This window comes from Pinus tabuliformis, chromosome 6 (assembly GCF_031772625.1).
Source record: "Pinus tabuliformis cultivar Carrire ecotype Pingquan chromosome 6, CPIR1, whole genome shotgun sequence".
Taxonomy (NCBI): domain Eukaryota; kingdom Viridiplantae; phylum Streptophyta; class Pinopsida; order Pinales; family Pinaceae; genus Pinus; species Pinus tabuliformis.
The window spans coordinates 397,541,383-397,829,740 of NC_142292.1; the positions used below are offsets into that span (position 1 = coordinate 397,541,383).

The window sequence follows — 288,358 nt, forward strand, 5'->3', positions numbered from 1 at the left end:
TTTTATTAAATTTTATTAGCCTTATTTAAGATTTAGTGTCAAATAAATCCATGATCTATGAAATGACAGACACAACCAAACACAGTGGTTGCATTAAAAGAAGATTGATTTCTTACAACCAGAGGTACAAAGAGATATCACATTAATGTTAATGAACTAAAATGACTTTAAAAAATTGCCGTACACATGACATTTGAATATTGAAAAACATAAAAGATAACGTTTTATTTATTTTAATTAATCACCCGAACATAAAAATATATAAAATATCATTGTAATATTACATGCATGCATCCAAACAACTAATTATAAATCTTTAAAACTTACCAAAAAAATATCAAATGGACCAGAGTGATACAAGTTAATCTCAAATAGCCTGTAATAAATACCATGACAATTAGAGTTACAATTGCGTTTAACGGGATTTTCCCTCCTTATCAATCAAATTGCATGTAATAAATTTCATAACAATTAGAGTTACACTTGCGCTTGAATTTTTTTCTTCCTAATTACACAAAAATCAAGTACATCCGGGGCCATTAGATGTCAGACTCAAACTTGTTTCTTATCAAAAAGTTGAATACTTGTCTCAAGTTTCCGCGAGATGGTCTTGCAATTGATGCAAAATTACATATGTATACAAGTCGTCGTTTAACGTCCCATTTTGAAACCGTGACATTTTCAAGATGCCTCCCATCATCAAAGACTCCTGCAAAAACAACTGCCGGCTGTTACATCCAACAAAATACCGTCTTGGTGAGGAAAAAGAAAAAATACGATTGGTTCGACTGATGGCCTTTTATATTTTGAGTTTCAACGTTGTTGACCTTGCAGTGCAAATTTCTCATCCATCTTTGCTTTAAAATGTAGTGTATTCCATAGCAATCATCTTAAAGACTCAATATCATTGACTTACGGTAATGAAAATAATGCCATACTAAACTGCACCAAAATGTAACAAACCAACAAAAACCACTAATATATCTGCATTCATACACATACAAATGGCTATACAAGATCTCAAGCTCCAGTTCAAACTATCACACCTGTGTATTTTAATAAAGCCATATTTATATATTGAATTGTAAATCGAGACATCAAATTTTGAAAAATCTGAAAACTAGCCAAGCCCTTGTAACCAATTACACATTCCCTTTCAAGGGAAAAAATTACTGATTACAAATATACCTTTATTTTAAAAAACTTTGTCCAATCTTTTAGACAATACAAAAAGTTGATTAAGGAAATCTACTCCAAAGCATCATTATAGGGAGATGCGCTAGTGAAAATGATGATCAATTTCCAAATAGGAAACTAATAGGATAAGATTAGTGGGTATTGTATATAATAAAATTTTATAATAATATCCTAAAAAAAAATAAAATTTTATCATAACACCCACCCCAAACTATCCACAAATTATGAGTAAACTAATCATATATGCTAGTTAAAATTAGTTAAAATATTTGTTATTTTATTTATTTTTACCATGGTGAATTAGTAATTTGTTGGAGTAATCTTGGTTACACCCAAGATCAAACCTAGTTGCTATCAAAAAGTATATCCCATGGCCCATAAACTAAATATATCAGAAATTTATGACTTAGCCTAAACTCCATGAGGGTAAGAAAGATTACTCCTTGAACTTTATCGCAACAAACCAAAAGTGTTCCTCAGTGTTCCTGAGTGAGATTAATAGCCTAGACTCCATGAGGGTAAGAAAGCTCTTTTGGTCCTCAGTGTTCCTGAGTGAGATTAATAGCCTAGACTCCATGAGGGTAAGAAAGCTTACTCCTTGAACTTTATCGCAACAAACCAAAAGTGTTCCTGAGTGAGATTAATGTCATCCTATCTTACGCAGTGCATATTAGCTCCAAAACAAGCATAGCTGTATTTGTTCTATGATACTGGGTGAAAAGGAAAAGGAACACTCGATCCCTGTTAGAACGAAAGTGCCCATTGGCAAATTAGTGTTCCTGAGTGAGATTAATGTCATCCTATCTTACGCAGTGCATATTAGCTCCAAAACAAGCATAGCTGTATTTGTTCTATGATACTGGGTGAAAAGGAAAAGAAACACTCGATCCCTGTTAGAACGAAAGTGCCCATTGGCAAATTATAGAAAAGGTAGATGATGATCTATGACTCGGTTAAAACGTCGACGCATAGTGAACAAAGAAAACAAGAAAGTTCTATGATACCGGGTGAAAAGGAAAAGAAACACTCGATCCCCTTAGAACGCTCATAAATGGAAAGTTACAGAAAAGGCAGATGATGATCTATGCCTCTGTTAAAACGTCGACACATAGTGAACAAAGAAAACAAGAAAGTTCTATGGTACCGGGTGAAAAGAAAAAGAAACACTCGATCCCCATTAGAACGAAAGTGCTCATAAATGGCAAATTATAGAAAAGGCAGATGGTGATCTATGCCTCCGTTCGAACGTCGACACAGTGTGAACAAAGCAATCAAACGCAAAAGATACAGGAGTAATTGCCTCTTGTACACTTGTAGCCTCTGCATTATGTTTTATGCATAGAGCTTTCTATTTTCCGTGTATATATATATATATCTATATGAGAGCTCTATTAAGAAATGCTATCCATTTCATTTTTGTGTATATATATCTTTATATTTGGTATAAGGAATATATATCTTGTTTGTATTTATGAGAGATTTTCAGACTATAAGGTTTAAGGTTAAGGTTATTTTAAAGATATACTTATTATGAACTCAAATACGTCACACCTGGAAAATGAATTAATCACTCAGGTTACATCCAATTGACATACTAAATATGAATGAGTACAATTTCTAAATAAAATTCCCGCTAAACAGAAAACTAGAAAAATTTCAATGAAAAAAAAGGCAGAAATTTACAATACCGAACACCATTACGTCAATATACAATGTAAAAAAAAACATTAATGAAATGTACTTAATCCTTGCCCAGAAAAAAACAAAATTTAAAATACCAATTTTTTTTATAAAAAAAATTAAAAAAATATTGAAACTGAAAGAACATTATAAAATAAAAATTACATAAATATACGAAGTACAAGACAGAAACGCTAGTGAAATGTAATTAATCTTTGCAAAGAGAAAATTCATCATTACTGGCTTATATCTAAGTGAAACCTTTCTCCTCTAATTGACCTTTCATGGTAAGAGTAGGGATGTGGTCTATTGGTTGAGAATGGCACTGACATACCAATAACCCAGATTCAAACCCCAGTGTGCATAAACCCTTAGATTATAGGTTGGTCAAATTTGACAGGGTTCATATGCAACATCAACAAAAACAGAAAGAATATAATATCAGCTTTACGGATGATAGGTAACCCATATGTTCTAAGTTGGAATCAATCAAGCAGCTTTACAAATAATAGGTAACCTATCTGTTCTAAGTCTAAGTTGGAATCAGTCAAGAATATTTTTTCGGAGCGTCAAATTGCCCGTGATGTTGGAAGCAAGTTCTTTAGAGGGTTGCATTTATGTTGCAAGAGCTGCTATTTTAGGGAGTCTAGTTCCGTCTCTTTATGATTGGCTTTGACCGTGAGTTAGTACAGTAGGACTATTTTATTATTTATCATGGAAAATGCATTGTAAGTGTATTTTTGATGTGTTAGTTCTCTTTTCTCGTTCCAAAAAGCTCTCGGTGAAGTAGGAAAAAAAGGAATAAAATTATTTTAACGTCCCGGGGTTAGCTTATGGGACAGATTGTTTTTTCATCTGGTTGATGTATTTGACCCTTTTCCTGTGAAGCCTCACAATTATGGGACAGATTGTTTTTTCATCTGGTTGATATATTCGACCCTTTTCCTGTGAAGCCTCACAATAAACGCTCCTAGCTTCTGGACAAATCCATCGCTAAATAGATTATCCCAAGAGCTAGCTGCCAGAATATCTGCATAACTTTCCCTTTTGTTTTTGAAGGCTTCTCATTCTAAAATGAAATGCTTTTCTGTTTCCACTTTTCCAGAAGCACAAAAAATACATACTCTTTCCTTCCACACTTCTTTTGGCCTTTTCCAGCGCTCTGTTTCACAATAGAGTTGATGAGAATTAGTCTTTAACTGAGCAATAAGAATTTTGGCTCTCCAAAATCAAAATCAATGTCTCCTGTGTGTCTCCACCAAAGAAGGATGCTAAATGTGGTTAGTTCCTATATACTAAAACCCGGCATTTTAGAGAGTTTATCGCTCGTTGTACGTATCTGTATAATCTTGATTGTAATTCTTTGTATTCGTGTACATATTTTGAGGAATATATGCAATATCTCTCCAAAAAAATAGAAAAGGAAAGAGATTATGCGAGAGGTAATGCTGCCTATTTTTGAATGTAATTATTTAATTTAAGTCTATTAAAATTGGATACAAGCGACCCATCTGGAAGGTTTGATGAAGGACCTCTGGGGGCAATGAATCAACTGAGGGCTCTGAGCTAGGGTTGGAGCTTGATTGGTGAAAGCGAAGGCCATGGCTTCAAGCTCGGGGAGAGAGGGCATCCATTCACCCCTCTTCCCTACAAGGATTGGTCGCTGAAGGGGAGGGGAAACGCCTGATGTACCCAGCCAGAAATGGCCGAGGGTTGGGCCAAATTGGAAAAATACCCCGGAAATGTTTGAAAAAGGCAGCAGGAAATCGAAGATTACAAATTTTCTCGCTGGAGATGAGCAGTATTTAAAACGAAGGTTTATATATTCTATGAGAGACAATACCATACATCAAGTGTTGCCGCTCTTTTGATGCAATTATTTAAAAGTATTAAAGCTAGATATAAAAGATCCGTCTGGAAGGTTTGATAAAGGACATCTGAGGGTAGAGAGTCAAGTGAGGACACTATGAACTAGGGTCAGGGTTTGATTGATGACGGCGAAGGAGATGGCTTCAAGCCCAGGGTTAAGGGGCATCCATCTGACCCTTCTTCCCACAAGGATGTGGCGGCTAAAGTGAAGGGCAAGCGTCTAATATATCTACCTGGAAATTGGCTAGTGTTGGGCCAAATTGGAAATATCATGGGAAATGTTTGGAAAAGCGAAATAGATCCAAGGCTACAGCTTCTCTCACTAGAGATGGGAGAATACATACAGCACATGCAAAACCATACAACAGATTGATAGAGTTCAAGCTATGTGCTAAGGGATTCTTCATTGTGGTTTTTTTGAACACGGGTCTTTTTGAACAAAGAACAAATAATGCATAATTGAAGAAGGCCCTCACTTCTTCAATTCAAGAGGGCTGATATGAGCTTTTGGCAAACTAATTTTGATCCATTCTCAAAGGCCCTGTTGTGTGTGCATGCATGTACTCTCTACCATTGGAGTGTGTTGGTGGGAGGATGTTTTTCAAGATGTCAACAATGCCTTGGGGGCTTATGTGAAGGCGTCAAAAGTAACAAATATGGGGAGATACACATCATATGCCTACGTCTGTGTGTATCAATGTTTCCCAATTGATCCAGGCATCAATATTTTGGATTTCCAAGATGAAGAATGCATTCAACCCTTCAAATAGTGCAGCCAAAGCAAAAGGACTTTCCAACAAAATTTTTAAATAACAACGAAAAGGGAAAAAAGAAATAAAGCAGCCAAAAGCCAATGTCTCGGAAATGGAAAAAGTACAGGGGGGGGGCTCCTCTCTCAATACAGCATGTTGTCTCACAAGATTGACGTGGCCAAGGGAGAAGAAGTGACAGTAATAGAAATTGTGAACCCACATCAAGAATCCCCATCAATGGAACACCAATTTGAGATAAATTCAAAGAAAGGGGCAAAAAGAGTGAAATACATAGAAGATTCAAAGAACCAAAGCAACAAGAAGAATGAAATGAAAAAGGTGCAATAACAGAGGGTAATGTGGCAGTTTTGGTACCAGAATTAGAAGACAAAGAGAATGAGGAACTTGCACAGCATGCAAAAACATAAGGCAGTAAGTGGACATAAGAGGATGGAGAAATGTCAACGTTGATTTGAACCTCTCCACAACCCAATTTCAGAGAGAGGTTTTGGCAACCTTACTGGAGCAAGGTGCTTTAACACAATGCTTTTCTCATTTGGAAAAGAGCCGAAGATTGTGGAGGTTAGAGAAGGCAGAAATCAGATTAGGAGAGAAGATGAAAGAGCTCCATCTTGTAGACAATTTTCCCAAGAAAGGGTTGTTTAAGTGGAAAAACCAGAGCATCAACAGTTTAGTGATTGAAAGACTTGATAGGTTCCTTTATGATGAGTACCGTTTTGAGAACCCAGAGGTAGAAGGCAATACTTTCCCGGGAACGGGTTCAGATCATCGGTCGAGCCTTTTCCAACAAACAAGACTTGAAAGATCTCTGAACATCCGTTTCAGATTCAAGAAATGTAACTATATCCCATCTGGATTTCGGGGATAACATCCAAGAATGGGTGATCGATGAAACCCCAAGGTAATACAGAAAGTTTGGCCTAAACTAATTGAGTGGAATTGTTCGACCTTTGGGGATATCTTTCAGCACAAACTGCTAGCTTTTGGTTGCTCCAAAGGTGTTTTCACCTAGCTGGTAGAGAGCTTTGTAATACCCTGGTTTCAACCTTTGAATCATATATGTTAAATCATGTATTGTTCGAATGATGTGACTTATATGATGGGAGTCAAGCTGTATGGGCTAAGATACAATGACGCTGTTAAACAATTCGTTCCCAGCAGGTTATTACTGATCTATTGAATAAAAGCACAACTAGGTTCATAACACAATTATTTAGAAGCAAAAACATTAACCAATCTCAATCACATGTGACACATACAAATTCTGCGCAATAAATGGTTCTTCATTAAATTAATAATCTAAACCTACTTGGGTTCCCATCTTGGGATAATGGCCCAACTAAGGAAAATACATTTACAACATACCCTGGATCTGATCCCGCTGATCAGGCCCTAGATCTGTCCTTGATCTGCTTGGCTAATCTGGATCTCCAATGTTGCACCCTTGCACCTTCCTTCACTACTCACTTGAGAAAATCTCTCTCAATGGTTTGTGTCATTGTATGGTGTGTCTTTCTCCTCTCCTTAGCCTTGCCTTTTATAACTTTTCGTTGAGCTAAATCCCTAACCCTAATCTCCAAAGTGATGGATGGCCGAAATTAGATCTCGCTTCACTTGAGATCAATAGTTGAAATTAAAACATGATCACTAAAGCAAATACATTACTTTTCCTAAGTTTCTTTACCTCAATACCCAAAATAATTAATTGTGTTTTTCCTAAGTTAAACTTAGACTAAGTTACAATAGCAACTCATTCAATACTTGGAAAGTGTCCTAAAGAGATTGTAATGAACAAAGTTCGTATACGCAGAGGAATGCTTTGATACCAATGTAACGAACAAAGTTTATATATGCAGAGGAATGCTCTGATACCAATGTAATGAACAAAGTTCGTATACACAATGGAATAATTCAGAAAAACTGAAATATGTAATTATCCATCGCAGAACAAGTAGTAATTGTATATAAGAATTGTTGAATGTATAAAAGATGTGTGAAATGATTACAATGAGGGCCCGCTTATATGCCTAGGCAGGTGCCCTTTCATGAATGGTCATGTCTCTAAGACATGCCTCTTCATTACTAACTAACTAACTATTAGTTAATTAATTATTAATTATTATTATTATATTATATTCACATTTATTATTTTTATATGAATTATATTCTTAACAGAGACTTTGGGCGACTTTTGAATGCCTAAACACTTAAGCTCCTGTAGAAGTACCTGCGCAAGCTAGAAATATCAACAAATGCATTACAAAGCTCACCGTCAATGCTTGACTAGTGAATTTGTGATGAACTTGGATTGTGATGTGGTTGTCATGCTTACTGAGTGTGCTTTTGTATGTAAAGTCATGAATAAAAAAATAACATAATAATGTGTTTTCCACCAAAAAGGTTGCTTGAAAAGCAACAAGAGGAACATGATACCACAAGAAGGGAGGAGGAAAAGGGGTGCATGGGTAATTGAATTGACACTTGTCTTTAGAAGGTACAACCTTTCTTGTCCATGTTTCCTTACAAATAGTTCCTATAAATTTTTGCCATGTGTTGCCCCTTGGATGTTTCCCAAGGCTTCTTGAGAACAGCCAACTTGTCTTGTGCAAACTCTTGGGGGAAAGCACAGTTCACCATCGTCATGGATCACTTCTCCATTCTCCATTGAGCATTTCTCTTCTACTCGAATATATTTCCTCTCCTTGCTCTAGAGGAACCCATGTGAAACCATCATTATTATCCCTATAATGGCAAGAGAACCCCATGAAATTGTCATTGGAAAGAGCCTATGGAGGGTGGGGACTTCCTACTAAGAAATGAGAGAAAATGGGATGATATTGAGAGTAAAACCATGGCTAGAATGCCCACATTAGCTGATGCAAACACCACACACTTGCAACCTTATCAACATTGCTCATTGATAGCCTAATCCAAGTGTATCTCCTCCAAGTTATTCCCAAAAAGAAACCAATAGTATTCAACTCTTTCTAATTGCAATAGAAAGAAAGAAGATCCTCAAGAAACTTTTTGGACCAATGAAAAGGAAGGTCTTCTTTGTTTTGTGAAAGAGAGGAGAGTGCCATAATAGACTAGTAGTTGGATGAGGGCCTGGAGTGCTCAATAGTGAGTAGATTAGATATGTCATGAGAGAAATAGGTTGCACTAGGTGAGTTTAGAGCTTCCTTCATCTTGGTGGTACCATGGTTTGACTTGGGGGTGGAATCCATTGTCAATTGGCTCAGTAGTGAATCACTCCTCCATAATCCATTTAGTGGACTTGAACTCATTTACAAATAAGTGTTTATGCTTGACTATTAAAATCTTTATAGTTGCAATATGTTGATGAATGAGTTTGAAATATGCAATGTTATTTCCACATATTTGTATTTCTTATGAATTATGTTAACTTCTTGTTAGAGTTTGAATTTAGCATAACAATTGGTTATAAGAGGGGAAATTTTTGTGTGGAGGGCAATGATTGCCAAAGGAAGCATCTGGGTACATTACACATTTCATGGGATGTGGAGGGCCTGTGGTCTCCTAGCGCCTTTGTTGATTACTTACTTTGTTGAGCTTAGGCTAGGCATATCCTTTCCTTGGGATCAATGCTAGGGGCACATATTTCTTGATGTAGTAGTTGGCACATGGTTGGGCACCTTTTACAAGGGTGCACTGTTTGAGGAAGATGAGGGCTTGACACACATGGTGTAACTAGTAACCACTTTAGAAGATGGCATTAGGCACTTGGAGGTTGATCGATTACATACGTTTTTGGAAGGAATGCTTGAGATGAGAAGCCATTGATTAGATGGCACACTTGGAGGAGTGCTTAACATGTGGTAATCTAACTTAGATGACACACCACCTTGGGTGTTGGTCAAACAATAGTTTGACATTTGGATACCTTGCTTTGAGGACCACTCCATTTGGGGCTTTGCTTGTTGACTTAGCCTAGGGTTGCTTTTGGACTTAGTCCATGTTTTATTGTTGATCTCTCTCACCTTCGTCTAGATAAAAGGAGTGTCTTTGTTAACAACAATTTCTTTGTATCGTAGAGATTGATAGTTGGTATGGTGTTAGAAAATCATGTATTACTCTTGTACAAGGATTAGTGCTAGTGGGATGCTAGGGTTCCTTGGCTTGTGAGATGCGAGTGTCAAGTATTGTAGCTTGTAGGATGCAAGTGTGTGAATCTCCTTAATAGATTGAATGAAGCAAACAAGAGACATTTGGGTTTAACATTGGTGTGATGTTTGGCCTATTTATGGATATTGGTGGGATGCCTTGCTTGGCCATTGTGTTTATTAAGAACAATTACTTTGTATCTTAGAGATTGATAGTTGGTATGATGTTAGAGAATCATGTATTCTCTTGTAACAAGGATTAGTGCTATTGCCATACTAGCGCTATGGTTCCTTGGCTTGTGATATGCAAGTGTTTAGTATTATAGCTTATAGGATGCAGGTGTGTGAATCTCCTTGATAGATTGAATGATGCAAATGGGAGATCTTTGGGTTTGACATTGGTGTGATGTTTGGCCTTTTTCTGGAGATTGGTTGGATGATGTCTTGCTTGGCCATTGTATTTCCAGTTAGAGTTTGTAGAGATTGTAGATGCCCAACTAGAATTTGATGTGCATAGTACCCTGAGTTGCACAATACAAGAAAATGAGTATGAGCTTCCAAAATAGAAATGCATTAGAAATGTGACCGTAAAATTTTTGGAAATGGGGTATATATAATGTGCTATTTTATAAATAGCACAATGTGTTCAAAAGTATGAAAGAAAGAATAATGAATAAATGAGCAAGAACATTTAAATAACAAACATATACGACAAGCAATGTTGCACCATCACTTATAATGAGATCCTCATCATTAATATCACATGTTGCCTCATCTAACCTTTGCGTCTACCACAATCCTCTAAGCAATCAACGCCAACTAATTTTGATGAGATTGCCCTGTCCAAGCCCTAAAATATGGTAGAAAAACATAACACACCAAATTAGCAATTTTGGCTTGAGTGAAGGGTACATTTTTGCTTAGGCAGTAATACGAGAATTCAACCATCAACACCACCAACATTGGGGCACATAGAGAGCTTGGTGCTCTTGATAAATACCAGTCCCATATCCTCATACACGACAAGATCCAATGAAAATGTTGCAATCTTGCCAACCCTAAAATCCTTAAAAAGCATTAAGTTTGATGAACTCTAAATGGGACATGAAATTCTACTTTCTCCATATGAAGTCCAACGAGTATGAAACCACTTTCAAAAGTCTTGAAACTGTTAATCATAATATTACAAATTTAAGTAAAATGATAGAAAAGGAAAGATAAAGGAAATGCAAACTTTTACTTTAATATTAAAATTACTAGTAATTACAGCATTTCTGGTCCAACACAGTAAAAATCCAAGTCAAAAATTTCCCAAACCATTTTGGAAATGTGTTGTAGGGACCCCTAGTATGACCTTGAAATGCATTTCAGGCTATATAAAAAATGCATTTACAAAACTTCAAACACATTCAAGCCTTCTAAAATGCATTTTAGGCTATATACAAAATGCAATGACAAAACTTGAAACACATTCAAGCTGTTGAAAATTGGGGCAGCTATGGGATGAATTTCCAATGAGAAACCCCACTGCCCTAAAGGAAAGCCCATTTTGCCCCAAGAAGAATGCAAATTAGATAAAAGAGAAAATTCAAAATTGGTTAAAGGAATTATTATTATTATTGATGTTTGATGAGACAAACATATTTGGGCAAACAATTATTTGGAGAATATATTTATGTCAAAAGGAAATTGAAAGGATATTTTATTAAGTTGGTTTTTCAAATTATCAAAGGGTCAAATGAAAATCATAAGTCGGCCTCGTAATCAAGGTCAAGTCGACTTGCCTCCAAGAGGCACCTTCTCGCATGACAAATCCTCTATATATTGTGTAATGTCCCCAATTAATAATTTTGCTAAGGGAAATTCTCAATTTTGCAATTTTGGCGAATAATAAATATTTTTAGATAAATAAAATTAGGAGAAATAAGTTGTGGAGGTATTAAATAAATTTTGGAGAAAAGGCAATGGTTGGGACTTAGGAAAAGAAGAAAAATTAAAGTGAACATAAGTTGTGGAGGTTACCAAAAAGGGAATCGAACCATGGGAAGAATCAAACCATGGTATCAAAGCATAGTGTGAGAGAAATCAAACCATGGTATGAGGAAGTGAAAGCAACAATAAAAGGAAGGTTAGAGCCTCATTTTGATCATTCTATTTTGGCATTTCATTTCAAAATTGGAGAGTTTGCTTGAGTTGCTTAGCCAAGTCAACCAGTGTTGTTTAGCACAAGGAATTTCCAAGTGGAATTCCACCCTCATTTCAGAGAACTTCGAGTGTCTCCCTAGTGAGGTAATTTGGGGAGTCCAATTCAGGATTTCCACAGAGCTTTATTGCAGGTATTCACTTAGTTTGCCACTCCTTGGGCACAGAGGCAGTTTGAGTTGCTCATTGGAGGATCAACTATTGTGGGTTTGATTTCCAGCTATTTTGTAGGGGTTGAGCAATAATGTTTTGTCGGACAGGAACAAATTTTGGAGGGATTTGGAGGAGTTTCCCTTCAAGGAAAGTGTGCATTCTTACAACAGTTTGATTTTTATAGCTCACTGGTAGATTGTGAAGGGCTACATGCGGATTTTGGGGTTTCAGTGACTAGTGGATTCAGCCCAAGATTTTTTTGGTTTTTTTGGGTATTACGAGAGGAGTTTGTGGTTAAAATTTCAGAATTTTCCAGGCAATATTCGAGTTTGAAATCCTCATTCTTATAACATGGCAAATTGGTGGATTCGCTGGAATTTTCACACTATTTGAGCATTTCGGGTCAGCTGGAATTAGCTCAAAAGATTTTTGGATTTTATTGGTTGGGGTGTGAGGAGCCTCTCTTTAATTTTTCAGAATTTTTGGAGCAGTTTTGAGGGGTCATTTTGCAATTTGCCTCTAGCAGCAACAATAGCAGCAACAACATTATTTTCTGGGTAATTTACACATTTTGGGGCTTTCCGGGTTAGCTAGAATTAGCCCAAGATTTTTCTGGGTTTGGTAGATTTGGGTGAGAGAAGCCTCCAGTTAATTTTGCAAAATTTTTGGAGCAAATTTGATGGCATAAATCACAGTTCACCTCTAGCAACAACAACAAAATTTTCTGGGCAGTGTATTGGGACAGATTGAGCCATTTCAGTTGGAGTTTTGCTTAGATCTTCACCTGGGTATTGCATGCTTGCATTAGCAAGCCTAGGTTCTATCATTCTACTCTATTGTACTAAGCTCCAGAGAAATTTTAATAAAATGGCTTAGATTTGTTGCTATTATTCTATGGTTTATTGATCTATTTCTGCTTGTGTAAAAATTGTGCTTGCATGATTGTATTTTCTTGCTATAGCTTAGTGCATGTTTTTGGTATTCATTGTATTTCCTAGTTTGGGATACTACATGTTAGCACACCCATTCCTCCATTTGGTAAGCTATTTGCACTATCTTTTGTGATTCGTATGGCATAACATCTTTTGTGACTTGCATCTATAATCTCTGTGGAGGCTTGGATCTATGGCTCGCTAATCTGAGTGGTATGGCTAGATGATATCTATAGTATAACCTCTATGGTATGGTCATGCAATTCTCTGTGTATGGTCTCACATTTCTCTGTGATGAGATCCACATATTTTCTATAGATCTATGGCATCGCATCATACATTACAGTGTGGCATTGTTTGATTCCTGTGGATCGTATGTCTCTATGGCACGCATATTTTTCTGTGGATCGTATGGCATGCATATTTACAGTGTTCGCATCTTTCCGGTGGTTCGTATCTATATTAGTGTCGCTTGCATTCTACAATGCTCCCATCTTTTCTATGGTTCACAACATACATTATAGTGGCTTAATGAAATCGCTTTAGAAATGGTTCTGTGGCATTGCATTGTTGCAATGGTTTGTTCTATTGGTTCGTGGTTTGTCTATCTTCATGACATCGCATTAGTATTTGTTCTAAGGCTTGCAATGGCTACTATTATTATTACTCGCACTTATGTTATGTGGTTCACACTCTATATTCTATGGTTCACTATATTGGCTTGCTCGATATACACAGTGGCTTGATATCTCTGTCATCGCATACGCTGAGGCTCGCTTTCTATACTAAGAAGCTCACATTATATTACAATGTTTCACTTATATAGTCGCTTGCTTCTATTGTGGCTTTTAGTATTTAGAATTAATTTTACTTCACTATGGCTCATATTAATTATCTGTGGTAGTTTATGATGTGGAGGTACCCTTGTTGTATGGCAATATATATAGCAGTAACCTCGGAATAACAATGATCTTAATATATAACATACCCTTGATGAATGACATGGCAATGATAACAATGACCTTAAAGGATGACATAACAAAGACCTTAATGAATGACATGGAAGTGATAACAGTGACCTTACTCTTATGTGATGACAGTGACTTTGCTCTTATATGATGTTAGTGACCATGTTTATGGTACACGATGACAGTAATCTTGGATGGTGGTGATAATAGTGACCTTACTCTTATATGATGTCAGTGACCATGTTTATGATATATGATGACAATATATCTTTGATGATGACACTTGATAGTGATGACGCCTGTTCTTATGACTCTTGACGAAGACGATTCTTGATAATATCTAACAGTACTGATTCATGACAATGATGATGTTCCTTGATGACACTCATTCCTATGACATGGATGTTACTTTTTGTGACAGTGATATGACAACAACTCTCTAGAGATCAGATCGTTCAATTCACAAACATAGTTGTGAACTGTCTTGGGTTGGCCCTAGGAAGCCTGATGTCATTGATGTTTCTCATTTTTATTGTACTTTGTATCTCAGCAGAACAATTGGTGAATATCTAATAGAAGAAGAATTTGGTTGGGTTTTGCCCTGGTCTCTGACGTAAATCTTGGTGTCTCTATTGTGTATGCTTTTCTTCTGTTGTTCCCTACTGTTCCGTTGCATTGTTGATATTATTGCTCTCTACATACTTGTTAATGATGATATGATGTTATGGGGTGAATGTAATATGAAAATGTTGAAAAAGTTTTAAATTGCAATTATCTACAACAGAGAACAATCTAACCCTAAAAATTAACATGTTATCAGAGGTGGGCTAAAGAAAAATCATTGAGATCACCCCTGTGAAGACACCAATGGATAAGAGAAGAGTGAAAGAGATGAAGATTGCGGAGACCTAAAAGAATGCTAGGGTTTGAAGGAAACCCTAAGAAGCCTTTATTTTTGCAAATAGAAGCTAGGGTTTGAGAAAAACCCTAGGAGTGGCCTTGATATGGAGAAGGCCTAGTATGATTCATAATTGTTCATGATATAATTTGTAAGAGGCCATTCATTTATTCAAGTACCTGTGACAGCTTCAGAGAAACCCTAGACAGACTTGTCTCCTACCCAATAGGAGATGATATGATTCAGATCCAGTGATCATCGTTAGCCGGGCTTGGAAAGATGTGGAATGAGAATATAGGTGGTACTCATGAAGATGTATTTATTCTGAAGATAGTGACTTTATGACAACGTCGTTGCTCTTATATGATGTCAGTTACCATGTTGACAATACATCATGACAATAACGTTTGATGATAGTATATCTTTGATGATGACACTTGATAGTGATGACACCTGTTCTTATGACTCTTGACAAAGATGATTCTTGATAACATTTGATGACATTTAACAGTACTGATTCATGATAGTGATGATGTTCCTTAATGACATTTATCCCTATGACATGGATGTTACTTCTTGTGATAGTGATATGACAACAACTCTCCAAAAATCAGATCGTTCAGTTCACAAACGTAGTTGTGAACTGACTTGGATTAGCCCTAAGAAGCCTGATGTGATTGATGTTTCTCATTCTTATTGTACTTTGTATCTTAGCTGAACAATTGATGAATATCTAATATAAGAAGAATATGGTTGGGTTTTCCCCCTTGTGGTGTTTTGCCTTGGTCTCTGACCTAAAACCTGGTGTCCCTATTGTGTATGCTTTTCTTTTGTTGTTCCTTATTGTTCCGCTGCGTTATTGATATTATTGTTCTCTCTACATAATTGCTAATGATGATATGATGTTATGGGGTGAATGTAATATGAAAAATTTGAAAAATTTTTAAATTGCAATTATCTACAATAGAGATCTAGCCCTAAAAATTAACATGGTATCAGAGGTGGGCTGAAGAAAAGTCATTGAGATCACCCCTATGAAGACACCAATGGATAAGAGAAGAGTGAAAGAGATGAAGGTTGCACAGACCTAAAAGAATGCTAGGGTTTGTAGGAAATCCTAGGAAGCCTTTTTTGCAAACAGAAGCTAGGGTTTGAGAGAAACCCTATGAGTGGACTTGATATGGAAAAGGCCTGGTATGATTCAAAATTGTTCATGATATGATTTGTAAGAAGCCATTCAGTTATTCAAGTACCTGTAACATATTCAGTGAAACCCTAGATGGACTTATCTCCTACCCAATAGGAGATGATATGATTCAGATCTAGTGATCATAGTCAGTCGGGCTTGTAAAGATGTGGAATGAGAATATAGGTGGTATTCAAGAAGACATATTTCTTCTAAAGACGATATTGACATATGGTTGATGGTTTGTGGTGCAAGATCAAGAGGGAGCTGAGAACTTCCTCAAGATAATTACTTTCAAGACTGATGTTATTTTCTGCTCTTGTTTAGATTTATCATTTTAGTCTATTGTTTATTCTTCTTGCATGAATATTAAAATGCTTTACTTCTTGGATGAGGCTGTGTTCAAGGAAAGCAAATCCTTCTCAAGGATCATCATGATGTAGAGCATTGAAGGAAGAGTTAGCTCTCAGAGGGACTTGGTGCAGGAAGAGTAAACTCCAAGAGGGAGCGTGTGTAGGACAATGAAAAAGCCACTCTTATATGTAGAGAAGATAGACAGTCCTACCTTATTATCAGGTACACTTTCATTATGTTATTATTGCTCTTACTCTTGTTCTGGGGTTTACAGGTTACATCAGATGGATATAAGGACCTAGTCCTCAATATTGAGATTGAGGAGGATGCAGAGCCACCCTTCTGAATAGATTGGTAATGGACAAGGGCCCAAACCTCGAAGGAAGGATTGCAATCCCCCAGGTTGATGACTATGACTGAAGAGGCTTCCTATTTAAAGGGAGCAAATTGTCATGTAACAATGAGATATTCTGAAGATGAGAAGCTATATGCCTTGCATGCAAGGACCATTCTAGATGATAAGATATAGTAGTGTTAGATGCTTCTGTGATATTAAATAGTGATAAAAAAATAGATGCTCTCAAAGAAGATGGACTGTGACAAGATCCTAGCACGTGTTTCCAGATGTACTACTATCAGATGAATGTGAAGTGAGCTTCCTCCATGATCTGCTTAAGGAAGAAGCATACTTACAGTTACCTTAGAGCCTTGAGGCACTTGAGAACAGATTGAAGAACGGACTCAAGCAAGTCCCCTGGACTTGGCATGCTTGGAATGATGGACATATGATGCAGACTCCAACCATTCTTCATGATTGAAGGTATGTATTTGATATTTGGTTTCATATATGCTAATAATTTTTCTTCTATTAGGATTTAGATCATCGTTGTGTTCAGTCCCAGAGGGCGTTAACCTCTGAGCCCATATGATCAATAACTTGGGATTAGAAGTGTAACAAAGAGATGATGAGGACTTCCTTAAGGGAAGTATGCTGTCTGAAACTTGGCATCATGGATTACACTGAAGCGGTTGAGAGAGACTCCTCTTCAGATTCAAACTTGATGGATCCCATGATAAACAGACAACCAAATGGATCTTTGCCTTGCAACATGTTTATTTATTTAAAATATTAAAACTTAGTTTAAAAATAATAAACCCAATCTCTAAACTATATAGACCACATTTATTATCATATTAAATATGTCAACCAAGTCAAAAAGTCAAAATAAGCCTATGTCCCACCCCCAACTTCACACATTAAACCACCCTAATATAAAATGCATCGAGTTTTGTGAAATGTCAAATCAATTCGACTTTTAACCTATCCCCCCCCAACTCCAAAAAGTCCTTTCACCTTTACAACTTTTTACAACTGTCCTCCCCTCGTTCATTTTGGACTACCCCCCTCCAAAACCGTTTACCAGCTACCCCTTTGTAAAACCATTTTTACATTGGTTTAAATTTAAAATTACATAGAAGCGAGCTTATACATTATAAAGTTCGTTAAAAAAAGATAATTACAGTGATATGTTTATGAAATGAACTTACGAGTGAAAGATTGAGGAGAAAGGAGGCTAAGTAAATGAGGTCAAATGAAATTTTACAAAGGAGAAATATTGTTTTTTGCTATGGTATAAAGAGGAAAATAATCATAAAGAGAAAATGTACGGGAACATAAGATTTGGATAAATTCTTATCCAAATATTTTACAGAAGTAAAAAAGGGAAACTAAGAGGTATTTTACCAATCATGGCAAAACAGTACATGGTTTTCAAAACCATGGGAAGGAAATCAGTCGATGGTTTTATGAAATATGTTTATGAATTTTATTTATTCATAAATATATAAATTCAAGGAAAAACAAGACATGGATTTCAAACAATGGATGGATTTACGAGATGAAATCATTTAAGGAGATATTATGAGAATTTCATTTATGAAATTCATGAAAATAGAGAAATATGAATTTACAGGTTTAAACAAAATATTGGGAAAACATTTATCAAAATATTTTCTTCCCAAATATTTTATGACAATGGTGAAGCACTTTAAAAAGTGACATAAAATCATTGGTCAATTCAAGCATTGGAGATTGAAAGAACACTTAGCAAAAAAGATCAGTCAACCAAATTATAGACATGCTTTCAGCATTTGAAGGACGAAGTTCAACAGTCATTCTTATTCAGATTTAGAGGCAAAGATATCAGCATTCAAAGGACACCTAGCAGCAGAAGATCAACAAACTGGGATCAAAGTGCAGTTTTCTAGCAGACAGCTTAAGCAACTCAAGAGTTCAAGGCAAAAGACTTGCAAACAACTCCAAATTTCCTGCAGTTTTTCAGAGATTCTTTTTATTTTTAGTTTATTGTTTAGGATTTTATTCCAGAAATATTGTAACAATTTAGGAGAGATTTATTCTATATATTATTTGATTTTGATTGTAAAAGGGTTGGCTTTTGATGCCAAAACCCTGTCACTTTGTAAAACTTTTATTACAGAATTCCTAATTGAAGTATTCTAGCTCCAGTTCTTGACAAAAATTGTTTTTCCTATTGTTTTTCTAGTACTTTCATACCTTATTTCTGCACATGTTCAAGGTAACATAGGAGATCTAGGTAAGAATAGATTGAGTGTCAATCTCTCTAAAATCCCCTGCAAAGTTATAATCATTTAAAGAGATTAATTAACTGAACTGTCTGTCTTGGTTAATTCCTCTACATCTGTTAATTGTTGCCTTCTGTCATCTCTTGAATGTGTTTTGTTTGGCTGTAGAAATATTCTATACGCATCCACTATGTCTGGTTGATTAAGTATTCAGTATGACTGCTTAATTATCATGAATTCTCTTATATTCTTTTGTCAAATTCTTTAAAAATCATGTTATTCTGTCAAATTGGATGCTGGCACTTTGACCAAGGACTCTGCAAGAGAGGGATTTATTCATGGATAGAGATTGTGTAATCATCAACAACCACCAACAATAAATTATAGATCTGGCCATTGTGCTTCATAGGCTATTGTCCAGTGGCAGTGAACAACATTAAAAAAGGGCCTCGTGACATTTGAGGGAGCCCCCTCTGGTTCAAGGGCCAACTTGAACCTAAAGATTGGTCGAGTTGGTTTCTCGGCATAGTTTTGCAGCCAAGAACTGTCTACGAGAAACAAGTACAACACACCCTATCCGCTACCATAGGTCAGTGACTTCTTATGGGCTGTTGGTATTGGATGATGAGTTCTGCCCTAAAGTGAACCAATCACCTATTGAATTTCGTAGTTATGGTTGGTCTTCACAATTAATATTTTAGCCCATGAAATATATATATATATATATATATATATATATATAATGAAAAATGTAAGGCGTGTTCTTTATGTCAATTTCAAAAGAGAATTTTGAATTTTCAAAATTATATGTTTGGCTCCAAATAAGGTCAAGTCGACCCTCCTTCAAGTCAAATCGGCCCCAGGCAGAGAGATACCCATTCGGCCAACCAAAATGACTATATATATATATATATATATATATATAGATATCAACCCCCTTCCCTTAGGCAATTCGGATCACATAAGATAGAAAATATTTTTTCGGCATCAAAACGAAGCAGAGGAAGACAAGGAGGATGAAGAAGAAGGATAAGGATATATCATGCATTCTCTCTCTTGATTGACCTTGTGTGTATGAATTTCTGAGGGGTTTTTGGGCAACAGTTTTTTGCGCAAAAGTCCGAGTTTATGGGCAGTAACAAGGCCGAGTTTATGGGCTATTATGAGACGTTGAACTTTAGCATAGACAAATTAGTCTAGGCCGAATTGATTGGGCATCTTTATGACTTGACCTAAGGGTAGTTTGACTAGGTTTTACCATAGTGATATTGCTGGTCAGTTTGACCTTATTCTTGGCTAGAAGATTTATAGATGTATCTCTATTGAACTTGATAATTTCTCAAAGGAAAAGGTTGTTGGGTTTTTCCCCCATGTGGGTTTTTTTGGGTAAATTCTTGTGTCTCTTGTTTGGTTGTCTCTTTATGATCCTACTAGTATTTTGTTTCTACTGTTGAGATCTTCTGTGTAATAGCTTTATGATGAATATGAACGCAAGAAAATACTAACTAGCGAAATCACAAGAAGTAAATTATCAGTTAGAAGATTCTATGAAAAATCAACATCACCCGCGTTGCTACTTCAAGAACCCTATACTACCAGAAGGGAAGAGAATGAGACAATTTTAATGCCCTAAAACCATAGACAACACCTTCACTACCTCAGTAATGCTCCCCACAAATCAAGCCCTAAAAGGGGGGTCTGCTACCTCAGATTCATCTTCTAGGTGTTACGCTACCACAAGTTAACCATCAAAAGTGTTATTAAGAACAAGTCGTTGCCTAGATTTCTTCTTTGGATGGATCCATAGCCACTGAGAAGGTTGTTGCTGCCCAAACAGACTTCGTTAACCTAAAACTACCTCAAACATACCTTCGTGCCAAGTACAGTTCCACTGCTACCTTGAATTGGCCTTAATAGGCTTGCACTACAACCAAAGAACTGACTGCGACCCTGAACAAAGTTTCTGCTACCCTAAATTGTCTTAGACAGACTAATATTCTCCTCAGATTAATCACTCCAGAGAAACCCTTCCTTGCTTGCCAAAATCAGATAAAAGGTGCCTCAGAAAATTAGCCAAACATATTAGAGAGAGATAAGGGATTGGATGAGAGTGGGATGTTACACCATTGAAACCAATAAAAGGAAAAAGGGGTCTTAAAACCCTCAAAGCCTCAACTCACAAATCTGAAAGATCCACAATGCATGATGAGAAGAATGATTTTCCTCTCTTTTATTTATGGATTCCCTTTTAGGATCTTCTTTCCTAAATTTAATTCAAGGGGCTAACAACTTTCCCTCCACTTAGCCCAATTTTGGCCTCTTCGATAATTTTTCCTCCAATTACCTCAATTTACCCAATGTTACCCAAAAACATTGAATAATGGGTTCCACCTTTATAATTGACTATAGCCTACAAGGTTGGATAGGCTACTTCGTCCTCCCTCAAGCAATTATTTAGAAGAGGACATTACAGTCCCCCTTCCCGACATTGCTTGACCTCAAGCAATTGCAAGTTTGGGTGCTGCAAAATTTGTCCTCCTATTTTAAAAAATGAGGACCTCCCAAATGATCCATATTCCTTCCTTTCATCACTTCCAAACCATCCCTCTTCATTCAAGACAAGCAATGTAATAGTCCTTGGCTCTTCTCCATATTCACCGCCTCAACGAATATGCAACTACAAAAATTGTCCATAAATGCCTTGAAATGATCAAGTGACCAACACTAAAGTTTGGGGTGATGTTGATGTTAAAGCCCCCATGACCATATAATATAGTTGGATGAGGACCATCTTTCTTAATGAACATTGGTATCTAAGTTCCATCCTTGTTGGTTATGAAATAGCCTCAAACTATGTCCACTCAAGATATGGAACAACAATCTCTTTAAAAACTACTAACTTTGGTTTTTCCACATCTAGGTTGCATCGATAGATAATGCCAGAGGTCAGGAAGCTGCTAAAACCAATAAGTAACCCCCTATATTTACACCTCCTTGATATTCCAGAAGCTAACACAATATCCATTGGAAAATTATGAAGCAATTCTCCAGATTGCAGTTCTTGTATTTGCAAATAATAGCTTAATAGGAGCTGATTTCCACTGACACAACAAGCTGATTCAAGCACACCCTTCTCAAATGTTCCAATAATATCATTCAATTTAGAAATGTTTTTATTTATCTAGTTGCCTGGTTGATCTACTGCAAACAACATCTTCATTTCCTCCATAACAATATTTATTGTATCTTCAACTCGCTTACGATGAGTAGTCACAAGATCCTCCTCTTCTATTGCATCCCTAGATTTTAATCTTGTATGGATTGCATCAAAAATATCTCTCTACCTCCCATCAACAACTACATTATTATTCATCTTTATTGCTTCTTCTCTCGGATTTTGATTGTAATTCCTATTTGCCTTTCCTTTCCTCCCAAATTGGAAAGGAATTTGCTTGTCTTGCTCCTGTGACTCTTCAACGATGCAAAAATTAAACTCAACGGCATGATCACTGCTCATTCTTGGATCTGCATAGGTTGAATATGGGTGGTTATCATCCCGACCACTTAGAAGACCATGATTCATTGTAAAATGCAAGTAAGTTTCACCATCTCATTGTTTATGTCAGCCAATTATGTTGCAATCACTTTGAAGATCCAAGCTATTGTTTTCGAAAGTGCATTGTGAAGGTGGCAATGGTATAGTCAATGGAGCAATAGATGAATCTCTCAATGTCCCTTTTGTCTATAGTAGGGATTCAATTACGGAAATTGTTTCTCTATAAAATCCTTGACCTCCTTTGCATCTGGATTATTCAAGAGTGAGGAGAAGTGAGTTTGCAGTAGACAACTATCACAAGGTCTTCTAGTCGTCTGTAAAAATCATATGCAAACACCCTGTGATAGTTGTCTACTACAGAATCAGTTCTCCTCACTCGTGAATAATCCAAGCGATGCCTTTCCCCTTTGGTATTCTCATCATGTTGTAGCAGTCCTACAAGAGTGCGCCTGGGCTTGTTCCGTTGACAAGTTATGCATCCCTTTGTGTGCCTCAACACATCATCCTTGAGGCCCTCCCAAGAATTTTTTACTCTAATCTGCCTGTATGTCTCAAAGAGTCCTTGTGGTCTTGCTAGCTATGGGTCATGTACAATGTTCAAGATCTCCTTCTTGAGTGTAGAATCAGGAATCATATATATCTTATCCTTATAGAAAATGACCTCATCCTCTATTCTGTACTTGTCATCCTGGATGAGACCGTCCATCAATTCGCAAGCAAACTTATTTTTGGAATATTCTACTAGGAGGTGGGCTTTCCAATCTCTGGTGATATCCCTGAGTGAGCATGTGGTTGGTCTCCTGGAAAGTGCATCAGCCTCAACGTTTTTCTTATACTTAGCACCAAAATATTGTTGGTTGCTACCTGTTGATTTCTTATTTATGATTAAAAATTATGCTACACAAGCTACATGTCCATGCTTATATATTGCCTCCATTTGCTTAGCTAACATAGTTTGAGGACTACCATTGGACATACCTCTCAACACTACCTTATTGTCGTTCGCAGCCCAGAATTCCATCTCCATCACCTAGTAATTCATTGAGAATTTTCCTATTCAGTACAACCACTGTACTGCTAACACAACATTGGTAGTTCTATTACAGAAAAATCATTGGTGAATGTGTAGTTACCTACTGTCACGCTCAAACATAGGACCACTTACATGCGTGTCATGTTAAAGTTTTAAATCCATCAATTGCCCTCACTTTGAAGCCCTCAAATTCTTATGTGGGAATACCTCTCCTTGCCACCACAGTTGCATCGATGAAATTGTGCGTAGTTCCATCAGCAACCAAAGCTATGATTCATTTCCCTTGTATGACGCCCTTGATCATGAAGGTGTAATATTTAGAGACTCCAGAGAGAGAGTCGATAGTAACACCTTTGATTCTTGTACGTGACTTCTCGTTTCCTTTAGCCTCCTCAAGTGACTGTTTTTCTCTTGGTGTCAGTGTTGTATCATCTTCATCATCACTATTGGACACCACTTTGATATAGTGGATCTTCCCCTTTCCCGAACATCTATAATCGGGTTCCCATGGTTCCTTGAAAGTGAAACAAAGTTTCTTCCCCCTCAACTCGCTTTGTATCTCCTCATCCAATCTGCCCTTCTTGGTCCCATCTTTCTAGAATGGATTCTTATCTTTGTCCTTTGGAGGCATTAGTGGTTTGGATGGAAATTTCACCTTTGGTATTGCATCTCCCATATCTCGTGTCTTGGTGATGGCATCATGCAATGTGGTAGGTTTGAAAGCCTTGACCCAACCATGTAGTGGTTTGGCTAAACCTTCTTTGAAGAGCATGACCAACCTTTGTTCCAATATGTCTATCACCATGATCACTAACTGCTAGAATTTTGAAATGCTAACCATTAACCTTTGCTCACTATCTGAACTGCATATCAAGATCCTTCTAGTTGAAACGATCTATCAATCCTCGAGTTAAGTCCTCTTAAGAGGTGATGTTGGAATGTCCCAAAGTGACCAATCCATGGTACCACCATTCATGTGCTTCCCCTTCCAAATGTAATGTGGTAAATTTGATAGCATCTGCTTCCAACATTGGATTAAGTTGGAAGTAGGTGTCCAACTTTTGTACCCAAGCCCTTGCTGAGCACTTGGATGATCCATCAAGAGAGGGAATCGACAATTTCCCCACCTTGCACATTCGATCATAATTCTGTTGTAACTTATGCCCTCAGCCTATTTTTGTACTTGATGCTACTGAACTCATGAAAAGTCATGGTTGCCTATCCATCTTCCCCCAGTGTTGCATACTCCCGAAAGTATCTAATAAATTTTTCATTTTGTTCTATTGCTCCTTGGGTCGCTGCCTCTTGACCATTTAGAAACTGGGGTCGTAGAGGCATACAGTTCATTCTACTAGTTTCCCCAGTGTCTGCTTGTGCAAAGATGTTGAAAGAGCCAGGATTATGGTTGGTGTTCCCTTCTGTAAATCCCTGTTACCACCATTAGGTCCATTAGCAAGATTGTTGCTTGTTGTTATGAAAAAAGTCCTTCCGACCGACTGCCATAGTAATCGTCGTCCTTCCAACAACCAGCACAACTACCACTCCCCTGGCCACACTGACATATCTCTTTAGTATACTAATCACTGTTAACTATTTAATTATTAATTATTTACATTCATAACATTGCCTTCCTCTTTAGAAACCTTTGTCCTCAAAGATTATTGCTAACAAGGTGTGTTATCAGTTTCTTGGTCTTGTAATCTATTCACATTTTTCGAAGTTCATCGAGTTGTCATCTTCGATGATACAAAATGGTAGGATCCTCTGAGCGACAAATAAAATTGTTGAACTAAGAAGGGATATGACCATCCAAATCAATCTTCTATGGAACTTTGCAATTATTTGATAGCTAGGATAAATTGTTATCGTAATACTGGATTGTGCAGGCATCGGTATTCTTCAAAACATAAATTTGTTGTTTCTATTATGAGTGATACAAATATGTAGATTGATTGAGATGTTTGCTCCTGTGATTCAAATGTCGATAAGGAGTGCTTGTGATTTGATTTTCCCTTATCATGTGTGTGGCAATTTATTGATTTACTTTAGATACTGATGTTCTTGAGTTGGCTACACAATCTTCACGTGGATTTTTCATCATCTGAACTACAACATCTGAATATGTTTTCTCTTCAATTGGACCGAGATCTCTAGGAAGGGCTATGAGGATTTTAGGGGCTAGGATTGACGATATGACTTGTAAAGGAGACTCCCAGACCTCAAAATCCTTATGGAAACTTAGTTTCTAAATGGTCTTTGAAGGATTGACTTTGATAAGAAATGGGACCACACGAGGCCAAGAGGACCCAAAATTAGGCCAAGGGGATAGGATTGATCAATCAAGGATATGCTTGACCTAATTAAGGAGAAAGTGATCAAAGGAGAAATTTTCTTTGATTTTGATGCAATGATCCCAATGAGGTCACTAGCCAAAGGAAACCAAAGGCAAGAATCAATCTTGGAGCTAAGGCTTGAAACATCTCAAGATCCCACTGTTAGAATCAGTGAAGCACCACCCGTATAAGACCAGTGAGTACTTGCGGGTCTTGGTGGTTCTATAGCGAGTCAGGTCACTCACATAGAACCCTCGCTTAAGACCCAAACTCGGCAGGTATTTTATTAAACTCAACTACCCGTATAAGGCCTGCGGGTGTGCCATAACACCCGCATCGGACCCTTATAAGACCTGTCGACCCTCAAAAGGCAATTTTTTTTTGCTTTTCTTTTTTGGAAATGAGGTGGAGGGAAGAAAATGTTTTATAAGCACCTCTCTCCCTTCCATTTGTCATTCACTTGTCATTTGGGTGTTTGGCTAAATTCTATGAGTGTTGAGTGACTCCATTGCACAGTGAAGGAGCTCTTGGAGGAGGCTCAAGGAGGCTAAAGGAGGCTTCATCGGATCAGACCCAGCTTCAGGGAAGCTTCATGAACCTTGTTTGAATATTTTCCACGTAGTTTTTTTTAATTTTTTGTATTCAATTTAGTTTTTTTTTTTTCAATTTTTTTTTTATGTTTGCAAATTTTTTGGCCTTGTGGTTGAGTTTCTCAACCACACAAGGCCTACAGGCCCAAAATAATTTGCAAAATAAACAAACAAAAAAAAGAAAATAAATAAATAAATTATTTTTTTTCTTCCAGATTTTGTCACCATGCCACCAAAGGGTTCTAGAAAGTCTCGTGATCTGGCATGGGCACATGGTCAACGAATCATTGTCGGTGACCACCATGTCAAGTGCAATTATTGCAATGACACAATGCATGCAGGCATAAACAGGCTAAAATACCACCTAGCCAAAATTCCTAGGAATGGTGTGGGATGTTGTCAAAATTTCCCTGATGAAGTCACTACTGAAATGGCAACTGCTTTGGAAGCCATTAAAGAAGAAAGTTCTAAGAGGGAAAAAAGGAAGGATGAGATTGTTGGGATAGGTAGATCTTCATCTCAGAGTGAAACACATATTCAAAGTCCAGGTATTGGTAACTCCTCTTCAAGTGTTGTGGCAAACAGGAGTATAACCTCTTCTCTCTTCAGTCCTCGTACAACTCCAGGATCTCAACCAACCTTGGATAGTTTTAATGAATAAAAGAGGAAGGAGGCAGCTATGGCAGTGAGGAGGTTTTGGTACCATAACAGTCTTTCATTCAACTATGCAAAGTCTTATTTTTATCAGCCCATGGTGGATGTCATTGCAAGTGCTGGCCCTGGATACAAAGCCCCATCTTATAATGCACTTAGGGGGAAAGAGCTAGATGAGGAGCTTGAGTGTGTCAAGGAACAATTGGAGAGCATTAAAAGCTCATGGAAATTTACAAGTTGTACAATTATGTCTGATGGGTGGATAGATTAGAGGGGTAGAACAATAATAAAATTGTGTTGTAGCTTGCCCTAAAGGAACCATGTTCCTAAACTCCATTGATGCATCTGCAAATGTAAAAGATGCACATTTGATTTTTATATTGTTGGCTGATGTGGTGGAGGAAGTTGGGGTTACAAATGTTGTCCAAGTAATCACGAACAATGCAACAAATTATGTGGCAGCTAGAAGGTTGCTTTGTGCCAAATATCCCACCATTTTTTGGACTCTATGTGTTTCCCATTGCATAGACTTGATACTAGAGGACATTGGGAAGATGGAGTGGGTGCAAGATGTTGTGCAAGAATGAAACCAAATTACCAAGTATATTTATAATCATGCTTGGGTGTTGAACCTTATGAGGGAATTCACACAGGGTGAGCTTAATCGCCCAACTGTCACACGGTTTGCTACAAACTTTCTTTCCCTCCAAAGCCTTTTGTATGAGTACCAAGCTTTGAGAATAATGTTTTGTAGCCAACAATGGGTATTTTGGAAAAACAGCACAAAACCAGAAGCATTGTTTATGAAAGCATTTGTCTTTGGTGATAGTTTGTGGGACAAAGTCACTGAGATTGTCAACTTCACTGAGCCCCTTGTGAACGTCTTGCGATTGATGGATGGAGAGAAACCTGCAATGGGATATATTTATGAGGGCATGGACAGGGCCAAAGAGGCCATCAAGACTTTCTATAAGGGAAATGATTCTAAATATCTCCCTATATGGCAAATTATTGATTACAGGTGGGAAAAGCAACTACATTTACCATTGCATGTAGCAAGAGCATATCTCAATAAGAGCTTATTCCATAATGAGGGGTCTAGCATTCAAAGAGATCCCAAGGTGATGAGAGGTGTCATGATATGCATTGAGAAGATGTTCCCAAATCAAGATATTCAGGACAAAATCAACATACAACAAGATATGTACAAGGAAGCATCTGGCATGTTTGGATTCATCTCAAGCCAACGTCTCAAGGAGAAGAAAATGCCTTGTAAGTGCAAATTGTTAGAACTTAGCTTGTAATCTTTCTAGTTCTCTTTTATATGTTTGGCATTGCAAACTGATAATCTTTGTTGTTATTTTTTTACAGCTCATTGGTGGATAGATTGTGGCACTGAGGCACAACAATTACAAGAATTTGCCATCAGAGTTTTGAGTCAACCCCGCAGTGCTTCTTCTTGTGAGCACAAGTGGTCAGTGTTTCAGCACATCCACAACAAAAAGAGAAACAGGTTGGAGCATGAGAGGTTGGAGAAGTTGGTTTTCATCTACTACAACCTTTGAATGCTCACAAAACAAGTGCAACCAAAGGATATGGATACTATTGATTTAGATTCTGATTGGGTTGTGGAGGAGGAGTCCCCTGATTTGAGTTGGCTTGATGAAGAGACTGAGGATCTCTCTAGTTTGCCATCTCAAATGGAGACTCCAAATACACCTGCCTCACAATTGCTTCAGCCTTTCGATGAGAGCACTAGATCCACGAGGGCTTATTGTAGGCGTAGTTGTCCATGAGTGATGAGACTCGTGAGAATTTTTGAATCTACACATCAGAAATCCTACTGCAATCATTGGTTTATTATCTCCTACTTGTTCTTTACATTCAACAAGTTATTTAATTACCTAAACAACGACGAAAACAAGATTGCAGCCTACACATACATACAGATCATGAACTGAAATAAACTGAGACAATCACACAAGGGACACTGTTATTTTTTGGACAATTGTGCCTGAAAAAACCCAATTCAAGAAAACCGGTGTAGCATATAGAGGGTTTTAAGCAAATTTCTGAATACAACTAGAGTGCCAAATCCAGCTCACCCAACAAAGAATAAACCTGGAAGAAGTACCTCTATTTGGAGACAAATATTTTGACAATTCGAGCAATTGGATGATCAAACCCCACAGATGACAACTATTGCTCCCACTGTTGGGCAGCGATGGCTGCTCCAAGCTCTGCGCTGGAACTGTCACCTCCTCTAGGAGCTGTGTCACCCTCCCAGTGAGCCTCCCTTGCTTAGAAGTCGATATGCTCAACTGTTGATCTCTCTGCCCCACAGAAAACCCCAACGCTGCCTCTAAGGGACTGCATCAACCCCTCTAGCTTATGCGTCACCCTCTTTGGAGTTGTGTTGTCTCTCATGTTGTTGCTCTGCCTCTCTGCTATGTATTCTCGGCCTTGGACTGAAGTTCCTCTGCCGAACTGCCCCTCTCTCACTACAACTTAGATCACTTAGCTCGACTTTCTCAGCAAACCACGCCCCAAAAAAATTGAACTCTTTGATCTCTTGGTGTGTCTCCAACTGACCCTCAAGCCTCCTCTTATACTTTCCCTGTTTATGAATCAATGACCGTGGTCTAATCTCTAATCAACGACTAAGATTAATACACGTTAATATTTTTATATTCCTACGTTTAGACTTAGAACTCATTAAAAATATTAATTATTTTAATAACTCGTCATCCGGGTGGAATTTCTCCAAACGATTTCTGGGTTCTGGAGATCTCATGTGTTCTAGCCCCTCCACCAAATTTCAAAGCTAGAGCACATCTAATGCTACCCAAAATCAACACTCCTTCTTAGCGAGGAATGTGCTCTAGCAATACCCCAACTAGAAGCATCACACTGATCCACGGCATCGGTCCTCTATGCTGCTGATGCTTGGCCTGCTGCCCTTTAGCCACTACACTGATGCTTCCTGTGCTCTTGCCCATGACTCTGCCGCTGTCACAGCTACATTTGTACTGCAGCTCCCTCTCAAAATGTTGCTCATAGCACTGCCACTGCTAACTGTAGCACTGCAACTCAGTTGCTAAGAAGTAAGCAACTGAAACTTCACCCAAAAACTGACATCTCGGTCAGTATGGATGCCTCGTGATCCTGAAGCTACCTCTGCTACTAACCTGTGTTGATCCTCTACTGCCATTGCGCTGCTGCAGACTGCTCTGTGCCTCTCGCACCGCTACGACATCCATTGCGCTGCCTCAGACTTTGGCACTCTGACAATGCTATTGTCGCTCCATCACACCTCGCTCCAACCGACACCCGTCACTTTGCTACTGTCGTTAAGGGCTCTTGTAGCTGTATGTGATCCAAGAGTTTGGGCACCTCAAGGATCTTGCCCCGCCCATATAGTCCTCTTGACTACAACTCGATGTCGCCCCACCTCTTCTCCAAAGGTGCATGAGCACTCATGGCACAATCATCATCCTCGCCTTCCTTGTCCGCTTTCGCTAGAGCAGCCTTCGATTTAGAAGCTTCCCCCTTGCCCTTCTGCCAGGAGCACTGAGTGACATAATGTCCTAGTTCCCCACAGTTGAAGCATCTAACCTTGGTGATGTCCTTCTTCTTCCTCTTCTGCTGCACTTTGTCCCGACAATGCGAAAGCTGCATCCTCCTCCTCCTCCTTCTTGACTCGGGCTCCTTTGCCGCTACTCCCAGTCTTGGTCATCCTCTTGAGCTCTTTTTGTCGAAGACCTGCCCACATCTCCTCCCAACTGGGGAGAGTCGCTTTGCCCAAGATACTTTGGACAAAGGTCTCCCAGTCCTCAGTGACTACATTCAAAGTAGTCTTGACCATGAACTCAGGATCTCGTGTAGACCCCACAGAAGTCAATTGGTCGCGAATCCCTTCCAACCTGAGAAGGAAGGGATCGATCTCCTCTCCCTTCTGCATCTGGTACTGTCTTAGTTGATTTTCTAATAACATCTTTCGTTGGACAGAAGAGCCCTAGTACAAGGTGGTCAGTGCCTCCCACATCTCCCTTGTTGTTTCCTTCTCAGCAATATGTGGTACTAAATCATCTTTGACCGTGTCTAGGATCATGCACTTGGCCTTTGCCTAGGCCTCCTCGTACTTCTTTAATGGATTAGCGTCAACCGGAACAACAACTACTTTCAAGGCATAGTCCTTGACGCAATTTTTGTCTAGGATTGTTGGGATCCTAGCCTTCCAGATGAAAAACTTGGATGCTCCATCCAATCTGTCCTAATCCCTCAACCCATTCACTGCCATCTCTGCTAAAAAAAATAGGATTGGTTCTCTTCTCCCTCTCCTGTTATCAATTTAGCAAGACTTGGATCTGGATTTCTTTGGCACAAGAAACCCTCTAAGGAACAAAGTTACAAACTCCTTTAGACTCCCTCTGAGTCTTGATTTCCTTCACGGAAATCCTCTGGCCAAATGTCGAATCACTCTTTTCCAATCCTCCTTTGCTACTGCAACCCGGATCTAGATTTCTTTGGCTAGAAATTTGTCAACGCAGTGACTCCCTCTACCTCGGCTCTATCTCCACAGACATTGCTCTGCACCAACAGAAACAGCGTCCCACCAGCTCCTCAAATCAAATCTGCTATGCTCCTCCAGCCCCGACAACTGGTTGATTCGAACCTTTCAGGCTCTGCGTTGGCCCAGAGAGCTGACGCAATCACTGCATGGGCTCCTCTTTGGCTCTGCGTCACCCTCTGCAGGCTCGAAATGTTGATGTAGGCACTACGTGAGCCTCTGTGTCACTCCCACAGCTGCTCCTCTGCCTCTGAAACAACGTTGTCACTTGGGACAGCTGCTTCTCTGCAGCAAATTCTCTGGATCTCTCGGCTGGTGTCTTCAGTCTCCTATGATCTGCAATGCTCTGATACCATGTGAGAATTTCTGAATCCACAAATCAGAAATCCTACTGCAATCACTAGTTTATCATCTCCCACTTGTTCTTTACATTCAAGAAGTTATTTAATTACTTAAACAATAATGAAAACACTATTGCAGCCTACACATACATACAAATCATGAATTGAAATAAACTGAGACAATCACACAAGGGACACTGTTATTTTTGGACAATTGTCCTCGGAAAAACCCAATTCGGGAAAACCGGTGCAACATATAGAGGGTTTATATTATTAAATAGATTTCTTAATACAACTAGGGTGCCAAATTCGGCTCAGCCAACAGAGAATAAACCTGGCAGAAGTACCTCTATCCGGAGACAGATATTTTGACAATTCCAGCAACTGGATGATCAAACCCCACAGATGACAATTGTTGTTCCCAATGTTGGGCAGTGATGGTTGCTCCAAGCTCTACGTTGGAATTGTGTCACCTCCTCTAGGAGCTGCGTCACCCTCCCAGTGAGCCTCCCTTGCTCAGAAGTCGATATGTTGAACTGCTGCTCTCTCTGCCCCATAGAAAACCCCAGCACTGCCTCTAAGGGACTGCGTCAGCCCCTCTGCATCACCCTCTCTGGAGTTGCGCTGTCTCTCTTGTTGTTGCTCTGCCTCTCTGCTATGTATTCTCGGCCTTGGACTGAAGTCCCTCTGCCGAACTGCCCCTCTTGCATTGCAACTTAGATCACTTAGCTCGACTTTCTCAGCAAACCACACCCCAGAAAAATCGAACTCTTTGATCTCTTGGTGTGTCTCCAACTGACCCTCAAACCTCCTCTTATACTTTTCCTGTTGCTGAATCAAAGGTTGTGATCTAACCTCTAATCAACAGTGAAGATTAAAACAGGCTTGATCCTCGTCACTTGGAACCTTCTCACCCATATTTTTATTAATACGCATTAATATTTTTATTTTCCTAAGTTTAGACTTAGGAACTCATTAAAAATATTAATTATTTTAATAACTCCTCATCCGAGTGGAATTTCTCCAAACGATTTATGGGTTCTGGAGATCTCATGTGTTCTAGCCTCTCTGCCAAATTTCGGAGCTAGAGCACATATGATACTACACAAAATCAACAACTCAATATTGCTATGAGAAGATCATTTATCATTTGTAGCATGTATTTGAATTTTGGACTTGTTGACATTTTTTATTTTAATTATGGATTCATGAGCCCTTTTCTTATTCAGTATCTAAATGTTTTGCTTACAAAAATCGAATATGTTATGTTGTACTTTTATAGATATGAGATGATGTTATGAATTATTGCATATATTGTGATTTTTATAACTTATAAGGATTTGAATTGTCATTAGTTATTTTGTGCTTGAAATTTACCATATTTTAACATTTTTATGTATTTTGACAAGTCTTATACGAATCTTATAAGGGTCATTCCCGAGTCTTATACAAGTTAACAAGACAATAGCGTGACGAGTCTTATACGAGTACAAATCGCGCAACATTGGTTAGAATTTCATAAAATTTGGAGGTCACCTAGGAGACACACCAATGCACTAGTGGGCAAGACATCGAATTCTTTTTATGGATGAATTGTGAGAAAATTGATGCCCTAGGTGACCTATGGAGACTAGGCCTAGAAAAGAGAAGAAGGTGAGAGAAATAAGCTTTAAATGTGATCACCTATGGACGGATCAGTGCCTAATCCTTTGGGAGAGATGGAGTCAAGGAAGAATTCATAGCTTGGAATTGGTTCACCTACTCAAGGAGGCCTTCAAACAACTTCGCATGGCATTATAGCATGATAGAAGCAGCTTCAAGGTCTTTACACTTCAATTTGCAATATTTGATGACTTATCAAGATAAATTTGACACAAACTATCATTAGGAACATTCATTCATTCAAACATGGCCCATGACATGATGCAACGCTATAAAAGATCAAATTCCCACAATTTCGCATAAGGAAAGCCGTAAATTTCAGCGTAGTATAGCAAAAATCCCAGCAACATGCACGTGACAAAAGTAAATAAAAGGAACAACATTAAAAGAACACTTACATGTAAGGAGGAGTATATCCAATCACCAAGATATGCCTATAGAGAAGCTCCAAGATAAAATGAAAGAGATCCAAACATCAAAATTCATCCATTCATCCAAACACGTCCTCCAAGAAGGATAGCGAAATTCTCACAAGAGGAGATAACCCAATCCAAGTGATTGTTGAGAAATCTAGGGCATTCAAAGTTAACAATTTCTCTGTTTGATAATTACTTGTGATATACTTTAAATTCTTTGCTTATGATATTTTCTTCGTTAGCTTATTAATGTGTTCTCTTCATCAAGACAATTACCAATATGCACAATAAAAGACAAGAGACACAATATGTAAGCTTCTCAGCCAGGGCCAAAACCTCTCACCTCTTTAGAGGAAAACCCGATCAAAATTCTTCTTCTAGATCTTCAATTGATAAGTACCAAGACCATGACACATACCCTTGACTCTAGTATCCTCCCAAGAACCTTGTCACTAACCTTGATGCCCTGCCTCTTCTCGTCTTGACTCCCTGCTTGATCTCGAACTGCTCCTCCTCGGCTCTTTCTAGAGAAACTCGGTCTCTATCTTTTACTTGCATCTTCTCGACTTTTCCAAGAGAATCTCGGCCCCTACGCTTTTCATTGGTCTCTACAAAAACTCGGTCTCTAGATCTCGGTCACCCAAAAGAATTCTGCGGCCCTAGAGGAAACCTCCTTTCGCTATACCCTGAAGAATCTCTCCTTCGTAGATCCAAAAGAATTCTCCTTCGCTTTCCCAGAAGAATCTTATCTTTGCACTGCCCTAGAGGAATGCCTCCTTTGCCGTTCCAGAAGAACTCTTCTTCGCTGGCCCAGAAGAATGACTTTCGCTGCCTTAGAAGAAACCTTTTCACGTCCCTTACTTCACACTTCTCTTCTGCACCCTTTCTTCGCACTTCTCTTAGATCGAAGGCTTGTTGAGTTGCTTGGTTCGAATGGAGACCGAGTACATCTATTTATACCCCTCCACATGATCTTTAGGCCGACTTGACAACTAGAGTTAGGTCGACTTCATATAGCAGCTTCTTCCATCGTTTGTAGGCCAACTTGAAGAGGATAGATGACAAGTTCTTGGAGGATACTTTACATAGACAATATTGACTCTTTTACAAAGTGTAACATGACTTCATTACATGACAATGACTCTAACATTTATGACTAGATGACAAATAAATCTTAAAGACTCTCAATGGGAGACTTGACTCAAAAAAATAATCCCTTGCTCATGAAACCCATAAAGCAAGTCAATAAAAACAATTTTATTTTTCTTATTTACATCTCATTACATAAAATCATATTTACATGTCATTATGAAGACCGGACCTAGTTACACTTTTTAGCATTCCCTCTTAACTAGGGAGGTATTCATAATGGTACTTGGACTTTCTCAATCTAAAGAATCTCTCCTAAGAAAAATTCGGATTTGTAACTCATTTTTATAGCATCATATCAACTAGCATTGTTATATAGCAAGGTGTTGACTAACAGCTCTATCTCTCTACAAGATCAGAGCACAATGCTGGTGAGACCAATGATTTATAGACACACTCATCATTGTCTCTCTCGGAACATACCCCACCCGGTTCTCTCAAGATATGCTCCATAAGGACTATTCTTTTCTTGGACTCCCCAGTCCCACAAAGGATATCTATCCTCCACGACTACTCTTTCATGGGATGCCCTATCTCATCCCCTAAGAGTATCGAATGCCAAATGATTACACAATCATCCATTCTATCTTCCTAAGTGAAGACTAGAATGACATGTCTATCTCTCCTTTTCAAACCAAGAGGATATATTCCATTACATGAATGTACTCATTCCTATCATAAAGGAATGTACCTAAGTTGTTCGCTTATGAATTTTTTTTATTTTCTTCAAAGTAAGAAACTTTATTTCAGGCTCCCTCTTAACCAAGGACCTATCGCAACTCCTCATGAGGAGATCCTAAAACAACCAGCTTCTTGAAGAGCTCCTTCATTAGATGTCATGAATTTCTTCTTTGTCAAGGAGTCTTCATCTTTGGGAACTTCTACATAGGGCACATATCATCCATCACTTTTATCCATGAGTTAGTCATGTCCTCAACTCATCAAAAAGTGATCCATCATATTTTCCATCTGGTTTTGCATTATGTCATTATGCTTTCATGCCATATTTTTCAGAGGGACATTACATCCTTCTATATGATCCACAACAGATTTCCCTTTGGCAGTACTACATAAGCCCATCTAGACATTAGTTCAAAAATAATCAATGAACACTTTTAAATTAAAGTTACCTTTGTGATGATCTTTCACCATGATATCTTTCTGTAAGTATCAGCATCCTGCATGCAAGTTGACATATCCCCCACAAATATCTATTATCAAGGGTATCTATCTTTTTCCGACTTCTAACATAGTATTCACATCCTTTTGGGGGATATTCTAGTCAAATCTTCCTGGACTTCAGATGTTGAATGCCTTTTACCTTCGTTGCATATTATCACGATCTCTTCCTATCTTTTCACACTTCATTCCCAAGAGCTTCCAATCATAGTTCTTTGATTGTAGTCAACTTCCTCTTGATTCATATGAGAACATATTATGTTGATTTCAACTAGTGCGACTTATGCTTTGATGCAATCCTTCGGAGGAGGAGATCCTTTCTTCTCTTGATCATATTTCCCAGTATGGAAATAGTGATCCATATTATCTGCAACTATATGACATGACTTTCATAATCTATGTAAGCATACATACCTCATCTTTCTTTCGGTCATCCAGACTTCTTGTAGCAGCTTCATTTGAAAGGACTTTATCCTTTAGACCTGCTTTCCTGTTATGTCATCATACCATCATCCCTTGAATCCCACGAGTTGGAATTCCTGATGAAAACCTTGCTTCCTTTCTAGATTGGTGAATCCTTTGATGAGAATTTCATCAGAGAAACTTGAGGATGTTTCATATCCTCACCCGGAAGATGTTTTTTGTATTGACTATGATGGTCTCGGTTGATGATGACCTCTGATTCTTTTTGTAAGTATCAATGAGGTTTCCTAACAACTTTATATTCTTTGTAATCAGTAGGATTTGTACCAGACATACTTTCTGCTTCCCATGTCATGAGCTCTTCCAATGCTTCTATCACAATGCTTCTTTCTAATTTGATGCATCCTATCTTAATTGCATTGCTTCCTATCTATAACTTACAAGTGAAAGGAACCTTCTAATGAAGAAGATCATCTCAGTCATAGTAGAGATATTTTTGCTTCTTTCTTCTTACGCTTCTTTGTCTCAGGTTCTTTCACTTCCTTAGTAGAATAGTTTTCTTCCTTGTCCCTCTTACGATTAGGACAATCTTTTCTATAGTGCCCAAGATTTTGACAGCCATAGCATCTTTCCTTAGCCATGTTCTTCTTCTTCTTTGGAGCACCAAACTTTCCAAATTTTCCTTTTTGTCTTGAAACTAATTGTTCCCTTTTATCTAATCTTTCGTCACTTTCCTTCTTCATCCTATCTTCCTCAGTCTTGCAGAAAGACCATAATTTGACAAATGGGATAGCTTCCTCTTCCCTAGTAGAAATGAGGTTACCTTATTCATCAGTTAATGCATTTAGAATAACAAAGATTATTTCGTTATCAGACACCATCTCTCCTAGATCCTTCAATTTATCTTTTATTTGAGATGCCTTTGAGAGACATGACGATATCACTTCATCCTTTGACACCTTCAATTTATGAAGATCAGATCTAAGTGATAAGGTCTTTTCTATCGTGCTTCTAGAGAAAAGTTCTCTCAGTTTATCATATATTTCTTTAGATGTCTCCAGCTTGGCTACATAGGAAATGAGTGGATCTTTGATAGAAATGAGTGGATCTTTGATAGAGTCCTTGAGAATCTTTTGAGCCTTGAGATCCCTTTCCATGTTTTTAGATAATGCTTGATCTTTAGATGGCTTGGAGACCTTCCCATGGACATGATCAATGACTTCATTTACTTCGAGGGCAATGTCTATCCTTCTTTTCCATAAAAGGAAGTTTGATATCCCAACCAACTTTTGGTTCTCCTTGAAACATGAAGTCATTTTTACTAGATTGTATTATAATAAAAGGTACTTACTGTTGGAATTTCTAAGTCTAACCCGTTAGAAATTCTTCCTATACTATCTAGTTTAATTCACCTACTTGTTTAATTACTTAACAAGTTATTTACCATGTAAATACTGAAAATAAACACAAGTATAGTATCAACATCTACAAATCATCAACTGAAAGAAAACAAGCACACAAGTGACACCGTTATTTTTGGACCAATGTCCCCGAAAAACCCAATGTGGGAAAATCGGTGCAGCTATTCACAGGGTTATATTATTATGCAGTTTATCTGAGTACAACTGGGTAACTAAACTAGCTCATCCGGAAGAGAAAAATTCACAGCAAAAATACCTCTATATCCAAAAACAGGTATTCAAAAAACTTGTCCCGTGAAACCCTCTCCGGTACAACTGAAGCATAGCGTTGGCCCTTCTGGCCACTGTGTCAACCTCCTGTTGACCTACGTCAGCCCCACGACCCTCTGCATCAGCCTTTTGATGCACTGCGCAGCCTCTCGGAGCCTTTGCGTCATTCCCTCTGCCCTCTACGTGGATGACGCAGTCTCTTTGGGCTCTGTGTAGCCTGGACTGACTACTGCTCTGGCTCTCTTCGCTTCTGTGCTGGTCTCCCAGTATTGTCCCTGCCTCTCTATCTCGTACTCACTGCCCCTCGCTGCTGATCACTGATTCAACTTTGCTTAGCAACCCCGCTCTAGCAAAATGAATCACTGATCACTTTGGTGTATTCTCCAACTAACCCTCAAGCCTCCTCTTATACTTTTCCTGTTGGTCCTTCAACAGCCGAGATTACATCTCTAATCAAAGGCTAGGATTAGATTTGGCTTGATCCATGTCATTTAGAACCTTCTAGCCCAGTTTTATATTAATACCAATTAATATTTTATTTTTCCTAAATTTAGACTTAGGAACTCCATTGAAAATATTAATTATTTTAATATCTCCTTACCTGGGTAGAATCTGCCCAAACCATTTCTGGGTCTTGGAGATCTCATGTGCTTTAGCCTTTCCACCAATTTTCATGGCTAGAGCACATCCGATGCTACCCCAAATCAACACTCCCTCTTAGCGAAGATTGTGCTCTAGTAATACTCCACACTGAGCATCACTCTGATTATACGGCACCGATACTTGTGCTGATGCTAGGCCTCCTTGCCCAACATCCTCTGCATTGTTGCATCCTGTACTGCTGCCCATGGCCCTGCTACTGCCACTGCTGCATCCGTACAGCAGCTCCCTCTGCATCTGTGCTGCTACTGGTCCTTTCTCCCAACACTACATCTGCACTGCAACCACCTCTCATCATGTTGCATTGTGCTACTGCTCACTGCCACTGTACTACAACTCAGTTACTGAGAAGTAAGTAACTGATCCACCCAACAACTGGCATCCCTGTCAGGCTAGAAACACTCCGGATGCTGAAGCTCTCTTTGCCGCTATCGTGTGCTCCCTCTACTGCCACTGCGCTGCTGCAACAACTCCCTGCCTCTCGCATCGCTGCAAGCCTCTCTGTGTCATCCTGCACTGCTACAACCTCCTCTATGTTTCTCGCACTGCTGCAACGTCCTTTCTCCCAACACTGCATCTGCACTGCAACCCCCTCTCATCATGTTGCATTGTGCTACTGCTCACTGCTACTGTACTACAACTTAGTTACTGAGAAGTAAGTAATTGATCGACCCAACAACTAGCATCCCTGTCAGGCTAGAAACACTCACGATGCTGAAGCTCTCTTTGCCGCTATCATGTGCTCCCTCTACTGCCTCTGCGCTGCTGCAACAACTCCCTGCCTCTCGCATTGCTGCAAGCCTCTCTGTGTCATCCTGCACTGCTGCAACCTCCTCTGTGCCTCTCGCACTGTTGCAACCCTTTCTGCGCTGCCCGGGACTACTGCACTATAGTACTCTCTGCCTCTTCATCCGCATCAGTTTCTACCGACATCCGCCATCCTACTACTCTCACTTCGGGGCTCCTGTAGCCAGGTATGATCTAAGAGTTTTGGTACCTCAAGGATCCTGCCCCTCATTGCATGTAGTCTTCCTGACTACAGCTCGATGTCTCCCCACCTCTTCTCTAGAGGTACATGAGCACTCATGGCACAATCATCATCCTCCTCTACCTCCTTTTCCGCCTTCGCTGGCGCTGCCTTGGAGTCAGATGCCTCTCCCTTATTCGTCTTCCTCGGACACTGGTTCGCATAATGCCCCAGTTCCCGTAGATGCTAGAGCCGCATCCTCTTCTTCCTCCTTCTTGATCCTGACCCCTTTTCCTCTACTCCCCGCCTTGGTCAGCCGTCTGATCTCTTCTTGACGAAGAGCCGCTCACAGTTCTTCCCAATCTGGAAGACTCATCCTGTCCAGTATGCTCTGGAAAAATATCTCTCAATCCTCGGAAACTACGTTCAGTGCAGTCCTCACCATCAATTCCTCATCCGGTGTGGCCCCTATGGAAGTTAGCTGGTCACGGATCTCCTTCAAGCGACCGAGGAAGACATCTATCTGCTCTCCCTTCTGCATCTGGTATGCCCTTAGCTGATTCTCCAGGAGCATCTTCCTTTGCACAGAAGTATGTTGGTACAATGTCTTCAAGGCATCCCACATCTCCTTTATCGTTTCCTTCTCGGCAATATGTGGTACCACATGATCCTTGACCCCATCAAGGATGATGCACTTAGCCTTCGCCATTGCCTCCTCGTACCTTTCATTAGCTACCGAGTCAACTGGGACAGCTATCACTCTCATGACGAAGCCCTTGAGGCGATGTCTGTCTAGAATGGACAAGATCCTGGCCTTCCAGACCACAAAGTTGGACGCTCCGTCCAGCCTATCCTGATCTCTCAGCCCATTCACGGCCATCTCGCTACTCTTCTTTCGACTCCTTCGAGTCTCTCTACTTCCCTCCTGGAAGTCCTTTGTTCGACTCCTGCTAAGTCTCTCAACTTCTCGTCTGGAAGTTCTCGGTTTGACTCCCTCTAAGTCTCAATTTCCCTTCTGGAAATCCCTCTACCAATGTCAAGTTGCCCCACTCCGATCGTCTATGCAACTGCACCACTGATCCGGATTCCTTGGCTAGAAATCCGCCTCGGCAGCAACTCCCTCCACCTTGGTCTTGCCCTGTTAGGTATTGTTCTGACCACAGTACCCCACCAGCTTCGCTCTGCAAATTACCCACAGCCTCCTATACCCCAACAACTGAAGGATTGAGCCACTTGGCTCTGCGCAATCCCGACACCAGCAAATCAGCTCCCCTAGCCAACTGCGTCAACCCTCCTAGCCTTTGCGTGGCTCTGCGTGAGCCTGATTCTGCCTCCCTTAGCCTCTGCGCTGCCTTTCTCTGGCCCAGAATGATGACGCAGTCCCTCTGCATCACTCCTTCCTCTGTCGCCTTCTACAAGGATCAGCTCTGTCACTCGGGACAGTTGAATCTGCTGCAAATGCTCTGCTCGGCTGATGCCTTCAGTTTTCTTGTGATTTGCAACCACACTCTGATACCATGTTGGAATTTCTAAGTCTAACCCGTTAGAAATTCTTCCTGTACTATCTAGTTTATTTCACCTACTTGTTTAATTACTTAACAAGTTATTTACCATGTAAATACTGAAAATAAACACAAGTACAATATCAACATCTACAAATCATCAACTGAAAGAAAACAAGCACACAAGTGACACCGTTATTTTTGGACCAATGTCCCCGGAAAAACCCAATGCGGGAAAACCGATGCAGCTATTCAGAGGGTTATATTATTATGCAGTTTATCTGAGTACAACTGGGTGCCTAAACCGGCTCACTCGACAGAGAAAAATACATGGCAGCAATACCTCTATATCCGGAAACAGGTATTCAGAAAACCTGTCCCACGAAACCCTCTCCGGCACAACTGAAGCACAGTGATGTCCCTTCTAGCCACTGCGTCAGCCTCCTGCTGACCAGTGTCAGCCCCAAGACCCTCTGCGTCAGCCTTCTAAGGCATTGCGCAACCTCTAGGAGCCTCTGCGTCACTCCCTCTACCCTCTGCGTGGATGACGCAGTCTCTCTGGGCTCTGCACTGCCTCTGTTGGGCTCTGCGTAGCCTGGACTGACTGTTGCTCTGGCTCTCTCCGCTTTTGTGCTGGTCTCCCAGTATTGTCCCTGCCTCTCTGCCTCGTACTCACTGCCCCTCGCTGCTGATCACTGATTCAACTTTTCTTAGCAACCCCGCTCTAGCAAAATGAATGACTGATCACTCTAGTGTATTCTCCAACTGACCCTCAAGCCTCCTCTTATACTTTCCCCGTTGGTCCTTCAACAGCCGAGATTACATCTCTAATAAACGGCTAAGATTAGATTTGGCTTGATCCATGTCATTTAGAACCTTCTAACCCAGTTTTATATTGATACCCATTAATATTTTATTTTTCCTAAGTTTAGACTTAGGGACTCCATTAAAAATATTAATTATTCTAATATCTCCTTAACTGGGTAGAATCTGCCCAAACCATTTATGGGTCTTGGAGATCTCATGTGCTTTAGCCTTTCCACCAATTTTCATGGCTAGAGCACATTTGATGCTACCCCAAATCAACACTTACTTGTGAATATCGAATCTTCAACTTGATGATGAACTTGTTGCTTCTTACTTCAAATCTTTCGTTGAGGGAGGACTGCCTTCTATGAGATCATTGCTTCAATAGAGAGAGGATTGACTTTCGATTTAATCCTGCTTAGATTTGAATGCCTTCCACTTCCTAGGTGATGTAAGATTTATGGAGTGCTTCTAGGGTTTTTGGCCTTTCTTCTTGCTTCCTTCTTCAAGACTCTTGCTTTCAATCTACGTTTCGGTTTGATGAAGATCTGCATATCTTACTTGCTTTGATCCTTCTTTGAAGATCGATTCTCGTGTGTGAGCTTGCTTTGACTACCCCTTCTTGTCTTTAGCACCTGAGCTCCGATACCATGTTGAGAAATCTAGGGCATTCAAAGTTAAAAAAATTTCTACTTGATAATTGCTTGTGATATACTTTTACTTCTTAGCTTATGATATTTTCTTCGTTAGCTTATTAATGTGTTCTCTTCATCAAGACAATTACCAATATGCACAATAAAAGACAAGTGACACAATATGTAAGCTTCTCATCCAGGGCCAAAACCTCTCACCTCTTGAAAGGAAAACCCAATCAAAATTCTTCTTCTAGATCTTCAATTGATAAGTACCAAGACCATGACACAGACCCTTGACTCTAGTATCCTCCCAAGAACTTTGTCACTAACCTTGATACTCGGCCTCTTCTCGTCTTGACTCCCTGCTTGATCTCAAACAGCTCCTCCTCGACTCTTTCTAGAGAAACTCGGTCCTCTATCTTTTACTTGCTTCTTATTGACTTTTCCTAGAGAATCTCGGTCCATAGGCTTTTTGCTGGTCTCTAGATCTCGGTCACCCAAAAGAATTATGCTGCCCAGAAGAAACCTCCTTTCGCTATCCCCAGAAGAATCTCTCCTTCATAGATCCCAGAAGAATTCTCCTTCGCTTGCCCAGAAGAATCCTATCTTCACACTGCCCCAAAGGAATGCCTCCTCTAATCCAAAAGAACTCTTCTTTGTTGCCCTAGAAGAATGACTTTCGCTGCCCCAGAATAAACCTTTTCACTACCCTTACTTCGCACTTCTCTTTTGCACCCTTTCTTCACACTTCTCTTAGATCGATGGCTTGTCGAGTTGCTTGGTTCGAATGGAGGTAGAGTACATCTATTTATACCCTCTCCACATGATCTTTAGGCCGACTTGACAGCTGGAGTTAGGCCAACTTCATCTAGCAGCTTCTCCCATCGTTTGTAGGCCAACTTGAAGAGGATAGATGACAAGTTCTTGGAGGATACTTTACATAGACAATATTGACTCTTTTACAAAGTGTAACATGACTTCATTACATGACAATGACTCTAACATTTTATGACTAGATGACAAATAAATCCTAAAGACTCTCAATGGGAGTCTTGACTCAAAAACAAAATCCCTTGCTCATGAAACCCATGAAGCAAGTCAACAAAAATAATTTTATTTTTCTTATTTACATCTCATTACATAAAATCATATTTACATGTCATTATGAAGACCGAACCTAGTTACACTTTTCAACAGTGATAATGATGAAAATGAATAATCTCACTTGTATTTATACACTCTAATGAAGCTAAATTGGTCTAATTGAGCCCCTAAAATAAAATAATGTGCATAATAACAATACTTTTTGTAACAAGCCCACCAAATAGCTTAATAATACAAGAATAATCCTCTCAAGAGGGTCGAATGATCAACAAAGTGAGTCGTTGGGCCTTTGAGGAGGCCTAATGAAGTCCAAAGGGTGCCATAGTGAAGAAATGGGCTCCAAACATAGTGGACAAAAGGGGTTGGCCCCTTGTTTTCTAAGTAAGAACCTGTGGTATTCCCAAGTGGGTGTGGGGGCACAAGGACATCCTCATGGGTCTCTAAGTGGATCGAAAATGCCTATAGACCATCTGTAAGGACTAGGATGATAATATAAACCCTCCCTCTACAACGGGAGACATCCTCTGGACCCTGGAACATCTGCCAAGTGTATGGTTCAAGTGTGGAGCCAGCTGGGCATAGTGAACCAAGTGCATGATCCTCATCCAAAAAGGTGGAACACGAGCAATCAATGAGCGTTGTTGGGGATCCATGAAGTAATCTCTACTATGGTGGAGGCCCATGGCTCTCAATGCTCATCCCACAAGTCCCAATGTGGCCTTGTGGAGGGCTAGGATCCCGCATAGGGAAACAAGCCCCAAATGGAAACCCACCTGCAATTTTGCATAAGATCCAATGCGTCTCCTCGCCCTCCAATACAACAAATCATTAGATTAGTCAACTAATAAAGCTTACAAGTCATGAAATCAATGGGGCACTTCATGGTGGCATGCCCTTCCAAAGTGGGCTTTCATATGTACAAGTGTCTCTAACCGCAATAGGGGGGTTAACCAAGGACCCTATTAGGTGGTTTCAACCTCTAAAGGGGGTGACATGTCCATAGTACATCCCTCAAATGGTAGGTAGCAAATGATATAGTAATGGAGCGGAGTGGGGATCAGGGGAATTATCCAGACCACATGTTATGGTACAAGGGTAGCTATCATAAGGGAAGCCTACACCTAGGTATATGAATGTAGTTGGGAGCAAATCATGGTACGAGTTACCTCAGCCTTTGTTTTCCACCTTTCTTCATATGCCTTTTGTCTTTTATTGATTTTTCTTCATAACCGCTTGGGGCTTCAAGGGATGAGAGCATGATGTGTAATATATAGCAATGGATACCCTCCTTATGTTGGCACAGTTCATCGCCCACCAGGGGTTGGGACAATCATGGATTCTTTAATGATGGAGGGGCCTCATCATAGGAACCATGGTGATGGCCATGGATAAGTCATGTTTGGCTTTTGCCCACGTGCTAAATTTGTATGTCCCAACCATCTTTTGCATTTTGCAGTACATTTCCAGTTGAGAGTGGCCAAATTATGCTTTTTCTTTTCTTTTCAGTTGCATCAACCTTCAAGGCGTCGTGCCAGGCCTGATTCAAGGTGTGGACAAGGGGAGAGGGAGGCTAACCCTATGTGGACCCAGGGGACACATGTGGACCCAGATGGGAAAAGAGATGAATGGGGATAAAATGTGTGGAAAGGGAGTGATGTAGATGGTGTTGTGAAGGAGGCCAAAATCGAGATTTCCCATGTAGTGCCAACCCTAAAGCTAATGGCTAGTAAAGGAGATCCCACGGGACTAGGATACAAGGGTAACCACAAAATCGGGCAGTGGAGACAAGAATACAAGCCTAACCCACTCTTTCCGTTGAATCCCCCCACCTATTCACGCCCAAAAGTGCCCATGACAAGTAAGCAAAATTACTGAACTATACCAATGACAAGCCATACCTTTGGGGTTGGGAGGCCCACCTTCGAACATACAATCATGACAAGTGGTTGAGGGACCACATGGTTGGCTCAAATGGCAGAGATAATGGCACATCGAGTTATCTGGTGGTTGCAAGGGGCTGCAGGCTGTGGACCATCTAGGAGAGAAAAAAATTCTCCTATATACTCTACCCACAGGTGGTGGGTAACAGGCCCTAAAAAAGTTACAAACCCGCACCAAAATTCGAATTTGCTTTAGATCTTCAGTTTCACTGCATAATTCCTTGATGCTAGCCCCGCAAAAAATTCTAGAGTCTAGATCTTACCCTTGAGGGCCTAGATTCAGCTCAAACTCCAACAAATCTTCTTCAAATGGCTTGGATCTCACCTACACAAAAGAAAATAAAAATACCAAAAACCCCCATATATACAAAATTTGAAAAATAAACCCCAAATAGCTGCAAAACAAGGGTTAGAAAAAATTATTTACAAATATACAATGCTTGAAAGATTTTTGAAGAATATTTTTTTATGATAATGACAATAGCTTGATGTATTTCGAAAGATAGATGTTAACCACAGCCTTGGCGAAGTAAGAAAATCACATAAATTTCCTAAAGCCCAAACAAGGTTGGCCTGTGCCCACAGTGTGTGAACTTGGAGCCGAAGTGTCGGGGAACCTACAATCTCTATATTTTTTAAGAGAAAATTGTCAGATCATACAATGAATTGGATCACCTAAGATAAGCCCAAAACTTACTAATAGATTGTTCCTATCATCTACAAATGAAATAACAATTCATACAATATTGAAGCACAATATAGGAAAGCACATACCCAGCACGTACCATAGATCAATGAGACAAAGACACCATGAACTGAAACCCAAAATCTTTTATTATGAATTTCAAATATTCCTAATAAAACAATGGCTTCACACCAGTGTTACAAAATTACAATTAGACTAGAGTCAGTGTCATTGTGTCTTGAGAAGCAAATGGCTCCTAATTTATAGATAAATCCTCCAAGTGGAAAATAACAACTAGTTGGCTTGATCCCCGTCAAAATAATCTCGATTGTAGATAAATCTTTGATCATCTTTTAATCTTCACTGTCAAAAATACTTATATTTGAGGAATTTTCAAATTTCTCATTAAAACCATTTTTTATTAATCCAAAAACAATTATTTTGGAATAATTTCCTCAAAATTTTGACTTTGACTTAATCACCAAGATCCAAGGGCTTAAGTTTCTTAAAAAATCCATTTTTACCTTGGTGGAGGAGGTCTCCAAAAATTGACTTCTTCATGACCCACGAATTTTTAGGTCATTTTCCACTTGGAGAAATTAATTTCTCAAGAAATAAAATTTTGACTCTAAATGAATTAATTTTCTGGCTTAGGATTCAATTTTTATTTTGCCAGAAAAATTAATTGACACGAGGTGATTAATTATTTTCCACCCTCAAATATATTAGCCATGGTGTCTGATTGGGAGGGACCATGCACTAAAATATTTTTACATCAAATAATTACAAATTCAACCCTCAAAGGGGGGAATACCTATTGATTATAGACCCTCATAATATTTACCCAATTCTGCGACTCAATATGATCTAGTAGACCAAGTGATCTGTAATAAAATAATTTAGTCAAATAACTTAAATTAGACCTAAATAGGAACACTAGTACTCACCTAAGACTTTGATGATAAATTCCACCCTAGCTTTGGGGTTAAGATGGAGGGAAAAACTCTATCAATTATCCGTGTTTAAAAACACAGATAATCTGTGAGACAAGTTGTTACATAATTAAACGGTCGTACTAGCATCATTTACATTAAAAATTTGCAGAATGGGTTTTAAAATGACATGATCACTGGTTGGCTGATGATTCTGAACTTGAAAAAAACAAATGGCACAACTGCTTCCTTGGAACTATGACCAAATGTGTGCAACATTTGGCTCCATATGGGGACACATTGCTTCAATGAAGTGATGTGAGAATCCAGAATCCTATAACCAAGAACACGGAAGTCCATCAAATAGATATCCATTCAAAATCAAAATCATCATGCATATATAGATCTACTCTAACAAACTGGAAATTAAAGACATATAATATAAGAGCATAAAAAAGAAAACTAACTAGTAACATAAATAAAAGGGAGTAGGGTTAGAGATACTATACAAAGGATGCCCCATGGTATCAAATGTTTTCAACATAGTGTATATTTAGCATCTTCCGACTATCCAGTAGGTCTGCAGGTTGCTTTTCAAATGTTCCATGTTGAATTCTGGAGAGACTAGGCTTTTGGGTTATCTGATCATCATGCTGCTTCTGGCCATCGGAACTCTTCCTTCTCCTCTTCTTTCTTTTACCTTTCTTATCAATAGGCGATGATGATAATAATGTGACCAATGTAGACCTTTTCTCTTGATCTCAAAACTACTCAAATGAAAAATTTGAGGCATGCCCAACTTTATTCTGGATATATTTTGTCAAAGGTGACACGTAAGTACCACAAGAATTAGGGTTTGGTTGCAGGGGTGAAAGTCTGAGCCATGGCCGACTAGACTGAGGGCCTAGACCCTTGCAGGTATGGGTTCAGAGTATGATGATGGAGACACTTCTGTACGAAGCAGGACAGCGTGGATTCTAGCGAGGCAAGTGGCAGACCAAAGGCATTGACGGAGACAGCTGGGTAGCAAGGCAGTCTTGGAATAAGGGCTTTTCACTGTGCAAAAGAATGTTTTTGATGAGGGTTAATGCGCTGGCATCATATCCGGAACACCCGAGTCTCTACATCGTTTTCGTTGGAGGAATCAAGCTGTTTGCAGTTTCTTTGTTTTTGTCTGCAGCAAATCTTAACCATGGTTAACTCGAGAGAAGTTGTCGACCTGGATCCAGCTCCGGAGGACATTTTATCGGTATGGGGAAAAGATCTAACCGCTCAGAATATTGAATGGTATTTCGGGTCATCTGGCAGTCAAGGTAAGGAGAAACTTTCACCGGGAGGGCTAGGGAGCAGCAGGTCTTCTAAGGGTTTGTTGGAAGGAAACCTAGATCTGGCCGGCCTGAATAGTCAAGGCGTTAAGGGTTTCCAGGAGGTGCGCTTTCAGGAGGAGAGCTTTCATCAAGCAGGAAGCCCCCTCTCTCTCCAAGCAAGCAAAGGAAAGCCCTATTCATCGGGTTCCTTCTTATCAGGAGGTCTTGAAGATATAGTAAATTATGGTTCGATACTAGGGTTTCGGAACGGAGCTGAGACAGAAAGGGTGTCGGCAGTCACCAGGGCTATTCTCGCCAAAAGCCTGGTAAGCCCTAGTCGGATTGCAGGGTCGGCTGACATCGGAGTAGGAGGGACCTTGGAACCCAGAAAGAATCACAATGGATCTGGAAATGAGAGAGGAAGTGGTTTCTGATACCACAGAAGGGCTAGATAAAGGACCAGGCAATAAAATAACAACAGACATCACTGTCCCGAGGATCCCCACATTGGAAAGGGAAGTGCATGAACAGCAAGAGGAGGTGAATAAGAATGCCGCGAGCGCTCAAACCAGGGAGGAGGGTTTTGAGATAAGGAAGACAGGGGAAAAAAGAAAAAAGCAGAAGGCCATTAAGAAGAAAGACTTTGAAGCAAACTTAGTGTTGGGAATGGATGTGCAGATAGAAGAAGCTTTAGAAGTGGCTGAATGTACCCTGGTAGGAAGAGCGAGGGGTAAGAAATACTCAACCCAATTCATCAAAAACTGGGGAGAGCAGCAATGGCAGACGGACCTAGTCAAAAGCTTCAAGGTCTCGGTCCTAGCAAAAGGATGGTTCATGGTGAGATTTGAAAACAAGGAAGCGGCGGACTGGGTAGTAGGGAGGAACTGGGCCTTTGGGAATCACCCTGTGTTATTTAAACGATGGAGTCCGATGTTTGATGCGCTGCATGAAAAGACTGATGTGTTTCCAGTTTGGGTTCGGGCACCAGGATTGCCCCCTTTCCTTTGGGTGGAATCGGTGTTTAAGTCCATAGGGAATTTTCTGGGCACTTATCTGGAGGCGGACATGTCCTATACCCAAACTCAGAACAAAGCTATGGCACGGATCTTGGTCAACTTAAACCCTAGAGGTGGCCTCGCGGAGAACATAAAAATTCAGTACAAAGACTATGTCTTTGAGCAGCCATTGGACTATGAACATCTTCCCTTCAGATGTCATAGATGTCATGCCTATGGCCATCTGGCTAGGGAATGTCCATTGGGGAAGCGTCGAAGAAGGTACCGGAAGACGGCTAAACAGGAGGGGAAGGAAGCAGAACAGAATCAGACTCTTCAGACTTTAGGGACAGAGGAGATCTAGGAGGAGGAGGCCATGGATGTGGATAAATCCCAGGAGGGGAAGTCAATGGAACATGCCACACATGTTTCGCCAGGCAGAGAGGGAGTGGTTGAAATCTCACCCGGGAACGGATGCTTGATCCAGGAGTCAACCATAGAACCAGCAACAATCACCAATGCAAACACCATCGAAGACTTAAAGGGTATGCAATTAGATTCAAGTAACCCATCTTTATCTCCCTCTGAAATTAAAGATGATTGCTTGTTTTCTAATTCACATCATAAAAATGGCATCCTTGATGATCAAACTCATGTTGAAAATCATATTGAAAACATCACGACCGCTATCCCCTCATTAGACCTGAACCGTGTAGATGTTCCAATTGAGGAAGCTAAGCTTGATCCTCTCCTCCTGTATGTCACTATAATCTTCGATCTTTAGATAAAAAACCTGTGACTCTAGAATCGGTTGGCGGAATAGGTCTGACTTCCCCTCAGAGCTTGAAAAGGAAAGTGAGGGGTAGAAAGTCTAACTTGTCAAAAGCACAGGTAAAAGCGAAGTTTGATGTGGCAGACGGTAAACAAATGTCAATCCCTGGGGCGCTTAGAGCAGTGCATCCCCATGAGAATGTAATAAAATGATTTTTACATCTTGGAATTGCAGGGGTTTAGCCAGTAAGCCCAAAAAACTGGCTCTTAAGGAGATGGTTATGAATTCTAACCCTGATATCCTTCTGCTACAAGAGACTCTAGGTAAGAGTATAGAAGTGGAAACAGCCTTAAAATCTCTGCTCCCGGGCTGGCATTTTACAGCAGTGGATTCCGTTGGCCACTCGGGAGGATTGGCAATTGGTTACAGGGATGGGAGAATGAAAATCGTAAACCAATGGGGTATGGATCATGCAATAGGAATGGAGATTCAAACTCCAGAATTCGGCTTTCCTCTAGTGATTTTAAACATCTATGGGCCATGTCAGGGGAGGGTGAATTTCTGGAATGACCTCCTGTCAAAATCAATATTGAAATGCCAAAATATGGTCTTGGGTGGAGATTTAAATTTTTCTATTGGAAATGCCGAAGCCTGGGGACCTGCGGCCAGAGAGGACCCTCTATCAGATTTTTTCCTGAATTCAATTAACTCCCATAATCTGATAGATGTAAATCTTATCAAGCTAAAACCCACCTGGAGGAATCGAAGAGTTGGTGAAGCAAGAATTGCTAAAAGATTGGATCGATTTCTTCTAAGCGAAGATCTGACTTCCAGAATCCCAATGTTTCGGCAATGGGTAGGAGAGGGAGGGAACTCGGACCATTTTCCAATCTTTCTAGAGCTCTCTAAACCTCCTCGAAAACCGGCAGCTCCATTCAAGTTTAATGCTTCTTGGCTGCAAGAAGAATCCTTCAATAATCTGTTTAGAGAGACCTGGAGACACCCTAATAGAGGCTCATCGGAGGGAAAAGGCTTCCTGTTCATGGAAAACTTAAAAAGATTAAAGAAAGCAACCATTGAATGGGCAAAGATCAGAAAGCAAAAACAGAACGAGGAAATAACCCAAATCAATGAAGAACTCCGGGGGCTGGAAAGTACTGAATCAGATGGATATGCATCGCAGGAGTCGAAGGAGAGAATTTTATTGCTTGAAAAACACAAGAATCAAATTTTATTGGCTAGAGAGGAGGAATGGAGGTTGAAGAGTAGAGCGATTTGGCTAAATGCCAGGGACGAAAACACGAGATTTTTCCATAATTATGCAAAAGGGAGGAAAAATTCGAATACAATATGGAAATTAAAGAATGAGGAGGGTAGGGAGGCTAATACTTTTGAGTCTCTCTCGAACCTGGGGAGAAATCATTTTCAGAACCTGTTTGCTGATCAAGGTGAGATCACTATAGCAGAAGTAATCAGGACTGCCCAATGTTTCCCTCGGTATGTGGAGGAGGAAGAAGCGGAGAGCTTAATGAGTGAAGTATCAAAGGAGGAAGTTGAAAGTGTTATTAAATCAATGGCAAAAGACAAGAGCCCAGGTCCGGACGGGTGGACCATAGAACTCTTTCAACATTTCTTTGACCAGATTGGAGCAGAATTAACAGAGGTGGTTGAAGAGTCCAGGAGGAAAGGAGAGGTATACCATCCCTTCAATGCAACATTCATAGCACTCATTCCTAAGAAGGAAGTCCCTGAATCTTTTGAAGATTTCAGGCCAATTTCCCTGTGCAACAGTATTTACAAAATCATTGCAAAAGTGATAGCCGTCCGAATAAAGCCGATTCTGTCAAGATGCATCACAAACGAACAGTTTGGCTTTTTGGATGGCCGTCAGATTCACGAAGCTATAGGAGTGGCGCAGGAAACAATTCATAGTGTCAAGCAGATGAATAGGAAAGGAGCAGTGATTAAAATTGACTTGTCAAAAGCCTATGATAGAATCAACTGGCTTTATCTAAGGATGCTCCTAACCCACTTAGGCTTTAAACCGGACTTCATCAGTTGGATTATGGGATGCATCACTAGTGTCAGCTTTGCAATTCTCATAAACGGGGCAGCCTCTCCTTTCTTCAAAGGGAAAAGGGGATTAAGACAAGGATGTCCTCTGTCACCCCTGCTTTTCCTCCTGGTGGCAGAGGGCTTGAGCCAACTAATCCAAAAGGCCAAAAGGGAAGGTACTGTAAAAGGACTGGAAGTTGCGGTCAACATGTTCATCTCCCATCTTCTTTTCGTAGATGATATCTTACTGTTTTCCAATGGAACATGAATGAAATCAAGGAACTAAAAAATATTCTTAACCTCTTCATGAAATCTCAGTTAATTCTGGAAGGATTAGATAGGCATGAGAAAACCCAGATCACTTCAATTCTTCCCTTTGATGTGTTCAGCATGGAGAATCCTTTCAAGTATCTAGGGTTTTGGCTGAAGCCTAATGCCTATAAAAAACAAGATTGGAATTGGTTGATTGCAAAAATTGAAGCCAAAATTTCGCATTGGAGCTTCAAATGGCTTTCTAGAGCAGGAAGATTGACTTTAATCAAATCTGTGTTACTAGCCATACCAGTTTACTGGGCAGCATTAACATGGGTTCCAAAAGGGATACTGGACAAGATAAGAAGGATTTGCAGCAGATTTCTCTGGGCGGGTTCAAAGGAGGACTCTGTACTTCCGTGGGTTGCTTGGGAAAAAGTGGCAAGGCCTAAAGAATGGGGAGGATGGGGGATAAAAAATCTCCCTGACTTCAGTCTCTCTTTGGCAGCCAAATCGGGATGGAGAATCATTAAGATGGAAAACCTATGGATGAGAGTGGTGAAGAGGAAATACATAGATCCTGTACCTTTAGAAGAATGGATCAGGAACCCAAACAAGAAAGGAAAAAATGCTTCGGTGGTTTGGAAAGCTACTGTGGAGGCTTTCAAGGTGATTGAACAAGGTTTGGCCTGGCAGGTTGGTAATGGGGAAAATCTGAGGATAGGAAAAGACCCCTGGGTTGGATGTAATGAAAAATTTGCCCTCTCCCCTGGCTTAATCAGACATCTCGAATCCAAAGGCATTCTCTTCTTAAGTCAGGTTGAGAAAATTGGCTTTTCTACAATATGGGGTCAAGCTTGGAAAACCGGGGAAGAACTAGATCTTAGGCCTTACTGGTGGAATGAGTGGAAGGCTTATACCCAAGAACTAGCCAGATCAAATGTAAGGCTGAAAGGCAGACAGGATCAACTGGTTTGGGCTCATGCGGAATCTGGATCTTATTCCCCAAAATTCGGGTATAAATTCTTAATGACAAAAAAAGGCTGGGGAGATCCGGAATGGTGGGCCAAGCTGTTATGGAAACTCAAATGCCCGGCAAAAGCCAGACTTTTCTTTTGGTGTATACTTAAAAGGAAAATCCCTACCTGGGACATTCTTCAATCCAGGTATAAGCAAGGACCGGGGAGATGCCCATTATGCAAATCTGAATCTGAAACCATTAGACATTTGTTTTTAGTTTGTCCATCTGTTAAAAAAGTATGGGCAGAGGTTGGGAAACTCATTAAAAAACAGGTAGATTGGGAAGGGGAAAATTTTCATGATGTCTGGGACAAATGGTGGCGACAGCACCCTGAGGAGAACATGCAGAACCTACCTCCCATCATCTGTTGGGGGATCTGGATCGCAAGGAACAGGTGTATATTTTTAGACAAAGAAACCACAGCTGAATCAATAGCGGTACAGTGCACTTCTATTTTCTCAAATATTCCGGAAACCGAGGAGGGAAGAAACCCCAGACAAATAAGGGAAGAACAAATTAAAGAAGGCATCCCATGGGCCTACTTTGATGGGGCTTCTCAGAACAACAAAGCTGGAGCAGGGATGATTATCCACCTAAATAAGAACCAGTCTTTAAAAGCTTCAGTGGGTCTAGGCACGGGATCAAATAACTTTGCAGAATTATCAGCCCTAAAACTACTTCTTTGCTGGCTCATTCATAGGAACATCCACTCGGTTCAGATTTTCGGAGACTCTTTAAATGTCATAAAATGGGTTAATGGTCAAAGTAGCTGTCAAAATTATATGCTGAGACCTTTATTAGAAGAAATACAGGTTCTAAAGCTCTCTTTTAATGTGTTCTCACTATGCCATATCTACAGGGAGCGCAATGTTTCAGCAGACAAGCTTTCTAAGGATGGTTTGCAGCAGGATTTGGGCAGCTGGAAAGTAGCAGAGGAGATTCATGGACAGATCCGTGTGTCGGATCAGCCTCCACACTTCTAGTTTTTTCATGATGCTTTTTCTATCAGTTTTGCTTTCATAATGCGGTGTATACTTTTGGGACTGCTGTTGTATTTTGAAAACTTGTTTTCAAAGTTATGCTTAGTATCTATTTTCTGTTGGGTTGTTTTCCTCCTAAGAGGAGACCCGGGAAATAGATATGGAACCGAGACCTCTTGATGGATAATGTTGTTTTGGACTGTTTTTAGTGTTTTATTGCTGGAAACATAAACTGTTCATGAGGTTTACGACTTCAGAGGATACATGTTTCAGCTTTTTGTACAGGAAAGAATGTCACTTTTCTGTAGTAGCTTTATGATATCATCATACAGCAAAAGGGATGCTCAGGCATATACAATGTAACTTTTTATCTTGTTTATAAAAAGTTCGCTTTTTTCTTTGGACAAAAAAAGTACCACAAGAATTGTGATTAAACTGATATTCTTCAATTTCTTTTCCAATCATGGCACCTCTAGTTAACCTGTTTTCAATGGGACCATTGGCCTCCTGGTAATGAGATGGAAATTCCTTTAGTAGACAGAACGCCATGTGATCTGTCGAAACGTCTTTGTTTCTTTCACGATCTGACTTTTGCTGGAATTCCTCTACTTTGTCCAACCTATCTTTAATGGCATTTAATTGGCTAGAATGCTCAACTTTAATAATTGTGTCCTGGAAGGTGACCATTTGTCAATTCATCATCAATTTTCCTCCATGATTTGCAACCTTTCCTGCATTGCCCTTATTTCCCTTTCATGGCTTATTCGGATGTCTTGAATTATCTGAGTCAAATTCCTATAATTTCATCTTCTATTTTGAATCTTCTATACTTATACTTAGAGGCGTTAATGATATCTTGCAGAGAATTAAAAGCATTATCAAGCTTTTCATGAAACCAATCCAATGCATCATCTTCTAATGAAAGGACAAATAACTCATTCTAACATCTTCATGATTTTATGTCGTCGCATGAGCATATTTTTGTAGAAAAATGGCGAACATTTTAACGTGAGTATAAATGTTGACTGCATTGTTCCCCTAGAATGTTGGAAGCTTCTTCATAGTAGAGTCATCTGGGAGGTTGCGAGGATACCCTTGAATGTTGGCAAAGCTACAAGGCCTGTAATAATCCATGAATTCTTGATATATAGGATCAAGGAAAAGCAAGTGGAAATCAGGGAGGGCTTCCTTTCTGAGAAAAAGTTAAATGCTTACTATAGTGTAATTTGTTTAACTGAGCTCTTAAAGCCTTTTCAGGATCGGGAGCGGGGTTAACCAATCTACCAAGATTCCTTCTGGAGTAAGCTCTAGAAAATGGATGAATAAGTGTAGTCGCCACCCCAACAGGAAACCAACCAAAATGTCCAGGTGCTTAAGGTGCGGATACAGAAGATGAAAGGATTAGTGAGAAGAAAAAAGATAAGATGATGAAAAGATGAAGAGATAAGGAAAATCTCACAATCATGCCAGAAAATGTGGCGTTGATGCAATAAGGAATGATGAAAGATGAAAGACTGAGAAGATGTCGTTGAAGCATCAAGAATAAGATAAATTCCTCCCTGGTAACGACACCAAAAAATGTGCACCTTGATGGTCCAATGAAAGGATTAAGAATAAGAATAATGATATGATAAAAAAAATGACGTCGAAATCCCGGGAATAAGAAACTTCTCCCTCGCAACAGCGCCAAAAAATGTTGTCGCTTAGATTGTACAGGCACAGTGTGACAACGACTCAGATCGAGGGTTGTCACTCTAATCCCCGACCTCTTCATACTAGTTGTCTCCCAATATGAGGCTATGGGGGGTAGTCCCTACAAAAGATAAAAATAAAAGACTTTTTGGCAACCAACAAGTCTAGGAGACACAATTGAATGGCCTAGCCACTTGGTTAATTTAGCAAGTTGTTAGTGTTGAAGAATCAAGGGCAATGATGTATATTAGGATTCTTCTTGACTTGATAACAATTTGTGAAGCACTTTTACAATTATCTTAGCTTGATCTTCTTCTTCTTATTAGTGAGTGTGTTTCATCAAACTGCTACCAAAAACATAAATACAAGAACACAGATGTTGACTCTCTGCCAAGGCCAAAACCTCTCTCTCTCTTAGAGACGAAAACCCTTTGGTAAGTTTCTCTTATTGAAGCTTCTTATTGATCAATGCCAAACCCTAGGCCCTTGACTACGATGTCCTCCAAGCACAAGTCAAGTCCTTCCTCTATTCTGCACTTTGTTCCCGGCACATAAACTTCCTCCTTCCGACACCTTGCTCCCCAGCACTTCATCCTCCTTCTCTATTGCTTGTCTAGAGATAGATCTTCCTTGAGTGAGCCTTCTAGAAGAGATGTTCTTCTTCTATCCTTTACTCAAGTAGACTTCTTCTTTTGTTGACCAAACGAGATCCTCCTTGAGGTATCACCGTAATAATGTTCTACGCCCTAGTTTTTCCCACGTGTGGATGGTACCCTTAGAGAATTAGGCTCCTTTCACATTCGCTAGAGAGAGAGACTTCTTCGCTTGACTTGGGAGGCCTAGTAGGCCTAATATCTCACCCAAACAATGATGATTCTTGGATTGTTCTCTAGTTGTTGTTATACCATAGGTTTACCCTCCTTTTCTTCGCACATGTGACTATTTCTAGCCCTAGAAACAATCCTATATCTTCGCTTGACCTTCTCCCTTCTTCGCTGCACTTTGGAGACCCTTTAGACCTGTTTTCCCTTCACTTATTCTCGGCTTCTATCCTCGCCGATTTCAGAGGTGCTTGTTGGACATTGAGAGGGAGTGGACAACTTCTATATACAGAGGATTGTCCCTCCTTTAGGCCGACATGGAAGTATTCCTTTGACTCTTATACAATTTTATACATAGTGAAACATGCCCTCTAAGGGTCTTACATAAATACATTGACTTTTGACTTCCTAAAAGCACTTAAACATGTGCTTGACCTACTTCAATGAGCAAGAAACTCATTGACATATATTATAAAATTAATATTTCTTTTCTTGAATAAATACAAATATCAAAAGTATATTCATGAAGATCGAACCTAGTTACATTTCCTTCAACACTTCCTCTTAACTAGGGAGGTATTCATACAACATTACAAGGTGTTTTGCTATGTTTCAATCTTGAAGAATTCACATAATAGAAACCAGATTTGCAATCCATCTATTATAGCAACATAATAACCAACATTGTTTTCACATCAAGGCCTTGACTGACAACTCTATCTCTCAATAGATCAGAGCACAATTTTGGCGAGACCAATGACTTGTAGACACCTTATTCATTGTCTCTCAAGGCACATAACCAACGAGTATGACCTGCTAGGACTATTCTTATCTTGGGTTCCCAGCCCTCAAAGAATATCGGTCCTTTTGCCTCCTCTTGTCTTGGATGCCCTACACATCCTCAAAGAGTATCCAATGCCAGATGATTACCCAATCCTCCCATTCTTTCTCCCCAAGTGAAGACAAGAATGTTGAGTCTATCTCTTCCTCTCAATCCATGTTACTTGGGAGCGGGACCGAAAACGGGAGCGGGAGCGACCATTTTCAGAAGCTCCCGGTTTGGGAGCGAATCCCGGAGCGATTTTTTAAAAATATATATATTTTATATATTTTTTAATTTTTGATACATATATGTCAACAAAAACATGTAGAATGATGAATTAGATATAAAAAACATAAAAAAGCATAGATTGAACCATATAACAACAATCATCTAGAAGTTATAATCTTCATCAACCATGTCCGCAAGTTAGTAACATAGTAACATACAACATATTGAGTCTCATGATTCATCAATCTTAAAGTTTCAAGCTTTCAAAATTCAATATATAACATTTATCATCATTGATCACCAAAGTTGTACTTGTAAGCTAAGTGTAACCATTACAACAAATAATATCTAACATGAAATGAAATGTTATAAAATGAAATGAAATGAAACAACTTTCAACTTTCATGAAGCATCATATTCATAATTCATTACTAATGAGTTATAATTGCCAACTTCAAACTTAAATTGTCATATATTGTTTAAAAAAATATCATAATAAATATGAAAGAGTCAATAGTTATAAAAGCTACTAGAAACTAGAAAAGAGAAGTAAATCTATTATCTATTTCTTATGCTTGGGCCTCTTGCCACCACGAGAAATGTCTAATTTTTTAGTCTTGTTGCAAAATCAGGATCTTTGTCATTAATATCACCCTCCAAGCATTAATATCTAGAGGTATCTTTGTCATTACCTTTGTATCTGTATAGGGATCTTTGTCATTAATATCACCCTCTAAGCATTAACATAAGATAGAAAAAGCATAGCATGTCAAGTCAAGATTTTGTTTGAGTGATGCGTACATTTTTAGAAGGGTCATGATAGAGGAGTTCGACAACCAATGTCACTAACATCAAGGTACATAGAAGGATTGGTACTCTTGATTAAATACGAGTTCCATACCCTAATACATGACAAAATTCAATGGAAACATTGCAATCCCCCAATCCTGAAATCCTGAAAAACTGATAAGTCTGCTGGATTTTGAATGAAATCTAAAATTCTACTTTCTCCATATGAAATCCAATGAAGACGAAACCACTCTCAAACATCCTGAGTCATTTCATGGTAATGTTAAAAATTTAAGTAAAAGGATGAAAATGAAAATTAAAGAAAATGTCACTTTTACTTTAAGAATTTAACATTACCATGAATAGCATATCAATACTAGGGCCTAGACTTGATCATTAAGCTGCCCCACTCAAAAACTATTTGTTTCTTTCAAAAAAAATTGCATTTCGAACATTACTACAAAAAAAAAATGCTAAAAAGGCAAACGCTCCCGAAAAGGCAGGGAGCGAAATTTTTTTTAGGGAGCGCGCTCCCGACCCACTCCCGAGTCGCTCTCGCCCAGAGCGCGGATTGGGAGCCGGAGCGAGGGGGGGGGGCGCTCCCCCGCAACTATGCTCTCAATTGAGGAAGACATGCCCAAGTATCCTCTGACAAGGCACTTGCCCAAGTTCCTTTGTAATTGGGAACTTATTATAACTCCATCCTAGCTGGGACTTGTATCAACAACTTCTTCTTTGTGGGTCCTCCAACTGCTTGATCTCTTTCCTTCCTTTGATGTCATGTAGTCTTTTTTCGAACTTCTTCTTGGTAGGGCACCATCGATCGATCACTTTCCTTCCTTCTTTGTCATGTCATTGCTTCCTTCGTGGAAAGTGGCCTTCTTGTCACATATCAGGTTCTCTTGTCATCTAGTTATTCCTTGTAATCTTGTCTATGCTTCAGACTACTCTTCACATGGATGCTTCTTTGTACTTGCTTGTTCCCATGCTTTGATCTAGTAGCCCTTCATGACTTCATCCTGATATTGCTTCAACATTAAATGGTACATTTGTTGGATGGCTTCTTCATCATGACATCTTCATAGAGTAGAATCAGTTATCTGCACCTTTCATATCTCCAAGGCCTTCACAAGTGTCAAGGGTCCTTTGATCTTTTTCTTCCTTAGTCAGAGTTGTCCTGCCTTCTTTCAGGAGATGTCTTCAATGGATCTTTGTCAGATAGTGATTCTTTGTGATCATGGTGTTCTTCACATGCTTGATCTCTTTCTTCATTTTCTTCTTCTTGGATAGATAGGTCAACCACCTCCTACTCCTTGTGAGAGCACTTCCTCATTGCTTGCTTCTAGTGCTAGTCAGCATTTCTTCTTCACTAGCTTCTTGGTCAGCAATCTTATACTCCTTATGTGAGTATTTCCTTTTGTTGACCTTCATTACATTGTAGTACATGCCTTCGAGCATGTCATTGGTGAAAGAGATTCTTTCCTACTTGATCATGTCATAAAACTATTCCCATGACTCAAAAATATACATATGATAACATGACTAAACTTTGATGCATACATACCTCATCTTGATTCTCCTTTGATCATCTTAGCTTCATTTGGTTGTCCTTGATGTGGCCCTTCTTGCTCCATCTTAGCTTGCCTGCATATCATCCTTTTCTTGAATCCCATGAATGGGATTCCCAATGAGACATCTGCTTTGCTTATGAATCTTCTTTTGAAGATTCCATCGTAAGATCTTGAAGACCCTTACCCTGCAAATGTTTCTTTCCTTTGATGATGGAGGTCTCCTAAGATTCTTAATCATGACCAATTTTCTTTCATTGTGGATGAAGTCCTATTCTAGGTATGCTTCTTCTACATGAATATCTTGAGCTATATCTACCATGCTCCTATATTCGAGGATGTATTTCTAACCATGCATTTTGTTCTATTATAAATGCTCCTTCTACATGAGTATTTCGAACTCTATGTACATAATGCTTCTAGATTCTAGAAGATGTTTCTAGCCATGCAATTTTATTCTATTCCTACATGCTCCTATACTACTCAAAACTTTGAAAGAAGACTTTAAGTAAATAGTTTGACCTAGTCATAGTATAGATCCGAAGGATCTTCCTTCTTTTGTTTCTTGTCTTCTTCTTTCATTTCTTGAGTCATATGAGCTTCTTCCCTTTTTCTTTTGTTGTTGTTGTCCTTCTTTAGTTGAGGACAATTCCTTTTGTAGTGTCCATATTCTTGGCATCCAAAGCATTGGATTTTGGACATATATTTATTGTTTGTTCTTCGTGGACCAAATTTCCCAAATTTTTCCTTTCTCTTGGCCATGGTAGCAAACGCTTGCTCCTTTGATCCCACATCCTCTTTTGCTTTGAGTCTTGTTTCCTCTATCTTGCATAGAGACCACATTTCACTTAGTGGGGTGGCTTCCTTGGCATATATGCTTGATGTGAAGTTGCCCCAATCCTCAGGTAGAGCATTGAGTACTACAGTTGTCATTTCTTTGTCAGACATGACTTCCCCTAGCTCTTGAAGTTGATCCCTCATCTCAGAGATCTTCATGAAGTAGGGAGCTATTCCTTCCTTTGATATCTTCATCTTGTACAATTCATTTCGTAGAGATATCACTTCTCCTCTAGTTGTGCTTACCGAGAATAGCTCTACTAGTTTATCATAGATTTCTTTTGATGTTTCAAGTTTGGAGACATAAGGAATGAGAGAGTCTTTGATGGATTCTATTAGAATCCTTTGAGCTCTTGTCTCATCCTTATTATACTTGGCTAAGGCTTGAGTTTGTTACTTAGCAGGAATAGTAACATTCCCTTTGATGTGTTCTAGGAGTTCATTCTCCTTGAGAAGTAAATCAATCCTCTTCTTCCATGCAAGAAATTTATTGGTCCCTACCAATTTGTTGCTTTCCTTGCAAAAAGACATTGATGTATATTCAGAAGGGGACATATACTTACTTGATAGATTTTGAGATGTAGTAGACTTGCTTTCTCCTTGAAGACTTGATGGCTTGCCTTCCTTAGATCTTGATGTTCTTCAAGTTGCTTTCTCCAAGTGGACTTGCTTGATGATGAGATTTGCTTGATGACTTGTAGCTTGATGTAGGTCCTGCTTTGATTTTCTCTTCTTGTAGGTGCCTTTGTGTAAGGCTCTTCTTCTTGCTTTGTAGTCTTCCTTGATGAATGATAGATGGTAGACTTTCTTGTTCTTGAAGTGATTGAGACTTCTTGGCTAGATGCTTCAACTTTTGTAGATGTCCTTCCTTGATGAGTGTTCTTGAGATGCCCTTTCCTTGATGTGTCACCTTAGCTCTGATACCATGTTGAAGAATCAAGGGCAGTGATGTATATTAGGATTCTTCTTGACTTGATAACAATTTGTGAAGCACTTTTACAATTATCTTAGCTGGATCTTCTTCTTATTATTAGTGTGTGTGTTTCATCAAATTGCTACCAAAAACATAAAGACAAGAACACAGATGTTGGCTCTCTGTCAAGGCCAAAACCTCTCTCTCTTAGAGAGGAAAACTCTTTGGTAAGTTTCTCTTATTGAAGCTTCTTATTGATCAATGCCAAACCCTAGACCCTTGACTACGATGCCCTCCAACCCACTGTTTTAAAAACCGTTTTCAAAAACCGGTTACCGATCAAACCGGCCAGTTAGCAAGCTGGCCAGTCCGAACCGGCCAAAAAACCCGGTTTGGAAGGCCATTTCTCCAATTTTTGGCCCTAACCGGTGAAAACCGGCCGGTTTTAGGCATGCCCACCATAACTTGAAAAAAGCGGATTTCTAACTGTGGTTTTTGGGTTTTGGGGGGAACTAAGGGTGTTTTCCCTCCAAAAACACCCTCTCCAAGCTATAAGAGGCCCCTCTCACTCTCATTTGTCTCACACAACTGATTTGGAGTGTTTGTGAGTTTGTTTGTGAGCTTGGAGAGTGTTGAGTTTTTGCTGAAGTAGTCATCTTGGAGTTGGAGTTGGAGCTATTTTGGAGATAGTGTGTAGTTGTCAGTGGAGTTGCCATCTTCAAGAGGAGGCTAAGGAAGCTAGTATGCATTTCCAGGTAAGGATTTGCACTTGAAAATTCCTTATTTGATTGTTGTCCATGAATTAATTTTTTTTATGTGTTATAAACTTCTCACTTCTATGATCTGCCATCCAGGGAGTCATCATGCCTCCAAAAGCCAGAGATACTACATGGGTTCATTGTGATATGATTGATGGCAAAATGATCTGCAAATATTGCCAAAAATCCATTCAAGGAGGGGGTATTAAGTTATTAACAGGTTCAAGCAACACTTGGCTGGGATAGGAGGCCATGTAAAGCCATGTGGAGCACCAAATGAAATAATAGGGCATATTAGGGCAGAATACCTTCAGAAGTTTGAGACTCAAGTCACTGAACCAATAGAGAAGTTTGTGACTGCAAAGTTTGGGAGTCGAGACTCAACCAACTGAGTTTAATCATGATGACTGAGACTCATGAGAAGTTTCAACTTCAAGTGATAATGTTGATCACTATTATAGTATTCACTATTATCATATATGTAGAGTCTAGACTGAAGTCTTGTAGTAGGCCACTGGCCCCATAGTTTGTAGGCTTTGTTTTTGCACTCTAGAGGCCATTTAGAGCCTCATTGCTTATGTATTTTGTCGATGATATGTATTGCACTCAGTGCCATTTTGACATATTCACCTTTACATGGTATATAAATGAGCAATCTTTGCATATTTTGTCTCTATTGGCTTGGAATCATGGTTTTAAATCTTAAAAATAGTTTTTTTCATTAAAAAATAATTATTTAATGTATTTTTCTAAAACCGGTTCGTTTAGACCAAACCAGTCCCGGTTAGACCGGTTCCGGTCAGTAAACCGGTTCATTAGGTGGACCGGTCCGGTCACCGGTTCCGGTTTTAGAAACATTGCTCCAACCACAAGTCAAGTCCTTCCTCTATTATGCACTTTGTTCTCGGCACATAGACTTCCTCCTTCTGACACCTTGCTCCCCAGCACTTCGTCCTCCTTCTCTGCTGCTTGTCTAGAGATAGATCTTCCTTAAGTGAGCCTTCTAGAAGAGATGTTCTTCTATCCTTTACTCAAGTAGACTTCTTCTTTTGTTGACCAAACAAGATCCTTCTTGAGGTATGACTGTAATATTGTTCTATTGCCCTAGTTTTTCCCACGTGTGGAGGGTACCCTTAGAGAATTAGGGTCCTTTCACCTTCGCTAGAGAGAGAGACTTCTTCGCTTGACTTGGGAGGCCTAGTAGGCCTAATATCTCACCCAAACAATGATGATTCTTGGACTGTTCTCTATCTATTGTTATACCACAAGTTTACCCTCCTTTTCTTCGCACGTGTGATTGTTTCTAGCCCTAGAAATAGTCCTATAACTTTGCTTTAGCTTCTCCCTCCTTCGCTGCACTTTGGAGACCCTTTAGACCTGTTTTCCCTTCACTTCTTCTCAGCTTCTATCCTCGTTGATTTTAGAGATGCTTGTTGGATGTTGAGAGGGAGTGGACAACCTCTATATATAGAGGATTGTCCCTCCTTTAGGTCGACATGCTATCTTTAGGCCGACATGAATATTTTCATAGTTTTGCTTCATTTGGAGGACGTTGCTGCATGGAGAGGACTTGAACTTTGCTTGGAGGTATTCCTTTGACTCTTATACAATTTTATACATAGTGTAACATGCCCTCTAAGGGTCTTACATAAATACATTGACTTTTGACTTCCTAGAAGCACTTAAACATGTGCTTGACCTACTTCAATGAGAAAGAAACTCATTGACATATATTATAAAAATAATATTTATTTTCTTGAATAAATACAAATATCAAAAGTATATTTAGGAAGACCGAACCTAGTTACATTTCCTTCAACAGTTAGAGATTAGATTAAATTCTTAATGAGACCAGTGCCTTATGGAGTCAATTTCTTGTTTTATATCGATTAAAGACCAAGTAACCCGATGAACAATCGCTACTTGAATGCTTAACTATCCTATATGCTATGCAAATCCTAAGACTTAGATGTGATGCAAGGGCATTCGTTACTTTTAATTAAATGCCTATTCTAGATGTATCCTTCCTCTTAACTATTTTGAAACTAGTCTCTAGAGTAGGTTGTGAGAAAGAGGCCAAGGGGAAGCAAGCAAAGGCTTGATTAATGATACCTCGCCTTAGGTACTTACCACCTGATGCCTTCGGCATTGTAGAGACTGTGGCTCTAACCACTGCAAGATCACTGTGCTAACCACTAAAGAGGTGCTAGGGTCCTCAAGCTAGATGAAAAAGGTGGTCCTATTATCTCTATCAACCAAGCTTATGCTTGGAGGTAAGTTATTTAATGCAAGACTAGCTTTTAGGATGAGATGCAAGGCTATGAGTGAGTGATCTTGATGTGAGATTGCTTAAAAATTTCTTTAAGTACTTAGTTATTATTTGAATTAAGCCCACAAGTACTTAATAATGGCAAGTAAAAGACAATCTCATCAACAAGAATATGTGTTAAATTTACAAGTGCCAACAAGATACAAGAGATACCTACAATACAATTGCTCAAGTTCTCGAGACTAAAATTATCATCCACAAAAGATACTAACCGTGAAGCAATAATGACATGAAAGAGAGAAAGAGCACTTATCCACTTAGAAACAATTAGCCAATGTTATAGGATGCCAATGACAATTATTCAACAAGATTATCTAGAACAAAGGTATACATACCAATATTACTCAATGCAAATTATTCAAGAGCTGCTCAATTAAATTAGGAAGCCTTCAAGTTAAGAATTCTTAGATCTTAATGTTGGAAAATGTAACTAGGTTCGGTCTTCATTTAATGTATCTGAGTTGTCATGTAATATACTTGTCAAAAGAATAAAGAAAAGAATTTTTATTATTATTATTATTATTATTATTATTATTGTGACTTATTAAAGCATGGGTTTCATGCTTGGGTCACCATGTTTTAGGTCAAAGTCCCCATTGAGGACTTCTAGGATTTATTCTGAGTCAATAGAGTCATTGTACTTTTAAAGAGACCCTTCTTGGGCTTTTGAATCATGTAAAAAGGTTAAGTATTGAGTCAAATATGATTTATGTATCCTCCACACCAAGTTGGCCTAGAAGAGATCAAGTCGGCCTAAGGACCCTAATTCGACCTCACATGGAGCCTATAAATACAAGCACATCGAATTCATTTGGAACACACTCTCTCACAAGAAGTTCGATATCTCTTGTAGCTGGGAAAAGTGTGAAGTCTGTTGTCGGGAAGCCAAAGGAAGTGCGAGTTGGGTGGAGTCTAAGGAGAAGAAGAAAATCGAAATTTTGGTGCCTCTCTCTCTCTGTTTCGGGCCCTAGATTGGGAGATTGAAGTCTTCCAAGTTTCACTGTTGCCGGAAGCTGCTACCTAGTCGAAGTTGCAAGAAAAGGGTCAAAATTCTTTTCGAATTTATTTTGAAAGATAGATGTTAACCACAACCTTAGCAAAGTAAGAAAATCACATAAATTTCCTAAAGCCCAAACAAGGTCGACTTGTGCCCACAGTCTGTCAACTTGGAGCCAAAGGATCGGGGAACCTACAAACTCTATATATTTCTTAAGAGAAAATTGTCATATCATACAATGAATCGGATCACCTAAGATAAGCCCAAAACTTACCAATAGAATGTTCCTATCATCTACAAATGAAATAACAATTCATATAATATTGAAGCACAATATAGGAAAGCACATACCCAGTGTGTACCACAGATCAATGAGATAAAGACAACTTGAACTGAACCCCAAAGTAATTTATTATGAATTTCAAACATTCCCAGTAGAACAGTGGCTTCACACCAACATTACAAAATTACATTTAAACTAGAGTCGCTATCATTGTGTCTTGAGAAGCAAATGGCTTCTAACTTATATATAAATCCTCCAAGTGGAAAATAATGGCCCATTTGGCTTGATCCCCGACAAGATAATCTTGGCCATAATAAATCTTTGATCATCTTTTAATCTCTGTCGTTGAAAACATTTATATTTGAGGAATTTTCGAATTTCTCATTAAACCCATTTTTTATTAATCCAAAAATAATTATTTTGGAATAATTTCCTCAAAAAATTGACTTTGACTTAACCACCAAGGTCCAAGGGCTTAATTTTTCTTTAAAAATACATTTTTGCCTTGGTCTCCAAAAATTGACTTCTTCATGACCCACGAAATTTTTGGTCATTTTCCACTTGGAGAAATTAATTTCTCAAGAAATAAAATTTTGACTCTAAATGAATTAATTTTCTAGCTTAGGGTTTAATTTTTATTTTACCAGATAAAAAATAATTAATTGACACAAGAGGGGATTAATTATGTTTCCACCCTCAAATACATTAGCCATGGTTTCAAATTGCAAGGGACCATGCACTAAAATATTTTTACATCAAATAATTACAAATTCAACCCTCAAAGGGGGAATACCCGTTCGTTATAGACCCTCATAATATTTACCCAATTTTGCGACTCAATATGATCTAGTAGACCAAGTGATCTGTAATAAAATAATTTAGCCAAATAGCTTAAATTATTCTCAAATCACTTTTACAATAGACTCGACTAAGAACACTAGGACTCACCTAAGACTTTGACAATAAATTCCACCCTAGCTTTGGGGTTAAGCTGGAGGGAAAAAACTCTTCCGATTATCCATGTTTAGAAACACAGATAATCAGTGAGACGAAAAACCTCCTAGGATGAAATTCGTCGCCAAAATCATAGGCTTACCTAGGTTGTTACATAATTAAACGGTCGTACTAGCATCATTTACATTACAAATTTGCAAAATGGGTTTTACAATGACATGATAATTGGTTGGCTGATGATTCTGAACTTTAAAAAAAAATGGCACAACTGCTTCCTTGGAACTGTTTCAAAATCTGTGCAACAAGGAGGATTATCTTTCTTCCAAACAGGAAATCGATTTTTTTCTTTTTTTTTGTTTTCTTTCCTAGGGCCAAAACTGAAATTTCTTAAGTCTTCTATATTTTCTAAAGCTTGGAAATCTAAGGATTTAAATTGTGAAAGCCATCTTAAACCCTTGGACGTTTTTGCAGAAAGAAGCAAACACATTTGGGAGTCATCCTCATCTAGATGAAAAATTGAATTTTCTTAAAGTCGTTGACCCTACTAAAGAAAAATCAATTTTTTTTTGTAGCCGCCTACAAATTTTTGGAAGTTAAATCGAATTCCGTGGAGGTCGTATGCATTTTCTGAAGTCAAACTTGATTTTATGGAAGCCCCAAGTAATTCCATAATTTGAATGAAAGTCACAGATCGATTTTTTCTTTGGAAGTCGTCTTCATATCTTCAAAATTCTTTTTGACGTCTAGCAGCTTGAACAAAGAATCAAAATAATTTTTGGGAAGACCTAAGGCTATTTAAAATTAATATTTTAGGGCTTTTCTTGTTGTAAAATGCAATATGGCAACTATTAATTCAAATTTTCCTTCACCTTAATAATTGCTTGTGAATTTTATTTATCTTTTCGTCTTTTCTTTTTTATTTCTTCATCAAACAACTATCAAGAACAAAATAGTAAAAGAAGTGGACACAGAAATTAAGCTCCAAGCTAGGGAAAAACCCCTCCAAGGGGAAAACTCGGAAAAATCTCCTCTTCTCATAGAATCTACTTCAAATGAGACAATTAAGACCCAAACCTTGGACCAAGTCCTTCCTGCAAGTACCAAGTTATACCTTCAAGAAACCCTTCTAATAAGATCAGATCAACAAGGCTCAATCCTGCATTAGCCAACTTCTAATTGCAACTTCGATCCCCAACTTTGACCCTACAACTTCAACCCTGTAGCTGTTGCAGAAATCCTAAGACAGTTCTTTAAGAGATCCTCCTTTGAGCAAGAAAATACTTCCCAAGGTCAACAAAGTCAAATCAGAGTATTCGCTCTTTTGGCAACTCAGTTCTACAACAGATATCCTGCAATTCGGATCGGCAATTTCGGCCTTCCAAGAAGCTGCAAAAACCCTAGATTTTGCACGTGTGTGAGAGAAGCCCAAAAACAAGCTTTCCTTCTTCTTCTTGGAATATTCTTTGCCTTCTAGACCTTCGCTCTTCCTTTCTTGCTTCTTCCAGCTTCAGATCGAACTTGTGTGAGTAAGTGTGTCAAATGAGGTCGAAGTTGCCTGTATTTATAGCCTTTCCAAGGGGTCAAATTCCCTCCTTTATGCCAACTTGTACTCAGTGGTTTCCAAGACCTTCTAGACTCAAAATAAATTCTTTTACAAGGTACATCTTACCTGGGAGGGTCTTATAATCATGATGTTGACTCTTTCGACTCATGACAATATATCCTATGACCTAACAAACCCTAGAAGCATGAAGAACATGCTTTTACCTAGAAGACCATCAATAAGGAGCATGAAACCCATGCTTTTAAATAATAACTTTTTCTTTCTTCTTTTGTTTGTTACATAAGATACATATTGAAATGAGTACAATAACAATTATGAAGATCGAAACTAGTTACATTTCCAACACTCCCTCTTAACTAGGGAGGTATTCATAATTGTACAACCAATACAACATCATTCTCAAACTGAAGAGTTCTCATAAGAAGAGTCGGATTGATAAGCCAATTGTAAGCATCAACATTATAACTAGCACTGTCACTGAGGCCTAACTTGACAAGCTCAACTTCATTCGAGAGCATTATGCTGGGAGGCTTTACGTGTGATACTGCACTACCTCTAAGGCACATACCCCATCCAGATGTTCACTAGGTATGTCCTTTTAGGACTATTCTTATCTTGGATTTCCAATCCTGAATCCTCAAAGAATATCGGTCCTCTTCGACTACTCTTATCTTGGATACCTGTCTTATCCTCAAAGAATGTTGATACCTTTCCTTTCTTGGATTGTCTATCCTCAAGGAAACCACAAATGCTTATCCAATCCTCCACCATTCTCTCTTCATGGCCTTCACTTAGACTTACGGCTATTAGTCCTGGTCAAGTGCATGACACATGAAGAAGAGAATGCACATGTGATGTTCATCATCACTCCCTCTCAATCAGAGAGGATATCCCTATTCCCTCTTGATTAGGGAATAGATCCTTGCTCATGTTCAAGGAGACTCCTTTGCTCCCTCTCAAATATAGAGGAGATCCCTGACTTCTTTCTAATATGAGAAGTCATAACCACAAGCTCTCTAGCTTGTTTCCATAAGAATATCAGCTACTTGTTCTTTTTGGAGATAGTTGCATGGCTCCCTCTTTCCTTCGTATCTCATTATATTGAGCTTTCTTCTTTCCTAGGTATCATTGAGCCATCTTCTTCCTTTAATTTTGTGACAGGATCAATCTTGCACATCACTTTCATCTTGTCATTATCAATGAAGGCATTATATTGAGCCTTACCAAACTTCAAGCTAATCATAGCTTCCTCATGAAAGTGATCTCCTTTATATGAGCTTGAACTTCAGGTTATCTTCTCGCACTGCTACCTTTTAATCCCAAGATGAAAACATCTTGACTTCATAATTGCCAAAATCATATGTTGAGCTTGCCTCAACATTCATCATATATTCCTACAATATCCTTCCAGGTAGAAAACAATATGTTAACCAGATATCCAATAATAAAAATATTAATATTAGACTTACCTCATCATGATGAACTTCTCAACAAAACATCAACATCCTCATGGTTCATCTTCATAAGAATCTTCCTTCATGCATCAAAGTGCCTAAGGATAGAACTTGATTACCAAGTTACAATTTTCTTCTGAAGACTATACTAAATGTTGATCGTTATTCTATATATATTCTAGTGAGAAAATCTTGATCTTTTATTCATTCTAGAGTAAGTCAAATTCATCTTTTAGGCATCATACAACCAAATGAATATTCACTAGGCATGTTTTATCACTGGCTTCTTTTACAGGATTTTGTACATATGAATCCTACCTAAGAGTCACTTAAAAATATGCATTCCTATTCTTCCATACAATCATCTAGCTATTTGTTCTTCAACTTGACCAACTGCATTCCTTCATCCTTCAAGAGTATTGTTTCCATACTATATGGAATATATACTAACCTTGTCATAATGCTTCTTCCAAGAACCTTCCAAAATGATGGTTCTTATAGGATCATGATGATCCACCTTAGCAAAATGACTACCTCTAACATTATGTTAGAAAATGCTTGGATGAGCTATAATATGCAAAATGGTCCAATCTTCTCAATTTTGAAAGACTAGATGATTCCTACAAAGCAACTCAATCAAGTAGACTCTAAATCTTCTACTATCACATGCTACTATCTATGATGCCATGCTTTTACAACAAAACTCTTCTAGAGTAAACAACAATGCATGTTATTCTAAATGAAAGACAATCTTCATAAAGAACCTGACAAAGAGGATGCCTTCTTTAATAATAAAGATCTTTGACATCTTCTTTCTTCGGCTTCTTCTCAAGTTCTCCCTTCTCTTCAACTGTGTGAGCTTCACTTCTTTCCTTTATTTTGTTGTTCTGCTTGTTTGGACAGTCCCTCTTAAAGTGTCCAAATTCATTGCATCCAAAGCATTGAACCTTTGACATTCTTCTTGGACTTTCCAAACTTTACCTTCTTCAGCTTCTTAGTCCTTGCAATAAAGGCTTGAGATTGTTCATTTGATTCAATGTCATCCTTTGCCTTGATCGTAGTCTCTTCCAAGATGCATTGAGCCCACAACTCATCAAAATGCTAGTTGCAAAATTACTCCATTCTAGTGGCAAGGCATTTAGTACATAGATGGTCATTTCGGAGTCAGAAATTATCTCCCCAAGCCCATGCAACTGATCTCTTATCTGAGAAATTTTCATCAAGTAGGAGGCCATGTCTTCATCCTTTGATTTCTTTATTTTGTATAGTTGGTTTCTCAAAGAAATCTTTTGACCTGATGTGCTTATAGAGTACAGATTTACTAGCTTGTCATACATAGCCTTAGAAGTCTTCAAATTAGCAACAAATGGAACAAGATGATCCTTAATGGATTCCACAATGATCCTTTGTGCCCTTACTTCTCCTTTCTTGTATTTTGCTAGCTCTTGAGTCTTGTCTTTGCTAGGTTCAACAACTTCACCGAGGACATATTCCATTACTTCATGTTCTATAAGTGTCAGATCAATCCTTTTCTTCCATGCTAGGAAATTTGTTGAGCCAACAAGCTTATTGCTTTCCTTGCAGAAAGAACCCATATGACCTGTAGATTCAGACATAGAGTAATAATATGATACTTACTTGTCAACCAAGAGTCTTTCCTTCTTTGATGATGTCTCCAACTATCTTGATGCTTTCAAGATCTTCAAAGAGACTTCAATGATGTCCTAGAAAGATGTCTTCTAGGATACCTTCAACAACAACTTCAAAGAGTGATGAATGATTCCTTGATGCTTCCTTCAAAAGTGTCTTCCAATGAGCCTTCTTGTGATCTTCCTTCTCAAGCTTTCCTTTGATGAGAGCTTGAAGTAGTCTTCTTTCTTCCTTAAATAAGAGTTTGATCCTTTTGCAAGTGATTCCCCTTGGCAAATCCTTCTTTGTGTCCACAAGATGATCCTCTCGGCTACCTTCTCTTGTTCACCTTAGCTCTGATACCATGTTGGAAAATGCAATATGGCAGCTATTAATTCATATTTTCCTTAGCCTTAATAATTGCTTGTGAACTTTATTTATCTTCTGTTGTTTTCTTTATTAGTTCTTCTTCATCAAACAACTATCAAGAACAAAATAGTAAAAGAAATAGACATAGAATTAGGCTTCAAGCTGGGGCAAAACCCCTCCATGGGGAAAACCTAGAAAAATCTCTTATATTCTTATAGAATCTGCTTCAAATGAGACAACTAAGACCCAAGCCTTAGACCAAGTCATTCCACCAAGTACCAAGTCGGCCCTTCAAGAAACCCTTCCAATAGGATCAGATCAACAAGGCTCAATCCTGCATCAGCCAGCTTCTAACTGCAACTTCAATCCCCAACTTTGACCTTGCAACTTCGAACTTGTAGCTGCTACAGAAACCCTAAGACAATTCTTCAAGAGATCCTCCTTTGAGCAAGGCAATACTTCCCAAGGTCAACGAAGTCAAATTAGAGTATTCACTCTTTCAGCAACTCGATTCTGCAACATGATCTCCTACAATTTGGACCTTTGATCTTCCTGGAACTTGTGAGAGAGATAGAGCCCAAAAACAGAGTTTCCTTCTTCTTCTTGGATTCTTCTTGCCTTCTAGACCTTCACTCTTCCTTTCTTGCTTCTTCCAACTTCAGATCGAACTTGTTCTTGAGAGATCGAACTTGTGTGAGTGAGTGTGTCAAATGAGGTCAAAGTTGCCTGTATTTATAGCCCTTCCAAGGGGTTGAATTCCCTCCTTTAAGCCAACTTAAAGTTGCCAGGACCAACTTGTAAGGAGGTTTCTAGGACCTTCTAGACTCAAAATAAATTATTTTACAAGGTACATCTTGCCCGGAAGGGTCTTGTAATCATGATGTTGACTCTTTTGACTCATGACAATATATCCTATGACCTAACAAACCCTAGAAGCATGAAGAACATGCTTTTACCTAGAAGACATCAATAAAGAGAATGAAATGAGTACAATAATAATTATGAAGACCGAAATTAATTACATTTCCAACATATCTCACGTTGGATTTTTGAAGCGTATTTCCCTTTGGGAAGTCGTTTTCCTTTTGAAAGAACTATTTTCATTTTAATTTTTTGTAAAATCATTATAAAGTATTTTCTCTCATTGACGTATTGAGGAGGGACATTAAAAAATCCACTTTATTAATCCTCCTCATCTAAAGCGGCTAAGGTTTTTGAGCTAAATTTTTGAAGGAGTTGATTTAGTGTTTTGAGGAATTCTATTATAATTCAATGATATAGTATTGTAAAGTTCCTCTCTTAATATTTGCAAATTTTGAGGAGGGGTTTTCCTGTTTCAAAGATATATATTTTGTAAACCCTCCTTAGAGACATAAACCCTCTCACCTTTATCTAAAGGGGTTTTCTTTGTAACTTTTATAAAATTAATTTTTCCTAGAGGGAGCTTGGGATTTACTCCCGTGGTATCCCACCTCCTTATTTAAAAGGGAGGATTTCTTGTGGTTGTGACAAATTTCTTAGATTAGTTTTATTTTAGTCTTTAAATCTAATGTTACGAATATAATTTATATAAAATAGAATAAATATAGATAAAAGAATAATAAATCATAATTCTAGTTAATTAATGATTAGTTAATGAAGAGGCATGTCTTAATGGACATGCCCAATCATGAAAGGACATCTACCTAGGTATATAAGCAGACCCTCATTGTAACATTCAATCATCCTTGTACATTTTTATATTATTTATAAATACCTTTGTGTATTTTATATTAAAATCATAAACAATCTTAAGTTTTTTCGCTTCAATGGTATTAGCGCCATGCGAACCATTGGACGTTATCCGTTGCAAAATATGCCATTAAGTTTACGTACTAAATTCATTGAGCAGTTAAGTGAAATTCGAGAAGCGTTTCAGCAATTAAAAAAATCATGTGCAGGATTTACAGCATGTCTAAAGGATTTACATTAAAGAATGTTCGAACCAAGGAAATGTTGTTGAACATGTTCCTCAAGGTGACATAGATAAGATTGTTGAAGAAGATGACAAAATTGATGTTGCAAGCCAGGAAATCGTGGGTTCTGATCTAGTTAAGTCAAATTCCAATACAGTTGATTTGCAACAGACAAGGGAGGATGAAGAACAAAATTACAAGGATCTTAATGAACCTGGGATTGATCAAGAGACTCTTGAAACTAACAGCAACGCAGATACCAAATCTTGTGAACTTGGTGATGCCCCTAAGGAAGTTAGAGCATGTGAAACTAATTCTATCAAAGATGGGCACATTGCATTCCTCTTGAATTCGCCTCATCTAGCAACAGATAGGACTAATAATGTTGTTGGAAAACTAGAACAAGGACAGATTAGTGTTGATTTGTCTGAAATTACCGCCTCAATTGATAGTAACATTACGAATTCAGGTTTAAAATAGGAGTTGGCTAGTGTGGAATTAAGTGTATATGACATGTCAGAGAAACATGAGGATTAATGAAATTTCAAAGAATCCAAAAGAGCTTACTGCACTTTTGAGCACATATCTGGCTCTGAAGAACTTAAGAAAGACTATGAAGATCTCGAAGATCAGAAAGCAAGCGCTGAGGAGAAAAATATTAAGGATCTATTAGATATACCAGCATCAAAATTGGAGTTAATGTGCAGTTCGATAAGAGTTCTTGCATTGGGGAACTTGATAAAATTACAGGACAAATGTAATGAAACATTTAAAAAGTTGGTTTTTCTACAAGCTGCAGTTCCCCATCTTCCCTTTGATGTGTCCCAGTCAAAGGAATTGAAATATTTGAAGTACGAACCAAGGGATTTGAATTTCCACGACATTCCCTTTAGTGTTAGCTGCATGGATTTTGATGGTCGAAGGTCAAGTTCTCATGCCTTTGAAATCTCTTCCAGAGATCTTCAGCATCTCGGGAATTTGCGGATACTTACATTGATCCACTTTGTAGCGTTGAAAAAATCACCTGAAGATCTGGGTGATCTACTATGTGGTTTGCAAGAACTCACACTTTCATATTGCAGATCTGTAGAGGAATTTGTTGGCATTATGGTACATGTGTTGTCCTTGATGGCAACCCACATACAGGTCAATTCAGAAATGATAAAGGGCAACTCACATTGTAACAGGTCTATTCAGAGGTAACAGAGTAATGGTACAGAAGAATAGGATGATGGGACAAAGGATTACATATCAAAATCAAGAAATTGAGGAAAGAGAATGTTTTAAGTTGTATACGTTGTTTACCCTAGTCCAAGTAGCGTATACACGCGGGTACACAGAATAAAAGGAGCGTATATGTATGCACGCAGTTTCACAGAAGGAAAAGCATGTATGGGATGGAAAATTAAGGTTAAAGAATACCAAGGGTCCATACCATGGTATTAGCCCACAATATTGAGCGGAATAACGGTTACTTGATCCCGTCTAAGAATACCATAGGTTCTAAGTGTTGTTTTGGTGCATGGTATTGACAAAGGCTCTAAGTATATAAGGAGGAGAAGATCAAAGGGATAAGTGTGCAAGTAAAAGGTTTTTTCATGAATACTTCTATCTGAAATATATTTTGTGTTGTAAGGGCTATGGTTATGATATAGATCTGAAATATTGTGCACCCTTGGATACAATGTTGGATCAGGATCATGAGACTTGAAATGACTTATCATTGTAGGATCTGATAATGGATAGTCTAGATATGATTGCGAATGTATGTTTTATCCTTTATATGCTATGATCTGGGTATATTTGAAGCCTTGAAAAGTTGTGAAGTTATAAGTCATTATTTGCAGATCTATGCGTTGGTTCGCCTCAGTGAAGGCGCGTATACACGCTGGTTCGGCACTTCGAAGTCGTGTATGCAGAGGAAGGGCTTGTTGTTCAGAAATGACTGATATATCTGATCAGTGTTGTTGTTTTACTATTGTTTGTCAATGATGTCTTCATTAGATCTGAAGTAAAACTGATTGTATAAGGAGATTGAGTCTGGTTAATTAACCGATTGAGTAAGAAAGGTGATCTTTGCTGCTATCTGTTTAGAACTCTGTAATATGACAGTAGATCTTCAGAATGTCTTTGGGTAGTACAATTTTTGTTTCAGAATTTTTATGATTCAGTATCTTTAGAGGTATACGCAGGTTGGGTTACAGAAAGTAGCGTATACACGCAGGTTGGCCCCATTGAAGTAGCGTATACATTCTGACATATGGTTTTTAAGGTTGCAGTGGGTCCTGGTTGTTGATGCAGTATTCTGGTTTCAGCTCTAAGTTCTGGTGACAATGATTTCACTATTCAGATTGATTGACTGTGTTTTTCTTCAAAGTTGATGGGTTTCAGTCAGTGTTGCACACATCGCGATAAAATCGCGATTAAATCGTAAAATCGCGATTTTTTAAAATCGCCGATTCAAAGCGCGATTTTTATCCAAAAAATCGCCTCCTTTTTTTTATAGCGATTTTTATCGAAAAAATCGCGATTTTTTCGATAAAATCGCGATTTTTTCGCTTAAAATCGCGAGGGCGCGCGGCAGCGGGGTTTTATATGGAAAAAACGAATTTTTTTTTATTCATTCAGCAGTCCGCCGCGGAGGAGAAGGAGAAGAAGTGAGGGAGAGGGTTGCCGTCGGTTGTGGGAGCGAATCGAAGCGATTTTAGGAGGAATCCAAGCCAAGATCGCCAATTTGTCCATAAACCAGGTATGTAGATTAATTTTTTTTTGTTTTGGTTCTATAAAAACTTTGTTTTTCATTGTTTTTAAAGAATTTTTGGAAATTTTTCATTGATTTGGGATGGGTTATTTGTTATGACTATGAAAACCAATTTTTGATTTTTATTTTCTCATTTTCTTTAAACATTGTTTATTTTTTTTTATTTTTCATTGTTTTTTGGCATTTGGTTGGGTAACTTGGGTTTAGAAATTGGGATTTTGGAAATAATTAGCTTGTAATTTTGCAAATGCTAAATTGTAATTTGTATTTACTATTATCATTTATGTAATCCTAAATTCCTATTTCCTAATCCTTATTTTTCCATAGGTTTGCAAATTCAAAATTCAAAAACAAACATGCCAAGGAAATTGGATCCTTTCTGGGAATATGGTGACCCTAAAACTCTGAATGATAGACAAAACTTGTATTGCAAGTTGTGTGGAAAGGAAATATTCGGGGGGTGTACAGGTTGAAGTTCCACCTTGCACAAATCCCTGGACGTGATGTGGGGCCCTGTCTAAAGACAAATGCTGAAATTATCCAAAAAGCCATGAGAGCATTGGGAGAATTAGAGCACACTAGAGACGCCAAAGAAGAACTCAAAAGGCAAATAAAAAGGTCAGTTGAAGGAAGTGGGCCAAGTGGCACAGGTTCTACTGCAGCGTCAGTCAATCCGGTAGCTGCATCATCATATTTTGTTCCTCGAACCACACCTGGTTCACAACCAACTATTGGTTCAATGCTAAAAAGAACTGAAAAAGAAAAAGCTGACAAGTTGATGACAAAATTTCTCCTCTGGAGTGATATTCCTTTCAGCATTATAAGGAATAATCCATTTTTCCAACCTACTCTTGATGCTGTTGCCAGTGTTGGCCCGGGGTACAAACTCCCTTCTCTTCATGATTTCAGAGGCCGGCTTCTTCAAGATGAAAAGCGTGACTGCACCCAAAGATTGGAGGATTTTAGGGCATCATGGGCACAAACAGGATGCACTGTTATGTCAGATGGTTGGACTGACCAAAAGGGGAGAACCCTTATAAACTTCTTGGTTAGTTGTCCCTTGGGGACTATGTTTATCAAATCTGTTGATGCAACTCATCAAATGAAAGATGCAAAAACTTTATGTGATTTGCTGGATGTGTTTATTTTGGAGGTGGGTGCAGAAAATGTTGTCCAAGTCATAACGGACAATGCTGCAAATTATGTTGCTGCTGGTAGAATGCTTATGGACAGGCATCCTACTTTATTTTGGACACCTTGTGCTGCCCATTGTATTGATTTGATGTTAGAGGACATTGGGAAAATTCCCTTTGTCAAAGAGGTTGTTGACTCATCAAAAAGCATCACAAAATTTATTTACAATCACACATCTGTGCTTAGCTTGATGAGAAAATGCACCAACAACAAAGAGTTGGTGCGCCCCGCCATTACACGGTTTGCGACGAGTTTCATATCTCTTCAATCCCTCTTGAATTCTATGTGGGATTTGAAGAGAATGTTTCTTTCAGAGGAGTGGCGTGCTTCGTCAATGAGCCGCAAACCAGAAGCAGAGGCCGTCTGCAGACTAGTTTCATACCAGGAGGACTTCTGGGCGGGAGTGCAGGAGGTGTGCGCTGTTACAGAACCTTTGGTAAAGGTTCTTCGGTTGGTTGATGGTGAGAAGCCCGCAATGGGCTATTTGTATGAAGCCATGGATAGGGCCAAAGAAGCCATTCGGTCCTACTATGATGACAAGGGAGATGATGGGTTCCAGAGACAACTCCTTCTATGGAAGGTCATTGATGAGCGATGGAACAACACACTCCATCGTCCCATTCATGCTGCTGGCCTTTTCCTGAACCCTGCATTTTCTTATGCATGTGGGTTTAATTTTGATGTTGAGGTCGTGGAAGGATTATTAACCTGTGTCCAGAAGATGGTGAGAACTTCAGAAGAACGTATGGAGGTCTCTAGACAAATTGAGCAATATAAGTTGTCAGCTGGCACATTTGGCTTTGAGATGGCTGTCATTGATAGGACGGTTAAAATGCCAGGTATTTTTTAGTTTGTACTATGTAGTATGTACTTTGTAACTTTGTTTCAAATTTCATTGTTTCTTCAAATTCCATTTTTTTCTTATGTTTATTTAAAATTTTCTTTGTAATTTTGTTGTAGACGCATGGTGGAAGATGTATGGTGGCAGAGTCCCCCTTTTGCAAAATCTTGCCGTGCGGATCCTCAGCCAAACATGCAGCTCCTCGGGATGTGAGCGCAATTGGAGTGTATTTGAAAAAATACACAACAAGAAGCGCAATAGGTTAACACTTAAACATTTAAAATATTGCAAATTTCCAAATAAATTTTTGAATTCATTAAAGTTTTAAACAATATTTTTTTTATAATATTAATTATTAATTTATTATTTCATGAACTTTGTACAGGTTGGAGTCCCATAGACTTAATGACATGGTCTATGTCTACTACAATCTTCGATTGTGGGTGAAACAACTAGAGAAGACACCTGATACGGAAGCCATCTCATTGGATGGGATTGACACCACTGCTGAATGGAGGGTTGAGACCGAGAGGCCTCTCATGGATCCCACTGAGGATTGGTTAGTGCAGGATGAGGGGGAGGAGGAGGGGGAGGAGGAGGAGGAGGAGGAGCAGGAGCAGGAGCAGGAGGAGGAGGAGTTGGAGGAGCAGGAGGAGGAGGTGACACCGCCTACCCGGGCTACCCGGGCTACCACTACCACCAGTAGAGGACGTGGTCTCCGTCCACCTCAGCCTCCTGTAGCTGCTACTACTAGTTCTTCAGCTTCTAGAGCACGTCAGACTCCACTGCCATTTCCACCACCACAGGCACCAGCTTCTACATCTAGAGGGAAAGAGAAAGTTGTGCCATTTTCTCGCAAGAGGGGCAGAGGAAATCAATAGGATTAAACTTTCATTTTATTGTATATGACATTATGACATGATGAGATACATTATCATATTTTTTGTTGATATTTTGAGGCTGAGTTGGACTTGGGACTCAGGACTTACTATTTAGGACATGATTCAATGTTATGTGTGATTTTAGCGCTAGAAATGATATTGAACATCTTATATATTAGTTTTTTTATCATATTTATGTGTCAATGTATTTATTTTATGTTGTAGATGGTTTAGATATTAAAAAAATTGAAAAAAAATGAATATTTTTGTGCCAAACGATTTTTTCCCGCTTTTTTCCGATTTTTTCCCGATTTTAACGATTTTTTCCGCTTTTTTCCCGGCGCCGATTAAATCCCGATCGCGATGTGTGCAACATTGGTTTCAGTGATTGATTAATGCAATTGTATTCGATGGTTGTATTACAGTTGTGGTGACTGATTTTGAGCTTCAATGTCACTGATGGGTCTAGCATGAAAATTTGATAAAACGTGGCCTACATATTGTGTTGATGTGTACCAGGAGTATCCAGTCTGAAAATATATGAAACGTGGTCCCTGGAAAAAGAGTGAAGGTGGTAGCCTTTTCTAGGCCGGCGCCTATGTACTAGTAAACATATTAATCAATACAAGAGCTAGGGGATTGGAGCTCCCTTCCAGTAGAAGCTGGAAAACGAGTGAAGGTTGTAGCCTTCAGCAGGTAGATGTCTGTGCTGGAAAAATTCTGCACCAGTACAAAACTTGTAAACACTTTTTATAATAAGAAGATTGAAAACTGAGACGACAGCAGCGATGGTTTTTTCCCACATTGGGTTTCCACCTGAGAAATCCCGTTGTTCATGTGTTGCTTATGTGTGTTGATTTATTCTATTTTTACTGCATCTGTTTACTGCTTAGTAAATGCATCACACTCTGATTTAAGTTCAACAGACAATGAATTAGTTTTTTTACAAGTTTATTATCTATACGCTGGTTCCATTCATTATAGTCGCAAACATACGCTGTTTGGTTTCTGTAAAATCGCATATACAATTTGAAAAGGGAAAATTATTATTGTGAAAGTTTAAATACTGATTCACCCCCCCAGTATTTTTCCCAACAATTGGTATCAAAGCAAGTCCTTCAGAAGAATCTTGATCGCTTGAAGGAAGATCTCTCAAGATGAGCAATCACGAAGGAATGGGATCTATCAGACCACCAATCTTCAACGAAAATAACTTAGCATATTGGAAGATAAGAACCAGAGCCTATCTTCAGTCACTTGGAGCTGATGTTTGGGCAATTGTGGAAGGAGGATACCAATATCCAACAATAGTCCCCACAGATCCAATAGAAAAGAAATCATATGAAACCAATGCCAAAGTCATCAATGCATTATTAGGAAGTCTATCAGAATCAGAATTCGTCAAAGTCATGCAGCTCAACGCAGCCAAAGCAATATGGGACAAAATCATTCAGAGCTACGAAGGAGACTCCCAGGTAAAATGTGCTAAGCTCCAAACTATCAGAATTCAATATGAAACTCTCAAGATGCATAGTGATGAAAGCATCGCTAGTTACTTTTTACGAGTAGATGAGATTGTAAATCGTATGAAGAATCTGGGTGAAGAATTAAAGGAGGCCACTATAGTAGAGAAAATTTTAAGATCTCTATCTTCTAAATTTGAGTCAAAAGTATCTACCATTGAAGAGAAGTAGGATCTACAATATGTTATTGTTGTTCAACTTCATGGAATTTTAACTGCCTTTGAAATGAGGAAAGGAGGTCCATCAGAAATCAGAGAAGCCGCTTTCAAAGCCTCTGCAAAGGGAAAAGAAAAGGAATATCTCAAGGAATCAGGATATATATCAGAAGAAGACAAGGTAAACTTTGTGAAGAAACTTCAACTGGGTACCAGAAGATTCAAAGGTAAGCTTCCCTTCAAATGTTTTGCTTGTGGTAGAGTTGGTCATTATGCTGCTAAATGTCCTCATAAAGATAACCATGACAAAGGAAAGGATTCTGCAAAAGGTAATAGGAAACAGTTTGTTAATAGAAGAAGTTATTATACTCATGAAGATAGTGATGGCCTGTCTAATAGTGATGAAGGTGAATCTGAACAAGATATCAAACTACTCATGGCTTATGAAAATGATAAGTTTATGGATGCCTTAGAAGAAGAAGATTTTCTTGAAGAAATCACTCAACTCAAAATCTACTTGGAAGAAAAGAATATGGTCATAGACACTTTGACACATCAACTCACTGAAAGGGAAAAGCACAATGAAAAATTAGAGTGTGAAGTAGTGAGTTTAAGAAAAGAACTTGAGAAGACAAAATCTCTGAATCTTAGATTTGCTAAAGGATCAGAAACCTTAGATGAAATCATCAAGGTTTAGTGTTCTCCTCTTATAAAGACTGGTCTTGGATACATTGGAGAAACATCCCAACCAGAAAAGTCTTCAGCCATCACCAGAAGCTATCTTAATGCAGCAAAAACCAGTCAACAATGCGTCAATCCTCAGCAAAAGCCTAAAGGTACTCCCCAGGTAAATCATGCTCATTCTACTCCAAGGGTGAACATCAATAGAAGCACTAACCAAAAGGTGAACAATACCAAAAGATTTTATGATCACAGAAACTTCTTCTTTAATGGACAATGCTTTTCATGTCATAACTTTGGTCATAAGGCTGCTCAATGTGTTGCTTACAAAACTATCATGACTAGAGAAGCAAGAAAACAAAGGAGCGTGACAGGAATCAAGAAGAGCTCTTATAATAACTTTTCACCTCTTGAAGATGAAATTGAATGTTCATTTTGCAATAACTTTGGTCATGAAGAATCTGAATGCAGGAGCAAATTTCGGCCAACATATCAAAAGGAGCAAACATCATCAAACTCCAAGGTATGGAAAAAGAAGGAACTACAGTCAGAAAGATGTGGCATAGCTCTGTTTGCAGAAGGACAAGAAAATCAGTGGTACATTGATAGTGGATGCTCTAAACACATGACAGGTGATAAAGATAAACTCCTTTCATACAATGCTTTAGAAAAAGAAAAGAATGTCTCTTTTGGAAATGACACACCAGCTGTCATTAAGGGTAAAGGTTCTGTTTATCTAAAAGAAAAGGTTAAAGCTGGAAATGTTATGTATGTTGATGGTTTAAAGCATAACTTATTGAGTGTTAGTCAAATGTGTGATCAAGGAAATGAAGTTGTGTTTCGATCAAAAGAATGTGTGGTTCGTGAGCTTGACACAAGAAAGACCATAATCAAAGGTACAAGAACTCCAAGCAATCTATATATACTAGAAGGAGGCCAAGAACAATGTTATCTAAGCAAAACAAAATAAAATTGTTATGGCACAGAAGATTGGGGCATCTAAGCTTTTCTCAAATAAAAAAATCATGCAGGCTCAAGGTTGTTCGTGATTCGGTAAGCAAACCAGAGTTCAATTCAATGCCAAGGAAGGATCAGCAAGTAAGCCTCTTGAACTTATTCACACTGATTTGTGTGGACCAACAAGGAAAAAGTCACCCCGCAGAGAAGAATACTACATTTTATTCATTGATTATTTTTCTAGAATGTGTTGGATTGGTTTACTAAAACATAAAGATGAAGCATTTGAAAAGTTTAAATGAATTAGATCTAAAAATCAAATGTCTCAGATCTAATCGGGGAGGAGAATTCATATCAAGATGAATTTTTTGAATTTTGTGAACAACATGGAATAAAGAGACAGTTCTCTGTTGCCAGAACTCCTCAACAAAATGGCGTGGTGGAAAGAATGAATAGAACAGTTCAAAAAATGGCTCGAGCTATGCTTGATGAGTCTGGAACTCCTGACACCTTCTGGGGTGAAGCTGCACATACTACAGTAAATATTCTCAACAAAGCTCATGTACGTGTAAATAGTGATCAAACTCCATATGAACTTTGGTATGGTAAGCCTCCTACTGTAAAACACTTCAGAGTTTTTGGAAGCAAGTGTTTCATCAAAAAGAATGATGAAAAACTTGCTATGTTTGAACCCAGAGAAGACGAAGGAATATTTCTTGGTTATTCATCTAGAAGTAAAGGATACAAATGTTATAACAAGAGACTTCGAAAATTTGTTGAATGCATTGATGTTGTAATTGATGAAGCATGTAGAAATCCAAAACATGAGACATCAGCAAAGGAAGATGATAATAATGAAGATGGTGAATGCTTTCCCATATCAAATCGAAATGATATAGAAGAAGAAACCAATGAACCATTAGAAGAAGATACATCTGACAGGGAAAAGGCTCCATCCAAGGATGTTCAAAAGAATCATCCAAAATCTCAAATTCTAGGAAAAAGGGTCCAGAGTACAGACAAGAAGAACTCTTGTAGGATCTTCTAGTTATCTAGCATTATTATCCTCCATAGAACCACAAAATGTAAATGAAGCTAGCAGAGATGAATGTTGGGTTAAGGCCATGGATGAAGAACTTGACCAAATTGAAAAGAATGATACTTGGGAATTAGTTCCTAGACCTCATGATAAAAATGTTATAGGAACAAAATGGATATTCAAGAATAAGTTGAATGAAAATGGAGAGGTAATTAGGAATAAAGCAAGGCTTGTTTGTAAAGGGTATGCACAACAAGAAGGTATAGACTTTGAAGAAACTTTTGCACCTGTTGCTAGACTTGAAGCCATAAGAATGTTTCTTGCTCTTTCAAGTTTTTGAAAATTCAAAGTTTATCAAATGGATGTAAAATCTGCATTTCTTAATGGAGATTTAGAAGAAGAAGTATATGTTGAACAACCAGAAGGATTCATTCTGGGAAATGATGCAAAGCTTGTATGCAAACTCAAAAAGGCTTTATATGGACTGAAACAAGCTCCGAGGGCATGGTATTATTGTCTTGACAAATATCTTCAACAACAAGGTTTCACAAAAGGATCTGCAGACAACAACTTATATACAAAAATTGAGAATGATAAACTGCTAATTATTGTTGTTTACAGTTTATGTTGATAATATCATCTTTGGCAATAATGAAGAATCTGAGTCAAAACTTTGCTTCTATTATGCAGCAAGAATTTGAAATGTCTTTACTTGGAGAACTAACCTATTTTCTTGGTCTACAAGTGCAACAAACAAAAGATGGCATCTTTCTCTCACAAACTAAATATCTCAAGCAGATTCTGAAGAAGTACGGAATGGAAGATTCCAAACCAATATGTACTCCAATGGTAACAGGATGTAGTCTTAGTTCTAATGATGATTCTCCTACAGTGAATCAACCAGAGTACAGATCTATGATTGGAAGTCTACTTTATCTAACAGGTACCAAACCAGATATCATGCATGTGGTAGGAATTGTTGGAAGATTCCAAGCCAATCCGAAGGAATCACATCTTCAGGCAGTAAAGAGAATATTCAAATATCTCCAAGGAACTCAAGACTTTGGTCTATGGTATCCTAAAGATACAGATCTCACCCATCATGCACATCCAGACACGGATTGGGCTGAAAATGTTGATGACCGAAAAAGCACTAGTGGAGGTGCATTTTATATGGAATCACGATTAGTATCTTGGTTTAGCAAGAAACAAAGTTCGATTGCCTTATCTACAGCGGAAGCAGAATATGTGGTTGCTGCATCTTGTTGCACACAACTTCTCTGGATGATGCAGACATTACAAGATATTCAAATTACATGTTCTCCACCCATCTCCATCCAATGTGACAATACAAAGTGTGATTAGTATCTCAAAAAATCCTGTTATGCACTCCAAGACCAAGCACATACCCATTAAGTACCACTTTCTACGTGAACAAGTGCTTGAACAAAAGGTTAAATTAGAGTATATTCCCTCCAAAAATCAGGTTGCTAATATATTTACCAAACCTCTTCATAGAGAAGCATTTGAATATCTCAGACAAAAGTTGGGAGTTGTTTCTGCCTCATCCTGTTGTTAAAACCAATTTATTCAGATTCAAATGAATGTTTCCTATACGCAGATTTCATGAAGCAGAGTCGCGTATATACGCGATTTTCTGTGCCAGTAGTAGCGTATGTGCTTTTTCTGATACAAAAACTGTGGGTCAAACTCAAAATCAGTTTCTTACATGCTTGTTCAGTCTGATGTTGATGGATACAATCTGCTGATATGATTTTCTCATTGATGTTTATTTGATTGATGAAGATGCCTTAATGAATAAATTGTTGACAATTCACAAGTAGCACAGGTTCAGGGGGAGCATTAGCCTTCAAAACATTATGCATTGTTGGCATCATGGTTGTTGAATTCATCTATGGTCTCAGATATTAATGTCATTTGATGAAAAGGTCATGTAAAGACCTATGGTGTAATAATATGTCTCCTTTTGTCATAGTCTATCATGAATGAGTCATTTTTATGATGTAATTTGTACCCCCTCTACGCATGGGAAGGATGATGTAATAATTGCAATTTTCAATCATGTATGAACATTTGGTGTATCCCCACTTGGTTGGGTGATTGATGTATGTATGAGTCATTGGAGATAGGAAGGTCATACTCACATAGTTGAGTTATAGAGTCATGTTATTCTTTTGAAAAATATTTCTGCAGACCTTGCATGTGCTCAGGGGGAGCATGGACAGTATAGTGCATCTCAGCATGTACTAAGGGGGAGAATATCTTGGTGTTGCTTGATATATATATCTTGGTGTTGCTTGATATATCTAATAGGTCCTATAGTTTGAAGTGATCAACACCAATATGGTTGCCATCAAGTCCAAAGGGGGAGATTGTTGGCATTATGGTACATGTGTTTTCCTTGATGGCAACTCACACATAGGTTGATTCAGAAATGATAAAGGGCAACTCACATTGTAACAAGTCTATTTAGAGGTAACAGAGTAATGGTACAGAAGAACAGGATGATGGGACAAAGGATTACAGATCAGAATCAAGAAATTGAGGAAAGAGATTGTTTTAAGTTGTATACGTTGCTTACTCTAGTCCAAGTAGCGTATACACGCAGGTACACAGAATAAAAGTATCGTATACATACGCACACAATTTTACAGAAGGAAAAGCGCGTATGGGATGGAAAATTAAGGTTAAATAATACCAAGGGTCCATACCATGGTATTAGCCCACAATATTGAGCAGAATAACGATTACTTGATCCCGTCTAAGAATACCATAGGTTCTAAGTGTTGTTTTGGTGCATGGTATTGACAAAGGCTCTAAGTATATAAGGAGGAGAAGATCAAAGGGCTAAGTGTGAAAGTGAAAGGGTTTTTCATGAATACTTCTATCTGAAGTATATTTTGTGTTGTAAGGGCTATGGTTATGATATAGATCTGAAATATCTTGTGCACCCTTGGATACAATGTTGGATCAGGATCATGAGACCTGAAATGACTTATCATTGTATGATCTGATAATGGATAGTCTAGATCTGATTGCTAACACATGTTTTATCCTTTATATGCTATGATCTGGGTATATCTGAAGTCTTGAAAAGTTGCGAAGTTATAAGTCATTATTTGCAGATCTATATGTTGGTTCGCCTCGGTGAAGGCATGTATACACATTGGTTTGGCACTTCCAAGTCGCGTATGCAGAGGAAGGGCTTGTTGTTCAGAAATGACTGATCTATCTGATCAGTGTTGCTGTTTTACTGTTGTTTGTCAATGATGTCTTCATTAGATCTGAAGTAAAATTGATTGTATAAGGAGATTGAGTCTGGTTGACTGATTGATTGAGTAAGAAGGGTGATCTTTGCTGCTATCTGTTTAGAACTCTATAATATGACAGTAGATCTTCAGAATGTCTTTGGGTAGTACAGTTTTTGTTTCAGAAGTTTTATGATTCAGTATCTTTAGAGGTATACGCAGGTTGGGTTACAGAAAGTAGTGTATACACGCAGGTTGGCCTCATTGAAGTAGCGTATACATTCTGACATATGGTTTTTAAGGTTGCAGTGGGTTCTGGTTGTTGATGCAATATTCTGGTTTCAGCTCTGTGTTTTGGTGACAGTGATCTAACTGTTCAGATTGATTGATTGTGTTTTGCTTCAGAGTTGATGGGTTTCAATGATTGATTGATGCAGTTGTATTTGATGGTTGTATTACAATTGTGGTGATTGATTTTGAGCTTCAATGTTACTGATGGGTCCAGTATGAAAATTTGATGAAACGTGGCCTACATATTGTGTTGATGTGTACCAGGAGTATCCAGTCTGAAAATTTATGAAACATGGTCCCTGGAGAAAGAGTGAAGGTGGTAGCCTTCTGTAGGTCAACACCTACGTACTGGTAAACATATCAGTCAGTATAAGAGCTAGGGGGTTGGAGCTCCCTTCCAGTAGAAGCTAGAAAACGAGTGAAGGTTGTAGCCTTCAACAGGTAGATGCCTGCGTACTGGAAAAAGTTTGCACTAGTACAAAACTTGTAAACACTTTTTATAATAAGAAGATTGAAGACTGAGACGATAGTAGTGGTGGTTTTTTCCCACATTGGGTTTCCACCTGAAAAAGCCTGGTGTTCATGTGTGATGCTTATGTGTGTTGATTTACTCTGTTTTTACTGCTTATGTTTATTGCTTAGTAAATGCATCACACTCTGATTTAAGTTCAACAGACAATGAATTATTGTTTTACAAGTTTATTATCTATACGTTGGTTCCTTTCATTATAGTTGCGAACATACGTTGTTTGGTTTCTATAAAATCGTGTATATAGTTTGAAAAGGGAAAATTATTATTGTGAAAGTTTAAATATTGATTCACCCCCCCCCTCAGTATTTTTCCCAACAATTACCAGCGTCAATTTCAAAGCTTCATCTTTAAGAGTAATCAGAATGGAGTATTGTTCGAGTATATTGCAATTGCCTAAAGATTTTGGATCATTGAGCTCTTTGCAAAAACTCAATTTCCAAGGTTGCAAGAATCTAGAAGTGCTTCATAGTAATTTTGAGAAACTCACACCATTGAAATTATTGGATCTATCCTATTGTGAAAGGCTAGTAGATCTCCCTCATGGCTTAGGAAACTTAACATCACTTGTTGAATTAGATTTGAAGGGATGCAGCCAATTAAGAAGTATTCCAGAAAACATTGGACAGTTAAAGTCGTTGGCCTCATCAGTGTATATGTTAGGTTATTCCAGTTTAAAAGAACTACCTAATCGGTTCTGCAACCTCTCCTTTATGAGAGATCTTTCATTGGTCAGGTGTAGCAATTTAGAGAAGCTTCCTAACAGATTTGGGGGATTAGTAAAGTTAAGAAGGTTGGGTTTAAGAGAGTGCAAAAACCTTGAAGATTTGTGTAACGACTTCCACTGCCTCGACTCGTTGGAAATTCTAGACCTGGGTTGGTGCCTCCCTAAATGTTTTCACTGTCTTGCCTCATTGCGAGTATTACATCTAGTTGACTGCCCCTTGTTGGATGCGAAAGAGATGAACAAGGTAGTGAAGATAAAAACATTACAAGTGGTTGACATCCATGAAAGCAAAATGTTGGTGAAGAGATGGGGATAAATTCAAAGAGAAGGCACTCCATTATGGTCTTTTACAGTGTTGACAGGACAAGAATTGTTCAAGGACCGGAAGGCGACTCTAGAAAAGAATTTATCAGAAATCGACAGCCTTCTCAGTAATGGAGAAGGAGAGTCATTCCATCTATCAGACCATCTTTGTGCAGACTCCCTCTTTCTTGTCATCTTTGATTGCCATGACGATTTTGATTATGATTTCTCATGGCCTTTATTTGAAGAAACGATAGATGAAATACAAACAAATTTTGAAATATTTTATATGGGCGACCATTTTAATGAGTTGCCTAGGAAAGTCAAGGGTAAAATTGTGGGCCATAGGGAGCAGGACTTTTGCACTGCTAATGCATTCCCAAAATGGTACTCTATGTCAGATGTTGCAGATCAAGAGCAACAAGGAGTAGATGTTGCAGATCAAGATGGAAACGCTTATTGTGAGATCAGAACAAAAATAGCGGGAGACGAGAAGGGTGTTGATTATCGTCTGTGGAGAATTCCCATCATTATATTGTCATACAGAAGTCTATGTTTGACCTTACTGACATCCCGCATCCGGACCACTGTAGAGAAGCAAAGCCCGAAATCACTAGCCATGGCAATAGATAGCTCAGATACCCAGACAGTGGCAACCATGGAGAAGTGGAAAAAGGCCTTTGACAAGGTTTTTGGGGCCATAGTTGATATTCAAATCATTGTCACTCGGACTTTTGATACAGAAGTTGTTGGAAGTGGCAATGCCACCGACTTCATCGTAGATAAAAGACACGGCATTATTCTCACCAACAAGCATGTCATCCAGCCTGGCCCTATTGTTGCCTAGGCTACATTCCTCAATGGCGAGGATATTCCAGTTTATCCTCTTTATCGTGATCCTATTCATGATTTTGGTTTTTTACGTTTTGATCCCGCAACGCTTCAGTTTATTAAATGTGAGGAAATCCCTCTTGCACTTGAAGTCGTCTTTGTTGGATTAGAGAGTTTAGGTGGTGGGCAATGATAGTTGCGAGAAGCTTTTAGTGATCCCCATCGTTCTCGGCCTTAACAGCGGTTCATCACGTCTTCAGAACGGACCACAAACCCGACAACCCTTACCCGCATCCTCCTACCCCGATAGTCTGTTATCCACCGCTTCATTCCGAAATTCCATCGACGTCTTTCCTGATCCACTGATGGCCATCGTCCCTGTCGCAAAATCTTCATTGATGGACCACCGTCGGCGTTACTCCGATCCTCTCTGCCCATCACATCGTCAATCCTTACACCATCTGTTGCCTATCCCCTCTACCCACGCGCTACACCTTCCGATGCTAGACAAACCTTGACGCATCCCTGCCACCACACCACTCAGTCAGCAGTCAACCAAACCGATGTTTATTCTGTGATCAGCCAATGGATCCGACGTCTCGTGGTGACCCATCGTTGTGGTGATACGATTAAGTTATATATTTTTATAAATTAATATAAGTTATATAATTTAAATTAATAAAAACATATATATATAGTAATAATAATAAAATAAATTTATTATTACCATTTAATTAAAAAAAAAAAATTAATTTAAAAAAAAAAAACATAAAAAATTATTATTATTATTATTTAGAAAAAAATAAATAAATAAATAAAACAATTCTAAGGGAATATTATTAACGAGCTATACATACCAAGACGATTGACGAATTATACATATCGAGATAACAAACACAACGTGAAGAAAAAATAATAAATCATAATTGTAGTTAATTAATGATTAGTTAATGAAGAGGACACATACCTAGGTATATAAGCAAGCCCTCATTGTAACATTAAATCATCCTTGTACATTTCTATATTATTTATAAATACCTTTGTGTATTTTATATTAAAAGCACAAACACTCTTAAGTTTTGTCGCTTCATCTAACTTCTAACTTGTTCTCTTGTTTTCATTAGATTAGTTCCCCTTTTCATGTTCATTGCATTTTTCTAATCTTTTGATTTGTTTCATTTAACTATTGCTAATTGCTTGATCTAATTGCTATTGAATTTAATTTACATGTGAGTAATCTTTGTCTTTATCTCACTTTTGTTTTAGATTAAAGTAGTATATCTCTAATTCACTAATTAACAATCTCATTTGCCATCATTTGATGTAACTACTTGTGCTACATAATTTGCATTTACTCTATTTGCTCTTAAATACTCTTATTAGCATATTATTAGTGAAGTGACATTCTAATCTAATCATAATTCAATCTCACATTAAGAGCATTTTATCACTTGTGTTATTTCTCCAATTGGCTTTGTTTCATTGAGTTATCTTTACTTGCTTCATTGAATCATTATTGTAATCTGATCTCATTGTGATTTTGTGCTCTAAGTATTTATCATAAGCTTACCATAGGTGGATTGGTATATCTTTCATCACTCTTTGAAGCATTTTGATTTAATTGTATCTAATTGGAGCATTGTATCTATGTTAAAATTGGCAACTAGGGCCAACTTCCACCTTAGGACAGCTCATATGATGCAGACGATTATTGCATTGGATTCCTCTTTCGAAGAGGTACCATTTTGATATAAAGATCATCTCATTCTGACAAGCAGAAATGGAATTATGAATTTATTACTCTTATGGAAAAATTGTCAAGGTCAGCAACAGTCAAATGTAGGCTCATGAAGCCCAATAGATGGGTCTCCTCACCCTCAACGAATTGTATAAATAGAGGTGTCCTTTTCCTCATTTGGACATCATCTTCTCTCTCTTGATTGGTTCGTACAGATTGAAGGTCTCTCTCTCTTCTTCGCACATGTGGTAGTAAGCCGAATTTTTCTGGGTAGAACAGGTCAAAGTTTTCAGGGCGTTGACCAGCGTTGACCTCGATTTTTGGGCCAGAAGTTTGAATTCTCTAGGCCACATTTATTGGAACAGAAATCAAGAAGTTTGGGACAGGTTGACTAGCGTCGACTTCAAGTTGACTTCAGATTTGACTGCTGAAATTTACAGCAGTGTTTCTCTCTCCTTTGACTGGATTTGACCAACTTGTTTTGGGCTGATTTTGACTCTCCTGGAAGGCTGAATTGGACTGTTGTTGACCAAGATGATTGGAGGACATTTTGGGCAGCTTTGACCACCATTGACTTTTTGGTTAGGGTTGCATTAACTGTTGGTTTGTCTGCTGATTTAGCAAATCTGTTTTGGGCTTGCATTTATGATATTTGTACTCTCTCTCTCTCTCTGCTGAACTATTGAAAAATAATAAGAAGATTTGATCAAAGGGTTTCCCCATATTGGGGTTTGTCCCTGGCATCCGCCACATCTTGTGTCCTCTTGTCTTGACTTGTCTTCTGCATATGATTTTATGTTCTATTTGCATTTACTGTCAATGTTTATATAATGTGATTGCTACTGGATATAATTGGAATTTGTCATTGGGCTGCTAAAGGAACATTGAATTAAATTGTCTTAAGCATAGAACATATCATTTTTATCTAAAACTAACATGGTATCAGAGTAGAGGTGAAGACAAAGCCCAAGAAAGAGTGAAGCAAAGCAATCACTAAAGGAAGTTGTTGGACAAGGACTTGGAACTAGTCGCAATGGAATGTGTTCAACACTACCATTCTCAACAATGACAGGATTCCAGGATTTGATGAACTATTGGCCAGATGCACTCAAGAAGAAATAAGGATGATGGAACGAGACAAGCCCTCAAATGGAAACAATCCTATTGCCTTCTCCGCTCATTCTAGAAGAAGGAACAATGTTGGTCCAAGGAATCAAGGACAAGGGTTCAAGCCAAGATTCAAAGAAGGAAGAAAAGGAAGGTGCTTCAATTGTAACAGGTTTGGCCACTTCGCTAGAGAGTGTCCTCACAAGAAGGATACTCCAAGAGATGATGACAACAATAACAACAACAACTTCAAGGGCAATGGAAATCAAAGGAACAGCAGGTTCAATAACAAAGGAAAGAGGAATGTTCCTGTTGCTCGAAATGGAGGTGGTCGTCCTCCCAAGAAGTCGAGAAACTCCAGGTATGATGAAGTTAATGTTGTAAAGAAAAAATAATTTTATCTTATTTCTACCCTCTCCACCGCCTCCCCTCCTGATATATTCGACCATTGGTTGATTGATAGTAGTGCCTCAAGGCACTTCACTGGGTACAACGAAGCTCTCTCAAACTTGGTTGAAAAGAAGACAAATATGGAGATTATACTTGAGGATAATGACACTTATCCTGTGAAAGGAATTGGGACTGTTACTCTTCACTTAAATCAAGGTCAAACCCTTCACCTACAAGAAGTGTTATATGTACCTGACTTGAAAAAGAACTTGGTTTCTATCTCTGCAATGGAAGACAAAGGTTTTAAGGTGTCATTCATTGATGGGAAGGTTCATCTTTGGCAAAGGAATCCAAGAAATACATTCACTCTAGGATTCAGGGTTAAAGGTCTCTATCAGGTTGGAGGAAGTTCGTTGGGAGCAGTGATTTGTGACACCTCTCTTCAATCTGAATTATGGCACCGAAGATTTGCTGACCTTCATTTTAAAGCCTTACCCGATGTAAGGAAGATGGTCACAGGGATGCCTGAATTCAACTTGAATCATGAAGGTGTTTGTCAGGGATGTGAAGCTGGAAAACATACAAGGGGACCATTCCCCTCAAGTGAGACTCAAACCACTGATATTCTTAAATTAGACTATTTTGATCTATCAGGTATAATGCCCGTTACATCTTTGGGTGGATATTTGTATTATGTTATTTTTGTGGATGACTTCTCTCGCAAGACATGGATCTATTTCTTAAAGAAGAAGAACGAAGTATTCAAATGGTTCCTCTCCTTCAAAGCCTTGGTCGAGAATCAAACAGGGAAGAAGATCAAAATTCTAAGGACTGATAATGGGACCGAATATGAGTCTAATGAATTCAAAGACTATTGTAGAGAAGTTGGCATTAAGAGGGAGACTACAACCGCTTATACTCCTAAACAAAATGGTGTTGCTGAAAGGAAGAATCATACTATCATTGAAGCTACCCAAGCTATGCTTCATGATCAAGGTCTTCTAAAGTTCTTATGGGGAGAAGCTACCAACACCACTGTGTATATCCAAAACCAATGCACACATCAAGCTTTGGATTTCAAGACACTCGAAGAAGTATTCACTGGTAAGAAACCTGATGTTTCTCATTTTAGAATTTTTGGATGTCTCGTATACTTTCATGTACCGAAAGAGAAAAGAAACAAACTAGATGCATTTGGGAAGAAAGGAACATTTGTGGGCTATAGTGAAACTTCGAAGGCATATAGAATCTATGTGCCTGGTCAAAGGGAAGTGGAATTAAGTCATGATGTCACTTTCGATGAAGATTCTGCACTTAGAAAGATTCGAGATCTTCCTATCCCTAGGAAGGCCAATGATGATGCTGATGCAGAAAAGCAGGATGAATCTTCATCTAACGAACCGATGCCCGATGTTGAAGGACCAATGGATCCCATTGATCTGCCTCCCTGTGTGCCCTCTACTACAAGAAAGAGGCCTTTGTGGCTTAAAGATACCCTTGAAGATGCCAAGAAACACATTGCACTGAGAGGGACATTCTGTGAAAGCAAGAAGCCGAATAGGTAACAAGGGTACTTAGCTGCCATGAGTACCATTGTACAATCTGAGCCTTGTACATTTGAAGAAGCTGTGAAGCAACAAGTTTGGAAGGATGCGATGAATGAAGAGTATGAGTCAATCATGAAGAATGATGTCTGGGATGTGGTTCCTAGGCCCAAGGATAGGTATGTGGTCACTTCGAAATGGCTCTACAAGATCAACCATGGAGCTGGTGGGAGTGTTGAGAAATTCAAGGCTAGATTTGCAGCTCGAGGCTTCTCTCAAAAGGAAGGAGTAGGCTATGATGAGATATCAGTTGCCCAATATAACACCATCTGTTTGATCATAGCCCTTATTGACTCGCAAGGATGGAATCTTCATTAGATGGATGTCAAAACTGAGTTCTTGCATGGTTCGCTTAACGAGGAAGTATATGTGGAACAACCCAAGGGGTTCGAGGTTCAAGATCGCGAGACATGTATGCAGGTTGAAGAAATCCCTCTATGGATTGAAGCAAGCCCTTAGGGCTTGGTATGAGAGGATCGATAGCTATCTTATGAAGTTGGGATTTACAAGAAGCGATGTTGACCCGAACCTATACTTCAAGGTTGAAAAGGACAAACCTCTCATTCTGGTCCTTTATGTGGATGATCTCTTTCTGACAGGTGATGACCCTCTCATTCATCAATGCAAGAGGGAGTTGGCTTCCGAGTTCCAGATGAAGGACCTAAGATTGATGCATTATTTCCTAGGGTTGGAGGTCTGGCAAAAGCCAAGTGAGATTTTCCTTTCCCAAGGAAAATATATTGTGAAGTTGCTTGAGAGATGTGGGATGGTGGACTACAAGTCCGTGACTACTCCGATGGAACTCAACTTTAAGAAGCTATGTGGAAGTGCTGTTGGGCCCAAATTGATGAACCCTACCGAGTATCATCAACTTGTGGGGGCACTGATATTCCTAGTCAACTCCCGTCCTGACATATGCTTCATCATGAACACATTGAGTCAATATATGGTCAAGCCTCATCAAATTCATTGGATTGTTGCCAAGAATCTCTTGAGATATCTCCTGGGCACAATCCACTATGGTCTGAGATACATTGTCAGGGATTTGAGGCTACAAGGATATTCAAATGTTGATTGGGTTGGCAGTGTGGTGGATCGTAAGAGCATGTCTGGATGTTGCTTCTCTTTGGGATCTGCTTCTATATCTTGGATTAGCAGGAAGAAAAAATCGATTGCACTAAGAATCGTCGAGGTCGAATACATTGTTGCAAGTATGGCCTATTGTGAAGCAGTTTGGTTGAGGAAGCTCTTTAGTGAGCTATTTGAGCACGTGCTAGGTACCACCGTGATCTTCTGCAACAACCAAAGTGGGATTCGTCTATTAGAGAATCCCGTGTTCCACGGCCGCTCCAAGCACATTGATATCAGGTACCACTTTATCCGAGATATGGTACAACGGGGAGCAGTTAGGCTCCAACACATCAAGACAAATGAGCAGGTTGCAGACATTCTCACAAAGCCTCTTGGGAAGGTCAAATTCTTAACCTTCCAAGAGAGACTTGGAGTCGTGGAACAACCCTCTTATGAGGGTCCCGTATGAGTTGAACACAGAGCTCTGGGAGCTCCTAGGGGCATGGGGTACTTCTTGGAGCTAGCTATGAGCGACCATAGGGTGAGTGGTTCACCTTCCCCTAGTGGTACGTTGGATACAGGGTGAGTGGTTCACCTTCCCCTGTGATACCCCATTATGGTTGACATGTGTGTAGGGTGAGTGGTTCACCTTCCCCTAATCGAACACATGCATGTAGGGTAAGTGGTTCACCTTCCCCTAGATTGACATGTAGAAATTTCTGTTTTCCCACCCCGGTTTTCAGTTTCTCCTTATTTCTCCCATGTAGTTAAATGCCCATTCCCATAACCATACATTTAACAGACTGAAAAAAATAAATATTGCTGAAAACACAAATTCTGGAAATTTTTCAGAACGCTGGAAATTGCAGAATTAAAAATCAGCAATCAAAAACAGCCATTAAAACACATTAAAACACTGATATTTTTGGTCAACTTGACCCTGGAAAAACCCCCTACAACTCTTGGGGAAAACCAGTTTGAGAGCTCTTCTTTATTTCTGAAAATTGCCTTTTTACAGTGAAAATTATTCAGCAAAAAATCAGCAAGCAAATTTACAACTTATCTCCTTTCCCGTGCCTCACAGCAATCTGGAAATTACAGCAAACAGGACAGCAATAAATGTTGTACGGCCTCCGTTTTGTGTGCAGAAAAATCAGCAAACTGCTCCTCGATTTTTGTGCAAAAATCTGCCTTTCACTATGTGCTGAATCAGCTGTACAAATTTGCTCAACTGCTGCCTTGGAATGTGTGCCAAGCTGATGTCTCCTTCTCCTCCCTGCTCAGAAATCTCTCTTGCTCTCTTGCTCTCCTTCTCCCAATCTGCTCATGTAAAAAATGAATGACCTTTTCCTCATTTTCCTCCTTTAATATAACTCCAAGTGACTTTTGGGTGATCCAAGTGACTTTTGGGTGATCTCTAAATCCAATGGTTGAAATAGATTTAGATCATTGGCTGAGATTAAATACTCATTTAAATCTCACTTTCTATTTTTTAATTCACCCCACTTTAATAAAGACCCACTTAGTCATTTATTTCCAAAGTCACTTTTCCTTTCTAATTTTTCATTGACTTTATAAAAGTCACTTTAAAATTAGACTTAATAACTTTATCACTTAAAGTCACTTTTAAATTAGATTTAACTTTATAAAATTATAAAGTCACTTTAGGAGAAAAAATTAAATTCTTTTGGACACTTTTCCCTAGGCCAAAGATCAAAGCCTAAGGGAACCACCTGTCCTCCGGTACCAAATTTCAACACTCCCTCTTACCGAGGAAGGTGTTCCTCACCACACCCATCTTGTCCCTGAAGTAGACATGCTTGCCCCGTGGTAAGGCTTTGGTAAGGATCTCTGCAACCTGCTCATCAGTGGAAATATACTCAAGCTTCACAACTCCCTTCTGAACATAGTCTCTGATGAAATGATATCTGATCCCGATATGCTTTGACCTGTCATGAAATACTGGATTCTCCGTGAGTTTAATGCAACTCTAATTATCACAGTAAATCACTGAAGGTCTCAATGGCTGACCAAATAAGCCAAACAACATCTTGCGAAGCCAGAAAGCCTCACAACTAGCTAGACTGGCTGCCATATACTCTGCTTCCACTGAACTCAGTGCTACTGACTGCTGCTTCCGGCTGAACCATGACACTACTGCTGAACCCAACCCAAAACAACACCCTGGAGTGCTCTTCCTATCAGAAGCACAACCTGCCCAATCAGAATCAGTGTACCCTGCTAATCTCACTCCATCTCCCTGCCTGTAGTCCAGACCATAATCCACTGTCCCCTGCAAGTACCGCAAAATGTGTTTTGCAGCCACCCAGTGAACCTTCCTAGGCTCACACATAAACTGACTCGTCGTGTTGACTGCAAAACAGATATCTGGTCTAGTGTTGACCAAATACATCAAGGAACCAATCAGCTGCCTGTACAATGTGGTATCCACCAACTCGAAATCCGAAGCATGAAGCTTCTTCCAGTTGGTGATCATCGGTGTCGACATGGGTCTACAATCCTCCATGTGGAATCTGCTAAGGATGTCCACAATATACTTCCCATGCCCCAGGAAGAAATGCCCCTCCTCGTGCCACACCTCCAAACCCAAAAAGTAATGCATCAAACTTGTTGGGTGTGGAGCCTGATTATCTTCTATAGTACCGGCATATTGGACCCCCAGTTCAAAATGGGGCGGCAACGCCGCCCGTAAAATAATCGCTGCCGTGGGGGGTCCAGGGGGGGGCGGCAACGAAGTTTAATGTATGCAATGGTCTGCACAAGGCCTGATATTGCACATGCAGTGGGAGTTGTAAGCAGGTACATGAACAATCCAGGAAAGGAACATTGGATGGCAGTGAAATGGATTCTCAGATATTTGAGAGGTACCACAAATCAGGCATTATGCTTTGGTGGTTCAAACATATCCCTACAAGGATATGTTGATGCAGATATGGCAGGTGACAGAGATAATAGGAGGAGCACTACAGGATATGTATTTACTGTCGGAGGAACAGCTGTCAGTTGGGTTTCAAAAATCCAAAGTGTTGTTGCACTTTCAACAACAGAAGCAGAGTATGTTGCTGCTACAGAGGCTAGCAAAGAAATGATTTGGTTACAAAGGTTTATGGGTGAATTGGGTAAGGAGCATGATATGGGCACGTTATACAGTGATAGTCAAAGTGCCATTCATCTTGCAAAGAACTCAGCATTTCATTCCAGGACAAAACACATACAGCTCAAGTATCATTTCATACGATCAGTGTTGGAAGATGGAGAGTTGAAGCTGGAAAAGATACACACTAGCCAGAACCCTGCAGATATGCTAACAAAATTTGTAACCAGGGAGAAACTGAGAATATGCTCAGTTTCAGTTGGTCTTCAAGGATGACGATGAAGATGAGAAACAGCCAGATCCAAAGAGGAGTCATTGTCCAGCAAATGGAGCAGCGGTGGAGTTGCTACAATCAGTCTCCAAGTGGGAGATTGTTGGGTGTGGAGCCTGATTATCTTCTATAGTACCGGCATATTGGACCCCCAGTTCAAAATGGGGCGGCAACGCCGCCCGTAAAATAATCGCTGCCGTGGGGGGTCCAGGGGGAGGCAGCAGCGACTTTATGGAGCCCCCCCCTGGCGGGGGGTTTCGGGGGCAGCGCCCCCGAAGCTAAAAACAGCTGTAAAATTGCATTGTAAAAGTATAGTAATTTCTAGTCAATCTGGGCCGTGCATTAGGCGGATGATCTGACGGTAGAACTTATGTTTAGTTTAGGGTTTTTTGCCCTAGAAGGCAACCCCTCTCTTTATATGAGGGCATTGTATTTGAGGCTGTGAGATAGATGTGTATTCGGTGAGCGAGAAACATAGAGGTGAGACTGTGAGAGAAAACAGAGGATATTACAGCGGTTTTGTTGTAGGTTGTATCTCTTCATTTTGCTGGATAATAGAAAGGAAGGACTGGCTGTTCGGGGTGGACGTAGCCCAAACTGGGTGAACCACGTATATCTGTGTCTCTCTTGTTTTGTGCGTTTTCTGTGTTTATATTTCTGCAATATTATATGTGTTCCATTGCTCCGTAATATAAATTTTTCTAACAAAACTGATGTCCTTCATCTCAAACTCCGCCGCAGGATCTCTCTTGCAGTGCTCTATGAGTCTCTCTGCACCTGTAATGATCAAGTCATCCACATACAGCACCAGAATGAGAGGCTCCTCACCAATCACAATAAAGTAAAGGTTCGGATCTGCCTCACTCTTTGTGAAACCCATCCCCTGCAAGTATGCATCTATCCTGGAGTACCAAGCTCTAGGAGCTTGCTTCAGGCCATAAAGGGCCTTCTTCAATCTGCACACATGGGACTCCTTCCCATGCACCTCAAAGCCCTGTGGTTGCTCAATGTACACCTCCTCCTGTATGAAGCCATTGAGAAATGCAGTCTTCACATCCATCTGGTGGATCTTCCAACCCATCTCTGCTGCTATCGATATAATGGAGCGGATCGAAGTATCGAGCCACGGGAGCGAAGGTCTCCTCATAATCAACTCCCTCTACCTGGGAGAACCCTCTAGCCACAAACCTCGCTTTGAATTTCTCAATGCTGTCATCTGCAGCATGCTTTACCTTGTAAAGCCATCTGGAAGTAACCACGGATTTGCCCTCAGGCCTCGGCACCACCTCCCAAACATCATTCTTCATGATAGAAGAATACTCCTCCTGCATGGCCTCTCTCCAGACCTGCTGGCTAGCTGCCTCCTCATAGCTAGAAGGCTCAGAGTCAAAGATGCTGGTAACCATCGCCATATAGCTACAAAACCTCTCAGGTGGTCTACTCTCTCTGACCGGCCTCTTCGGCTCAGTAACAGATGTGGCATCTCTCAAGGTGTCCTGAAGCCACTTGGGCTTCCTCTTCCCTGAGCGCACTTCTCCCACTGGAGAATGAAACTCCTCCTCCTCATCATCATCAGTAGCCTGAACTCCTGACTGTCTGTCTGTTGTCCTCCTGCCTGCACCTGAACCTGTAGAAGCTGAGGTACCGTGTGAACTGTCCATCAGTGGACTCCCTAGTGAACTGCTCTGCATGCTGCCCGGAGCACCACCCCTCTGGCTCGGCGAGCCACTGCTCACTGATGGACCTGACATCCTCATAGATGTACCTCCGGATCCTCCTGATCCCTGCCCACTGGATCCTTGCGACTGACTCAACTGTTGCTGAGGGTCTGGCTGATCCAGATACTCTAACACCCGTGACCTCCTAAAGGCCTTGTCCTCCTCGAACTTCACATCCCGTCTGACAACAACTCTCCTCTGTGCAGGAATGTAAATCCGAAAGGCCTCTGAGGTCTCACTGTAGCCCACAAAGATACCCTTCTCTGCGGTGGGCTCTAGTTTGGTCCTCTTCTCCTTGGGTATATAGGAGTATGTTATGCATCCAAAGATATGAAGATGACCAATATCAGGCTTCTTCCCAGAGAAAGCCTCCTCCGGTGTCATGTGCCCCAAGGCACGATGCGGACTCCTGTTCTGCAAGTAAACAGCTGTGTTGCAGGCTTCTGCCCACAAGAACAATGGCAACCCCTGATCATGTAACATGGCTTTGGCAGCCCCTATGATGGATCTGTTCTTCCTCTCTGCAACTCCGTTCTGCTGGGGGTTGTAAGGAACAGTGAACTCCCTCCTAATGCCTGCCTCCGCACAATAGTCAACAAACTCTCCAAGGGTGTACTCTCCTCCATTGTCCGACCTCAAGGACTTGATCTTTCGACCTGTCTGAGTCTCCACAAGAGCTCTGAACTCCTGAAACCGCTTGAAGACCTCACTCTTGGTCTTCAAAAAATAAATCCAGGTCCTCCTGGAGTGATCATAAATGAATAACACATAGTACTCATATCCACTCAAGGAAACATGAGACATCTGACCGCTCACATCGAAATGAATCAAATCAAGTATCCCCGTCGCTCTGCTGTCACTGCTGGGAAAAGGGGATTTGGCAAACTTGCCCATCGCACAACCTCTGCAAGTATCAAAGTGATCAGTACTGAAATCTGGCACACCTGTAGTGATCTCCTGCAATGTCCTCAAGGCTCCATGATACATATGTCCCATCCTGCGGTGCCAAATCTCACACAGCTCAGAACTGCTAGCTCTGTTGTCGGTACTACTGCTCAATGCCAAAAGGGGTTGGAATGCAAACTTGTATACCTTTGCATGGCGTACACTTATCACTCTAGCTGAATCAGCTGGAGTGCCCCTGGGATACATCAACACCTGTCCTCCCCTGAACAGTACCTCATATCCTCTGTCCTCCAAAGCTGAGACGGATATGAGGTTCTTCCTCATCCCTGGCACATAAAGAACCTCTGACACCTTCAAGGGAGGTTTGGACTCACTCTGAAATGTCACTGTCCCCACCCCGACTGCTCTAACAACTCTGTCATCACCGAGTACTACCTCAATATCAGTGCCACTCTCTGAAAGCTCTGAGAAGTACTCACGGACTCCTGTCATGTGACGTGAAGCCCCACTGTCCACATACCAGATACCTGTAGATGCTCCGCTAATCGAGGGAAAAGCATGCTCCCTCTGAACCTGTGTGGCAGGTGATCCTACACTAGAGGACTCACACGTAGTGAACGCAAACTCTCGGTCAAAACGACCAGCAAAGTCCTCAATCTCTGCTGAAGCTGCCACGTCCTGGTTCTTCCCCTTCTTCTTCTTCTTCTCCGGACACACAACTGCATAGTGTCCCATCTTTTGACAATTCCAACACTTCACCTTGGAATAGTCCTTCTGTGTGTTCCCCTGTTTACCTTTACCTTTGCCTTTGCCCCCACCACCGCTTGTGGAAGCCTGCTTCTTCCCTTTGCCTTTCTTGCCTCCTGCCACCAGTGCTACGTCATCATCCTGCTCAACTGGCTTGGCTGCCCCAAGCTGTCCTTTCCTGATCTCTGTCTGAATGCAATCATCCCAAAACCTCTCCCATGTGGGAAGGGTCTCACGTGCACAAACCCCATCAGCAAAGTTCAACCATGAACGGGGGAGGCCATTCACTGCAATACACACCAACTCAGTGGATGGAATGGCCTCTCCAATCGCTGCCAACTCATCTCTCACATTGGTAATCTTTGTGAGATGTCCAGCTGCACTATCATTCCCCATCTTAATGTTCTTCAGCTTCTCCTTCAGGACCATCTTCCGGTTCTCATTGGTACTCTGGTAGAGATTGGACAATGTTGTCCACATCTCATGGGCATTGCTCTTTCCTCTCACATGAGGAATGCAATGGTCTTTGATTCCGTCTAGAATCAGTCTCTTACCCTTATTGTTCTTCTTTTCATACTCAACCAACTGAGTAACATCAGTGGGCACAACAACAGGGTTCTTTGCGGTATGCACCATGATATCACAGACTTCTGCCTCCTCAAAGATACTCTGCATTCTCTCCTTCCAAACGTTGTAATTTATATGCCCATCCAGCCTATCCTCCACCCTCAATCCCAATGACATCCTGTTGTCCTAAAACTGAAAAATAGCACTGCTGTAGTAAAGATAAAACTGTTGTTTATGAAAAAATCAGCTTGCTGGAATTTTCTGAATGAAAAATCAGCAACTGTAATTTTTCCTTTTGCTGTCCCAAACTGCCCTTCAGCACTCAAGCTCTGATACCATGTAAAAATCTCTGTTTTCCCACCCCGGTTTTCAGTTTCTCCTTATTTCTCCCATGTAGTTAAATGCCCATTCCCATAACCATACATTTAACAGACTGTAAAAAAAAAAAAATAAAAAATATATATATATATATATATATTGCTGAAAACACAAATTCTGGAAATTTTTCAGAATGCTAGAAATTGCAGAATTAAAAATTAGCAATCAAAAACAGCCATTAAAACACATTAAAACACTGATATTTTTGGTCAACTTGACCCTGGAAAAACCCCCTACAACTCTTGGGGAAAACCAGTTTGATAGTTCTTCTTTATTTCTGAAAATTGCCTTTTTACAGTGAGAATTATTCAGCAAAAAATCAGCAAGCAAATTTACAACTTATCTCCTTTCCCGTGCCTCACAGCAATCTGGAAATTACAGCAAACAGGACAGCAATAAATGTTGTACGGCCTCCATTTTGTGTGCAGAAAAATCAGCAAACTGCTCCTCGATTTTTGTGCAAAAATCTGCCTTTCACTATGTGCTGAATCAGCTGTACAAATCTGCTCAACTGCTGCCTTGGAATGTGTGCCAAGCTGCTGTCTCCTTCTCTTCCCTGCTCAGAAATCTCTCTTGCTCTCCTTCTCCCAATCTGCTCATGAAAGAATGAATGACATTTTCCTCCTTTTCCTCCTTTTCCTCCTTTAATATAACTCCAAGTGACTTTTGGGTGATCCAAGTGACTTTTGGGTGATCTCTAAATCCAATGGCTGAAATAGATTTAGATCAATGGCTGAGATTAAATGCTCATTTAAATCTCACTTTCTATTTTTTAATTCACCCCACTTTAATCAAGACCCACTTAGTCATTTATTTCCAAAGTCACTTTTCCTTTCTAATTTTTCATTGACTTTATAAAAGTCACTTTAAAATTAGACTTAATAACTTTATCACTTAAAGTCACTTTTAAATTAGATTTAACTTTATAAAATTATAAAGTCACTTTAGGAGAAAAAATTAAATTCTTTTGGACACTTTTCCCTAGGCCAAAGATCAAAGCCTAAGGGAACCACCTGTCCTCCGGTACCAAATTTCAACATGACATATGCATAGGATGAGTGGTTCACCTTCTCCTATGGCATATGAACAGGATGAGTGGTTCACCTTCTCCTGTGGATGCCCCGACACACATCCTACCCATAGAGTCCGGTTCTCATGGGAAGTACCTCTCATTTGACCAATGAGTTGGGAAAAGTTGGTTAGGGACCATAGCACTACCGATGGATGCATCATGTACTATCGTACTCCCTATGACTAGGATGCATGGTGTTCAACAACTTGATCTGGGATCAAGGACTGACTTTAGTCAGTGGTATGACACACTCTCAATTACTTCTTCTTCATTATTTCTTCATCATTCAGCAGAGCAAAGCAGAGCAATGATGGCATGATGGTACAGGATGACAGGTTGGCATAATGATGGATTGGCAGGTGGAATTCTCCCTAGTTGAGAAGGAGAGTTAAAATTGGCAACTAGAGCCAACTTCCACCTTAGGACAACTCTTATGATGGAGATGATTATTGCATTGGATTCCTCTTTCGGAGAGGTACAATTTTGATATAAAAATCATCTCATTCTGAGAAGTAGAAATGGAATTATGAATTTATTTCTCTTATGGAAAAATTGTCAAGGTCAGCCACAGTCAAATGTAGGTTCATGAAGCCCAATAGATGTGTCTCCTCACCCTCAACGAATTGTATAAATATAGGTGACATTTTCCTCATTTGGACATCATCTCATCACATCATTTTCTCTCTCTTGATTGGTTCGTACAGCTTGGAGGTCTCTCTCTCTTCTTTGCACGTGTGGAAGGCAGCTCTCTCTCTCTCTTCTTCGCACATGTGGCAGGAGGCCAAGTTTTTCTGGGTAAAACAGGTCGAAGTTTTCAGGGCATTGACTTAGGGTGATTTGACCAGCGTTGACCTCAGTTTTTGGGCCAGAAGTTTGATTTCTCTAGGCCGCATTTATTGGAACAAAAATTGAGAAGTTTGGGACAGGTTGACTAGCGTTGACTTCAAGTTGACTTCAGATTTGACTATTGAAAATTACAACAGTGTTTCTCTCTTCTTTTACTGTGTTTGACCAACTTGTTTTGGGCTGATTTTGACTCTCCTGGAAGGTCGAATTGGACTGTTGTTGACCGAGTTGATTGGAGGACATTTTGGGCAGCGTTGGCCACTGTTAACTTTCTAGTTAGTGCTATAGTGACTGCTGGTTTGTCTACTGATTTGGTAAATCTGTTTTGGGCTTACATTTATGATATTTGTACTCACTCTCTCTCTCTGCTAAACTATTGAAGAATAATAAGAAGATTTTATCAAAGGTTTCCCCACATTGGGGTTTGTCCCTGGCATCTGCCACATCTTGTGTCCTCTTGCCTTGACTTGTCTTCTGCATATGATTTTATGTTCTATCTGCATTTACTGTCAATGTTTATATAATATGATTGCTACTAGATATAATTGGAATTTGTCATTGGGTTGCTAAAGGAACATTGAAGTAAATTGTCTTAAGCATAGACCATACCATTGTTATCTAAAACTAACAATCTCATATTAGACTTAGATTTGCATTCTTAAAAATCTAACTCCAACCATAAACTTCGTTGAATAGAAATTTTAGGATCAACTTCCCTAATTGTCATTCAATTCAAGAAATTAAAGCTTGGAGAAAAGGTTCAAACATGTGACCTCGCAGTTCTCTTGTGGCTGAGCCCTTATAGGAACGAAGGCATGTGGGCTATCAAGGAGCATAGGTGGGTATCGTTAATGATGGACCAAGCGCCTCCTCGGCCTATGCTTCTTGCAGTTCTCCTAAATCCTTACCAAGTTTTGAGGAATTGAAGAGAAGCTTTCACCATAGATTAGGCATTAATTAAAATTAACCAAGATCCTTGCATCTCACATAGATAGATCTTGCATTCATCCATCTAACATTACCTTTCAATTGGTTATTGTAATTGGATTTGTGGGCTAATTCATTTGCTTGCAAACCTTACTTTATACTCTTGTACTTGTCCATTATCTATATCATTGATGAGCATATTTACTTGAAGTACAAGTTCCATTTTTCTTGCAAGTTATATCTCAAATCTTGTTGCTCATATTTTCAGTTATTTGTAATCTCTTGGTTTCTTGCACTAACACTTGTCTTGCAGCAATTGCTTATCATTGTGACTTGAAGTATCATTCCATTTTGCAAGTGTTATTTCCTTATTAAGCATTGTTTTAAAGCATTGGTTTATAACTATTATCTTGTCATTGTCTTATTGATCTTAATCGAATTTATCTCTTACATTGCTCATTAATAATCTTACTTGGTAAACAATTCTTAAATTCAAGTTACATAGAAGTAATTGCCTTTCCCTTAGTCTCCTAGAACTTGTATCAACAAGTTTGTTCTTTCTAATCATCTTTAGGGACTCCCCCCCACCCCTTAGCTTACCTAGGAGAGAGGTTAAACGGAGTGAGTAGGGAATAGGTGACAGCTTCTGCTCTGAGCGTTGCGCCATAAAGATTACACCTTGTGGGGTTGGAAACTTTTCCCACACTTAGTTGTACATCCTAGGCGACAAGAGGATGCAGAGGAGTGCAAAAGATGATTGGGCTGGCCCAATTTGATAATCAACCTTATTGTTTTCTGTTTCCTTAGTTTGCATAATGGTTGTATCAATGTCTAGTGATATATACAGTATAAGGGCTATACATCTGCTGTCTCATAGAAATATCAATGACGGAAGAAAACAAAGATTCTAATAACTCTATATTACACATGGGAAACCTGAAATTGAACTATGAGGATGATCTCAGGCACAAGACACTCCATTTTGAGAATGAAATAATGCTAAGGCTAATAGCAATATCAACACAATGGAATCCGAAGTTTCAAGGGGAGAGGTAGCTGAAATTCCACCCAGCATGTATATTCATGCAAGTTAAAATAATCATCCTAATTACGAAAAATAAAACTGTAAAGACATGTATGAGAGACGGAAACAGTATAAGTGCATACCTTCATCATTGAACAAGGACATAAGTAAGGCCAAACATACACACACACTGACGTCTTCTCCTGCAGATGAACAGATGAAGGTATACAAAGTTGATAAACCAGCATAATAGGGAGAACTACAAGCAAAAAAGTTATAAATGGAAATTCAGTAAACTTTGCATGAATCTGTAATACCATTGGAGCAACAAACTAGAAGTGTTTGTCCCTTCACTAGTTTCTTTCTTGCAAATGCTACTGCATAAAGAAGACTATTTTGCAACGCACAACGATCAAATTTGGAACTCTAGCAAACAACCAAACAAAAAATATTGCCATCAATTTTTCAGCTTAAATTGTACAGTAATATTTGCTTGTAAGATGAGTACAATAGTTCACTTTCAAGAAAAAATCCGCCTCTCAATAAATGATTGTCCCAAAAACTTCCTTATCATGACCTATACATAGAAATTACCAATATAAAATATCAAAACTTCTTATAATCATATATATTCACTAGAAATACCTCACAGACAAATTTAAGCCACTGACAAAAATTACTTACCAGAATAGGTAGATGAATATATGCATCTTCACCAGTACAGGGAATAAAGCCAGATGCTGGGTCACAATTTATTATACTTTCAACCTGATCAGATGCATCTCCTGTCTGACCTGGACTAGGCAGACGAAGGGAATAAACAGAAAAATATATACATGTGAGAATCATGAAAAAGAACACAACAACCAAGAATTATGCATTGAGTATTGATGATTAATACTAGCTTCAATCCATCTTAACCCTGAATCTATTAGATGCCAAACGGAATGATATCTCTTGATGCGCAAAACACCATTAAAAAGGTTTGCACTTCAAAGGATTTGATCCCACTCAATGCTTGAATCCAGAGTTAAGATGGATCTAAGGTAGTTAATTATTTTTCATTTTAAGACGCACTTACACATCAACAAGGGATAATCTAGAGTTATTATTATTTTATTATTTTGTGACACATTACAGATGGACCTGAGCTGTAGAATGCACCTCACAAGAGGCACATAACGTTCATAACATGCTAGGTTAACAACTATAATGCCCAAAAAACAAAAGAGATACAAAGTAACAGGAATAAAAGAAAATATAATTAGAATACTTTTTAATGGCAATTGTCACAAGTTTGAACAAATGAACAAAACGTCCATAAAAATCTGATTCAAGCACATAAATGCACAGTATATAAAAGCTCTTTTAAATCTAGGTTTAGCAGATAACTTCAAAAAATATAATTTAATTACCTCCTACGCCATCATTGATAGGCTTACTGAGACTAGGTACTAGCTTCCCAAGCAACTTGCAAGTGCAGTGATTGAAATCACCTTTCAATCTACCCTTTCATTTGGGTGAGATCACGACTTTTAGACCAGAGCTAAGTTGTACTGAAACGGATACGGAAACAGATATGGGGTTTGAAACGGATACGGAAAATTTTCAAAAAATCTGGATATGATATGGCAAGGAAACGGCACACACACACAGATATATATATATATATAACAATATACGAATTTCATTCATATTTTAGAATCTAGATTCTATATCTAAAAATACATAATCAATTATCATCTATCATCATCATCAATTTAGCATAAACATTGTCATCATCATTAATGATTATTATTAATATAACATTCATGATTCAATATATCATCAAGTTTCTGTTTCAAATTTCAATCATCAACATGACAAGTTAAACAACATCACCAAAATTAATAATGCACACTACATAGTACAAAGTACAAAATGAACTATGACTAGCAATCTACTATCATTATTCATAATTCATATGGCATATTATGGTATTCAATATTCATTGTTCAAAAGTTTAAAAGTTAAAACACCATCATAAATTACATTTACATATCATCAAATATGTCTTCATTTTGATTCTTGTCACTAAGAACCACATCCTCTCCAAAAGTGGGACAGGGAGCATCGCTACCATGTACACTTGAAGATCCACCCATTGGTGCCTCCTCATCAAACAAAGTCATATGATACCTGACATTCAACGTCATATCCAAGTCAGGCAACTCTGGTTCCACATCCCATAATTTGGCGGCCCCAAATTTGTATTTGTCTCTCTTGTGTGACAGAAGGCGAAGGTTTGAATGAACATACACTAGTTCCTCAGCCTTCTTAGAGCCCAATCTGTTTTGCTTCACTAAATGGATGAAGCCATATGTACTCCAGTTCCTTTCTACTGAAGAGGAACTAGCAATCTGTGACAAGGTCCTAATGGCCAATTTTTGGATATGTGGAAGTTCCCCACCATAGTAGTTCAACCAATCAATTGGACTTAATCTGGGCTTGTCCGACATACAATCAATATCAAAACCCCAACCCTCTAATCCCACAAAATGAGCAAACTCTGCACGAATCCGAATCCCAATTTCAAGATCTACAAAAATCTTTCTAAAACCCTTTTTAAATCCCTGTGAGACTTATGGGTCTTTGTTTGGTGTAGTTCTTTCTAGATCACTTAGCAACTCTGCAGCATAATATTTTGGATTCACTGCATTGGCCAAAAGGTGCAATGGGGTGGTCATCTTGTTCCACCTTCTGGTCAATATATCTTTTACTTCTTTGTAAAAGAATTCATCTGGGTCATTCTCCTTGGAATTTATAACCACCCTTATTCTCTAGCATGGAATCAATGCCCTCATACACCTCTCCCAAATTAGACATATATGTGTCAAACATACAGAGCAAATCCACAATTGGCTTAGTAAATGCCAAGAGGTACTCTACCCTATCCCACCATTCATCATCAACAACCAACTTTTTCACTGCTTGTACTCTATCAGATTGGGATTGCCTCCATTGATTCCAAAGAGAACTACATACCATTGATTATAATGCTTCTTCCACCTACATAAGCCTTGTTAAAACTATGATGTGAGAAGCAAAACAAGCCTTGGCACCCTGCAAGTGCCAAATTGCTAATTTTTCAATAAATTAAAAATCATAATTTGATTGAATAACTATTAAGATTCACAAATCGTGACATTTCAGAATCCAATTTACATATTTGAATTTAGAGTCATAGAAATTAGAATTTATGTAATAAACTTTAAAGTTTAGGTACCTTAAAGAGCTCCAACTTCGCAAATTCCTTGTAGTTACCTTGGGACATGTGGTGGTTTGTGATGAAGGCTTGAATTTCTTTTGCCTCTTCAAAAATAACTCGAATCCACTCAATTTGCTTCCCCATCTTGCTCAACATGAGGTTCAATGAATGTACAGCACAAGGGGTCCAAAAGATGTGCTGATATTTCCCTTCAAGAATTAGGGTTGCTGCTCTACACATTGTTGCATTGTCAATTGTTACCTGGACAACATTTTATGGACCCGCCAATTCAATTGCTTCAATCAAGATGTCATCAATGAATTGGGAATCTTTCATCTACCCCTCACAATCCACTGCCTTCAAAAACATTGTCCCATTTGGGCTTTGAGCAATCACATTGATCAAAGGCTTATTCCTTTGATCTTTCCATCCATCAGAAATGATGGGCACCCCTGAAATATGCCATGAATTACGAATGGGGCTTAATTTAGCCTCCAAATGTAACTTCTCAGCACTCAACATTGTAGTGTGTACCTTCTCATATCCAGGGCTCTTGTACCCTTTTGGGGCTTCATTCACTTCTTTTATCATCTTTGCCCAGTAAGGAGATCGCACAAGGTTAAAGGGAAGGCCATTTGCATAACTGCATTGAACTATAGTTGCATCTGCCATCTCTCGAGCATCATTATTAAAACTCCTTTCAAGCGATCCCAAATTAGACTGCTTTGAACTGACAATTCCATGAGAGGGAAGTGGAGGCTTTGATGAAGATGCTCCCAACCTTGGTTGTTTGAATTGAGAGGCAGGATTTGCCTCTTTTGCTTTAGCATCTGCGTCGTCTTGTTCTTTTTGATATTTTGCAAGTTTTGTTCCACCAACTAAGGACCACACAGTAGACATTCTGACCAAGGCTTTGTCAGGGAGCTGATTTGTTTGCCTCAGAGAGAAGTTGGGTGTAGTTCAGAACACCTTCCTCTCTAAGAGGGAGAGTTGATTGGAGTAGAGAAGTTAAGGGTTTTGCTTGCCAAAGTGATAAGGCTAGCAGAGGGACCCACAAGACAGACACTTTAGTAGAATATTAATTTATTTAACTATTTCCTAAACTTGGACTTAGGAGAAATTAAATATTCCTAAGGTAACTTTTGATTTAATCGCAGCCATTCATCATGATCTAATCTCAGCCATTGAAAGTGACTTTAGGGTTTGGGTCGAAATTATAAAAGGAGATAGAGCAAGTGGCAAGTCAGTTGAGCACAAGCAATGTGTTAGCTCGGTGAAGGAAAGATACCAGAGTTCAGCAGATCCCAATGTTTTAGCATCTGGGAAGGAGAGATTGAGTGAGGATCGAATTTCCTCATCTTAGACAGCCTTAGCATAGCCTCCAATTCGCACATGTGCACAAGAAAGGAAAGCCTATGTGCCCGTACTATTCATACAAGGCATAGATAGCCAGATCTACACAGTCGTATAGCAGATCTAGTGCGTGAGAGGGAGATCAATCTATCACAAATTTGATCAGTTGTTTATTTGTGGAGAAAGGGAAGCTATCCCTTGCAGTAGTTTTGTAAGAATCCTTTTAGTGAAGATAATAAAAAGACACACAGAGTTGCAGGTTTTCCCCAGAGTTGAGGTTTCTTGGGTATATCTTGTGTTCTATGTGTGAGATGTGCTTGTCTTCTGATTTATTTATCTTTCCACCATGCATGCTAAGTTATAAATCTCAGTTTATTTGCAATTTAAGTTTCCAATGCAGTACTTGTTTGTATTTCTGGTTTTTATACTTAGAAAATTGTGAATCAGTTACTGGGTTTTAAGGAAACCTAGCAGAAGGACATTATTTTTTTGCAGCCGATGGACTATGAAAATACGACTTTCCACTACAGGATCTGTCAATAGCCCAACCATCTTCAAAATGCCTGCCCCTCTTCTCAAGGATGCTCGTCTCCTCTAGATGCCAAGAATAAGATCCAAGTATGGAAAGATCCAAAAGTTTCAACAGGATCTAAGAAATCTACAGCAAACTAGCCAGATAACTCTCAACACCAAAAAACCTTTTCAGAATCAGATATATCGAGTCCTTCAGCCTCGGCTCAGCCACATGTCGTGCCATCTCACCCTTCAGACGTCAAGGTCCACCCTTCAAATGGAAACACAAGAGATTATCAATGAGCGGGCACAAATGTTTCCATTCATAAGATCACTCAAATTGTGATAAGGAAGCAGCTACAATTGCAGACCCCCAAGAATTGGAATTGACTCAAAGAAATGCAATAATTGTACCCTCTTCATTTGTTCCTGACAACTCCTCGGGAGTCGGAATGGATAGATGTCCGCAAGAAAAAAGGAAAAAAAGGATCTTCGGAAGATCCATGATCATTCCTGGGTTCAATAATCAATTACCAGGATGGTGGTAAATGTATGGGTTATGTCAATTTTTAGGGTTATAGTCTTCGGGGTTTGGTTTTGGTTGGTTTCGCTAGGGATCGATCAATCCAAATCCATTAGTCTTCATGTAATCTCAGGTGAGCTTGTTTCTATATTCTGGATCTGGTGAGTATCCTCCTGGGACTGACCAAGCCAATTTCTCAGTTTGCAACTTTGCATGTACATCATTGATCAGAAGGTACACAATTTTCAATTCACAAAGAAAACATGAATTCTACCTCGCAAATAAGAAGCTTGGTGTAACAATAATTATAACATGTATTCTACATCTACAAACAAATAAAGCAAAATCTATCATTAATTTAGTTGCAAAATCTCTAGCGTAGGAGTGTGCAAACAAGGTATTAGTGTTGTGAAATTAAAGCACATACAACATTCCTCAAATTTTCTCCCATGGAAATGAAGACGAGTTTCAATTGCTTACCATATTGACTGGTTCCAATTGCAAGTTTAGTAGTTCCTATCCAGTATAGGTTTAAATGCCTCTCAGGTGATGAGAGAATTCCATTTTGATCTGTTTTTCCATTTGTCTCAGTAAGGCTAAAGCCATACCTAGTATCTATGCCATTATGGAATTCAGAAATAAAGCCCTCTTCCAGAATATCATTACTGTTGGCTGATATTTTCTTTGGCTTAACTCTGATTTGAGAAGCATCTTGTCCTCTTTGAGCTCGATATACCCTATCCTTTTCCACAATATCTGCCACCATTCTGGTACACACAGCAGGCCCAGAGTTGATGAGATTATAAGAATGCTTCCAAAAAAGAACAGGAGACAATCCCCGTGCCCAGCTTTCTTCATCATCTCCAGCTCCTGGGATGTAACTCCAGCTGTACTCATTGTCGCTCATTCTTAGTGTACTTTCTGAAGCACTAGATGCAGAAACAAGAATAATAGGGGTAAAATTCCATGAATCTAAATCAGGGACTTCATTAAGCCACACAACACTTTTCTGAGAAATCCAGAGTGGGCGCAAAGGCTTTTGGAGAGATCTGGCAAGAAATGTAAAATCTGTACCAGTGTCTTCTAATAATTTTATCCATCCCTCAATGCGGCTCTCTATGTTTGCCTTTTCAGTTTCAGAAACCCACAATGGAAGATGTAATGAGCAATCCCAATCCTCACCTGAAATATCAACAAGAGCCTTTCTACTAAAGCAAGAATTGAGTTCAGGCCCATTGTCTGCAGAATACCTCCCCTGAAGTTGGCAATCTGTTTGAATTTGCATAGAAAAATGTGTTTAAATAAGATAGAATTCAAGAACCCATTATAAAACGCAGCATCCTACAAAAAACAGAAATCAACAGTAACATCAATTTCCTACCTTCACCATTACAGCTTTTGCAGGATAATGCATGCAATTCATCAGAACACCTCATCAGCTTGTCCCTGCGAAAAGCTTGAATAGCCCGATTTAAAACACACATCCATATTGGTATTGTCTTGGACATACTATCGGGAAATCGTTTTCCCTTCCTTGTGGCATCAACAATGATACATCCTCCTTTCTCCACTGCAGTCATCCACTGCAGATTCACCTCAGCATTTCTTAAAACATTTTGATAATCTCAAAGCTAAATAAAACATGAACTAATTTGACACTGTTCAACATGGAAAGCTATAAAATGTAGAAAACTAAAGGGAAATGGAGACAATCTAATATATCCATTTGATTTATAAGGAAAAGATCAAGGCTATTAAATGTTACAATCTTGAATAGCTAATTCACATAACCTACCAAACATAAGATCTTAGATAATCCACTTTATGAGGAGTTCAAATACATAAGACTCGCTGCTTCCTTAAAACGATGGGTACAGTTCAAATAGAAAGCTGACCAAATTATGCACAAAGTAAACAGAAAATAAATTGTAAATGAGAAGCACAAAGTGCAGTAGTAAGAAGAGCTTATTTAGAAATAAGATAGAAGCAAAGTTGTTTATTGATTCAAGTTTAAGAGATCACGTCACATAACATAGATCGCATCATGTTCAAACCATTAACGGAAGTGGTGTAGAAGAAAGAAGCTATCCTAGAATCCGGGAATGAACTAAAAATGCCAAAATCAACGATACAAATAAAATAGAACCAATATAGGAAATGGAGTTTTTTTCCCAAAAAAAGCATTAATGGCAATCTACTAGTTAAGGTTTTGAAAATTATTATATGTGTCCTTTTGATAAATATGAAATCATGAAATATTTTTGTTTGTACAACATCTCTCTTTAAAGTTTAAACAACGCATCTTTATATTGTCTACAATTATCTTTCCAAAATGGCTCTTCGAATCTCCTCTGTAACTGGTAAAATAACCTTGATTGGTTCTTGCAAAAGAATAAAATACTCAAGGCCTGCTTCAGAAATCCTTTGATTCTCTTTTTCCTTTTTTATGATTTATCATAAGACAATTTATCTTGGGAACTAAATGGCAAAGTGTTTACTCTTTATTTACTTCCTTGGCCCTACCCTACCATTTATCAACTTCTCAATTATTTTCCACTCATCAATACTTAGTTCTTCCTCTTAAAAAGTGTACTGAAAAGGATTTAGGAACAGACTCCTCATACTCTAGGATTTATCTTTTTACTCAATCAATCACATAGAATTTTTGCCATCAATTTCAAGATTTATGCCATGTTAAATTGCATTCTACCCTTGTCACCTTGTATTGAGACCTGGGGGTCAAATTTATGGGAAGATATCAGTGAACCTTCCCTAACACTCCAAGATAGGGTAGTCCTATGTAGAAGCTAAAAGAAAGGAATGGCAAAAGGGGTTGAAGTACCATAATTTAGTTGTCCAAAACTAGGTGCTGGCTCACTTGAAGAAAGCTAGTACCTAGATAATTGCTTGCATCAGTAATTTCTATTAAGGAGAATCAGCATTTATATTAACAAAAAATTTGTGTAAAGTTTATAGTGGTAATCAGCAGCCACTATAAACCCTAGTCTAGTACCAACAGCCCACAAGCTGGTGCTCGCATGTAACTTATGATTTGGTAAGGGCCAAGAAATCCAGACTCCAGAGACATGCCTACATGGGGGATCCCACTCCTTCAAGACATCTACCTTTCTAGCCTCATCACAAAAGGCCAAATGTCTCTAAAAGAATTGAATCTGGGTAGGAAGAGTGTGACACCTAATTCTTAACCAATCCCACTACTACAAGGAATGGGCATAAGCTCCATATAGGATGTTATGTATTATGACTCCTCTTTATATGTCTGTAGGGTATTCCTTTTGAAAGACTTTCTGCCCTATCTATCCTAGTATGGACATATATTAGCTTGTTATAGTAAACAAAGCTCTAGTGTCCTTAGCTTGTGCTATAGGAATGATTGAAAAACAATTTGTGCAGCCCAAGCAACTGTGAATAGAAGAAAATTCATTGTCGATGCACAGGTAGCTAAATTGGTGCCTAAACTAATTAATGATGTTTTTAATAAAAGAAAAAGAAGTCAAATTAATGTTAGAAGAAGTTCAACAGAAGACATTTAGCCTCCGAGTCAGCCAGCCACAAATAAGAGTAGTTCTTATGGCTATGCAATGCACACATAGGTGGGCACTCCTCCATAGAGCGTGTCCATGGGCAGAGCAATTTTATTTAAATTCCCCCTTTTATTTTGCTCATTATTGTCATTTCCCCTCATCCTTAGGGATTTATTACACATTTGTAGGCTCTGAACATCATAGAGTAAACATATCTCTGTTCAGGCTTTGCTGCATTTATGAAAATTCTCTAGTTGCACTTTTGCATTTTATGACAGAATTTTGATCCAAGGATGGAAACCCTGATTTTTGAGCAGCAATTTGTATTTACAATACTTTTCTAAGCATTTGAGAAAAACATTCTACAGTTGGATTTTGGCGAGCATCACATTGTATGTCAGGGTGGCACCTTCCATTTACTGCTGAATTTAGACAGTGGCCTATCATTATTGCACAATTCAGCAGTTGACAACTATATATACAGTGTTGAATAATTAATATTTTATCCCTTGAAATATATAATGAAAATGTAGGACATATTCTTCATGTCATTTTGTTTGATTAGCCCTTGAAAAGATTAATGTAAGGCATGTTCTTCATATCATTTTCAAAAGAGAAAATTTGAATTTTGAAAATTAATTTTTTGGCTCCAATCAAGCCAAGTCAGCCCTACTCCTAGTCAAGTCGGCCCCAGTCAAAGAGGCACCCATTCGGCCAGCCAGAAGACTATATAAAGGCACTCAACCTCCTTTCCTTGACACAATTTGGATTACACATATAACCAAGTATCTGCTATGATTGAGGCAAGGAATAGAAGGCTGAATTTGTCTAGAGGGAAAAGAAGACCGAGCTCTCTCTCTCTCTTGTGGCATTCCTCACTGCAGCTGACTTCGCACATGTGAAAGGACGAATTTTCTGAGGCATACCAGGGCAGCAGGACCAAGATTCTTGGGCAAAGAAGCAGGCCCAATTCTTCCCTAGCAGACCAGATCAGGCCAAAGTTCTTGGGCAAATATTTGACTTGACTAGGAGGGAGTTAGACCAGGTTTGACCAAGTCTAATTTGCTGATCAATTTGGCCTTGTGATTGACTAGAAGATCTAGGTGTGTCTCTTGTTGAACTGAACAATTTCTCCAAGGAAAAGGTTGTTGGGTTTTCCCCCCATGTGGGTTTTCCCAAAGTACACTATTGTGTTTCTTACTTGGCTGTCTCTTTATGATCCTACTGTTTATTGTTGAAAACCTTCTGTATAATTGCTTAATGATTAATGTGAATATGAAAGAATTTAAAGTGAATATAATTAGAAGTAATTATCAGCTAGAAGACCTGTGAAAAATCAACACACAGGCCTAATATTTCTATGGCCCTGTGGGTTTTTATGCTATGCAATGATTCAAATTTCAGATTATGGGTTTTCCAGCAAATCTCACATTTTTTTCGTAAGAGATCGACACACATTGTAGAGCAGTGATATCAACTAGAACTATGATATTTCGGATTGATTACCATCAAAAATTCTTCTAGAGCAAATTGCGATGATCTAGACCAGAACTATGCTAATGCGTTTTGAATGTAATCTAAAATTCATTCCTGACCAAATTAACATTCTAGTATCAGTAATTTGCCAAACCTCCTGAATATTGAATATTGAGTTCAATTTTGATCCAGTTCCATATCTTGGTTTATAGTTTCCTGTAGAATAATGGTACATGTGACATTTTATCTTATGTCCTGTTGACCACACTCTGTCAACAGTCCAAGGCGCAGAGTACAAAGCAGCAGACAAATTTTTTCAAGGATCATTATCATCATTCAGCTTCCAGTTTTATCATTGTAAACCCAATTTCTGCAAAAATTATTGTAAATGATTCTAGTATGACTATTAAGCCATGTAATAACACCTAGGTAAGCCTATGATTTTTGTCAAAGGATTTCATCATAGGGAGTTTTTTAACTTCCCCGAATTATGTGTGTTTGTAAACACGGATAATCAGCAGAGTTTTTTTAGCAGTTATAACCCCAAAGTTATGGTGGAATTCGTTGACAAGGTATTAGATGAGTTCTAGTGTTTATTAAGTCTATGTATTTTTCTTACTAAATCATATTGTGTCACAGAATTGGGTAGTGTCTTGAGGGTCTATGTCCAAATGTGTATTTCCACTTCTAAGGGTTGAATTAAATTGTGATATCTTGTAAAAATATTTTAGTACATGGTTACTCATATTTAAACACTATGGCTAAAATATTTGAAGGTGTAAAAAATAATTAATCCCCTCTAGAGTCAATTAATTAATTTTTCTGGCAAAATTAAATAAAATCCTAAGCCAGAAAAATAATTAATTTTGAGTCAAAAAATAATTTGAGAGAAATTAAATTCTCTCCAAGTGGAAAATAATCAAAAATTCGTGGGTCAAAAAAGGAATCAATTTTTGGAGGTCCTCCACCAAGGGAAAAATGGTTTTTTTAAGAAAATTTGACCCCTTGGACCTTGGTGGTTAAGTCAAAGTGAATTTTTTGAAGATATTAGTCCAAAATATTATTTTTTGGATTAATAAAAAAGGGGTTTTAAGAGAAATTCGAATTTTTCCTCAAAAATAAAAAATCAACGATGGAGATCAAGTTATTTTCAAAGGAAGATCAACAGATGAGATTATTTTGACAAGGATCAAGCCAACTAGCCGTTATTTCCACTTAGAGGGGTTTTCTTCTCTCATTTTCTATATAAAGAAGCTATCAAGCTCCTCATCTCATCTATGGATGATGTAATTTGAAACGCATGTACTGAGCCTTGCTATGCTAGAATTGTATTTCTCATAATAGAAAGACTTTAGGGTTTCAATTCATAGTGTTCTATCTGTTGATCTGTGGTATGTGCTAGTAATTTTTCATGCTCTATATTATATGTGCTTCATAAATTGTTATTTCATTTGCTACAAGATGGAACATCTATTGGTATGGGTATCTGACCTTAGGTGTTGGGATTAGATCTATACCCATAGATCTAGATCTCTCATGATCTAACAATTCATCTTTTAAGTTTGAATAGAGATCTACAAGTACGCTAGCCCTTGGTCTCCAAGTTCACAGACTGTGGAGAAGAATCGACCGTGTTTGGATTCTGAGCTTTCATTTTGCAGGGTACTTTGTAGGAGGGTTTTGGCCAGTGATCTATTTACATACATCATTTATTTTAAAATCTCTCAAAATATAATCTCTTTCTCTTGTGCTATAACAAAATTTACATGCTAATAAGGGCAAATTTTATTTTGTAAATATTGTAAATATTTATAAATAATTTTTCTAACCCTTGTATTTTAAATCTAACTCATTTCTTTTTATTTTGTATTGCATTTGGGATTTGGGGTTTTGAATTTGAAATTTTGTATATATTGGGTATTTGGGTTCTCCATTTTTTCATTTTGCAAGTGAGAAATAAAGGCTAATCTAGGCTCTTGAGGGTAGGCTCTAACCTTCCTAGAATCCCAGAAACTCAATGCTCAACCAGCAAAGAAGGTTGCAGCCCTTGGAAGAGGGTTTTCATCATTTTTGTGAGGTATTTCTCTTGTTTGCATGGGTCTGAGCCTCCTAGAGACTAGCCGTAGCCCTCTAGTGCCTAGCTACAGCCCTCTAGTGCATTTTTTTCCCCTAGCAGCAGCCCCTTGGGGATTCCTTTCTCCTTGTTGCAGCTCTCTAAGGGCTTTCCACCCAAGCGACAACCCTCTGGGGCTTAGTTGCAGGCCCTAAGAGCCTTTCCCCATCAAGCCGCAACCCTAGTTGGGCTTCCAGTAGGCCTTAGAGGCCTCTTCCTTCCTTGTCGCAGCATCTAGGAGGCTTGCTTTAGGTAGTTGTCGGCCTAGAAGGGCTTGTAGCCCTAGGCTGAGCCCTTTTAGGGCCTTTCCTCCCCAACTGCAAGCCTATTTTGCCTCTTTTCCCTAGGCCACAGGCCTACTAGGGCCTCCCACCCCTAGTGTTAAGTCCCTTTGGTCTATTTTCTAAATTGGCATTTCAATTTTACCCTAACATTGTTTTTTTGCAGGCTTGGGTAGGTTTGTTTTGTGCTAATAGTTGTGATTGCAGATTGGCTGAAGGGTTTGGCAAGGGTTTGAAGTGAGATACATATCATTTTTGCCATTGATCAATATTTGTTTGAGCTAACTCTTTGTTTTGAAGGTTAATCTACTCATTTGAAGGGTTCCATCTCACATAGTGTTGATTTCTGGTAGCATCGGATGTGCTCTAAGTCTCAAATTTTGCAGGGGGCACATGTATTCCAAATAACCCAGAAAGTGTTTAGGGAAATTCCACCCGGAAACAGTTTTATTAAAATAATTAATTATTTTTAATGGGTTATAAGTCTAAACTTAGGAAATTAAAATAATTAATGGGTATTAATCTAACTGTGGGTGTAACTTCTAGAAGAAGACGAGGATCAAGCAGAAATGATCTTAGCCATTGATTAGATTCTAATTTGGATCGTTGAATGTCAACGAGAAGATTATTTAAGGAGGTTTGGGGTCATTTGGAAGATACACAGAGAGTTGATCAGTCAGATCGAATAACTGAAGCTAGGGGCAGCGCAGTGATTTGTAGTGATCACACAGAGAGGAGCAGAGGGAGTTTTGGCTGGAGGATCTTCTCCAAAGCCAAGAATACTCAACAGAGAGGCAAAGAGACACACAGAGGAGGCAACGTGAGGCCAGAGAGGATGATGCAGAGCCAGGAAGGGCTCACGCAGGCCCCACGCGGGGCAGCGCAGAGCCTCCACGCAGAAGTCCGAATTTGCTGAGGAGGCTGACATTTTTGAGCCGGGAGGGCTAGAATCAACTCCTAGAAGCAAATCAATCCCCAACAGAGGTAACGCAGTGCCTTAGAGGCTAACGCAGGGCCGACCCAAGGGTAGCGCAGAAGTAGTCGGGGACTCGTTGGTACACTCTATGTCACAGGGTTTGCCAAATTTGAACCTTGAGGTTCGAAATTTGGCAAACCTAAAAAAAAATCAAATTTGTTTAGGTTCGGCGAACTTGATAGTCGAACCTCAAATTCGAACCTCAACGAATTCGAACTTGAAGGCGAACCTAAAGATGAACTTGAAGCCAAATTTTGTAATTTTTTTAAATTATTTTTGGGGTTCGAGGTTAAAGTTCGGGCGGTTTTTAATAGTTGTTTTAAGGTTTATGAGAAGAACCATAGGCAACACATGGTTTTCTCTTGTTCCGCTTCCCGCTAATTAGTTTTCCGCGCTGTCCACTAGTTTGGCTTTATTTACCATGGCTATCGATAGATATTCACAAGCCAACTTCAGTCCGAGTGTACTCGCTCTATTGTGCTCAATGTTGTTGCGGCATGTTGTATTCTATATGATTTCTTGAATTCAATTTCTAGACGCTGCTTGTCTCCGTCGCTCGGAGCGTGAAGTGAATCATGGTCGTGATTTGTGGCTCGTGATTTCTCCATGATTTTGCAATATAGTTCTATTGTAATTTATATGTTTAAATTTTAATTATGTGATTTTTTCCGAGATTATAAGTATTTCACATTATACATATTCTTTTCTTTTAAATTTTGGAGATTGAAAATTATGCCATTCCTTTTTGTATTTGCAAATTACTATGGTGTATGTTTACATTTTGATTTAACTAATGTCATTGATAATTAGATGTTATCACGATTAAGTTATTCATGTATGTTTACAAATAAGAATTCTTACTCATATAGCTTTATTGATTAATTTTGATTTATTATTTTTATTATTTTATGTCATATATATGTATATATATGTTGAAAAATATGTATAGTCGAATTTAATGTCGAACCTCATCGGATTATTCGAATTTGAATTGAACTTAATCATTGCCGAACTTGAATTCGAACCCGAACCGTGTGACATAGGGTACACTTGCAGTGTAGAGTGAGATAATCTCACTAATTTCTTTTGCCAAGTGATATTCTTTGTAACTGGATGGTCGGGAAGGCATCCAGAAGTTGCATTCAGAAATACTTCAGCTTAATAATAAAAACCCTCAGATCTGCTACACCATTTTTCCCTCATTGGGTTTTTCCAGGGACATTTGTCCAAAAGCAACAGTGTCATTTGTGTTGTATCTTTTTCTATTGTTTAGTTTCTTGTTTCCACATATTATTAAATGGTGTAGGCTGCAGTGTATGTATTTTGATGTTTGTCATAGGAAACTACAGTTAACTTGTTCATGTAAATCTAACAAGCAGGAGAAATGTCATCAGTTGCTGCAGTAGGGATTCTCGGGTTTAAGGAATTTTCACATGGTATCAGAGCAGTGCAGGTGAAGCAAGAAGAATAGTGCCAAACATCCTAGCGCTGAGCAGAAAAGGAGATCGAAATAGTTTCAGGAGGCAGCATTCTGAATCCCTAGAGGGGTTTGCACAATCCAAGCTAGGAGGGTTGAATTTCGAGGCAGCCTCTCTCTGAGTGAGTCGACAGAGATAAGGGCTTCCAAATCGAAATCTTGTCGTGGTAAAGGGAGCAGCGCTGAGCCTCAGTGTGAGGAAGAGCTGGTGGGACGCAGTTTTTCTACAAGTCGTTTTGCTGGGCAGAAAGACGTCAGAAGAGAGAAGAGAAGCACAGTGAGGGAATTTTTCCTTAGTAGACTTCTCACCAAGAAGTTCGTTTTCTTATTGGTTGAGCAGCAGCATTAAGAAGCACAGAGGAGAAGTTCGACATTTTCAAGGCAGAGATGGCAACCAGTGGGCTGAGAGATCAGGACAGTTTGGATGGAGCATCCAACTACGTCATCTGGAAGGCAAGAATGTCATTCCTTCTAGATGAGCATTCTCTCAAGACCTATGTCGACAACATGGTGGTTGAACCTGTAGATCCAGATCCGTTGAAGAAGTACCAAGGAGAGATGGAAGGCAAAGAGAATGATCCTCGACAGAGTGAAGGATCATGTAGTCTGTCACATCGCTAGCGGAGGGACTGCTAATGAGATGTGGGTTGCGTTGTCTATGCTGTATCAAGGATCTTCGAAGCAGTGGAACATGTACTTAGAGCAGAAACTGAGATCTGCACAGATGCAGAAGTGGGAGAGGGACTCCTAATAAGATGTGGGTTGCGTCGTCTATGATGTATCAAGGATCTTCCGAGCAGCGGAACATGTACTTAGAGCAGAAACTGAGATCTGCACAAATGCAGAAGGGGGAGCACATAGATCCGTTCCTCACGATGCTTCAAGAGACCCGTGATGAGTTAGCAGCTGTGGGGTCTATGCCTCAAGGGTCCGAGTTGGTTAGACTGGCCCTCAATTCAGTCTCAGATGAGTGACAAGTCTTTGTCCAGAGTATCTTGGGCAGGGCGACTTTGCCGAATTGGGATGAGATGTGGGCAACTCTCAAGCAAGAGGAGTTGAGAGAGACTTGGTCAAGTGTAAACTTGACAGAAGCAGCAGCAGTGGGTCGAAGCCCAAGGAGGAGGATGAGAATGCAACCCCCGCATCTAAGGGGCAGTAGGAGCAGCAGAAGTGGAAGAAGGAAGTTTCGAAGATCAAATGCTTCAGGTGTGGTGAAATGGGTCACTACGCAACACAGTGTCCTCTCAGAAAGAAAGACAAAGATGAGAGCACAATCCGAAGGTTTCACCCGCAAAGATCGAGGAGGAAGAGTTTTCCATGACAGCTACGATACCTCCAGGAGGGAGGTGGGTTGATTTGGAGTTGTAGTTCGAAAGAGCTACAGATGGGCAGGATCCTTGAGGATCCCACCTCTCAGATCAATTACTTGGTACGGAGCCCAGATCAGAAGTAGCAGGATAGACCAGTGTCAGTTGGTGCAGAGGAGTGTTGGAGCGACAGATGCAGTGGCTAGAACGCCAAGTTTGAGCAGCGTAATGCAAAGATGCAGCAGTGCAGGGAGGCACAATGCAGTAGCAGCAGCAACGCAGTGGCTTCAGAGGGATAGCGTGGGACTAGCAGCAGTGAGATCTTCAGCATCGAGATGCATCATACTAAACACCAGTTCAGTAATTTGGGATGTTTTTCCGTTGTTGATGCAGTAGCAGCAGCAATTTGCAGTGCAGGGGCAGTGCCAGCAGCAACACGGATGCAGAAATTCAGAGGGAGTTGTAGTACGGATGCAGTGTTGACAGTGGCAATGTCAGCAGCAGTGTTGTAGTTGGTGGACAGCATGTCAGACATTAGCAGCGCAGAGGACGATGTTATGAAGTTAGGGCGATGCTTCAGTGGGAGGCATTGCTAGAGCACATTCCTCGCTAAGAGGGAATGTTGATTTCTGCTAGCATCGGATGTGCTCTAAGTCTCAACGAATGTGCTCTAAGTCTCAAATTTTGCAGGGAAGCTTGGGCACATGTGTTCCAAAGAACTCAGAAAGCGTTTTGGGAAATTCCACCCAGAGACAGTTTTATTAAAATAATTAATTATTTTTAATGGGTCCCTAAAGTCGTCCACATGGGGTAGCTCAAGCGGCAAGGGCCGTGGAAATGAAGTCTCACCGAACCGGAAGTCTTGGGTTCAAATCTTGGGCTACCCTTCCCCCGTAGAGGGGTACATAATGGACATGTAAATCGGAGAGTCCCACCCCAGCTTACAAAAAAAAAAAATGGGTCCCTAAAGTCTAAACTTAGGAAATTAAATAATTAATGGGTATTAATCTAACTGTAGGTGTAACTTCTAGAAGAAGACGAGAATCAAGCAGAAATGATCTTAGCCATTGATTAGCTTCTAATCTGGGTCGTTGATTGTCAACGAGAAGATTATTTAAGGAGGCTTGAGGGTCATTTGGAAGATACACAGACTTGATCAGTCAGATCGAATCATTGAAGCTAGGGGCAACGCAGTGATTTATAGTGATCATGTAGAGAGGGGCAAAGGGAGGATTGGCTGGAGGATCTTCTCCGGAGCCAAGAATACTCAACAGAGAGGCAGAGAGACACACAGAGGAGGTAGTGCAGAGGCCAGAAAGGGTGACGCAGAGCCAGGAAGGGCTCACGCAAGGCAGCGTAGAGCCTCCACGCAGAAGTCTAAATTTGCTGAGGAGGCTGACGTTTCTGATCTGAGACGGCTGGAATCAGCTCCTGGAAGCAAATCGATCCCTAGTAGAGGCAACGCAGTGACTTGAAGGCTGATGCAGGGGAAGCGCAGAAGTAGCCGGGGACTCGTTGGTTCAGTTGCCGAATCAGCCAGGACTTGCAGTGTAGAGTGAGGTAATCTCACTAATTTCTTCTGCCGAGTGATATTCTCTGTAACTAGATTGTCAGGAAGGCATCCAGAAGTTGTATTCATAAAAACTTCAACTTAATAATAAAAACCCTCAAATCTACTGCACCTGTTTTTCCGGGGACATTTGTCCAAAAACAACTGTCATTTGTGTCGTGTCTTTCTCTATTGTTTAGTTTCTTGTTTTGGCATATTATTTAATTGGTGTAGGCTGCAATGTATGTATTTTGATGTTTGCCGTAGGAAACTGCAAATTAGAAATATCATCAGTTGCTGCAGTAGGGATTCCCGGATTTAAGGAATTTTCACCCATAGGAGGTCAACTAGTCATCAAGTAAGGCCACAAGGCCTAATGGTTTTCTCTCTAACCTTGTCTCTTCCTCACTGTTTCATGAATCAGATCTGAAGTATGTTGTTGACAGCGGTATAATCTCTGAATACACATCTTAAATAAGCTCTAAAATGCTTTGGCATAAGCCTCTAATCACCTCACATTAAATCTCAAGTGTTAAGAAAGACTTGTGTGTCATTGCTTCTATGGTGTTCTAATTAATTTTGGAGTCTGATATATAATTTTCTGAATCTGATATGCATGCTATAGCAGTAAGGAAATACCTTAAAAAAGCGCTTAAAAGTCATAAGAATTCATTTTCATAGCTTAGGGTGTTCCTATCTTTCATTTTGTCCTCATTTGCAAATGATAAGTGGACTGCTCTTATAGTTTTGGAATCTTGTATTGGGCTGATTGATTGATAAAATATCATTTGTTGCATCATTGCATCCTCTCGCATTTTTTGCATTTGCATAGTGCATATCACTTCTAGAAATCATTTTTTAGCAATCTCAAAAGAAATAATCACTTCGCTGATTTCTTATTTCACAGTGCTCTGTTTTGCATTGATTTCTTATTTCGTAGCGCTTAAATGATATATCTGACATTGGTATTAATTGGCTGAACATTGGAAACTTTATCGTAGATAATCATTTTGGTGGATGTCATTGAGCTCATAGCATGTCTTGTCATTTACTAAATCATTGAATATCATTGATGAGCATTTGATTATTGGAGTAATTCAAAGTTTGTTCCTTTGGAAGATCTTTTCACTTTATTTCGAATTGGGCATCATATCTTGAAGCATTGTTAATTGTAAATCTTGTTAATTGCTTGGGAATATTAGCTAAGTGATTTTGTGATCATAAGTAATAGTAAAATCAATCCATCTCTGGCTAGCTAATTGTAATCTCTTTTTCCCATCTCGCTTCACTTGAGATAGCTTTTTCCACAGGAAAAAAACAACAGTTCTTATAAAAACAAAAACTGTTACATTTATCATGGATCTGCTACAAACCATAAGAGCCTAAATAAATACCGATATCAGTATCTGTGAGCATATCACATCATAAAAGGAGGAATACATACAGCAAAAACCATGCGATAATGGGCTTCCCAGAATCTGCAAAAAGGAAGGCCATAATATGCTCCTACTCGATCAAACAACAGAGGCAGAGCAAACAGAGAAAATACAAAGAAAAACAGAATCGATCCATCAGCCCTAGGAGGAGACGGGACAAGCTCAGGCAAAGGGGAAGAAACCAGATCCAATGATGGTGCCCGAATCTCTGCATTCGTAGTGGAACCGCCCCGGCAAAGCAGATAACCCTCACTTGGAGAGGCGATCTGCCAACATTTTCTACTCTAAAAATATAACAGAAATTGATTGAGACAAAAAGGGCCTTCATTGTAGTAATTTGCTCTAGCCAGTGCCAAAGAGATGGGACAGAGAGACACAGGGATCCCATAGCCCAGTCTATGGTCACTTTCGAGTCTCCAGTGATGACAATCTCTTCCACTGCAAGCCAAAGAGCACAAGGAAGAGTACCCCAAAGGGCCAGCACCTCAACCTGCATGTTGTTGCGAGAGTCGTCGCTCCAAAAGGAGTAGTGTCGAGAATGATTGTGTCGCATCCACACACTCCACCAGCAGAGGCACCGTCCAAGTATCCAATAGGATGTGAGTGATCAAGGGGCTTGTAAACCCAACAACGCCTAGAGCATTTAGGGTTGACAAGACCAAGCTCCAAAAAATATCTGACAATACTGAGAGAGGTAGCACGCAGATCCGGAACAGCGTTCTCAAAGATACAGGCATTCCGGCAGCCCCAAAGACCCCAAAAAATATACAGCGGTATGGCTCTGTATGGCAGGTAGCAAGCAGCCCAGTTTTGAATGCAAGAAAAAATAGGAGTTCTGATCGGCAAGCCATTGATCAAGAGCAGAGAGGTAACTTCCCCCCAAACAGAGGGCGAAAGGGCAGTCCAGAAAAATGTGAGACGCTACCTCACTGGCAGATTTGCAAAGAGGGCAGATGCCCAGCCCAACAAAGCCCCTCTTAAGCTAAATTGTCCCAAGTTAAGGCTCGATTGTGAGCAACCAACCAAGTGAAACATTTTAGTTTAGCCAGAAGCTCCCACTGCCACATACAAGCTCACGCAGGGCCACGCAGAGGCAGCCAAGTGCTGCGCAGAGCACCAGAGAGGCCAACGTGTCTGACGCAAAGGCCCAGAACGCTGACGCAGGGCCTCCTGGGGCTCACGCAGGCCAAGAAAGGCTAATGGAGGACCAGCGTGAGACAAAGAGGGTCTGACGCAGTCCAGATTGGGCAGACGCTAGGGTTGCAGAGCAGTTTTGTACTGAGGAGCTGCCGGAAGGATTTTCCTGGGGTTTCCGCCAGAAGATTTCTCTCAAACTGTGAGGTATAGCTGCTAAGGAAATTCTTTGTTGGGTAGGCCAGTTTCGGCACCCAAATTGTACTCTGATATTGCTTAATAAGAAAACCCTCAGATAGCTGCACCGATTTTCCCGCATTGGGTTTTTCCGGGGACATTAGTCCAAAAATGATGGTGTCATATGGTGTGTTTGTTCTTGTTTCTTCTATTTGTTGATCTATAATATGTTGAGCATGCACTAGTGTTTATTTCTAGTATTTACATTGTAAATAACTTGTTAAGGAAAAATAACAAGTAAGTAGGAATAAATCAGATAAAGTGCATGGAGGGTTTCTAACTAAGTAAACTTAGAAACTTCAACATGGTATGAGAGCATGATTGCAGATCACACGAGGACTAAGAGACATCAGCCGAGCGGAGCAATCGCAGCAGAAAACATCTGTCCCGAGGTGACAGAAGTTGTTTCTAGCAACGCAGAAGCCAAGAAGTGTGACGCAAAGCCAGCCAGAGCCACGCAGAGGAAGCCGAGAGTTGCGCAGAGCCTCAGAGAGGCCAGCGTTGCTGACGTAGAGGGCCAAAGGGCTCACGCAGGGCATCCCAGGGCTGACGCAGACCCATCCGGGGTGATGCAGGACCAACGTGAGGCATAGAGGGGCGCTGACGCAGTTCACAGAGAGGCAGTTGCTAGGGTCTAGAAAGCTGCAGGAATATTGCAGAGTGGAGCTGGTGAGGTACTATAGTCTGAACAGTACCTGATAGAGCAAGGCCAGAGGAGTTGTTACCGAGGGTTTCTAGCCGAGGAACCTAGATCAGCAGTGCAGTTGCACAAGACGATCAAAGTAGGGGACATCTCGACAAGTGGCAGAAGGATTTCCAGGAGGGAAATCATGACTCAAAGGGAGTCCAGAAGAGAACATCCAAACGGGAAGTAGAGACTCAGAGGAGTTGAACAGAGAACTTCCAAGAGGGAAGTAGAGGAGCATCATGGCACTACACGGGGGTAAGAGACCAAAATAGACTGGACGGAGCATCGAACTTCGCAGTCTAGTAGGCCAGAATCTTATCAGTCCTTGACAGAAATCGTGTCAAGAACTTCGCCTTGAAGGTAATAGTTGTCCCAGTCAACCCCAGTGATAATGACAGGTACGAGGAGGCAATGGCGAGGGCCAAGTGCATTATCCTTGACGGGGTCAAGGATCATGCGGTACCACATATAGCCAAGAAGGAAACGACATTTGAGATGTGGGAGGCTCTCAAGAAGCTATATCAGCATACTTCTCTGCAGAGAAGAATGCTGCTCGAGAATCAAATGAGGTCGTATTAGATGAAGAAGGGGAAATCGATTGACACCTTCCTCGGAGGACTGAATGAGATCCGAGACCAGTTGACTGCTATAGGAGCGACACCGAATCAGGAGCTAATGGTGAGGACAACCCTGAATGCTGTCTCAGAAGACTGGGAAGTGTTTGTCCAAAGTATACTGGGCAGAGGGACACTTCCACCGTGGGACGAGATGTCGACAACTCTTTGCTAAGAAGAGATCAAACGACAGTCGAAGACAGGTAGTAGCAGCAAGGGGATCAAAGTAAAGCAGGAGGAGGAAGATGTGGCCCTAGCATCTGAGGGAAAGCAGGAGAAGCAGAAGAAGAAAGATCTCTTCAAGATCAAGTGCTTCCACTATGGGGAGTTGGGTCATTATGCGAGCCAGTGTCCAAGGAAGAAGAGTAAGGGAGAGTCTTCCGAGACTAAGGCAACGTCAGCACGGGCAGAGAAGGAAGTCTTGACAGACGATGGTTGTGCCATGAGTGCACACACGCCACTTGAGCGGAAGTGGGGAGACATCGAGTTGTAGTCAGATGGACTACAAGCGATGAGGGGCAGGATCCTCGAGGTACCCAACCTCTTGGATTAGACCTTGCTACGAGAGCCCCGACGAGGAGTAGTAGGATTGGATGAGTGGGTAGAGACGGATGCGGATGGAGCGGCAGAGAGAGCTACAATGAAGGAGTCCCAAGACAGCACGAGGCTAGCAGGCTACAGCAATGCGAGACGCACAAGAGTGTTGCACTAGTGCAGGACGGCACAGAGAGGTGTGCAACGGTGCGAGATGCTGGGAGTTGTTGCAGCAGCGCAGAGGTCAAAGAGGGAGCACTTGTCAATGGCAGAGGGAGCTTCAGCATCAGTGGGTGTCTCTAGCCCAACAGGGAGATCAGTTACTTACTTCTCAGTAATTGAGTTGTAGTGCAGCAGTGGGCAACGCGATGCAGCATGATGAGAGGAGGTAAAGTGCGGATGCAATGCTCAGAGAAAGGACCAGCAACAGCACGGATGCAGAGGGAGTTGTCGTACAGATGCAACAGTGGCAGTGGCAGAACCATGGGCAGCAGTGCAGAGGATGTTGGGCAAGAAGGCCTAACATCAGCACAGGTACCGATGCCGGATGATCAGAGTAATACTCAGTGAGGAGTATTGCTAGAGCACAGTCCTCGCTAAGAGGGAGTGTTGATTTGGGGTAGCATCGGATGTGCTCTAGCCATGAAATTTGGTGGAGAGGTTGGGGCACATGAGATCTCCAATACCCAGAAAGGGTTTGGGCAGATTCTAAACAGATCAGGAGATATTAAAATAATTAATATTTTTAATGGAGTCCCTATGTATTAATATGAATCTATTAGAATGGTCCAAAAGACATGGATCAAGCCAGATCTAATCTTAGCCGTTGATTAGGGACTTAATCTCGGTCGTTGAGATGTCAACAGGAAAAGTATAAGAGGAGGCTTGAAGGTCACTTGGAGAAGACCCCAGAGTGATCAGTGATTCTATTCTCTAGAGCGGGGTTTGCTAAGAGAGATAGAATCAGTGATCGGGATAGCAGCTGAGGGGAATTGAGTAAAGAGAAACAGAGAAGGCAGAGATTGTGCCGGGAGAGCAGCGCAGCAGCCAAGGAGAGTGACGCAGAGCCAGCAAGGGCTCACGCAGGGCCACACAGAGGCAGCCAAGTGCTGCGCAAAGCACCAGAGAGGCCAGCATGTCTGACGCAGAGGCCCAGAAAGCTGACACAGGGCCTCCTGGGGCTGACGCAGGCCAAGAAAGGCTGACGCAGGGCCAGCGTGAGACAAAGAGGGGTTGACGCAGTCCAAATTGGGCAGACGCTAGGATTGCAGAGCAGTTTTGTGCTAAGGAGCTACCGGAAGGATTTTCCGGGGTTTCAGCCAAAAGATTTCTCTCAAACTGTGAGGTATAGCTGCTAAGGAAATTTTCTGTTAGGTAGTCCAGTTTCGACACCCAGATTGTACCCTGATATTGCTTAATAAGAAAACCCTCAGATCGTTGCACCGATTTTCCCGCATTGAGTTTTTCCGGGGATATTAGTCCAAAAATAATGGTGTCATATGGTGTGTTTGTTCTTGTTTCTTTTAGTTGTTGATGTGTAATATGTTGAGCATGCACTAGTGTTTATTTCTAGTATTTACATTGTAAATAACTTGTTAAGGAAAAATAACAAGTAGGTAGGAATAAATCAGATAAAGTGCATGGAGGGTTTCTAACCAAGTAAACTTAGAAACTTCAACAATCCATTTCCCATCACACCTCTTATAGTTACAGGGTTTCAAATGGAAGCCCAAGTATGTGAAACATTTAGCGAGGGTTTTAGCCTTAACCCCCAAGAGATCAACAATCTTCTTCATCTCCTCGTTCTCAATGCAGGAAGCTAATAACTCAGATTTCTCCTTATTCAGTATAAGCCTGGAAGCCCGGCCAAATTTTGTAAGAATCTGTGAGAAAGTGAGCCATTCGTCCAATCTTATCTCCCCAACCCCAAGAACATCATCAACGAACAGTAAGTGTGTCAATTGGATTCTAAGATTGATCAAACATCCATTAATGCAACCCTCATCCCTAGCAGCTTAGAGTGCCCTGTTGAGCCCATCCATCACAAGAATGAAGAGTAGAGGGGATAGTGCACACCCCTGGCGAAGGTCGTGGTGGATTCTGAAAACCAATAAAAAAACAATGGGAACCCTGTTTATTAAACAGCAAGATTGGTCGAGGAAACACAGGCCATGATCCAATCCACATGTCTTCTTTGAAAACCGCATCTATGGAGGATCATTCTTAATAATTCTGAATCCACCTTGTCATAAGCTTTTATGAGATCTATCTTCACCAGGCATGCATTCAGTTTTTTAGTGTGAATGGATGAACACACTCCTAAGCAGTCCCAACAGCAACCTCGATTTGTCTTCCGGCAAGGGATCCAAATTGTTCTACACATATATGCGAAGACAACAACTTTTTAATGCAGTTACCAATCACTTTAGACATCATTTTATAGGCTACGTTACATAATGAAATTGGCCTGTAATTAGTGAAATTGCAAGCGTTGGCTTTTTTGGGGATGAGAGTAATAAAGGTTTCGTTTATAGCACCTGTTATGTGTCCTTGGAGCCGAGCCTCCTCCACCATCTCAATAAGATCTGGGCACATGAGATCGAAATAAGAGGTATAATTCCACCGGCCATCCATTGAGGGCCAGGACTTTTGTCCTTGGCAAGCTCACCAAGCATTCCTTTCAGCTCCTTGGGACTCGGGAGTAATAGGCTCGTCCAATCTACCTGTATCCTCATTGCTAACCATCCTAGGGAAAATATTTGCTAGTTCCCATTGGGCCTTTGTACATGAATCGGCAGATGACTGAAATTGGCTACTAATGTGGAGAAAATCCTCCTGAAGGATCTCTTTCTGAGAAGTGAGGGTTGTGTTCTGTTGCGTTCTGATATGCCAAATCGCTTTAAAACTCCTCTTAAAAGCAGCATTGTGGAGAATCTGGTATTTTGTCTCTGCCCTGAATCCAGGCCATCCTACTTTTTAATCTCCATTCCTCCTCTTGCATTCTGAGAATTTTATTCCTCGAAACCAACTCAGTCAAGCTCCTCTTGTTTTGTTCTTAAAAGAGGCCATCGGGAGTAGGAACCAAGAGGGTTTCAATTTTCATCTCAATCTCAATTAACTCCTTGGAAGGCTCTCATTTTCTTTTACGGATCCAGCCCTTCACTTCAACTCTCAATCCACTTAGCTTATGTGTGACCAACTGCATACGACCTTCAAAAGAGCGATCAACAAGTAAAGACCAAGACTGGTTGACCAGGTCAACAAAGTATTGTTCCTTCAGCTATTCGTGGTTAAAATTGAAGGGGAGAGAGATAGGTTCTGATTCTCCCACCCATTCCAGGTATATGGCATCATGATCCGAGTAGCCCAGGTGGGAGGACCACGAGTCAAGCTCTTGAAGCCTTTCTAAAAGAGATCAATGGACCAAAATACGGTCCATCTTTTTCGCTATAGTTTCTGCACGAAACCTTTTGTTCCTCCATGTGGGGTGAACAAGCCAAGGAGTAATGTCTCTGAACATTTTCCAGGAGAAAAGTGAGTGAAATATCCATCCAGAGGGTCTGGCTTGCTGGATTGGCCCCAGATCTCCTCCAGGAGTAAGATGAGGTTCAGGTCCACCAGCTATGATTAGTTGGTGTAAATCCAAAAGCCTCGATCTTCCAATCTCTACCAAAATTGATTTCTATTGACATAAGGGGCATAAATATTGAGAATTTGAATGTGGGAACGCGATCCCTTATAGAACCCTGAAAGAATAATGCCTGTGAAACATTGGTATGCCTGGAGAGAGAATATCGCAGGATTCCACATTGCTGCTAATCCCCCAGAAAACCCGAAGGAACTGGTGGCACATACGGCCCAATCAGGACACAATTTCGAGGATATACAACGCCTTATCCCGATCAACCATCGTCTCCTGGTGCAGGATCAACGCAGGTCGTTTTGAGGAAATGATATATGTAAGAACTCGCCAAGAGATTGGCGATCCCAGGCGCCGGATATTATATGACATAATCTTCACCATGAACAAGGATTCGCGGGGGCAGTTTCCCTAAGGCCCCGGTTGTCAACTATGCCAGAAGATCCTTCTTTGTCTATTATAAATTCAAGGTCGATGGATGGGTAGAGAGCAGCTTCCACTGATTCAGCAAAGCAAGAGTTAAGGTAAGCACCTAGACTCGTACAGGAAGAAATGTTCATGTATTTGGGCCCCTTCCTCAGACCTCTTACTACTAGATACACATTTCGAGTTCAACCTTGCAGTAGTCGACCCAACAGGTCATTCCCGATCAGATTCTCCAACTCAAGATCTGCATGGAGAGGGGAATGGCTTACTCCAACCGATGTGTAGTTCCTAGGGGCAGGAGATGAACGAGGTCTGCCTCTATCCTACAAAAAAAGGTTCCTCTTGTTGCATTGTCTAACTGGAGAGGAGGGAGCCAATTTGTAGTAGCTCATATTCTCAATGGTCAGGGTGTTGTTCAGGCAATCCTCCCATAAGTGTTCTAGCTTAGCATCAGCGTGACTCTTTCGCAAGGGAGAAGAACCCTCCAAGCCCACTGTAATCTAGAAAATCGGTACATCTTCGAGTGCAGGCATGTCCGAGTCTACATCTGCCACAGAAGAGCCTCCCTTCCTAAGGTAAAGGGGCGGTGTTTGACTCTTCCAAGTGGTCCGACCATTCCTGTGAGGCTGTGATGCACCAAATCGGCCCAAACAGTCTACTATCAAGTGACCGACTTCGTGGCAACCCATACACCGGAAAGGAATCCCCTAGTAATCCACTTGTTGACAGATTGAAGAGGTGCCCCAATATATATCCAGTGCAAACAGGAGGCCTCTAGAGAAATTTGCTTTTATTAAGAATCAAGCCACGCACTTATCCAATAAACTGATGCAGCCTTCATCAACATAATACAATTTTCCTATTTTTTTAGCAATTTCTTGTTGAAGAATGTAACTAGTACTGGCCTTCATAATTGTATTTGAGTCAAGATGTATTATATTTATCAAAAGAAAGAAAAAAGAAATTTTATTATTAAATAAATTAACTTATTAAAGCATGGGTTTCATGCTTGGGTCAATTGTTTTTTTAGGTCAAAGTCTCCATTGAAGACTTCTAGGGTTTATGTCAAGTGTCCTTGTCCATGTCACATTGTAAAAGAACCTTCTTGGGATTTATTTGTCAAAGAAGAAATTTATTTTATTATAATTTAAGTCAATTAAGCCTCCTCCACCAACTCAGCCTCAAACTAGACAAGTCGTCCTAAACTGGGGGCAGAATCACTATATAAAGGCAGCGACTCGACCTCATTTGTCACTTACTCACAACAAGTTCGATCTGCAACTTATGGGCCCAAAAAAAGTGTGAATTCCAAGGAAGAAGGAAAAGGATAGTGAAGGAGAAGAAGGTCTCTCACAAGCATAAGAAGTTGAAAATTCTCTGTCTTTTTCCCACACATGTGAAGTTGTGAAGTTGCTGGAGGGACCGAAATTCTGAAGCTGTTGATGAAGCTGGGGGCCGAAATTTCTGGGTTGATGCTAGGTTGAAGTTGTTGGACAAGAAGAGACTATTGAAGTGTGCTAAAAAAAACATATTGGAAAGTTGATTTGGTGGAGAAGGAAGCTCTGTTGGTCTGGGGTCTTGGTCTATCTCATTTGAATTAATGAAGGAAGAGTTATTAACTGGGTTTTCCCCTATATAGGGGTTTTGCCCTGGTTGTGCACCTACATCTAGTGTCCTTGATCTTCATGTTTTGGTTTTGGTAATTGCTTAATGAACTAAGATAAAAGAACATAAGAAAGATAATAATAATTCAAAGAAATCACAAGTAATTATCAACAAGAGAAAATCTTTCTGCGTTTTCGATTTTCTAACATGGTACTAAAGCTAAGGTGAATGAGAAGGAAAAAGGTAGCCTGAAGATCTATTGAAGAAAAGGAGATTGAAAGGAGATCATTAAGGAAAAGGATTATATAACAGGAAAAGTCAACTATCTACAGGAACTATGTCAAACTCAATGAAGGGAGAAAACAAATTAGGAGGAGCCTCCAACTACAGAGCCTGGAAAAAGCAGATAGATCTCATCCTCGAGAAGAACAAAGTTTTGTATCTAGTTCTAGGAAAAGTCAAGAAGCCTACAGATAAAGCAGAGAAAGCAAAGTTCGGAGAAACTGAAATCTTGGCCATGAACTTAATAGTGGATGGAGTAAAGGACAGCCTCATTCCATATATATCCAATATAGATTCCGGTCAAGAAATGTATGAGGCTCTATCCAAATTATTCACAATCAAGAACATCGGTCAAATTGCAAGCCTCAAGAATGAATTAAGAACTATTAAGATGACAAAGGATGATATTGTGGCATCCTTCTTTATAAGGATATCAAGAATCGGAGATGAACTCCAAGCAATAGATGACATTGTTCTAGAAAAGGAGCTCGTAATCATTGCTCTTCTAGGTCAACCGAAATCTTGGAGTGCTTTTGCATCAGGAATCAACAGTTGGAAGGACACTCCAACACTCGAACAAATGTGGAATGCATGCAGTCAAGAAGAAGTCAAAATATCATTAGTAAGCAACAAGGAGGAGGATGAAGAAGAGAACATCTCAAATGCCGATTCTGCTCATCACAAGAAGGGAACCTTCAAGAAGTACAATGGACCAAAGAAGAAAGTAGACCTATCAAATATTGAATGCTACAATTGTCATATGATGGGTCATTATAAAAGTCAATGTCCAAAGAATCCAAGGAATGGGAAGAGAGAAAGAGAACATGTGAATATTGCCGATGAAGCTCCACCTAAGAAGAGCAAGACTAAAGAATTGGAAGTCAAGGACTTATACTACTAAATCCCCTCTCTCTTATCCTTCTTAGTCTTCTATTTTTAAAGTTTTGAATTATTCTCCTTTATGTTTTGATTTCTAGAGTTTGTAGGTCTAACATGTCTCGTTAGAACATTTTTGAATTATTTTGATAAGTTGTAGGTTTCCCTCAAGATTGGACTAAGAGGGAGCCTCCACCATTTTTCCAAATGATAAGTATTTTGTTTTTTGTTTCATCTTTTCATGTTTGGTTTCCTTCTCACATCAAAATTTTATTTGTATTATGTGCTAATAACTTTTGTATTTTCTTTGGTTAGGAAAACCTGCTAAATACTCTAAGGTTATGGAGGAGACTTCAAAGGATAGACTTTCAGTTGCAAATGAAGCCCTTCAAGAATTGATGTCCTATAAGCTTTGTAAGGAACAACTCAATGTATGTCTTAAACATTGTTATAAAGTTATCTTCATGTAAAAGGTACGACCATTCTTCTTTTAAAATTTGCTCTACATTACTGACATCGTCATGTCTAGGGTTTTGAATCACAAAGATTCTTGTTAGGGTGATTAATCATCGATTGAACCCTAAAAAGTTTCATTGTAAAACCCTAACCTAAGGGTGTGTCAATTTTGAATATGAAACACTAGTCTATATAGGGTTGTTGATAAAATCTAGAAAACCTATTCATTTCATATTTAGGGTTTTGGTATGGTTATGATAGAAACCCTAGGGTTTGCTATTAATATCTAAGTTATGTATTGAAACCCTAGATCTTTAGGGTTTGGTGAATTAAAGTTTGTGAACAAAATCCTTGAAAGTGAGATTCCAGAAATGAAGCCCTAGGTATATGTTTGTATGTTTGATCGAAACCCTAGCCCTGTGAAAATTATTGTGTTTCTAACTTTGATGTATTAATTTTTGTATCTTGGGTTTACCTAGTAGATAATATCATGAAATGTAAAGGCATGATTATGAAATCCTAGATATGTATATACGAATATGCTAACTTAATTGTTGTTGTTCATGTGTTAGTCTGTAAATTCTAGGGTTTGTAACAAACCCTAGTAGAGATTGATATTCTTGGATATGATGATATTTTTTTCGATATGATTTAGTTTTATGATAAAATCTAGGGTTTGCAACAAACCATAGTAGAATTTAACATTGTTGAAACCTTAGATACTTGTTAGGATTGTTATTAACTGATGATATCTAGGGTGTGTCTCAAAGATGGAATCTAGGGTTTGCATTAAATCATGGTAGAGTCTGACATGTAAATTCTGAAAATTGGTGAAACCCTAGTGCTATGATTAATATCTTGATTGAATTACTTTAAGTCGTGATGATGGAATTTAGGTAGTTATGAACCTAACTAGGTTTAGGTGTTATCTAAAGTCTAAATGCTTCGATTATAGTAACATGATTTTGGTATAGTTAACTTCATGCTTCTATACATTTGTATTTGGTTGTACTTGCCATTTAAGTTTTGCTGATACATAATCTTCAAGATGAGGAAGATGTTCTTATAAGCATGATGATGATGATCAAGATGACCTTGATGAAGCCGTAAAAGATTCTCTGGTGTTATAAAAGAAGGAAGTGGTTGATCTCCCTAAGTTGAGAGGGATTCAGGATAAAAGAAAGAGTATATCTCTCCAATTGAAAGGGAGGGCATATTATGACAGTCATAATAAATACCTTGAAGAATAAATAACGACAGATAAATGTTCATGTTTCATGAAGGTGCAAAAGGACTTGAGATGATATAAAGATACATTTGGTGTTGCTCAAGAAATAAAAGATAAAGAAAGCTTCTGACAAATTGTGTAGTATCAAAATGAATGAGGACCCCGAAGGTTTGTGTTTACTTATGTGTATGTTTGAAAGTTTATTATTGATTGGGGTTTGTGTTTGTACAGGGAAAATCTCTCCATAAGAAGGTTGAACACTCTAGAAACATGCTTGGACAAATGAATATATCTAGTTTATTAGGGAGAAACGAAGCATCTAATGGTGGATGCTTGGGAGGACATTTGGTCGGCTTATGTGTTGATGTCTAGATATCGAAGAGGGAGGGCAGAATTGGTCTTGGAGCAATGACCTTGGATACGCACCTAGATCCCTAGGTTGATGGTTAGTGAGTAAGCCTGATGGTACCTAGACTAGCTGAGAGCTTGAGTCCATCTTAGTCCCACCCGATAGATTACCTTGGTCAGGTATCTAGTCCGCAGCACTGAGTGTGCTAGAACTCTTCGTAGATCATTTTGGAGATCTTCCATGTACCTCTATAAATATAGGTAATTATGAATAACTCCCTAGTTAAGAGGGAGTGTTGAAGAATGTAACTAGTATCGGTCTTCATAATTGTATTTGAGTCATGATGTATTATATTTATCAAAAGAAAGAAAAAGATATTTCATTATTAAATAAATTGACTTATTAAAGCATGGGTTTCATGCTTGGGTCAATTGTTTTTTTTAGGTCAAAGTCTCCATTGAAGACTTCTAGGGTTTATGTCAAGTGTCCTTGTCCATGTCACATTGTAAAAGACACAAAGAATAAATTTATTTTATTATAAAATAAGTCAATTAGGCCTCCTCCACCAAGTCGGCCTCAAACTGGACAAGTCGGCCTAAACTGGGGGGCAAAATCACTATATAAAGGCAGCAACTCAACCTCATTTGTCACTCACTCACAACAAGTTCGATCTGCAACTTTTGGGGCCAAAAAAAGTGTGAATTCCAAGGAAGAAGAAGGAAAAGGATAGCAAAGGAGAAGAAGGTCTCTCACAAGCATAAGAAGTTGAAAATTCTCTCTCTTTTCCCACACGTGTGAAGCTATGAAGTTGTTGGAGGGACCGCAATTTTGCAGTTGCTAGGAGGCCAAAATTCTGAAGCTGCTAACAATGTTATCAGAACCGAATCGACCGGTCCGACCGATTTGGGGGCAAAACTGGTCCAAACAAGAAAAGACCAGTTCGGAGACCGGTTCACAAGGCATGCAACCGCTGTGGCCTGGGCATAAACAAACAAACAAACAAAACAAAACAAAACAAAAAATTATGATTTTTCCTCGTTTCTAAACCTATGTTGCATGAGTTTCTAAAACGTGGGAACATTGGGAACTTGGGTACAGGTGTCGGGAACAGCTAGAGGTTTCCCCAAAATTTACAGGAAACGGTTGATCGAGAGCGGTAATATTATATAATAAACAAATAAAATATATATTTTTAATTATATAATAATCAAAATTAATATTGAATCAAAATATTCAAATATTAAAATCACTTTAAATATATAATAATAAATATATAATCTCTCTTATATATAAATATATTCTTTGGGTGTCTCTCTCCCTGAGTCTCTCCCTTTTATATATATAAAATATTGAAATGTCAAGTTCATTATGACACATGACAAGTCTTTGAAACAATCTCGCTTAAAAATACAAAGGAACAGTTTTACATAGCACACAATTTTCTGCGATATATATACATAAACAACAAAAGAAATACTCATCAACATGACATCCCAGATAGCCGTTACATCGAGGTGCCACATGCTTCCTTAACCCATCAAGAGATTGCTCCAGTTTCTCAATTAAGGATATCGATGTTAAGGATGTCTTTGGCCTTTCTTCCTGGGAAGGTTTCAACTTAGGCTCATGTACCCATCAAGAGATTGCTCCAGTTTCTCAATTAAGGATATCAGTGTTAAGGATATCTTTAGCCTTTCTTCATGGGAAGGTTTCAACTTAGGCTCATGTTTCGTGGGCAATTTAGCATATTTCTCTATAGACTTTGTATTCCCCAACCCTAGGGAACACCGGAACTCCAAAAAAAATAGCCTTTAAAGCTCCCGAAACTTTCCCAAGCTCCCATTGCAGCTCCCGCTAAAAAGGGAACGTTCCCATACAGTTCCAAAGCCCCCGGGAGCGCGAGAACCATTGGAACGGGTTTCCTAACTCTTGGGAGCATTTCCCATGTAACAAAGTTTCTAACACTACTCTAGCCCCCCCCTAAAGTTATTTAAACACCCCCACCCCCTTTATTTCACTCACACTATGCAATTGAGTCTCTTGCAATTCTTGAGCTGAGTTCGGTGAGGAGAATTCAGAGAGTTTTTTGCAGGGTTGTTCTAAGGGAGATTTTTTTGAAGATTTGAAGAGTTGATTGGAGTCTTGGAGAGTTGTTGGAGTGTGTTTGAGCATATACACACTAAGAAGAGCAACCATTTGGAGCAAAAACGGTTAAATGACATGGTTTTTGTTCGTTACAACCTTAGGTTGAGGCGTGTTGACCCCTACTGGTCAACTGCCCATGCAATACACCTCCTTTCTGTTGGCAGGGAGGGGTAGCTCCTGAGCGACATGTCCGTGCCAGCCTACAGTCATCGACAGCTTGATCATTTTTGTTATAAACCCAGTCTGCATGTATTAATTGTAAATAATCCTAGCAGACATGAGTCATGTATGTATTTTGCCTAGGTGGACCTAACTTTCTGATGATAATCTACGTCCCGGAAGGTTTTTCGTCTCACCGATCCACGGATCGGCAGAGTTTTCCTTCAAACCTGACCCCAAAGCCAGGATTGATTTTGTCATCAGAACTTTAGGAGAGTCTTATGTGTTAATCTGCTAGATTATAGTTGTGTCGCAGAACTGGGTGTTCTATGAGGGTCTGTGTTAAGTGGGTTCATCCCTTAAGATGTAATTTTGTAAAAGTCATGATGTAATATGTCCTGAGGGTCGAGAAATGTTTTAAATCCCCTCATGAGTCCTAGGTCTTAGGTGATGTTTCCGAAGGCTTAGTTCAATGATCCATTTTAAAATGAATTAAAAAAGTAAAAAAATGAATAAAAAATATAAAATAATAAAAAACAATAAAAAATTAAAAAATGAAGCAAAAAGACTAACTAATAAAATAATAATATTTTAAGTTAATAAATCGACGGATGAGATCAAGAGATGTCTTGATCCTCATCAACGGTCGAGATCGTTTCTACATGGATCACTTGAACTAGTCGTTAGGATCATTTCCTTTATATAGGATCTTAGGGGGTCATTTCAAGTTATCTGATTTGTGAGTCTGTACTGAAAAGCTCTCTTGTAATCTGATTTTCTGGTTAATAAAAAGACTTTGGGGTCCAAATCGTGTTGGTGTTGCTCTCTGGAATTGCTGTGAGATCTTTAATTTTCTGCATATTTCAGTTTTCAGCCATTAATCATAGCTTGTTTTTAGAGTAGTGTGAGCACAGGTATCTTGTTCACCTGCTAGGGTTTGAGGGCTGCTAGGGTTTCTGAAATAATGGCAGGTATCTCCATTATTTCCTGAGATCTAGCAGCTTTCTCTCTCTCTTTGCTGATGGTTGCTTGAGATGTGCAGGAAAACAATTTTGAAGGAAATTTTGTGGGCGTTCGGGGAAGTGCTCAGCTGAACCAGCCAACTCCCGCAAACACTTTCTGTGCAGAGCCCAGCTGATTGTTCCCTGGGTTAATCATTTAAAGTTTCTTTTCTGTTTTACATTGAGAGATTTTCTTTCTGTTCACAGTGAAGTTCAAAAATTTCTGATATATTGAAAACATTACTGCAATTTATTGTCAAATCTGGCATTTCAGGGGCCACAAATCTGTAAATTTATTAGCTGTCTTAGGGTTTCATTTTTTTTAGGGTTTTCAAGCTTCTGCTTTTCACAATTTTTTCATTAGGGTTTCAAGAGTTTGCTTTTATCAGGTTTAATTAGGGTTTTCCAGTTTTTTGGTTTCAGGTGTATTTTTTCCTTGGGTGATCTGGTTACGCCAGCAGTCCTTCTGCACTAAGCTCGAGCGTGATTTCACAGTGGCATGAGCCAGCAGACAGAACTCAGAACGCTGCCGGAACAGATCCTTTGAAAACGACAGTACAAGAAAAACGCATCTTCTCCATTTATCTATCACTGAATCCAGCATGAAAAGCTCTCAAATGAAACAGCGGTGGGCTTTCTTCGTGGGATTTCATAAATGCTGAGCCGTCAACAGTGAGAGTTTTCTCTCTGCGTAAGCAGCAAGGGTCACTCTCGGTTTTATTAAATCTGATCCCGATTCGGCTCAGATATGTGGTATGAGAATCATTTGAATGTATGAAAGGTTTCTAGCCGCCGATAGTCACAGTAAGAAGATCAGATCTCAAAATCGAATTTGCATACTCCAGTAACTTCTGTGAACGCTTTAAGGGCGTAAGCTACCAGTTTCGCTGCTTCCTCTATTCGCATCACCGCAAATTCGTCAGGCAGCAAGCAAATATCGATTCAGCAATCCGTCTGTTGACTCCAACGCTGAGCTTTTTCTCTGCCCATTCCACGTCGTTTTCCAGCGTACCTGAGGACCATAAAAAACTGTTACGGGTTCATCCACACGTTTTCTTAACGCAGCATCGATGTGAAACTCTGCCATCTGCTATGCGTCTCAAGAAATCATTCTGTCCATACACCTGCAAATACACAAAGAAATCGAATCATACGGAACAGGTAATCAAAATTTTCCTTGTAGACAATCAGATAAACGTCAGGTAAGAGTCTCCAGTCATGCGTTTGCAGTGAGAGTGATGATCGAAGTCGTTTATGCAGCGTTCAGATAACTTTTCAAAAAACGATTTGAGCCTTTTCCTGTCGAAAACCCTTTCACGCATTTCAGTCTTACGTTTCTAAGTTGTATAGCATATGCAATGCGTGGTTACGTTTTCAGTTCTGAGTTATATGAAGGGTCGCGTAATTTTTTTTTTGGGTTAGGGCTTAGCCATTCTCGAATTTTTTTTTTTCTTGGTTAAATTTCAATTGTATGAGTTACGTCTTAGGTTTTAGTGTTTTTTAAATTTAGCTTTGGTTACTTAATTTTTTAGGATTGCAAAAATTTTGTTTTAAAATAAAAAATAAAAAGCATAGTCTTTATTTAGTTTTTTTTTTTTTTTTAGTTTCGTTTCATGTTAGTTCTTTTAGGATTTTAAAATATTTAGATTTTAAAGTTTTTAATATAGTTGAACATAAATTCATAAAAAATAAAAAAATAAATGCATTTCGTTGTTTAGATTTTAAGATTTAATTTAATTTAATTTTTTATTTTTAGTTTAACTTTTGTTTTATAAAAAATAATAATTATAATAATAATAATAAAAAATTAAAAAAAAGGGGAATTTAGTTTTAGTTTTGTTTTCAGCTTTAGATTAATTTTTCTTTGAATTTATTTAAAAAAAAAATTGTGGGAAATTATTTTTGCCAATCTCAGGAGCTTTCATGTTATATCTTTCATGCTGAGATCTGATTTTATTCAAGTCGAGATGCGAAATATGATATCTGGTTAATATTTTACGTGGTGGTTTTAAGGCATTTATCTCTTCAAAGCTTTCAGTTGCCGGATATCGTTTTGGTCACATGATTTAGCTGATGATAGATGGTTGCTGTTCATGGTCCATGTTTCTTTATCATTTAAAAAGTAATCATTTAAACATTGACTCCACAAGGCACTGGTCAATTAAATCTCTAAATCCATCTAGTGCTTATCATATTGTGTATCGTGTCTCCCACCCAACTGGTCGACAGTTGGTCTCATCATATCAGAGGGTCTACCCCCCTTAGCCGCGGGAGACAGGCTTAAACGGAGAGACCGTGGATCAGAGCGACAGCCCCCGGTCTGAGTGTTGTCGTGTCAATCTGCGCGACAACAAGGCGCAACCAATTGCTGAATAAAACCCTTGAATCAAGCAACATTGTCTTGGGTGAATTTGATCCAACATTAGAATGGGTTGTGGAGAGTTAAGCACCAACATTAGATAATGAAGACCTTTCTTGGTTGGACTTGTACCTAGCTCCATAGGATGCAGAGGCAGATATATCAGAAGCACTAGTAGGAGCTTCAGGGCCAGGGGAATCAAGCCATAATCCCATTGCAGACTTGGACGCTACTCATTCTTCAAATGAGGATGAAGAGGATGATCAGGAATCGAAAGATGATTCTGATGATCATTGATGATTTGATCATTGATTTGTTGTAGTTGTAGCTTGTAGTATTGTAGGTTGTAGTATAATAGTATGATCTACCATGTTATTTTGGACTATAAAGGCCTTTTAGAGCCTACTTTTTGATGTTTGTAACATTTTTGGTTCAGCAATGTTTTGCACTAAGTGTTATTTTGGTTATATGCACTATTACTTGCTATCAAAATGAGAAATTTTGCATATTTGTGTATAAATGGTTTGGATTCATATGGATGCACATGAATATATCTGTTTTTTCTTTAAAATATGAATATTTTATGTGTTTTTGGTAAACCGGTTTTTTTTCCGATTTTTTTCCCGGTTCCGGTTCCGACTGGTTCCCGATCTACAAGGTTTTCTAGTTCAATGACCAGTTCGGTTCTGATAACATTGGTTGTTGGTGAAGCTAAGGGCCGAAATTTTTGGGTTGGTGTTGGGTTGATACTGTTGGACAAGAAGAGACTACTGAAGTGTACTAAAAAGAACATATTGGAAAGTTGACTTGGTGGAGGAGGAAGGTCTGTTGATCTAGGATCTTGGTCTATCTCATTTGAATTAGTGAAGGAAGAGTTATTAACTAGGTTTTCCCCTATATAGGAGTTTTGCCCTGGCTGTGCGCCTACATCCGGTGTCCTTGATCTTCATGTTTTGGTTTTGGTAATTGCTTGATGAACTAAGATAAAAGAACATAAGAAAGATAATAATAATTCAAAGAGATCACAAGTAATTATCAACAAGAGAAAATCTTTCTGCCTTTCCGATTTTCTAACATTTCTGAAACCGCCCTTTTGGACCAGAACTCCAGAGGTAGCCCATGAAGTTTGACCCATATGTATTTTATTTTGGGAACCTCTTTTATCGGGTCAAAGCCAGTGGCACATTTTTGCATGACTAGAACACCTCGGCCTTCCACCCAAGGCGTAGACCTGATCTTTTCAGCATCCTCTTTGGTCATAAAATAAAAGCCAAACCACCCATTCGATAAGGCACTTACCTTTGGACGGTATCCGACAATTGATGTCCAGTTCTTGTCAGTCTAGTCCTTCATTTGATATCCTTCCATTCGAATATACTCCCAGCAACCGACCAATACTCTTTCTTTTAGTCGGACGATGTTATCCCAATAAACATCCACCCCCATGATAAGCTTTTGAATTCCTTCTTATGCCTTGATCGGTTTCGGCTTCCTTCTTCGGGATCACTTATCAGGTGGAGTATTACCTAATGGGTCGATGTCAGACTCATATTCTTTTCTCTTTTGCGCCAACGATCTGGTGTCTTTTAGTTATGCCTGCAAGTTACTATTGTCCCTTATGCGTGCCTCCCTTTCATTCTTAGCAGCAATGGTAATGTCAATAAGGGCCTCCACCTCTTCCAACTTATCGATTAAGGGAGTCTGACTAGCCATAACAGTCAAAGGGAGGTCCAGCGCCAAATTGACAGTGATGTGGAATTGCCAACAAGGATTATTTAGGCAAGTGACACTACTTGGGAGAGAGGACTCCTAATCTGGTTGGCTAGGAAGGATTCCCCGGGCCCCACCCCGATTTGACACTCCTTGACCAATCAAAATTTCCAACCCAACCTCCGAGGAAGGCGAGAGAAATTCGGCAATGTGAGCCCTGTAGTCGTCTAACAGCAAATCAAAGTCTAGGCCCAATAGGAGATGTTCAGATCCAGACGTTCAAGGACTACTCGCCTAGCAAAGCTTCTCAAATAAGTTAATTTACTAAGTAATTGGACCTATATTGCATGTGTCCCACAACCACCCCCGCAAATAGAATTTGAATCAATCAGAGGCTCACTAACAACCACAACCCCAGTAGAAGATGACGGTCCTTAGTTAGGAAGAATCCCAATGTAGACAGAGTTGATCTAGGGAGAATATGTTTGAGATGATTATGGCAACACGCCTCTCAATTCATAAATGTGATGGGTTCAAATTTTTGGTTAGTGAGCTATCATGGACAATCGCAATAACTCACCCACCTCGAACCCGTCCATAGTACACTCCCAACGTCCAATGCCTTACCTAGACTCGGATGGGCAGTTGGTCCAAGGTTGAATCGCATAATCACTACCAGTAATTCCACCTTGGAGTTATGGACAACTAGCATAGCACCAGCAACATCTGAGCCAGCATAATTTGCAACTCATCCTACAGCAACCACATCTCCACTTGAACTTGCCACTCTTACTCTCCTCGACTCCATAACCAATCTCTCTCGAGTTTTGATCTACCACCTCTGTAATAAGCCACCTCAGCCGAAAGGATTTTTTTATCCTCGGCACAGGCTTCCGGATATAATTCCTCTGGAAGATGCATAGGATACCTCCCTGAACATCACTGGAGTCTCCATTTACATTCTTTGGACCTTCGTTCATCCTCGATGAATTATTGAGTCAAGTTGCCATTTTTGGAGAAGACATCCTAGACAATTTGGTGTGTATTCCTCCGAATATAATTTTGCCAATATAGGTAGTTTTAAACAGGCTTTATCGAGCTCTTCCACCAAGACCATCCAGGTAGACTATAAAACCGAAAGGAGAACAGTCTAACTTACATTTAGTAAAGATTGCAATTGATTCCAGACCCTCCTGTGCGAGTCGCTCATTCATTTTTTCACCAATCTCGCTTGAACTTGCCACCAAAACAAGATTTAGTAGACGTTGCTGCTGGGATCGCTTCACTTGAGATAGTTGTCAATTCTCTTGTCAAGTGCTTCATTTAAATTGCTCTCAATATTGAATATCTAAGATAACTTGTCCTGTTGGAATACTTAATCTAATTAATTAATCTCATTGAAGCATTCACTCATAACTTTCACTCTAAGTTGCAGGAAACGTGGGCAGAGGGTCCGTTTCCGTACAGAAACGGGGAAACCTGTACGGTATGGACCAGAAACGTGTTTCCGGCCGTACTAGCCCGTTTCTCGAGGAGGAAATGTGGCCAGTACGGCCGAAAACGCGTTTCCGGGCCGAACGTCGAAGTTTCCTCTTGTAACTTGACTTTTTCTTGTATTTTTTTTTATTTTCTAGCTTCTAATTTTTTATTGGGCGACTCAAATATCCTCTAGATGCTTCTAGATGTCTCTCAAGTTATAAAAAAAAGGAGTTTTTTGAGTGGGACAGCCGAATATTCAAGCCTATGGCCCTAGTATTGATATGCAGTTCATGGTAATGTTAAATTCTTAAAGTAAAAGTGATATCCTCCTTTATTTTCCATTAGGATGAAAATGAAAAATAAAGGAGAATATCACTTTTACTTAAATTTTTAACATTACCATGAAATGACTCAGCATGTTTAAGAGTGGTTTCGCCCTCATTGGATTTCATATGGAGAAAGTAGTAATTTTAGATCTCACTCAAAATCTAGCAGACTTACCTGTTTTTCAGGATTTCAAGATTGGGGGGATTGCAATGTTTCCATTGGATTTTATCATGTACTAGGGTATGGAACTTGTATTTAATCAAGAGAACCAAGCCCTCTATGGAGGGGAGACTCCCAATAATCAAGAGCATGTAGGGTACTAGGGTATGAAACTTGTATTTAATCAAGAGCACTAAGGTCGTTTGACTATGTAGGAGGAGACTCCCAATCAAGCACGAGACAAGAAATTAGAAATTTCTCGTGGCTGATTTTGGATATTTCTATTTTCATTATGTGATCATTCATGAGTAAATGTGATGTAAATTTAGAGACTTATAGTTTATGCATTGACAATTGACAATTTTATCATAATGTAATAAATTAGAATGTATCATATATGCTTTATGATTGCACATATTTCTTAAATGTCCTTATATATATATATATTCGCATTTCCCCGTTTCCAAAATTTGGGGGGGTCACGTTTCGTACCCGTGCCCGTTTCGGAAACTCGTACCCATTTCCCCATTTCGTGCAACTTAGCTTTCACTTCATCCTAGGATTAGTTGTGCATTAATTAATTTACCTCCAAGCATAAGCCTGGTTGTAAGATGATAGGACCACCTTTCTCACCCAGCTTGCGATGTTTAGATCCTCACTTGTGGTTAACACAGTGACCTTGTAGTCGTCAAAGCCATAGTCCCTACAGCGCCGAAGGCATTCGAGTGGCTAGAACTCCAAGGGAGGTATCGTTAATAAAGCCATAGATTTCATCCCCTAGGTTTCTATCCACAACTTACATTTGAGACTAACTTCAAAACAGTTGAGAGAGAGGATTCACTTAGAATAGGAATTTAATCTAAAATTAACCAATAGTTTGTATTTCACTTAGTTCTAGGTATAACATCTCATATAGGATTGTTTTCATCCTAACAGCAATTGTTCATCCAGTAGCTTGGAAATTAATCTATATTGTGCAAGTAAATTCACTCCTAAGGCATTGGTCTTTGATTGATAATTTCAATAAATCAAATCAAGTTGTGCTAAAATAATTAAACTTGCCAATTATCTTTGACCAAGTTGCTAGGCCATTCAGTTGTGTCTCCCAAATTCATCATCTCATCCATAGGGACTACCCCCCTTAGCCTACTATAGGGAGACAGCTTAAACGGAGAGGGCTGGGATCAAAGTGACAACCCCCGCCCTGAGCATTGTCGCATTTGTGTGTACAATTTGAGTGACAACATGTCCCATATTATACATCTAAATACTTATTATTGAATTCAGATTGTTTGATATTGATTGTAATGAAATACCCTAGGGTGATGTATTAAGGTGGAATGCATTGTGCAAAAGGCAGTTGTGGCAGGGTCCAGGTTTCTCACATGGATACCCACCTGAAGAAAACAAGAGACACCTAGCTCATTTGTACATGTTATTTGACCATGACCCACCTAGGGTTTTATATAGCATTACAAACATTACCTCAATTCTAATCAAGTTAAGGAAGGAATTATAGCAGAATCCTACTTTGTTATTCTTACCTTCATGGTAAGTGATTCCCAAGAACATAAATTAAATGTCTTGTGCCTATAGATTTTTTTCCATGAAATACATATCCTAGGGAAACCCACCAAGCACGTCCCCTCGTTCCAATAATCATACCAAGATAAAATGGATTCTTCAGGACTCAAGACCAACACAACAATATATTCACCAAGAGATCAACACATCACTTGCGTGAATTGATTCTGGGTGGTAAGTGTTACCTGCTCATATGCACATGGCAGGGAACGAGGACTTCATTACCCAATGGAGGAGATACTCCTAAAAAAATTTGAATTTCAGAAGTCATTAGGGCACATATGCCCCCTTTTCTCTCTCCTCTCTCTATCTCCAATTCCGCAACCCCTACAAGGGGATTGTAATAAATGTCGCTAGCATGATGAATTTTGCAACAAGATTAGGCAACTTGGGACCCAACCATTAAATGAGTCTAGAATGTTCTTTTCACTCAACCAATTATTTTCGCTCTTCAACAATAAATAATTAGTTGAGTTTTTTCACTCAATACCTCCAAAATTGGAGTGCAACTTAATGATTGGGCCTTGGGTCAATCCTAATGTCTAGGGTCGATGTATATTACCATGCTAGGTCATAGCCAGAGTGTCGCAGAATTTGACTAGGTTTTTATAGGATTTTTTAAATAATTAAAATTTCCCGCAAGACGGGATTTTAATTAATTTTCTATATAAAATTGTAAATAAGTGGCTCTATGATATGTTGGTAGCATGTGGGTACTCGCGATTTGTGCTCACAACCCCAACATTATCCTAAGACCACCTTTGGGGGAGGGGGGGTGCAAATTGACTATTACCCCCTCAAAACCCACTTTCCCTAATGTTAGTGACCAAAAGTGAAGAAAAATAACAAAAAATTAATAGACACATTTATTATTTTTCCAAGTCAAAAGGACAAGGAAAATTATGTGGCATTTAAACTAAAGTCAAAGAGCAGTTAGTAGGCTGATTGGGCAGCCAAGTCATCACCAAGTCAACAGCCTTTATGAAGACCGAGTTAACTGCTGATTTGGGGGATCGAATTCCTCTTAAAATATCCACGGATTGCTATCAGCTTGAGTGGGGGACAGCCCTGACACATGGGACAGATTTTGTCCCCCCACTTAAATCATACGTTGGCACAAGCTAAATTTAATATAAGCTGCCAGGTCCACGCAGATTTGAAGATCAGTCAACTCACAACAGTCAAGGGGGACAGCACTGCCACTTGGGACAGAGCTTGTCCCCCACCTTTTCCCATGCCAACCATTCAGAAGATCAGCTGACTACACTTTGCCAGTCAAGAAGTATACGCTGCTAGTTTAGACTGCAATTCATACGCAGCACTTTGGGACAACTGCTAGTCACATTTTAGATGGCTAGGAGTTGGCACAAATTGATGGGGAGTTGTCTCCACTGAAACTCCCACTCGTTGCACACTTGTAACAGCTCTTTCCCCTTGAAGAGATACACTGACGCTCCCACAGGAAACACACAGCTAGTCAAGGAGGTACGCAGGACAGCACGGAGAAGTGGAATAACACCTACAGCTTGTTTTGGAGCCACTTGTGATTCAATATTGCCTTGGGATCATCAATCTCATGCCACTTGTTTGAGCTCATCCTCATTGGGATTTGCTCCTTTTCTTGTATAAATAAGCCCATTGGGCTCATAGTTTCTCATAGTGGAAAGCTCTTAGCTTGGGTATATGCTGTTGGATTATTTCATGATAACGAAGAAAAATTTTGGAGGTTCTATCTTGGCGTGATTTTGGTGACTCTTCTCTTGGTGTGAGGTATATCCATGCTAGTTTAATTGTGTTATTGCTTTCCTTTTGGTATATTAAGGCCCAAATAGGGGCAGTATTGCCTAAGAGAGGGATAGACAAGTATTTGTCTATCCTTAAATAGGTTTTTGCAAACTTGAATTGATAATATTGTGTACTTGTGAATAGCACAAGTTGTCACTTCTCTTTTTGCAATCTATTTCCTTGAATTTACTAATTGATTGGATGCAAGTATCTGAAGTGTAGCACAGGCTGCCTTCAAGGATTGGAGGTTGGGGAAATCGTCGGTTAGATCAACCAACCTTCAAGAGCCAAGGAAGTCACGATCTTGCCATCATTAGGGGCAGCCAAACACATCCAAAAAAGGACATCAAAAGAAGCCCAACACCTATTCTTCCTTGGTCAAATGTATGAATTCATTGAATATCTAAGTGATTTTGAGGCTGTTTAGTGGCTGTCCTAACAGCCACAAATCAGCCAAGAATAGCTAGTTTAACCCAGCATTTCTTGGCTGCCTTAGTGTGGAATTTCACTAATTTTTTAGTAGAGTTTGCTTACAAATTTGTTTTAGTCAAATTTTGCAACTAATCTTGTGGATGACCAAGCTGAGCTTAGCATATTTCACTTTGCATCTTGCTGATCCATTTTGCAGGTCACAAAAGTTCAAGGAGAAATTTGAGTGATCAAGCTAAGTGTTTGAAGCTCAAGGCACTTAAAAACCACCTTTGGGACAGCAAGTGTCATACTTCTTTTGCCTCCTTGGAACTCCGTTCAAGAGGCTTCCATCACTCAAAACTTCTTCAAGAAGATCATTGTGGTTTTGGTAGAGGTGTTTGCCCTTTGGAATTTCCCAAAGGGCCTTTGTAACTTCATTTGATCACTTTAAATCCTAGAGAGAGCAATTTTGCTCTATTTTCTTCAAGAAAGAAAATTATTGTAGTTTTGCTCTTTAAGTAGTTCGAGTTCCTTCCAAGGGGATAATTATTTGTAACATTCTCATTGTAACTCACAAAGGATTTCGAAAAGGCATTTGTTCCCCCAAGGGACTTCATTGTAAGTCTCTCTCCAAGCTCACTCCTCATCCCTCATTATATAAGGGGGACTCTAATAAAATTTAACTTTTGTTTGGGAGCTTGGGGATTTTCCCCTTGGCATCCCTCTTCCCCATTTGGGGAAAGTGTCTCTCATGGTTGCTTGGGTGGTTCCATTTTGTCTTGATGCATCTAACTAGAGTAGGACAAATCCATAAGCTAAGTCATCTAATTTATTTGTAAGTTGTTTCATGCAATTTTATTTCTAGTCCCTTTAACTTGCAAATTTTATTCTACAAGCAATTTAGGGCTAATGTGTTGAACAATTCCATTGCTTAGATTGGTTCACTAATTCCATATTGCTTCCATCTCTTTATGCAATTTCTTATTTCTGCAATTAATATATCTATGTATCCTTGCAACAACAAGTGCATATCTTCTAACTTCATTTTATTTAGTTGATCTTTAATTGGGTTGCTTTGCCTTTCTCTTTCAAGCATTTTAATTTGGTAAATAACATTTCATTAGCAACTTCACAATTTGTGCACTAAAAATTTACCCCAACTTAAGTTGGTTGAAGTAAACATTAGGGACCCTCCATCCCCTATTGTCTCCTTACTCTAAGATCCAGCTAGGGCGAGGGTAAGGTCTACAGAAGAGAGTTGATTTTAAAACTGCTTTAGATCCTAGGACGAACCTAACTTAAAACTTACCAAGATGATTTCACTACACTATAAAGCAGGACGGATATTTAAATTTGTGTTACATATGCTCTCATTTGGCAGGTGTTATCTCTTTTGAGCAATCCTTATTTCTTTCAAGTACCATATCAAGCATCTATTTCATTTTCAAGCATCATACAAGTTGTTGTACTTGCTTTTGCCATTTTACTTTGAAGACACTTATATCTTGTGGCATCTTCTCTTTCCAAAATCATTATCTTTACTTGGAATATTTGTTTAGCAAGTACCTATATCTTGGCACTGGTCTCACCTTGATTGTCTTGCAATATTCTTCTTGTTGATGTATATGCTCATGAATGTGCATTGATGCCATATAGTGAACTGTATCTTGATCATCATTATTAACTCCTAGAACTTAACTTAGATAGTTGATCCTTAGATATCTTTTAGGGTCCACCCCCTTAACTTCGCTAGGAGTATGTAGATTTTTTACTTGTAGATTCAACAGCTTATGTGATATGCTAAAACACAAGACAAAAATCTACTCTACTCTTCAGCGGAAACCAAAATTGATCGATGAAAACAATAAGCAGAAAAGGAAGAATATCAATTGCACATAACACAATATTTCTCTGGGGAAAGCAACTGCTCAAAACCCCAACTATCTATATTGCATTAACCAGAAGATCTGAGAAGAAAATACAATGCTTGTTCAACCCAAACAATTCTTGCACAAGTACAATCTATCTCTCTACCTCACAAGCCAGCTCAAGCCAACACTTAGCCAATTATGCTGCTTGCCAAGCCCCTACTTCCTTGCGCAATTCCTGAGAGAATTAGCCCATATTTAATTGGGAAATTCTCCACTCATGACTGCGCAATCCATCCATAGGCCCTCAATTGATTGCATGCACCATATGTACAACTCGAAAAATTGATAGTACATTGTCCTTGAACTCTAATCTCAACTAAGTCTTCCTCTGAACTGACATGCATGAGTTATTTATGAGTGAATCTTCAGTTAACTGGTGGAGCAATGAAGTTTCACTAGTGCCCATCCCCACTACTAAACCTCCTACTAGTTCCTCCAACAGTTATAACTAGTTTAGATGACTATAACTCAATTAGACTGAGTTAATTAATTACAACTCAAAAGAACTCAACCTGGGCCCCAAAATTTAGGGATCACTCTACATGACTCTAGATAGACTTCCAACTCGAATTTCCTAAGCCAACTAAGTCAAATTAACTTAGTTAACTATTACAAGTTGCTATGAGAATAGAATTTCGATTTAATTCCTAATTTAATTCAAGGACATTAAATTAGGATTTCTTGTTGCTATTTTTAACACTCCCTCTCAACAAGAAAGGGATTATCTGCTACCCTGATCCTGCCTCTGTGAAACTTGAATTTGCATCTTGACAAGGCCTTTGTCAAAATATCTGCATCCTGCTCCTCTGTGGGAATGTACTCCAACAACATAATTCTCCTCTGCACACAATCTCAAAGATGATGATACTGGATATCAATATGCTTGGACCGATCATGAAAAACTGGATTCTCAAAGAGTTTGATACAACTCTAATTGTCACAATAAATCACAGTTGGATCCATCTGCTGACCAAACAAACCAACCAGAATCTTCCTCATCCAGATAGCCTCACAAGTTGCTTGACTAGCAGCCATGTACTCTACTTCTGCTAAACTGAGTGCAACTGATCTCTGTTTCCTGTTGTACCAAGAAACAGTTGTTGACCCAATACTGAAGATCCCACCTGATGTGCTCTTCCTGTCGGATGGACTCCCTACCCAATCTGCATCGGTGAAGCCTTGAAGCTTCACTCCCTCTGTCCGTCTGTACTAAAGACCATACTAAGTAGTGCCTTTGAGGTATCTCAACACATGTTTGGTTGCCTTCCAATATAGCTTGATTGGCTTAACCATCACTTGACTAAGTTGGTTAACTGCATAACACATGTTCAGTTGTGTGTTCACCAAATACATGAGTGAACCCACAAGTTGCCTGCTAGAGAAGTCTCCATGGGTTTACTGCTCTCCATGTGGAACTTCTTGAGTATCTCGTTGGCATACTTGCCCTGAGAGACAAACAGTTCCTTATCACCTTGCCATACTTCCATACCCAGAAAGTAGTGCATGAGCCCCAAGTCCTTCATTTCGAACTCTCTTGCAAGATCCTCTTTGCAAGACTTGATCAGCTTATCATCACTTGTCAGAATCTAATCATCGACATATAAAACAATAATCAAGAATTTACCTTCAACCACAATATGGTAATGGTTTGCATCTGCTTCACTTTTTGGGTAGCATCGAATGTGCTCTAGCTCCAAAATTTTGTGGAGGGGCTAGAACACATGAGATCTCCAAGACCCAAAAATCTTTTGATGAAATTCCACCCGGATTGTATTTTATTAAAATAATTAATATTTTTAATAGGGTTCCTAAGTTTAAACTTGGGAAAATTAAAATATTAATGGGTATTAATGTAAATATGGGTGAGAAGCTTCTAAGATACGAGGATCAAGTCTAATTTAATCTTAGTCGTTGATTAGTGATTAGATCACGGTCGTTGACGTCTCAACAGGAAAAGTACAAAGGAAGACTTGAGAGTCATTTGGAGACACACCGGGCAAATACTTAATAACCCGAGGGAAATCAATTCTCAAGGAGTAAGAGTTCAATTTCAGAGGGAGAGTTGCAAGGTGAAGGAAGAGGAGGGCATCAGCATCAGTCAAAGACTAAGTAGGAGGTGACGCAGTGTATCAAAGGGACAGCTCTGAGGCAACGCAGCAAGGGACGCAGTCCTCACGCACAGATGACGCAGAGGTGACGCAGTGAAGGCTGGAAGGTCTCTGGGGTGTTAGAATTTCTCCAAAGGGAGGAGGAAAATTATCTCAGGTGTTTTCTCAGAGGTTTCTCTATGTTTTGCAAAATCATTCCTTGTAAAGAGATTGTTGTTGAAGAATAATAAATAAACCCTCATCTGCTGCACCGGTTTCCCCGCATTGGGTTTTTCCAAGGACTATTGTCCAAAAATAACTGTGTTGATGTGATTGATTCTTGTGCTTGTATTTCACTGTTCTTTTCTCTATGCTAGTGACAACTACAGTAGAATTTACTTTGATGTTTACTGAAGGGTTTTGTAAATAACTTATTATGGAAAATAAGTAGGAGAAATAAATCAGTTACTGCAGTAGAATTTTGTGTTAGAAATTTTCACATGGTATCAGAGCTGAGATCGAGCAATAAGATTAGAGAATCTGCAATGAGTCGGGAGCATGATGTTGGAGCAACGACTTAAAAGGACTCACACAATTCGCCCAGGAAAGAGGAAAGCACGAAGAATATGGATCACGACTATTCTATGTTAGCTTCCAGACTAGAAGAAGAAGTCGCTTGCTTGGCAAGTTCTGCTTCCTCTGAGGTTTGGTATATTGATAGTGGAGCTTCTGCGCACATGACAAGAATACGAGAATGTTTCTCAAGCTATAAAAAAGAACAGATGAACTTCCAAATCACCATGGGAAATAAGTCAAAATGTAACCCTGTAGAAAGAGGTACTGTAGTTTTTCAAACAGAAGTAGAGGATCGGCTTCGAGCTACCAATGTGCTACATGTGCCTAGATTGGGGATGAACTTATTCTCCATACCTCAATTACAAAACAAGGGCTATGATGTTTTCTTCATTATGAAAAAAGTATATGTCAAACATCCAAGTTGGAAGAAGAAGGCCCAAATTGGAGTCAGAAGTAATAGACTATATAAGTTACAGGTAGAATCTCCAATGGCACTGATAGGCAACAGTGGGGAAAAAGATTTGAATGAACTATGACACAGGAGGATGGGGCACTTACACCATGGGGCTCTAAGAATTCTTAGAAGAACCGTCACATGAGTTTCAGAATTAAGTACCAAACGAGACGATGTATGCAGAGATTGCGTACTAGGCAAGTGTGAAAATTCTATCTGCAGCAATTGATTTACTTTTCCTACTTATTTCATCATAAGTTATTCATGAAATTACTTCAACAAACGTTAAAATAAATACTACTGCAGATATCACATCGTAATGCAGAAACAAAAATATGCACACATTGACATAGTTATTTTGGACTAATGTCCCCAGAAAAACCCAATGTGGGAAAACCGGTGCAGCAAGGGAGGATTTTATTATTCAACAATTTTCTTGTACAACAGGGTGTCAAACTAGCTTACCCACAGATAGACAAACTTCCAGCACTTTCCTAAACCCAGCGTAGGCCCTACTGGCCTCTGATACAGCGTGAAACCCTCTTCGTCAGCCTGAAACCCTCTGCATCAGCCTACTAGGCTTTGCGCATCCTCTCTGGGCTTCTGCATCACTCCTGCAGCCTCTGCATCGATGACGCAGGCCCTTCTAGCTCTGCGCAGTCTCTGCTGCCTCTACGTGGCTTCCTTTGGTTCTGTGTCTGCCTCTTCTGTGCTGATCTCCCGTCTCTCTATTCCGTACTTGCTGCCCCCTGACTGCTCTCCAGACCACTGGTTCAATTTCTCAGCAAACCTCGCTCCAGAAATTGAACTGACTGGTCTCCCTCAGTGTGTTCTCCAAGTGCCCCTCAAGCCTCCTCTTATACTTTTTCTGTTGACATCTCAACGACCGAGATTAAGTCCCTAATCAACGGCTAAGATTAGATCTGGCTTGATCCATGTCTTTTGGACCATTCTAACACAGATTCATATTAATACACATTAATATTTTATTTTCCCTAAGTTTAGACTTAGGGACTCCATTAAAAATATTAATTATTTTAATATCTGTTGATCTGTTTGGAATCTACCCAAACCCTATTTGGGTATTGGAGATCTCATGTGCCCCAACCTCTCCACCAAATTTCGTGGCTAGAGCACATCCGATGCTACCCCAAATCAAAACTCCCTCTTAGCGAGAATTGTGCTCTAGCAATACTCCTCATTGAGTATTACTCTGATCATCTGGCATCGATACCTGTGCTGATGCTAGGCCTCCCTGCCCAACATCCTCTGCACTGCTGCATCCTGTACTGTTGCCCATGGTTCTGCCACTACCACTGCTGCATCTATACGACAGCTCCCTCTGCATCTGTGCTGCTACTAGTCCTTTCTCCCAGCACTGCATCCGCACTGCACCTTCCTCTGCATCTGTGCTGTTGTTGGTCCTTTCTCCCAACACTTCATCTGCACTGCAACTCCCTCTGCATCTGTGTTGTTGTTGATCCTTTCTCCCGACACTGCATCTGCACTGCAACTCCCTCTTCATTCGTGCTGCTAACACACTACTTCTGAAAGGGGTTCTTTACCATCCCCATCTTTTCCTTGAAGTAGTCAAATTTTGACTTTCCAAGGGCCTTGGTGAGGATATCTGCCACTTGTTCCCCTGTAGGAGTGTAGCTCAACTGTACAGCTCCATGTTGGACACAATCTCTGACAAAGTGACACCGGATATCAATATGCTTTGACCTATCATGAAATACTGGATTCTCAAAGAGTTTGATGCAACTCTGATTATCACACATGATCCTGGTCACCTCCATATTTCTTCTAAATAGGTTTACCAACAGTTTTCTAAGCCATATGGCCTCACATGAAGTTGTGCTTGCTGCCATATATTCTGCCTCAGATGAGCTCAGAGCCACAGACTTTTGTTTCCTACTGCACCAGGAGGTTATTCTTGATCCAATGTTGAAACAATATCCAGAGGTACTTTTTTGATCCAATGAACTTCCTGCCCAATCTGCATCAGTAAATTACTAAATCCACTCAATCTGATATCCTTCCCCTTGTTGTACAAGAGCCCATAATCAACTGTTCCCTGTAAATACCTGAGAACGTGCTTGGCTGCTGCCCAGTGAGCCCTCTTTGGTTCCACCATGAACTGACTGAGGGTGTTGACAGCGTAGCAAATATCTGGCCCGGTATTGACTAGATACATCAGGGACCCTATGAGCTATCGGAATAGGGTGGGATGAACATCCTTGTCTTCTAATGCATCAATCTTCTTCTAGTTGGTGATCATTGGCGTAGCCATAGGTCTACAGTCTCCCATCCTGAACCTTTTCAGAATTTCTGTAGCATACCTTCCTTGCCCAAGGAAGATTTCTCCTTTCTGCCGCCAAACTTCCAACCCTAGAAAATAGTGCATTCGTCCCAGATCCTTCATATCGAACTCTGTGGTTAGATTCTTCTTGCAGTCTTCAATGAGTCTGGATGATCCTGTTAGGAAGAGATCATCCACATATAATACTAAGATCAGTGGCTCGCTCTCTATGACCAAATAGTAGAGATTCGGATCCGCGTCACTCTTGACAAACCCCATCTTCTACAAGTAGCCATCTATTCAACCATACCACACTCTTGGTGCCTGCTTCAACCCATACAAGGCTTTCTTCAGTTTGCATACATGAGACTTCTTCTCATAAGTTTCAAAGCCCTCTGGTTGTTCAATGTATACTTCTTCTTCTATTACCCGTTCAGAAATGGCGTCTTGACATCCATCTGATGGATCTCCCATCCCATCTGGGCTGCAAGAGATATCACGGTCCTAATAGATGTATACCTGGCTACCGGGGCAAAGGTTTCCTCATAGTTAATCCCTTCCCTTTGAACATACCCCTTAGCCACAAACCTGGCCTTGTTATTTTCAATACTGTCATCCGCAACATATTTGATCTTGTAGATCCATCTTGAACCTACCACAGATCTGTCTTGAGGCCTTGACACCACCTCCCAGACATCGTTTACCATTATGGAGTTATACTCCTCCACCATCGCATCTAGCCAAACCTGATGCTAAGTTGCCTCCTTGAAGTTGGCAGGCTCTCCATCCTGAGCTACTAATGCCTGATACCTGTCTGGCTGTTTTCGCTCCCTTTTATTGTTCCTTGGCTCTCCGATGAAGTTCTCGGCATCACACAGAATCTGTCGAAGCTCCCTGCTAGTTCTTCCTCTACCAACAGGTGTTTCTGTTTGCTCCTCTTCCTCATCCTGAGAATCTTCCTGATCTGAGGAAGGATTCTTCACTTCCATTGGTTGAAGAGGCATGACCAACGGATCCTCTTTCGACTGCTCCTTAGAAGGCATTTCGCGAGATCTTTTGAAAGCTCTGTCCTCCATGAACTTTACATCTCGTCGTACTACTACCTTCGTGCTCCCTGGAAGATAGATCCTGTATGCCTTAGCGTTCTCGCTATATCCTGCCAGATACCCCTTTTCTGCACTTTGATCCAGCTTCTTCCTATTTTCTTCGGGTATGCGACAATATGCCAAACTCCCAAATATCCTGAAATGACTGACTTCAGGGGTCTTCCCAATGAAGACTTTCTCTGGAGTAATCTTGCCCAATGCCCGATGAGGAGTCTTGTTCTGAACATAGATAGTTGTGTTGCATGCTTCTGCCCACAGGAATTTTGGCATATCCTGATCATACAGCATGGCCCTAGCTGCTTCTACAATAGTCATGTTTTTCTTCTCTGCCACCCCATTTTGCTCCGGATTGTAGGGAGTTGTCCACTCTCTTCTGATGCCCTCCTTAGCACAATAATCAAAGAAGTCCTTATCGACATATTCTCCACCATTATCTGAGCGCAAGACTTTGATTTTCTTACTTGTCAGATTCTCCACTAGAGCCTTGAACTCCTTGAATCGACAGAAAACTTCATCCTTGGTTTTCAAAAAATAGATCCAAGTTTTCCTCGAGTGGTCATCAATGAAGGTAAGGAAATACTCAGCACCACTAAGAGCTTTGACGGACATAGGTCCGCAGATATCTGAGTGTATCAATCCTAGTACACTCTTGGCCTTGTGGTTGCTCCTAGGAAATGTTGCCTTGGCATACTTTCCTAGAGCACATCCCCTGCATACATCATCTCGTTCCGTACTCAGATCTGGAACTCCTGTTATAGTGCTCCTGAGAATTCTCAGAGCTCCATGGTGCAAGTGACCCATCCTTCTGTGCCATAGTTCGCTCAAGTCTTTGTCCCCATGACTACCTATTAGTGCCATTGGAGATTTTAGTTGTAATCTGTACAACCGATTACTTTTGATCCCAATCTTCACTTTCTTTTTCCAGCTCGGGTGTTTGACGTATACCTTTTCCTTGATGAAGTAGACGTCATAGCCCTTGCCTTGTAGTTGTGACACGGAAAGTAAGTTCATCCCCAATCCTGGCACATGCAGCACATTTGTGGCACGGAATCGCTCTCCCGATTCTGTCTGAAAAACTATGGTACCCTTTCCTACTGGAGTACACTTTGCCTTGTTCCCCATGGTGATCTGAAAGTTCATCTTCTCTTCTCGATATTCTGAGAAACACTCCCTGATTCTCGTCATATGCCACGAGGCTCCACTGTCTATATACCATACTTCTGATGATGCAGCACTAGTCATGCACGCCACTTCTTCTTCCAACCTGGAAGCCAACACAGAGAAATCGAAATCTCTCTCTCTTGTGCAATCTTCTTAAAATCTGTGTGAGTCCCCTGAGGTGGATGCCTCTGCATCGTGGTCTCGACCCATAACTGATTTTCCCTTTCTGTCTCTGATTACTTGCTCTGATAACATGTGAAAATTCTATCACTGCAACAACTGATTTACTTTTCCTACTTATTTAATCATAAGTTATTCATGAAATTACTTCAACAAACATTAAAATAAATGTTGTTGCAGATATCAGTGATCACATCGTAATGCAGAAACAAAAATATGCACACATTAACACAGTTATTTTGAACTAATGTCCCGGAAAACCCAATGTGGGAAAACTGGTGCAGCAAGGGAGGATTTTATTATTCAACAATTTTCTTGTACAACAGGGTGCCAAATTGGCTTACCCACAAATAGACAAACTTCCAGCACTTTCCTAAACCCAGCGTAGGCCCTACTGACCTCTGCTACAACCTGAAACCCTCTGTGTTAGCCTGAAACCCTTTGCATCAGCCTACTGAGGCTCTGCGCAGCCTCTCTGGGCTTCTGCATCACTCCTGCAGCCTCTGCGTGGATGACGCAGGCCCTTCTGGCTCTGCGCAGTCTCTGCTGCCTCTACGTGGCTTCCTCTGGTTCTGCGTCTGCCTCTTCTGCGCTGATCTCTCGTCTCTCTGTTCCGTACTTGCTACCTCCTGACTGCTCTCCAGACCACTGGTTCAATTTCTCAGCAAACCCCGCTCCAGAAATTGAACTGACTGGTCTCCCTCAATGTGTTCTCCAAGTGCCCCTCAAGCCTCCTCTTATACTTTTTCTGTTGACATCTCAACGGTCGAGATTAAGTCCCTAATCAACGGCTAAGATTAGATCTGGCTTGATCCATGTCTTTTGGACCATTCTAACACAGATTCATATTAATACACATTAATATTTTATTTTCCCTAAGTTTAGACTTAGGGACTCCATTAAAAATATTAATTATTTTAAAATCTGTTGATCTGTTTAGAATTTGCCCAAACCCTTTCTGGGTATTAGAGATCTCATATGCCCCAACCTCTCAACCAAATTTCGTGGCTAGAGCACATCCGATGCTACCCCAAATCAACAGCAAGTACGCCAAAGTGCTTATTCCAGAAGTAACAGTATGGCAAAGAATGTTTTGGGATTGATACATACAGATATCTGCAGACCCATGTCCACAAAAGCTCTTAGTGCTATCGAATACTTTGTCACCTTCATTGATGACCATTCAGGAAGACTTCGATCTACTTTCTAAAAACCAAAGATGAGGTTTTCGATCAATTCAATGAGTTTAAAGCTCTCGTTGAGAATCTGACAAGGAAGAGGATAAAAGTGTTGCGCTCAGACAATGGTGGAGAATACATTGATAAGGACTTCATTGATTTCTACACAAGGGAAGGCATCAGAAGAGAATGGGCAGCTCCATATAATCTGGAGCAGAATGTAGTAGCAGAGAGGAAGAACAGGACTATTGTTGAAGCAGCAAGGGCAATGTTGTATGATCAGGATATGCCCAAATTTCTATGGGCAGAAGCATGCAACACAATAGTATATGTCCAGAACAGGACTCCTCACAGGGCATTAGGTAAGATTACTCTAGAGAGTGTCTTCACCGACAAGAAGCCTGAGGTGAGTCATTTTAGAATATTTGGGAGTTTGGCATATTGCCATATACCTGAAGAAAAGAGGAAGAAGTTGGATCAAACTGCAGAAAAAGGATATCTTGTGGGATATAGTGAGAATGCTAAAGCATATAAAATCTATCTTCCGAGAAATAGGAAGATTGTAGTACGACGAAATGTAAAGTTCATGGAGGACAAAGCTTTTAGGAAATCTCGATAAATGCATTCCAAAGAGCAGTCAAAGAATGATCCATTGGTCCAGCCACTTCGACCAGCAGAAACCAGCACCAATATTTCTCCAAAAGACAAGAATCCAGAGGTATCACAGCATGTGGAGTTTCGGGAGGAGGAGCAAATAGATCTACCCACTACCAATGGAAGAACGAGCCGAGAACTTCGACAGATACTATGGGATGCAGAGGATTTCATTGGAGCTCCTAGGAACGAGAAAAGGGAGCGTAGACAACCAGCTAGATACCAAGCCTTGGTAGCTCAGGTTGGAGAACCCTCTAGTTTTCAAGAGGTCGTTCAGCATAAAGTATTGGTAGATGCCATGGTGGAGGAATACAGTTCCATAATGGCAATAATGTTTGAGAAGTGGTATCTAGGCCTTAGGACAGGTCAGTTGTAGGTTTGAGATGGATCTACAAGGTCAATTATGTTGCAGATGGCAGTGTGGAAAAATACAAAGCCAAGTTCGTGGCTAAGGGGTATGCTCAGAAGGAAGGGATAGACTACGAAGAAACCTTCACCCCAGTAGCCAGGTATACTTCCATTAGATCTGTGATATCCCTTGTAGCACAGATGGAGTGGGAAATTCACCAGATGGACGTCAAGACTGCGTTCTTGAACGAGGTGATAGAAGAAGAAGTATACATTGAACAACCAGAGGGTTTTGAGACACATGAGAAGAAAACTCATGTATGCAAGTTGAAGAAAGCCTTCCATGGGCTTAAACAAGCGCCTAGAGCATGGTACGGTCGAATTGATGGTTACTTGCAGAAGATGGGATTTGTCAAGAGTAACGCAGATCCCAACCTCTACTATTTGATTGTAGAGAACAAGCCTCTAATTCTGGTGTTATACGTGGATGACCTTTTCCTAACAGGGTCATCCATGCTCATCAAAGATTGCAAGGAAAACCTAGCTACAAAATTTGACATGAAGGATTTGGGACGGATGCATTATTTTCTGGGGTTGGAAGTTTGGCAGCAGAAGGGTGGAATTTTCCTTAGACAAGGGAGATATGCTACAGATATTTTGAAAAGGTTCAGAATGCAGGACTGTAAACCTATGGCTACTCCAATGATTACCACCTAGAAGAAGATTGATGTGTTTGAACATAAAGAAGTCGATCCCACCTTGTGCAAGCAGCTCATAGGGTCCTTGATGTATCTGGTCAATACCAGGCCAAACATTTATTACGCTGTCAACACCCTCAGTCAGTTCATGGTGGAACCAAACAGGGCGCACTGGACAGCAACCAAACATGTTCTCAGATATATACGAGGAACTGTCAAGCATGGATTAATGTACACCCCAGGCAATGACATCAGGCTAAGTGGGTTCACTGACGCAGATTGGGCTGGAAGTTCAGTAGATCGGAAAAGTACCACTGGGTACTATTTCAACATTGGATCAAGAACGACCTCCTAGTGTAGTAGGAAACAGAAATTCGTAGCTCTGAGCTCAACTGAAGCTGAATATATGGCAGCTAGCACAACATCCTGTGAAGCCATATGGCTTAGGAAGTTGCATGTGAATCTATTCAGGAAAAGGATGGAAGCGACCAATATTTTGTGTGATAATTAGAGTTGCATCAAGCTCTCTAAGAATCCAGTTTTTCATGATCGGTCAAAGCACATTGACATCAGGTGTCACTTTATCAAAGACTATGTCCAGCAAGGGGCAGTACAGTTACAGTACACTCAGACAGGAGAACAAGTGGCAACATTCTCACCAAGGCTCTAGGAAGAACAAAGTTTGTTTATTTCAGGGAGAAGGTGGGGATGATTGAGAATCCGTTTCAGTAGCAGAAGCGGATAGTGCAGGGAGTTGCAGTGCAGCAATTAGCAATGGCAGTGCTATGGGTAGCATGATGCAGCATATTGAGAGGGAGCTACAGTACAGATGTAGCAGTGACAGTGGCAGTGTCATGGGCAGCAGTACAAGTTGCAGCAACACAGAGGATGAGGGGCAGCAGGCCGAGCATCGGCAGCGCAGAGGACCGATGTCGTGGATCAGTGTGATACTTCTAGTGGGAAGTATTACTAGAGCACATTCCTCACTAAGAGGGAGTGTTGACTTTTGGGTAGATCGGATGTCCTCTAGCTCCAAAATTTTGTGGAGGGGCTAGAACACATGAGATCTCTAAGACCCAGAAATTGTTTGGTGAAATTCCACCCGGATTGTATTTTATTAAAATAATTAATATTTTTAATGGGGTTTCTAAGTCTAAACTAAGGAAAATTAAAATATTAATGGGTATTAATGAAAATATGGGTGAGAAGCTTCTAAGAGACGAAGATCAAGTCTCATTTAATCTTAGTCGTTGATTACTAATTAGATCACGGCCGTTGATATTTCAACGAGAAAAGTATAAAGGAAGACTTCAAAGTCATTTGGAGACACACCGGGTAAATACTCAGTAACCCGAGGGAAATTGATTCTCAAGGAGTAAGAGTTCGATTTCAGAGGGAGAGTTGCAGGGTGAAGGAAGAGGAGGGCATCAGCATCAGTCAAAGACTATGGAGGAGGTGACGCAGTGCATCAGAGGGATAGCTCTGAGAGGTAGCGCAGAGGGACAGCTCTGAGAGGCAGCACAGCAAGGGACGCAGTCCTCACGCAGAGATGACGCAGAGGTGACACAGTGAAGGCTGGAGGGTCTCTGGGGTGTCAGAATTTCTCCAAAGGGAGGAGGAAAATTATCTCAGGTGTTTTCTCAGAGGTTTCTCTATGTTCTGCAAAGTCATTCCTTGTAAGGAGATTGTTGCTGGAGAATAATAAATAAACCCTCATCTTCTGCACCGGTTTTCCCGCATTGGGTTTTTACGAGGACTATTGTCCAAAAATAACTGTGTCAATGTGATTGATTCTTGTGCTTGTATTTCATTGTTCTTTTCTCTATGCTATTATGTGACAACTGCAGTAGAATTTACTTTGATGTTTACTGAAGGGTTTTGTAAATAGCTTATTGTGGAAAATAAGTAGAAGAAATACATCAGTTACTGCAGGAGAATTTCGTGTTAGAAATTTTCAAACAATAATCAACAATTTACCTTCAACCACAATATGGTAAAGGTTCACATCTGCTTCACTTTTGGTGAAGCCCAACCTAGTGAAATAGCTATCGATCCTGGTGTACCAAGCACAGGGTGCTTGTTTCAGCGCATACAGTAATCGCTTGATTCGGGACACATGCGACTCTCTGTTGAAGGTCTCAAATCCTTCATGCTGCTCAATATACACCTCTTCCTTAATCATGTCGTTGAGGAATGTTGTCTTTACATCCATTTGATGTATCTTCCATCCCATCTGCGCTGACAGTGCTAGAATGGATCTGATTGATGAGTACCTTGCAACAGGAGCAAAAGTCTCATCGTAATCAATCCCCTCCACCTGAGAAAAATCTCTGGCCACAAACATGGCCTTGTGTTTCTCCACACTACCATCCGTTGCTTGCTTTACCTTGTAAAGCCATCTAGAACTCACCACTGACTTGTTTGCCAGTCTTGGGACCACATCCCAAACATTGTTCCTAACAATGGAGTCATACTCCTCAACCATGGCATCAACCCAAACTGGTTGTTGCACTGCTTCCTCAAAAGAGGATGGCTCAATCTCTACACATATGCTCATCATAGCCATGTAGCTAGTGTACCTCTCCGGTGACCTCCTCTGTCTGCATTGTGATGTGGGTGCTCCCACATTCTCTCTAGCATCATGCAATAACCTATCAGCCTCTCTGGTGCGCTTTCTCCCATCTCTGGAAGACTCTGCATGAGTGGGTGTCTCCACTCCCTACTCCTTTGCATGTGGTTGCTCCACATCATCCTGAGGTTCCTCCTTAGGAGCTAAAAGCTCCTCAACCGCATGTAGTTGAAGCTCCCTCTCAAGGGAACATCTCATGGCCTTCTCTTCATCGAATTTTACATCTCTGCGAACCATTGTCATCCTGTTGGTTGACAGGTACACCAATAGTTGTGAGGTGTATCAATGTACCCCACAAATATGCCCAACTCAACTGTTGGCTCAAGCTTTTTCCATGCATCTTTGGTTACATGGCAGTAGATTGATGAACGCAAAATCCTAAAGTGTGCCACATCTGGTTTCTTCCCTGAAAAAGCCTCTTCCAACATACTCATCCCAAGAATTCGATGAGGGCTTTTGTTCTGCAAATAAACAGTTGTGTTGCATGTTTTAGCCCACAAGTGTAATGGTAGGCCCTGATCATGCAACATCGCTTGTGTCACTCCCACAATACTTTTGTTCTTCCTTTCAGCCACCCCATTATGTTGTGGGTTATGAGGTGTTATCAACTCTCGTCGAATGCCTTCTGATGCACAGAAGTTTTTGAACTCATTCGACAAATACTCTCCATTGTTATCGCTCCTAAGAGCTTTAACTTTCCTGCCAGTATCTTTCTCGACCAATGCTTTAAATTCACAAAACTTAGCAAAAGTTTGATCTTTATTCTGCATGAAGAAGATCCAACACTTACGAGAAAAATCATCAACAAATATCACATAATACATGTGCTTGGTCATGGATGTTGTCAAGAACGGTCCACACACATCTGAATGAACTCGATCGAGGATCACCTGTGCTCGATTGTCTTTGTCATGAAAGGAAGCTTTGGTGTACTTTCCCAATGTACACCCTTTGCATGTGTCTACTTGCTCTAGTGTACCCTTGGGAAGACCGGTAGAAATTTGTTGCATGATCTTCAAAGTGCCATGGTGCAAGTGACCCAACCTCTTGTGCCACAACTCACCGATGTCTCGGCTTTGCACCTTCTCTGCTTTCGTGCTCAAGGCAACACAATCTTCTACCTCCAACTTGTAGAGGTTCTTCACTCGAACCCCTATCCTCTTCACCTGTCCTGTGGCTATGTGACGAAGGAACACCTTTCCCTTACTAAATATCACATCATAGCCTCTATCCTCCAACATGGCAACAGATACCAAGTTCTTCTTTAAACCAGGAACATACATAACATCTCGCAAAGTGAGGGGAGAACCCAACTCCCTCTGAAAGGTAACTGTACTGATACCAGTAGCACTATACCTCCCATCATCACCCATCTCCATATGCATCTGGAAATCCTTCTCCTCCAAGTTACTGAAGAGCTCTTTGTCACTGATCATGTGGAAAGAAGCTCCATTGTCCAGGTACCACACACCACCCATCATCAATGACACCATACAAGTGATGAGGGTAAAATCCAGTTCGAACTGTGAAGCAAAAGCCTCACCTGTCGCTCCTCCTAAGGACTTCTTACCGACCTTCTTATGCGTACACTTTGTGGCAAAATGTTCCAGCTCGTGACAGTGAAAACACTTGATTTTCGACATGTCCTTCTCGTCGCCCTGACAAGAATCTGATTTGGAATGGGATGAATTCCCCTTCCCTTTCTTTGCCTTACTCGCTAAGGCACAATTCTCCTCATCATCATGCTTTGATAAGGATCTGTCTCTGGTGTTCCACCAAATCTCTTCCTATACCAAATCGGACCACAACTACTCCCACTCTGGTAGCTTCTCCCTCCCATTAACAGAGTCCTAGTAACTGTGCCAACTCTTGGGAAGTCCTAGAAGTGCTAGGCTCACCATATCGTCTTCGGCAACAATAATCCCGACACTTCCAAGCTCATCCCAACATTGGGTGAACTTGGTCAAGTACTTCGAAATTGAGTCGCCCTTCTCCATCTTGATCTTTCTGAGTTTGTCCTTCAGTGCCAGCTTCTTATGGTCACTGTTATTTTGAAACAGGTTTGTCAATGCCTTCCACATTGCAAATGGAGTTTCCTTGTCGTGGAGATTCGAGACAATATGATCTCGAACTCCTTCTAGGATAATCCTTCTCACTTTGCCACATACTTTCTCCATTCAGCCAGATCTTTAGCATCTGATGCTGGAGGCTTTGGAATATCATGATCTATGAATTCTTTTAGCCCATTGTCTTCCAGCACTACCTCCATCTTGTCCTTCCAAGCCATGTAATTCAAGCTACCCTCCAGGGCATACCCAAGTCTCAAATCGTAGAATGACGTTCAACTGACTCTGAAGTATAAACTGCAAATTCGATTTCACCTGCACAACAAACTCGAATTCTCCTCTTTTATATTGTCTTCAGCGCTTATACCATGTAGATTTTTTACTTGTAGATTCAACAACTTATGTGATATGCTAAAACACAAGACAAGAATCAAAGAAATGACATGTGCTCAAACAAAATCGAATTTCTAGCATTAAATGAGAAAGTTGCTTACTTGGAAATTCGAATATGTGAAGTTAATGCACATTTGGGAGGATTTGGGAAAATATTTGGTGGAGATTTTTGTAAAAAATTGTTCCCACATGGGTTACCACCCATCTACACTTGACATTCCATCATAAAATTCAAATTTGGTACATAAGGGAAGAAGAAAATGATGTCCACCTGCCAAAAATTGATTTTGACACTTGGCATTGGAGCTCCATTTAACAAATTCAAATTTCTCTATAGCATTGTCACCTCATGTCACTTGTTTAGTCACTCTACATTGGGATTTGATCCCAACTCTCTATATAATAGAGCCATGGGCTCTCTCATATTGTATCATGTTATGAGCTATTGGGCTTGAAGAGACTTTGTCTGTTTGTACTTGCATATTTTTAATATAATCAAAACTTTGGGAATACATGGCTTATGTTCTCTTGGCGCAATGAGTTGACTTATTTTCATGTTATTGCTTTTATGTTCATTTCCTTTTGCATATTGAATGAATATTAGATTGTATTTTGCCATTTTATTTGGATTGGTGTGTGCAAACTATCTTGCACACCCATTGATTTAGAATTATATTCTAGGAATAGGTTTTCCAACTCAGTTTAGGAGAAATGTTTGATTATCGTGTTTATTATATTGCTCTAATCCATATACGAACTAATATCTATTTCAAGTGTGTAGGAAATATTTTCGTTTTGTGTGCAGGAATCCATCCGGAAGTGGGGGAAATCTTCACGAGATCAACCAACTCCAGAGCCATAATGATCCAAGACTTAGCCATTTTCCACTCCAAAGTCTTCCATCCAACGAGGCAAGAGGGAGTTCTTTTACCCTATAGTTACTTGATCATCATTTTGAATACTTCTTTGATTCTGGCTTTTCAAAGTCATATTTGTTATTCAAGAGCCATCATCAACTCTAGGCAAGTATGGTGGTTTACTCCCAAAACATGAGCTAGTATTTTTGTACATTAAGTTTGTAGTATAGTTTGTTTGTTTTGATTTATTTTCAACTAACTCTTGGTTTTCATTTTGCAGCCCATAAGCTTGAAGCATTGGACAACAAAGAGCTTTGAGAAGAGGAATTAAGAAACTACATACTTGTGTGCATGCAAGACCCCTTCACCCATTTCAAGGATCGATTTTTCAAGGGATGTCGTGAGCACTCAAGGGAGACCATGAGCATTTCAGGGGAAGTTGCAAGCTCATTTAGGTCGTGGGCCTTATTGAGCCTCGCAACTATCTTTTGAAGGGTCTTTTGAATATTGTAACTTCTTGTTACATATTCATGAGAGACAGTCTAGCCTTATTAAATTTCTGCACTTTGTAAAGATCTTTCTCATATTGTGGGCAGCCCTTTAGAGACCTTTTAACCCATTTCAAGCATTAATAAAATAAAAAATTTGTTTTCAGAGAGCTTGGGATTTTTCCCATGGCATCCCTCTTCCTCATTTGAAGAGGGAATTCTTATGGTTTGACTGATTTTTTGTTTCTAGTTTTCTTAACTTCTAAACACTCAATTTCGTGCTTAAGAATTAACTCATTCTAAGCCGCATGCAATTTTTCCTAATTTAAATTTCTTACATGCATAAGTTTCAACTTGTAAAATTTTGAATAAATTTGATCTTATGTGCAAACATTCAACATTGTGGCAAGTTTTGATCATTCCTTCAAGTACATGCTTCATTTTTTTATTATACACATTTGTAACGTTTGAAGCAATTCTATTGAAACAATCGTAGCTTTAAAACAATCTTCTTCATTTGTTTATTACATGCAAGCACATATGAGTTCATTTACATGCTAAATTCTCAAAGTTTTACAAGCCATCTCATTTTCCATTTATGAAGCATTTGCATGTAAGTATATTTTAATTAGGGAATTAACACAATCTGCAAAAATCATAAATTTTAAAAAGAGATCAGCTAGGTTCCAGAGAGGTGGAATCGATGCTTCAATACCTTTCAATTTAACCAGGGAGCATAGGTGGCTTACCCAAACATTGTAGGATGCACAAGAGCAAGTTGGAGCTCCAAAGACAGCTTTTTGGGTGATTAAAAAGTTTATGAATTATGTTGTACTAATGTCTTCCATCATTCATGCATAGTTATGATGAAGAAACAAGTGTGCAAGGTATAAGTATGCCAGCATGCCATGTTGGAGTATAACTCCATCATGAAAAAAGATGTTTGAGAGATTGCGCAGAGATCAATGGGGAAGTCAACAATTGATTCCAAGTGGTTGTACAAGGTGAAACATGTATTAAATGACGGCATAGAGAAGTAGAAGGCTCGGTTATTAGCGAAAGGATTCTCCCAAAGGGAGGGAGTTGTCTATGAGGAGACCTTTGCTCCAGCCCATTGTGTCTTTAGCATTAGCTTTTGGTTGGCATTTAAAGCACATGCATGAAAAGACAATGTGTCTTGACTCTTAATGGTCTGGTTGAGGAGGAAGTACACATCAACCAACTGAGAGGCTTTGAGGTGCATGTTAAGAGACCCATGTATGTAGACTGAAGAAGGCCCCTTACAAGCTGAAACAAGCACCATGTACCTAGTACTCAAGGATGATGAATTTAACCTAATTGGTTTGGGCTTACCCAAAATGTTGCTAACCCCAATCTTTACTACTTGTTTAATATATCTGTGTTAATCTAGGTTGTCATTGATGTCAATATGGCAGTGGCTGGAATGGAAAATATTCTTGAAGATGCCAGAGGATGACTATAACTCTTGCTCAATCATGTATAAGACAAAGAAGTGTCAATCATGCCCATGATGATCTAGAAGCCCTTGAAGACCTTGATGACATATGTGGACCACACTTGATGAACATGATTGAAAGACTACCTTGTTGGAACCTATACATCACTATGACATACACTGGAAATTTCTAAGTCTGACACATTAGAAATCCCTACTGCATTATCTAGTTTATTGAGGAACTTGTTCATTCCATTAACAAGTTATTTATTAATATAAATACTGAAATAAGCACAAATGTAGCCTTCACACATATACAGATCAGCAACTGAAATAACTGACACAATCACACAAGGGACACCGTTATTTTGGACAATCATCCCCGGAAAAACCCAATGCGGGAAAACCGGTGCAGCAGATATGAGGGTTTTATTATTATGCAGTTTCTGAATACAACTAGGGTGCCAAAAATGGCTCACCCTTCATAGATTTTCCTTGGCGGAAGTACCTCTCTTTGGAGACAGATATTCCAGCTAATCAGCAACCAGATGATTGATCCCACAGCAACTTTGACAGTTCCTTAGTTGGACAGCGAAATTTGTTCCAAGCTTCTATCTAGAACTGTGTCACCCTCTACAGCTCTGCGTCAGCTAACCAGCTCTCAGTCTGCCACACGAAAATTCCTCATCGCTGTGTTGATTTGGGGTAGCATCGGATGTGCTCTAGCCACGAAATTTGGTGGAGAGGTTGGGGAACATGAGATCTCCAATACCCAGAAAGGGTTTGGGCAGATTCTAAATAGATCAACAGATATTAAATAATTAATATTTTTAATGGAGTCCCTAAGTCTAAACTTATGGAAAATAAAATATTAATGTGTATTAATATGAATCTGTGTTAGAGTGGTCCAAAAGACATGGATCAAGCCAGATCTAATCTTAGCCGTTGATTAGGGACTTAATCTCAGCCGTTGAGATGTCAACAGGAAAAGTAGAAGAGGAGGATTGAGGGTCACTTGGAGAATACACCTGAGTGATCAGTCATTCTATTCTCTAGAGCGGGGTTTGCTAAGAGAGATAGAATCAGTGATCGGGAGAGCAGTTGAGGGTCATTGAGTACAGAGAAACAGAGAGGCAGAGATAGTGTCGGGATAGCAGCAGAGCAACCAAAGAGAGAGATGCAGGAGTAGCCAGTGCTCACGCAGGAGCAACAAGTGCTCCATCAGGAGCAGCCAGTGCTCATGCAGGGCCATGTAGAGGCAGCTAAGTATTGCGCAGAGCACTAGAGGGGCCAACGTCGCTGACGCAGAGGCTCAGAGAGTTGAAGCAGGCCTCCTGGGGTTGACGCGAGCCAAGATAGGCTGACGCAGTGCCAGCGCTGGGCTAGGGGAGGCTGACGCAGTCCAGATTGGGCAGACGTTGGGGTTTTTGGGGCAGATTGGTACTGAGTAGCTGCCGGAAGGATTATCCGCAGTTTTAGCCAGTAGATTTGTCAGAAACCGAGAGGTATTACTGCTAAGGAAATTCTCTATTGGGTATGCCAGTTTCGGCACCCCAATTGTACTCTGATATTGCTTAATAAGAAAACCCTCAGATAGATGCATCGGTTTTCCCACATTGGGTTTTTCCGGGGATATTAGTCCAAAAATAATGGTTTCATGTGGTGTGTTTGTTCTTGTTTCTTTTATTTGTTGATCTGTAATATGTTGAGCATGCAGTAGTGTTTATTTTCAGTATTTACATTGTAAATAACTTGTTAAGAAAAATAACAAGTAGGTAGGAATAAGTCAGATAAAGTGCATGGAGGGTTTCTAACTAAGTAAACTTAGAAACTTCAACACGTTACCTCTACAGCCCAGCGTCAGCTCTTTGCGCTGCCTGCGTCAGCCTCTACGGCTTCTGCATCGGCCTCTTGCCCCTCTGCGTCACCTACTCTGGCCTCCTCAGCCTCTGCGTCAATCCTGGCTGCCTCTGCGTTAGCCTTCCAAGGCTCTACGCTGTCTCTATGGCACTTTCTCTGTCTCTTTAATATGTATTCTTGGCCTTCTGTCGAACTGCCCCTCGCTACAACTGATCACTAACTCAATTTCCTCAGCAAACCCAGCCCCGGAAAATCGAATTCTTGATCTCTCTTGGTGTGTCTCCAAGTGACCCTCAAGCCTCCTCTTATACTTATCCTGTTGACGATTCAATGGCCGAGATTAAGTCCCTAATCAACAGCTAAGAATAGATTTGGCTTGATCCTCGTTATTTAGAACTTTCTCACCCATATTATATTAATACACATTACTATTTTAATTTTCTTAAGTTTATACTTAGAAACCCCATTAAAAATATTGATTATTTTAATATCTCTCCATCCGGATGGAATTTTCCCAAACAATTTCTGGGTCTTGGAGATATCATGTGCCTTAGCCTCTCCACCAATTTTCATGGCTAGAGCACATCCGATGCTACCACAAATCAACATACACTTGATAATGGAAGATTATACAATGATGATGAAAGACTACATGTTGCATATGATGTTATCAATGACATTTATGAGCCTATGAGATTTGATGAAAAAGCCTAACAAAATGAAGCCATCCATGAAGAAGAAGTCCTACACTTTATTTTTGCACTCATATAGGACCAATCACATTAAAAATTATTTTTCACCTCCTTAGAGACAGAATCTCACCATGAGACCTTCACCATCTTAAAGAGCACAATTTTTCTTTTCCAACGAGCTATTAGTCAGCCTGAAACTCCAAGCGATTTGGGAAAAATGAATTTTTGAAGTTAAGTTAGTAATTCTGCCTATTGAGTCGACCTATGTTAAGACAATTCATGTCGGCCTACCCAAGAGGACGTGATTGTTTATTGTGAGGACGAATAGGTATATATATAAGAGGTTAGACCTTTGTTTTTGTCAAGAAATTTCGGTGAAGATAAACAGAGGAGCATAGGGACAGCAAGGAGACCGAGGAGGATTTTTGAGAGGAATATTTGCTTGGGTTAAATTACAAATTGGACAAGTATGCAGCTCGGACTCCTGTGGTGAATCCTTTTTGAGGCTCAGCCTACCTCCTGTAGCTCGGATTAGACATGAGAACTGTAGCTCGGACTAAGCCTTCATTACAGCACCTCGGATTCTCTAAAAAAGGCTCGGACTGTGGTGTAGCACAGAGATTAGTGCTCGAACTATTCCTCAGTGATCAGCTTCCCTACAGTGACATTCTCGGAGCTAATATTCGGACTATGGCTTGGATGCTGACTGTGGCTTGGGTGCTCAGAATTGCAGACTGTTCTAAGGTTATCACAAGTGGATAAATGGCTTAGGATTGCAGGCATACTTCTGTGGTGTAAGCATTGATTGTGGGCTATCTTATAGTGGTCTGAGCTACGGTTTTCAAGTTCGGTACCTCTCCTAACATTGCAGACAATGCGTTGAAGTGGAGACCTTATACCTTGACTCCGGTGCCTCTCAAACAGTGCAGTGACATCTAGTACAGTGAATACAAAGAAGAGAAATAATGGGTGCCCTAAAGAAGATAAATTGTTGAGTTGGTACGTTAAAGCAGTCTTGGAGAAAATTTAGAAGCAGTCATTGAGAAGTCTTCTTAAGCATTGCATGGAGCATTTTGGTGAAACATTGATTGAATACTTGTTGGAGCTTTCACTGGAGAATTGTTGAAGAACTATTGGAGCATTATTGAAGTTCTTGTTGAGCTTGTATAAGCCTCTTTGTTGAAGCAACCTTTCGAAGATTTGATTGAAGACCATGATGCATTGAAGACATCATGAGGTGATTTGGAGACTTTGCTTGGGTACAATGAAGTGAAGTGGCGATACCTTCTAAATGACAAGGTTGTCATTGATGATGTAGCGTGGAGATCACAGTGAAGCTGAAGATTGACAGGGCTCGGTGAAGAAGACTTTGGGAGCCGTGAATTACAATCTAACATATTTTGACAAAGCAAAGCTATAGGATTGGTGTCCTTGGAGTTAGTGCTCCTAAACTCAAGGTTGGTGCCTTGGATAAGATAGGGTCGAAGCCCTAGAGGTCGGAGCCTCACTAAAGTCCAAGTAGGTGCTTGGCACATCCCAGGTTGGAGACTGGGTGTCTTCATCAAGGGTTGGAGCCCTACCCATATTGTACTCGATTCATTATAAAGATTATATTAATAAAAGCATTTTATTTCTATTGTTTATTTTGTGTTCTAAATATAAGTGATCTAACTGGTAAAAGTAACAATTGAAAAGAAATATTGATTCACCCTCCTCTCAATGTTTCCAACAATCTGATCTCCTTGTTTTGGTCTTGTATGTAGATGACTTGATACTTACAGGTAGTTCTAAGAAGCTCATAACTTAGTGTAAGACAAAATTGGTACACAAGTTTGACATGGACGTTGATCTTACCCATTATTTCCTGATGCTAGACTCCAGAGACCTGGCAGGGCACAAGAGAGGCCTTTTGCACAAGGGAAGTACACAGAGAAAATCCTAAAATGGTTTAAAACAATGGATTGTAAATCCTAGGCCACTCCCATGATTCCAAATCTAAAGTTACATCCCGACTGAGATTCAGAGTTGGTAGATCCTTCATTGTATAGAGAGCTGATTGGTTCCTTTATGTTTCTAGTGAACAGTAGACCTAATAATTGTTTTGTGCTGAACACTTTGGACCAATACATGGTTCAGCCAAGGAAAATTAACTGGGTTGTTCCGAAACATGTGCCCTGATACTTGAAGGGCACATTGTGTCATGGTCTGAGCCTTGAGGTATGTAGGAGATGCAAGTTGAAGCTACGTGGTTTTGTGTATTCCGACTACGTTGGAGATGCACGTGGTGGGAAAAGTACTTCAGGGTTCTTCTTCAGTTTGGGTTCCAGTATAATACCGTTTAAGCAGGAAGCATGCAACAGTTGCACTTAATTTAGTAGAGAAATAGTACTTCAGGGTTCTGCTTCAGTTTGGGTTCCAGTATGATACTGTTTAAGCAGGAAGCAGGCAACAGTGGCACCTAATTTAGTAGAGGCAGAGTACATGGCAGCCAGTTCTACCAGTTGTGAGGCCCTCTGGCTTCACAAGTTGATAGCAGAGATGACCAACCAGATGATGGAGCCTACTGAAATATATTTTGACAATCATAGTTGTATTGAGCATTTCTTGCTTTCTTCTGATTGCTTGGGCTCTGTGTAATGCTCTCTTTGAGGATTCTGTTATTATGTGGCTCCAGGATTTTGTGGGGTGGCAGACCTGTGGCAACTGATGGTAGCTGAAGCCTCATAGATGACATCAAAGCCACCTAAATGTTGTTTTCTACAGCTCGCTTTACACTGCATGGAAGCATTGTTTTAAAGGATGGCAATGGACAGGGTTGGAGAATCAAGGGCTCACAATTTCGGGCAGTTTGCGACAGGCAAACTATCTCAGGTTAGGCAGCGGCTAGGGAACAGTAGTCATGTCTCCCCACTTCAAGCAGACATGTAGAAAATACATTTCATGAAACAGGCTTGTGCTATGCAGCCATGGTGCTAGGCAATAGATACAGATAAACACCAAGGTGAAACCGATCTCTGTTAAGCAGTGGCACCTGTCAGTTCTTTGTTGAGTGAAGACTTTCGTAGCGGTTGGTGGCCAGCCATGTTACGCACATGACATCAAAACATCTCGACGACATTTTTATTAGGGAAGTGGTTCAGCAGCTAGCCGTTCTCCTATGAAATTTTGTATTGAGCGGTAACATCCTCCTATTAGAGCCATAAAACTTCTTATAGAGGGAAAAATTTGTTATCTAGGCTATCGTGACTGTCTGCACTTTGGTCTCTCAAGCGGATCTATTGCAGGCTGATCTTTAGGGTTTTGGTTTAGGTCGGAGCTTCTGTGTTTAACCTCTATTTTTTTTTCCTGTGGTTATGTGATTTTTACCCATTTTTTATCTCACAAAAATTGACAAGCATGTTTCATATATATATATGAAGCATCTGTTGTGCAGTTCAGAATACTTATTATTTGCTCTCTCTTGCCCTGTCAGTTGATATAGAACTTGTTGTGGCTCTCACCTTGCTCTTTCTTGAAGCCTGCTTCCACACCCAAATTCAACATCACTCTATTTTTTTCTTATGTCTCTACACTCAAATTCACATCAGAAATTAGACTCCCATGCTAACTCTTCTCGTAGCCCGCCTTCCCACCCAAATTCTCCGTCATCTTCGTTACACTCGGACTTTGCAACACCCAGGTATATTTCTCCACATGGGTAGTGGAGGCTAAACTAGAGAGATTTGCCCTTGAACTGGAAGGATTTAATGTGGAGATCTATGCAAATATAAATTTGTAATTGTGAATTTTACAAAACGGAGATAGTGTAGAAGCGAAACTACCTGCAAGCTTGGCGACGTGAATGTTGAGGCGCGTGGGATTAAAAGACCAGTTACCGGCATGACCATCAGTGGACTTGAAGTAGCAGGTGGCATCGAAATGCGATGAATACCACAATCCACATCTTAAATTGGCAACCAGAGGAAGCTCAGGCCATAGCCTTCTGATTTCTGCTACGAAAAGAGAGTCATGATATATCGATCTGAGGGCGTTGTACAGCGACTGATCCATCCTCTTTATCGTCCTGCACACTTTGTATATGCTCGGATTCTCATCTCCTCTCTCCATGGCATCCACTCTTTGTTTTCTTCGCAAATTTCCGCCACTTCAGATGCAGAAGGACTTGCAGCGCGGATTTAAACCACGATTAGATTCAGAGTACTGATACTCTGAACGTCCGTACTCTCTTTTCCTGCAACATGGTAATCCGTTTTTGTTTCGGTTAGGTATTCATGCATTCATGGTATCCAGAGTGAAATGAGACTGCCCCGTTTAAATGGAGCTCCTTTCCATGCCTAGAATCGAAAATTATTTCAGCACAGCTCGGCGGATTAAAATTATTTCGGCACGATATGAAAATTAAAAGTTAATTGATTCCGACAATTTGTAACCAGTTTATTTATATAAATTAAATAATTAATAAAATAATAATACACCTTAATTTATAACTCGTATAAATTTATTTTAATTTTAGATTTATCATCTTAATTTTATATTACGGAATGTAATTAATTCTTAGTGTTTGGAATAGATTTGTAAGGAGTTTTATTAGCGTTTTTAATTGTTGATTTATCATCTTAATGGTATATTTAGGTAGTATGAAATCTCTTTTTACTTGAAAAAATATTACATATTAAGAGATTTGATTCATTTTTTACTGGTGAGTGTTAAGATGCATTTAGACTGGTTTAATATCTCTTTTTAGTTTAACCACAGAAAAAAATAATAAATAATAATAATAATAATAATAATTGCGTCAAAGACTCTCTCTAACAACTCTATCAAATTATTAAAAATAAAATTAATAATCATAATTATTAATAAAACATTTTGACTCACTAAAATTACATTTAATATATATATAATCAGTCTAGAAAAAATAAAAGCCAAAGAGATATTTTTCACCTAAAACACAATTTGCTTGAATTGAGACAGAGCTAACAATCTCATTGAAATTCTAACTCTATGGAAAAACCAACCTGGAGGTAGCTATTACAAGGCATATTCACCATGTGGTAGTGTATGGGGATTCCACAATTGTCATTCAAAAAATTCTCAAAGCCAGAAAGATGCTAGAAAATTTTCTCCATCTGATGCTTCTTAGAATACAGCTGCAACTCCAAAATTTTAATAGTACAGAATCTTTTTATATAAAAAGACAGGGCAACCAAGTAGCGGATCTGCTAGCAAACCAAGGAGCAGCGTTAGAACAAGGAGTGTTTATTCAAGATCAAGGAGACCCAATGATATTTTTCATTCCATGATTATCAAACTGAATCTTTTTTGGGATTTCACATCCTGATATTTCAAATTGAATTGTTGATAGTGTTGAATTAAGACTTGTGAAGTGATTTAATGAACATTATAACAACAAATCCTGAAAGGATTGTGTTTGGCGGCTTGCATACATGATGAACAACGTCATTGCATTCTCCAGATTGGCTTTCGAGGCGATTCACTCCACGCCTTTATATAGGTAGTGTCCCTGCTCCATTGCATTAATACACAGAGATACGGAATACACACTTGCGTTATGCAATTCCTGCGAATGTCAAATTCTCTCGAGCTTGGTAGCATAAAGGAAGAATTTGTGATGGAAATCCTGTCAGGAATTTTCAAGCGAAGGACTGTGGAATTGAATGTGGCCAAGCACTAGTTGGAAGGAGAAGAATAAGAGCAGGAGGCTATAAATGCAAACTGATGGTAATGGCCTTCTCATTGAGCCACAACAGAAGAGGAGTTCTATACGTAATGGAGCGCCCAAGAAATTAGGAATGCGAGGAAGATGTGACGGCACAATTGGCTACTCGTATGTTTTACTTGTCATCTCTTATTACTAGCCCGGGCGAACATGTTGCCACAAAAGCAAGGTCCAACTTCGCTCCGTTACGGAAATGTTGGAGAGGGACGTTGATTTGATTGCATATGAAAGTGGAAAGGCTTATTTTTTTAATTAATATTATAAAAATTAAATTAATAATTAAATCAATAGAGATCTATTTAAGTCCATGACGAGAGGCATCAAATTTTTTTAAATGCAAATTTTTTTAAAAATCTAATCATTTTGGCTGTTTGGTAGATCCGAAGCTAAGATGAATTTAAGTTAGTAATTATAATATAATAAAAATAATTTTTTATTTGTATTTTTTTTTGTAGATAAGGAACTAAGATGAATTTAGGCTTAGTAATAATAACAATAATAAAAATAATTTTTTATTTGTATTTTTTTATCAAGTCAAAATGTTTCGAGGGCATTACATTAAGTTACACATCTCTTGCACACTTGGAGAGTGTGTCTGGATGCAATAAACATCAAAATATTTACTTCAAAATATATTTCACATTACTAAAATTTAAAAAATCATTAAAACTAATTAAATTATAATTTTATTACATGGATAAGCGCTCTCCAACCTAGTATGGTAGAGATGTTGTAACGTAATGTAATGTAAACATTTTAACTTGGTCAAAATAAAATAAAAAATAACACAATGAAAATAACCCTCTAAAAATAAAATTAAAATCTCATAACTCTGGATCTACCAAGGGCAAGGAGGGATGAAATTTCTAAAAATCTTATGTGGAATAAGGGGGAACTAAACATATTCATCTTAACTCTGGATCTACCAAGCGCGAGGAGGGATCAAATCTCTTGATATACAAACCCCTTTTAGAGTACTCTGGATCTACCAAGGGCAAAGAGGGATCAAATCTCTAAAAATCTTATGTGGAATAAGGGGGAACTAAACAGATTCATCTTAACTCTGGATCTACCAAGTGCGAGGAGGGATCAAATCTCTTGATATACAAACCTCTTTTAGAGTGAAGAAAGATTTGATCCCTCTTGGAACTTGGTAGATCCATAGTTAAAATGAATTTACGTTGATTTTAAATTATATATATATATATATATATATATATATATATATATATATATATATTATTATTGAGTGGCCCATCCTCTATATTAGATGGAAGAAATATCGATTACCCACATTTGCATGTTTATCACCATAATTATGCAAGTTTTGGTCAAGCCTAGATACCCATTAGGAAGTTTAATTCCCCAAAGTGGCTTCCATCCTCAACCCCTCCCCATGAGGTAAGCAAATATATAATTAAAAACATGGAACGAGATTCTTAACCATAGATATTTATCTCCACTTTAATATGGAGATTTTTAATTTGTAAATGGAGTTTGTTACATAGCCATGGCTTATCAATATCCCATGCCCAAAAAACCATATCTCACTTCATATGGCACTTATTTATATGCTATTTTTTAAATTAAACAATTTAATTAAAAGGGCATAATGGCTTTGGAGATAAATCTCAACCTTTGATTTATGTATACTACTTATTGGCTTAGGGGGTCCTGACCCAAGTTCAGAGTTAGTTGCGTCAACCAAAAAAACCATACACTACTGGCACTTTCGGCAACAACCTGCATAGCGCAGGCTGCAGTCTCACTCGAAGCAGTATGGGGGGATGCAACAACCAAGTTTCTGTATCCAAAGACTAAGGTGATGTCTTCCAGCGCCTCAGATTTGCCTTCGCACAGCCCTATACACTCTTAGGGCACACTGCTGCAACTCTACTACAGCAGCCTTCAGATCTTTACGAAGGTCTACGATATGTCATTGAAGACCCTTAACAGTCAATTTGTTTACTTACGCACATTAGAAAGCAATCCTAAATTAGGGTTCACGTAGATTTACTTAAGTTATTCATACACATTAGAGAATTCATCGGAGTCTTCGTGAAAGTACTTAGACATGCATTGCATACATCATTAACACTTATTCAAGAGAGTCACGTAACATTCAATCAATATTTCATAAAGCATATCATTCATTGATAGCATATAATATTAACAGAAACAGAGATAAACAAAAATACACAAGAATTCTTCGGAAATTGTCTTTATTGATCTTCAATTCAAGGTTACAGACTCAAAACTCCCTTGCGAACTCAGCTGCAGGGGTCCGCGCACTCAGCTGCAGACTCTACCTAGGCCTCTGCGCACTTAGTTGTAGAGTCTTTCTTCTTTTATCTTACCCACTTCTTCTCGCTATCACTTTCGAATAGTTTTTCTTCATTACCTTAGATTCTCTAAGACACGCCTATTTATAGCCTTTGTCATACAATGTCATGGTCCGCGGACCATGGGTGAATCTCAAAACTGACTCAAACTTTACATAAAACAAGGGGCTAAACCCCTTTGACTCCTATTCATCTACACGCTCTGCATCCACAAATCGCGGAGACTTTACATTATTTACAAAAACTGTATCAAAACTTGGGTTATCTTAACCCCAAAACTGACCCAGGGGATCCTATCCCAACAAGCCCCTAACACAAAGCTTGTGATTCGCCCTCGAGTCACTCTACTGGCACTACAATCTTACTGCGAAGATCCCGCAGCTCCACCTGGACCACTGCAACTTCAACAACGCTCTGTGTCGCTGCCTGCTGAACTTCCTCGACCAATTTTTCTGTCGTTGGTCCTTCTATGGCCAACCTCATCGTTTGTTGTTTCTACTGCAACCCTTTAATCTTATCTTAAATGGTAGTCGTGACTTGATAAGCCTCCTCCAACCAAGGTTGCAACTTGGCCTTTAACAAGGCCTCCTTCTTCTATGCTTCCTCCACCTGTGCTAGCAGCAGTTTTCCATCCTGTAACTTGGCAAGGGGTTGTGCTGGTGCTAAGTAGCGCGCAGTCGCCCTCACCTCATCATATTAGCGTTGCAGCTCTCTTACCTTTGTGTTCAACGTCTACAAGCTCGGATTCTCCTGCAGATTGGTCACTAAATCCATAGCCTACTCGAACAATGTCGCACAGTCAGTGACCGTGGCATCCAAGGTAGCCATGCCTTCCTTTATCGCGGCTCCACGTTGCTCCCGGACCTTAAGCAGAGTCATGGGCTGCAACTTCAACTACAGCTCTGTAATCTTCATGTTGAGCTCAAACGTGACTCATCTAACCTCTGCTTTAGCCTCCTGCACACCTGCGACAAGTTTTCTAATTTTGGCTTATGGTTGTGCATCCTCCAGGATGTGAAGCTCAGGCACTGTCTTACATGCCTCCGCTACCGTTGAATCTAAACATAAACTATGCACCTGTAGCACCTCCTTTTCCTTGAGAGCCTGCATCTTTTCAACGAACAGTTCTTGGTTATTAACTTTAATCTCACTAACAGTAGAGAGTGCTCGTTGCTCCCTGATCCTGGGCTCTTCTGCGACTCCATATAGTAATGCATGTAGAGATTCAAGGGATAGCGCTGCAAGGTTCAGTCCCATGTTCGTGACTTTGTGAAGCAGGGCACGTTGTTCATCTATTTCAGTGCGGACTAACCCTTCAGGTAAAGGGAAGACTCTCACATCATGCGGCTTGGCCATCTCCGCAACTGTATTCTTTCCTCGTGCTAGACTGGCTTGCGCATAACTCGTCTTCCCAACATCTTCTTGGATTCTGGTAGCTTGGAGCTGCAACTCTCGCAGATCTTTCGACCATGGGATCAACCTAGGTTCTGTCATACTTCTATTTCTTTCGTGTACCACCCCTCTACTCCTCGCCACGCCTTTTCAAAATAAATGGAGTGCTTTGCCCCTCATTTCCTCCGCCACCTTGTCCTGAAAGCTCTTGTTCCTCTGTCTCCGGCGAAGGTGACTTGTCACCTTTCAGTGACTCGCGTTGTTCTTCTTCCACATTCTCCTTAGCAGCGCATTCTTGCTCCACACGAGCCTTTTCTACGGCTTCCCTCTTTTTCTGTTCTGTCAGGGTACGCGCAGCCTTCTTAGCGATCTCCTTTCATTTCTGCGCGACAGAACTTTCTGCACCCATGCTTGCTCCAGCAGCTACATTTGACAGGGTGCACCACTCTGTAGGCCATTTAGATACAACCTCCTGGACATCCATTTATGTCACTAAATAGGGCAACTAGTGACATTTTTGCTCTGGATCCTTCTGCACCTGGACATATACCCTGTGGAAGTCAGCCTTGAATGCTGCGTAGGCTGACAGCTGCGTGAACAAGGTTGGGGACAACCTCAGGCATTGATTGATGGCCATGCAGAGATCCATTTCCATAAGAACCCAAAAGATCTTTGTCTCTGCAATCCGCGCGGCATCCATTGTGGACCATAAGGAAGCAAATTGCGATGCCTTCGTCAATCCTTCCTCAAGCGGAGGAAATTGGCTATCCTCTAGCAATTTCCATGCAACTAACACAATCGACAAAAATAACCAAGCGTAGTGAAATGACTTGGTTTCATCCTGGGCCTCTCGGCAGTTCCCTAGGAACTCCTGACAGAGGTATCTTACCCAATTGAATTGGACGCCTTTCGCGTACTACACAACAAGGAAAACTACAGGCGTCGAAACTTCGTCTATGCGGAATTTTCTCATCACCTTCAACGCTAAAATTTGGGCAGCCAATTAAACTGCCAGGTTTGTTATAGAAATAATTGAATACCCTCATGACTTCTTAAGGAGGTCATAATCCCTCTTCATCCTTTCTGCGAAGTCTTTTTCCCAGTCTTTCCGCCAAACTCCTTGGCCGGGTTCGCGCCTCTATAAGGCAAGTGTGTGATTTTGTGAATGAGCATGTTTGTAATTGGGACAAGCCCTCCTAGCAATAAACAACCATCGTGCACCAATGTGAGCAGCTGGCACACACATATCCTATTGATGGGGTTGCGGTGATAGTGGGGCACCCACAGCAGATTGAGTAACCTTGAGTGCTCGACACCGCAGACCCATTCCTCCGTTTCCAAATGTTGTAACACTTATTTTTGCATAATATACCCTCCATATATACTTTTCTGTCACCAAGTGTGGAAATTAGTGTGGTCTGCGAGGTCCCAATCCTCCATTTTCACCAGTGGGACCCTTACGAGCTGCGGACCTTCAAACGGGACTTGCTCAAGTAGCAGGGGCATGGATATAGTAAATTTCTCGACATCTGGATCCTTTGTGACTTTTTTTCCCTTACGCGAAGGGATATACTTGGGTAGCCTTGTTATGGGTTTTGTTGCTTCAACATCAATATCTTGTGTTCCTTGGGCTTCTTCCACCTCCAGGTCCACTACTTTCTCCAGCTTCTTATCTTTCTTATGCTTTTGTGTTTCGGTATGCTTCCTAGGGTATGCATGCATAGGCACCGGCTTTTTCTGCTTTTCCTTTGCTACGGGTTGCTTCTCTTTCATGGCAAGTTGTTTGTCTTTCGTCGTGGTCTGCTTCGGCCTGGGCGACCGCGGTGTCGTGGGCACCACAAGCGTAGCTTCTATGTTCACTCTTGGTTTAGGACCTATTACATGGGCTTGCAAGAAACAGGGTGCCATTTCTCTTTCATCAGCAGAAGTAGAGTATCGCGGTGCCATAGAAGCTAGTAAGGAAGCCTTGTGGCTTCGTCAGATCCTGTCAGAGTTTGGCTTTGAGAAGCAGCATCCGACTACACTTTGGTGTGATAATCAAAGTGCCATTCAGCTATGCAAAGATCCAGTCCAACATCAGCGCAGCAAACACATTGAACTGCACATGCACTTCATTAGAAAGCTCATTCACAACCATGTTCTTGAAGTGCAATATTGTTCAACAGATGATCAAGTTGCAGACATCTTCACAAAGGCTCTCACAGAGGCGAAGTTCACTAAACTTCGATTTATGGTTGGAGTCCAGGAAGTTGTCACTAAGGGGGGATAGGCTCTAGTGCCTCCTTCCTTCTCCTATTGTGTCATATTTGTAAATCCTTCAATCCTATCCCAAGTTGTTCTTAAGGGGGGATGTTAGGATATTCCGACACATAGGATATAGTTAAGTTCAACTTGGTCTAGTGTAGAGTTAGGTATAGAGTTAGGTAAAGTGTGTTTCTTTACCGTTGTACATTTTGTAACTTACAATCCGACGGTCACGATATGTAGTGATCCGACGGTTCATTCTCTCCTCGGTATTACCGACACTTGATCTGTGGCTTGACACCCGATTGGTCCATGAATTCTATTTAAAGCGCATGGAGGGTCATTTGTAGGGTAATCCGTGCATGAGAGAAGCTTATGTAAATTTTCATTCTTTGATTAATAAATTACCTGAAGTGGCCGTGTTGGCTTAGGCCGTGGACTGTTTCCCTCTTTGAGGGTTTTAACCACGTCAAAAATACTGGTGTATTGATCTGTGATCTGGTTGTGAGCGGTGTCCTTTTGGTGTTCTTTCTGAGGAACTTACCCTGTAAATTCCTACATTCTACACTTAACACCTCTGGTCCTGGTGCATCGGACAAAGCTACTTCTGAACTCAGGGCTTCAACGGGGTTGGTGGCAGTCATTCTCTCCATAAACAACTCGCGGGCTTCAAGAGAAATGTTTGTGTGTGACAGGAATTCTTCCCAAAACGTTCGGCTCATAAGCGACAGACAGCGAAATTCAACAACAATTCTGAGAGCGGAAAGTGTTCTCTGTTGGACCGACATGCGTAATTTATAGGGGGTTTTGAATTCAAATCCGACCGTTCCCCCCAATTTCTGACAATAAATGTTGTTTTGGCGGCAGATCTTCAAAGATTTTTTCCTTAAATGCCGCCAACCTGCTCCAGTTAACTATCTTCTTGCATAACCCCAACGATCACTTTCCTGTTGTGTTGCGCGACACCTTCCCCCATGGCATAGCTTCCTGGGTTACATCTTCGTCATTCTCCGTGCACCCTATTCACTGCATTGTCCTCTGAACCCGGTAGTGGATTTTATAGTTCGTCGCTCCCTTGCAACTGCCTGGAGCACTAAGGCTATCATGCTGCCATATAGTCATTGTGTAGGATCCCCTGTATACAATTTTAACCTACTCCCATTCACTCTTCCTAGGAAGGGTTCCCCATTCAGCTTTGTGAGCTAAACTGCGACTCCATCTGTAATTTCTTTGACAATATATGGCCCTAACCAATGCATCTAGAATTTACCCGAAAATTTAGTGAATTTACTATCATATAACAGGACAAGATCATTTACCTTGAATGTGTGAAGTTTGATATGGCGATCATGCCATGCTTTTTTCATGTTCCTTCTGTACTTGTTGATGAAATATTGCCAAAAATCAATCCTCTTCGAGCTCCATTAGTTGCACGAGTCGTTCCTCCAAGGCCTTGCGATCCGCCATATCCGTCAGGGCTATTGTGCGCAAACTAGGCACAATGTACTCCATCGGCATTATAGTTTCGACACCATATACTAGTCTAAACGACGTTTGCCCTATCATCTTCTTACAAGTAGTTTGATAAGCCCATAGTACTGCAAGCACGCGCACATCCTAGTCATTTTGTTGCACGTTGCACATATTTGTCAGTGCGTTCTCCAAAATCTTATTGAAGCCTTCAACAGTCTCATTGGCCTGTGGGTGATATGGTGTACTCTTCTGATGGTATACTTGGAATTCTTCAGTCAATGCGGTGATTGTTTCGTTCAGAAAGTGCGTACCTTTATCACTCATCAACACTTTCGGGCAACCAAATCTGGCTAAGACATACTCAAACAAAAAATTTGTTGTTGTAGCCCTTGTACAATCCTTAACTGGTTGTGCTTCTACCCATCTGGTTAGATATTTTGTCGCATTGATGATATAGCGCGCACCTAGTTTCTTTCTCGAGGGTTGAATTGGCCCAATAAAATCAATTGCCCATTTCTCAAAGGGTTGCAAAGATACTTGAGGATGTAGTGGCAACTCATCTCTTCGTGATGGTCTATCAGTTCTTTGACATGCATCACATGCCTTACAATACGCCTTGGAATCCTTGTGCAAAGTTGGCCACCATAGACCTATGCGCAAAATCTTCTGCACAGTTGCCTTGCCTGCATAATGACCTCCCGTAGCTCCCCCATGAGCTTCAACGAGAATGCTATCCCATTCAAAGTCCGACACATATCTTCTCAATATTTCATCTGCACCCATCTTATACAGATGTCCCGCAATGACTGAAAAATCGGTCGTGCGCACTACTAATTCCTTCTTTTGTTGACTTGTATATCCTTTTGGTGTCGTCCTTGTAGTCAAGAAGTGAATAATGTCTGCAAAATGATCATCTGCTATGCGCACCGCAAAGAGATGCACATCGGGCAAAACTTCCTCTAGATTATTAGGCTCCTCTCCTATTTTGATCCGCGACAGATGGTCAGGACCCGCATTTAACCTTCCTACCTTCACAATGAATTCAAAGTCATACTCCTAGAATAATAGCAACCATCGGCAGATCTTCCTCCCCAACACAGGCTTATTGACCAAGTATTTCAAGGAAGAATGATCTATGTACATCTTGAAATGTCCTCCTAATAGATAATGTCTAAATTTTTGCAACGCGTACACCATGGTCAATTCTTCGTGCTCAGTGATTTAATAATTCTTCTCGGCCTTCTATAATTTCATACTGACGAAGGTTATAGGATGGTCCATTTCTCCTTCACCGACCTGCGTTAACACTGCACCCAACACAATGCAAGAGGCATCCACATGTACATGAAACTCATTTTTCCAATCGGGAAATACCAAGATCGGCGTAGTGACCATCTTTTCTTTCAATACACCTAAGTTGCGCTAACATTCTTCGTTCCAACAGAATGTTGCGTCCTTCTTCAGCAGTTTCTCCATAGGCGCAGTAATTTGAGCATAAGCTTTGATAAACTTTCTATAGTATCCCGTATGTCTCAGTGCCGCATGCAGCTGCTTGACGTTCCTAGGGGCTTCCAAATTCACAATTACCACAATCTTTGTAGGGTCCACCATCAATCCTTGTTTGCACACCACGTGACCCAGCAAGATCCAAAAAGAAACACAAAATATGCATTTTTCAAATTCAGCATGATCTGGTATTTGCGACATGTATCCAGCATCATGCGCAGACTTGCTACATGGCGCTTCACTAATCCAAACATCGTCCAGTCATCAAAGTATACTTCGAGGAACTTATGAATGAACTCTTTGAAAGTTGTTATGACTATGCGGGAAAATATCGCAGGCGCACTCTTAAGTCCAAATGGTATCACGGTGTATTGAAAACAACCCCACTCCATTGTGAAGATCATTTTTCTCCTATCTTCTAGCGCGATTTTGATATGATGATACCCAGAAAACCCATCAGTAAAGGAATAGGCCTCCTACCCTCCAACATTGTGTAACACTTCATCTATAAATGGTGTTGGGAATGGGTCGTGGACACACGCATCATTAAGCTTCCACAGATCTACGCAAATCCTTATTTCACCTTTTTGTTTCTTCTCCTGAACCACCATCGGGCTCACCCAGTCAGATTCTTCAACAGGTTCTATGATGCCTGCCTCCAACATCTTATCCAACTCTTGGTGGACCTTTTCCTTGTATTTAGGATTAAGGTGATACGGTCTCTATTTAATAGGTTTCGTGTCCGGCTTTAGAGTGATCTTCATTACGCCCAAATCGCCAATTATGCCCTTCAAATCTGAAAACTTAGTAGGGAAGAGATCTTGGTATTCACGGAGTAACTCAACAACTTTATCCACGGTAGTGTTGTCCCAATAATCTCCAATCTTCGCAAACTTCGGTTCCTTTTCAGTGCCAATGTTTACTTTCTTTGTCTTCAACGGCGCAGAGACATCTAGGTTTTCTATTTGTGGGCCTTCGACTTCGTGATGCCCTTCTGCTTCTGGAATATTAATGTTTCTCAGATCTTCATCCTCCTCTGCAGCGGTCACGTTATAGCATTCTAGCGCATGGTGTAGCTGGGTGCTCCAATCTGGTTGGACCCATTCCATAGGTTCTTGCGACGTTCTAAAGATAACTGCCTTAATCCGTTATAGTGCTTCATCGATGCTTGCAAAGCCGTCTTCAAAGTTGAAGGTCAATAAGACCCTTCCCTCAATATATCCCATTCCGCAGTGCCATGGCGGAGCTCCGTTTCCAGATACCAGTTCATGGGAATTGTATCCAAAGTATGGCAAAATATGTACCCACTCTGGCTGCAATTATGTCACCCATGCTTTAGTCCATTTTGCTAGGTGATCGTGTGGATCATCCCTTCTACTATATTTATCAGTCATTCTAGTGTTAACACGCCCAAACCGTAACTTCATCATTCTTTTGTAATCTCGCCATCTAGAAAAACTATCCTTATGCGTGCCCCACCATCGTGCAGGCGTAGCGCGCAGTGCCAATTCTAATGCTTGGAAGCGGTGATTCTCAGGGAGATAATGACAAAGTTGAAGGGTGGAGAGAGAGAGAGTATGATGGGGGGAAGACAAAGGGAGGTGGGAGAGAAGGAGAGATGAGGCGAGAGAAAGGGAGAGAGGAATGGAGTTGGAGGGGAGAGAGAGGGGGGAAGAACAAAGACATAGAGATAAAGGTGGAGAGAGAGGGGGGGGGATGACAAGGGATATATGAAGAGAGTGAGGGAGAGAGGAGAGCAGGAGGCAAGAGAGAGAGAAGGAGAGAGAGGGAGAGAAGGGGAAGAGAGATAGTGAGAAGGGGAAGAGAGAGAGGGTGGAGGAAGAGGGAGGGGGAGAGAGATATATACATATGGAGAGAGGGTGTGTTTGTTTAGGAGGTGAGATAAAGAGACGAAGTAATATATAGGTGGATACATATCGAGAGAGTGTGTGTCTATTTAGGAGGTGAGATAGAGAGATGAAGGGAGATCTATATATAGATGGCGGCGAGAGAGAGGGAAGGATGGATAGATATATGGAGAGAGGGTGTGTTTGTTTAGGAGGTGAGATAAAGAGACGAAGGAAGATATAGGTGGATACATATTGAGAGAGAGTGTGTCTATTTAGGAGGTGAGATAGAGAGATGAAGGGAGATCTATATATAGATGGCAGCGAGATAGAGGGAGGGATGGATATAGTAGAGATATAGAGATAGAGAGTATTTGTGATTGGGTAGTGAGATAGAGAGACAAAGAAGGAAAGATGGAGGGAAATATAGATATAAGTGGCAGGAGATTGAGAGAGAGAGAGAAACAATGTTATTCACTGAAATATATGCATTCATTTTTGTGTAGATGTTGATTCCTAATCTTATTTGATTGATTACACTAGATGCATTGATTTCGGTGTAGTTGTTGATTTCTAATCTTATTTGATTGTTTGCACTAGATGCATTGATTTCAGTGTACATGTTGATTTCCAATCCTATTTGATTGTTTGCACTATATGCATTGATTTCAATGTACATGTTGATTTATAATTCTATTTGAATGCTTGCACTAGATGCATTTAATTAGTGTAGATGTTGATTTCTGATTTGATGTAGCTAGATGTATGATGTATATTAATTTCAAAGTAATTATATTAGTAGTGCCAATTGATTTCGATGTAAATACAATTTTTTTTCTTGATGACGTGCATTGAGGTAAGAGAGAGAGAGAGAGAGAGAAGGGGAAGAGGAAGAGGGAGGATGAGAGAGATAGATAAGTATGGAGAGAGAGTGTGTGTATTATGTTTGGGGGCTGAGATAAAGAGAAAAAGAAGGAGAGACAGGGAGAGATAGAGATATAAATGGAGGAGAGACATAGGGAAGAAGAGGGATAGAAAGAGAAGGGGGAGGGAGAGATAGATAGATATGGAGAGAGAGAGCATGTGTGTTTGGTGGATGAGATAGAGAGACAAAGAAGGAGAGATGGAGGGAGATATATCTATATATATATATATATATCTATATATATATATATATATATATATATATATATATATATATATATATATATATATATATATAGTGGGGGGGAGAGAGGGGGGTGGGGGAAGAGCGTGATACAATGCTATTCATTGTAATAGATGCATTGATTTTGGTGTAGATGTTGATTCCTAATCATATTTGATTGATTACATAAGATATATTGGTTTCAGTTTAGTTGTTGGTTTCTAATCTTATTTGATTGTTTGCACTAGATGCATTGATTTCATCTTATGATTTATAATCCTATTTGCTTGCTTGCACTAGATTAATTGATTTCACTGTACATGTTGATTTCCAATTCTATTTGATTGCTTGCATTAAATGCATTGATTTCAGTATAGATGTTGATTTCTAATCCTATTTGATTGCTTGCACTACATGCGTTGATTTCGATGTAGATTTTGATTTTTGATTTGATGCAAATAGATGTATGATGTACATTAATTTCATAGTAATTAGATTAATAGTGTCCATTGATTCTAGTGTAAGCACAAAACAATTATTAATGACATGAATTGATTTTTGTGTTACAATATTTCAACCAAAAATAAAACACTTCAATTTTCATCTTAAATAAAATGTTCACTTACCTGAAATGTTTGCTTCTTGAAACCCTAAACTATTTGTATTTGATTATATTCTTATTATTCCCATTTTCCATCATTCAACATTGTTAGTCACTTTGCATTCAAATGAGGTAATAGAAAACAACTACTACTGACACTTACTTGGGGTTTAACATAGTCACAATGAATGACTTTGGAGAAAGCTACCATTAATATCAAGGAGCAAGAGAGACAAGGTATGATGTTTAGTACAATAACTCAAGTTAAATATTTGAATGGTATAGGATTTCAACTACCCTTTTCATATGATTGATGTGAAAAGATGGAAAAACTAACAGGCATGATAATAAGAACAATAGAAGAAAATAGTTCGAGATTAATCACAATGAAGACTATTTGTAATTGACTACATTCTTATTATACACATTTTCTATCATTCGACAGTGTTATATTGTAACTTTGCATTCAAAATTTGTATTTCATCATTCAAGTTATTAACAATCTTTATCCTCTGAACAAAATGAGGTAATTGAGCAAATTTAAAATTAAAATGACCATGTTAATCTTAGACATATTTAACATATTTAAAATGGTCAATTTAATTAGATGTTCAACAAATTTTCCATGGTTGTACAGGTCTGAAACCAACCTAGATCCATTTTAACCCCGAATCTATCAAGCATCGAGAGGGATCAAATCTCTCGAGGTGCAAACTTGTCCTCAAGTTTTGCGCTAAAAAAATCACTATATATTTTTGGTTTTGCTTATTTCATGTCTATAAATTTTGTTCTAAATTGTGAATTTCATTCCACAAATCTATAGAGTATAATTGTTTCTCATGATTTTAGATTAAATTTCTTGATCAGTTACAATTTTATCAAATTTATATATGGTATTAGAGCCTTAGAATTCAAATTAGAACTAGTGTTTTGAACTTGTCTCTCAAGAATTTTGAATTTGTAGCTTTTGTGCAACAACTTTTCTTTAGGATCGGGATAATGTCTTTCAACGGACTAGGATTGGAGTATGCCCTAGAGGGTAGCTTGAATTTCATTGCCTAGAAGGATCGAATTGAAGCAGTGCTCAATGACAATGGTGTGTTAGAATATGTTAAAATTAACATTGCAAAACCTCCACAGTCGAATGCACAAAAATTAGCCCAATGGAAGAAGGATGTTGCAAAGGCTGGGATAATTCTTCAGGATGGTATGCGAGACCACGTGGTCTCAAATCTCCACGGAAAAGAGATACCATTTTCTATGTGGAAGACATTGATTGAGTTATTCAAAAATACCAATGACCATAGAAAATTGGCCCTGAAAGACGAACTTTGAAACATTAAGATGCAGAAGAATGATAATATTTCATAGTTTCTCTCCAGGTTTACACAAGTTCGTGATGAGCTTGGAGGGGTTGGAGTGAATGTTGTAGAAGATGACCCGGTAAGCCTAACTCTTCTAGGCCTTCCAAAATCCTGGCACAACTACTAGGACTCTATGAATGGAAGAGAAAAATTACCGAGTTGGGAAAGGTTGTAGTTCAATTTGGTTCAAGAAGAGTTCCGAGAAATAACTGGGGTGGAACATCATCCAAAGCTGAGGATGAAGAGAATTTTTCATTGGTTGGAAAGGAGAAGAAGGGCACAGGGAAGATGACCCAAAGAAAACATGAGTCCATACAAAATAATGGCAAGAATAAAGACATGAGTAAGATAAAATACTTGCACTGCCATGAGTTTGGGCACTATGCAACAAAATGTTTGCACAAGAAGTCTACCAAGAAAGCTGCAAGAGGAGTAGTAGGTGAAGCAATGGCTTAAAAATTCGAATTAGACTTCACCCTAATAGTATGCATGGCTAGCACTATTATGGGGAGTGTGTGGCACCTTGATTCTAGTGCCTCTTTCCACATGATAGGGTGTAAGCAGTTTTTCAGTAGTCTGGAGGGGAAGGATCTCCTGATGCATATTTAAATGGGAGATTATGGGAGGTACAGTGCTACGAAAATTGGTACTATTACCTTTGAGAGGGAGAAATCCTCTCCTCTTCGCCTCAAAGACGTTATGTTTGTATCATGTCTGAAAAAGAACTTGATCTTTGTAGTATTTTTAGAAGATCATGGTTAAGATGTTATTTTTAGTAAAGGGGAAGCCTTTTTGAGACACATAGCTACCGGGAAAGTGAAGTGGATCGAGGTTTGTGTGAAAAACCTATAAAAACTTAAGGTGGGAGATTGCACTGCATTGAGAAGTAAGGCTGAAAAGGTGTCAATTCACAATGTTGGAGAACTCTGGCGCAGGAGATTGGGTCATCTACACCATGGCGCCTTAAAGATCATGCAACAAATTACCATCGGCCTCCCTAAAGGCTCCCTTGACTTGCAGGATGTCTGCAAGGGCTGCACATTAGGGAAATATGTTAAATCCAATTTCCATGACCGAGAGATTAGAGCAAATACAATCTTGGAGCGAGTCCACTTTGATGTTTGTGGACCCTTTTCTACAACCTCCAGAACAAGACATAAGTACTATGTTATTTTTATTGATCATCTCTCTAGAAAATGTTGGATCTTGTTCATGCCAGAGAAGGATAAAGTTTTCTTAAAATTTGTTGAGTTCAGGCATTAGTTGAGAAGGATACTAGGAAGAAGGTGAAGGCTCTCCATAGCGACAATGGGGGTGAGTTTTTTTTGCAAGCCTTCAAATATTTTTGTGGGAAAGAATGTATTCGAAGGGAACTGATACCTCCCCATAACCCACAGAAAAATGGGGTGGTTGAGAGGAAGAACAGGAGCATAGTGGGAGTAACAAGGGCCATGTTGCATGATCAAGGGTTTCCATTACATCTGTGGGCAAAAGTTTGCAACATCACGGTCTACTTGCAGAACCAGAGTCCTCATAGGATACTTGGTATGATCACACCAAAGGAAGCTTTCTCTGGGAGAAAGCCTGATGTGTCTCATTTCAGAATTTTTGGAGCTTCAGTTTATTGTCATGTCTCCAAGGATTCGAGGAATAAACTTGAGCCTACAAAAGAGTTGGGAGTTTTTTTAGGATACATCGAAACTCCACACAATTATCAGGTGTATTTTCCTTCACTGAGGATGACATTTGTAAGGAGATATGTCAAGTTCGATGAGGAACGCTATGAGATGCTCTCTAGAATGAGAACTAAGTATCCCACCGAAGCAGAAGCTTCTAGCTCCAAAGGAGGAGCCTCAAGATGAGCTTCAAGAGGTTGTGGAGCAGACAAGAGGCAGAGTGGAGGCACCCACTCAACCAAAATCTTCCAGAGAGGGGAGAAAGAGAACCAGAGAAGCTAATAAATTGTTGCAGGATGCAAAGGAGAATGTGGGAGCCCCCACATCACAGTGTTAGCACTCTGTAAATCCCTTTAGGTTTGAGGAAAGGGACATAGAGGTAACCACAAGACCACTTTGGACTAGAAACTGGTCCTTTCTAGTTGGAGGGGGGCTCCCTCACTATAAAACTATGATCTAAAACACTAAAGCTCACAAAGACCAGATATGGAAAATATGATATAAAAATTAATGAAATGGTTGAGAATTTCGGGAAAAGACTACTGAGGTATGAAGCCAGTAACATAATATTAATATAAGGGCATGCATGAGTCTTTAGAAAAGCATAGGCAAGGTAGGCATACGTTCCAAGCTGATAAGAGTTGAAGTATAGTTGGGAATGAAAAGAGACATAATCATATCTGATCGCAAGCAGCAGAGCATATTATAATGAATTCTGCAGCATAACTAATAACCAAATACTAGAAGAACCATGATAGAGCAATGGATAATTCCATCATGTATGATTCCACAATCACCCTGAGCATCTCAAAATGAATTCAAGATAAAAGCTTCAGAAATGGATATTTAGATAACACAAGGAAAACAAAATTGAAAGCAATATATCGCAAGAATCCCTGAGAGCAAAGACACCAACTTGCACAACACATATGCACAATCCTCTTTTCTCAAAATTGAACCCATCCTTCATATTTATTTTAGATTAAATACTAGTTTCAGAAAATGATCATGATGACTAGATACAATGTATCCTTATCCATCAAGTTTAGAAACATCTTGTCCTTTTTGGGATAAAGACTAAAAACAAAACTTATACATTAAGCTAACAAATTGATATTGAAACCATAAAATTATCTATATCTTTGAATACTTATTCATCCAGTCCTATCTAACTTATCCATAATAATCATAATGTCATTTTTAGACTAATTACAAAATAGAAAAAGCACAGATATGTATGAAAACAACTAAAACGATGGTGTAGCCAATCCAGCTAGGCATGCTCATGTGTACTCCATCTGGAAGTAGGTTGACGATGATGTTGACTCTGTGTCTGAGGTGGAGTAGAACCCATATGATGCCTCAAACCTTCCACAAATTTGAATTCGCAAATCGAATTTGCAAAAAAAATCATAATTTTGTCAACAAAATACTACAGAAATGGCCCTCGAAGAAACACTTGTATCTCCCACATGGTAGAACCTGTGTAAAAAATGTATGAGTATATGAGCTTTTTTTGAAGAAAAATCTCTCTTAGTTTATTCAAATTCTGGCCCGACTCCTCGTAAAGTCCTATGCAAAACAATGGCTAAAACAGACAATTTGCACAATCCGAAAAAATATGCTTTGAAGATGCATTCTAATATCCCGATCCATCACACCTGTGAAAAAATTGGAAGAGGTTATTGTTATTTGGCCTGTCATTGAGAAAAACCTCTTTCATTTTCCCAAAATTTGCCTCCATGTGATCAGAAAATGTTTTATAAAAGGATGGCTAAAACAAAGTATTTGTGCAACACTAGGTAGCGAAAGCTCTGAGTAGCACTCCATACTTCGTATGGTTTCACACCTCCTCTAACAAAATGGATCAAATGGGTAGGCTTGAAATGGATGTGTGATGGTGTATAACTCTTTAAGTATGCTCTCCAACTCTTGCAAACCTCTTAAATGGTTGATACCCACCTGTGCAACGAACATGCAGCAACCATGACTCCCATTAACTTAACCCTCCTCCAAGCTTTGACTGGACCACTTGATGACTAAACTCATGGTGATATCGGACAATGATTTTCGAACTTATGACAATGATAGTGACTAAAATTTTGAATTATTCAAAAATTGAAAATGAATTAATAAGGCAAATACATTTGACGATGAAAACTATTGACCCTAACACACAACGCATGGAGTGGAGATCACCTGATAGGTACACTAGGTACACGACTCTCATGACAGAGATCATTGAGGTAGTTCCTTCCTCATTTGAGGAAATAATTGCTCAACTAATTTGGGTTGATGCCATGGTGGAAGAATATGAATCCATCATGAAGAAAAATGTATGGGAGGTGGTGTAGAGACCAGAAGGGAAATCAGTGGTTGGTTCGAGATGGATCTACAAATTGAAGCATGCAGCGGATGAGAGCATCGAAAAATACAAGAACAAATTTGTGGCCAAGGGATTTTCTCAGATAAAGGGAGTGGTCTATGAGGAAAATTTTGTGTCAATTGCAAGATATTCCTCAATCAAATCCATTATAGCATTGGTTGCACAGATGGGTTGGAAAATCCACCAGATGGATGTGAAGACCGCCTTTCTTAATGGTGTTGTTGAGGGGGAAATTTACATAGAGCATCCATAAGGATTTGAGACATATGATTGAAAGTCGCATGTGTGCAAACTCAAGAGAGCATTGTATGGTCTCAAATAGGTGCCCCGGGCATGGTACACTTGGATCGACAGTTATCTCAGTGGATTGGGCTTCACCAAAAGCGAAGCAGAAGTGAACCTCTATCACATTGTGGTAGATGGTAAGTTGCTTATTCTTATTTTACATGTTGATGATTTAATATTGACAAGTGATGAGCAATTGATTCGCTCTTGCAAAGAGGATCTTGCAAGGGAATTTGTGATGAAAGACACGGGCCTCATGTATTACTTCCTCGGGCTGGAAGTATGGTAGGGTGATGGTTAATTGTTTTCATCTCAAGGAAAGTATGCTATTGAGATACTTTAGATATTTCACATGGAGAATTGTAAGCCCATGCACGCGCTTCTAGCTACAAACCGGAGGAAGGAGGAGCCCACTTCAGGTGAAGAGGTTGATGCTACCACTTACAAGAAACTTGTGGGTTCACTGATGTATGTTGTGAACATACGACTCAAATTGTGCTATGCAGTGAACTAGCTTAGCCAAGCTATGGTGAGGCCTACCAAATTATATTGGAAGGCAACAAAGCATGTGTTACAGTACCTCAGAGGCACTACCCAGTATGGATTATGGTATAGACAGAAACAGGGAGTGAAGTTGCAAGGCTTCACAAATGCAGATTGGGTAGGGGGTCCATCCGACAAGAAAAGTAGATTAGGTGCTATCTTTAGTGTTGGGTCCACAATTATTTCCTAGTACAACTGGAAGCAAAGATATGTGGTGCTGAACTCAGCAGAGGCTAAATACATGGTTGCAATTCAAGCAACATGTGAAGCAATATGGATGAGGAAAATACTTGTGGAACTCTTCAATCAGAAGATGGATCCGACTGTGATATATTTTTATAATTAGAGTTACATTAATCTCTCTGAGAATCCAATATTTCATGACATATACAAGCACATTGATATCTGGTATCATCATTTGTGGGGTTGTGTGAAGAGGAGAAGTATGTTGCTATAGTACATTCCAACTGAGGAGCAAGATGCTAAGATCTTGACAAAGGCATTGTCAAGAGTTAAACTCAAATTCCATAGGTGCATGATAGGGGTGGTGGAAAATCCCCTTCTTGCTAAGAGGGAGCTTTGAAAAAATGTAGCAAGAAAGGCTCAAATTTGACTTTAGCCTCAGTCAAATTGAGTAAAATCGATTTTCCACATCAACAGGACAACTCGGGGGAAATTAACTAGTGTGACATGGATATTGTCCAGTTATCTCAGTAAATTTGAGTTAGAGGGCTTGGAGTTCAATTATGCATGTGTGATTGCTAAATTTTAGTAATCTAGTTTAATTGTTTTTAGTTTTGCAACCAACCTATAACTATTGTTAGAGTCAGTTGTGCACTGGTACAACAATCTAACTCAGAGATTCGTTAGTCAACTGATTGATTAGCCCAAAATAGTAATGCATACAAGGAATTCGAGTTCCCTGGTTGAAGTGGAGATGACAAGGCAATGTAACATCAATTGTAGACTAGTCTTGAGTGTATATGTGTTGCATGCAATCAATGATCAATCCTTGGGAATTACACAATCAATTTGGAGGAAATTCCTAAATAATAGGGGCTAATTTCCTTAGGAATTGGGTAAGGAAATAGGAGGCTAGGTGAGCTAATATTTGGCTAAGTTTTGGCCATACTTGTTCATTGAGAAGAAATAACAATTATTATTTTGCAGGTTGAGCTCAGAGCTAGAGCTAGCAATTGTAATAGATTATATATTCATCTGATTAGTGCAAAGAGGCTTGATGGGTTTTTCCCAGTTGGGTTCCATTAGAAATCATTGTGTATTTGTGGTTTTGCTTATTGCATGTCTATGCATGTTGTTCTAAATTGTGAATTCATTTTGTAGATTAGTAGATTAGAATTGTGTCTCGTGATTTTAGATTAAATTTCTTGAGAAATTATAATCCTACCAAATTTCTACATGGTATCAAAGCCTCAGAATTTACATTAGAACCAATATTTTGAACTTGTCTCTCAAGAATTTCGAATTTGCAGCTTCCGCTCAGGAATTCTTCTTCATCATCGGGAGAATGTCTTTCAATGGACTAAGATTGGAGTATGCCCTTGAGGGCAGCTCGAATTTCATAGCCTAGAAGGATCGAATGGAAGTAATGCTCGATGAAAATGGTGTTTTAGAATATGTTAAAATTGACATTGCAAAACCTCCACAAACGGATGCACAAAAGTTAGCCCAATGGAAGAAGGATGTTGCAAAGACCAGGAGAATTCTTATGAAAGGTGTGCGAGACCATGTGGTCTCAAATCTCCATGGAAAAGAGACACCATTTTCTATGTGGAAGGCATTGATTGAGCTATTAAAAAATAGCAGTGACCATAGAAAATTGTCCCTGAAAGACAAACTTCGAAACATTAAGATGCAGAAGAATGATACTATTTCGTAGTATCTCTCAAGGTTTACACAAGTACGTGATGAGATTGGAGGGGTTGGAGTGAATGTTACAGAAGATAACTTGGTGAGCCTAGCTTTTCTAGGCCTTCCAAAATCCAAGCACAACTACCAGGACTTGATGAATGGAATGGAAAAATTACCGATTTGGGAAAGGTTGTGGTATAATTTGGTTTAAGAAGAGTTCAGGAAAAATAACCGGGATGGAACATCATCCAAAGCTGAGGATGAAGAAAATTTTGCATTAGTTAGAAAAGGGAAAGAATTTTAAAGGGAAGAAGACCCAGAGAAAACCCGAGTCCAGCCAAAATAATGGCAAGGATAAAGACATGAGCAAGATAAAATGCTTAAACTACGACGAGTTCGGGCACTATGCAATAAAATGTCTACACAAGAAGTCTACCAAGAAGCCTGTAGGAGGAGCAATAGGTGAAGCATTGGCTTCACAATTCGAATTAGACTTCACTCTAATAGCATGCATGACAAACACTCTTGTGGGGAGTGTGTGGTACCTTGATTTCGGTGAGTCATTCCATATGATAGGATGCAAAGAATTTTTTAGTAGCCTGGAGGAGAGGATCTCCAAATGCATATCGAAATGGGGGATGACGGGAGGTACAATGCTATAGGAATTGATATTGTTTCTTTTGAGAGGAAGAAAGCCTCTCCTCTTTGCCTCAAAGATGTTATGTTTGTACCAAGGTTGAAAAAGAACCTGATCTCTATACCAATTTTGGAGGGTCATGGTTATGATATTATTTTCGATTAAGATAAATCCTTTTTGAGACACATAGCTACCGGGAAAGGGAAGCAGATTAGGGTTTGTGTGAAGAACTTGTAAAAACTTGAGGTGGAAGATTGCATTGCATTGAGTAGTAAGGTTGAAAAGGTGTCGAAACACGATGTTGGAGAACTTTTCCATAGGAGATTGGGTCATTTACGCCATGGTGCCTTAAATAGCATGCAACAAATTACCACTGGCCTCCCTAAAGGCTCCCTTGACCAACAGGATGTCTTCAAGGGCTGCACATTGGGAAAATATGTTAAATCCACTTTTCGTGAACAAGAGAGCAGAGCAGATGCAATATTGAAGCGAGTCCACTCTAATGTTTGTGGACCCTTTTCTACATTCTACATACAATTACATTTGTACACATTGGTCTTCTCCCAACAATGGTATCAAAGCAAACATTCCTCTCACCTATGCATCACCTTGTCGCCTGCTTCATCTCATTGTGTCAATTGTTCCACATATTCTTCATTCATTTCCCATTCTCTTTCTCGACCATTTCCCTATTCACATCCTGACACCCCTATCCCTACCACTCTCTTCTATTGTCGATATTCCCTGTCTCCCTATTTCCACTATTTTGTGTTGTCTCACGTCGTTTATCGCTCTCTATTGTTCCGACTTCTCGTCGTTGGATATCTCTCGACCATCCCCATTCATGCGTCATCTCTGATGGTATGATACGATTATAGTTGCTCAACTGTTGTTCCCTTTAGCCTCAACCGTGTGTGCTATCTTTTCATTGGCCTTGTTGTCTCAATCGTGCGTGCCACCTTTTCATTGACCTTGCCGTGCCAATTACGACCAACTCGCCCGTTCATTCACAAAGTCACAATAATATGATTTGATACGTATATATATATATATATATATATATATATATATATATATATATATATATATATATATATATATATATATAATTACATATTACATATTATATAGTTGTAAAATATAATAATAATAATAACAAATATAAAAAATTGGTTCCACCAAGAAAAAACAAAACAAAATGGGGAATAATAATGATGAAGCCGACATAAAAAAAGTATCAAGAAGAACTCGATAAGGTACGTCATCATCTCGACAATGTTGATAAGAATCAAACATATTTAGGAGAAGGAAAAAATAAGATAATCGAAGCTTAAGAGGAATTAGTAACTGATATAAGAAAGATAGACAACATTGAACAAATGTTGCAAGGGATGCAGAACCAAGAAAAAAGGGATTTCGATTATCGTTGGCAAGCCTTCTTAAGATTAAGAGAGGAAGACAAGTGTGATGCACCTCTTTGACTTATAAAGCAAGAGGAAAAAATGGATCATCTAATAGGGAGGATGAATTCATTTTTTATAAATCCCTTAATTCCTCAATAACCAACACAAAGCTCCAAATCCCTAGATAATGAAGATTCCCCAAATCATGGAATTCTACAGATTTTACAAATACACTTCTTAGGTAGCCAATACTATACAAAAGTTTAGAAAAAGACTATAAGCGAATTAAGAAGGAACTACCTAAGTATGATGGTAAAGACCATAAAGGCGTTATTGTTTGGGTATATAAAATGGAAACCATTTTTGAATCAAACCCACCATTAGGTGAACGTGAGAAAATCATGATGACTTCCAACAATTTAGAAACAAAGGCATATGGTTGGTTCCTATGGTGGTTTGAAAAATGTGACGCTCGTTCCTTGAATTGGAAGACTTTCGTGGATGCCTTCCTAAAAGATTCTTCGATGAAGAAGAATATGATGTCTATGAAAAGTTTGTTCATCTCAAGCAAAAAGGGTCTGTAAGTGAATATACCCACGAATGGGAAATATTGCCTACAAGACAAAGAGGATTTATAGATGAACAACTACTTAAAATGTATAGATGTGGACTTAAAGATTATATTCGTGTAGAATTGAAATTGTACAAACCACAAACTATTGAAGAAGCTAGACATGCGGCATGGCTTATTGAATGGAAACACAAGTTCAACATGCCATCATTCAAGGAAGATGAAAACCAACAACAATACTTAGGTAAAAAAGAGACAAACAAATGTAGATATTGTGGAGATAAATGGACATCATGACACAGATGCCTTAACAAGAAATTATATACTTATGAAGTTGAGAAAGAGTTAGATACTTCAAGTAATGAGTCAGAAAAAAGGATAAAGAAGAAAAATAATTGTCGCAAATGTGGAGAAAATTGGACTCCAAGACATAAATGTGAAGACATGTCCTTACGTTACTGTAAGATAGTAGATGGAAGAAAAGTCCTTACATTACTATAAGATAGTAGATGGAAGAGAAGTTGAAGTACAAGAACCTGATGAAGAAATCACTATAAGGAACAATGAGGATTCAAATTTTGAAGAAAGTTCATAGGAACCACCATTAGCTGCAATCTCATGTATCCAACAAAATCAAGACGAAGAAAGCAATTCTTCAAAAGATAAAAATCAACAAGTGACTGCAAAATACATTCCACCACATCTTCAAAAGAAGAGAAACGAGTGTCCAAGAAGAAATAACATTAATCTTACTACACTACCAACAAACATGACAAGGAGATTATGCCCTAAAACTCTAAAGCTCAAAGGGCTCATAAGAGGAAAAAATGTCAATATACTTGTAGATTTTGCGAGTAATCACAATTTTATAAACATTGTAATTGCTAAATAACTTGATATTTGTATATGCCCAATGAAAGACGTGACTATGATTGTCTCTACTAGGAAAAAGTCCAAAAAGATAGGAGAATGTCATAAGGTTTCAATACGAATACAAGAACTAGAGCTACAAACAAATTTATTTTACCTACCACTCAAAGAAATGGATATAGTGCTAGGTGTAGAATGGTTAATACAATTAGAAAGCTATACTACAAACCTTGAAGAACAATTCATGGAGTTTGATTGGAAATGACACCACTATAAATTATATGGAGTAAACACGCCTAACTTCAAAGAAGCTACCAATTCATATGAGAACTTCACCAACTCACAAGACACAACAAAGTCAAAGTAAATAGAATCCATTCCACATTAGCATGCTCAATTAGAGAAAACCCCCTTCTTGTTATGCTTTGAGGACAAAGCATATTTAAAGGGGGTGGAAATGTTATGAATACAAAATTCATGAAATATTAATTAAATTAATAAAGTTAAAATAATAATGATATTAGTTACTTACTAATTAATTAATTAATGACTTCATTAATTATAAAGAGGCAAAGGTCAAACAATGTGGCCATTCACCTTCGTGGCCGAACAATAGCTATAAAGGCACATCACCACGAAGGCTTGTAATCACAATTCATTTTTTATTATTATTATCAATAATATAATTACTTACTTACGCTTCTTACGCAATTTACATACAATTACATTCGTGTGCACTAGTCTTCTCGCAATAGCTTTAAACCTCTAAAATAAGTTGTAGATATTGGTATGTTTCTAATAGTATGAGATGTAATTTTGACTTATTGAACATAGACTGCATTATGAAAAGTTCATTGAATTATTACCACCCTTGATGCATCTTAACCCTCGATCTATGAAGCGCTAAGAGGGATCAAATATCTCGATGTTCAAACCTCTCTTTTGAGTGCAAAACTTGAGGAAAGGTTTGCACCTCGAGAGATTTGATCCCTCTCTGTGCTTGATAAATCCGAGGTTAAGATGGATCTAGGTTGGTTTCAATTGTGCGCGGTAGCACAAAATTTGTGAAACATGTAATTATTCTAATCATTTAAATTACACTAAATATGTCTAAGATTAATTTGGCCATTTTAATTTTAAATTAGGTAAGTTACCTCAATTTTTTGAGATGATAGAGACTATTAATAACTTGAATGATGAAATAAATTTTTTGAAAGCAAAGTGGCAATGTAGCAATGTTGAATAATAAAAATTGTGAATAATAAAATATAATCAATTACAGATAATATTGATTGTGATCAATCTCACAAAATTTTAGTTTATTGTTCTTATTGTCACACCTGTTAATTTTCTATCTTTTCATATCGATCATATGAAAGGGTGGTTCAAATCTTAGACCATTCAAATCTTTAACTCAAGCTATTATAGTAAACGTCGTACCTTATCTCTCTTGCTCCCCAATTTTAATAGTAGCTTTCTCCAAAGGCAATCTTTGTGATTTATGGAGTGTTAAAGCCCAAGTAAGTGTCATTAGTAGTTGTTTTCTATTACCTCGGTTGAATGCAAAGTGACTAACAATGCACTTTTAGGATATCCAATGTATATTTGGAAAGAATATATGACATTTTATTTAGAATCAAATGTGGCATTTGAGAATAATTCAAGGCATGCAAGTTTTCACATTAAGTGTGCACACACTGAGCTACAAAGCACAAACAAAATAGTGATGTATGATGCCTACCAAATTATAACATGTTCATAGTCATGCAACACATTTAGTGAGTAATGAATATTTTGTATAGACAGTATATCATTTGCAATCAATAACAATTCACCAGCACAAGAGGAAGATAGTGGATAGGTGCTTCTTCACTTCTCCCTTTATTATGCATAAGCACTTGGTTTGCAATCAAAGAACAAAGGAAACAACCTCTCCAACTCCTTTTTGAATAACACTTCATTCATGGTTGTGAGAGGGTTGTTAGTAAATAACTTTTCCCATGTCGTTATAAAAACTTTATTAATAATGGATTTTTGGATTTTTATGAAAAACTTGTATATCACAAGCAACCATTTATAGTTATGAATGAAAATGCATTTATATCCATAGACCATTATCTTAACTACATGTCCATTGTTAGGTCCCTATAATACTAGTGATTACCACATTACTATTGCAGTGGTATCCCTTATTAATATTGTTGTGCCCCTGTTGTCCCCATATTATTATTACTGTGCCCCATAGAATCCCTCTATTATTATTTTTGTGCCTTTATATTATTATTGTTAGGTCGGCTGGGTTATATTGTGACTCCTTAGACTCATATATATAGGAAGGAGGTTTTGTCATTTGAATCATCAAAGAATCATTCATTTGTGTAATGTAAAGGAGGTTGCCCCCTCGAAGAGGCTGAATTCTAAGGTGTTGATCTATCTTTTTGTGAGCTGGTTTCGTAACATTTGGTATCAGAGCTTTGGATTCTAGGGTTTCGCTACTCCAAATAGGTCATTGTGGCATTTTCGCTATAACGTTTTTTCTGCGACATTTCAGAAGCGAAAAAAAAAAAAAAAAAACAAACAAACAAACAAACAAACAAACCATTTGAGATGAAATCACACTGAACCTCGAGGTCCAAATTTTTGAGCTTTTCACGCTATATTTGCGGAGATATGATCTGAGGAAGTTGGTCTTTTTGCAGACTCCTAAATTACATTCCAAACATGTGACCTAGGGAAAATTGTCATAACTTTCTCTCTGAGCATCGGATTGAAATTTTGTAAGAAGGGACAGAAAGAGGACAAACTGTAGTTTCTTGTATATATTTTTCAGAGCCAAAGGTCAAAACAGGGACATGTGGCACGTCGTACAAGTTCGCTCTACTGAACTAGTCTATAATCAGGTCACTGTGGGAGATTTGGCATAACTCTTCCTTGGAGAATCCAATTGGGATCAAACTGGTGGCATTAGAAAGAGGACACAGAGGGCTACTTCAGGTCGCAATTTCAAAATTGGATGATCCGAAATTATAGAGATACATCAAAGGCAATATCGAGCTCCTACAAAGCGAAAAAAGGTGTGTATATTTTTTTAAATTTTTGCTTAAGCTTGGTTTGAAAAATTATTTTGAAGGAATTCAAAGGGCATAGTAGAGCATTATTATCGGTAACTGATGCTCTGAGGAAAGAAAATGCAAACATCTAGTAAGAAACCTGAAATCTCTAGCATGACTCATGAAGAAGAGGAAGAAATGCTACATGATATATCAAAATTACAAGATCAAGTGCAACAAATTTCACTCTCACAAAAGCTAACAGAAGATAAGATAAATGGCATGGAATCTAAGATAAAGAGCGTGGAAGCTAAGATGAATGGCGTGGAAGCTAAGATTGACGATTTGAAGATAGATTTGAAGACAGATTTGACAAATTTTCTACAAGAAATACTTACTAATGGTGAAATGGTATCAAAGGAAACTCATGATGCAAACAAAAGAAATGTTAATCATGATTTCATAGACTCTAATGTTGGATCGAAGACCCACCATATTCCAAAAATCGATATGAGGAAGTTTGATGGCAAGGATCCCGCAACATGGATATTACAGATGCAGCAATTTTTCGATCTCAATAATGTGCAAAACACACAAAAGGTACGTATTGCAACTTTATATTTGGAACCAAATCAGTTTGTATGGTATCAATGGCTTTGCTCTCGTAAACAAATTATCACTTGGGAAAATTTTACGGAAGAATTGACAGCACATTATGAGGATACAAAAAGCAACACTTTTTTTAGCTAATTGATAAGTCTCAAACAAAAGGGTTCAATAATGGAGCACATTGAGGAGTTCCAAAAATTGAACATAAGGGTAAAAAATATTCCAGAGGAGCATAGGATTGATGTGTTCATAGGGACTTTAAAGGATAATATCCAACATGATGTTCGCCTTTGGGAACCTGATTCATTAGAGAAGGCATTCAGGTTAGCAAGAAAAATGGAAAGCAAAATTATGGCAACCAGGAAGCATACCACTCACAACTATAAAGATGGAAGTGTTGTTGCCCCTAGTCTTCCACAACCTATAAGGTTGACACCACAACAACTGGAAGAAAAAATAGCAAAAGGGCTTTGTTACATTTGTGATAGAAAATACGCTAAAGGTCATAAGTGTGCTGAAAAGAAATTATTCTACATAGGTTGTGAAGAGGAAGAAGAAAAGGAGCAAGAAAGGTCAAAAGAAGAGGATATACTCCAGGAACAAATCCTAGATAAAGAAGAAATGAATCCGACAATATCTTGTAATGCATTGGCTGTAATTACCACTCCTCAAACCATCAAGATAGAAGGACAAATCAAGAAGAAAAAGGTAATAGTGTTGATTGATTCAGGAAGTACCCACAATTTTATTCATTGTAAGGTAGCAAAAGAATTGAATTGCTTCCTATATCTAGCACCAAAATGTCAAGTGATGGTTGCAAATGGAGGAACAATAAATTGCTCTAGAAAGTGCCACAATATCAAGCTATCCATGGGAGAATATGTATTGACTAGCCCGATGATTTCCATTCCAATGGGAGGTGCTGATGTTGTACTAGGAGTCCAATGGCTACAATCCTTGGGTACAATAGCTTTTAACTTTCAAGAACTTTTCATGAAATTTTATGCGGAAGGAAAGGAAGTTGAATTAAGGGGTATTGCAGGGAAACTGGGAAAGATAATCAACTCTAATGGTATGATAAAGCTTCTAAAAAAGGAACAAACAGGTGTAATTGCACAATTATGTTTGCTAGATGTTTCCACATCGAAATCCTCTATTTCTCCAGATCTCCAAAAAGTCTTGGACAATCATTCCAAGGTATTTGAGACTCCCAAAGGTCTCCCACCTATTCGTGATCATGATCATGCTATTCATCTGATTCCAGGAAGTGTTCCTCCAAACATCAGGCCGTACAGATATCCCTATGCCCAAAAGAGTGAAATTGAACGCATGGTTGCAGAAATGCTAGACGCTGGTATAATTCAACCTAGTCAAAGTTCTTTCTCTGCTCTAGTAGTATTGGTGCACAAGAAGGATGGATCATGGCGCATGTGTCCGGATTATAGGGAGCTCAACAAGCTCACTATTAAAGATAAGTTTCTCATTCCTGTCATTGATGAATTACTGGATGATTTGCATGGATCAATTTACTTCACCAAGTTGGATCTTCGTTCAGGATATCATCAAATCAGAATGAAGACTGAAGACATTCCGAAAACAACATTTAGAACTCATGAGGGTCATTATAAATTTTTGGTCATGCCTTTTGGCCTTACCAATGCACCTTCTACATTTCAAGGTTTGATGAATTCCATTTTCAAACCCTTCCTTAGAAAAATTGTGTTAGTATTTTGTTGATGATATACTAATTTACAGCAAGTCTTGGAAGGATCATGTTGAACATGTTGACAGGGTGCTACAACTATTGGAGGAGAAACAATTATATGCAAAAAGATCCAAATGTTTCTTTGGAGTACAAGAGGTGGAATATCTGGGTCATATTGTATCTCATGACGGAGTTAAGGTAGACCCTAGCAAAATTAAAGCCATTAAGGAATGGAAAATCCCCACATCCATAAAGCATCTGCGAGGATTTCTGGGGTTGACAGGGTATTTTCACAAGTTTTTTAAGAATTATGGGAGAATAGCAGCACCTCTTTAACAACATTATTGAAGAAAGATGCATTTTCATGGACTCCAGAAGCAACAAAGGCCTTCGAACATCTTAAAGAGGCAATGTGCCAAGCACCAGTCTTAGCTACACCAGACTTCACAAAAACCTTTATTGTGGAATGTGATGCTTCAGGAAATGGAATTGGTGCTATTTTAATGCAAGAAGAAAGACCCATTGCTTTTGGAAGTCGTCCAATCAAGGGAAAGTTTTTACACAATGCTATTTATGAGAAGGAAATGTTTGCAATACTACATGCACTTAAGAAATGGCGACCATACCTAATGGGAAGACACTTCAAGCTAAAAACGGATCATGATAGCCTTAAATACTTTTTAGAACAAATATTATCCTCTGAAGAGCAACAAAAGTGGGTCACAAAGATGTTGGGTTATGACTTTGAAATCATCTACAAAAAAGGGAAGCAAAATGTGGTGGCAGATGCTCTCTCAAGAAAGGATGAGGATGTGGAAGCATTCTTGTGTGCCATTTCTAATATCCAACCACATTGGATAAACGAAGCAAGGGAGGAATGGAAAAATGATGAAGAAGTGTGGGCACTTATTTGAAAGTTACAACAAGATTCCAGTACATCTGATACATTTAGTTGGAAAAATGATTCGTTATGGTACAAAGATCGCTTATACCTCCGTAAGAATTCCCAACTCAAACAAAAGATTCTTATGGAATTGCACACTTCTCCCTTAGGAGGGCACTCAGGATTTTTAAAAACTTACCACAGGGTTAAGAAGGAATTTTTTTGGGATGGCCTTAAATCGGATATTAAAAAGTTTGTGGTGGAATGTTTGGTTTGCCAACAAAATAAAGTTGAAACAATTAAGACCCCGGGTCTATTACAACCTTTGTCCATTCCAAGCCAACGTTAAGAGGAGGTTTCAATGGATTTTATCACAAGTTTACCCGAGTATGAGGGAAAGAGTGTCATCATGGTGGTATTTGACAGACTTACCAAGTATGCACACTTTTGTGCATTATCACATCCATTTAAAGCCAGTACAATTTCTAATGCATTTATGGAAACAATTCAAAAGCTACATGGAAACTTAAAGATTATTGTAAGTGACAGAGATCCCATTTTCACTGGAAATTTTTGGACAGAATTATTTTCTTGTCTCGGTACTCAGTTAGCTCATAGCTCATCTTATCATCCTCAATCTGATGGGAAAACTGAGGTAGTAAACAAATGTTTGGAAGGATATCTTCGTTTCTTTGTATCTGATAAACAGACACAATGGGTTAAATGGTTGCCTTTGGCTGAATGGTGGTATAACACTTCCTTCCATACAACAACAAAAATGACCCCATTTATGGCACTTTATGGATATCAGCCACCATCCATAACATCATATTTAAGAGAAAATTCTAAGGTTCAAACAGTGGAACATCACATTGAGCATCAACAACAATTCCTCCAACTCTTAAAGGATAACCTCGTGTTGGCGCAAAATAGAATGAAACAACAGGCAGATCAACATCGCAGCGAAAGAAGTTTTGATGTAGGTGATTGGGTATTCCTACGGCTACAACCATATAAACAAATGTCCCTCAAGCAAGCTAAGAAGGATAATAAATTATCACCAAAGTATTATGGTCCGTACAAGGTGTTGCAAAAGATTGGTACTATGGCATACAAATTGGAGCTTCCTGCAACTTCTCGAGTGCACCCAGTTCTCCATGTTTCATGTTTAAAGAAGGTTATAGGCAACAAGCTCCCAGTTCAAACAATATTGCCAGAGACGAGGAAGGAAAAATTATATTGGAACCGGAAGCAGTCACAGAAACAAGAACTCGACAGCTACGAAATCGATCAATTTCGGAGTATCTCATCAAGTGGAAAAACTTATCCACTGAAGATTCCACATGGGAGGATGAGAATTTTATACAGAAGCATCTAGAACTACTCAAGCGTTGAGGACAACACTTTTTTGAAGGAGAGGGGCATGTTAGGTCCCTATAATACTATTGATTACCCCATTACTATTGTAGTCGTATCCCTTATTAATATTGTTGTGCCCTTGTTGTCCCCATATTATTATTATTGTGCCCCATAGAATCCCTCTATTATTATTTTTTGTGCCTTTATATTATTATTGTTAGGTCGGCTGGGTTATATTGTGACTCCTTATACTCCTATATATAGGAATGAGGTTTTGTCATTTGAATCATCAAAGAATCATTCATTTGTGTAATGTAAAGGAGGTTTCCCCCTCGAAGAGGCTGAATTCTAAGGCGTTGATCTATCTTTTCTATCTTTTTGTGAGCTGGTTTCATAACATCCATGGAGTATGACTTGTATAATTCGAATCATGGGTGGTGGAATGGAATCACAACATGCACTTTCTATTACATAGCTAATATTGATTATGTAAATTATAACTAATGATTACCCAACTAACAAATTGTTGTCTTTCTTGGCAGTGAAAATGGATGAAGAGGATCTAATTTGCTACTCAGAGGAAAGGAAGAAAGGCCTTTTGAAGTCTATATTTAGGATAGGGATGAACTATTAACTCATTGGTAAGAGGTTGCGACTTCAAAATTACTGTTGGATAAGGAGGAAAAGGTTATAGCAAAACTTTTAGAAAAAAATACAATTGATGGCCTAACTCTTCGATCAAGGCATTTAGCATTGAACCTATATATATCTCTCAAACAACGAGTATTGAGGTATTTTCGGTGGCAGAGGGGCTCAAGAAGGTTTTCATGTCAAACATCAAGTCAAATATAAATATTGGAGCTAAGAGAGCCTCCTTTTGATTGCAGATAAGCTACTAAGGGGATGCAATCTAAAAGAGAGTAGAGGTTTGATGGCTAGGATTGTATGGGGTAACTTGGAGCTTACCTTAGTGTGTGCACCTGAAGTTAGAAACTAGAGGCTTGGGGTAACTTGGAAGCCGGCACGTGGCTTGGGTGACATCATCATGACGTCAGCTCAATTTTTTGGCATGCATTAAAATGTTGGCAACGGAGAAGTTTGAACCCACGACCTGCTCTACAGAAATGTCGTGCCTTACCAATGCGCCACAAGGGTCGGATTTGAAATGTATGTGTAACGAATTGAACAAAGGTTTGCATTTGGTATTGGGCGGTGCCCGAAGTGGGCCAGTCCCCGTCCATGTGACCAACATGCCCAAAACCGTGGGCCTAAACCCTTAACCGCTGGCACGAATTCCAATGCAAACCACCAGCCCGAGATTTCCGGTCACATGCGGGATTTACTGGCCGTTAACTGACAGTCAAGTTGGCGGATTTTTGGCAGAGCGCTCAAAAAATGGCGGAATTTCCTATTTGTCGGGGTTATCTGGCATTTAGCCAGTTTTATTAGGAGTTTTTCTAGGGCAGACTGGAGAAACTTTAATGAGCCATAACTTTGGCTAGGAAAGTCCTTTTTGGACGATATTTTTTTTGATTTTGGGTCTCTTCGACCTTCTAAAGCCATTGGCATAGGTTTCACAGCCATCTAAGGTCGTTTGTAGGTTTTTTTTCTTCGTGGAAGTTCTAAGAGCCACTAGGGCCAAATCAGTTTGGGAGTTGCATTGGGAATTGTGCAGCCAGTGAATGTGGAACGAAGGTCATTCCTGAAGGTTTTCAGTATTCTGAATCCATTTCTACAGCTCGTTTTGCCTGCTGAGGCATTCTTCTCACTGTTTAGCTTTAGGGAAGCTTTCATGGCCACTAGGGCCATTTCAATGCTTGAGCTGTTTGGGGGCAATGTTCATCCATTTTTGGTGATTCAAAAGCCTATGTCTGCTATTTTCGACCTTATGAGTCTAATGGCAGAGGTTTCAGAACCAATTGAGGTCATATTCACCTCGAAATTCTCCATGAAAGTTTAAAGGGCCACGAGGGCCAATTGGGGAAAGTACTATATAAGGTACAATTTCACTGTTTAGTGTTTGGGAAAGAGCATGTTTAGCTAATTCCTATCTTCTGATTCTGTATTTACAGTTAGATCTGTCTTTCTAGACACTCATATTCTTGTATTAGCCTTTGTAGCATTTTTAATACAAGAGGACAAGCCTAGTTAGAGAGGTTTGGTCCAGCGGATGTAGCCCACAAGGGGTGAACTGCTTTATCATTTTGATGTATTTATTTGTTGAAGATGATATGCTAAACAAAAGTGATATAAAGGGTTAAACAACAAATATACATAACTTGCATACACACATAATCACCTATGCAGTTGCAGAAAGTTATCTGTCTTATTCCGTAAGACATCAAACTTCAAGTATGTGTATGTCAAAGACTTCTAAGTGTTTACTTCGTTATTTCTTTAGGTAGAGCCTGTAGAGGGCCATGTAGCCTCTGGAACTCATCCTCTCTTTAGAGGTGACATGTCCGGTGAATGCCCCTACAATCTATCTCTGTATAAGAAATAAGAAGTTTTCACATTTTCAGAGGTCACTTGGAGTGTATAGCTCACATTTGCAATTATGGGAAATGGATACCTTGCACCCTTAAACAAGTACATTCCATTTTCAGATCAAAGGAAGACCCTCAAGGCAATGAAGATCTATAAAGAAACATAACCACGAAAAATATAGAAAAAACATCTTATTGTTTTTGAAGATGTGTCATTATAAGGAAAGAAACAAGTCTCAAGTCGAGCAAAAGAAGACAAGGATTCAATAACAGTCTTATACAAAGATTAGAAAAGTGAATTTGTGACAAACTGGGATGTGGTACATGATGAGCTTGATAGAATCATGGTAGCATAATCAAAATATTGCACTCCATCTATTAAACCCTCCACTCATTTCTTTAAGAACTATAAAGTATCAAAGAACAATGTGGAAGTCAACCAAAGGGAAGCCTAAAGTGATAGCGAAGAAATCCCAGCCTCACACTCAATTAGAGACACATAAAATGTAGTTTGACATAATTTCGAGTAGTCCCTATTAAAAGGGTAATTGGTCTCTTTAAAAAAGGAAGGAAAATTATTTTGTTGAAGAGTATAGCTTTAGAAATTAGCCCATCCAATTCTATGCTGATAAATTGTAAGGAGGATATAGAAACTAAAACCCTAGATTTAAGACCTATGAAATGAGACGTAAATATGAGCGCCAACGAAATAGGAGGAGGAATAACATTAGATTTTGTTCAACATTATTTAATAGATAAAAAATCCTCGTGTCATCAACACAAAATAAAAATAAATGAAAAATAAATTGTAGAAGGTAAACAACATACTATTAAGGGGGTTGTCAGAACAAGGTGTATCTCGAGAAAGGTTAAATCGCATTTATTTCTCGTTAATTTAAGTGGGGTAAAGGGCTCCCACACAAAAAATTATCACTCAAAATTTTTTATTGTTCAATGAAAACTAAAAATCATTTTTATACAAGATATGATGTGTGAAGTAGAAAAAGCAAAAGGAAATTTCTTAACCTTCATATAAGATTGGAAATTTCCCTCCTTAGGCTAAAAGGGGAAATACATGGAGTTATCAAAGGTGGAAAAAATCCCTCAATCCCATTTACACTCTTACTTTTAGTACAAGTATGTTGTTTGGGTTATTGTCATTAGAACTATGGAAATCCTTATAAGTGTGCAAAAACACCCAAGAACTAGAATGCAAAGCCTAAAATACCTTTAATGAGGAAAGAACAAAAATTGAAGAATGTAGGAAAGTCACTTCATTACTTGAGTAAAAATTTTTACAACAATATAATTTATAAGCAAAATAGAGGCTTCTAACGTAACTAGAAGATAAGTCTGTTGATACTTAATCTTTGGGATTAGGCAAATCTATGTAAATATTGTAAATAGAAAAAATAAAGAGAATTGAAAAACGAAGAGACATTAGGAGATGAAACCCAATAGTCTCTCTCCATGTATATATCCATGTTCCATCTTAATACAAAGTGCAATGAAATTTGTGGAGTTACTCCTCGCTTGACATGGTAGATTTTGTACATTCGAATCCCTTGGAGTTGCGTTAAACTTCCACTGTGAGCAAGTGTTTATAAAGCATTATGTGTAACTCATGTGCGTTGGAATGGTGCAAAGGGTGTTTCTACGTGAAGGCATTTGATTGGTATATGATGGGCGTATGCATTGAGTGAGGACCGAGGACTGAGGAATAAAGCCACGCTAGAAAACCGTGACTTGATGTGTGTTGTTTGCGGGAGGCTCACTATGAGTCTGTCAACATAATTGATCCACTGTGAGCCATCGGCCCCATCATGGCAACATAATTGATTGACTGAAGAGTGCCTTCGACGAGCATATTTAATTGATAACCAACCACTAGCTCAAGACAATAGGCTAATACTGATCTGTGGGTTGTGCGTTGAAAATGGTATGTATTTTTTGGAAGTCGTGTGACATATATGTTGAAATTGTAATGGTACAAAAAAAATGCATCAACGTTGATTATGGGAGACATATGGTAAATATATATGTGGAAATTCCTTTTTTTAAGCCATGACTCGTATGCATTGAGACGGTGGTAGTGTATTCAATGTTCGCTGAGATTACATCAATGGTATGGTCATATGGTAATTGATTTGTATTTTAGAAAGAGGATGTATGGTGATAAGTGAGGTATTATAATATTAAAATGTTTTATGTCTCTTTTTTGAATACCATAAATGTATGAGTGGATTTAATGAGTAGCACATGCATATGATCCATTATATGGGGGTGTGGCTATTATATGGTGTGGGCTCACATTTATATGGTGTGACATATTATGACTATTTAGATGCATAATGAAGAGTGAAGGTATCTCATTTAAATAAAATACATCAAGTAAATAGAAGACATTAAGTAGGGTTGTGATTTTGAATCGAAAGGAGATAGATTTTTTGATGATGCATTTACTCATATCCATTGTAGGTGTGGTTTTTCCTGGAAAAGAGAACCGTCATGAGAGGTCCCAAAAAATAAAACACACTCTTATTTTCAATGAGTTATCGAAGGGAATTTGTGAAGGAGAAGGAGACAATGTACCAGAAAAACCTAGTTTAAACAAGGAGCTTGCCATTTGGGAAAACAAGAAAAGCATGGTTTATGTCTTGATTGCAGCGTCAATAAATGAAGAGGTGAGTCACCATATTTCTCCATTTTCAAATGCCTTTAAAGCCTTAAAGAAGTTGAAGGAATTATATGACTCACACTCTAAAGTTGAAGTTGTTCGGTTGATGATTAAGTTGTTCAATCTTGAATTGAAAAATGATGACCCTCTTACCTTGGCATTAGAAGTAAGATCCATTAATGAGAGGTCCCAAAAAATAAAACACACTCTTATTTTCAATGAGTTATCGAAGGGAATTTGTGAAGGAGAAGGAGACAATGTACCAGAAAAACCTAGTTTAAACAAGGAGCTTGCCATTTGGGAAAACAAGAAAAGCATGGTTTATGTCTTGATTGCAGCGTCAATAAATGAAGAGGTGAGTCACCATATTTCTCCATTTTCAAATGCCTTTAAAGCCTTAAAGAAGTTGAAGGAATTATATGACTCACACTCTAAAGTTGAAGTTGTTCGGTTGATGATTAAGTTGTTCAATCTTGAATTGAAAAATGATGACCCTCTTACCTTGGCATTAGAAGTAAGATCCATTATGCATGACATAAAAACCATTGATGTTGAGATAGATATTCCTCTCATAGCTTATGTCAAGGCACTATATCCCATTTATTCACATTATCTTGAGTCATTGCAAGCAAGTGGCAACCTTAAAGAGATTACCTTTGACTCCCTTGAGAAGAAGTTTGCTAAAAAGAAGAAGGCTTTGGGGAAGAATATAACTCCTCAGTATTCTGAAGAAGTTGTGTACCTTGCACAAAAAGAGAATAATCATGGACAAGATTATTCTAGAGGAAGAGGTGGCCGAAGAGGAAGAGGAAGGAAAAATTTTAGAGGCAGGGGGGCAGACATTTCCATGGAGCAAGGTATGATCTTCATTGCATATGATGCAATAGAGATTGACATGATGCTTCCAAATGTAAGTTGCCTTGGGAGATAATTGAGCAGGAAATAAATGAAGGAAAAGGGAAAACTCCTGACAAAGGGAAAGGAAAAGCACCTTAGTCTGCTCATTATGTTATGGCACATTGCAACATTGCAGTAATTGAAGACTTATTAAATGTTTCACTTGTTTCATGGAAAGATACTTGGTTGCTTGATTCAAGAGCAGCTTGTCACATGAATTTCAGGAGAGATTCCTTTGAAGAATTCACTGACAATGTTGATGGAGCAATATACTTTGCAAATAAGTCAAAACTCAAGCCATCAGTGCTTGGCACCATCAGGCTCAAACTACTTGGTCTTCCAGACTTTCTTCTACATGATGTTCTATATCTCCCAAAGTTGAGGAGAAACTTGTTGTCTATGGTCCACATCCGCCAGTAAGGACATTCCATTCACATATTTGATGGCAAAGTTGACGTCAGAAAAGCATCATATCACTCACTTGTCATGACTGGGATAGAAGAAGAAAGACTTATGAAGCTACAAGGAAACTCTGCTCGTGCACAAAACTTTTCATATAGTTCTCACTATGATGAAGGTACATTGCCGTCAAGTCCTTTATGACATGCTAGATTTGGACACTTGAACTATAACAACCTCCATTTATTGAAGAAAAATGATGTTACCAGTTTGCCTACAATTCTTAGAAAACTTAAGCAATGTGATGCTTGTATCTTAGGAAAGCACAACAAACAATTTTTTCATGATTATCATTCCACAGCACATAGAAAACTTTAAGTCATTCATTCTTATTTGTGTGGCCCAATGCTTGTTCCTTCTGCAAATGGTAATAAATATATGATGACATTTATTGATGACTACACCAAAATGTGTTGGGTTTATTTATTAAATAACAAATCTGAATCTTTAGAAACATACAAGAACTTTCATGCATGGATTGAAAATGATGCACAATCTCATATTGGATCTATTCATACTAATAATGGAAAATAATATACATCAAATGAGTTTGAAAACTATCTTCGCCAACATGGGATCAAACATCAAACAACTATTCCTTATAATCACCAACATAATAGACTAGTTGAAAGAATGAACAAGACAATCTTAAAAATGGTATGTTCCATTATGATTTTCAAGAATTTTAAACTGATGTTTTAGGCTGTTGTAGTTCTATGTGCTATGTATATGAAGAATAGGTGTCCATATAATGCTATAAAAAGCAAGACTCTCTATGAAATGTGGTATGGCCACATTCCTTCGGTGAGGCATCTCAGGGTTTTTGGTTACATCTGTTATGCCTTGATACCTAAGGAACAAAGAAGCAAACTCAGCACAAGGAGTCGCAATTGTATCTTCTTGGGGTACTCGAACACCTCCAAAGCATATCGTCTCTATAATGAGGTGAACAAGAAGTTTATAATATCTAGAGATCTAATCTTTCTTGAATCTTGCAAGACTGACAATGTTGTTGAGCACAACATGATCACCTGGATAGATTCAGACATGCAAAGTATTTTCAAGAATTTGATAATGAGATTCCAAATCTTGAAGGGGTGATCCTTATACTGTGTCAATATGTGGAATATTCTTCTAAAGCACTCTCTCCCCCACTTGAAGCTCCATCCATTGATGACACTTTGAGTGATGTGATTGACAGAATTGGGAGACTAAATCTTGACCCAACTTGATCTCAGTCAACTGAGCAGCCCGGGCCATCTCAGAAAGGTCCTCCAAAATGGTTGAAAAAGACACTTGAAAGTGTTTGTCCTTATGAGGTTGGAAAAATAGGAATAAGAAGCTCAACTAGACAAAATGGAGGTGATGTAGACAATCCTGATGCTATGGATGTTTCTTATGATTGTGAACTGAATTTGTCTACAAATTTTGAACCAACTTACTTAAAATAATATGATTCTCATGATGAATGGAAATAAGTGATGCAAAAAGAATATGATTCTTTGATAAAGAATGGAACCTAGAAGCTCGTTGATCCTCCATTGGGAACCAAACCAATTGGCTGCAAGTGGGTCTTCAAAAACAAGTATAAAGAAAACGGATCACTTGACAAGCACAAAGCTCAAAAAGTTTTGCACAAAAGGAAGGGGTCGACTATGAGGAGACTTCCCCCCCACAACAAAATGGGTTACCGTTCAGACATTCTTTTCCTTGGCAACAAAGAATAGTTGGAAGGTCCATCAAATGGATGTAAAAACTACTTTCTTGAATGGAGATCTGAAAGAGAATGTTTTTATGTCCCAACCAGAAGGATTTATTGTGAAGGGTCAGAAACAAAAGGTATGCAAGCTTGTAAAGTCCTTGTATGGCCTCAAGCAAGCACCATGAGCCTGATACAAGAAGTTAGCTGAGTATCTTCTACAACTCAACTTCAAACATTATGATCTTGATAATGCAACTTTGTTTGTCAAGAAAGTTGGCAAAACAATTGTATACCTTGTGGTGTATGTAGATGATATTCTTATGAAATGGAACAATGAGAGCAACATTGCATCCATAAAGAAGGAATTGAGGAAAGTTTTGAAATAATAAATTTGGGTTATGTTCACTACTATCTTGGTATTGAAGTAACTCAAAATTCGAAGTTTATATTCCTATCTCATAAGAAGTACATTGGAGATCTTTTGAACATGTTTGGCATGGCTAAGTGGAATCCTTGGACTACTCCAACGGAACAAATCTTAAAGCTCGCATCCACTGAAGGAAAAGAATTTAAGGATGCAACGAAGTATACACAACTTGTAAGAAGTCTCAACTACCTAACTACTACCAGACTAAACATTTCATTTGTTGTTGAAATCCTCTCTAGGTTTATGCAAAAGCCTTGTGCGGGTCATTGGTTTGTTGCAAAAATAGTTCTAAATTACTTGAAGGGAACTTAAGACTTTTGACTTAAGTATACACAAGTGGGAAACTTCAGCTTGATTGGATACTTTGATTCAGACTTCGATGGAGATAAAGAAACTGGGGTATCTACTTCATGTTATGTTATGAGTCTTGGATCAGGAGTTGTCTCCTCGAAATCACGCAAACAATTGGTCGCAACATATTCCATAATTGAGACAATACGTGGCAACAACTGAAGCAACAAAGGAAATTGTGTGGCTCAAGAAAATTATGGAGGATTTGCAGGAGAAACAAGTACATTCAACTCCCCTTTTGATTGACAACACTTATGCAATAAAGTTTGCCAAGAACCCAAAGTTCCATGTGTTGTAGCATTTTTTGGTTTTGGTAATTTAGAATCAATTAGTCAAAAAATGAAAAATATATTTGAAAAATGTTAAGCTAGGATATGGACAAAAAATATATTGAATAAAAAATGTTAGGAAATATTTTGATAAATATGTCCATATCAAAGAAAATGTTAGAATAGAGGCCCTAAAAAATGAAGGCAAAAATAAAATGTTAGGCTAGAGAGAAAAGCAAAAACAATAAGCTCTAAAAGTGTTGCAAATCTAAATGCCACTACTTTAGTCTATTTCAGTTTTGCAAATAATAGTTGTGTGCAGTTTGCTTAGATGCCACACTAGTTTATTTGATCCAAATTATACAGTTTAATTATGATTGAATTTGATTTAAATTGATTGTCATAAGTAGAAAATAAAATTCGCTCAATAGTTTAATCTGAGCCAATGGTGGAAATAAGGTATAGAGGTAGATTAGGCATAAAAATAAAATGTTGAGTTGTTAGCTTATATCCACTCTGAAAAATAAGTGAAAATGTTAGGAGTAAAAGGGTAGGTAGACATGTGAAATCAAATCGAAGCATCAAATGTTTTAATCCTAAGTTGTAACATTGGGAAAACATATATATGACAGGTTTTAATTAACCGAAAGTTTCATAAGCCATTGTTATTTCATTTAATCCCCATGACCCACAGTTGTCACACCCGCCCTTGAAGTCGTGATCCCACCATCAATTTCTCTCATATGTTAAATACCCCCCCACCTCACCTCTCATCCTGCACTCTTCCATGATTTGATGGCCCATGACCCTCCTCAGCCCTCATTCACCGTTCGAACTTTATCGGGGGGTGGTTCGAAATGGGCAGTTTCCCATACTGCCCATATAAACTCCTTTTTCCATTTTTTAGTGTTTCGAAACTAAAAATCTCAAAATTGCTTACCACCTCACCTTACCCCCGAACGCGGTATATTAAAGGACCGTTTACCGCCGTTCCACACCATCCTCCATCTCATACATACCGTCCAATCAACTCCCGCATATCCATTATCCATTCAATGCAGCTCCCACACATTTATGATTCAAAGACCCGTTAATTAATCACGTTGGGTTATTAACGCAAAATTCAAACGTTCATTGCCACCCCCGCTCCACTTTTTCATTTATAAACACTGTATTATCCATGAGAATGGTTACACAGTGAATTTTTGCAACCAGATTAATCATTGAAGTTTTCTTGCCTACAGCTCAACCACTATCCGACATTAAAGCAATCATTCGTCCTGTTCGCGAATCCGACATCCAAGTCCACTTACCTCTTGGTCAATTATCTATTTTTACTATGATCACTCTCTTTCAGACCAATCTCTGTCATTTACAGTCTACAATTTGTTTGACAAAATGCCTCCCAAGGGAAAAGAAATCGCAGAAGTCCCAAATCCTTTGATTCACCCACAGGTCGACTTCCATCATACCCCATTGGTCGACAAAGATTGCAAAATCGTTGAGACTTCTTCTCAATTTGATCTATATGAAATCTATTGCTAGATGGAAGATCAACTAATTGACCACACAGATGAAATAGGGCTCTGGGACTCTCAATTACCTCATTACATTTTCCCACAGATACACAAAGCACCTGAATTTGTAAGAAAATGCCATGAATCTTATGATCCCAACTAGAGAACAATCATTTCACCCACAGGAGAAATCCTCTGTTCAATTAATTATGATTCCATTGAAAAAATATTGCAGGCCCCTTCTACTACACCAACCCATCCTTTTTCTCATGAAAACTTGATAGAAGCTTATAAAAAACTAGACTTTCTAAAAGATCCCAGATCCTTGAACTGTTTCTAGCTATTGACAGTCCTCTGCTATAACTTTGATCAATCTGTCAATGAAGCCATCCTTGGTTTCTTATCCATGTTTTCTATTGATTCTAAACCCACTGTTATTTATGATTTTAGTAATTTCATTGTGAAGCCATACATGAGCAAATTGTCAAGTTCAATACTGAAGAAGTATTCAAGTATGCTTCAGTACTTGTTTACCTTTTTATATATTTCCAGGGAGACAAATTCTCATTTTCTTTACAGAAGTTAGATGAAGAAGGAAATCAACAATCAGTGATATTTTGGACTTCAATGGGGATGAAGGAAAAATAAGAGTTCACATATAAACAGTTCATAGAATTGTTTATTCATCCAGATATCAGTCTTATGAGCAACACTCCAGTACCAAGGATCAGTGAGTAGATTATTAAAGAATTACAATTGGTTGATCAAGCTACAACAGGGGATTGGTATTGTTACCAAAACTACACAAATATTAGGATGTATGGTTGTGAGCTTCCACCCTACAAACTGCCCAAGTACCTCCTTATCAGAATCTTTGCACTAGAATACTTAAGGCAGAGGTTAAATGCAGATGAAGTACACTTTGTGGCTGCGAAGAAGAAATCACAATTCAAGCTGAAAGCCCAAGTTGGTCCATTCATCTGTAACACCAGGGCAGCAGGAGAAGAAGCAGATAAATTACTAAAGGAGATGAAGTTTGGTCTCAATTTCACTTGGTCTTATGACCCATTGGGAGTGATTTCCAAACTCAGGGTGGAGAACAAATTTACAACATATCATCACACAGCCAGGCCTGAGATAGAACAATATAAAAATCAGTTGGAATGGATAGAGAACACCCTCCAAGAGGCTGAAGAGCAGGTAATTTCTACATCGAATGTGCAAACTCCACTTGCACAAGAAAAGGCAGTCAAGAGAGGGAGGGAAGAACAGTGTTCACCTACAACTGAAGCAACAAGCCAGGGCTTTAGGATTGTACACAGGAAAAAGAGACCTAGGATCTCTATGATTTTTGGTGCCACAAATGAACCTCAAAAGACATCATTTTATGGACTGAGAGGGACTATGCTTTATACACAGTTTGGTGGATAGTCTACACAGTCCCCAACTCATTCTACTACTTCTCATGAACAGCATGTAGTTGAGACTAGTGGAGGCATTCCAAAGGATAAGGAGGAAGAAATTTTTCATGTCTTCAGTGAGATCAAAAGGAAGAATGAAGAATTAAAATTGAACACCTACACCTAGTTTTGGAAGCATTCTTCCAACTCTCAAGCTAGGCTTCTTTCAGTCTTCGATTCTGAGAAGGGAAAGATGCAGATGGCTTTCTTGCAAGCCCAAGTTCCATAGCCTAGGACTGCTGCTCAATATAAAAAATAGACTTCTTTTGAGTTCAATGTGAAGGATGTGCATCCAATTGACCAAATTGAGATGCACAAACAAACTGGGTAGATGATTGCTTCCACCTTGACAAACACTACCATGAGTTTGTAAAAAATGCAGATTACACTAGCCAACACTCAGTCACAGCTAAAGTTGGAGAAAGTCTCCTCATTAGCAAAGGATACCAAGATCCAATCCTTGGAGAATCTAGTGCTAAAGATGGGATATATTCCCTCAAACATAAATGCTACAGAAGAGCTTATTAAGAAAAAGAATGTTGAAGTTGCAGCATTAAAGAAGTAGCTGAAATTACCAGCTTTGGAGGACCCAATGGCCAAAGAAATTGAGGAGACAGAAACTCATAAGTCTAATATGATGAAGCTCACCATAAAAAAATCTGCAAATCAAACAAATGGAGGAGTAGATGAAGAAACTGGTAAAGGAAAAAGAGGAAGGTTTTAACAAGGCTCAAACTCCAATGGATATAGTCCCATTTACAACAATTCCCACCACCAAAGTTTCCACTTTAGCTACGACATCGACTACAGGTGCAACAGAAGGAGTTGAACAGCTTGCTGAGGCTATTCAGAACCTGTCTATTTAGACAGGAGAAATTAATAAACTGAAGGATGAACTTAAGGAGTTAAGGCTTATGAAGTCAGTAGCAGATAATTCACATGCAACTGAGTTGAAGAGAGTCAAAGGTCAGATTGAAGTACTACAAAGGGAACTCAAGGAATCTTTCATCAGGAACAAATTGGGTTTAGCAAAGGAAATCCTATGGGAAGAAATTATAGAATCAATCAAGGATATTTGGCCCTTTATCAAGATAGTTTTTGATCAGAAAGATCTCTTAGAGAAAGCTCAGGAAGCAGTTGAAACCATTACCAAACACTTGAGGATAAGCCAAAAATTGCCATTGATATAATCAAGTTCCTAAATTCCAAAGACAGCTATGAGCTTGAGGAATTAGTCATAAGTGACAAAACAACAACTATATTGGAGGTAAAGAAGATCATCACCAAGAAAAACCTCATCCTTTAGCTACAGGAAAAGTGCACCAATGTCAATACCATAGTTAAGAGGCTTTTCAGCAGAATAGAACCCTTGACCAACAAGGGTTTACCCTCTATGCTTGTGATCAATGACAAATTGATGCCAATTGAGGATTATGTTCAAAAGTTGACAGAGGTGGGCAAACATGCAACTTCAGTTTCAAACATCAGAGGTTCTGTAACACCAACACTAATAGTAAATACGCTCAGGGATACTTTCTTTATCTTGAATGAAATCAAACATGTATTTTTAGTAAAACCCACTTTTACGAAATATACAAAGATGGATGAAATCTATAGAAGAGTAATTAATATATCTATCTCAGAAAAGAAACGCTGGGAAGAGTTGAAAAACTTACTTGACTGAAGGGTGATCTAACAACATTAAGCTTTTGGAGGAATAGTCAGCTAGCTTCAACAGTTTTCAATTTTTCCAGCAACAATCATCAACACCTTGGCACCAAAATAGTGCCAAATCAACTAGCAGTTTTTATTTTGATTTTATAATAATCTGTTTTTGTAAAAACAATTTAGGATATTTTCTCAGTTCTGTTGTTGTATAAATAACTCTCTTCACGAGTTATTAGAGGTTGCACCCTTGAAGAAGCATTTTTAATCATTTGATGTACTTGACTTTTCTGGATCATTAATATAAAATCAAAGGATTTCAAATTCTGATTTACATAGTTTTGTGTTTCCTGTAAGTTTTTCCAGTATTATTTATTATGTTTTTCTTCATATTATTATGTCTTGTGTGTTAGGATATTCCAACACATAGGATATAGTTAAGTTCAACTTGGTCTAGTATAGAGTTAGGTAAAGTGTCTTTCTTTACCGTTGTACATTTTGTAACTTACAATCCGACGGTCACAATATGTAGTGATCCGACGGTTCACTCTCACCTCGGTATTACCGACACTTGATCCGTGGCTTGACACCTGATTGGTCCATGAGTTCTATTTAAAGCGCATGGAGGGTCATTGTTCGGGTAATCCGTGCATGAGAGAAGCTTATGTAAATTTTCATTCTTTGATTAATAAATTGCCTATAGTACCCACGTTGGGACAGGCAGTGGACTGTTTCCCTCCTTGCACTTTGAGGGTTTTAACCACGTCAAAAATACTGGTGTATTGATTTGAGATTTGGTTGTGAGCGGTGTCCTTTTGGTGTTCTTTCTGAGGAACTTACCCTGTAAATTCCTACATGGTATCAGAGCTATTTGAGGGCCGCGTCCGTTGGTGATCCAAATTTGAAGCCGGTAGAACTGCATGCGGTTGTCGTTTCCTAGATCTGCTGTTTCTGACTGCTTTCGGGCCGAGAGGACTGCTCTGTTGCGTTCGGAGCATCTGTTCTAGTGAGGAACCCCTTTCGTTTCACGCGAAAAGGTTTCCGGTAGCCCTAGCTGCGTCATTTTTCAAATCGGGAGGTATACAGTGTTTTTTTTTGCAGTTTACTGTTATTTTCTCTCTGCTTATTTCGGTTTCGGTTTATTTAGCCCTTTTTTTTAACCGGATCTATACCTTTCATTTCTTCGTATGCTCTTTTCCCTGCGACTCTGTGCGATCTGGGCAAATCAGAAACAGAAAGGAAGGATTTTTCTCATGTGTATGCTCTTTTCCCTGCACCTTAGTGTGATCTCGGAAAATCAGAAACATTGAGAAAAATATTTAGTTTTTCGGCTAAAGCTAACTTTGAGATTTTTTTTTTAAATTTCTAGTTTTTTGGCTAAAGCTAACTTCGAGCCGCAAGGTTCGTTTTTCTTTGCATATACGTGTTGGGTTTTGTGTTTTGTGGGGAAAAAGAGCTTTCTCAAGGCAAGCACGCAAACCAAGCCCCCCCCCCCCCCCCCCCCCTCTCTCTCTCTCTCAAATTTTTTGTATAGATCAATTGGTTCAAAGCTATTTTAAGAGAGTAGAGGTCTTGGGTTCAAGTCTCCATTTTGTGGGGGCGAATTTATTTATTTATTTATTTTTTTTTTTTTTTTAATTTTTTTTTCGCACATTCGCGCACTTTGTTGGCAACTTCAACAATTTTTTTTCAAAAAGCCATAACTTCTTCATCCGGAAGCCTTTTTCAGAGCCGTTTTTCTTAAAACCGCCTATTTTTTCGAAATCTATCCATTAGAACACTTACTTTCAGCATCTTCAGCTTCAGTTTTTTTTTTAAATGGAAATTCCATGCCAAGTCATTCTTGACAGCACTAACTACTTCCAATGGGTAGCCTACATGGAAGATTTACTTAGAAGTAAAGGTCTCTTCAGAATAGCCACAGACCAAGAGAAGAAACCAAAAGATGAAGACAAAGTTGCAAAATGGGAAAATAGACAAGATCAAGCACGTGGTTTGATAGGGATGTCTATTTCTCCTGATCTTAGATTCCACATTGCAGACCTTGAAACTCCTCATGAAGCATTAGAAAAACTCGCTAAAGTTTTTGGGATTAAAAATGAAATTAGAGCCCATCAACTTGAAAATGAGTTGCTTATTTTGGATCCTAATAATTTTTCTTGCATTGAAGATTTCTTGTACAAATTCAAGACCCTTAGATATCTCTTGGAAGGTGTTAAAGTTAAGAAAGAAGATGGTAACCTTATTTATTCCATCCTTACTAAGTTGGGACCAGCCTACTCTGTATTTGTTTCCACTTTCCATTCTACAAGGGAAGCTTTCATTTGTCAAGGAAAAGACTACAAGGCCCCTTCCTTTGACTCCTTTTGTGATTCCTTAATAAGAGAACAAGAAAAACTCTTACACCTTGGTCTTCTTAATCTTGGAAACTCTTCCACGAAAGCATTAGCCGCCCAGCAGCAACAAAATCCAAAGAATCCTAAGAAGTCATATCCTCAAAAGAATGGTCCTAAACCAACTCAACCTCAAAATGAAAGATCATTTCAGCAAAATGATAAGACCAATAAAAACAAATGGAAGAAGACTGATAGACATTGTAACTTTTGTAATCGAGATGGCCACTTAAATCTAAATGCTTTAAGAAGATGGAAGCCTTGGAAACCACAATGAAGAAACATAACATCCATGTGGAGCCTACTTCAGCTTCAACTTCCGGAATGGCACTTTCTGCATGTCGTTGTCAATCATCTCAGTCTGGTTATGCATTAAATGTATCTTCTTCTTCTTCTCATTCTCATGAGTGGCTCATTGATTCTGGAGCCTCTTATCACATGGCCAAAAACCAAGCCATGTTTTCTTCTTTAAATGATTGTAACACCAAAAATATATATGTTGGTGATGATAGATCTCTTAATGTTGTAGGGACTGGAACTGTTCATCTAGACAATGGTCAGTTTAATGATGTATTATGTGTTCCAACCTTATCCTGCAACCTTCTATCTGTCTATCAGATAACTCATTCAGGTGAAGGTAAAATTGTTGAATTTTCACCTCATGATGTTGTAATCAAGGATCTAAAAGATCCTAAACAGATTCTAGCTACTGGTCTTGCTGATGATTCCACAAGGTTGTATAAGTTTCACAACTTTGGGTCATCAAATCTTCCCTCAGTATTTGTTGCTCATAATGATGAAGTGAGCAAACTTTGGCATGAGCGATTTGGTCACTTAAACTATCGCTCCCTTCAGCATCTATGTAAAGAAAATATGGTGACAGGTCTTCCTATGGTATCTTGCAGAGATGGTGTTTGTTCCGGATGTGTACTCGGAAAACATCATCGGGACAGTTTTGACAAACGTGCCTCTTGGCACGCCTCAGCCCCTTTATAGCTTGTGCACAGTGATTTATGTGGTCCTCTTCCTGTTGGTTCATTCTCTGGCTGCAAGTACTTCTTAACTTTCATTGATGATTTCTCCAGACGCACTTGGGTATACTTCTTAAAACTCAAGAGCAAAGTATTTAACACATTTTTGGCCTTCAAAGCCTTTGTTGAAAAACAATCTGGACATCAAATTCTTAAGCTAAGAACTGATAATGGTGGAGAATATGTTAAAAACACATTCATCAACTTTTGCACCGAAAATGGAATTCAAATGCAACATACTGTTCCATACACTCCACAACAAAATGGTGTAGCTGAAAGGAAAAATCGCACCTTAAAGGAAATGGCTAATTGTATGCTGCAATCTAAAGGACTCAGTCTTAGTTTTTGGGCCGAAGCAATTAATTGTGCAAATTATATAATCAATCGCACTCCTACTAAGGTTCTAGAGAATATCACTCCAGAAGAAGCTTGGAGTTCCATTAAACCAGATGTAAGTCACTTTCGTGTGTTTGGAAGTGAAGCATGGGCCCATATTCCAGATGAAAAACATAAAGCTTTAGAACCTAAGAGTGAGAAATGTACTTTTGTTGGATATTCTGAAGATGTAAAAGGTTATATAATTATTCCATTTAAGTCCAAAAATGTTATCATTAGAAGAGATGTAAAATTTGATGAAAATAAATCGGCCTGCGAGCCTAGTTCGGCAGATGTGCCACCTCTTCCTATCTCTTCTACTTTTGAAAACATTTCTTCTTCAGATGATGAAAGCAAGGATGATAATCCTCCCCCACCTTCTCAGGATCCTCAACTTCCAAGATGGGTCCGTGCTACTCGGGATGCAGCAGGTGATCTTGCCGGTGATCCTACAGATCAGCGACGTACACGCTCTCAGTTTGAAAGAGCCTCTTCTTTACTGGCTCAAGCTCCAGTAAATCATGATCCTGACACTTTTGCAGAAGCTTCAGGCCATCCACATTGGGAAGCAGCTATGAATGAAGAATATCATTCATTGATGACAGATGATACATGGGATCCTGTTCCTCTACCAAAGGGACGCAAACTTGTTAGATGTAAATGGGTTTACAGAACCAAGTATGGACCAGATGGGAAAGTTGATAAACATAAAGCTTGTCTCGTTGCTAAGGGCTTTTCACAGGTTGAAGGCATTGACTACACTGAAACCTTCTCCCCTGTTGCCAAAATGAACTCTATCCGCCTTGTTCTTTCCCTTGCTGCCTCTTTAAAATGGGAAGTCCATCAGATGGATGTTAAGTCTGCCTTCTTGCATGGGGACTTGCAGGAAGAAATCTATATGGAACAACCCATTGGCTTCATACAAACAGACTCCAGCCTTGTTTGTCGACTTAAGAAATCCCTTTATGGCCTCAAGCAAGCTCCTCGGGCTTGGTATGCCAAAATGGATAGCTTTCTTTTAGAATCTGGCTTTTCTAGGTGTCATTCTGACAATACTGTCTACACCAAGAAAGTGGGCAACTCTCTTATCATCCCGGAATCAGTCAAGGGTGCGGACACAACTGACCTTCCTAGAAGTCTAAGACATTCTAATGACAAACAAAACAAACTGGAGCTATCCTTCTCTAAACATACATTATGATATGAGAAATCAAGTGTTTCATTCTTACCTTTGTCCAAACGCTGTTGTAGAAGTCCAAGCTTTGTTGATCTGGGTGAGCTCCTCCTTTTCTCCAAAACCTGTAATCACCAACAGTCAAACAATTAAATAGCACCTGATTATAACATAAAACAAAGCATATTCAACACATAGACCAAGGAGTACATGAAATAACCCATTAACAACAAGTTATTGAGAAGAATGGACCAATTTGCATTAAAGGTAATCAAAAGGAACCATTACAACCTGAGCCTTGGTGTTGTGCAAGCTCCTTCCAGGGTCCACAAGAGTCTTCCTCTACTTTGACAAAGCTCACCCACTTCCAAATAGAACAAGTAAGGGTGACAATCTCTCCTCACAAGCTTCTAAATGGGAGTCCTAATTCCTGCAGCATTTACCCTTAGAAATCTATAGCTTTCAACCTCTTTCCTTCTGGCTCAATGCCTCTATTTATAGTGTTGTAAAGAGGTTATTTAGGTCCACCATCAATGGGATAATCCTCCTCTTTGGGTGGGATAGCTCCCTTATTGATGGGATAAGTTCCTCCTTAATAGAGATACATGAACCAACTGGAGGCGCATCCATTTCATCAAACCGACCTCTAGAAAGTTCTAGAAGTAACCACAAGTAACTTTTTTAAGATGAAACTTGCGCATTTTGCCTTTTACAGAAGGACGCACCTGTCCTTTGACATACAGAGCGTCCAAAGACGCAGACTTTGTGAACATTGTGAGCGTCCCCGCAGGTAAGGCTTGAGAGAACCTGCGACCCCAGAGATAAACACATTTTTTACAAGACTTTCTCTCTTCTTTGAGTTTGAGATGGATAGCAGAGGCATAATACTTGCCTAAGAGGGTAGCATGACTGTTGATTTGAGCCATACTAACTGTAAGTAGTCATGGTGACATTTTTTAGTGTAACAGATTGCCCCCTAAAGTGCGAAGCCTGGAATAGATTAGGGTTTGTAATTCTAGGAAGGGTGAAGCGCTTTATCATTTCAAGGATTGTCTTGTGGATGACCTGGTTGGAACCTGCAATTTTCAACACAAAATACATGTATAAGATTATATCATCCCTGAGGTAGGCATTCCCATACTCAGATTCAAAACTTTAACTAATGGACTAACTATTCTGATACAGGAATGATCTTGCAATACATCATTTTTATAGACTTTTGTAGACACAGTATGGACGCAGCCATCTGTTTATGATTAGTCTACATAGATAATGAATACAAAACTCCTCGCAGCCTGGATGGTGGAAACTAGATCCAGGGTCTTCACTTCTACTTCCCGAATTGGTATGATTCTAACCATGTGATAAATGATTTGATGTCGAACATGTTAGAAACCACTTGATTACCAGTCGATGATGTAAACTGTTAACAAGCGTGAGAGAGACCACCAGTAATGTCAATGGTTCTCAAAGTACCAAGCACAACCCGTGAAATGTGAATAGATGTTTTGATGTCGAACACTTCACGGAATCCTTTGATCGAAAGTCAATGATGTAAACTGACGTCAAAGGCGAGAAACCTGCCATTGATGCATGTAGACTTCAAGGTACTGTCAATTCCTAAGTCATCTTTCTAGATAATGTGTCGATGTCGATAGAAAGCGACCCGTTGCAGGCAAGCCTGCAACACGAAATCATTGTTCAAGTTGAAGAAATGTTGCTGTAAGGACTGACTCAGGGATGGTCAAATGGATGACAAGTATTTTGCAGATGAAAGTTTTGCTTGCAGACCTCTTGAACACATAACGACACGACAGATGGCTTGGTGACGAATAACTCAAAGTTAATCTCCGGAACCCGGTTAAAGACTTTCAAAGTGGTTTGGTCAGCTGTGAGGTAAAAGATTTCCCAACCCAGGTGAAAGTGTCGTGTTCAAGAGTGGTAACAAAGTTTCTTTTGAGACAAAAGGTAACAAACAGGTTCATTCTTCTCTCTTTTCCCCCACCATTTCTGGCAAGTACCTCTTTATTTTTAACAAGCTTGAGGAGGATAACATATGCTTGATTATAAGCTCATCCTTCGGACGAGTCCAACCTAGTTTAAATTCGAACCCTAGGAAGGAGTGGTTCGTTCCTGTTTGTAATTGAACAGGTCCTTTACTGTAAAAGTTTAACGAGCCCAGTATAGGAGAAACTCGGCGTTTTTCAATTTTAGAGAGTCTGAAAAAACTAAAGGAGACTCCACGTTGAACTTTTTCGTACATTTGTGTCCCTCAAGCCCGAAAAAGTATAAAATAATTCCTGGGGGAACCGCTTGATCTTGCGACCAAGGAGTACTTTCATGATTAGTGTCACTGACCTAAAAAGTAAAAAGCGATCAAGGACACGTCGTTTTATTTCCGTATCGAGTTTGAAACGACAAAAACCTGGCAATCTTTTCCTGATTTTACGGTAAGAAAAGAGCTATAAGGGGACCGTCTTTTAATTCCGTTTTAACGAGTGTAAAAGAAACGTTCGGCAATCTTTTCATATTTTAGGAGTCAGAAAAGGGCTTAAAAGATGACTCTGAGGTTTCACTTTTTCGTAACTTTTAACGAGTTCGAAAAAGGGATAAAAATGTACTCATGGTTTTCACTTTTTCGTAAATTTTAATGAGTTAGAAAAAGGGATAAAAATGTACTCATATGGCCAACTTTCAATTTAATTTACGAGCAGGAAAAGATGGAAAGAACTCAGCATTTTCATTTGTTTTACGAGAATGAAAGATAGCAAAATAATCTCGGTATTTTCATGAGTTTAACGAGTCTTGAAAATAACTGAAATTGACTCGAGATAAGTTTCATTTTTACAAAAGCTTGAAACAGGGAAAAACTATGCTTCAAAGTAGTTTCATTTTAACACAAGCTTGAAACAGATATAAAACTGTGCTTGATGCCCCCTAAGCATAACTGCCAGAGTGCATGCCCCTCTAGCTTCATTTCATTCAACTACGGTGGATGAAATGAAGGTTCAAGTACGAGATCATTTGAAAGACCCGACCTAAAATTACGTAAAAAACTGAAATAACTAACCTGAATATACAACTTAACATCTATGAGGTCTAGACAAACTCTCGACTCAATTAGAGGAGGATTTGTTTCATTTTTTAACGAGCTTGACACAGGAAAAGAACTATGCTCGGATTCGGTTTCATGTTTACGCAAGCTTGAAACGAAAAACTATGCTTGTTATAAGTTCACATGCCCCCAACATAACGACGCAAATCAAGGTACATGCCCCCCAATCTTCATGGCATTCAATGAGGTGGATGGAATGAAGCTTTACTTTCAAGATCTTGGAAAGACTTATGGGAGTTGTTTCATTTTTTAGTGAGCTTGACACAAGACAAGGAACTATGCTCATAACTACTCTCTACAATCTACCTATCAAAAACTCTACTCTAAAAAGCTTGATTCATTTTTTAACGAGCTTGACACAAGACAAGGAACTATGCTCTAAAAACCTTGATTCATTTTTTAATGAGCTTGACACAAGACAAGGAACTATGCTCATGACTACTCTCTACAATCTACCTACTTAACCTACCCTTGTTTCATTTTTTAACGAGCTTGACACAAGACAAGGAACTATGCTCAAAAAGTTCGCATGCCCCCAGCATAACGATGCAAAGCGAGGTACATGCCCCCCAGGCTTCATTGCATTCAACCAGATGGAGGGAATGAAGGTTTACTTTCAATATCTAACTTGAAAAGGGAGTTGTTTCATTTTTAAGGAGGTTGACACAAGAAAAGAACCATCCTCATACCTGATTTATTTTTTAATGAGGTTGACTCAGTAACAGGAACTATCCTCATACCTGATTCATTTTTTAATGAGGTTGACTCAGTAACAGGAACTGTCCTCAAACCTGATTCATTTTTCAACGAGGTTGACTCAGTAACAGGAACTATCCTCACAAAATCCTACTTTCTACAATCTAACTACATAACCTATCTTAAAATCTACCTGATTCATTTTTTAATGAGGTTGACTCAGTAAAAGAACTATCCTCATGCACACTGATTCATTTTTTAGCGAGGTTGACACAGTAAAAGGAACTTTCCTCGTACCATCCAATTTCATTTTTTAACGAGGTTGAGAGAGGAACAAACTATCCTCGTGCCATTGATCATGGCTTCCAATTGGAAGAAAGACATGTCAATGGACACACCTTGATCATGGCTTCCAAAAGGTCTTCATCTGAAGGAAGAATAGTTTTTTGGAAGGAATACACATCAAGGGACTCAAAAGGGATAAGAACATCGTGTTCAAACAATCCCATAGAGTTTTCCATGTCAATTACCGGATCTAAATCAAAGGAAGATGAGCAAACAGTGAGAGGCTCACTTACATCGGTAACTGAAAGCATGGGACTTGTGGCCACATAATTAACCCGTGGCAGGGTAGATGCCACTTTAGAATCAGGAACATTTAGGGGTGTCATATTATTGGTAGTTGAGACAAGGCTAGGGAACAAAAGCTGGTCTACAGTCACAATATTTCCATTGTGAGGGAAAGACATCACGCGAAAGAGTGTCGATACGACAGCTTTCATTGCATAAACATAGTCTCGTCCAAGGATTAAATTGAAATCCAAGGGACCTCGAACTACCATAAGATCAATACAAACAGTTTTACCTTCCAAGGTAATAGAAAACTTAGGAAGGATTCCTAAAGGTTCACTAATGGTTCTGTTAAAAGCTTTCAGATTCTGCGTAATAGGCGCAAGCTGAGGGGAACCCAAAGCTTTCCAAACAGTTGAGGATAAAATACTAACAGAAGCACCTTCATCTACCTGAGTACGATGTATGTCCCTACCACCAGCCTTGACAATGATTTGGAAAGGGATGGAGGAAGGAAGACGAGGTTCTGTCAGTCTATTCCAATCAAAGGAAAAGACCTCAGTGCTTGGAGGGGGTTTTGTAGAAACAGGTGAAATGCCCCCCGGCATAGAAGAATCTGATGTAACAAGAAGAACATCAGTGGTATGAAATTGACTCTCGAAAGGGAGAGTGTGATCGACCGAATATGAAATTGAATCGACCACTTGATCAACTAATGGATCATCAACCTGAGTGACATGAGTTTCACTCTCCAATGGAAGAGTGTGATCGACCGTACTTGAATTTAGATCAATCACTCCGTCAAATGACGGTAGGTTGGGAGAAAGTTTACGGTAACCAGTTGGAAATTCTTGCTGTGGAACAGTAAGTTTTTCCAACAATTTTGAGGCTTCATCCATGTGAGGGCAAATGTGAGTTTGATGACTCCCTTTGCATAACTTACAAGGAAACCTAACTTTACCCTTTTTCCCAGGAACCTGACTATCACTAGTTGATGGATCAACGGAAAGTTGATGAGATTTTTCTGACCATACTTCCAAGACCTTTGGAATACTAGGACAATTGATAAGGAAGTGGTCACCCTTACAAAGCCTGCAAGGGTATTTGGGTTTATGATGCATGTTGGAGGTTTCCTCAACACCACTAACACTTACAGCCATGGTTGGTTGGTTAACTTCTTTCTTATCTTGCTTCTTCTTCTTCTTCTTCTTCTTCCCTTTCTTCTTCTTCTTAGCCTCTTGGTTACTAGCATCAAGGCTTTTACCAGGCGAAGAGGAAGAAATGGAGGAAGAAAAATTAGGCGAAGAAGGTAAAGGGTCAACAGAAGGTTGGTGATGTTGAGATGGTGAACTCTGTTGAGGTGAATCATCCGGTTGAGGTGGAACAATTGGAGTACTTTGGACCAACGAAGTTGAAAATAACCATATCGGTAAACCTATTGTAAATCCAGGTAATGACAAAGTAGCCATATAAGGAGGACCAACATTCCCAAAGTAAGGAAAAGTACTAGGATTCTCATTAGGAGGGGTTCCTAGGTTGATAAATTCCGGAACATTTGCCATTATATTCAACTTCAGTGAATTTTGTTAACAATTTTAAACTAAAATTAACAATTCACAATTTACACCTAACAATTAAAATTCACAATTCACACCTATGGTCTCTAAAAGTAAAAACAAACAAATTAACACGCGCTATCAAATCTAGGAGTCAAACCACACACAAACAGTAAGCTCTCCGGACCGAAAACACTAGTTGGTGATTAAGCCCAACCTCGCAGAATCCAGTACAGAAATAGTGGGTGGAACAGTTACCCCGACAACCTGCTTAATGAATAGACTGGACCAAGTTCCTCCACTTTAACCGTCTCGAGTGAAGTGAACCCCCCAGAAAATCCAAGTGAGTATAGCCGACGTCTGCTCCAGGTACAGTGGGATCTTCCCTCCACCGTCACCTTGGGTAGAATCCTAAAGATTATGGTCACTAAGGTTACCAACGACAACAAGTACACCTGGGGGAATAGTCTAAACTCCGACAGCACGCAAGGGCAGAGTAGCAAGCTCAATCCCCTTACCAGCTCCTTGACAGTAATCCAAGGTTTACCGATAAGTGACCCCTGGTTCCTCGACAATGGTTAATCCGAGGTTTACCGTTTGTAATACGTACTGTCTGGCGTCGTTCCCAACGAGGGGGGAATGATCCCCTCACTGGTTCGGACACGAGCTCGTGCTTCTCCTTTAAGAGGAGGTTTCCCAGAGTGTAAATGTAACAATTGGATTTGATTCTATCACAAGATCGACTACTTGTTTGTTTTACTGCCTTGGAGAGTTAAGTACTCACCTATTCCAAGACACTAGCCTAAGCTATGTTGGTGCTTTAGAGCCCTAGAAATGTAAAAATTACTAGATGAATTTTAATTAAGCGCTGTGTTATTAAGGCTGTTATTACTCAAATGGGTAAATGGATATGAAACCAATGGTGTTATGACCCGACTCAACTGAATGCAATCGAATATGATAATGCAATCCTTTCAATTCGATGAATCCTAACTAGAGTAAGGAGAGAGTTTCCATTCACTTCCGACAATGCAAAAAATTGATGCACTAATTTTATCAAGAAAAACTAATGCAAATCAATTCCAAACCATTTTTATTTTTATTTTTTGTGTAAATTCAAATCAAAGAAAGCTGATCTAAATCTACAATAGATTTTTCAGAATGTAAACTATGCAATTGTAATCTAAGTACAATTCACTCGAAAAGTATGCAAATGTAATCTATGCACATTTTTCAATAATATTCTGAAAATGAGAATTCTAATTGTGCAAATGTGATCTATGCAAAAGAATTCTCAAACACAAGACGATTTTAATGTGATCTAAGAACCAATCAAGTGCAAATTGAGAAAATTGGGTGAGAGTTCCAAAGATCAAAACATAAAAACACTCAAAGGCGATTAACACTCATACACAAGCAAAAAGATGCAAAATTGTGAAAGGACTGAGACAAACCTCCAAGTAATGACCAAAGGAAATCAAATCAAGAATTTCTCAAAAAGAGACTCAAAACACCCAATTGATGAAAGCTAAAGCAGGAATGCCAATGAAACAAGCTTAGGTGAAGATTTATGGCAAGAGACTAATGAATCTGGGCAGAAAAAACTAAGAAAAAACAAAATCTAAGAGCAAAAAATGCAAAAAATGGAATTTTTTCAAATTTTAGCAGGGGACGCAGGCAACCCGTTAGAACAGGTGCGGGCCCGCACTGTGCACACAGCGACAGTGCGTCCAGGGACGCACTGTGCAGCACTCAGAGGGTGCGTCCTACTTAAAAACTCAAGAAAACCCAAAATAAAACTAATCCTAAGCTAACCCACCCAGAGACAAGGTCACAGAGCCAAAACCAGAAAAATAAACCAATTTTCTCAAAGCAAAGTTCATACAAAAGAAAATACTCTTCTCATCAATGGAATCTATCCCCAGCGCAGTCGCCAATTTGTCACACGGAATCAGTCAAGGGTGCGGACACAACTGACCTTCCTAGAAGTCTAAGACATTCTAATGACAAACAAAACAAACTGGAGCTATCCTTCTCTAAACATACATTATGATATGAGAAATCAAGTGTTTCGTTCTTACCTTTGTCCAAACGCTGTTGTAGAAGTCCAAGCTTTGTTGATCTGGATGAGCTCCTCCTTTTCTCCAAAACCTGTAATCACCAACAGTCAAACAATTAAATAGCACCTGATTATAACATAAAACAAAGCATATTCAACACATAGACCAAGGAGTACATGAAATAACCCATTAACAACAAGTTATTGAGAAGAATGGACCAATTTGCATTAAAGGTAATCAAAAGGAACCATTACAACCTGAGCCTTGGTGTTGTGCAAGCTCCTTCCAGGGTCCACAAGAGTCTTCCTCTACTTTGACAAAGCTCACCCACTTCCAAATAGAACAAGTAAGGGTGACAATCTCTCCTCACAAGCTTCTAAATGGGAGTCCTAATTCCTGCAGCATTTACCCTTAGAAATCTATAGCTTTCAACCTCTTTCCTTCTGGCTCAATGCCTCTATTTATAGTGTTGTAAAGAGGTTATTTAGGTCCACCATCAATGGGATAATCCTCCTCTTTGGGTGGGATAGCTCCCTTATTGATGGGATAAGTTCCTCCTTAATAGAGATACATGAACCAACTGGAGGCGCATCCATTTCATCAAACCGACCTCTAGAAAGTTCTAGAAGTAACCACAAGTAACTTTTTTAAGATGAAACTTGCGCATTTTGCCTTTTACAGAAGGACGCACCTGTCCTTTGACATACAGAGCGTCCAAAGACGCAGACTTTGTGAACATTGTGAGCGTCCCCGCAGGTAAGGCTTGAGAGAACCTGCGACCCCAGAGATAAACACATTTTTTACAAGACTTTCTCTCTTCTTTGAGTTTGAGATGGATAGCAGAGGCATAATACTTGCCTAAGAGGGTAGCATGACTGTTGATTTGAGCCATACTAACTGTAAGTAGTCATGGTGACATTTTTTAGTGTAACAGATTGCCCCCTAAAGTGCGAAGCCTGGAATAGATTAGGGTTTGTAATTCTAGGAAGGGTGAAGCGCTTTATCATTTCAAGGATTGTCTTGTGGATGACCTGGTTGGAACCTGCAATTTTCAACACAAAATACATGTATAAGATTATATCATCCCTGAGGTAGGCATTCCCATACTCAGATTCAAAACTTTAACTAATGGACTAACTATTCTGATACAGGAATGATCTTGCAATACATCATTTTTATAGACTTTTGTAGACACAGTATGGACGCAGCCATCTGTTTATGATTAGTCTACATAGATAATGAATACAAAACTCCTCGCAGCCTGGATGGTGGAAACTAGATCCAGGGTCTTCACTTCTACTTCCCGAATTGGTATGATTCTAACCATGTGATAAATGATTTGATGTCGAACATGTTAGAAACCACTTGATTACCAGTCGATGATGTAAACTGTTAACAAGCGTGAGAGAGACCACCAGTAATGTCAATGGTTCTCAAAGTACCAAGCACAACCCGTGAAATGTGAATAGATGTTTTGATGTCGAACACTTCACGAAATCCTTTGATCGAAAGTCAATGATGTAAACTGACGTCAAAGGCGAGAAACCTGCCATTGATGCATGTAGACTTCAAGGTACTGTCAATTCCTAAGTCATCTTTCTAGATAATGTGTCGATGTCGATAGAAAGCGACCCGTTGCAGGCAAGCCTGCAACACGAAATCATTGTTCAAGTTGAAGAAATGTTGCTGTAAGGACTGACTCAGGGATGGTCAAATGGATGACAAGTATTTTGCAGATGAAAGTTTTGCTTGCAGACCTCTTGAACACATAACGACACGACAGATGGCTTGGTGACGAATAACTCAAAGTTAATCTCCGGAACCCGGTTAAAGACTTTCAAAGTGGTTTGGTCAGCTGTGAGGTAAAAGATTTCCCAACCCAGGTGAAAGTGTCGTGTTCAAGAGTGGTAACAAAGTTTCTTTTGAGACAAAAGGTAACAAACAGGTTCATTCTTCTCTCTTTTCCCCCACCATTTCTGGCAAGTACCTCTTTATTTTTAACAAGCTTGAGGAGGATAACATATGCTTGATTATAAGCTCATCCTTCGGACGAGTCCAACCTAGTTTAAATTCGAACCCTAGGAAGGAGTGGTTCGTTCCTGTTTGTAATTGAACAGGTCCTTTACTGTAAAAGTTTAACGAGCCCAGTATAGGAGAAACTCGGCGTTTTTCAATTTTAGAGAGTCTGAAAAAACTAAAGGAGACTCCACGTTGAACTTTTTCGTACATTTGTGTCCCTCAAGCCCGAAAAAGTATAAAATAATTCCTGGGGGAACCGCTTGATCTTGCGACCAAGGAGTACTTTCATGATTAGTGTCACTGACCTAAAAAGTAAAAAGCGATCAAGGACACGTCGTTTTATTTCCGTATCGAGTTTGAAACGACAAAAACCTGGCAATCTTTTCCTGATTTTACGGTAAGAAAAGAGCTATAAGGGGACCGTCTTTTAATTCCGTTTTAACGAGTGTAAAAGAAACGTTCGGCAATCTTTTCATATTTTAGGAGTCAGAAAAGGGCTTAAAAGATGACTCTGAGGTTTCACTTTTTCGTAACTTTTAACGAGTTCGAAAAAGGGATAAAAATGTACTCATGGTTTTCACTTTTTCGTAAATTTTAATGAGTTAGAAAAAGGGATAAAAATGTACTCATATGGCCAACTTTCAATTTAATTTACGAGCAGGAAAAGATGGAAAGAACTCAGCATTTTCATTTGTTTTACGAGAATGAAAGATAGCAAAATAATCTCGGTATTTTCATGAGTTTAACGAGTCTTGAAAATAACTGAAATTGACTCGAGATAAGTTTCATTTTTACAAAAGCTTGAAACAGGGAAAAACTATGCTTCAAAGTAGTTTCATTTTAACACAAGCTTGAAACAGATATAAAACTGTGCTTGATGCCCCCTAAGCATAACTGCCAGAGTGCATGCCCCTCTAGCTTCATTTCATTCAACTACGGTGGATGAAATGAAGGTTCAAGTACGAGATCATTTGAAAGACCCGACCTAAAATTACGTAAAAAACTGAAATAACTAACCTGAATATACAACTTAACATCTATGAGGTCTAGACAAACTCTTGACTCAATTAGAGGAGGATTTGTTTCATTTTTTAACGAGCTTGACACAGGAAAAGAACTATGCTCGGATTCGGTTTCATGTTTACGCAAGCTTGAAACGAAAAACTATGCTTGTTATAAGTTCACATGCCCCCAACATAACGACGCAAATCAAGGTACATGCCCCCCAATCTTCATGGCATTCAATGAGGTGGATGGAATGAAGCTTTACTTTCAAGATCTTGGAAAGACTTATGGGAGTTGTTTCATTTTTTAGTGAGCTTGACACAAGACAAGGAACTATGCTCATAACTACTCTCTACAATCTACCTATCAAAAACTCTACTCTAAAAAGCTTGATTCATTTTTTAACGAGCTTGACACAAGACAAGGAACTATGCTCTAAAAACCTTGATTCATTTTTTAATGAGCTTGACACAAGACAAGGAACTATGCTCATGACTACTCTCTACAATCTACCTACTTAACCTACCCTTGTTTCATTTTTTAACGAGCTTGACACAAGACAAGGAACTATGCTCAAAAAGTTCGCATGCCCCCAGCATAACGATGCAAAGCGAGGTACATGCCCCCCAGGCTTCATTGCATTCAACCAGATGGAGGGAATGAAGGTTTACTTTCAATATCTAACTTGAAAAGGGAGTTGTTTCATTTTTAAGGAGGTTGACACAAGAAAAGAACCATCCTCATACCTGATTTATTTTTTAATGAGGTTGACTCAGTAACAGGAACTATCCTCATACCTGATTCATTTTTTAATGAGGTTGACTCAGTAACAGGAACTGTCCTCAAACCTGATTCATTTTTCAACGAGGTTGACTCAGTAACAGGAACTATCCTCACAAAATCCTACTTTCTACAATCTAACTACATAACCTATCTTAAAATCTACCTGATTCATTTTTTAATGAGGTTGACTCAGTAAAAGAACTATCCTCATGCACACTGATTCATTTTTTAGCGAGGTTGACACAGTAAAAGGAACTTTCCTCGTACCATCCAATTTCATTTTTTAACGAGGTTGAGAGAGGAACAAACTATCCTCGTGCCATTGATCATGGCTTCCAATTGGAAGAAAGACATGTCAATGGACACACCTTGATCATGGCTTCCAAAAGGTCTTCATCTGAAGGAAGAATAGTTTTTTGGAAGGAATACACGTCAAGGGACTCAAAAGGGATAAGAACATCGTGTTCAAACAATCCCATAGAGTTTTCCATGTCAATTACCGGATCTAAATCAAAGGAAGATGAGCAAACAGTGAGAGGCTCACTTACATCGGTAACTGAAAGCATGGGACTTGTGGCCACATAATTAACCCGTGGCAGGGTAGATGCCACTTTAGAATCAGGAACATTTAGGGGTGTCATATTATTGGTAGTTGAGACAAGGCTAGGGAACAAAAGCTGGTCTACAGTCACAATATTTCCATTGTGAGGGAAAGACATCACGCGAAAGAGTGTCGATACGACAGCTTTCATTGCATAAACATAGTCTCGTCCAAGGATTAAATTGAAATCCAAGGGACCTCGAACTACCATAAGATCAATACAAACAGTTTTACCTTCCAAGGTAATAGAAAACTTAGGAAGGATTCCTAAAGGTTCACTAATGGTTCTGTTAAAAGCTTTCAGATTCTGCGTAATAGGCGCAAGCTGAGGGGAACCCAAAGCTTTCCAAACAGTTGAGGATAAAATACTAACAGAAGCACCTTCATCTACCTGAGTACGATGTATGTCCCTACCACCAGCCTTGACAACGATTTGGAAAGGGATGGAGGAAGGAAGACGAGGTTCTGTCAGTCTATTCCAATCAAAGGAAAAGACCTCAGTGCTTGGAGGGGGTTTTGTAGAAACAGGTGAAATGCCCCCGGCATAGAAGAATCTGATGTAACAAGAAGAACATCAGCGGTATGAAATTGACTCTCGAAAGGGAGAGTGTGATCGACCGAATGTGAAATTGAATCGACCACTTGATCAACTAATGGATCATCAACCTGAGTGACATGAGTTTCACTCTCCAATGGAAGAGTGTGATCGACCGTACTTGAATTTAGATCAATCACTCCGTCAATTGACGGTAGGTTGGGAGAAAGTTTACGGTAACCAGTTGGAAATTCTTGCTGTGGAACAGTAAGTTTTTCCAACAATTTTGAGGCTTCATCCATGTGAGGGCAAATGTGAGTTTGATGACTCCCTTTGCATAACTTACAAGGAAACCTAACTTTACCCTTTTTCCCAGGAACCTGACTATCACTAGTTGATGGATCAACGGAAAGTTGATGAGATTTTTCTGACCATACTTCCAAGACCTTTGGAATACTAGGACAATTGATAAGGAAGTGGTCACCCTTACAAAGCCTGCAAGGGTATTTGGGTTTATGATGCATGTTGGAGGTTTCCTCAACACCACTAACACTTACAGCCATGGTTGGTTGGTTAACTTCTTTCTTATCTTGCTTCTTCTTCTTCTTCTTCTTCTTCCCTTTCTTCTTCTTCTTAGCCTCTTGGTTACTAGCATCAAGGCTTTTACCAGGCGAAGAGGAAGAAATGGAGGAAGAAAAATTAGGCGAAGAAGGTAAAGGGTCAACAGAAGGTTGGTGATGTTGAGATGGTGAACTCTGTTGAGGTGAATCATCCGGTTGAGGTGGAACAATTGGAGTACTTTGGACCAACGAAGTTGAAAATAACCATATCGGTAAACCTATTGTAAATCCAGGTAATGACAAAGTAGCCATATAAGGAGGACCAACATTCCCAAAGTAAGGAAAAGTACTAGGATTCTCATTAGGAGGGGTTCCTAGGTTGATAAATTCCGGAACATTTGCCATTATATTCAACTTCAGTGAATTTTATTAACAATTTTAAACTAAAATTAACAATTCACAATTTACACCTAACAATTAAAATTCACAATTCACACCTATGGTCTCTAAAAGTAAAAACAAACAAATTAACACGCGCTATCAAATCTAGGAGTCAAACCACACACAAACAGTAAGCTCTCCGGACCGAAAACACTAGTTGGTGATTAAGCCCAACCTCGCAGAATCCAGTACAGAAATAGTGGGTGGAACAGTTACCCCGACAACCTGCTTAATGAATAGACTGGACCAAGTTCCTCCACTTTAACCGTCTCGAGTGAAGTGAACCCCCAGAAAATCCAAGTGAGTATAGCCGACGTCTGCTCCAGGTACAGTGGGATCTTCCCTCCACCGTCACCTTGGGTAGAATCCTAAAGATTATGGTCACTAAGGTTACCAACGGCAACAAGTACACCTGGGGGAATAGTCTAAACTCCGACAGCACGCAAGGGCAGAGTAGCAAGCTCAATCCCCTTACCAGCTCCTTGACAGTAATCCAAGGTTTACCGATAAGTGACCCCTGGTTCCTCGACAATGGTTAATCCGAGGTTTACCGTTTGTAATACGTACTGTCTGGCGTCGTTCCCAACGAGGGGGGAATGATCCCCTCACTGGTTCGGACACGAGCTCGTGCTTCTCCTTTAAGAGGAGGTTTCCCAGAGTGTAAATGTAACAATTGGATTTGATTCTATCACAAGATCGACTACTTGTTTGTTTTACTGCCTTGGAGAGTTAAGTACTCACCTATTCCAAGACACTAGCCTAAGCTATGTTGGTGCTTTAGAGCCCTAGAAATGTAAAAATTACTAGATGAATTTTAATTAAGCGCTGTGTTATTAAGGCTGTTATTACTCAAATGGGTAAATGGATATGAAACCAATGGTGTTATGACCCGACTCAACTGAATGCAATCGAATATGATAATGCAATCCTTTCAATTCGATGAATCCTAACTAGAGTAAGGAGAGAGTTTCCATTCACTTCCGACAATGCAAAAAATTGATGCACTAATTTTATCAAGAAAAACTAATGCAAATCAATTCCAAACCATTTTTATTTTTATTTTTTGTGTAAATTCAAATCAAAGAAAGCTGATCTAAATCTACAATAGATTTTTCAGAATGTAAACTATGCAATTGTAATCTAAGTACAATTCACTCGAAAAGTATGCAAATGTAATCTATGCACATTTTTCAATAATATTCTGAAAATGAGAATTCTAATTGTGCAAATGTGATCTATGCAAAAGAATTCTCAAACACAAGACGATTTTAATGTGATCTAAGAACCAATCAAGTGCAAATTGAGAAAATTGGGTGAGAGTTCCAAAGATCAAAACATAAAAACACTCAAAGGCGATTAACACTCATACACAAGCAAAAAGATGCAAAATTGTGAAAGGACTGAGACAAACCTCCAAGTAATGACCAAAGGAAATCAAATCAAGAATTTCTCAAAAAGAGACTCAAAACACCCAATTGATGAAAGCTAAAGCAGGAATGCCAATGAAACAAGCTTAGGTGAAGATTTATGGCAAGAGACTAATGAATCTGGGCAGAAAAAACTAAGAAAAAACAAAATCTAAGAGCAAAAAATGCAAAAAATGGAATTTTTTCAAATTTTAGCAGGGGACGCAGGCAACCCGTTAGAACAGGTGCGGGCCCGCACTGTGCACACAGCGACAGTGCGTCCAGGGACGCACTGTGCAACACTCAGAGGGTGCGTCCTACTTAAAAACTCAAGAAAACCCAAAATAAAACTAATCCTAAGCTAACCCACCCAGAGACAAGGTCACAGAGCCAAAACCAGAAAAATAAACCAATTTTCTCAAAGCAAAGTTCATACAAAAGAAAATACTCTTCTCATCAATGGAATCTATCCCCAGCGCAGTCGCCAATTTGTCACACGGAATCAGTCAAGGGTGCGGACACAACTGACCTTCCTAGAAGTCTAAGACATTCTAATGACAAACAAAACAAACTGGAGCTATCCTTCTCTAAACATACATTATGATATGAGAAATCAAGTGTTTCGTTCTTACCTTTGTCCAAACGCTGTTGTAGAAGTCCAAGCTTTGTTGATCTGGATGAGCTCCTCCTTTTCTCCAAAACCTGTAATCACCAACAGTCAAACAATTAAATAGCACCTGATTATAACATAAAACAAAGCATATTCAACACATAGACCAAGGAGTACATGAAATAACCCATTAACAACAAGTTATTGAGAAGAATGGACCAATTTGCATTAAAGGTAATCAAAAGGAACCATTACAACCTGAGCCTTGGTGTTGTGCAAGCTCCTTCCAGGGTCCACAAGAGTCTTCCTCTACTTTGACAAAGCTCACCCACTTCCAAATAGAACAAGTAAGGGTGACAATCTCTCCTCACAAGCTTCTAAATGGGAGTCCTAATTTCTGCAGCATTTACCCTTAGAAATCTATAGCTTTCAACCTCTTTCCTTCTGGCTCAATGCCTCTATTTATAGTGTTGTAAAGAGGTTATTTAGGTCCACCATCAATGGGATAATCCTCCTCTTTGGGTGGGATAGCTCCCTTATTGATGGGATAAGTTCCTCCTTAATAGAGATACATGAACCAACTGGAGGCGCATCCATTTCATCAAACCGACCTCTAGAAAGTTCTAGAAGTAACCACAAGTAACTTTTTTAAGATGAAACTTGCGCATTTTGCCTTTTACAGAAGGACGCACCTGTCCTTTGACATACAGAGCGTCCAAAGACGCAGACTTTGTGAACATTGTGAGCGTCCCCGCAGGTAAGGCTTGAGAGAACCTGCGACCCCAGAGATAAACACATTTTTTACAAGACTTTCTCTCTTCTTTGAGTTTGAGATGGATAGCAGAGGCATAAGACTTGCCTAAGAGGGTAGCATGACTGTTGATTTGAGTCTGGAGTCAAACTTTCAGTCTCTTGTACTTCTCCTGAAGTTGATGCTACCTTATACCGTCAACTTTTAGGAAAACTCTTGTATTTAACCCATACTCGTCCTGATCTTTCCTTTGTTGTTGGCCTTGTTGCTTGTTTTATGCAAAACCCCCGTGAAAGTCATTGGAAAGCAGCTAAAAGAATACTTTGTTATGTTCGAGGTACAGTTCAGTTTGGGATTCATTACAGTGCCAAAGCAGCTCCTCTATTAGTTGGTTTCACTGATTCTGATTGGGCTGGTGACCCTGATGATCAGAAGTCTACTGCCGGTTATGTCTTCACTCTTGGTTCAGGACCTATTACATGGGCTTGTAAGAAACAGGCTGCCATTTCTCTTTCGTCAGCAGAAGCAGAGTATCGTGGTGCCGTGGAAGCTAGTAAGGAAGCCTTGTGGCTTCGTCAGATCCTATCAGAGTTTGGCTTTGAGCAGCAACCTCCAACCACACTTTGGTGTGATAATCAAAGTGCCATTCAGCTATGCAAAGATCCAGTCCAACATCAACGCAACAAACACATTGAACTACACATGCACTTCATCAGAAAGCTCATTCATGACCATGTTCTTGAAGTGCAATATTGTCCAACAGATGATCAGGTTGCAGACATCTTCACAAAGGCTCTCACAGAGGCGAAGTTCACTAAACTTCGATATATGCTTGAAGTTCAGGAAGTTGTCACTAAGGGGGGATAGGCTCTAGTGCCTCCTTCCTTCTCCTATTGTGTCATATTTGTAAATCCTTCAATCCTATCCCAAGTTGTTCTTAAGGGGGGATGTTAGGATATTCCGACACATAGGATATAGTTAAGTTCAACTTGGTCTAGTATAGAGTTAGGTAAAGTGTCTTTCTTTACCGTTGTACATTTTGTAACTTACAATCCGACGGTCACAATATGTAGTGATCCGACAGTTCACTCTCACCTCGGTATTACCGACACTTGATCCGTGGCTTGACACCCGATTGGTCCATGAGTTCTATTTAAAGCGCATGGAGGGTCATTGTTCGGGTAATCCGTGCATGAGAGAAGCTTATGTAAATTTTCATTCTTTGATTAATAAATTGCCTGTAGTACCCACGTTGGGACAGGCCGTGGACTGTTTCCCTCCTTGCACTTTGAGGGTTTTAACCACGTCAAAAATACTGGTGTATTGATTTGAGATCTGGTTGTGAGCGGTGTCCTTTTGGTGTTCTTTCTGAGGAACTTACCCTGTAAATTCCTACATTGCGTAGATAACTAGGTAGGAACAATTGGGTTTCAATCTATTCCTATAAGCTTATGAAGTGATAATATATAAAGATAATGAATTAATGAACTGTTTGTTTAATTAATTCCCTTTAAATCACTAATTCATCAACATCTTTTGCAAGCTTTAAGCATATTCTGTTAAACCTTCTGAACATAGTTTAAAGGTTTTCATACTTATGATGATTTAATTTTCAATCTAAAGACTGTGATAATCATATCATTTCTTCGTTTTTGCTCACCACTATGTAAGCTATATCACTGTGTGAATTTTAATAGCAGCCCTCTATTTTAATATTAATATTATTCAAAAGGTTAGGCATTACAGTCTTACATTTGTTTCATACATTGGTCCTCCAAATTAAAACAAAACCCCCAAAACAATCATCTTAGATGCCCTATCATGATAGCTGACCATTATCATCTCAAAGATACAACACCATGATCGAACGAAGCAAATCAATACAAAATACCATATGATTCGACATCATGTTGAGGCCAAGACAATCCACCTACGCCATTGTTCCACAAATGAACAGATTGCAAACATCTTCACCAAAGCGCTTGGAAGAGAAAAGTTTGAAAGATTTAGAATGATGCTTGGACTCACCAAAATCCCTTTAGATTAAGAGGGGGAATGTTGACACCTAACTTTTGGAATTAGGTAAATCCATGTAAATATTGCAAATAGAAAAATAAAGAGAATTGGGAGACGAAGAGACACTGGGAGATGAAACCCAATAATCTCCCTCTAAATGTATATATCCATGTTCCTTATTAATGCAAAGTAAAATGAAATTTGTGAAGTTACTTGTGGCCTGATAAAGTCTTACAAAGCAATAGATAAGGATGTTATGTTAGCATACACGTTCCAAAGCTTGTTTATTTGGAATCTAACACTGTCCGTTGCCCCACATAAGCATTAGAAAATGAAGTGCATATGGATCTCAATATGTTTGGTTCTTTTATGTTTAATGGGATTTCTAGAAATATGTATTGCACTTTGATTGTCACAACAAAAAATAGTGGTTGATCCTATTGAATGCCAAGCTCAAGTCAATAATTGCCGCAGCCAAATAATTTATTGACTTGCAAGAATTGTAGCTTGATACTTAGCTTTTTTCACAGACAATGTAATCGTTGATTGCTTCTTGTAGGGCCAAGCAATAGGAACAAAACCAAGACATAAAACAAAACTAGAGGTGGAATCACGAGCATTAATTGTTCAACCTAATCAAAATCTGTGAACCCACAAGCTCATGAAAACCAATGATATATTGAGTCCCCTAAATATATCTTAGAATACGCTTTTCCACTTTCCAATGACTATGATGAGGATCTCGGGAGAATCGAGAAACCATCCCTGCTGCACAAGCAATGTCAGGTTGGGTGTGAGTCAAATAGAGTAGATCACCAATCAGGTGTCGATACAATGTAGGATCCACCTGTGGGAAGGTGCAACTAATAGTAAGAGTAACGCCTCACTGAAAAGGAGTAGGCATAGGCTTATAATTAGCCATGATAGGGCGCCAAAGTAAATCAAGGGCATATCTTTGTTGAAAGATGGCGATCCATTCTAAGCACTAGTGGACCTGCGATCCAAGAAAGTAATGTAGCAGACCAAGTTTAGTCATAATAAATTGTCCCATCAAGGCTTCCTTAACACAATGAATCATAGATGAATAACTCCATGTGAGGATCAAATCATTAACTTACATAACTATAATCAATAAAACAGACTCATGTCTCTTAGTGTAAATTTTAGGATCATAATGACAATGGTTGAACCCTGAAACAAGCATAAAACTATCCATCTTCTCATACTGAGCTCTAAGAGCTCGTTTGAGTCTGTATAAGGAACACCAAAGTTTGTAAACAGGTGAAGGATCTTGCAAAAAACCAAGAGGTTTCTCCATGTAAACATCCAAGAAAAAAACATCATTGGCATCCATCTAGTAATTTGACCAACCTTGGGAGGTAGATAGAGAAAGCACAAGAAGTATAGAATCCATCTTAGTAACAAGGGCGGAAGTTTCAAAATAATCAATCCTTTCAACCTATGAAATCCTTTTGCCAAAAGTCATGCCTTATGTTTGTAAACAAAGTAGTCTATAACATATTTGGTTCCATAGACTCATTGTAACTATCCAACTTATGTCCCTTGGGAAGAGGAATAAGATCCCAAGAATGACTCTTCATTAAAGATGAAAACTCTTCTATCATGGAAACTTCCCACTCAGGTATTCCAATACCATTATAAAACTACTGCGAATTTTATAAAATGGTCCGAATGAATCAAAAGATATATTCCTCTTGAATGTAACTGATTTGAGGCAAGATAACTAAAATCAGTTGCGTCATAGCCATATCTATCAGGCTACTTTCTATTGTGAAGGTTTTCGATCCTTAAAGTTTGGTCTTGAATAGGTTGTTCTTGATTTCATTGTTTAAGTTCTAACAATGTTTTTAGTAGATTTTATTCTAGTTGAGGACATTCAAATTTTTTTTCTTCATCTTCCAGATGTACAAAATCATCACAACGGTTGGAACCATTGTTAATAATAAATGTTGAGGAAGGAGGAGAAGACAATCCCAGATTAGTAGTATCATCATAACGAACATCTCTTCGAAACAATAGGTCAGGGAACGAAAAGAGTATGGGGAGCTAAGACTCCATGAAGGGAAAGGTAAAGTGGTATGATATTAAGATATATTATAAGATTATGATATCATATTATAATATGTTGTTATAGTAAAAATTAAGGGACACCATGGGGGAGGTTGGTGCGGGGGGGGGGGGGGGGGGGTTATTTATCGCCCTGATGGACAAGTACAAAAACAGTTTACCGGGGGACTGGGATTTGTAACAGCCCTGGTGAAAGTCAAAAACAATAACCACCATCGATGGGACACTTACTCCAAGTTAAATGTTGGGCAAGACATGCTAAGGGGTGTTCATTTGGTTGTTTATGGCTAAGGAATTTGGCAAAGGCAATGGATAAGGCATTAAAAAGGCATTTATGGCACATTTATTTATCAAAATAATGGAAATTAGGAGAAAAGGGAGGTGAAAAGTCACAGGTTGCATGTGAGGAGCAAAATGAAGGAAAATAATGGAAAATGAAGAAAATAGAGGCCTCATTCATAAAAAGGCTTCTGAGGATCAGTTAGTAACCTTTTCTCAATTCAGTGTTGGAGCTCTCTTTCATTATTATCTCTCTCTCGTACTCTTGGATACTTAGAGTCTTCTTGGAGAACTCTTGGAGGGTGTGGCATACTTGGATTCTTGGAGCAAGAAGAAAAAGGAAGAGTAGGAAAGCACAAGAAGGTATCAACATCAACATCTACATCAAATTTTCTTGCAGGTACAGAGTTGCATGTATGATTTCTTCACTAGTTTTGGCATGCATGTCACATGCATGTGGTTTCTTGGTTGTGATCTAGCATTGGCATGGAGGATTGCTTGGATTGATAGTGGATTGCCTAGCCTTGCCATTTCCTGGATAACCATGGTGATTGTGGGTTTACTTTCATGGTTTGTTTTGGCTGGTTCTCATGTTTCCTTAGCTTGGGTTGAGTTAATAGTTATGGAAGCCTTGGTTGGACAAACATTCTATAAGCACTTGAAGGCTTGGATGGAGACCAATCTGATGATGGTTTTGTGATGTTTGATCATGAGGCGGAATCATTGTTTGATGGGTTGAGGCAGATGGCTTCTACAAGCCCTGAATGAGTTTTGATCGATGTGTTCTATGAGATCCCACATTCATGCTTGGAATATGGCATTAGGGTGAATGGATGAAGAGAGGTTTGGCTCAACCATTCTACGATCGGGTGGAACATGGAAGTCCCATCCCGAGTTTGGATTTTTCATGATTATTTCTCCTTGTCTTTCTATGAGCATTTTGATGGATTATATGTGGTCTATATGACTCTACTTTCATGAGTTGCTATTATGTTGGTTATGTATGTGTTTTATGACAATAGTCATGTGTGGATCTTATCATGTTTTTACTTATAATTGAATGATCGTTGTATATATGACCTAATGGATGGAATGGCAATTGATGTGTTGAGGCATCAATCGTTCTTAGCGATTCTCAGCCAAGTATGAGACCCCTATGCTTAAAACTATGAATTACACCTATATATTACACATTTGAAATATGTTTGATGAAATGCTTGTCATGGCTAGTAAGGGTCCAGTCAAGGTCTTGAACAATTATTTGCTTTAGTACTATAATTTCCATGTTATCTTACTAATTTGAAGAGATGTATTGCTTATGGGCAGTGGCCTGGTATTTGAGCCTGAAAAAGTGGCTTAAATCCTAGGGTCGCTCGCACAACACTGACATTTTTGGTCCACAGCTGTTGGCAGGCAGGCTTATGAGAGTGACTTTAGGTTGTTGGCTGCTTCGTTTCCCATAGCATGAGAGAGACTATGGCCCAAGAGACCTAAAACAACACTGTGACCCAGGGACAAGCTCTCTGAGTATCTCTCTTATCCTATAAGGGTTTTGTTGATGATATTGGACGTCTGTATGGTGTGTTTCCGTCAGTTCCACTTCCTTAATGTGACTTAGGAGGTCAAATCATATCATAGTGGCCTCTCGTCGCATGTTTACCCTGGTTGGCCGGTTGCTTGGGTAGATATGGGAGGAGGGTGTTACAGAGCGGTATCAAGGCATGGTTCACCCCTTGAACTGGATGGGCTATGTGTTGGTCATGCATCCATGTCAGTTGCATGTGTGTCTATCACACTTGCATTCCATGTGCTTGTTGCATTTGCATGATGTTTTTCATAGTGGTAGTGATGTTGTCATGTGAAACTTGAGGTGTACTCGGGGAATACATCGTTGCAAGTGTATGACTGGTTACATGTTGATTTATGTCACTTACATCTAGCGTTGCAATATGCTTGGTTACATTATTGTATGTTTGGTTACATTCTTGTATGCTTGGTTGCATGTATCATTCTTGTAGGTTTGATTTCAAATATTATTCATTCATGCTTAGTCATATGTGTTTATGCATATATGTGGATGGTTATGTATCGCTTATGCATGTTCATGTTTTCATGTGGTCAAGTGTATAGTGACGTAATGATGGTGGTTTTCATGCATGAGGTTGTGGTGTGTGTTGGTTTTGAGGTCATGTATTGATAACTAGACCCTAGCTAGAAAGACAATTCCATGGTTATATGCTTATGTATTATTTTTATATATCATAATGATTATGTTATCCATGTATCATGTTGATGTGTTGATCTTTCAGACAATGTATCATCCCCGAGCTATACTAAGGTACTTTGGTTTATTATGATTTGGTTTAACTGACATGATATACCTTCAAGGAAGAAATATCAAATGGATAGAAAGATGGTTGACTATAGAGACTCTCCCTACGAATCTGAAGAGAAGTATGGTGTTGGGAACTCTTCCGATTTGGCAGTAACACTAAGAAGTTTAAAGGAAGAGATAAGGAGTTGTAAGGTAAATATTGATAGGATCATACAGACACAGGAAAAGTTAGCAGAGGGAAATGCAGTCATACTTCAGAGCTTGTCAAATTTGCAGTGGCAAGGGCCAATTTGGATCAGTCATGAGCAGGAAGACAAAACTAATGGGCATATGGCAGTAGATTGCATGGCGGTCACTGATGAGATAGAGAGGACACAATCCGAGATGGAAAATTGTTGGACACTCTGGAGTGGAGAAGGGATAGGCATTGGTATGATTCTAGTTTTGATTCAGATAGGCGTTATGATTGTCATTGGTATCATCCTTACATGAAGAGTGATAGGGGATACTTGTCAGATGAATTTAAGAAAGCGAAGACACCTACTTTTGATGGAGACGTAAAGATATCATAAGATGCAGAGGCTTGGTTACTCGATATGAAGAAGTTATTTAGGTTTCATGAATACTTAGAGAACATGAAAGCTAGAGTGGCTACTTTCAATCTTAAAAGTAAAGGAGACATTTGGTGGGAAGATGTGAAGAATGTCAGGGACATAAATGACTAAGATCTAACTTGGAGTGAATTTGAACAACTATTCAAGAAAAAGTATATGTCAGAAAGTTACTTTGATGACAGGGAAAAAGAATTCTATGAACTAACGATGGGATCCATGACAAATGATGAGTACACCAATAAGTTCTTGGAACTGTTGAGGTATGTGATTTACCTCAAGGAGGAGAAGGCTAAGATTCAAAGATTCAATGGACTACTAGTTGCATTGAAAGATAGGATTGAATTCGATGAGCCTAGATCATTGGAGGAGGCCATTCGAAAGCTAAAGCAGGTGCAACACTAAGACTAAGCCAAGTTGGAGAGGTAATGTAAAGAATAAAGGAAAATGGGAGAAGAAGCGAGCAATACCATAGGATTCAGGTAACAAAGAGAATGTTGCACCACTTAAGAGGTTCAATGCCTCAGATAGAGGACAGGAACATCGATCTGAAGAAAATTATAAGGATGGAGGCTGGAAGCTTATAGAGTGTTGGACTTGTGGCAAATATCAACGCAAGAGAGATTGTCCACACAGTCAAGGTGGTAGACCTCATATATACAGTGCATAGGAGGTGCAAGACCATTAGGGATGTTGGTCAGAGTATTCCACGTATATATGCAGTCGTGGATAATAGGGAGGCAGAGCACCAGGCATCTATCATTTTAGATAGATGATAAGCTTTGTGATTAAGTTATTTCTATTTTGATTGACCCTGGATCTAATTATAGTTATGTTAGTCCTGACTTGGTGGATACGTGTGGTTTGAATAAGGAGTTGCATGCAGAGTCTTGGTTAGTGCATTTGGCTACAGGTACAAAGAATCAAGTGCATCATTGGGTGAGAGCTTGCACATTTGACTTAAATGGTATGCATACCGCAACACATTTGATTGTATTACCATTGGGTTCATACAATATGTTATTGGGCATGTATTGGTTGCATCTACATAGAACCAAGGTTGACTGCTATGACAAAGCTATTGAGTGTGTTGATGACAATGGAGAACCAAGAGTCTTAAAAGGTAAGAAGAAGGTCAAATCAGTTATGGTGGTGACAACTATGTAAGGAAAGTGTAGTCGTAGGAAAGGGTGAAAGCTATTCACAAAGCACATTTCTAGTGATAAGGGTAAGGAGGTGGAGAATGCAGATGTGTTGAACAAGTAACTAATTTTATAGTAGTTCAGGGATATATTTCCTGAGGACCTTACAGAGTTTCCACCTCACAGGGAGGTAGACTTTTCTATTGAGTTAGTGCTAGAGGCAGCTCCAACATCAAAATCACTTTACAGGATGAGCACACCTAAGTTGGTTGAGTTAAAGTTGAAACTGAAGGAAATGTTGGACAAGGGATACATTACGCCAAGTGTATCACCTTGGGGCTCACCGGTCTTGTTTGCGAAGAAGAAAGATGGTACTCTCAGATTATGCATTGATTACAAGTAGTTGAACAAAGTGACTATCAAGAATAGGTACCCTTTGCCGAGGATTAATGACTTGTTCGATCATATGAAGGGAGCATCAATGTTCTCAAGGATTGATCTGAGATCCAGATACCATCATGCACGCATCAAGGAAGAAGAAATTTACTAGACTGCATTCAGGACCAGGTATGGGTTTTATGAGTTTGTTGTAGTTCCATTTGGCTTAACTGATGCTCTAGCTACAATCATGTGCTTGATGAATATTGGTATATTCTAAAAACGAAAAAGAGCATGCCAAGAATCTAGCAACAATGGTGAAATTGTTGAGAGAGCATTAATTGTATGTTAATATTAGCAAATGCAGTTTCTTTCAGACGAAGGTACATTACTTAGGGCATGTTGTCTCTAAGGAAGGCATTGTAGTAGATCCAGAGAAGATAAGGGCCATCATGGAGTGGGTAGCTCCTAAGAATGTGGATGAGGTGATATCTTTAATGGATTTGACAGGCTAAGGATGCTGATCATGTAATTGACTGGCCTGTATTGCAGGTGGAACTAGATGGAGAATTCTAGCTGAAGCCTCAGTGTATATTGCAGAAAAAGGTGCTCATGATCCGGAACCGAGCAATCGAGAAAGTTAAAGTGAAATGAAAGCACTTTGGGCCCGATGAAGCTACATGGGAGATGGTAGATTAGATGTGGGTTATGCATCCTTCCTTGTTTGTCGGTTGAGGCAAAGCAAGTTTGATATGGTGGTTTGGTAGTTTCTTATGGTGGTTTTATATTTGCTTTATGATGGTTTAGTATTTTCTTATGATGGCTTGATATATGCTTCATAATGGTTTAATATTTGCTTTATGTTGGTTTAGTGTATGCTTTCTGGTGATCAATATATGCTTTATGATGGTTGATATATGTTATATGATGTTCTGATATGGTGCTTAGTATATGTTTTGATATATATTTTAGCATATGATTTGGCATATGTTTTGGTATCTATATTTTGATGATGTTTCTATATGTACACCTGTGTATGGATGTAAATTTCGTAACGAGCTATGTTATAAAGATCCAATATGCGGTATGGGTGTCATGCTATTATGCTATCATGTGGTTACATTATCATGATTGTTATGAAACCAGCTCACAAAAAGATAGAAAAGATGGATAAATGCCTTATAAATAAGCCTCTTCGAGGGGGAAACCTCCTTTACATTACACAAATGAACAATTCTTGGATGATACAAATAACAAGCCCTCCTTTCTATATATAGGAGTTTAGGGGGTCACAATATAATTAGAGCCGACATACCAATAATAATGTAAGGGCACAATAATAACAATAGTGGGCTTCTATGGGGCACAATAATAACAATATGGGGACTACATGGGAACAACAATATAATAAGGGGGTTGTACTAATAACAATAAGGGGTTACACTAGTAGTATAGGGACCTAACATGCCCCTCTCCTTCAAAAAGTGTTGTCCTCAACGCTTGAGTAGTTCTTAATGCTTCTGTATAAAATTCTTGTCCTCCCATGTGGAATCTTCAGCGGGTAAGTTCTTCCACTTGACGAGATACTCTAAAATTGATCGATTTTGTAACTGTGAGGTTCTTGTTTCTACGACTGCTCCAGACTCCAATATGATTTTTCCTTCCTCATCAAGTTTTGGCAATATTGCTTGAACTGGGATCTTCTGCAACTTTTGAATGAGTGGCCACACTTCTTCATCCTTCTTCCATTCATCCCTTGCTTCATTTATCCAATCTGGTTGGATATTAGAAATAGCACAAAACAATGCTTCCACATCCTCATCCTTTCTTGAGAGTGGATCCGCAAAAACATTTTGCTTCCCGTTTTTGTAGATGATTTCAGAGTCATAACCCAACATATTTGTGACCCATTTTTTCTGTTCTTCTAAGGATAATCTTTGTTCTAAATATTATTTAAGACTATCATGATCCATTTTTACCTTGAAGTGTCTTCCCATTAGGTAAGGTCGCCATTTCTTAAGTGCATGTAGTATTGCCAACATTTCCTCCTCATAAATAGCTTGCTTGAGATGTAGCTGTAAATATACCCAATTGCCTACATCAAAAATTCTTTCACTGCGATGTTGATTTGCCCGTTGTTTCATTCGGTTCTGCACCAAAGTGGCGTTATCCTTTAAAAGTTGGAGAACTTGTTGTTTATGCTCGATGTGATCTTTCACTGCTTGAATCTTTTTCCTCTTGATATGTCCTTCTATATTGAGAGTTTGAGGAGTCGTAATTTCTTCCAATGCATTACAAGATATGGTTGGATTCATTTCTTGATGCTCGATGTGATCTTTCCCTTCTTGAACATTTTTCTTCTTGATATGTCCTTCTATCTTGATAGTTTGAGGAGTGGTAATTCCGGCCAATGCATTACAAGATGTGGTCGGATTCATTTCTTCTTTTTCGATGTGATCTTTCACTTCCTGAACCTTTTTCTTCTTGATATGTCCTTCTATCTTGCAAGTTTGAGGAGTGGTAATTCTTGCCAACGCTTTACAAGATATGGTCATATTCATTTCTTCTTTCTCTTGGGTTGGTTCCTGGTGTATATCCTCTTCTTTTGATGTTTCTTGATCCTTTTCTTCCTTCTATTCATAATCTACGTAAAATAATTTCTTCTCAAGACACTTATGACCTTTAGTGTATTTTCTATCACAATTGTAACAAAGCCCTTTTTCTCTTGTTTCTTCCAATTGTTGTCGTGTAAACCTTGTAGGTTGTGGAAGGCGAGGAGAAAAAACACTTCCATAATTATAGTCGTGAGTGGTGGGATTCCTTGTTTCCATAATTTTGCTTTCATTTTTTCTTGCCAACCTGAATGCCTTCTCCAATGAATCAGGTTCCCAAAGATGAACCTCATGTTGAATGTTATCCTTTAAAGTCCCTATGAAGGCATCAATCCTTTTCTTATTTGGAATATCATTTACCCTTATATTCAATTTTTGAAAGTCCTCAATGTGCTCTTTGATTGACCCCTTTTGTTCGAGATTTATCAGTTGGCTAAAGAAGGTGTTACTCTTTGTATCCTCATAATGTGCTATCATTTCTTCTGTGAAAATTGACCAAGTGACAAGTGCTTTACGAGAACAAAGCCCTTTATACCATAAAAATTGATTTGGTTCTGAATATAAAGATGCAATGTGTACCTTTTGTAATAGTTGAACCTCATGTAGATCAAAATATTGCTCCATTTTTATTATCCAATTTACCGGATTCTTGCCATCAAACTTCCTCATATTGCCTTTTCTTGATTTTCGGAACTTGATCTTGAAATGACTGTAACTTGATAATTTCATATCTCCAAGTTCTGAAATTGCGTCCTGCAGTAGCCCTCTGAGTCCTATTACTAACCCCACAAGTCTGATCAAAATTTGATTCTCCAAGAAAGAGTTATGTCCAATCTCCTAAGTTGACTTGATTATATAATGTTTCAGTAGAGAGAACTTGTACGACGTGACATGTGTCACCGTTTCGACCTTCAGATCTAAAAAATATACACAGAAAACTAAATTTTTTCCTCTTTCTGTAACTTCTTACAGAATTTCAATTTTCTTCTCAGAGAGAAAGTTATGACAATTTTCCCAATGTCACATGTTTAGAATGTAATTCGGGAGTCTGCAAAAACCATAACTTCCTCAGATTATATCTCCGAAAATATCTGAGATTCAGACCCGAGCTTCACCAAGATGTCAGCTCAAATGGGTTTTAATTTAAGATTCTGAACCTTTGTAGAAACAATATTATAGTGAAAATTCCACGATGACCTGTTTGAGATGAAATTTTGGAGCTTGCAAAAACCCTAACTTCCTCAGACCATATCTCTGAAAATATAGCACGACAAGATTTGAAATTCGGACACGAGGTTCAGACCGATCTCTTCTCAAATGGGTTTTTTTGTTTTAGCTTTTGAAATTTCATAGCGAAAGAGTTATAGTGAAAATTCCATGATGGCCTGTTTGGAGCAGCAAAACTCTATAATCCAAAGCTTTGATACCAAATGTTATGAAACCAACTCACAAAAAGGTAGAAAAGATGGATAAATGCCTTAGAAATAAGCCTCTTTGAGGGGGAAACCTCTTTTACATTACATAAATGAACAATTCTTAGATGATACAAATGACAAGACCTCCTTTCTATATATAGGAGTCTAAGGGGTCACAATATAATCAGAGCCGACATAACAATAATAATGTAAGGGCACAATAATAACAATAGTGGGCCTCTATGGGGCACAACAATAAAATTATGGGGACCACATGGGAACAACAATATAATAAGGGGGTTGTACTAATAATATTAAGGGGTTACACTAGTAGTATAGGGACCTAACAATGATGTCATGATGTTATATGAGTTGGAACTCAGCGTGCTGATCATTGTAAATACTGTAATGAATCGTGTTATAAAGATCCACTATGCGGTATGTTGTCATGTTGTCATGACGTTTTTATCTTGAGTAACTCTTTCATTGTAAATACTGCACCGAGTTGTGTTATAAAGATCCATGAGCAGTATGTCTTCTTTCAGTACATTGCTGAGGTATATGTGTGATTGAACACCGAGGAAAATGTCCCCCAAGAGGGAGGGTTTTGTAATAGCCCTGATGAAAATTCCATGTAATAAAATTCAAAAACAATAACCACGGTTGATGTGACACTTATTCCAAGCTGAATGTTGGGTAAGACATCCTAGGGGGTGTTCATTTGGTTGTTTATGGCTAAGGAAATTGGCAAAGGCAATGTCTAAGGCATTAAAAAGGAAAAAAGGCATTTTGGCACATTTATTTATGAAAATAATGGAAATTTGGAGAAAAGGGAGGTGAAAGGTCACAGGTTGCATGTGAGGAGGAAAATGAAGGAAAATAATGGAAAATGAAGAAAATAGAGGCTTCATTCATAAAAGGGCTTCTGAGGATCAGTTGGTAGCCTTTTGTTAGTTCAGTGTTGGAACTCTCTCTCATTATTCTCTCTCTCTCATACTCTTGGATACGTAGAGTTTTCTTGGAGCACTCTCGGAGGGTGTGGCATACTTGGATTCTTGGAGCAAGAAGGCAAAGGAAGAGTAAGAAAGCGCGAGAAGGCATTGTCATCAGTAGCTACATCAAATTTACTTGCAGGTACCGAGTTGCATGTATGATTTCTTCACTAGTTTTGGCATGCATGGCACATGCATGTGGTTTCTTGGTTGTGATCTGTCACTGGCATGGAGGATTGCTTGGATTGACTGTGGATTTACTAGCATCGTTTCCTGGATAGCCATGGTGATAGAGGGTTTACTTTCATGGTTTGTTTTAGTTGGTTCTCATGTTTCCTTAGCTTGGGTTGAGTTACTAGTTCTGGAAACCTTGGTTGGACAAATGCTCTGGAAGCCCTAGAAGGTTTGGATGGAGACCAATCTGATGATGGTTTTGTGATGTCTGACCGCGAGATGGAATCACTGTTTGATGGGTTGAGGTGGATGGCCTCTGGAAGCCCTATATGAGTTTTGGTTGATGTGTTCTATGAGATTCCACATTCATGCTCGGAATATGGCACGGGGGTGAATGGCTGAAGAGAGATTTGGCTCAGCGATTCTACGATTAGGTGGAACGTGGAAATCACATCCCGGGTTTGGATTTTTCATCATTAATGAATGGTTATTTCTCTTTGTATTTATGTGAGAATTTTTATGGATTATATGTGGTCTATATGACTCTTCTTTCATGAGTATTTTCTGATGCTATTATGCTGGTTATGTATGTGTTTGATTACAACAACTATGTGTGACTCACATCATTCTTTTACTTGTAATTGAATGATCAATGTATCTATTACCTAATGGATGGAATGGAAGTTGATGTGTTGAGGCATCAATGGTTCTTACCGATTCTCAGCTAAGTATGAGACCCCTATGCTTAGAACTGTGAATTATACCTGTAGATTACACATTTGCAATATGCTTGATGAAATGCATGTCATGAATAGTAGGGGTTTAGTCAAGGTCTTGAACAAGTATTTTCTCTAGTTATGCCATTTTGATGTTATCTTACTAATTTGAAGAGATGGATCACTACTAAGCAGTGACCTGGACTTTGAGCTTGAAAAAGTGGCTTAAATGTCGAGGTCGCTGGCACAACACTGACAATTTGGGTCCACAGTCACTGGTAGGTAGGCCTATGAGAGCGAATTTAGGTTGCTGGCCACTCCCTTGCCCATAGCATGAGAGCAATTGTGGCCGAAGAGACCTAAAACAACAATGGGACCCAGGGACAGGCTGTCTGAGTGGCTGACTTTTCCTCTGAGGGTTCTGTTGATGATATTGGATGTTTGTATGGTGTGTTTCCGTCAGTTCCACTTCCTTAATGTGACTTATGAGGTGGAATCATATAATAGTGGCCTCTCGTCACATGTTTACCCTGACTGGGCGGTTGCTTGGGTAGATGTGGGAGGAGGGTGTTACAAGATTAGCAACAAATAATCAGGCAATGGAACTTGGACTTTGGCAAGGGCTCAGGTTGGCAGAAGCAGAAGGAATTCTTCAGTTAAACGTCTTTGGAGACTCTTATTACCATCCAAAAATGTGTTCACCAATCACAAAAAAGAGGATTTAAATCTAAGGCCAACTATGAAAAGAATATATATGATTTTGGATAAATTTGAATCTATAGATTTCTACCATATCAAGAGGGAGAATAATGTAGTGACACATGTCCAAGCTAATCTGGGCATTAATATGGAGCAAGGAAAAATAAGGGAGCATGATACCACAATCAACACATGTCCTGTCCCATGATTAATCATAATATGAAGAAAAAATTGCCATCGTGCTAAAGAAATGGCCTCCCCTTTAGGAAATGGCATCAAAGGCTCTTCTAAGGATATATACCGAGCATTTAAACAGGAAGTTGAGGGTATGATATCTAGGATTGGAGGGAAAATAATTTATGAGGCTTGGTCTCATTTCACTCTAGTCTCGGGCAATCTGGAGGGCCTGAAGAAGGATGTTGGGAATGTTCAAGTGGAAGTGGAAGTCATGTTAACAAATATGGATAACATGGACATGAAAGTGGATAACTCAGAGCATAAGGTGGAGAACACGACTATTTTAGTGCTAAAAGAAGTCTTTGGTCTCAGTGATAGTGGTGACCATGAATTGGCACTTAGAGAGAGAGGAGCTCTCCCTAAGGAACTTGTTGAAAAATTGGAGATGCAACAGGAGAATGAACAAAAAGAATTAGGCCAACAAGAGGAAGCAGACATGGCAGACATGGAAGGAACTAGGCAACATGAAGCAAAAGGGTCTAGATAGTTAAATTTTAGAAACAATTATTATATGTTATGTAAGTTTGTAAAACTAAATGGGGTATTTTGGCAGAATTATAAGAAAAATGATGTAGAAAATCGGGAGAAGGCATATTTGAACATCCACAGACTCTGAATAGAACATTTTTGGAGGGTTGTGGAAATGTTGTTACTTTTGAATGTAATGATTCTGGCCAGACTCGAGATTGATGAATAAAAATATAATTTCTTCTTTAAAAAAAAAATGTAAGGGGTGCCATGCCTATAAAGTATGGTTCCCCAGTTTGGTTGAATATCAATCCGTAGGGACAAACATCCTTGTGTGAGGGCCTAGAGAGTACCATGAAACCCCCAAGGGTAGCAGGAACTCTTGGAAGCCACAGGGATTTGAGACATCCCTGTCTGGCTGGGTCGGATATGTTGGAGGTAGTGGCACGTCTCGAGGGTCTACGAGGGTAGAGAAGGGGGTGCACTACTTGGGTGTGGGGCTAATGGGGGATGTGAAACTTTTGGTTGGAGGCTACTAGATTTTGGTACCCTGTCCTTGGTCATATTCGGTAATGGACATGTACCTAGCTTGGGTAGCCATTTTCGATGTGGAGTCATGGAATAAGCTCAACAATAATCGACTGCTAAGAGAGCTAGTGGAGTGCGGTTTATGGTTGGGTGGTGCTTCTGAGGTCTGCAACAAGTCGACAACTTTTATAAGATAAATGGTCAACATCCTTCACGTTGTTTATGTTTTATGATTCACATGCCTATTACTATTTTATTTTTTTAAATTGTATCTACACATCATTATAATCTTATGGTATGAATATGTGTAGGAGTAGCATCGCCCTAACTTAGTGGCTAGGGGATGTTACAAAAACTATAAGGAAACACCCAACTAAGGTAAAGTAATTGGTAAATAAACCAATTTCAATGTCTCAATCCATAAGATACCATCTCATGTGCAAACCAATCATGGACCATTTAGGGGTTGATCATGCACCATATACACCAAATCCTATAAAGCGCCCGCAAAACATACTGTAAGCATTTTTGAAGTAACTTTGAAGGCTAACACTTCTTCTTTGCAAGTAAAGTGTTTTCACCAACACTCAATGACTCTATCTATAACTCCACCATTTTTCCACCTACTACAGTCTTGGAATCCAATAATGTCTCCTATAAAAAATTAACATCCACGTTATCACAACATCTTGATAATCCAACAAATATTGACTACTTGGTAATATATGAAATAAGATAACCCTAGATCATATTACACCTGCCTAACTCTATCATCTCTCAAGTCAACATCACGGGTAAAAATTAATAGACACCATAAAATGACTCACTTAGGACATCCTATAAAAATAATCATATCTCTATATAAGGCCAAGAAAAGTGATCACATCTATCAAGGTCACAAAGATAGAAATATTCACAAGTTGAACTTGAAATACAAAGCTCATGGCATACGTAACAACCTATGCAAGGCCCTCAACAACCTATCAACATGAGATTCCCTCTCATGTACCTCAAATCATTCTAGAACTAAAATAGATAGGTTAACTCCCTCATCTCGAGAGAATCCTACAACAAGACTAATATCATGACCAAATACCTCTATTTAAGAGAATCCTTCAAGCCTATCCCTATACTCTACAACACTATCATCAACTACAAACTTAGAATCAATCTCAACATCCTCCATTAAGGCATCACACTTGTCCTCCAATAAACAATTGTCTTGGATGGAAGAAAGCAATGTTGCAAGAAGAGAAAATCTCCTAGGAGTTACACCCACCCTTACTAATGATCTAGGTACTCCTACATTCTCGTGAGCCTCTAGATCAACAATATCCACATTCTCCTCAATTACTAAAGGATAACCGTTCGTACTAAAGGATATCACATCCTCATCTATATGGGACATAATTAAAGTGTTTTCACCTCTCAACTCAATATAATCTCTCCATTCACATGCATCCTAAGAATTGGAAGGTCATACTACCCACTCACTAGAATGTCAAAGTGTCATTAGATCAACAAGTAACATATAAAGGCCACCCTCTCTCACCCATATAGACAAAGTCTTGGATTAGGGAAACTACAATCACTAACATTGCATTGTTATCCCTGAAAACCAACTCTCTAATGTATATATGTCATGAAAGAAATGAAAGGAGGTTTTCCTCAAACCCAAAACAAATAAGATATCGCTCAAATAAAGAAAATCACCTACATGCATTCAGGATGAAATGGAGCGAACTCCTCCTCATAGTATACACAACAATGACTAAGCTACACATTCATGTCTCCCATTTGTTCCTAAAATTGAATAAATAGAGACTTGTCATATGTGACGTGTCTCATAGCTCCACTATCAACATACAATCCAACACTAGACATAAGGTTAGAAGATAAACAAGAATTCATGGAAAAGGTAGTCTCAAAAATTAAGAGGACATCTCCTCTACACTTCCCACAATCTTGATTGCAACCTTCTTCACACATTTTCCCTTCTTCTTCAATAGGCATTGTCCTACATAATTCCCCATCTAACGACATAGAAAGAACATAACCTTACTTACGTCCTTCTTTGTTATATCTACCCCATCCTCTTACTTGAATCCTTTCTAACTAACCTTCTTCATCTTCTCAACAAGGTTGATAGCATCTACGTTCCCTTGTTTCTCTAAACAATATTGAAATTTGATTAAATTGTCGAAGAAGGAGTAAGCCTCTTAAAGGTGATGGATGCTGTCTCTTGATCTTCCATATTAGTTCCAATGGTGACCAATTGATCATGGTGAGGTAACTCACCAAGTATCTAGCTTTCTCATGTAGATGGTTGAGATCTGGTTTTGCAAGAGCATTTGTGAAGAAACATAAGAATTTTGAAATAACTCAACTAAAGCATAAAAAAAGATCTTACCTAACTTCTCATGTTATATGCGGGGATGAAAGGTTCTACATAGAATCAATAATGGTTCTCTCCACCTTGGCTCCCTTTTTTTAATCAACAACCAACGGTGTTGGGTTGGTAGGTTCTAGAATTTCTTTCTCAACATTCTCCCAAAGATTGGCCTCCTCCATAAGCATCTAAAGCTTGAGCTTCCACGAAATAAAATTGGAAGCTTCATCCAATCTATCACACTCTCTTAGTATGAGTCCCCTTATACATCATAAAAATTATCAAGTACATAAAAAATTAACAATATATGATGTAGACAAAACCCGTTGTAGGGAAAAAATTGTTTTCCCAAGCAACGTAGGGTTTCACACCTAATGACATTAACTATTTAGGTACCTTTCATAAGTAAACTCTAGTTGAAACACAAACACTCTCTTACTAAAGGGCGATCTTAATCATAAAAGGCTATGAAACCATGTGGAAATTTCATATGCTTGTGCAAATAGTGAAAAACTAAAAATCACCATCCTCCTAAATGGTTTCCTAGATCTTAGCCCTAGAATTTTCAGCCTTTAGATTGCTACAAATTAGAACATAAAACAACATTCAAACATCACAATAATTCACTTCAAACGACTCTAAATTTCTTGACAATTTAAGGAGAAAAGATAGAAAACAATGAGATTATTTTCAACCCCTTCTAGCCTTGTAACTTAGTAGTCAATAATCAAATTTGAAAATGCACTCTTACAACAATATAACAACAATAAGATCAATCCCTTATATTCTTCATTTGAATTAAATCACTTATCAAATTGCCCTTTTACTTATGTCCAATCAACAAGACATAAATAACTGTAAATATAAAATCATAAAGAATATATATAGTTGAATTTCAAATATGAAAATGACACAAGATGTGGACAACTAGAAATGTATAATTCCTTCTCTCAAGACTAGTACAAAAACTCCAACTATCCAAAAAACCTTTACTAGGGTAAATTATCAAACCCTTGACCAACCAGGAAGATCCAAGTGCAAGAATCTCTCCACATAACCACCAACACAAGACACCTTCCTCTTCCCTTCTTCTTCACAAATCCACCCTAATGTTTTCTCTTAAAACCCTAATCTCCAATATCCAAAGGATAAACCTTAACCTGATAACTCTAAGATGCTCCAGGACACTCCAAGAAGACCAAGAAACCCTAGAACGTCAAGAGAGGGAGAGAGGAAGTAAAATACTCTCTTTTCCTGGTCACACCTCATTATAAGAGTAAATACAAGTGAGTAAATAATATGTTATGTAAATGCTTTCTCCTTCCTCTAGTTATATGAGAACTAAGGGATGTGAAAATTGCATATGTAGGCCAATGTTGTTACAAACAACATATAATAACACCTAAAGGCTCATACTTATGTGGTGCACTGCACCCCAAGGGTACACATCAACCTCTAAGGTGATATCTTCCACAAGCAAGGCTCCAAATCCAAGGGCACTCCATAAGGTGTGTCCAACACTCCTCCCAGAAGCCTCCAAAGGTTCCATAAACCCTCATAAGCCATGTAATCCATTGGTCATGCTTACATGAACACTATCACAACCCATGCATTTTGGAGCCAACTCGAAGCTTCCATACAAGAATCCAAACTACCCTATGTTATCTACAACCTGATGCTCTCCTCAAAGACTAAAATGATCCTACTCCTAAGTATAGCGTTCTCTAAGAAAACAACCCTCTCCATGTGGCCATTATGAAGGACATCACTAAATTGTCAAGGGAACTCCATCATCTTCAAGAAGAATGCCAAGTAAGCACCCAACCAAGGTTAAGCAACTACTAAATAAGCCATCACCAATATGCCAATTCATCACAAACAACCTCTCATGTGCTAATCCATCATAGAGCATGCAAGGGTTGATTGTACACCATGTACTCTAAATCTCATGAAGCACTCTCAAACATGTTGTAAACACTTTTAAAATAACCCTACAAGCGAACATGGAACAAGATGTCGGATAAGACTTAAAATGTTTTAATTTGTGAGATGAATAATACAAAAACCATAAACCCAATTTTCATAAGGTCTATAAAAAAAACCAAACTTCATAATTTGTTACTATGTACAAATTAAAGAGAATTTAAAAAATTCATTTCCAAACTTCATAATTTGTTAATCCATAAGAATTAAAGCAAATTTAGAAAATTCCTTGACATTAATTTAAATCTACAAATTACATAAATCAAATTATTATTAATAAAGAATAATCCTGGTTTAGATATTACTTTTCAAATAAAAAAAAACTTAAAAAAAAATTCTTGCAACATTTAAGTTTCATATTATTAAAAAAGTTCCTCAAAGTTTAAAAATTATATATTTTTTATTAATTATATTAAAAAAATTTGATCAAATTTTCGTATATATATGTATATATTATAAACCTAGATCTTTAATTAATACAAACCGAATCACCTTACTCTTTCTACTTTGTAAATGAAAATTAGATTATATTATAATCATGAAAAATAAACAATATCATTATCGTAGTTCTTAGTTGTTTTATTTTGAAGTATATAACAATATCTTTGTATCTACGAAGATATAAGGTGTTCCGGAAATGAGGTGAGTAGGCTTTCAATCAAGGAGTTTTTTACCACTATATACATGTAATGTTTAGAAAATAAAAATTTAAGTAATAAAATTTAATTGAAAAAATTACAACTCAATAATTTGGTTTATCGAATCATGAACAAAAATAATACACTTGTCTGGAAGTCTGCGAAGAATATTTTGAATTTTACATTTGACTGGAACAATGTATACACGGTCACCACTTCATCCTTTGTTTGAATTCTTCTATATGGAGAATAGCAGTTTCCATATATATTTAATAGCTTGCTATCAGAAAGTCAGTTACAGCTATTGAGACATCCTCCAAAGGTTTCAGTTAATAATTCAGCTATTAATAATTCTAGAAAGTTAAATCCGGTGGATAGAATGGCAAACCACCATCTTAATCATTAAACCTATTGACAATCCTGTTAGAATTTTACATTTTACTGTAACAATGCATACACGGTCGCCATTTAATCCTGTTGTGCTCTCACCATTTCGAAAATTGAACGATCGTGAGCAGCACTCTGTCCATGTATCCAGAAATCTAAATTTTGTTCGGCCATGCATATTTGATTTAGCTTGCAGCTTGCAATACAAATACAGAAACAAACATAATCGCTGCAAATAATGAAGCCTACATTGAATGATGAAACCTATTTTGCAAGATGTCTCACTTACTGAAGTTCTAAGGTCATGCACTCGGCTGTGCGATCTCAAATTGGGCAAAAAGATCCATGCCTCTATAATTATAAGTGGGCTCGATTGTAATTTGATTTTAAGCAACACACTCGTTGACATGTATGCAAAATGCCGAAGCATAGAGAGTGCACGCGATGTGTTTGACGGAATGTGTGAAAGGAATGTCGTTTCATGGACCGCGCTCATTGCGGGCTATACTCAGCAGGGCTATGCTGGGGAAGCCCTGCTACTGCTTCGGCAAATGGTACGTGATTCTGTGAAGCCTAATCAGTTCACCTTCTCTACAATTCTCAGAGCTTGTGCTAGTTTAGCAGGCCGAGAACAGGGGAAACAGCTTCATGCTATCATAATTCCAAGTGGGTTTGAATCCCATGTTGTAGTCTGTAATGCAGTTATGGATATGTATGCTAAATGTGGGCAGATTGATGATGCACGCCAAGTGTTTGCCAAAATGTCTGAAAGAGATGTCATTTCCTGGAACTCCTTGGTTGCAGGATATGTACAACATTCAAATGTCAATGAGGCGCTGAACCTTTTTTATCAGATGCAGCAGCAGGGTATGAAGCCAGATGAGTTCACTTTCGCCAGTATCGTAAGCGCATGCGTGGTTTTGGTGGCACTGAATCAGGGCAGGCAGGTCCATGCCAGCATAATGAAAAGTGGGTTCGGCTCACATGTTGTTTTGGGGAGTTCTCTTGTGGACCTGTATGCCAAGTGCAGAGGTTTGGAAGAGGCTCGTCAGGTATTTGATGAAATGCCGCGACGGAATGCAGTATCATGGACAACGATGATAACAGGATATGCGCAGCAAGGTAAGGTGACGGAGGCATTGTCATTCTTCTATCAAATGCAACAGGAAGGAATCGAACTCGACGAATTCACACTCGCCACTATTTTGGGAGTATTTGCTAGTCAAGCTAGCCTGGAACACGGCAAGCAAATTCATGGGAAGATAATTAGAAGCATCTACAATTTGAGTGTAACTCTGGGGAATGCCCTCATTAACATGTATATGAAATGTGGCAGGGTAGAGGAAGCACGCCTGCTATTTGATTGGATGGCGGAGCGAAATGTGATATCCTGGACTTCCATTATATCAGGATATGGAAATCATGGGAACGGTAAGGAGGTCGTCCATCTTTTTGAACAAATGCAGTTATCAGGCATAAAGCCGGACCACGTCACCTTCTTGACTATTCTTTCTGCATGCAGTCATGCGGGTCTAGTAGATGAAGGCTGGCATTATTTCAATTCAATGATTCATCACCATTGCATCGAACCGAAGGCAGAACACTATGCCTGCATGGTAGACCTGCTGGGTCGGGCTGGGCAATTAGACGAGGCAGTGACATTCATCAGAGAAATGCCATTTGAACCCAATGTCGCTGTTTGGGAGGCTTTACTTGGTGCCTGCCGCATTCATCACAACATGGAGCTAGGGAAACTTGCAGCAGAATTTGTTTTTAAGCTAAATCCTGAAAACCCTGCAAGTTATGTGCTGCTATCAAACATCCATGCTGCAGCTGGTAGATGGGGAGAGGTGTCATATTTGAGAAAACTGATGACGGAGAGGGGATTGAAGAAAGAGCCGGGTTATAGCTGGATAGAGGTTGGAAAGAAGGTGTATGCATTTCTTGTAGGAGACAGGTCACATCCCCAAACTGAAGAAATATATGCAATGCTGGACGGATTAGCTGGGAAGATGAAAGAAGTAGGGTATATGCCTGACACAAATTTTGTGCTACATGATTTAGAGGAAGAGCAAAAGGAAAACGTTCTTACCCACCATAGTGAGAAGCTGGCCATTGTATTTGGGCTCATTAATACTCCTCCAGGGATGTCTGTCAAAGTTTTCAAGAACCTTCGTGTCTGTGGTGACTGCCACACTTCTATCAAATTCATATCCACCATCACAAGGCGAGAAATCATTGTAAGAGATGCCAATCGCTTTCACCATTTCAAGAATGGTATATGTTCTTGTGGAGATTACTGGTAATTCATTTTCAATGGTTTTGTTCATCCGTGCGTGATGTGTTCAAGATTTTCATGATACGTATCTCATAGTGTTTGGACAGGAGGTCTATGCCTGCAGTATAATAATTTTGAGTGGAACTGTCACACTTGCAAAGCTTTGGATATAAGTGAACAGACCAGGTGAAATGCTGTGAAATATGATATTTATACTGATGTTATCAGCATTGCATGGAAAAAATTTCAATTTGTGCAGCATGGAAGAGTCCCTGCTGTCACAAGCATTGGCTTTCTACTTGTATTGTACCTGCTTTCTCGACATGTTAACTATCTACAACTTCTGCGGTTGATTTTAGAAGCTTTGGCGACCTACACTGAGTACAATTTACAGTGTTCCATATCTTGTTGTAGCTCGAGCGAGTGTGATCGTTACAACTCACGTGGATCCTCCTCAATTATTAGGATGCTCGGTTGTAAGGGGAAATAACTGTGATTTTGAATTTTTATAGTCCTTGCCTTGAAAAGGAAGGAACTACGAGACGGATTACTAAATTTTCCAACCGTTTTGGTCTGACTTTACTGTAAGTGATCTAAACATCATTGTTCATTGCATGCATCCTCTATAAAATTTTGGAATGGTTCATTTTCACCAAGGTTGGATTTGCAATTCTCTGTGACTCTAAACACCTATCAATGCTATCCCCTTTTCCATGTTAATCATCTATATCCCTAATGGATTAGTAGAATATAATCACCAAAGGACCCTCATACAAATTTCAACCCTTCAGGCAACCTACTACTTTACCCTTGCCCTCTACATTTTTCCACTATCCCCCACCTATGGTAGATTATTGCTAGAAAAGACTAAGCAAGTTGTTGAGGAAGAAAAGTTACAAGGTGAGGGAGATACACTTCAAAGGGAATTCGAGGCATCAAAAACTAATGAGACACATACATGGGCCTGTATTTTGTTTTATATTCTTGTGGATTGCATATATCTATATGTACATTCTTAGAAGCTTGCTAGTATATTCTTCCAATTGTCCTTCCTTTATGTCTTTTATTAGAAACATAGTCAAACTTTATCTCTCTCCTACATTTCTTTGTTCTTCATGTATGGTAACACAACATGTGTTCAATACTAACAAATCTCCTCACATACTTGCTCTCTTGCACTCTCTTTTGTGCAAGTATCTTCTTGCATGGTTGGAAATGTCCGCATTTTACTTAGTATTAGAGCCTAGCAATCATGGCCTCATGATCTAGTCAACTCAATGGTTAAGATTCTTTACTCTTAGTAGATCTCACAACATTAGGATTTGTAAAATGACGACCCTAGATCTAATCTCCTTGAGGGCTTCCACCACTTGTCCTCTATTAGATCTACACTCTTCAACAAGCTTTAGCTTTGTGAAGTTATGCATTGGGAGCATCCAACACCTTTTTTTGCTTAATATAGGGGTCAAGGGAGCTCTAACTTGCCGAGGCCATATCTCCCAACTGTAGTTTGGAATCATAAACCATAAAGCACGTTAGAAAGCTTAAAACAAGTTATGCAATGTGAAAGTGGGATGAACATTACATTACAATCTTTGACGCCAAAAAACCCCTCAGATAGGCCATAAATCACATATTTCAATTCTTTACATGAAATTATGAAATACTTTGTGGAATTTTGTCCAAAACTAAAATCCATTTGCTTCAAAAATGTTAGTTCCAACTTTACATCAATAATCCAACTCAAAATGGCTCAAAGAAGTAATATACGGGAAGGGTGGATGCATGACTTAGCCAGTAACAATTCCTTTGAATAGATCTTTGCTAGTCAGGTCGAAAACAAGAGTCTCTCTTACAAATTTCTCCTTTGGAGAACCCAATACCAAAACCAGTGTCATTGATTTATTTCCAACTAGAAAAGAAGATGTGGATACCCAAGTTTGATAGCAGCTTCAATGATGAGAAGCTTGAGTTAAGGTTATGGAGCTTATACGCATATTCAAAGAATTGACTTGTAATAACTAATGCAAAGAAGGTCATAACTATCAAGGTCCCGTTGGCCCTACAACATACCCATATGCACATATGGGCCCCTTCAATTTTTTTGAGCTCGTAGCTCCTCCGGTTTCCCTTAGGAGTTGATGGTGTTGATCATAGGGGCTTAATGTTATCAAACTGGCAAGTGCTCATAGTGATAATTTGTGTTCATGTTTGAGCTTATTTCCTTTTTTTAATTTGGAAAGTATTTTCATCATTAGCCACCTTGGGTTGCTAACAAAACTCTAGTTGTACACTTGGATTGTATGAAGTCACCTTTGCAAACAAGATCACATCACAAAGAATGAAAGGAAAGGTGAAAGATTTTTGTTCATTTCTTAACAAGCAATATTTGGCCAAGTGAGGGCATAATCCTTGATATCACAACATGAATTAAAAACAACTAACAAAAACCAATCCCTTTGTTCTTAGTTCGAGAGATTTGAATGTTCAAGATCTATAGGTATTTGACGATTCTAAGGCGGTGGTTAGACAAGTGTGAAACAAATGTCACTATAATTCTCTATGTCTTGTGGAATATAGGGAAAGGGTTGTTGACTTGATTAATTATTTTTAGTCTTTTAATATCTAGTTTATGTTGAAGAATCTAGGGCAGTTAGAGTTAGAGTGATTTTTCTTTACATGATAACTATTTGTGAGGTGTTTCAACTTATTCTTCTTATTCAATCTTCACTTGTTATTATTAGAGTGTGTCTTCTTTAGTTCATCAAATAGCTACCAAAAACAAAGAGACAAAAACACACGATGTTGGCTTTCTGCCAGGGCCAAAACCTCTCCCTCTTGGAGAGGAAAACCCACACAAAATTCTTTTTATAGAGATTCCAATTGATAAATACCAAGACCATGACCCTTGACCTTCTAGGCCACTCCAAGACCAAGACACCAATCCTCTTCTTCATTAATGTTGTGATCATCATCACTATTGCTCCATCATCGAGGCCTTCATCAACGAGATCTTCATATTGAAGTATGTATAGGAGAGCTGCATGTAGATTCACTGATGTCATGACAGTCTCATCAAGGCTGTTCCTTCACTGAGATCATGATCTTTGTGAGTATATCTTCATCAAGAACGAGATAGTGACTGCACCTTAATGTATGCCGAGATAGTGTGCTATCGTGAGATCCTTCCATCATGCCAAGACAATGTGTGGTATAGTAGGATTTCGAAGATCATCCTTATCACTACGGTTATGATTGTGTGTTTCTTCCAACGAGATCTTCTCTACCACAATGAGACTGTATCACTGTGCCACTGTAATTATCTGAGATGTTTGCACCCTTGTCCGAGATTCTTGCAATCCTGCACTTATCCGAGATTCTTGTAATCCTGCACTTGTCCGATATTTATACTTACTGTGCCATCTGAGATTTGTACTTACTGCGCCATCCGCAATTGTAGAGTAATCCGAAGTTCTATGTTTCCTGTGGTGACTCCAACGGGGTATTTATAGTTGTCACATCTCCATAAATAAGCTGACATTACAATGTGAAACGTTGTGTCTATTTATTGAGCCGACATGATAGTTATATATATATTTTGAGGTTGACATTATTGTTCTCCTTATCATTTTGCTTGCAGACTTCTTTGTGCTTGTCTTGGAGGATTGTGCTTGGTCTTGGAGGGCTAATCTAGTCACTAGGTAGACTCATATACATTACATATATGCTGAAGAAGAGCTCTTTGACTTTCCTAGACCTATGAAATGAGCAAGAAACTCATTCTTATAATTTACAAAAATAATAATTTTTTTTCTTGACAAGTACAAAGATCAAAATTACATTTGTAAATACCGAACCTAGTTACACTTTCTTCAATAGTTTATACCTTGGGTCAACAACATGATGGCAAATTCATTAGCCAATATAACAACATCTTTGTACCCTTCAAAAGACTTGTATTTAAACAAGTTCTTAGTTGAGTTGTTCGATAGGCCCTCCATCCTTGATAATATGGAGAATTGATAGTTGTTTAGGGATGACCCATAAAGCATTCATTTCCTTACTAATGCAAAGGCATTTAAAGGTTCTATTTAGTTCATGATGAAGAACATGCTAACCACAATGTAATGTACAATGGTGAAATAAGCCAATTACATTCCAACATGATTTTTAAACAAGTAGTTAGTCTCAAAAAGTTCTTTGATCTAAGGATTGATTTCATAAACCGATGAATACAAAGGCCACAAGCTCCTCTATGACCCATGAGGTGATTATTTGGTAAATGACTAAAACCCCAAGATGTTCAACCTTGGAATTTGCTATACTAAACAATGTTATGTTAAGTTATTCAAAGACTTTGAAGACACATTTGCTTAGATGTACAATGAGTTAAAGGTGTATAATCTGAAAATAATGAGTTAAAGGTATATGAGCCTCTCATCCGAAAGGAATTGAAATAACTCTTGGATGATCAATTTGTATATTTGGTAAGGAATATACTTGGTAGCTAACTTGGGCTAAATTTGTAAAAAGAGTGGTGATATTTGATTGTGTTGATATTAGTAACTTCAATCGGGCTTTTGAAAAAAGATAATCATTCTCTCCCATCCATGATTAACCAAATCATGCAATTGGTCACCGACTAGGAGATGATGTCCTTATTAGGTGGATTCTTGGTTTACAATAAAAACTGGTCTCATCCAAGTATTAGTGCAAGATTACTTATATTGAAAAAACATCTATATTTAAAGGAAAATGTTGTTTTACTAATTAATTTTGCGACCACTTTCTAATGTCTCATAGACATATCTTTCTGTCTTATTTAACACGTAACATAGGTATCAACTTGACAATAATTGTGGCCTTAAAATGAGAACTCTAGCTCTAAAATCTCATATTTTTGCATCAAAAACACCAAAATCAATCTCCAAATTGAAAAGTGGTGCTATTGGTAGCACCTTTTTTCTTTCAGGATTAAAATTAGCACATTTTGTTAGCTTTTTGGTAGCATCAAACAAGTGTTCTAGTCTCGATTTGTGTCTAAGAGGCTAAGGAACACGAGATCTCCAAAACCCAGAGACCACTGAATTAAGTTAATTGATCAATAATTAAAAAGTGCCTAAGTCTAACTTATGAAAATTGATTAATTAATGAGAATTAATTGAGGAGATTGACTTATGCTCTAGAGACTTCCAGAAAATGACTTAGGACATTGACTTAAGGTTTAGGGAAAAACCACCTAGAGACCACTAAATTAAGTTAAATGATCAATAACTGAAAAATGCCTAAATCTAACTTAGGAAAATTGATTAGTTAATGGGAATTAATTGAGGATATTGACTTATGCTCTAGAGACTTCCAGAAAATGGCTTGGATCAAGTCTTAGATGATCTTAGCTATCGACCACAATTAGATCTTGGTCGTTGATGCTCCAACAAGACATTATAAGAGCAAGTTGATGCGATGGAGAAAGAAATAAGAAGGAGATCGAGTTAGCTAAGGCAATGTTGTCGTTGCGACAAACACCCTCCACAATTTTGCCTGCACTTGAATTTTGGAGCCTACTTATGATCTCATTATCTGTCACCTCAATTTGTCCATGTCTTCTTTGTGATTGGTTGATATTTTCATGTCAAAGTCACTTGCTTACACATGCTTAGCTTTCGAAGCATTCGCAAGAGCACCTCTTTCTTGCAAGCTCTAGTCAATGTTTACCTCTGTAGACCAACATTACACAACCCCTATTGACAGTGCTTGGGGCAATGCACTGCGCAATCCATGCCAACAATCAGTGCTCAACATTATTTTACAGCCCCTCACTCATAGTGGCAATTGTATCATCATTCTAATGAGTTTTCTCAATTGTCGCTTTTGCGCACCTTTGTTTTTGCAAGTGTCGCTTTCACTCGCGACTATCGTTTTTACTTGCTTTCGCTTTCACAAGTGTTGCTTTTGCATTATCTTCGCTATAACATGTGCCACTTTCACTTTCTTTAGCTTTTAATAGTGTCGTTTTCACCTTTTCTCATGGTCGCAAGTATCTCTATTGATTGTTTTCACGCTTGCATGTGTCACACTTTGGCGCATCACTAGAGTTAGCTCTAGCACACTCTTATATATTAGCTGATCATATATATCATAAGGATATGCGCTAGACACTTCCCACAACTCAATGCAGTTTCTAGTTGCATATGACACTCTTGTCGTAATTGTATTCTAAATGTCTCAAAGCTACGTTTCAATTATCACACTTAGAAATAAGTGTCACTTTGTTGTCTTTTGAAGGTATGCACATGGATTTTGAGTACTGTGCATTCTATTGGCTTGTGTTCATGTTACCTGAGTGTGAGATCACCGTTGAGGAATTGTTTTCATGTCTTGTTCTCTCTTGTCTGATTGATCCCACACTTAGCCATTTTTGGAGCTTTCATTGTCTTTGCAACTTGCTCTATCTTCAACCAATCTTTCTGCCCCTTCGAACTGTGCATTGTACAATATTATCTCACATTGAAGCACCCTTGCCACCTAGAACTGTGCACTACACAATCACTGCCTCCAAAGACTGAGCATTGCACAATCACAGTGCATTCTGTCTACCTCATGTCCCTCAAAACTGCACAATTCTCTCTCCCAGTGAGTCTTCCACTGCGCACTACGTAGTGTCAATCAACAGTCATGCCTCACTGTCTCCTTGACCTGCGCAATTGCGCAATCACCTGGCTCAATCTTCCCTAAACTGCGCATTACGAAATCACAGTGAGAAATCCTTCCTCATTGCATCATTGTCTCCTTCAACTGTGCAGTTATTTCTTCCAGTCCCTCAACCACTGTGCATTACAAAATCATAGTGAGCAAGCCTTTCTCACTGTCTCACTGAGTTTCTCAACTGCGTAGTCCTCTGTCTCTTGCCTTCTAGAACTGCGCAATCATGGTGAGTAAGCCTCCTCCCTTGCCTCACTGATTCCCTCAACTGTGCAGTTTTGCTTCCCCGTCCCTTAGTCACTGTGCATTGCGCAGTCATAATGACTGGACCCTCACCACTGCTTCTTACTCCTGTGCAATGTGCAATTCCTAAGTCTCCTCCTCAATCGTGCACTTTGTCCTTGTAAGGTTCTAATTTATTCAACAAGAATGTAAGGGTTTGATTTACTCATACATTTTTCTTTAACAAAATATGGAAACTATTTTATGAACTTAAACAAAATTCATAACATCAAAATTTCATTGATTCACTGTCTAGTACTTACCTAGTTTATTGTGGTTGAAGATACCTCGGAATTTGCTCCTATTCTCATTCTAGCTTCCGTTACCAAAAGACCAAAACCATCCAGCCAAACTGGATACAACATAGGTACTCAGTGCCAAAGTGCGGCTCAATTGATGCAATTTGGTCCCCCGTGCCCAAAAACTTAAGAACAATTGAACTCTTCCTCTCAGTAAGTAAGATTCTAAAAAATCAGAAATTTCCCTTTCTCAACCTCCCGCTTCTTTAAGATTTTCTTCTCTTTTTATTTCTCTGCCCACCGCCATTATTTTTGTTACATGCAACTTTTTATAAAAATCAAATCTCATTTGATTTTATGGATTTTACTTTGAATACGTAGGATTTGATTTAATTAAAATTTATTATTATTTTAATAAATTAATTTGATTTATTTAGTTTATAATTTTAATTAAAATATATTATTAATTTATTAATTTTAATTTTAAATATGATTTGTAAATTAAAATTAACATTTTCCTTTAGTTATATATATATATATATATATATAGGTATTTAAGGTGGTATACATATTACCTTCCTAATTTGATATATATATGATATTCTAGTGAGGTGGGGATTTATTTCGATAATTAATCCATTACCTTAATTTATATCTCTTCCTGTAGTGACGAGCCTATATATAGTGCGATATATGTGGGTCCATGAATACTTAACTCTCGTATGGAGGTCTCGTATGTATGCTAATATTCGTATTTTATTTATAGTTGTAGGTGGGTCATTACATACATCCCTCCTTCCAAAAACTTCTTCCCAAAGTTAGGTTTTCCATAATATATTAGTGATTAGTGTAATCACATAAGCGTTTGTATTTCTCGATTGAATTTGTTTGATATGGGTACTTAAAATTTGTTTTCTTGAATATTTTAAGATTTTACAACTATAATATTCAAGTTATGCCCTTGTCGGGTTCCCAAGCTACTCTATAATCATCCATTGACTATGTCGACCTGACTTCCCAGTAGACATTCGGTAGTCACCATCACACATCTAGGAGAGCATGGATCGCACAACCCTCCCATGACTCCAGGTTTTGGAGGATAAACGATGGGTAATACCTCCACTCCTCCTAGTGGGACCAAAGTCAATGCCATATCATGGGACCTTATTGAGACTTAATTGTTCTTAAATTTTCGTCATCATATGGTCATTTTGGTAACGATACTATCTGCAATATAAACACTTGTCCATACTTTATAACATATGTATCAATATATTCAACATAATTGTATTTCAATAACACTTTTGTGTACTTTATATATCTAGTCCATATAACTACAAGTTAACTTTCATAAATGTAGTCATTCTTTTAACCCTGTTTCATCAATGATGTCGATATGCAGAAATGAAATAAAGTTATGGTTCTCTCATCAATAACCTAATTCATAATTTAGATTTCATAGCAAGGTTAATCAATTACCAAACTTCATATTGATATCCATAATTCATCGCTGTTAATTTAAATAACATATTTTTTATCGGTATCCACGTACCAATAGAATTAAACAAATAACATATATCATGTTCCAGTAACATAAAATTTTCATTTTTACATGTGATCATCTCAAAATAGTTTTAAGCATATGATTTAAAGTAAAGTAAATATATACAAATATAGCTTTAAGTTTCTCAAATTTAACACAAGCTTGGGTATTTCTGACATATGATCTTTGTATCCTCCCAGGTAGCCAATCCGGGGCTATACTTGTCCCACTAGACCTTAACTTGGTCTACCAGACGGTTCCTGAGTTGTTGAACTCTACATTCCAGTATACGTAATGGTTTGACCGAAATGGTTCCCTCGTCCGATACCTGCAGTTCCTTCCATTTGAGGTTATGAGATTTGTCAGCTATGTAATGTCTTAATACAGATACATGAAATACATTATGAGCTTTATGCAAATGAGGTGGCAATGCAAAACGATAGGTGATAGGTCTAACTTTTTCGAGGACTTTAAATGGTCTGATAATCAGGGTGACAACTTTGTCCCTTTTCCGAATCAGATAATGCTTTTATTTGGTTTGAGGCAGATAAAAACCTGATCTCTTATTTCATACTTCCTATCTGTCCTGTAAGCATCAACATAACTCTTTTGTCTATCCCTTGCTTTTTTTAACCATTGTCTAATTTTTTTTCCTGTTCCTCCATCTCCTGGATTAATTTTGGTACTACTATCACCCGATTTTTTAACCTATCCCAACTTAACGGTGTTCTGCAAGGTCTGTTGTATAATGCTTCAAATAGAGGCATTCCGATTGAACTGTGGTAATTGTTATTGTATGCAAATTCGACTAAGGATAAGTACTTTTCCCAGTGTGATTGTTGATCCATAACGTACATCCTTAACATATCTTCTAGTACTTGATTTACCTTTTTTGTTTGCCCATCAGTCTCAAGATGATAAGTTGTACTTAAATTTAGTTGAGTTCCTAAGGCTGATTACATATAAGTCCAGAATCTTGAAGCGAATTACTAGTCTCTATCTGATATGATCTTCTTAGGTATTCCATGAAATCTGATAATTTCATTTATGAATACTCGAGCTACGTTAGCAACTTCGTAAGTATCTCTTACGGGAATGAAATTGGTGCTTTTCATTAATTTATCCACTACCACCAGAATAACATTGTTTCTTTATGAAGTAAGAGGTAGCCCAGTGATAAAATCCATTGAAATGATCTCTCATTTGGTCATAGGAATGTCATGAGGTTGTAGGAGACCTATTGGATGACAATGATCAACTTTTACTTGTTGATATTGTTGACATAGATTGTCATTGATGTCAATATATGACAATATTCAAGGAGCCAAAGAAAGCAAACAAAGCTATCGGAGGAGCAAAACAGAGAGGAGCAAACAGAGCCATTAGAGGATCAAACAGAGCTATTGGAGGCATATAAGGAGTATCGAGAGCAATGGAACCCAAAGAAGGACTATCGGAAGAGTTATAAGAGGCGCAATATAGATATATATAGGAGAAATCATATCGCGGGGGACGGGGGGGGGTTTCTACTATGAGCCACTACCCGAAACCCCCAACTGCGATATACATGTGCAATATATATATATATATATATATCAGTGTTCCGAAGCATGTTTTTCAGTGTATTTTAGATATTCGGGCTCTAAGCCTTGGCACATTAAAACTTGCGAATTTGCAACATATATACATATATATTATATAATTACAATAAAGCATGCGGACCTGCTGAGACACTGCAATATGACTTAATGTTATATCGCATCCGCCCTATCGGTGCTCGCATATCGCAATACACGAAGGGGTGGAATCCTTGAAAGTGCCGATTGCAATATATGTTGCGGACCTGATACAACATTGCAGTTTGATTTATTATATATCGCATCCACCTATCGGACCACGCAAAGCATCGATTACGATATATGTTGTGAACCTACGGAAGCTGCGACTGCCGATTGCGATTACACTATGGACCCGATGCAGGTATAGATGTGGGTGTAATGTTTTTGAAGTCTGCCCTTTAGCATTTCGGCCGGTTGTTTTCCATATATTCCTGTGTATTTCGAAAATTGTATTGCGTGGGGTTTGAAGGCCAAAATGCATAAAAACGCACCCAATAGTTCAGGAGGCCTGAACGAAAGCCAATTGCGATTGCAATTGTGGCGTGGCATATGGGTCCGCCCTTGCTGGTACAATCTCTCTGTAAAACGATAAAGTCCTGTGTATGTCTATGATTATAGAAAAGGAGCATTGTTACAGTTTTAATATGGAACATGTTTTCTCTGTGTATTTTTGGTCCTCTCTTATGAATTTACGTGTCCTTAGAGTGTTGGTGAACTCGAAGAGACAGAGGAAGCCGAAAGTCAAGAAGTCGAAGTACAAGCCAGCGCAAAGGAAGCCAAAGCGACATGAAGAGCCGGGAAGCCGAGGAACAAGCCAACGCAGAGAAAGCCAAAGTGACTCGGGAAACTGAAGAGGCAAGCAAGCGCAAAGGAAGCTGAAGCGAGTGTTGAGGAAGCCGAAGAGCCAGTGGAAAGCGGAAATGAACAGTCAGAGGCATCAGGAATACATAAAACAGGAAAAACAAGGAAAGGACTGTGTGTGTGAATAATCAGAGCAAGGGAAAGCTCAAGCTCAGGCGGAGGCAAGGGAAGCAGGAGAACAGGAGTGAAGCATAAGCAGAGCAAGCTTGGAAGCAGAGAACTACAACAAAACAATTTATTACAGTTGATCATAAAGGGTTGGAGCTCGCGGGGTTAGAGCCTGAAAACTAAAAGGATTGGAATCCTTGGGAGTTGGTGCTTCTAAGTCCAGGACTATTGCCTTGGCAAAACAGAGTTGGTGCTCTGGAGGTTGGAGCCTTACAAAAGTCCAAGTTGGTGCTTGGCAACTGATTGCAACCATTTATATATTGTATCTATTTCATTGCATTGTTTGTGTTAATAAAAACATTTATTCCAGCTATCTATTTCTGTGTTCCATATATAAATGTTTTTGTGATGAAAAGAACAATTAAAAAGAAATACTAATTCACCCCCCTCTCAGTATTTCCAACAATTGGTATCAGAGGGGGCTTCTTCATATTAGCCTAACAGCTTGAAGAAGGATTCGTAGCCATGATGAGAAATCACGAAGCGTTAGGAAGACCTCCTCTGTTCGACGACACTAATTTTGGTTTATGGAAAAAGATAATGACCTACTACTTAATGTCCCTTAGACCTGAAGTCTGGCATTCCGTTCTAAATAAGTACCCAATTCCTTCCACTCTTCCAATAGATCAAGACGAAAGGATAACCTACATTGCAAATGCAAAAGCCTTGAACTCCATCACTAGTGGAATCACTTATTCCGAGTTTACAAAAGTCATGAACTGTAACTCTGCCAAAAAAATGTGGGATAAGCTAATTAGCTTATACGATGGGGACTCAAAAGTCAAGAAAGCAAAGCTTCAAACTCATAGAAGGCAATTTGAAAGTCTGAAAATGGAAGATGAAGAAGATATTGCAGCATACTTTCTTCGAGTAGCTGAAGTGGTCAACTCTCTTAAAGGATTGGACGAAAACATTGAAGAAAGTACCATTGTTCAAAAATTCTTAAGATCTTTTCCAGACAGATTTGACTCCAAAATAAGCGCCATAGAAGAAATAAAGGATCTAGATACTCTCAAGATGGATGAACTTCATGGAATCCTCACTACCTATGTGATGAGAAAAGGTGGCCCAAGCTCCAAAGTTGCAGCATTCAAGGCTTCAAAATCAAAGAAGGGGAAAGAAAGGAATCACTGTAGTGATGAATCCAATGTGGAATCTGAATTGGCTCAATTTGTACGAAAGCTGAAGAAAGGATCTAAGCTAAAAGGTAAGTACCCTCTTATTTGTTTCAAATGTGGAAAAATAGGTCATTATGCTGCAAAATGTCATCATAAACATGATAGTGATGATGAATGAAATTCTAAAAGAATGGGATACAAAAAGAAAGGGATCAATATGAAGAACTTCTTCTCTAAGCAAGATGAGTCTGATGATGATGAATTTGTAGTCATCAAAAAGAAATCAGATGAGGAAAGCGACCATGCTGAAAGCCAAGAAACATTATTCATGGAATTCACAAATGATGATGACTCAGGGCTAGAAGGAAATGTAGATGCACTATTAATAAGTGCCATTGAAGAAAATGAGAAATTACAGAATAAAATCATTTCTCTCAAGGTAGAAAACAAGGAAACAAGAAGAACAGAAGATCTCTTGGAAACAAAGCTAAAAGAAAAAAAGAGACTTGCGAAGAACGTGAAGCCGAAATAGTATCTCTGAGGAAGGAATTGGAGCAAGTTAAAAAGGGTTGGAAAAGCTCTCAAATACTTGAGACTATCCTAAAAAGTCAAAAACATCAACATGACAAGTCTGGAATAGGTTTTAAAGGAGAATCATCAAGCACTAAGAATAGTGCGAAAAGGTATGCTGATGCACTTTCCAACAACCCAAAAGAAGAAAAAGTATGTCATCAAAGGCGCATCCTAGATCCAAAGAATGAAGAGAGTAACTCCAAAAAAGAATGTGGATTCGAATCATGGATATTACAACAGATACAAACCAATATTCCATCAAAGGCCCATCTCAAATCCAAAGAATGAAGCGGGAGTAATTCCAAGGAAGGAAGTTGACTCAAATCATGGCTACTACAACAGGTACAAAACAATCTTTTTTGGACATTGTTTTCATTGTAAAAACTTTGGTCATCAAGCCAAATATTGCATGGCTCGCAAGAGTGAAACACCAAAGCTAAAGGATCAAATAATCAAACCATATGGCCCCAAAAGGCAGGGACAAATCAAAACCTTCAATTCGTTTGATCCCTTGACCAAATTTGATCTGATTTGCTCATTATGCTACAATAATGGGCACTATGAACAAAATTGCCCACTCAAAAGAGGAAAAGCAAGTAGTGAGAATCCCAACATGGATAAATGTGGCCTGGCTCTATATGCTCAAAATAATGAAAATCATTGGTTTGTGGATATTGGGTGTTCCAGAAACATGACAGGGGACAAAAGGAAATTTGTCTCATTGAGCAAAAAAGAAGGAAATGTATCCTTTGGAAGTGGATCTACTAGAATTGCTGAAAAAGGGAACTGTTACTCTTATCAATGGAAAACGAAAAGCCCAAAATGCTCTGCTAGTAAACGGGCTCAAACACAACCTCTCGAGTGTTAGCCAGATATGTGATCAAAGACATAATGTTGTCTTTAGCACCAAAGACTGTGAAATAAGGAACTCTTCCTCAGGGGAACCTGTGGAAAAAGGGTTTAGAACACCAGACAACATTTACATTTTGAACAATATTCAAGAAGATAAATGCTACTTAAGTCAAACAGATGAAAGTTGGCTGTGGCACAAGTGACGACATACAAGTTTCGAGAACTTGATCAGTATTAGCAAGATTAAAGCTGTAAGAGACATC

General features: G+C 39.1%; 3 protein-coding genes across 6 annotated transcripts; 2 read left to right on the forward strand and 1 right to left on the reverse strand.

The window, feature by feature from the left end:
- Positions 1-409: 409 nt before the first annotated feature.
- On the reverse strand, positions 410-181,069 carry LOC149258978 (initiator tRNA phosphoribosyl transferase family protein). 3 transcript variants are annotated; one of them, XM_089417108.1, is made up of 7 exons: positions 180,499-181,068; positions 115,595-115,783; positions 114,694-115,482; positions 109,262-109,371; positions 108,895-109,003; positions 108,721-108,780; positions 410-709 (listed from the first exon to the last, which is right to left on the reverse strand). In XM_089417108.1, the coding sequence occupies exons 1-7, from the start codon at positions 180,782-180,784 to the stop codon at positions 540-542; spliced, it is 1,713 nt and encodes a 570-aa protein (XP_089273234.1). In that variant the 5' UTR covers positions 180,785-181,068; the 3' UTR covers positions 410-539. The 3 variants fall into 3 exon arrangements, with proteins under 3 accessions (XP_089273234.1, XP_089273238.1, XP_089273244.1); XM_089417112.1 differs by having other exon boundaries at positions 115,595-115,796; positions 180,499-180,638; XM_089417118.1 differs by lacking the exon at positions 108,895-109,003 and having other exon boundaries at positions 628-709; positions 108,721-108,836; positions 180,499-181,069.
- On the forward strand, positions 78,426-80,790 carry LOC149258979 (uncharacterized). Its single transcript, XM_089433962.1, has 2 exons — positions 78,426-80,171; positions 80,296-80,790. The coding sequence occupies exon 1, from the start codon at positions 78,426-78,428 to the stop codon at positions 79,917-79,919; it is 1,494 nt and encodes a 497-aa protein (XP_089290088.1). The 3' UTR covers positions 79,920-80,171; positions 80,296-80,790.
- A 90,555-nt stretch (positions 181,070-271,624) lies between the features above and the next one.
- Positions 271,625-274,790, forward strand: LOC149258980 (pentatricopeptide repeat-containing protein At3g49170, chloroplastic-like). Of its 2 annotated transcripts, XM_089417137.1 has the most exons (2): positions 272,200-272,414; positions 272,665-274,790. In XM_089417137.1, exons 1-2 carry the CDS (start codon positions 272,342-272,344, stop codon positions 274,164-274,166), a joined length of 1,575 nt encoding a protein of 524 aa, XP_089273263.1. In that variant the 5' UTR covers positions 272,200-272,341; the 3' UTR covers positions 274,167-274,790. The 2 variants fall into 2 exon arrangements, with proteins under 2 accessions (XP_089273252.1, XP_089273263.1); XM_089417126.1 differs by having other exon boundaries at positions 271,625-274,790.
- The last annotated feature ends 13,568 nt before the right edge of the window (positions 274,791-288,358 follow it).

What these genes read in the sequence shown, in the direction of transcription:
- LOC149258980 (XM_089417126.1), top strand. Translation starts at nt 272,115, where the DNA reads ATGATGAAACCTATTTTGCAAGATGTCTCACTTACTGAAGTTCTAAGG.
- LOC149258978 (XM_089417108.1), bottom strand. Translation starts at nt 180,784, where the DNA reads ATGGAGAGAGGAGATGAGAATCCGAGCATATACAAAGTGTGCAGGACG. An exon ending in CAAAAGCTGTAATGGTGAAG is followed by an intron (nt 115,483 to 115,594) that starts GTAGGAAATTGA and finishes AAATTCAAACAG; the next exon opens with ATTGCCAACTTCAGGGGAGG. An exon ending in GTCCTTGTTCAATGATGAAG is followed by an intron (nt 710 to 108,720) that starts GTATGCACTTAT and finishes TTGTTTTTGCAG; the next exon opens with GAGTCTTTGATGATGGGAGG.
- LOC149258979 (XM_089433962.1), top strand. Translation starts at nt 78,426, where the DNA reads ATGAGAGCATTGGGAGAATTAGAGCACACTAGAGACGCCAAAGAAGAA.